Source organism: Diabrotica virgifera, chromosome 3 (genome assembly GCF_917563875.1).
Source record: "Diabrotica virgifera virgifera chromosome 3, PGI_DIABVI_V3a".
NCBI lineage: Eukaryota > Metazoa > Arthropoda > Insecta > Coleoptera > Chrysomelidae > Diabrotica > Diabrotica virgifera.
This window is the reverse complement of record NC_065445.1, coordinates 182012326-182300683: the sequence shown is the minus strand read 5'-3', so window position 1 is coordinate 182300683 and position 288358 is coordinate 182012326. Positions and strand designations below refer to the sequence as shown.

The following is a 288358-nucleotide window of genomic DNA, read 5'->3' as shown; positions in this document are numbered from 1 at the left end:
CAAAACGACAGATGCCGATATGGATGTCAGGCCCAAGAAACCATCCAACATCTTACAGGGGGCTGCCAGGCATTTGCTGCAACTGAATACAAGGAACGGCATGATGCAGTAGCAAAAATCCTTCATCAAGAGATAGCTATCAAGCTGGGACTTCTCCAAACAGACCATCTCCCGTATTATCAATACGTCCCTGAGAGTATGCTTGAGGATGGCAACTACAAGCTATACTGGGACCGCACTGTGCTCACAGACCAAACAGTGGCACATAATAGACCAGATCTCGTACTAGTTAATAAATTAACAAGACAAACAACACTAATTGATGTGGCGATACCTAACAACAATAATCTACGTAGTAAATTTACTGAAAAGATCGCCAAATACAGAGATCTAGAAATTCAAATACGAAGGCAATGGAGAATGCAAAGTACCCAGACGATACCGATTATTATTTCTACTACTGGAGTCATTCCGAAGACCCTCCTCGAAAGCATAAAAAAGCTGGGTCTGAATGAACATCTTTATAAGACCATGCAGAAAGCTGTACTACTCGCGACGGCCAGATGCGTACGAAAATTTCTGGGAGATACACCTGCATTCCAAGTCACCTAGGGCTCGATAACACGGAAAGAGTCCCACCAGAGCTCAATCCTTTTGATACCGTAGGTATCTGGGATGAGTCAATTTTCCCCTTAGAGGGAGTGTGAGCCGTATGGCTAAATCTGATAATAATTTATGCCCTGTGGGAGTTTTTTGTCAGTTCTTCTATCAGGCGCGGCCCCCTGCGAATGGGGGATACTTTCTGGGTATTCGTAGCGCCAATACCCAGAGAGTAGCAGGGATACTTGCCGTGGAACAAAAACTGACACCTGGCAGTAGGTATAAAATGCACACCCATTAATATGGAGAATTATGGTTTATGTTTAGGATCGCTGCCTGGGGATCGCCAGGGCACGTCTGGAGCCGGCGCTGGATGTGACAGCATGCGGGACGTCGGTGGCAGGGTGTTGAGGAGGCGGGCCCCTGTCACACAAACAGCTACAGCCCAACAACAACCACAAGCGAGCCAAACAACAGCAAGAGCTCCACTCGCTGAAGGTGCTACGCTGGAACATCAGCCGGCGCTCACTCAAGCGAGACGACCGAGGCAGCGCATGAAATGGACTGTGTCCATTAACGAAAGCATTTTGCGCTCCTATTATAAGGTGACAAACCTCGGTCAAGAAACGATCGGCTACAGACAACAGCTGTATGCCGAATTTTGCAGGGAGTACCCAGATATTCAAGTATCGGAGCAAAGAGTATCAGATCAATACCGGGTAATCATAAGAAACAACCTTATCCCAGAGACTAGACGCAATACGATCAAAAGCGAAGTCGAACGGGAGATTAATAACCAAGAGCTAGTTATAGATCAAGTCCCTAATGCAGTTCTTGATGAGCAGATTCCTGAGATTCCTATAGCAGAAACTCAACCTGACAATACAGAGCAGGAAAACAACGAGTTGCGCGATAGTCTAGCAAACGAAATGGCTCGTGCTGTACAAGAGTTTAATGGAACAAATCCACTTAGCAGACCACCGCTACCACGAATAAACTCTTGTAAGAAACTAGGTGCGCTGTTACAAATTGTGAACACTGAAGTCCTACCCAACTATGTCGTAGAAGCCCACTCATTGGAATATCTGCATATGCTAATCTACTGTGCAGCAACAGCAATTGCTAATGTAATGGGCGTTAAGATCAGAACAAGACGGGGTACTAATAACGGAAGGACTTGTAACAGGACTGCACCTTGGGAAAAAAGACTTCTAGGAAAAATTGAATTACTGCGTAGGGATATTGGTCAAGTAACAGAATATATAAGAGGTGTAACAAGTAGAAAAGTCATTAAGAGAGCTGAAGAAATAATGCGGAGCACTGCAAGACACTCGAGATACGATCCGGAAAATAACACAGCCCAACAGTGTCTGGATACATTAAAACAAAAACTCTCCGTCTATTCAGGTCGATTAAGAAGGTATAAAGTTAGTAACAACCGAAAATGTGACAATGCACTTTTTGAGAACTCCGAGAAGGCGTTCTACCGAAAACTCAATTCCACCGTAGAAAGTGTCGACAAGTCTTACCCAAGCCAAGAAGAGATTCATGAGTTTTGGGGAAATCAACTTTCCACACCAGCTGCTCTTAACAACAATGCTGGCTGGATAGAAGATACGACGCAGAACTGTCACCACTATGTCACAGCTAACTACGAACCATTCACTACCGATGAGGTCTCAAATATCATCAAAGAGCTTCATAACTGGAAATCTCCTGGACCAGACGGAGTTCAGAACTTCTGGCTTAAGAAGTTTTAGAGTATTCATGAGTGCTTGTCAACATTAATTAATCATGTTATTTCTAACCCGCAGGAAATACCATCATTTCTAACTCAGGGAACCACTTATTTAATACCGAAGGATCAAAATAACACCCAAGATCCAGCCAAGTACCGCCCAATTACTTGTCTTCCAACTTTGTATAAATTGGTCACATCCTGTATAACCCGGCGTATCTACCAACACTGTGCTCTAAACAATATCATAGAGCCTCAACAGAAAGGATGCGCTAAGGGTTCTATGGGTTGCAAAGAACAACTGATCATCGACTCAGTCATTTCTAACCAGGCATTCACCAAAAAAAGGAACCTCTTTACTACCTTTATTGACTATAAAAAGGCCTTTGATTCAGTGCCGCATGAATGGCTTATAGATATATTGAGAATATACAAAGTCGATGATAACATAGTGACTTTTTTAAGGCATATAATGACAAGTTGGAAGACTAAAATTCACCTCCAAATACCTGGTGAAAACAATATCGAAACGGAAAATATCGCAATCAACCGGGGCCTGTTTCAAGGAGACTCGCTGAGTCCATTGTGGTTCTGTTTGGCTATGAACCCTCTATCACAGCTATTAAATTCCACTGACTCAGGTTTTAGCATTAAAAACAACAATACTGTAGTAGCGAAGCTTAATCATCTGTTGTATATGGATGATTTGAAATTAATGGCTTCTACTCGAGACAATCTAGAAGAAATGCTAAAAACAGTAGAAACATTCTCTAATGATATTAATATGCACTTTGGACTAGACAAGTGCCGCGTTTTAAATATAGTCAGAGGAAAGATACAGCCCGGTGGATTCGATATGCAAAATTGCCAGAACATCGAGGCCATGGGTGAAAACGATATATACAAATATCTTGGAGTAAAGCAGGCGCGGAAAATTGACCATAAGCAAATGAAAACTGAGATAACTACTGAGTTTATACGAAGGATAAAACAGCTGCTTCGTTCACAGCTTAACAGTAAAAATTTGTTTAAGGCACTAAACACCTACGCTTGTTCCGCGCTTAGCTATTCATTTGGTATTGTTAAGTGGACAAAAACAGATATAGAAAATCTTCAGCGAAAAGTACGAACACACCTCACAAAGGCACAAAAACACCATCCTAAAAGTGCAGTAGAAAGAACGACATTACCACGGAATCTAGGAGGAAGAGGACTTATGGATATAGGTGAGCAATTAGATAAACAAATTGCTAATTTAAGATCTTATTTTCAGATGCAAGCTGAGACATCTACTCTACATCGCGCTATTTGCGCAGTAGATGACACAACACCGATCAAACTGAGGGAACCAGAAATGCGCATAAACCACCTCACTAAAGACGAAAAAATGCGCGCCTGGATGGGTAAACCTCTGCACGGGCGACATCCCAATGAGGTCAGCCAAGGTTATGTCGACAATATAGCGTCGAACTACTGGTTGACATCAGGAAAGATGTTCCCTGAAACGGAGGGTTCATTACTGGCCATTCAGGATCAGGTTATACCAACCAGAAATTACCTAAAATATATCATCAAAGACCCTCATGTTCAAAACGACAGATGCCGATATGGATGTCAAGCCCAAGAAACCATCCAACATCTTACAGGGGGCTGCCAGGCATTTGCTGCAACTGAGTATAAGGAACGGCATGACGCCGTGGGAAAAATCCTTCATCAGGAGATAGCTATCAAGCTGGGACTTCTCCAAACCGACCATCTCCCATATTATCAATACGTCCCTGAGAGTATGCTTGAGGATGGCAACTACAAGCTATACTGGGACCGCACTGTGCTCACAGACCAAACAGTGGCGCATAATAGACCCGATCTCGTATTAGTCAATAAATTAACGAGACAAACAACCCTCATTGATGTGGCGATTCCTAACAACAATAATCTACGTACTAAATTTACTGAAAATTATCGCCAAGTACAGAGATCTGGAAATTCAAATACGGAGACAATGGAGAATGCAAAGTACCCAGACGATACCGATAATTATGTCTACTACTGGAGTCATTCCGAAGACCCTCCTCGAAAGCATAAAAAAGCTGGGTCTTAATGAACATCTTTATAAGACCATGCAGAAAGCAGTACTACTCGCAACGGCCAGATGTGTACGAAAATTTTTGGGAGATACACCTGCATACCAAGTCACCTAGGGCTCGATAACACGGAAAGAGTCCCACCAGAGCTCAATCCTTTTGATACCGTAGGTATCGGAGATGAGTCAATTTTCCCCTCAGAGGGAGTGTGAGCCGTATGGCTAAATCTGGATTTATTATACTTTAAATAATGGTATTATTTTTCAAATTAGCTCAATAAAGACATACATTTTCTAAACTAAGTATAAATCTATAGGGTTTTGTATTTATTTATTTAAATATTTATTTCAAAATTTCACCGTGTATTATTAATAATGGACCCTACATAATACACTTTTTTGAGATGAGGTTGTGAAGTAGCTTCCAAAAACATAAAAATATACAGGGTTATCCATTAAAACAGATATCATGGACTATGCTGTACTTGCGTGAATCACCCTGTATATTTAAATTTATGTTTTTAAAGCGCCCATTTAAATTTAAAAGTTGATATGTCCCAGTATTTTTTATAATTTTCTAAAATAAGGACATAAACAATTTTATTCCATATAAGTGGTTTCCATACTTTATAATAAAATTTCAAAATTTAACTCTGTATTATTCATAATACACGCTACATGATATAGTTAGTTAAAATCAAGTTATTAAGCAGCTTTTAAAAATATGAAAATATACAGGGTATTCCATTAAAATTAAAGCTTATGGACTCTGCTAGACTTGCATAAATCACCCTGTACATTTAAATTTATGGCTAAAAAGTGCACATTTTTATTTAAAAATCGACTGCTCTCAGCGTTTTTTATAATTTTTTGAAACAAGGACAGAAATAATTTTATTCCATAAGTGGCTTCCACACTATATAATTCTGAGCAGTAATTTTTCCAGGTCTCTGTAATGCTCCCTATTCATCATCATCAGGGCTTTTCATTCCGGGTGGAATGTTTGCCACTCTTACTTAGAGCTCTCTGATTCGCTTATTGCGGTGAATCACTCCGCATTCCACTTGTATATTGTCAAAGTTAGTTGTATGACTTGGCTTTCGTTTCAATTTTCTTCCACTCATTTCGATATGTGCATAGTTCCCTCCAGTTTCTCACTTCCAGAATGTTGATATCTCATGATCTGGGCCTCCCATCTCTCTCTGGGTCGTCCCCTTGGTCTTTCAGTGGCTGGTTTCCATCTGGTGATCTTCTTAATCAGTAGGTCGTTTTTCCTTCTCTCTATGTGTCCCAGCCATCTCAGCCTCTGTGCTTTAATAAATCCAACTATATCTTCTCCCTTCATTATGTCTCTTAGTTCATGGTTCATTCTTCTTCTCATGTTTCCGTTGTCCAATCTTATCGGGCCCATAATCCGTCCGAGGATTTTCCGTGAGTCACATTGTCTCAGCTGCGTACGTAACTACGGGTCTGATTGCAACTCTGTATATTTTCATTTTTGTATTTCTGGATAAGTTCTTGTCCTTCATAAGCCTATGATATCTCCAGTATGTTTTGTTGCCTGCTAGTATTCGTTCCGTTACTTCTTCACTTCTCTTGTTTTGGCCATTCACTATTACTCCCAAATATTTAAATTGTTGGACTCTTTCAAAAGTGTAGTTTTCTATTTTGATTTCTCTCGTCCTGTTATCTTCTCTTCTAGAGCAGAGTAGATATTTTGTTTTTCCTTCGTTAATTTCTAGGCCTCTTTTCCGTACTTCTTTTGCCAGGATTGTTACTGCTTCTTTTAATATTTCCTTGTCTCTTCCCATAAGAACTAAACCATCTGCATATGCAACTATTTGTGTTGAGGAGTGGGCTATATTTCCTTAATTTTGCTGGTCTTGACTGTTCTTTCTACTGCTATGTTGAATAATGTGGTTGACAGGGAATCGCCTTGTCGCATTCCTGTTTCTATTACAATTGATTTTGTGCTACCTTCTTCTGTTGTTACTGTAGCTCGAGCTCCATCCATGGTCATTTTTGTTAATCTGATTAATTTTGCTGGTATATCTTGAATTTTCATTTCAATATATAATTTATTTCTTCCAATACAAAGGCTTGTCTGAAGTCTACGAAGAGGATGTGGAGTTCTATGTTGTGTTCGTAGCATTTTTCGATTGTTTGTGTAACTATGTGGATCGCATCTGTAGTGGATCTGCCTTCTCTGAATCCTTGCTGGTAGTCCCCAATTTTTTTCTCTGAGGATTGAGTGAGATTTTGTTTGATGAGGGCTGTTAGAATTTTATATGTTGTACTCAGTAGAGATATTGCTCTATAGTTGTTACAGTTTGTTACTTCTCCTTTCTTAAATAATGGTATAATTCTACCTTCTTTCCAATCCTCGGGCATTTCTTCTGCTTCCCATATTCTAACTATTAGGTTATAGATGCTTGTTAATAACTTTTCCCCTCCGTCTTTAATTAGCTCATTGGGAATTTCATCTGGGCCAGGTGTTTTTTCTGTTTCATTTTTTGAATTATGTCTAAATATTCATCATATGTTGGTATCCCTATTTCATTATCTCTAATGTCTTCCATTGCGCCTACTTCCTCTTCCGGACTTTCTTTGCATCTATATAGTTCCGTGAAGTGTGTTTCCCATGATCTTGCCATTACCTTATATACCACTTCTAACAGTGAGATTCCTCTGTAATTTTCACAGATAGTTTTATCACCTTTCTTGTGAATTGGGCAGATGATGCTGTGTTCAATTGCTCTGGCATTTTTTCGTTTTCCCATATTTTCTTTATTAGTCGAGCTATCTTTTGCTGCAGCATATTTCCCCCTACCTTTTTATATCTCTGCTGGAACTCCGCTTTCTCCGGTACTTTTATTATTTTTTAGATCTTTTATTACTGCTATTATCTCCATTTCTGTCGGGTTTTGTATTTGTAGTGGTTCTGTTTCTTGTATTTGTTGTTGTTCTATTTCTTGTCTTTGTTGTTGCATTTCTGTTTCTGTTTCGCCTTTATCGTTTAACAATTCTTCAAAATACTCTGCCCATCTGTTTAATTTTTCCATCTTGTCTCCCAATAACGTACCATCTTTATTTCTGCAAAACATTGTGTATTTATTTTGTGTCGCTCATATCTTTTTTACACCTTGACAAAAATTTCTAACCTCTTTTTGGGCACAGGTTTCTTCTATTATTTCTAGTTGTTTTTCCAAAAATTCTCTCTTCTTTTGCCTGCATAATCGTTTTCTCTTCTTTGGTTTTTATAATGCTCTTTACTATTTCTGTGTTGTTTTTAATATTATCCACTTTTGCGTTGTTCCTCTGCTCTAGAATTCTGTTGCAGTCCTCATCGAACCACTGTTTTCTCTTTTATTTTTCTGCTTTCCCAATGCTAAGATCTGTCGCTTCTATCACGGCTGTTTGTATTATCTTCCATTCTTCTTTTACATTCTCCGTTCTGATTCTTCCCAATCTTTTGTTAATCTCTTCCTCTATTCTTTTTGCTACCTCTTTATCTTGAAGGCGCTCTAATTGATACTTTTTGCGTTGTTTTCCTTTTCTTGATAGTATGGGAATTTCTTGCTGCAGTTTAACTATCGTCAATTTATGATCACTGTTAGCATCTGCTCCTCTGTAGCTTCTACAATCAGTCACGGCTCTGTTGTGTTTTCTTTCAATTAGAACATGGTCTATTTGGTTTCTGGTTTTCCCATCAGGACAGACCCAGTTTATTGTATGTACATCTTTATGATCGAATTGTGTACTTACTGTCTTAAGGTTATGTTCCATTGAAAATTCTATTAGTTTTTTGCCATTGTCATTACTTTCTTTATGTAGGCTTTTACCCCCTGTCATATTCATATACATATCTTCTCTTGCTACTTTCGCATTCATGTCTCCCACAATTATTTTAATATCATATTTTGGTATTTTCCCAATTAGCTCCCCGAGTTGTTCATAAAACTCATTTTTTATTTCCATGTCTTCTGTAGGAGCATGTGCGTTAATTATGCTGATTTTTTTATATTTCCCGCGCAATCTTAAATAGCACAGTCTTTCTGACATTGCTTGAAAGTCAGTTACTACTCGGTTTATTCTCTCTGATACCATAAAACCCATCCCCAGGTATCTATTTGGCCCGCCGCTTTTAAAAAGAGTACTTTTCCCAACTTCTATTATCTCATTTCCCAGTCGCTTGGTCTCTTGTAAGGCCATTATTTCGATTCTATATTTCTCACATATTTCATCTAAATTTCTTAATGCTCCTTCCTCGTAGGTGCCTCTTACGTTCCATGTGCCCACTTTCAATCCATTTTCAATTTGATTGTTTCCTGTCTCAGGGGCGGCTCGTGATAGTAGAAAGTGGTGTGGCACACTACACCTGAGGAATTTTATTATGATGGTTAGCTTCTCTTTATTGGCCGGAAGGTCGATTTTGAGACGTCATAACGCTAGGACAAAAAATCCTCACAAATTATCCCTGGACAAAAAATCCCCAGACAAATAATCCCCGGACAAATAATCTCCGGACAAAAAATCCCCACAAAAAATTCCGAACGGAAAATCCTTAAGAAATATTTGCTGCCGATTAGTTCTCTAAAAGTTTTCCCGTGAATGCGATCGACTCGAATGCTTCAGCGTATAGAGCCTCAGTGTATAGAGTTATTTTGAATTCCAATTCCATATCGAAAACTTCAAATTTTACGTAACAAAAGAGTGTGAGTTTTTTCAAAAATCGTGGAAGATATGAGGAATGAGGTAAGCCTGTGAGAATCATGTTCCAATATTATTTGCTTAAATCTTTTGCTCACTCTGATTTGAATAACTATGTTCAAAACATTGCCATTGTCCAAAAAATTTTGTGGGGATTATTTGTCCTGGATTTTTTGTGGAGATTTTTTGTCCGGGATTATTTGCCGAACCCTCGCTAGGGCGTCTACAAAACGGCGCCGTATTTATTTTAATGCTTGCAAACGACAAACGATATTGAAATATTAAATAACAATTTTATTCGCAAAAGAATAGCAACGAAAGCTCTAAGCCTCCAACAGGTTCACACTCATAGGAGCTGTTTTTAGCTAAAAATAATTACTATAATACCACATATTAAACCAATATGAATCAGATATTTCGTCCTTCCTTGGTCTCATCAGCGTTGTACAGCCATATTAAGCAAACTTTACATTACATACCTACTACATGATAACAACGGACAACTGATTCTGTTAATATTAATCAGTTGTAAAAAATGAAATTATTGTACGCAAACAATATACCCATAAACACGTGATAACTTCATTTCAGAGCCAATCTTATATTGTAAATGTATTGAATATAGGGAAATACATACAAGCAAGTAAGCAAATTACTCTTATATTATAAGATTGATTTTTTTGTTAAGTAAACCAAGGATTAAACTTCGTTTTTTTTTTAGTATTTTATGTTTTTTTAAAGCGTGTTTATAAGAAAATAAATCATTATAAAAGAAAGCAAGATTTTGTTATGTATTTGAGATAAACACCAGTGACTTCCAAGGCTTTAATATTGTAGTTTTATAACATAACTTTTAGTATTTTACAAACATTATACTAGCCGGTGGCTGATCTAGTTTTTGCGGCCAAAACTGACATCCTTCATTCCCCCGTTGACAACTGACATGACAGACAAGCAGTCCTGCCAACTGCCCTCAAGGCTGTGTTAAGGAATGAAACATATCAGATTTCTAAATTTTTTATTTATTTATTTAATTGGCATTGATAAATGCCACACAGCCAGTATGACATTGATAAAATCTTCTAAACATAATCTAAACTAATATAAAATTATATCTAAAACTACTTTACAAAACTATAATACAAGCGTCCATAGCAAATAAGGAAAGCAAGATCAAGTACTGAAGTACTTAACTTCATAACTAAAAAACACCTGTTCGAGGCGTGCCTCAAGGATGGATGAATTTCGTATCCAGAATTGGTGGCACATTTTTCAAATTTTTGTCGCTTTTACTGTCCCATTTTAAGAAATGGTAGTAAGCTAGACAATTAGGTTTGAAGCAAGCCTCATCAGTAATGATTTGAGAAAGTTGGAATGAGATGCATGATGCATATAATACTGGCACGTGGAAGACGGATACAAAGATAAAGAGTCAGGGCAGTACCGATTTTAATTTTTTTCTTAAAAATAAAGTTATTTAGGAAATTTCAAGAAACTAAATTATATTTAAAAAACTGATTATGAAATAACGAAATAACGTAAATGGTCGATTGGTATACTGGTGAGGCACTGCCTCATAGGACAAACCGCCACTGTCCTTTCTTATCTTCTTTTCCTTCCGCCCAAATCATCGTCCGTGTTGTAGCCATGTCGTTATCATTTTACCTTTGTTGTTTACTAGTTATTAGTTTTTTGACCCCCTTTACAGCTTTCCCTTTTTTTATTTCGTAGAGCTGCTCCTTCTCCTTATCCCATCTCCATTCTCTACCGTCTACTATAAACTTTTTGTATCCTATTCTTGCCATTTTTTCTTTTTCTTCTTTCGCCACTTTGCTTATTCCTTTCTGTATTTCTTTTTCTTTCATCGTTAGGTCACTGTTTATGTAAATGCGGTCGTTGTGATTTTTTTAACTTTTTAACGGTGAAACAGTCATTGTTTCTATAACGCAGAGATTATCTCCAATCTTTGTGGCGTTCCTTAATTTTACTTTAACTTGCAATTCCCTGACTAAAAAATTTTCCATTCCTCCCTTTATGTTTCTATCGTCGTTAGTGTCTATTTTTAATCCTGATATTATCAGATTTTTCTTCTTACTGCATTTTTCTATGTATTCGATTCTTTCCTGCAGCTGGTTTACTTCTCTTTTCAAGTTCAGATTCAGCCTTCTTTATACGTATTCTAATTTCTTTGCTCATGTCCCAGTTCTCATTTAGATTACAACCAAAATAGATGGTACTGTTAGTTCTCTCCAGTTGTTCACCATACGCTGTTACTACTTCCGGTTGTATTGGCGTCTTACTGACAACCATCAATCACCTTAATTTTGAGGTGTTTAGTTTGAGTCCATATTCATCACACGTTGTGGTAATCCTATTAATCAGATGTTGAAGTTCTTCGTAATTGCTCGCAGTTAACATTGTGTCATCCGAATATTTATCTCAAATTATTAATGTTGACGCAATTAATTCTGATACCTCATTGAACATTATCCACTGCCTTATTGAAAACAAACTCAGAGTAGATGTTAAATATTACTGGGGACAAAATGCAGCCCTGCCTCACTCCTCTTCGTATTTGAAGTTCATCAGAAGTGTCTTCAAGAGCCAAGCCACATGACACGACAATATTTCTCAAATGTGGTTTATTTTCAATTTTTTTCACTTTAAGGTGCAGTCTCTCTTATGCGATTGTCGCATGTATTCGACGCAAGCGATGTGCTGTGCACTCGTTAATAAATGGTAACTTTATACAAGCGGTCTGCCTTGTGCGCCCGACGCGAGGAATCGCATGCATCTTCTGCATCGACTGGCAGCATCTGCTGCATCGACACATGATAGCAGTCCTCTGCAGCAACTGCATGCGTTAAATTTACAAAACACTTAAAAATTAAGAATTTGTGCATGGCACCGAACAACTGTTCGGTGGTTGTAGGTTATGGCATGATACTATAAATAACGAGATAGTATCTTCCCGTTTGCGCAAATACGTCCGAGTTCGCGCATGATTACGTAACTGGAGACCGGAACTTGAATTTGAATTTTTGTTAAAGTTAAATGGTATTTGTATGCATTTTGTGATGAAATTATTCAATTAGCTAAACAACATTAAACTTCAATGTATTCGAAAAAAATTTAGTGTCGAGATTCCTGTCAAAATAACTGTCAAAAATAAAATATAAAATACACTTAGCTTACAACCGCGAACAATTCAAACTAATCGGACATTACGAATGATTACGAACCATTACGAACTTGCCGGTTTCCAGTTACGTCACGACTTCCGGATGTGCAATATATTATCTTGTTATTTATAGTATCATGGATTATGGACACGTATTCTACAGTGTGTCCACGGATGGAGTGCCCAAGAGGAAAAAAATAAACTTTTCGCTTCTTTGGAATATGAAGCCAGACTCTTTCGTTCTCCTTGAAACGTTTTAATTATTTATTAATTAAATAATTATTAATCTAATAATTTTAATAATGACATTTATCACAAGATAAATTCTTTATTGAACGCTTAACATTGTCGAAAAAAAATGACAATTCGCAAATTATTTATGGGAGTTGACAGTTACTAAGCTATATTGTGGCTTGGCAACACTAGATTATTGTTACGATTTGGAACTTAGTGCAAAAATTTATAGGGATTTACATAAAATTGGCTACAAAATTAAGCAGGATTTGAAAAACTTGAATATTATTTCGTTTTATGGGGTTTTATAACAAGCAAAACTTTTTATCAAGAATGACATTTTTCGCTAAAATTGAAAATAAAAAAATTTTTCCTCTTGGGCACCCCATCCGTGGACACACTGTATAAAGAAAGTGGTGTTTTTGTTTATATTATTAAGTTTTTAATTTATATTATTGTTTTTATTTAAAATATGCAAACTAACAACCATCTAAACCCATAGAGCTAATTTCTGAGAGACCGAGCTCTACATAATATACAATAACTAGATTTTTATTTATATATTTTTTATTTATCTATGTTTACATTACATATTTATTTATCGATCCACACAAAAAGTATAAAATGTAGATCATAAATATGAACTATTGTAGATATCCAACTCTACTTACACAAAATTCATGAGTTTTATTATTTTTGAAGTTTCTACCATATTTTTAAAAAGTCTCTTGCTCTTTCACTACATTTTTATGAAGATAAAAGGCGCGTTCCAAGTGACATGAAAACCGTCCTTCGTACTGCCCTCGTCATGCGCATTATAAAAAATGCGTTCCAAGCGAACATGAACGATGATTCGTATCGTACACCGTGTTGTTCCAAGCGATCCATGTACCGTTTCGAAATCGGTAACTGAACGGTCCCTTTGATACATGCCTTCAAGCAGAAGCTATTTGTACTGACTTGCTAAGTTAGGATTGTTTTCATTTTTACTGGTTGCTGCTATGAGATCAGCTGATGATTCAGTAATAGAATAATCCACAATCCACGCTATTAATACCCGTGAATATTGATTTTCGTTTAAATAATTATTAATTCTTTTTTTTTTCAAATTAATCTTAAAAATATGGATAATTTATTATTATTTTTTTTTTCATAGAAGACAGCGATTTTATGTCAGTTATCGATTCTGAGGAAGATTTTGAAGTTGAAGTGATGTGATGTTTATTGAACATGTTAGAAATGATAATTTCTAACCATCTAACACAGCGTTTCCCAACCGGTGGGTCGCGACCCACTAGTGGGTCGCGGCGTGGCTCTTACAGTAGCTGAATACCGTAAATATATAACACCATGGGTGAGGGATGGGTCGCGAATATAAAAAAACATCAGAAGGTGGGTCGCCACACACAAAAGGTTGGGAACCACTGATCTAGCAAACTACTAGTGGTACTCCGTACTCGTACTGAAAATGGCTCAGGCGTTGAAATGGTACACAAATACGTTCCAACGTTACGTACCGGTAATCGGTTCGGGATCGAAAGAAAACTGTTCAAGGGCGATTCTGCGCATTAAAACAGTCCAATCGATTTCGTGACTGTTCGAGGGATTGTACAAATGTGTCGTCCTGGAACGAACCTAAAGTAAACCTGTTTCTGTATATGCTCCATCATTTTAAAATTTCCGCTGTTCATGTCAATATCAGCTGTTCTATCGCATGCGTCTAAATGCCCAAGCGAGACCACCGCAACCCAAGGTTCATAGATAGGTGATGACCGAATATCCATGAACCTTGACCCCAACCACTGCGTTAATCGCATGTAACTGCTGCAGTGCTGCACAGCATAGTAAATATTAGATTTTATTATGCTGTGCTTGCTGTGTATTATTAGATTTTACTATACTGTGACTGCTGCTTGCGTCAAACGAATGCGACAATCGCGTAAGAGAGCACCTTTAGTGTTGAAGGGGTCGACCCCAAAATCGCAACTGTCATGAACACGCCTATCTTCACGCGCAACTTTGATACAAGAATTATAAAAAATATGCATTGAAATCCTGATGCATACCGTAATTTTTTGAGCATTATAAAGTGAGTATAAATATTTTCATATTTTTTTTTTGTAATTCCACCTTTAATTTATCGTGCACTTCTCGTAGACTGTGTTACCGATAAGGTAGATTTGTCGCCTTTTTGGGCCGCGTCCGCGTTGAAGTCTAAAATAATATATACTGGCTCCTTTTGTATTTGTATTATGTTGTATTAAATGCCGTCAATGTCTTCATCTGGAATCTGGAGCATCTGTTGTATTTTCTTCTTCTTTAAGTGCCGTCTCCTAATCGCAGGTTGGATATCATCATCACTATCTTTACTCTATCTACTGCTGCCATGAAGAGTTTATTGCATTTAAACTAGTCCCTTAAATTCTTCAACCATGACACTCTCCTTCTTCCTATACTCCGTCCGCCTCTTATCTTTTCCTGTATTATCAGTCTTAGCATTTCATATCGCTGTCCCCTCATTACGTGTCCCAGATATTGTAACTTTCTTATTTTTATTGTGTTTATTATTTCGCATTCTTTGCCCATTTCTCGCAATACTTCCATGTTCGTTTTCTTCTGTGTCCATATATACCTGAATGACATGGAAATCTTCTAGTTTTGCTCCATTATAACCTGTGTTTTCAAATCGTGATATGTAGATAGTGTAGTTTTTGTTTCAAAATGTCCTTGATCTCTCCATGATCTGTTTCTGCTAGACCATATATGTCTATATTTTGTCGTATTAAATCTAATCATAGGTACTTTATCATGGATAGAAAATGGAAAAATAAGTACAGTGAACTCTCCCTTGAACGGACAATAGTCGTGCCGCATAAAGTGTCCATTTAAAGGAGGTGTCCATTTATATACATATAAATAGAAATATTAGTTTAACATTACACAACACAAGTTGTGGATAAGGCGCAGCATTGTCTAGGAACAAAAAAGTTTTTCAATTTTCTCACTGCATTATTTTATCAAATTAATTTAGCCAGTCTGTGATCATTTTCCTTGTCATTTGTTATCCACGACTTCTTATTTCTGTACCATTCGATAGGTAATTGTTCTGCGTGTAAATCCTTGAACCAACGAAGAATTTTACTTTTCCCGGTTACTAGCGGTCTTTCTTTCTTCCCCATCACATTGGTGCAAAATATAATTGTGATCCTATCTTTAGAAGCCTTACCTTCAGTGCACCCTTCTCCTTTCAAGACCACGTCCCACCATCAAATAATTTGATCAAACAGTTTGAGCAAACTCCGGAAGTACGTCAAAGTGACGTCACAATTGCAGTTTTTTTGAAATTCTAAAAATCTGTGCTCTCACTATCAGTCTAGTTTGATCAAATTTTTTGTATTGAGTTGTCTAACTTGTTTGTACTTTATTTAAAATTAAAATTTTTCATTATTATCCACAATGAACACTCAGGATGTGACGTCACTAACTGTCACTTTCAGTTTGCTTAAACCAGTTTGATCAAATTATTTGATGGTGGGACACGGCCTTCAGGGTATAAGTTTTTTTGGGTACCTAATGCTCTAAACTCTAAAAAAATAATCACGTCTCATCTGCGTTAAAAATGTCTCGCGGAGAGTATACTTTCATTAAAGTAATCAGTTTTTGCTTTTATTTAGAAACGACTAATAAATCTACAGCAACTGCTTCGCCACATACAAATTTGAAGAAAATATTCTGTTTCTTACAACATTTCTCATTTCTCTCAAATTTGCAATGCACTAGAAGCTTTCATACCAACGCTTACTTCCCTTACAACTTCTAATGAATTTTATTTGAATAATTTTATCAGAAACAGGATTACTTTTAGACCGCACTTCTGGTGTCGCATTTCTTTCATCGACGGACACACACATTCAATTTTTATTACTTTGTGTTGATAACGTGAACTGTATCAAATATCACGTCGTCGACATATATATTGACTTGAAATGATAAAAAATGTAGTATACACATTTTTATATTGTGAAATATTTGAAATAATAAATATGTTAATTCTTTTCATATACTGTCCGTTTCATTAACACCTTATTTACTGTCCGCGTCCTTTGTTGAGAGTGTCCGCCTAAGAGAGTTAAAGGGTACAGGTGCATATATCTCCGAATGATTTTTGTCTTAAAAATCGTCCGTATAGAGGAGGTGTCTGTTAAAGAGAGTTTACTGTAATTATACTTTTAGGTTCCTCCTCTGAAGAAATACACAGTGATTTGAGCCCAAACAAACTCTTCGTAGGAAAGGACACAAAAACTGTTGATAATTCATTCACTTGTGAAATTTGCTCCAAACAGTGTTCCTTAGAGTCCAATTTAAGAAGACATTTGAAGTGGCATGATGGTGAAGACAAACGGAACGATGGCAAAGAAAAACCTTTGGCGTGCGAAGTTTGTTCCAAACGGGTTAGAACTAATTTTGAAGTAAAATCACATATTTATGAGAACTCATACTGGAGAAACATTTAAGTGTGAACTTTGCCCCAAAGAGTATTATTCAAATTCTACTTTAAAATTACATATGAGATGGCACACCGGAGAAACATTTTCATGTAACATATGCTCCAAACAATTTATAAGAATTTCCAAATTCAAAGCGCATATGATAACGCATAGTGGAGGGAAAAGAGAAAGACATTTCACATGTGTGATTTGTTACAAAGCATTTTTAAACAAAGGCAATTTAACACGACATGTAAGATGGCACAATGGAGAAACTACACGTGCAAGATTTGCTCCAAACAATTTGTAGACAATCATTATTACAACGTCCATATGAGATTGCATACGGACACAAAACCATTTCAGTGTGAGGTTTGTTTAAAATATTTTTCACACAAGTCCGCAGTAAAAGTGCATATGAGAGTACATACTGGAGAGAAGCTCTTTAGCTGTGAAGTTTGCTCTAAACCATGTATAACAAGTACGGATTTAAAAGTTCATATGAGAAAGCACACTAAAGAAGCGCCTTACGAATGCGAAATTTGCCCTAAGAAGTGTGCAACAAGTAGTATATTGAAAAGACATATGACAGTGCATTTTGAAAAAGTGTCTTCTCTCCCATCCCAAAAAATTTCGTGCGAAACTTGCTCAAAACAATTTTCTAATTCGTTGAGATTTCATATGAGAACACACATTGAAGAAAGACCCTTCACTTGCGAAGTTTGCTCCAAAGGATTTTTCAGCAGTTCTACGTTAAAAGTACAAATATGAGGGTGCATAAGAAAGAACTTTTCCCGTTTGAAGTATGCTCTAAACAATTTTTAACAAAATACAACTTAAAGATAAATATGAGAAGGCATACAGGAGACAGGCCTTTCCCCTGTGAACTTTGCTTCAAGCGGTTTGTAATCAAGTCTGACTTAACTTCACATATGAGATGGCACACTAGAGACGTTCTTTTCACATGTGAAGTTTGCAGTAAACAGTTTGTTACCAAGACAATATTAACGATCCATATGAAAATGCATACTAGGGGAGAACCGTTCTCGTGTGAATTTGGCTGCAAACAATTTGTTACCGAAATAGCATTTACTAAACATATTAGAGCTCATACGGGGGAAAGTTTGCACAAAGTTCTATGTAAGAAGCACATATGAAGAGTACAGGGGGAAAACAAGGAATGTCACTTTTTGATGAATTTTGGCTTTTCTCGCCATGTGGTAGCAAAAACTGAGTAATATCGACTAGACTATCGATTCAGAACAATAACCAGAAAGATCAGTCTATATAAATTTTTTAAGAATTTGTATCCAGGCGAAGGACCAAGATTGTATGCACGCCACTGGACAGAAATATGGAATGTTAGCACTTTTTTGGTGCATTATTAAATTAATAAGTTAATATAGATTAATATTATATTAAGATTATAGACTAATAATTGCTAGAATTCTGCTAAGAATCTCCTAAGTAGTTTTTAGATATCATAGGAGTTAAACCTTTATTTTTTAAACCTAAATTTTATACTAAATTAATATAACTACGTTGAACAATTGTATCGCCGTCTCACTCTGTCAATTATAAATATGTAATAACTGCGTATGTCTTGGATAACGTTTTTGCTTAGTAGACAACACTTAATAATCTATCTCTCTCGTTTGTTATTTATAGAAAAAGGCAGCAAATCCAAAATATGTGCTTGATATGATCGTCCATGGGCACGGTTCTTAGACATTACTACGGTTGCCCACATCGACTAACCAATGAACATTAAGGGTGCAATTACGTCACGAGTGTACTGTAATTTGAATCATAATATGATTTTTTTCGAATCCTGTGAAAACTAATAAGTATTTTAAAAAAATTTAAACGCAGAATGAAAGATTGCGTTATTACCGAGGGCCGAAAGTCCCATAGAGTAAATAAAAATTTCTTTTGAATGCAATATTTGCAATTAAAAATCACACTTTTCTTTTATTTTCAGCCCTGTAACTTATTAAAATAAACATTATAGAAGTTTTCAGGGACTTTTGCCCCTTGGTAATGATGTAGTCTTTCATTCTGCGTTTAAATTTTTCTAAAATATTTACTAGTTTTCTCAGGATTCGAAAAAATGAATACATTTCAAAAACTAATGAGAATTTTGACGTGCGTAAAAATTTTGCAATTTGCTCCTTCCCCTTAATCGGTATTTATATGTCTTTGATGTATGGAAAATAGTCAAGATAGTTAAGAAATAAAGATGTTTAGTGGATTATAATACCTAATTATGGAAAACTGTTGATATTTATCCATGCAATATTTACGGAAATCTAGGACTTCAATCTCCATTGTACACTGAAAATTTGTCGATGAATTTCCATTAATACTGGATTAACTATTGAATACATACTATCCTTAGACATCAGCTAGGATTATGTGAATTAGAATTACTTGTATAATTTATTGTAAGAATTTAAATACTAGGTACCTAATAAATTTGGCCACACTACTGTACCTGGCATTCTAAAATATCATCAACATTATTATTACGTTAATACATAATGAAATTTTAACGTTTTAACCTACCTTATAGATATATATTCTTATTTAAACTCCTACAATAGGAATTATGTACAACTTTCATCATGAATAATTCAAAATAAGTTTTTACGAGAAATCAAAATTACAAATACAAAAATATAAAGTAAACTAGGATATTACCGGGTGGTGAATTGGAAAACGAGCCATAGGAAACTCAATGTAAAATTCTAAACTGTTGAATTCCTGCTTCCCTAATTATTTTACATCAAAAGACATTAGACACTATTTGTAGAGTGTAGAGGATTGAAATCTGTATTGAAAACAACTTTTAAAATTGTTCTACGAATTAAACATATTCCAAAATTTAGTAAAAATGCGTAAAGCCCAAAATTAGGCCACACACAGTGCAATGTCACAATGAAGTTATTATTTTTACATTTTTAAACTGTCAATATTTTTATTTTATCATTAAAAGCAATACAGTTGATAAGATACCCTCAGCTGCTGAGAAAATATTAAAAATGTTTTATTCAGTCAATGGTGTGAGCACTGTCAGTTAAATAGTAACGTGTGGCCTAACTTTTACACACATACCTACTGTAGCAAATGTATTATATTTTTCAAAATTTTGGAATGCGTTTAAATCGTAGAGCAATTTTAACTTTTGATTTTAATACAGATTTCAATTCTCTACAAATATTCTCTCATGACTTTTGATGTAAAATAATTAGGGAAGCAGGAATTCAACAGTTTAGAATTTTACATTGAGTTTCCTATGGCCCGTTTTACAATTCACCGCCCGGTATAGGATAAAATGTGTATTATTTGTCTTATTATTTAATAATAACACAAATACTACACATATATACATAATAACACACATTCAATGATCGAAAATCATTTAAAAATATGGGATTCTGTATTCTTGTGACGTAAAGTCAAAAATTGAAGTCTCCCCACCACCGTCCATCTGGCCAACCGTAGTATGTCTAAGAACCGTGGTTCATGGGTATTCTTTCGTTTTCCGACTGTACTTTAACAACTAGCCATGCTCTTCATCAATACAGGGTATTTCTAAATAAGTCAGACAAACTTTAAGGAGAAATTCTGCATGAAAAAGTAATACCGTTTGCTTCATAAACGTATGTCCGCAAATGCTTCGTTTTCGAAATACGGGATGTTGAATTTTTCCTTACAAACTGATGATTTAGTTATTGCTCTAAAACCGGCTGAGAATTTTGTCGCACTTATTTAGAAACACCCTGTATTGATGAAGAACATGACTAGCTGTTAAAGTACCTAACTTTTTTATTATCCAACATAACCGAATGAATCAAAAAACAGAATGTTAAGAAAACCTGAGGCTATAGTTGGGTTTTAATTTCAGTATTTTATAAATGCTAGAACAGCGATTCTCAATCTGTGGTACATGTACCACTGGTGGTACATTTCATTTTTTGAGGTAGTACACAAAACGCAAAAACAGTCAAAATCAGCACCACTATTATAGTTAATTAGATCACCTAGTTAGATGTGTATTTCAGTTAGGTGGTACCAAAAATAATAAAAAGTATTTGGTGGTACATGACACAAAAAGATTGAGAACCGCTGTGCTAGAATATTCCACAGAATGTGGTGAACTTTGAGAAAAAAACACAGTTTGATTGGTACACCTGGTATACAATGACAATTTACCTGTCTAGCAACAATATTATTACAGCGATTTTGTTAAAGAATAAGGCTATAACATGGTAAAAAAATCACTTAAATCGGACAACAGGTTTATGAAATTCGAGACATCAAAAATGACCCGTGTTTTGTGGGTGGCCCGTTTCCGGCCAGTGCGCAGTGTACCTAGGTAATTGATGAACATTTCGTAATGTTTTTGATACCTTGCTTAGTACATTACAGACATTATAATGTAGGGATCATCTACGTAACATTTCAGTGAAAATGTATTTTTATTAGCCGCTATCTTTAGACAAACATAATCTTTTGTGTACCTACTCATTGTTTATTGTACAGACATTTTTTTGTGATAAATAAATACTTACTAAATAAAATGAAGCATGTATTGTAAAATCATTATGTTCAAACATTATTTAAGCCTATATTATTCCATCCAATCCAAGTACAAACATATGAGTGACAAATTTAGTTCGCCCAAAACTAAATATGCAGAGATGAGGGCGCTAATAACCGGCAAAATAACGCAAAAGACATAAAACATAATACGCTGTGAAATAAAAGAGATGAAACTAGTATAGGTGGGAAATTATCAGTAGTAATTGCACAAGAGCTCTAAAATTCTATATTAATTTTAGAGATAGAGTGCAATTTATAAGTACAAATTAGTACAATTAAACACACAGTTGTTATAAATATTTGACGGTTGAAAGTCATCACTTTTATAATTTTTAAAACATTAATTGTCATTAATATCACTGAATAGGTATATTTTTTCATAGCAACGAAGGGCATCTGACGTAATATACTTGACGGCGGGAAATTATCAAAAATGATCAGTTTAATTTTTATTTCTGTAGCTTTCTATTGGTCAGAATCTCCTATGAATGAAATAATCAGTAGTAATTGCACAAGAGCTCTAAAATTATCGAATTTTTCCCAAGTGACACTTTACAGTTTTAATTTCACGACCCGAAGGGGAGTGAAATTATGTCAAAGTGTCACGAGGGCAAAAATTCGATAATAATTTTAAAGATCGAGTGCAATTTGCTGCGATTATTTCATGAATAAAACTGTTCAAAACCAAAATTTTATTGTAATTTATTTATGTAAGCACAAATTAGTGCAATTAAACACACAGTTGTTATAAATATTTGACGGTTGAAAGTCATCACTTCTATATTTTTTAAAACATTAATTGTCACTGAATGTATTTTTTCGTAGCAACAAAGGGCATCTGAAGTAATATACTTGACGACGGGATATTATCAAAAATTACCACTTCAATGTTTATTTCTGTAGCTTTCTATTGGTCAGAATCTCCTATGAATGGAATAATCGGTATAAATCTATAAAACATGACCACATACCATAGTTTCCCACCTTTAGACGTTAGCTTTTTTTCGGTCCGACTGACACAAATAAACGTCAAAATATGTCAAGGTTGTAGCTGAACATTTTTTGTCTAAGAAAATGGGAAACCGGAAACCTGTGTGTGTTTAATTTTGAAATTAGTTTTTAAATAATAATATGTATTTTAAAAATTAAAATAAAATTATTAACTCATTAATCCTAATCTTTGTTTTTGATTTATTTATGGACAGCCTTGCTTCTAAACTCACTCAATCTATTCGTTCTAACAGCTCCGTCAAATTTATTTAAAATTAAAAAATGTTAATGTCACATTAACGTCATACGTATGACCTAAAGTCAACTACTAGTTCTTAACTAACGTCTAAAGCTAACTAATAACTATAGTAAGCTGCAATGTTTTCTAGGTTAATACCGATAATTTCCCACCTTAACTATTTTCATATTTTTATTCCACAACGCATTATGTTGTCCGTCTTTTGCGTTATTTTGCCGGGTATTAGCGCGCTCATCGCTGTATATTTAACCGAAAGGATACAGCTTTATATTTAGACTTTATAAAGGAAGTGAAAAGTATATATAAAAGTGTGCAAGTTTATTCTATTAAAACAAACTAAGTTATCAATCGAAGTAGCACAGAAAACGACAATAAATATCGCCTCCGTACCACCAGATTGACAACAGGTGGAATACTTTCTTTGGTTACACCTCCTGAGATTTTTAAAATTTATAAATCATACAGGGTGCCGAGGAAATTAAGATGAGATAATTTTAAATAATTCACAACTCATCTACTCAGCGTGGTAAAGCTCCAACAAGAAAGATTCCATAATACTCAAACAAAAGAGTAAATGAATTAAAAATGTATAAACATTCTCAATTTCTTTGCAAAACGAAAATGCAGCAGCTGCATAATACTTTGGTTAAATCGGAGAGTGCAGGAAGAATCTATACCGGTTTCGGAGATCTTTTTTACCTCATCAGTAAACCCATATCCTCTTCTCTCCGCTTTAACCATTTACCACAGCTTGGGCCTTCCCGAATTGCAAAGAAAGAAATTTCACGGATGAACTAGGGCCATCTACCGAAAAACAAACTAAGTTATCAATCGAAGTAGCACAGAAAACGACAATAAATATAGAAATAGGTTTACTGAATAATATATATGGGTTTACTGATGACGTGAAAAAGATCTCCGAAACCGGTATAGACTCTTCCTGCACTCTCCGATTTAACCAAAGTATTATGCAGCTGATGCATTTTCGTTTTGCAAAGAAATTGAGAATGTTTATACATTTTTAATTCATTTACTCTTTTGTTTGAGTATTATGGAATTTTTCTTGTTGGAGCTTTACCACGCTGAGTAGATGAGTTGTGAATTATTTAAAATTCTCTCATCTTAATTTCCTCGGCACCCTGTATGATTTCTAAATTTTGAAAATCTCAGGAGGTGTAACCAAAGAAAGTATTCCACCTGTTGTCAATCTGGTGGTACGGAGGCGATATTTATTGTCGTTTTCTGTGCTACTTCGATTGATAACTTAGTTTGTTTTTCGGTAGATGGCCCTAGTTCATCCGTGACATTTCTTTCTTTGCAATTCGGTAAGGCCCAAGCTGTGGTAAATGGTTAAAGCGGAGAGAAGAGGATATGGGTTTACTGATGAGGTGAAAAAGATTTCCGAAACCGGTATAGACTCTTCCTGCACTCTCCGATTTAACCAAAGTATTATGCAGCTGCTGCATTTTCGTTTTGCAAAGAAATTGAGAATGTTTATACATTTTTTTTTATTCTATTAGTTTTTTAGCTAATAAAAAATAGCTAATAATAGAAAACATATATTTATTTACAATAGCACCTACCGACTATACTGTTTCCCTTTTTCTTTAAGAGTTGGAAACAAAGATAGTTCCATGCTGTGTGCCATCGCGTGGTCTCCACGACCATCTCCGGGCACGAACACAAGCTCTGTTTTTCCTTCTAAAGATAAGGTACCCCAAAGTATACACGAACCACTTCCATAGCTCACTGTTTCGGCACTGCAGCACTGGGCAAATCGTTCTCCGGGCCTCCGATAGACGTGTGGTCTTCTGTCATTGCATCACAAGCACATTCGACTCTCTTCAGAGAATAAAACTCTGTTCGAGAATAGAACACGTCGAGCTTGTTTCTCACGTGCGTTTAAATTGGGCCATGTATTAACTCGTATATGAGTCAAAGTGGCCACTTTAAGCCTACTCCTAACTATCCACTAAGTGACTGTGACACCTCGAATTTTCCTCGAGGATTATTGAAGCTCAACTTCTGTCACTTGCCGATTCATCAAGGCACTCCTTAGAACAATAAATCAATCATCCCTCTCTGTCATTACACGTCGCCGACCCGAATCTGGTCGTCGACTGTAGTTACCGGTCTCCTGGTATCGACGATAAGCCCGTGAGACCAAGGAGGCCACGGGCGACAGTCTTGTAACTATATCCTCTCGTGATTATATACTTATGTACCTGGAAACTGGTGAAGTATTCATTTTGTAAAATATTCACTTACTACAGGCCAACGTTCGAAAAATGGATGAGACGACCACCGACAAATTCATTACTTTGTTTCACGTTAAGAATGGAACATTGCGCTTATGGAGATCAGTGTTGCCAAACCTCTCAGATACGGGTGGCTACTCGACGGCCGATATACGATTCATTCTAATCAGTGGCATCGGCGCGCTTCTATCGTCCATAAGAAATACATTGGCCTATCTAAGCAACGTTCTATTCTTAACGTGAAACGTTGTATAGTTGTTTTGGGAACTTGCATAAATTTTTAAATTCGAAAAAATGTTATAAATCACAGCAGAACATAATTTAAAATATGTATCAAAGATAAAAAAGTTTTGTCTGTCTTTCGTTTGGCCCCTAAAGACGATTAAAAATTCAAATTAAAACAGGTGGCCCTAAACGCGTCGTGACGTTACTGAGTTGTACGTTTACATTTTTCCAATAAAGTAAACAGAATTTTAAATTAGACGTTATAAACGTCAGTAGAAAATACATTTATGTGACGTTACAAGTGTTTTTGATCGTTTGAAATATTCATAGAAATTTGTACTTTTACAAAATGGTTTTATTTTCAATAGTAAACCTTCGTTCCTTTCCTTCAAAAACAGTATAAAACTCAAATTTTAACAAACTGGTATATATTATTACAATGGGCGCGTTCACCAGATGCAAACGTTGGCAATCAGTTTGCGCTTTATGGTTCTGAACGACTTGCTAACGTCAAACATGTTTGGAAAGCGGTCGCCATTTTTGCAAACATAAGATATTTAAGTTGAACTTTGCAAACGTGTTGAATATTGAAAAAATATGGCGGGAATTTAAATTGTATATATTATAGAATATATTGATAAGGGTTTTGTATATAAAATAAAGGCTACTGAAGACATTCTGCTAAGTTATTATCTATTAAATAAATTTTCTTTTTTCCTTTAATAAAAAAAATAAATTCAAAAACGTTTTTATTGAGAAAATTTATTTTAGGTTACGTTCAAACCAAGCAAGCAAAATGTCAAATTTTAACCTAAACAACCGACCGTTCAGCTCGCTGTCAACAAGTTTAGAATCAAAGCGCAAACATTTGTGAACGTGTTTGCATCTGGTGAACGCAGTCAATGACATACGATAAATGTCATTAGAATATAAACATTTTTGACTTATTCCACGACGATGAGCTGGCCAAATACCCAAGTAGGTGGAGGCCAATAAACTGAAGAAGGAGAAGAAGAATATACCTAAATATAAGGTTGTGTCTAGATATACGCTAACGTGTACGCAAATAAAAAGTTAGAGTGTTAGTGATTTCTTATTTTTTATTTGTTTAGTGTTTGTTTTTAAATTAACTGTGGAGTGTGGACAATTATTTAGTTCTTTTAATGCGTTTAAGAACATGTTAAAACAGTACGAAAAAGATAAGAGACTATAAATTAATATATATTTTTTTAGTTATAAATGAAATAGTATTACCGTCCAAGATTAAAATAAAAGGAAGACCTAAAGCTTTCACAATAATAATTAACTTGTTCTTAAGCTATTATCCTTGTGCAATTTTTGTAATCAACTATTCTAAATGGGAACTAAGTCACAATTTAACTAAAAAATTGGTTTTATTAACGTTTCGACGTCTAAACCGGATGTCGTCAAAATACAAAATATTATTAAATTAAACAAAAATGTTGTTGCTTAGTAAAAAATATTTTCTAATAATTTATTTAATCTGACTAATTTTTGTATTTTGACAATGACATCCGATTTGGACGTCGAAACGTTAATAAAATAATTTTTTAGTTAAATTGTGGCATTTTGCATTTAGAATAGTTGATTATAATAATTCACTTACGTATAAAAATTATTTTAACAATATTTTGTACCTACATGTCATGTCAACTAAATACATATAATTATTTTGCTAACCTAAATATATACTTTTATATATATACATTGATTTATTACAATTAAGTTTGAAACATCTGAATAGTTCTGCTTCCCTTCCTAGACTGGGAGATATTATACAGAAGTTCAGCCACGATTTTCTAAGTCCTGCCTTTTGCAATACTGGAATGGTAGACGATGTACTTACAATCTGTGGAAACATCCACAAATTTCCTGTGACATTTTCCTGTAAAAATTAGATTTTCCCAAAAAATAAAAATAGGGTTTTGCGATGAATTTCTAAGTCCTGCCATATCCGTAGATAGACAGGATACTATCGATTTTATGAAGAAAATTTTTTGGGCAGGAGGGTTGCAAACGGGGTAAAGGAGTATATATGTATACAAACATGTAAGGAAAATAATGAAATTTTCATGATTTTCTAAGTCCTGCCAACTTAATAAACTAAACATATTTATTTCAAAATGACCAAAAAAAATATTGGCATGACGTCTCCTAATGTTTAAGTATTCTTCTCCCTTGGAAAATTCTGCGGAAAATTTTCACCCTGATTCCGTGATTTTCTAAGTCCTGCCTTTAAAAAGTTATAATACTCAAATACAATCAATACCTTTTCGGTACTCGGCAGGAAGGTTAAACGGTTCTTGTAAGACGGCAGGAGTCCTAGATTTGTAAGAAAATTCGTGAAAAAGTCAGCGATTTTCTAAGTCATGCCATTTTGCACATGTTTCAAGAATCTTAATATGAGTCTATATACAAAGAGGCAGGATGGTTTTATGGTTATTTTGTATACAGGGTGGGGCATTAGTGTGGGCTAGTCCAATTACTCGTTTGTCGTAAGATATACGAAAAAAGTTATTTAGGTAAAACATGTGCCACAGATAGGACTATAATTTAACAGTATTTTCTAATATACAGGGCTACCCGTTTTCACAGGTTGAGAAAAATTTATGTTTTTTTTAAATGGAATACCCTGTATATTTTTACATTTTTGGATTCTACTCGATGTTCTCTTTAATAAAATATAGTGTTTCGAAATATTATACGAGGTAGTTTAAAATATAATTACGTTTTTTTTTTAATTTTGTAGGAACATTCACACCCTATACATATTGTTAGTGATTTGATATCCAAACTTCTATTAATTTATGTTTAAACGATTTTTAATATAGTCTACTATTGTCAGTTAATAATAGTATACCAAAATGTTTAATTTTAGTATACGGGGTTGGTTGAAACTTGAAACTCGGAATGACTATTTTCTGAGTTTTCTTAAATGGGACACCCTGTATTTTAGTATTATAATAAAATGATATTTAATGGTACCTTTTTATTTGCTAAGCATTTTCTATACCATATTTATATATTAATTTCGGCAGTAAATTGATACAGACAGATTACTCAGGTGGTTTTTGGGGTTTCTGAACAAGAATGTCACATTAGAACAGATCTTTACCTAGTGCTCGAGGTGACTGATATACACGCCGTATTCTTAAATTTCGAGACTTTCAGATACTAAAGTGATGCAAGTAGATTACTCGAAGAGTTTTGTGGTTGCTGAACTGAATACGCCATCAGAATCGACCCCGAAAAACTCTCTTAAATTCGAGATCAGTCACCCTGGGCGCCAGGTGCTCCGAGGGTCGGCTGTAATGTCATATTCGTGTTCGGCCATCCCAAAAACCATCGACTATTCTGTTTTTTTTTTAATTTATTGCCGATATCCCACGAAACTCCAGATGACGTGCCTTAGCAGCAACTCTGGGCACTAGATGATTCTGAGGTCGGTTCTGCTTGCGTATTCGTAACTCCATAAACCTCCCAAATAACAAAATTTTGCCCTTCATACACTGATTTTGACAGGTTTATGCACTTTTGGATGCATGTTATGCACTAAAATGCAATTTCCACCCATTTTTATATTATACACCTTTTCCTGATGTTATCCTGAACACAATGCAAAAAGTTGCAAGTAGATAGATGCTGTATTTAAAAATCGATTTATTCTGGTGTTGTTAGTGTTAGTACATTTTGCTATCAAATATAGGAAACAATATCAGGATAATATCTACAATATCAGGATAATATCTACCACTAACAACATACAGGGTGTCCAGAAACTCTAACAAATGACGACCGGAGATTCCTCAGATAATTTTAAGGCAATTTAACACAATTCACCTAATCTGAAAATGCTTCCTAAGGCAGATTAAAATAACATAAAACGTGAAACATGAGACGTGAAACATGAAACTTGAAATAAGAAACAAATAAATTGTGAAAAAACATTTGATTTCATGTGATATACTAATCGAAGAAACAAAAATAAAATTTGTATAGTAGACAATGGAAAGTTATGACGAGGTCGTTGCTGTCATGGCAAACCTTTATTACTGTCTAAGGGAGGCCGCAGATCAAAGAAACGTGAAATAAAAACATAAAACGTAAAACATGAAACAAAATGAATTGTGAAGGACGAAACCGTTTCATATTAAATACTAATCAAAGAAACAAAATGAAAATTTGTATAGCCAACAATGGAAAGTACTGATGACGAGGTTGTTCGTCTTGTGGCAACTTTTTACTACTGCCCAACATCATAACCATAGTACGTATTTGGTTGCAAACGAACTAAGTAATCATCTTCCCAAATTTAAATCATTTTATAGACTGAGTATTCAAACATCTACATTGTTTTATTGTGGGTCCTGGTTTAAAGAAAACTGATATTTTCTTATCATTACCTATTCGAGTACCTCTCCAGGTTATAATTGTACAACTCTTCGTTCTACTTTACAGCAGAAACCAATGCAATATTAAATTCTTGGTCGGAATTCATATTATGCACGTAATTAACTGTCCAAAACAATGAAACTGAAACCGAAAAATACAACAGGATCTCTTTCCTGAAACAGATTTCACCAAGATAAAAATGTTTTATGTGCATGAATCACACTCGCTTCTTGTGTGTGCGGACTTCTATTTGGTTAGCTGTGTTTTATTTTCATGAAACGTGTTTTACGTTTCATGTTTTATGTTTCATGTTTCTTTGGTGTGGGGCCTCTCGAAGATAAAAAAGTTTCAGGCACATGAATCACACTCGTTTCATTGGTGGGCGTACTTTTAAATAGACGGAGGCCTATGACCACTGACCAGTACTAGAAATTCACAATTGATAAAATCGATTCATCTCTGGAAGAGAAATAAACGTAGCAGTTTTCGTTTTTCTAAATAGAATTTTTCTAAATTCTTTTAAACTCAAAAAACCAAAAAACGAAAAATTTTTTCTGGAATGGTCGTCCGCCAACCAGATGGTCTGATGACATTTGTAAAGTTGTAAACGGTTTTAAATTAGTGTTTTTTAAGCATACTCGACATGGTATGACTCAAGAAAAATGTGATGATATGAATATGTTTGTATAACACCCTGAAATAATTTTACAGACAGATAATTTAATTTTTTTATACGAAATAACTATACAACCATCCTGCCCCTTTGAAAATAGATTTATATTAACCTTCTTGAGATATGTGCGAAATGGCATGACTTAGAAAATCGTGTAATTTTCCACGAATTTTCTTACAAATTTTTTAACTATATATAGTAAAAAAGGTGTAACTAAACACCCTGCCATTTTGCATAATGTATACTGAAATTATTTATTTTGTAACAAAATTTATTTTATGACTTAGAAAATCACGGAACCAGAGTGAAAATTTTATACAAAATTTTCCAAGAAACAAGTGCAGTTAAACATTAGGTGACGTCATGCCAATATTTTTTTGGTCATTTTGAAATAAATATAATTAATTTATTAAGTTGGCAGGACTTAGAAAATCATGAAAATTTCATTATTTTCATTACATGTTGTATATATGTATACTCCCTTAGTCCTTTTGCGACCGTCCTGCCCAAAAAATTTTCTTCATAAAATAGATAGTATCCTGTTATTCTATGGATATGGCAGGACTTAAAAATTCATCGCAACTCCCAATTTTTTTATTCATGGAAAATCTAATTTTCACAGGAAAATGTCACAGGAAACCCGTTGATTTTTCCACAAATTGTAAGTACCTTCTCTAACCTTCCAGTATTGCAAAGGGCAGGACTTAGAAAATCGTGGTTGAACTTCTGTTAATATCTCCCGGTTTATCCCTTAACAAATATTTTTCTATCAAACAAACACTAAACATATCAAAATAGCATGTACCAAAATATATAGTCACTGCGCAAGCTAAATAATGACGTCACTGGCTTGATGAAGTTTATTTCGCGTCTACCTAACTTTTTTATTTGCGTACACGTTAGCGTGTACCTAGACACAGCGAAATATAACCATAATCAAAACTAATGCAAAACTATGTGACGTCACGGGCCGTTTGAACTATTTTATACCCGAAGAAGACTTTAAATATGTATTTCTAAGTTATTACGAGTTGTTGAATCGTGAAATTTTGGAAATCTCATTTTTAAACAAAACTGGACATTATTATCTAATAAAAAAAAAGTGCAAGTTCCCTATTCAATGAACACAACAGGAAATTACAAGCATATACTACAATTCATCTAAATTCATTTTAATATTTTATTTTTTTTATCTATATTTTGTTTTTTTTAGAATTTCCCCAAGAGAAGAAGGACAATTTAGAAATTATGAAAGCAATAGACATACATTCATGCAATAAAGAACAACTAGAAACAACTTCGAAACTACTTGTTCAAGAAAAAACATTAAAAAGTGAAATTTGTAATAAGCAGTTTGTTGGAAAAAAATATTTAAATCAACATTTTGAAATTCACAGGGTAGAGAAGCCTTACAAGTGTGAAATTTGTTTTGAACAATTTAGTGAAGCTGCCAAGATGAAAATTCATTTGAGAATACATACTGGAGAAAAGTCATGTAAGTGTGAAATTTGTTTTAAACAGTTTACTCATGCAGCTAATTTGAAACCACATTTGAGAATTCACACTGGTGAAGTATCTTTTAAGTGTGAAATTTGTTCTAAGCAATTTAGTGCCACAGGTAGTTTGAAAAGACATTTGAGAGTGCATACTGGAGAAAAGCCTTACAAGTGCGAAATTTGTTTTAAGCAATTTAGTCAAGATGAACATTTAAAACAGCATTTAAGGGTACACACTGGAGAGAAACCTTACAAGTGTAAAATTTGTTTTAAGCAATTTAGTCGAGAGGGAAGTTTGAAATCCCATATAAGAGTACACACTGGAGAAAAACCTTACAAGTGTGAAATTTGTTCTAAGCAATTTAGTCAAGAGGGTAGTTTGAAAAACCATTTAAGAGTACACACTGGAGAAAAGCCTTACAAGTGCAAAATTTGTTTGGCGCAATTTAGTGAAGCAGGCAGTTTGAAAAGACATCTAAAAATGCACGCTGGAGAAAAACCTTATAAGTGTAAAATTTGTTCTAAGCAATTTATTCAAAGTGGAGATTTGAAAAGGCATTTGAGGATACATACCGGAGAAAAGCCTTATAAATGCGAAATTTGTTTTAAGCAATTTAGTCAAAATGGTGATTTGAAAAATCATTTAAAAATACATACTGTATGATATAGAGTTAAGTGACATTCATATTATTCATGTTAGTAACAAGAGGACTTGACAGCGAGGTGACGGTGACAGGAGTTAGGTGCAGGGTTGTTAGGTTAGCGTTACCGGCATGTAAAAAATGTGAACTAAGATACTTGTTAAACATACAATAATTATTTAATATAGTATTGTATTTGTTTTATTTATTACACCTTCCATCAGGCTTATACATGGTGTCAGGTGTGATAATCTTAGCATGGTGAAACCATTTCTTGTTTGGATAGATACTCAACTGTAAGCTTGTAAAACGTGAGTATTATTTCTTGGTATCATCATGGAATCCACGTTTAAGCCACCTGAATCTCTAATATTAGACGGGAATATATCTGAAAACTGGCGAAAATTTAGCCAAAAGCTTGATCTATTTATGATAGCTACGGACCTAACCTCCAAACCAGAAAGTAAAAAGCTGGCAGTTCTCTTAAGTCTGGTGGGTGATGAGGCATTAGAGCTGTACAACACCTTCACATTTGCCGAAGATGAAGACAGAACAGTAACTTGTGTTAAAAAGAAGTTTGAAGAATATTGTTCACCAAAGAAAAATGTTATTTTTGAAAGATTTAAATTTAACAGTATTAGCCAACAAGGGCAACCCTTTGACTCATTTGTTACAGAACTACGGAAAGCCATTAAAACAACAGAGTATGACCAACAAGACCAGATAATCAGAGATATAATAGTAATGGGCATACACAACAAAGCAACACAAGAAAAACTGCTTAGAGAGTCAGACTTAACGCTAATGAAAGCAGTTGACATATGTCGAGCGATAGAAATAAGTAAAGACCAGTCTAAAATGTTACAAAATGAGTCATTAATAAACGCAGTTCAACGAAGAGAACCAAGACATGTTCGTGTGTGTACCAGATGTGGATACAATCATGTGAGAGATGATCGATGCCCAGCTTGGGGTAAAACATGTGCCAAGTGTCAAGGGCATAACCATTTTGCAAAAGTTTGCAGAGAAGACCATAAACCTAATGGGAGCAGTGTGACAAGGAAACCAGAAAGTTCAAGAAAGAGAATGAAAGAGCAGAAGAAGAAAGTGCATCAAGTGACAGAAGCCAGTGTAAGTGATGTGCACAGTTCGGGAAGTGAAAGTGATGGCAGTGAACATCAGTATTTTGTCAGGTCAGTAAACTCTAAATGCAAACACAAACTTGGACCAGATATGTGGTCAGCTGATATTTATGTTAATGATAAGCCTGTGTCATTTAAATTAGATACTGGAGCTGAGGTAAGCACTTTGCCTTTATGTATTCTCAAAGAAATAGCCCCAACAGCACATATCCGTAAATCTGATATATCATTAGTATCATATGGGGATTCAAATTTTAAAATTAAAACAGTAGGGAAAGTTACATTAACTTGTGTTATTAAAAATGATAAAAAAGATATATCTTTTGTAGTTGTAGATACAAAAAATCAGGTTCCTTTGCTAGGGTTTAAGGAATGTCTAGAATTAAATTTAATCAAACGGGTAGATTCATTAGTAAGTTCTAAATTTAACAGTTTAAATGATCTAGTAACAAAATATTCACCTGTGTTTGAAGGTTTAGGAAAATTTCCAACAAAACACCATATAACCTTGAGGGAAGATACCAAACCTCGAATAAGCACCATAAGACGGGTTCCCCATGCTTTACGAAAACGTTTAAAAAATAAACTGTGTGATCTTGAGGCACAAGGAGTCATAACAATGGTAGATAAACCAACAGAGTGGGTTCACCCACTTGTCATTGTGGAAAAGCCAAATGGGGACTTACGAGTATGTCTTGATCCAAAAGAACTTAATGGGGCCATCAAGAGAGAACACTTTCAAATTCCTTCTGTTGATGAAATTGTAACTTTACTTGGTAGGGGACAATTCTTCACTGTTTTAGACATGAAGGATGGATATTGGCAAGTGGAGCTGGATGATGAAAGTGCAGATTTAATGACCTTTGGTACACCATTTGGCAGGTACCAATTTAATAGACTGGCTTTCGGTATCTGCTCAGCCCCAGAAGTATTCCAAAAAAAGAATTTTTAAATATTTGGAGATCTTGAAGGCGTCGGCCTTTACTTTGATGGTTTAATAGTCACTGGTGCCTCAGAAGCAGAACATGACAGGAACTTAAAAAGGGTTCTTGACTGTGCTACCAAATACAACATAAAGTTCAATAAGTCGAAAGTACAGTTCAAACAAACCAGTGTTAAGTACATGGGTCAGATATTTTCAAAGGATATAGTGAAAACAAGTGATAAATATATCAAAGCAATATTAGACATGCCCACACCAGAGTGCAAACAAGATGTTGCAAGATTTTTAGGAATGGTAAAATATGTAGCCAAGTTCGTGCCAAGCCTATCAAAAATATCTGTCCCGTTAAGAAACTTGACAAGATTGGATGTAGATTGGTAGTGGTCAAGTGAGCATCAGGATTCACTGGATCAACTAAAGCATCTGTTGACTAACTCACCAATCTTGGCAGTATTTGACCCAAAGAAACCAATAGAAATTGAAACAGATGCATCAAAAGACGGACTGGGGGCATGCTTGTTGCAAGAAGGAAGACCTGTGGCCTTTGCATCTAGAAGCCTTACAAAAACTGAGCAGCAGTATGCTCAAATAGAAAAGGAAACCCTGGCTATTTTATTTGCAGTAAAGAGATTTCACTACTTTGTCTATGGAGCTTGTGTGAAAGTTCATAGTGATCACAAACCACTGGAATCGATTTTTAAAAAAGATTTACAGTCTATTTCCCCGAGAATCCTGGGAATGAGGTTAAAATTATTAGATTATGATTTAGTTGTGTCATACAAACCAGGAAAAACCATGTACATATCTGACACACTGTCAAGGGCATTTCTAAAAAACAATAAAAGATCTGCTGATACAGAGATAGAGTTTGCGGTTCATTCAATTGTCAATGATTTACCGTTAGCTGAGGAACGAAAAAATCAGTTTCGACAAGAGACAACAGCAGCCCCCAACTACAAGTTGTTTTTGACTTTATCATCAGTGGCTGGCCAGAGCAAAAATATAAAATTCCAGAGAATGTCAGACACTTCGCCAAAATAAAAGAGAATATATTTATAACTAATGATCTTCTTTTTCTAGACAATAAATTAGTTGTCCCTTTTTCATTACGAAAGGAAGTTCTAGGATTACTTCATGAGGGACATTTAGGCATAGAAAAAACAAAAGCGCATGCACGCCAAATTTATTATTGGCCTGGTATGGCTATGGATATTGAATCATATATAAGGGCATGTAAGAGTTGCGAAAAATTTGCTAGAAAAAAACCAAAACAAACCCTATTGTCGTATCCACTACCTAAAAGGCCATGGGAAAGGGTAGGGACTGATATTTTCACATATGCAGGAAAAAGTTACGTAGTTTTATTTGACGCATATTCTAACTGGTTAGAGGTATTACCCGATTACCCATTAGAGACAAAAGTGCTGAGGCAGTAATTGATGAAATTAAGACAGTTTTTGCACGATTTGGATCACCTGATTTTCTTGTAACTGACAAAATACCTTATAATAGTGAAAAATTTAGAAAGTTTAGCAGAAATTGGAACTTTATCTTGATCTTTCGTAGTCCTAACTATCCACGTTCAAATGGATTAGCAGAAAAAGCAGTCTCAATTGCAAAAAACATGTTACGGAAAACTGTAGATGAAAGAAAGCATGCAGACCTTCAGTCAGCATTAATAAAATATAGAAATTATCCATTAAAAGGCATGGGATACTCCCCATCACAACTTCTTAGTAGTAGGAGATGTAAGACAAAGGTTCCAATTTCAGTTGAATTGCTACATCCATGTTTGTGTGAAAATGTTGAAATGAAAATGAAAGCTAAAAAAGAATTAAATGAGACAACTTTTAATAAAAATGCAACAATATTGAAGCCGTTGTAACAGTCCTTGATCACCGTAATAACACCTGGAAGTCTGCAAAAATCTTGAATCAACATGAATCACCTAGATCATACATCCTGGAAGATGACACTGGAAACTCTATCAGAAGGAACAGATGTCACATAAGATCATCAGCAAATAAACATGTTGTAGACCTTGGTGATGATCAAATAAAGAGTAACCACCATCATTTGGGTGGTGATGTTAATGTGGGTCATGAATTGCCACACAATGAGGGTATTGAAAGTAGGGACCCTCAAACAAGAGAAGTATTAATCCCTGACAATCATACACCTGAAATGTCAAATCCTACTAATACTTACTGTACAAGGTCAGCTCAACCTATAAAGAAAAAGAAAAGAGGATGTATGATACAGAGTTAAGTGACATTCATATTATTCATGTTGGTAACAAGAGGACTTGACAGCGAGGTGACGGTGACAGGAGTTAGGTGCAGGGTTGTTAGGTTAGCGTTACCGGCATGTAAAAATGTGAACTAAGATACTTGTTAAACATACAATAATTATTTAATATAGTATTGTATTTGTTTTATTTATTACACCTTCCATCAGGCTTATACACATACTGGAAAGAAGTCTTAAGAGGCCACATCAGCGCGTCATCAATATTAGTTCGGGAGATAGTATGACACCCTTTTTCGAAAGTTCTGCGAAACTTTGTATATTGCAACAGTGCGTCGGCGGTATTTGACACATAAAATGAAGGCTCAATATTATGACAATATACTCATAGGCGTGCTAAATGAAAGTAACAGAAACAATTTTATTATTAGTAACTAAATAGATTATAAAAATAAACCGAGCTCTACTTTTAGAAAGTTTTACTAGAAACGTAAATATCAAATAGTTTAGTCGTAAGAAATGAACGACAGATTGAAGCACGTTATTGTGAGAAGCAAGTCGCCAGTAAATATATACCCAAACAGCACAAGTACATCCCTGGCACGAACCACCGGGACATTCGTATGTCCTGAGGACGTACGTTTCAGGTCCTGGGACATCCTGTAACATGGTACGTTAACCCTTAGCATTGAATGGAACCTCTACGAAATAAAATATAATATAGTTAACATTAAGGTACATAATGATCGGCAATGACCGCTATTGAACTTATCCATGTTATTATTTAGTTATTGTATATATAAACTAACCGGAGAAGCTACGAGACATTGAGATCAATCGATTAGTCACGATGAAGAAATAATACCTTAGTTGTTGTTTACAAATACACCGTTGTTTAATTGTTTTAAACTAACACTGTGAAGCTCAAATATAATTATAGTGAAAATGGTATTTTATTATACATCCAAATAAATCTTGGACTTAGGCAGGCCGCACATCAAAGAAACATGAAACGTAAATTACGTTTCATGGAAATAAAACAGTGCTAAACAAATATACGTCCGGCCATTTATGAAACTCTCCGAAAATAAAAATGTGTCATGATCATGAATCACACTCGTTTCATTGGTAGGCGGACTTTGAGATTTGTTTAGCAGTGTTTTAGTTTCATGAAACATGTTTTTCGTTTCATGTTTCATGTTTTTCGTTTCATGTTTCTTTGGTGTGCGGCTCGGCTTAGGGCGCTATAGCTCAGCCACCTGACGTATTACCACATCATGGCGATCTGCCTGATTGGAAAAGCATGCTAAGCTCCAGCCTTTTTGGACCCGAAGGAAAAATATGCAGAAAATAGCTGTTATAAACTAGAAACGAGAAGCAAAACGTCCAATAGAGAACCGAACCAAAGTCGACACAGAGGAGAAACTTTAAGGGGACAATCCAAAGAAACGGTCCAGGTGTAAAGACACAAAGTAAGAATTTATCCTATTTTATACTTCCTTTATCGAACTTTTATTATTTTCAAATTTTTGGTATCGTGATGGACCCGAGTATAAGATATTGACATTATTTTATAGGGAATCTAAAATATAACATTATTCTTAAATATTCATTAACATGACATTTTACTAATGATATAATTTAATATAATATATATATTTAAAAAAAAAGACTAAGTTTTCACTCTAATGGCATATAACATATCCCACCAGAATGAAAACAATGGGAACCTTCTCTGGTTACACCTCCGAGGCTTCTACAATTTGCAAGCCATACGGATGCTGAGACTAAGGAAGATGAGGGAATTCTACAATTTACAATTCACGTCACATCTGCTCAGCGCGGTAAAATTCCAACGAGACTGGTTCCCTTCATACTCCACACAGAGTAAATGTAAATCAAAAATGAATAACCATTTTCAATTTCGTTGCAAAACGAAAATACAGCCGAACCATATTCCAGTCCAATCAGAGAGTGCCGCAAGCACCTCTACCGGTTTCGAAACTTATTAGTCTCTCATCAGGAGGCACATATGCTGCTCTCCCCGATCCAACCAAAACAAACCCCAGCGTGCAGTCCCGAATTGCAACGAACGAAATGGCATAGATGCCCTAGCGGCAACTGCTAGCAAAAGACTAAGTTTTCACTCTAATGGCATATAACATATCCCACCAGAATGAAAACAATGGGAACCTTCTCTGGTTACACCTCCGAGGCTTCTACAATTTGCAAGCCATACGGATGCTGAGACTAAGGAAGATGAGGGAATTCTACAATTTACAATTCACGTCACATCTGCTCAGCGCGGTAAAATTCCAACGAGACTGGTTCCCTTCATACTCCACACAGAGTAAATGTAAATCAAAAATGAATAACCATTTTCAATTTCGTTGCAAAACGAAAATACAGCCGAACCATATTCCAGTCCAATCAGAGAGTGCCGCAAGCACCTCTACCGGTTATTGAAAACGCAAATTGAAAATGGTTATTCATTTTTGATATATTTTTTAATATAATGAGCAATGATTAGATTTAATTTAAATGTCGGCCAACTGGGAAACCTTTGAAAGTAAACTAGATAGCCTGTTAAAAGAAATTGATAAACAGAGTAAAAGAGCATTGAAAAAAGCAATACCCAAAAATCAAGAAGTACGATTGGACATAATCAGCAACCTAATCACTACATATAACGCGTTTATTGCACTGGTAAGCAAGAACGAAGGAATCCTTAAGAGGAAACAGTAGCGATCAACAGGTAGCAAAAACGCGTTCCAAGATTGCGGCTGTAATTTTGAATATTTTTTCGAGATATTTAGCACACGTATTCGTAATGTAATAAAGAATGGCGGTACAGAGCCCAATTTGAAAAATATATTAATATGTGGAAATTACTCTGTAATTAAATACAATATTAAAAAAACGAGCCTGTACCGCCATTAAGAAGAACAAAAAAATATACACTTTCTTCAAATATACTTTTTTATCCGATGCCTAGATTTTGTGTCATTTTGGAACTACTAAAATTTTTTATTTCATTAGTTGTTTCAAAATGACACAAAATCTAGGCATCGGATAAAAAAGTTTATTTGAAGAAAGTGTACTTTTTGTTCTTCTTAATAGCGGTACAGGCTCGTTTTTTTAATATTGTATTTAATTACAGAGTAATTTCCACATATTAATATATTTTTCAAATTGGGCTCTGTACCGCCATTCCTTATTGTATTACGAATACGTGTGCCAAATATCTCGAAAAAATATTCAAAATTACAGCCGCAATCCTGAAACGCGTTTTCGCTACCTGTTGATCGCTACTGTTTCACCTTAACGACGCTCAGCGTACTATTTGTAGCAATTATTTCTGCAAAATCAGGGATAAGGTTATCAGAACTTTCCAAGCTCTAGACTCAAGGATAATAGTTCCCGAGACGATTACATAAGATATAAAAGAATATATAGTAGAAGCCGAGTGCGACAGCGAAACTGAGGAAAACATGGCCTTAAATAGGAATGACTTTCTAACTACAGCGAGTAGGGTGTTGCCCAGAGAATTCGATGGAGAAATCGGGAAGCTGCAAGCATTCGTGGATGCGTTAGAGTTTGTAAAATCGATACAGCAAGGGCACGAAAATACAGCAATAACACTGGTAAAATCAAGGCATATTGGCAAAGGCATAAGTCTAATAACGACAGAGGATTCCATCGAGAGAATTATAGACACATTAAAGAAAGATATAAAAGGAGATAGCCCGAAATTGGTAATAGCTAAGCTGAATAGGAAGAAACAAGCCCATAGGGACGCAACAACATACGCTACAGAAATAGAGGAATTGGCAGAACAACTGAAAACAGCGTATATAGCGGAAGGAATGCCCGGAGACCTGGTTAGAAAATACGCGGCAGAAGCAACAGTCAATACATTGACGCGAAATGCAAGTTCGGAAAAGGTAAGGATAATAATGGAAGCAGGGAACTTTGACACACCACAGGAAGCGTTGGCAAAATTTTTGTCAATAGTCACGTCAGATGAGCAGCAGAATAGGGTGCTGAACTATAAGACCAACTTTAGAGGAAACAGTAGTAGAGGTCAGGACAGAAATTGGAACAGAAACAATTATGAGAGACAGCAAGGAGAATGGCGAAATAACAACGGTACTAGATATAGAGGAGACTCAAGATATAGGCTATTGATTATGTTCAAAATAAGAGAGCTAAAAGGAACTACAACGTTAACGAGGTTTTATTGTCGCGTGTGGCCAATGGACATCTAAATTTAAAAAAACCGTGGAGTGCTACCATTTAAATGGGTGCGTTTTTGAGAAAGGGGTGAATTAGTCCCTAGGCACAGGGTGAATTAGGGCGAGGTCTATGCACTTTTGGTACAAACACGTCTACAGGAAAATTGTTCCAGGTTAAATTTACTATCGAAATATTACATTCTAAAGTCAAGAATAATTTATTTTACAAAAATATATTCAAAAGAAAAGCAAGAAAAAACACGGAAGATAGCAATTTTGTTTTTTGCCCCATAACTTTTTTCCAAAGGGATATAGGTATAGGCTTTGCTTCAGTGAAAAATAACTTTTATCCTTTGTCTTTAAAATGCCGTTAGGTAGAACTCTCTAAGATTTACAGTTTCCGAAATAGTATTTTTCAAAGTTCGCCGTTCACAGAATTTTTGGGCGATTTTCCCCATTATTTCGCAAACATTGTTCTGTAACTTTTTTATACAAATTTATAGGTATAGGCAATGGTACATTTAGTAAAAAGAGAAGTAAATTGCCTTTAAATTGGTCTATTGTATAAGGTTGTATGACTATTATTAAGCAAGTTATGCCTTTTCAAGATTTTATACTTTTAATGATTATTGATATTTTTTATGATTATTCTTTAACTTTCTCCTTTATGACTTTTTTCTTGTAACTTTAGTTTTATACATTGTGGAATAAAAAACGCTTATTTTCTTCACTTTAAAATGGTGTATTGCAAAAAATTCTAGGGCTCTTTTTAAGCAAGATATCCGTAGGATATCCAAAGGTATCCGAAATTTGAGAAAAAATTTTAAATTTTTTTACTTTTTTCAAGTAGAAGAACATAATTGCATATTATAACATAATTTTTAATTCCAAATAACTTTTCTTAATAACACTTTTCGATATTGTGAAATATAAAGGTACTTTACTGTTGAGCGAAATTCATATTTTTAGCATACCTCGTACACTATTAATAAAATTTTATATTTGATGATTGCATCTTACGGTTTAGACTATGCAGAGCATTTTATAAAAAATAATTTTTGTTTATAAAGTTAACAATAAAAAAGTTCCATACGGTTCCAACTTAGTGGGACCTATTGCATGTGTATATGTCACACTTTGAAAAAGCATATCCTGTTTAAAAATAGTCCCAGTATTTTTTATATTACACCATTTTAAAGTAAAGAGAATAAGCTTTATTTTTTATTGCACAATGTATATACCTAAATATACAATAAAAAAGTTATATTAAGAAATTTAAAAATAATCGTAAAATATATCAAAAATCATTAAACGTATAAAACTTTGAAAAACCATATCTTGCTTAAAAATAGGCAAACATCCTTCTACAGTAGACCATTTTAAAGGTAATTGACTTTTATTCCTAATAAATGTAACATTAGATATACCCAAAGCTGTGTAGAAAAAAGTTACAGAACAATGTTTGCGAAGTAACAAGGAAAATGGCCCAAAATCGCCGTGCGTGGCGAACTTTGAAAAATCATATTGTGGAAACTGTAAATTACAGAGACTTATACTAAACGTTATTTTATAGGGGAAGGATGAAAGTTTGTTTCCTGTGAAGCAATGCCTATACCTATATTCCCGTGGAAAAAAGTTATGGGACAAAAAACAAAATTGCTATCTTTCGTGTTTTTTTCTTGCTTTTCATTTAAATATATTTTTGTAAAAAAAATATTTTTGACTTTAAGATATGATACTTTATTAGTAAATTTAACCTGAAATAATTTTCCTGTAGACGTGTTTGTACCAAAAGTGCATAGAACTCACATTAGTTTGCCCTGTGCCTAGGGACTAATTCACCCCTTTCTCAAAAACGCACCGCTTTAAATGGTAGCACTCCGTTGTTTTTTAATATATAGAGATCCATCGACTATATGAAACAATAAAACCCCGTTAACGTTGTAGTTCCTTTCCTAAATACATAATTAATAGCCTAATATAGGAGAAATCAGGAATATTATAATACGGGAAACAGTCGATCAAATTTTAACAGAGCAAATAATGCCAACATTAGAACTTTCGAAAGCGAGAGTACAAGCGAAAATTCGCCTGAGGAAACGCAGTTGGGGTTTTGAATAGAAATAAGGTTAGGGTCAATCCCAACCATCTCACAAAAGAAAGTAGCTATTATATTTACAACTTTGACTTAACACTCTCTAACTTCATAGAAATCTACACAGAAATATCAAATAAAATACACACATTTATACTAGATACAGGAGCAGATATTTCCTTACTAAAAGATGATTTTCCACGCCAAGCAATACAGACAAACTCAATAGTCAAAATAAAGGGAGTAACGCAAGGAGAATTGCAAACGTTAGGAAGAGACGTCCAGGTAGTTAGGAAAGACTTCCCGATACTCACAGACGGGAAGTCTTAATTATTACATTATTACATTAGTCTTAATATTCTTGATAACACAAATCAGAACAACATAGCAATTCCACCGAGATGCGAAGTTTATAGATTAATCAATGGATTTAAAGGTATACATGAGAATATAGTCGTAGAACAACAGGAGATTATACAAGGAGTTTTCATAGCAAGATCGATAATTTTAAGGAAAAACCCATATATCAAAATTTTGAATACAAACTATGAGAGTGCGATTATCAATACTAATGACATCAAAACATTGGAGCTGAACCTATTCAACATATACAAGGTAGAGAACGTTATGGAAAACAGGAAGAAAATATTGCAGGAATCACTGAATCTAGAAGTTCCTGAGTATGCAAAAGAGAAACTGGTAGCCTTGTGTGAAGATTTTGCAGACATCTTTGCGTTAAAAGACGACATAACAGAGAGTTATCAAGTAACCCTAGGAGAATACGGTAACGCTATTTTACTGTATACTTTACATGTTATTTATAACGTTACCGTATTCTCATAGAGTTACTTGATAACTCTCTATTAACACATAATTTTTACGAACAGAAGCTACGGGTGAAGGATACTACTCCATATACATAAAAAATTATCGTACCCCACATTCTCAAACATCGGAAGTCAACGCGCAGGTAAACAAAATGCTAAGGCAAGGTATCGTAGAACCTTCAACGTCGGAATACAACAGTCCAGTAGTATTAGTACCTAAAAAATCAATAGATGGAAGCAACGCGTGGAGATTGTGCATCGATTTTAGACAACTCAATAAAAATCTAGTCACAGATAAATTTCCGTTACCGCGCATACATGCAATTCTAGAGCAATTGGGAAGATCTAGATGGTTTTCAGTCCTAGACCTAACGTCGGGTTTCCACCAAATCCCACTAGAAAAAGCCTCAAGAAAATACACCTCCTTCAGTACAGAGAAAGGATCATTTCAGTACACAAGATTACCATTTGGGTTAAACATAAGCCCAAATAGCTTTTCAAGAATGATGTCGATAGCATTCTCAGGATTGACACCCGAAAAAGCATTCCTGTATATGGACGATATAGTTGTAATAGGCATATCAGAAAATCATCACTTAACAAACCTAAGGAAGGTATTCGAAACATGCCGGAAATTTAACCTAAAGCTAAATCCAGAAAAATGCCAATTCTTCCGAAAAGAGGTTACTTACTTAGGGCATGACTTATCTCAAGACGGTGTACAACCAGATAAAGCAAAATATTCGAGGAAGAGTGGGGAAGCCCGTCCCCAATCAAAGATTAACACTCACAGTCAGGGAAAAGCTGTAAGGAAGGTACTAAATAATTTAGAAGCACATAAGCTACCAATCCTGTCTTTTGTGGATAACCGTATTTCTCTCGAGATGAAGATACGGATCAGAAACAGGATACGGGTTTGCGAAAGACTGCCTACCAATTTTACCAACTTTGATTTAGGTCAAGCGTTGGGAAAGCTTAATCAGCTTGCGGAGGCTAGAGGAATCAAAAGAATAAGGAAATATAAAGGAATAATATATACGAATGACATTATTTTCACAAACTGCACAATCACAGAATTTATAGAGAAAGGAAATAAATTATTAAAAAATATAGAAATAGGCATTTGCGAAGTACCTAAAACAATAACGGAGAAAAAAGAAAAGCAGCAATTAATAGAGACCTATCCTAACCACCCGATGTTTGGAGGCCATGAAGGAAATAATAGGCTAATAAAGAAACTAAAAGCAAATTTTAAAGGGAAAACTATGGAAAACGAAGTAAGACTGTATATCAAGAATTGCCACAAATGCCAAGTAAACAAACCAAAGAAAGGCCATACAGAGTAATTCGTAGTAACGGACACTTCCGAGAAACCATGGGATATAGTGTATAAATCGGTACTGCATAACAATGCTCTGCGAACTGACAAAATACGCAGTAAGTATCCCGGTGCAGGACAAGGAGGCGCATACAATAGCTAGGGGTATATTCGAAAACTTCATACCCACTACGGGCTAATGAAACAAATAAGGACGGATCAAGGGACGGAATACAAAAACGAAATAATGTCGAGTTTGACGAAAATGCTCAACATCCAACACAACTTCTCGGTAGCTTACCACCCTCAATCGATAGGAAGCTGCGAAAAACTACATCGCACACTTAACGAGTACGTCAGGTGTTTCATCAACGAAGGTAAGGATGACTGGGATGAATGGTGTAGAATGTTCTAATACAACAAAAAATAAACAGACAGGGGCAGAGCAAATCATAGCATCACCTCAGAAATTCAAAGTAGGTGACCTAGTCTTAATTAAAAACGAAGAGAACACCAAATTCAATTCCTTATACAACGGTCCATATAGGATAACAGAGATAGGTAAAGTAAATTGCAAAATTGAGTTAAAACCGGGAAAAGTAAAGGAAGTTCATAAAAATAGGTTATATTCATACAAGAAGTGAATTAGTGTGGAAAAAGGACTAAAATATATTTAGTTTGTAAATAAGATTTAATTTGCTTATAAAATAGGTACAAATTTATTAGAATAAGGAATAATATAAATATTTTATTGCTATTTTCTGGATAAAAATAGGAATAACTAAATAGAAAAGTTAGGGTGTTAATATAGTTGAGGACTTATATCTGACGATATAAGCCCTCTTCCCCAAAAAGGGATGATGTAATATGGTACGTTAACCCTTAGCATTGAATGGAACTTCTACGAAATAAAATATAATATAGTTTACATTAAGGTACATATTATTATGATCGGCAATGACCGCTATTGAACTTATCCATGTTATTATTTAGTTATTGTATATATAAACCAACCGGAGAAGCTACGAGACATTGAGATCAATCGATTAGTCAGGATGAAGAAATAATACCTTAGTTGTTGTTTACAAATACACCGTTGTTTAATTGTTTTAAACTAACACTGTGAAGTTCAAATATAATTATAGTGAAAATGGTATTTTATTATACATCCAAATAAATCTTGGACTTAGGGCGCTATAGCTCAGCCACCTGACGTATTACCACATCCATCCACATCATAATAGTCAAACGAAACATCAAAACACTGCCGTTGATAAATCACTGTTCCAGGGATTTAACCACGGTAAAGATGAAGATCATAGATGGAGGAGGGGTGAAGCAGATAGTTTTCGGATCAGCATACCTCCCATATGATGATCCCGAACAACCACCATCAAGGGAATTGGAGCAGCTAGTGAGAGATTGCAGGAAAAATGGATTGCAATTGATCATTGGCTGTGATGCGAATGCGCACCATCTGACTTGGGGCAGTACAAACACCAATGCAAGAGGTGAGTCAGTACTACAGTTTATAATGCAACATAATTTAGACATATTAAACGTAGGAAACAAACCAACCTTCGTGACTTCACGACGGAAGGAGGTGATTGATATAACAGTTGCCACGACTAACGTGGCTAGAACTGTGAAAAACTGGCATGTGTCAGATGAGGTGTCCTTTTCAGACCATCGACACATTTGTTTTGAAATGACAGGCAATGAGCTTATCAAGGAAACTTATCGTAATCCTCGTAAAACAAACTGGGAAGCATATCAAGCAGACATAGAATATAGCTTAGGCAGGATTAACGGGAAGATAAGGCATACATTGGACCTAGACATGGCTGCCGAACAATTTCAAGAGATTGTCACGTCAGCGTTCGAAGACAACTGTCCGGAGATAGTCAGGAATTCCAACAGGAAAGTTCCCTGGTGGAATCATAATCTTGCAAATCAAAGGACAGAGGTTAGACGAAAATTTAATTTCGCCAAAAGGTCAGGCGAGTGGGGCGATTATCGCAAAGCTCTGACTGACTACAATAACGAACTGAGAAGGGCAAAAAGAGAATCGTGGAGAAGGCATTGTGAAGAGATAGAAGGGACTTCAGAAATGGCAAGGCTCCATAAAGTTCTCTCAAAGGACCCTCAGAGAAGTATTCCCTCGCTCCAAAAAGAGTCAGGTGAATACACTCAGAATGGTGAAGACACCCTGAAAGAGCTTTTCAGGGTGCACTTTCCTGAGTCTGAGACAAAACTGATACCACTAGACACATGGCAAACCGGACTGGATATCATGAATTATGGTTCTAGGGAAAACTGGCATGTGGCAAAAGAAGTTATAAACCAGGACAAAATCAAATGGGCAATAAACTCATTCGAGCCATATAAATCACCGGGTCCGGACGGGATTTATCCAATACTTCTACAGAAGGGAAACGACCTTCTTTTCAAAAAATTGTGTAAGATACTGCAGGCTAGTTTAGGGCTGGGGTACATACCAAAAGCATGGAGGCTGATAAGGGTGGCTTTTATACCCAAACCTGGCAAAATCGGACAGGAAAGGGCCAAGTCTCTGCGGCCATTAAGTCTGATGTCATTCGTACTGAAGACCTTAGAAAAACTGCTCGATAGGCATATCAGGGATGGTGTATTGGTTGAAAGTCCGATACATCGGGGACAATATGCATATCGAGTGGGAGTCTCCACAGAAACGGCACTGCACCATCTTGTACAGAGAGTGGAGTACGTTCTAGAAAACCAAGAGGTGATGTTGGGTGCATTTCTCGATATTGAGGGAGCATTTGACAACACCTCTTACGAAGCGATCACAAGGGCGATCCGTCTAAAAGGAATAGACGAAACAAGCTGTAGATGGATAGACTGCATGCTGAGAAACCGTGTGATATATGCTACGTTGCTAGGGGATACAGTGTCAGCTCAGGTAGCCAGAGGCTGCCCACAGGGGGGAGTCTTATCTCCTCTATTGTGGAATCTGGTCATGGATGGCCTGATAGCTAGACTCGACAACGATAGGCATCACGTCCTGGGCTATGCGGATGACCTAGTCATCTTAGCCCACGGAAAATTTAATGGTACAGTCAGAGATCGAATGCAACACGCTCTGACAGTAGTTACAGAATGGACTTCAAATGTAGGGCTTAACATCAGTCCTCTAAAGTCCAAAATCATGAAATTTACTAAAAGAAGGAATTCAGAGGAATTGGGTCCTCTAAGTCTAAATGGTATACATTTAAATCTGGTGAGTGAAGTAAAGTATCTCGGGATAATATTAGACTCAAGACTTACTTGGAATCAGCAGATAGAAAGAATAACGAAGAGAGCGGTATCTACGTTAATGGTAGCCAGACGTACTCATGGAAAAATGTGGGGTTTGAGACCAGACATGGTATATTGGACTTATAACATGGTAGTAAAACCCACAATTACATATGCATCAGTGGTATGGTGGCCAAAAGTGCAGCAAAAAAGTGCCATCATCAAATTAAGCAAGGTGCAAAGACTTGCTTGTCTCGGGATCACGGGGGCTATGAGGGGCACACCTACGGCAGCTATGGAGGCACTACTGGATCTCCCTCCTTTACATATAACAATAAGAGGTGAGGCGAGAATGGGCTATTATAGACTGCGAGAAAACCTGAGCAACGTACCAGTTAAATCAGGACATAGTAAAATAACGAAGGAAATTAATGATGCCGAATGGATGATGATTTCTGACCATATGACATCAAGATATATGCCTGAAGTACCTTTTCAAGTGGACATTTGCCCACGAGACGAATGGGACAGAGGAAACTCTCGACCCAGACTGCAGGGTTGCACCTGGTATACGGACGGGTCTAAAACTGCAGACGGTTCGGGCGCAGGAATATTCTATAGTGGTGGAAATTTCAACATTTCTATTCCACTGGGAGAATGTACCTCCGTATTTCAGACAGAGATTTTTGCAATCTTGCAGTGTGCAAGAGAAAACAACCTGAGGGCATTCGAACTGCAGCGGGTTAACATATGCACAGATAGCCAAGCAGCCATTGGGGCTCTTATAAGCCCTAAGGTGAACTCTAGGCTGGTGTGGGAATGTCGACAAGAACTTGATAGACTGGCACAACATAACAGTGTTATACTGGTATGGGTTCCAGGTCATCGGGGCATATACGGCAATGAAAGAGCTGATGCACTTGCCAAGAGAGCATCAGCTACAAAATACCTGGGTCCAGAGCCGGCCGTGGGAGTGCCAAAAAGCACCGTCCGCGAACGAAAAAAAGCCTGGATCCGAAGCCAACACAACTCACACTGGGAGAGTGTACCCGGTCAAACACATGGCAAGATGTATATCGGACGGACATGTGCTAGTAGAGCTGAGTTACTGCTGAAAACAAGCAGGAATCAGCTCAGAGTCATAACAGGTTTCCTCACTGGACATGCGCCAGTTAAGGGTCACCTGCATACAATGGGGCTGTTTCATGGAGACTTGAGCTGCAGACTCTGTAACAGAGAACCTGAAACAGTCAACCATATTTTGCATGACTGTGAGGCATTGGATCGGAGGCGGCAAACACTTTTCGGAGACATCGAAATGACTCCAAAATTATATGGCACCCACCCACTAGACCTGTACAAGCTGGTACAGGGTTCCAGAATTCTGGAATGGGTTTCATAAACAATGGAAGATGTACAATAAGCCAAGTGGCTGCAGTACAACCGGTTCACAACAGACGGCTTCCAGGAAAAAAAAAAAAAAAAAAAAAAAAACCACATCCATCCAACCAAACTCATCTTGGCACGGCCTACCAAAACCTCCTTGGGACGACCGACGAAACCTTTTTAGGACGTTATGTAAAATATTGTCAGAAATTTTAAACATGTCGTTTAATTACTGCATTTAAAATGAAAAAACACATATACATATATATTTATATATATATATATATATATATATATATATATATATATATATATATATATATATATAAATAAATAAGCAAAATCATTGGCTAATACTCGTAAAGTGAATGTGAATTTAGTTGGAAATATATAAAATGATGAAGGGTCATCATTCCATACATTTCTGTGCAACTATATACACCGGTGTTTCGGCCTATTTGGGCTTCGTCAGTATAGTGTAGCAAGTTAAAAAAGTTGTTTGTTAACTTGTAAAAGGATTACTACAGGAGCAACGTTACCAATTTTGGTCAGGTTGTTAGAAGACCCGCAGTCGCAAGGCTACAACTAACATTGCCAAGGAGGTAAAGCTACCTGAGGAAATGAAAAGCCATAACATTATTAAATAAAATGATGTTGGATAATCGAGTACAAATATAAAAATAAATAAGCAAAATCATTGGCTAATACTCGTAAAGTGAATGTGAATTTAGTTGGAAATATATAAAATGATGAAGGGTCATCATTCCATACATTTCTGTGCAACTATATACACCGGTGTGTCGGCCTATTTGGGCTTCGTCAGTATAGTATTTCAACATCATTTTATTTAATAATGTTATGGCTTTTCATTTCCTCAGGTAGCTTTACCTCCTTGGCAATGTTAGTTGTAGCCTTGCGACTGCGGGTCTTCTAACAACCTGACCAAAATTGGTAACGTTGCTCCTGTAGTAATCCTTTTACAAGTTAACAAACAACTTTTTTAACTTGCTACACTATACTGACGAAGCCCAAATAGGCCGAAACACCGGTGTATATAGTTGCACAGAAATGTATGGAATGATGACCCTTCATCATTTTATATATTTCCAACTAAATTCACATTCACTTTACGAGTATTAGCCAATGATTTTGCTTATTTATTTTTATATTTGTACTCGATTATCCAACATCATTTTATATATATATATATATATATATATATATATATATATATATAATATATATATATATATATATATTGATGTGATCTTTATTATTGATATGAGATAATATTCTTATATGTTACTTAATTTAATCAATGTCTTAATACTAATCTAATTAATTAACCAGATCACATATCAATATGTTTTCAATCCCAGGGCGAATTATAAATTAATTACTTACTTCCGTGGCTTCTAAATATTTCTTAATGGTTCCTAATCGGGATAGAAAAGAAAAGAGTAAAAAAAATACACATATGGGTTACAATTATAATCAAAATATTTTTTATTTTATTTAAAAAGGCAATCAATGCTTAATATTTGCTATTTCTTATTATTCTTAAACATAACATTTACAAATGGGAATCTTATTTCCTTTTGGTTTTCAATTGAAAGTTTTTATTAACATTTAACTATTAGGAGTTATTAGGAACAACTCTATTTAAGTTTGATGAAGCTTTTCTGATATTATTGATTATGTTATTCAATTTTTTATGTGGAATTTAATACGAAAACCCATACATTCATGTCCAAACAAATGAGACTGACCTTTTCCTGGTGAACTGAAAATGTCCTCACACAAGACCCTTTCCTGCTATCCTTGGCTGCGATCAAACCTCGTCCTGGCTTCCAGTGATGTTCTCCTTTGAAAAACTAGCTCGAATAGCTCTCGTTCCTGCTTTTGTCGTGATGCTGTGTTCTACCTTTTTCGAAACTGCTATCAGCTACCGGGACACTCTGGGCTCAAGGAGGTTCTTTTACTCTCGACCTGGCCTACTTCTCGTTCCACGATAAATACTCCACACTCACGGAACTACACCGGCTTTCTCACTCCTCGAACACTACCGTCTACTACTCGACTTCACTTCTCGACAGCTCAAAACATTCTGCTCTCACTTTGTCATCCATTCCCCTACTTTCTAAATATCCCTTCCAGATTCACAAATCAATTTTCCACCACCAACTCTCATTCGTAATATTCCTCAAAACCAATTTTTAATCTTTCTAAATATGCTTAATGGATTTCAAAAGAAAATATTTAATTCCCATTCTAAAATACTTTCTAACTATTTACAAATTTTAATGACCTATTCTCTCTTTCAAATGAGTCTTATTTAGCATAGGCTAATGATCGAAACCTTCCGCGAAAAACGATAATGAACTATCATCTATTTCACTGAGTTTTATTTAGCATAGGCTAATGATCGACCTTCCGAGAAGAACGATAATGGTACGCGTCATTCACTTTGTTTATCTAAGCACATTGTTCCGAGTTTCGTACGCTTATTCTAATCACTTCTTAAAATTACATATAACAATTTGTTGTATACAGGTTGTTTTAAATTTATATGCCCGTGGTTGAGAAAATTGAAAATATTTTATATTAAATTGAATTCTGTTTATAATTATCAAAATTTAATTTTCATATCAAATAGAAATATAAGAAATCCCCGCCTTGTATTCGATAAAATTTATCTGCATTTTTAAATAAATTTTCTCGAGGCAAAACCAACTCCCTGTATATTTCCTTACTTTAATCTACGTCTTATATCCTAACTTACTATCTACTTGTATTACTCTAATTAGTCCCACCTGTAGAGTAATTGTTTCCTTATTTTCAGTGTCCTCATCCTGTGTTAGAGTGTCGGCTATTATGTTGTCTTTCCCTTTTTCCCATATTAATCTTCTGTCTTTTTCCTCAGATTTTTCACATACTTTTATCGTGTATTCTGCATCCTCGTTTTCATATGCCTCCTCTTCAAATGCCACTGTTTCGATCATATCTTTTTCGCTTTCATTTTTTTGCTTTATTTCTTCTTCTCCTGAGCTCGTCTCTTCTTTTGAGGAATCCCAGGTTTCCTTTGTTTCTGATACTCTCAAATTTTCTTCTTCTGGGCTCAACTCTTTTTTTGAGGAGCCACAGGTTTCATTTTCTTTTGTCTTTTTCTGACTTTTTCTCCCTTTTCTTCTTTGTCCTTGCTTCGTTGCCAAATTCATTTCCACTGTTTGTTCTTTACCTGATTCGTCCGTATTTTGTTTCTCATGTTCCTTGTCCTGTTCTTTTTCTTTTTCTTCTGTTAGTTTCATCGTATTATTTTTAAAATCTATCACTACATGTTTTTCTGCCAATTCGTCCACTCCTACTATCATGTCATGTGACATGTTTGGCATTATTACACATTGTAGTGCATACATATTCTTGCCCAGTCGTACCATTACTCGTATGCCTTCATTTATAGTTGCCAATGTCCGTTTGTTTGCGCCCACTAAATTTACCCTAGGTATTTTATAAATTAAATTTGTTAAGTTAACTTCTTCTATTAGTTTTCTGTTGACCAATGTTATTTCAGATCCAGTGTCTATCATAATTTTAATTGGTTTCTCGTTGATAAATCCATCCACAAATTTTAAATTAACTCCATTTTTCTTTTCGTTGTTTCCTGCCAATTTAATAAACTCCTTGGGGTGACAAAAGATTCCTGTTTGATTTTTGGTTTTTAGTGAGCGCCGTCGTGAAAAGACGCCGGTTGCTCATCGTTGTTTATATTTTCGTCATAATGTCTCTCTCCGTCATATTCATCTGTCTGGGTATTATTTACTTCTCTTCTATTTTCTCTTGGTCTGTCGGATCTGTTTCGGTTTTCTCGATATCCCTGTTCATTTTGTCTACCATTATTTCTGTTTTCTTGATTTGAGCGTGTGGTGTTTCTATTCTGGTATTCTCGATTTCTGTCCTCATTCCATTGCCTATTTCTTTGTTCATAATTTCCTCTTCCGTTGTCTCTATTTTCGTTTTCCCTTCTGGGATTAAAATCTCGTCTTGTATAGTCCCTCCTATTTTGATTTCTATCTCTGTAATCTTGTGTTTCTCGGGGCCTGTAATCTTCTCGCGACCTTCTTGATTTTCTTTCTCTTAGACGTGATTCTCTTATTTGTAGGAATTGGCATAAACTATCTATGTCTTTGTAATTTTGCAATGTGATATGGTCTTCCAGCGTTTCCTCGAAATGTCTTGCAATCAGTTCGACTAATTGTTCCGATGAGTAATTATATTGTAAATGTTTTGCATTATTGTAAATTTGCAAAGCATATGTCCTTTCTGATACACCCATCCTATCATTGTATTTCCCATTTTGCAATTCCTTGTTAATTTCCAATTGTTGGACCTTTCCCCAGAAATAATTCAAAAATTTTTGTTCAAATTGTTGCCAATTGCCGAATTCTTCTTCTTTACTATCGAACCATAGGCTTGCTTCATATTTGAGATGGTTTCTGATAGTTTCTTTTGCTGTATCGAAATTTCCGATGTGTTGTATTTTCTTTTTCAGGCTATTAATGAACGGCACTGGGTGTAATCTTCTTACATCCCCGCCAAACCTTATCTTCACGTCATCTGTGCTATGTATAACCATTTCTCTTCTTTCTCCGACATTTTGTTGCGTATTGATTTCCGCAATCTTTCTTTCCACTTCTTCTATGTCTGCTTGAATAGCGTTTTGCAACTTGTTTTCCAAACTTTCCATTTCTTTTTTCTGGCAATTCGTTAACTCCTTCATTTTATTTTGAATTTTCATTTCTTGTTCTTTCATGTGGTCCTTCATTCTCATTTCTTGTTTTTGCATGTGATCTTTAATTTTCATTTCATACTTTTCTATGCGTTCCTCTATTTTCTTATTGTTCTCTTCTATCGCTTGTTTTGTTTCCTGTTGATTGTCATCCATTTTTTTTCTCCACTTTATCCATTTTCTGATCCAATTTTTGTTGTGTTTCATCCATTTTTCGATCCACTTTTCGTTGATTGTCATCCAGTTTTTGTGACTGGAGTTGCATCAGTTGTAATAGTTTATCTATTCCTGATAATTCTTGCTGTTCTGATGCCATGATTGTCGTGTCTAAAATATCTTCTTGGTCTGAATGTTCTTTTTGTTTTTTGTTGTCCTTGCTTTGGCTTCTTGTCACAGACATTTGTTTTCAAGAAGTATTATCCCCGCCAAATATGAAATTTTACTAGTATGTTACCAAGACGACTTTTTTTTTACCCAAATATTATAAATTGTCAATAAATATATCAAATGTAAATATCGTAAAAATAAAATATTAAATCAGTTATGTAAAATTTGTACCTAAAGAGATCTAAAATTTTATGTTATCAAATGTAAGTATCTCACTTTTTACCACAGGCATATAAATTTTCAAATACCGGCTTTACTCTTTCTATCCTTCAAATTTGCCACTAGAAATACTTTACAATGCTTTCCACGTTGGACGACAGTTGATGTGATCTTTATTATTGATATGAGATAATATTCTTATATGTTACTTAATTTAATCAATGTATTAATACTAATCTAATTAATTAACCAGATCACATATCAATATGTTTTCAATCTCAGGGCGAATTATAAATTAATTACTTACTTCCGTGGCTTCTAAATATTTCTTAATGGTTCCTAATCGGGATAGAAAAGAAAAGAGTAAAAAAAATACACATATGGGTTACAATTATAATCAAAATATTTTTTATTTTATTTAAAAAGGCAATCAATGCTTAATATTTGCTATTTCTTATTATTCTTAAACATAACATTTACAAATGGGAATCTTATTTCCTTTTGGTTTTCAATTGAAAGTTTTTATTAACATTTAACTATTAGGAGTTATTAGGAACAACTCTATTTAAGTTTGATGAAGCTTTTCTGATATTATTGATTATGTTATTCAATTTTTTATGTGGAATTTAATACGAAAACCCATACATTCATGTCCAAACAAATGAGACTGACCTTTTCCTGGTGAACTGAAAATGTCCTCACACAAGACCCTTTCCTGCTATCCTTGGCTGCGATCAAACCTCGTCCTGGCTTCCAGTGATGTTCTCCTTTGAAAAACTAGCTCGAATAGCTCTCGTTCCTGCTTTTGTCGTGATGCTGTGTTCTACCTTTTTCGAAACTGCTATCAGCTACCGGGACACTCTGGGCTCAAGGAGGTTCTTTTACTCTCGACCTGGCCTACTTCTCGTTCCACGATAAATACTCCACACTCACGGAACTACACCGGCTTTCTCACTCCTCGAACACTACCGTCTACTACTCGACTTCACTTCTCGACAGCTCAAAACATTCTGCTCTCACTTTGTCATCCATTCCCCTACTTTCTAAATATCCCTTCCAGATTCACAAATCAATTTTCCACCACCAACTCTCATTCGTAATATTCCTCAAAACCAATTTTTAATCTTTCTAAATATGCTTAATGGATTTCAAAAGAAAATATTTAATTCCCATTCTAAAATACTTTCTAACTATTTACAAATTTTAATGACCTATTCTCTCTTTCAAATGAGTCTTATTTAGCATAGGCTAATGATCGAAACCTTCCGCGAAAAACGATAATGAACTATCATCTATTTCACTGAGTTTTATTTAGCATAGGCTAATGATCGACCTTCCGAGAAGAACGATAATGGTACGCGTCATTCACTTTGTTTATCTAAGCACATTGTTCCGAGTTTCGTACGCTTATTCTAATCACTTCTTAAAATTACATATAACAATTTGTTGTATACAGGTTGTTTTAAATTTATATGCCCGTGGTTGAGAAAATTGAAAATATTTTATATTAAATTGAATTCTGTTTATAATTATCAAAATTTAATTTTCATATCAAATAGAAATATAACAATATATATATATATATATAAAACACTTTTCGAGTTTCGGTGGGTTGGAGTCAATAAAAAGGGGCTGTTAGAATACTATTTTTTATTACTCGAGCTTTCTTTTTTTATTATATATATATATATATATATATATATATATATATATATATGAATTAAATACTATTTTTTTTTATTATATATATATATATATATATATATATATATATATATATATATATATATATATATATGAATTAAACGAAAAGATTTCTCTGGTATACAGAAGAAATCCTTTCCGTAGCGGAAGCGAAAAAGTAAATTTCAAAGTCTTCATTAAAGACGATGAATGACAAAAGATACCTCTTTGTGTCACAGATTTGCCTACAAAGCCACGTTATTCGCTACACATTCGTCAATAACGGAGAAACCGTGATATGAAAGAGACGACGATTGCATTTCATTACACTCCGAACACCACCGATGCTCTACACGACTTGTTTCGCAGTCATGTCAACCGCTCGTCGGGAACACCTAGGTGGATGGTCGAGGCGTAACGAAATGCATCGGGTCTTCCTGGTAATAATAAAATAACCAGACTTCAGTACACTAGGTACGACATCTATATGAATTAAACGAAAAGATTTCTCTGGTATACAGAAGAAATCTTTTCCGTAGCGGACGCGAAAATGTAAATTTCAAAGTCTTCATAAAAGACGATGAACGACGATTGCATTTCATTACACTCCGACCACCACCGATGCTCTACACGACGTGTTTCGGAGTCATGTCAACCGTTCGTCGGGAACACCTAGGTGGATGGTCGAGGCGTAACGAAATGCATCGGGTCTTCCTTGACGATGTTGTTCTGAAGCTATTTTCTTGTGGCATTTTTGCAATTAACTAGTTTTGATGGGAAATAAGCCACAATTTTTCTAAAAAAATGATTTTATTAACGTTTCGACACCCTAATCGTGTGTCATTGTCAAAATATAAAAAATATTAATGAATTAAACAAAAATGTTGTTGCTTAGTAAAAAAATTCTTCTAATAATTTATTTAATCTGACTCATTTATATCGGCAATTCAGACATATATTGCATGTAAGCTAACATATTTCAACGTGTAATAATCATCTTTCAACAACTTTTTCTTTAATTCAGTACCGTGTTACGGGGGAATTCCCTATTCCCCCCTAAATCCTCCACTGTTCAGTAGTTTTCTAAAGATAACGTGGAACTGCAGCTATGCTGGTATTGGATAAGAGTGAAGCATTCATGAAAACACGATGTTATATCACTCTAGCAGCACATTTTCTATCGCAATTATTCAGTTTTCTGAGGATTTTTCGGAGGTTTTCTGAAGACTAAAATACGATGCATCTATTTTTGACCACGAATTCATATGCAACACCCAAATATGCATGAAGAAAATGAGTCTGCCTTCTTCCAGTAATAGATATTTTCATTCACTTGACCGTGAATTAGGGTACCTACTTAACGTAAACCGGGTACCTGAATTGAAGAAGGCTGTAGCTTAAGAATAATAGTTTTTCAGACATAGGTGCATGGACTTTTTTAATCTACTCACTGAGGTGATCTTTCATTGACCACCAAGTTTTATTAAATTTGACCGGGACCACTTTTCCATAAGGAGTGTCGCGGGGTCCTTACACTTGAAATATTTATCACCAGTGCAGTGTGCAATAGGGTGGGTCGAAAAAAAAAAATGTTTCATTTTTTAATCGCTATACCGCGGAAAATTCGCCTTTGGGGTATATAAGTAAAATGCAAAGTAAAATAAAGTTATATATCGAATTCCCAGCTAGCGCATCATACTAAAAATTTAGTTTTTTTCAGCAATCAAGACAGTTTTCAATTATTTTTACAATCTTTAGCCAATAATATTTGAACGTGCTAAATATAGTGAAAACTGTTTAGGTAATAGTTTAAAAAATAGGAAATAAAATTGAAACAGACAATATCTTTTAATTTGCGGTAGCGAAAAATACTCAAAAATTAGTAAAATTCACATAATATTAGCACCTTAAAAGAAGATGTGGTCTAGTATGTTTTGGCGGGTGTTAATAGCACAATCCATTTTTTGTTCTTTTACTTTACACTCCATTTAATTGGAGGAATAAAATTATTATAGTGTGCCTCAAGTTATAAAGGATATAAATAAAACAACTTATAATTTTAATAACATGTTTAATTGAAACAAAAAAGAAACCAAATTGTACCCAAAAAATATCAACAAATTAAATGAAATTTTGACTTTAGAAAGAGTCTTTTACTCACTATTTCTGTATGGGTACATTGAAGCTGCGCTTGCTGTCAAACTTTGGCATCGAATTTCTGGATGCTACGGCAGATCTTATGAAACCATCTCGTTCCTTAGCACCGACAATTTTTTTAGATGCTTCCTGCTTCAGTCACTAACTTGATGCAGCTTTCCACGGCTTGAGTATGACATGGAAATTTTCCAAAGTTCCAATCCTCTGTTGTTTTACCAGCAGTGATTTTAGCCCAAACTTCATCATCAGAGACTCTCCGTAACAGTATTGGTGGTAACAGTAGCAAATTTTCTGGGTGGGAAAAAATGCATTTATTTCAATAACAGGATCAACAACTTTAATATATTTCTCTGGTAGAAATCTGGTTGATTTTATAGCCTCAAAAACGTGTTCAGGTCCATCTGTTATGTATTTGCTGTTCTTTATTTTGAATCATACAGGCATGTACGATTTAAGAATGAAGGATACTAACAATTTATGTTCTACTGAAGGCGTTTCCACACTTACATACAGTCTCAAAACTCTGTTAGCTGTAGTCAACCATCGAGATAAGTCCACAGGGCAGTTGCCTGACTTTATCGCACAATTTATGTCTAGACGATACTGTTGATCTTTACTCAAAAGATTGCGATTAATGTCCGGTAATTCACAATCAACACTTACAAAATCAACAATTGGAAGTTTTTCACACTTACTGTGCTGGTTGCCAATTGGGCCACTAAATGACTTTGGCCCAGTTGTTTCACCATCAAGAGTCTGAAATAAATGCCGGAACGGCTACTCGTTGAAATGCAACTGGCATATTGCCCACTGCAGGGGTATTTTTACGTTTTCTTCAATAGAACGAATCACACAATTTTTTCAACCCGTGTTAGTAACGGTACCATCACACCCCATTACGTCAAGTTCATCTAAAGAAATGCCAGCTTCAATCATATAAGAGGTAATACTATAAGCAATATTTTGAGCAGATCCACTTGAAGGTACAGTGGAACCCCGATAAGTCGGCCCCCGATAACCCGGAACTCCGGCTAACCCGGACCGATTTTTATCAGACAAACATTTCAACAATAAAAATGTATTGCTGTTACAAAATCTCGTAAACCTAATTCATTCATTTGGTGACGTCAATATACGAACGAAACGATTGATGAATCCGACATTACTGAAAATATCAGGGCAATTAGGGTGTAGATGGGACCCTGTCGCGCAATTCGCAGCAAATAAAATAGTCGTATGTTTTTGGCTTCATTTTATTTCGTTTATACATACGCATTTTCAAGGTTCACGAGGTTTTGTACCAACTCTATGTAATATAATATTTGAGAGATAATGGAACCGGATTGAACTACATATAACATAGTAAAAATGACTCATGGTACACCACATTCATTGTCGAAAACAACATGCACCTGTATTATCCTTTATTTTTTTGAAACTGTCTGTGTTAGCATTGTTTAGAAAAGACTATTAAAATTCTTTTTTTAACAATGGTCTTAGTCATCACTTTTATTAAATAACATAACATCAGAGACGGTATTATGTGTAGTAAAGTCGTATTATTGTTCGCTTCCGTTTTGTAATCGTTCGTAAATTTATTCAGATTTTGTGTTTGTGTGTCTTTTGTCTATAAGGGCAACAAAACGTAAAAATGTTGTAGTGACAATGGAAAAGAAACTAGAAGCATTAAGTAGAATTGATAAAGGTGAATCTTGCAGCATTATATTATGGTGTCGGTACATCTACAGTATCGGATTGGAAGAAAAATAGAACTAAAATCGAAGAATTTTTTTTTTCAAAATGATAACAAAAGACAGTTTAATCGGTGCAAAGCTAATAAAGCTAAGAATGAGACTTTTGACGACGCTTTGTATGTGTGGTTTTGTGTGGAATGCGAACGTGGTTTACCAGTGTCTGTGTGACAATTATAACGGAGTTTATCTGTAAGCATACCATATTTTATTAATTTTTACCATTTTCTCCGGCTAACCCGGATTTTCGATAACCCGGATCGGCCGCGGTCCCAATTAATCCGAGTTAACGGGGTTCCACTGTATTAAAATTATAAGTTGTTTTATTATCCTTTATAACTTTACACACACTATAATGATTCTCTTTCAAATTAAATGGAGTGTAAAGTAAAAGAACAAAAAATGGATTGTGATTTTAACACCCAACACAACATACATACTAGACCACAACTTCTTTTATGGTGCTAATATGTAAATTTGACCAATATTCGAGTATTTTGCGCTACCGCAAATTAAAAAGATATTGTCTGTTTCAAATTTATTTCCTATTTTTTAAACTATTAACTAAACAGTTTTCACTATAGTACGTTCAAATATTATTTACTAAAGATTGTAAAAATAATTGAATAAATTTCTTGATTTCTGCAAAAAAACTAAATTTTAAGTATGATGCGCTAGCTGGGGGTTCAATATATAACTTTATTTTACTTTGCATTATATACACACATCCAAACTTATATGGAATCATCTGATATTTCTTACTATTCCGTGCGATTTTAAAAAAACGAGCACATGAAGTTAAACAATATTTATTTTAAATCAATTTAATAACAAATACATAACAATTAAATAAAACAATAAAGTATTTAACAAACAAATTGAAAGTAGTTGTTTTAAAGTCAATAGCATACAAAATTTCAATGTAAAACGAATAATGTTTAACTTGTTTTTATTTATTTTTTTTTTGTATTTTGTGATAGTCGGTGTTATCATCTCTAGTCCTTATGCAAGCTTCAGTTTGCGTGGGCACGCTCCTAATCAAATTATCAACATTTTGTTGTGGTAGGTTGCTCCATACTTTAAAAGCAGCTTGTACTAGCCGTGCGGTGTTTTGTGGATTATCCCGTCGAGCCCTAATTTTTCTTTTAAGTATATCCCACAAATACTCTATAGGATTAAGCTAGGGTGAGCAAGCAGGCCACTCCAAACAAGGGATACCTTCTGCTTCAATGATGTCTGTAGTCACTCTAATGGTATGTAGAGGTCCATTATCATGCAATAAAATTAAATTTTCTCCTGTTGCACCTCTCCAGAGCCTGACTACAGGTTATCAACATACCTGTGAGCAGTTAAAGTTGATTGGATGAAAATTAATGGAGTTTTTTTACGGATCACAATTCCTCTCCAGAACATTACACTTTCTCCTGTATATTTGTTAACAGATCTGACAGTTTTCGTTCTTGCTTGTCTTTCTCGACCTCTAAGTACACGATTTCGTGGGTCATCTGATTTTCCATCTGATTACATTAAATCCTGACTATTTTTGAAAATAGCACATTTTGTCAATTCCCAATGTTCCAGTTTTGGTGGTGAAGACACCAATTAAGGCGATCAATCTTGTGCTGCCTGGATAACTCGGGAACCCATAACTGTCTCCTGCTGTATACTTCTTGGTACGAGCTCTTCTTCTTATCGTTTCAACTGAAACAGTTACACTTGTAGCTTCCAAAATCTGCCTTTGGAGCTGCAGGTAAGAAATGGTTGGGTGTCTTCCAGATGATTGGACAATTAAATGATCGTGGAGAGCCGTTATTAGTTTTGGCGACTTTCCCTTGCTTTATTTTTGAGCTTTCCTAGTTCCTTTTATCTAGCATATGTTTTGGACAGAACGCCCTGTATTACGCCTAGCTCTGCAGCTATGTCCATCTGAGAACATTACTTTCTCCATAAGACCAATAATATCCTCGTTGTTAGTTTTATGACCCCACATGAGGCATATTTTCGTTTTTGGACGCAAAAGTTAGTTTACTTATTTTCGTTCAACTTGCAACTCAAGCAAATAATCTATATCTATACCGTACCGGGCTCTACTATCCGATTGTCTTATATATTTGTTTATTTTCAATAAAAACCTTTAATCTTCTCAACAATAACAAGTTTTTTCAAAAGAATTAAATATTACTTTGAAATACATGGTGATTCCTTATAAGTTTGGGTGTGTGTATTTCCGCAGTATAGCGATTAAAAAATGAAACAATATTTTTTTTCGACCCACCCTAGTGTGCAATCTCAAATGTTTTGTCAAATTATATGATGAAGTAAACTCCTTAAAACAAATTTCACACTTATACGCCTTTTCTCCGGTGTGTATCCAAATGACAATTAAATCTCCATCTGGAATAAATTGTTTAAAACAAATTTCACATTTGTACGGTTTTTCTCCAGTATGTAATGACTTTCCATATCTCCTGCTTGACAAAAACTATTCAAACAAATTTCACAGATGTAAGACTTCGGTATGTTTTCTCATATGTACGTTTAAATTACCTACTTGACTAAACTGCTTAAAACAAATTTCACACTTAAAAGATTTGTCACCAGTGTGAATTCTCAAATGTTGTTTCAAATTAGCTGCATGAACAGGCCCGGCTCAAGACGAAATTTTCACCCGGGCAAGGATCCTTTGAGTCGCCCCCCCTCCTAGTAAAAACCCCTATAAAAACAACAACAATCAGCTGGTTTTTAAGTTTGCAACACTTTTCGAGTAACTGCTCATTTTAAGACCTTTGCCCGACTGCCAGAGCGCTTGGACGAGTCCATTAGGTGAGCCAGAGAGGGATAGCATAGCCGCTTTGCGGAAGAAGTGGTGCGAGGCTTACAAAGTTGCGCTTGTCGTCTGCAACCCAGCGCGGAATCTGATCAGCTGATCGTGCCGACTGTCGCGCTGCTTTTTTGACTCACGACTAGCGGAAGAACGAGAGGTTCCGAAGGTCCTTTGCGATATTTATAATTTTGCGGCTTACTTAAGTTACCTACCGATTGGTTTGCCATTAAAACTATCTAGTATTTGGTGTATAGCCATCGTTGTTATTATTAAAAATGTAATTTGATTAACCCCATTAAAAGTAAAAGTGTCCAAGATAAGTAAAAGGAAAATGCACCACACGTTGTTTGTTCAGAGCTGTGGATCGCCCGCTGTTGGTGGTCGACAAAGCTGAGGAGCCCCGAATGCAAGAGCGCCTCCGGCGCCCTTACCATCGCCTAGCCCCGGGCAAGCGCCCGGTTTGTCCGGCCCTTAAGCCGGGCCTGTGCATGAACAAACTGCTTAAAACAAATTTCACACTTGTAAGTTTTTCTCCTTTCAGCTTGCTCACTCTCTTTTTTAATTTCTTCGTTTTCTTTCATAATTTTTTTATTTTCTTCTCTCAATGTTCTAATTTCTTCTGCACAAATTCATTGTTCTCTTTTAATATCCTTCACATCGGATGCTAAATATTCCAACAATTTCATCACCCTGTCCATTTTTCTGTCATCTTCCGTCTGTTTTGGTGTCCACTCTACTCTGTGACTTTTTTTAAATGGGCCACTTTCTTTCTTCATCCTCTTCATTCCCCCTTATCCGACGACATTTCAGTAAACAAGCGAATACGTAGAAAGTCTAAGGCGTCATCTGGGCGTGATGACGTAATCGATATTTTTTAAATGGGAGTAGGGGTCGTGTGATAGCTCATTTGAAGGTTATTTAATTCTGTATTCAGTAATATAGGACACCGAAACACCAAAACATATAATGAAACAAACACCAATAGGGAGAAGGTCAAAGGGAAGACCCAAACTTAGATACATGGAACAAGTGGAACAAGATCTGAAAACACTTGAGATTACCCACTGGAAGAACAAAGCAAGGAACATAACAGAATGGCGGAAAATCCTAGAACAAGCCAGGACCCAAAAAGGGTTGTCGAGCTACTGATGATGATGATTCAGTAATATAAACGTTAACATAATAATTTATACAGGGTGTGCAAATTTTTTTTAATTAAATTAATTGAGACAAAAAGAAGAATGTATGCAATTCATTTATTTCAAAATACATTTAAGTTGTCAGAAAACACAAAGAATTGATTATTTGAAAAATAAACATTGTTTTTCGCTTAAATTCAATGTTAAAACTGCCACCCACCTGTCTCTTAGCAGTTTAAATTTAAGCGAAAAGCACTGTTTATTTGTGAAATAAACATTATCGCCCGTTTCTATGACAGCAGTAAAATGTTTTTTGAATTAAATAAATTGCTTACATTCTTCTTTTTGTGTAAATTAATTTAATAACTTTTTTGTACACCCTGTATAAATAATTATGTTAATGTTTATATTAGTGAATAGAGAATTAAATAACCTTTCAAATGAGCTATCACACAACACCTACTCTCATTAAAAAAAGCATCGATTACGTCATCACGCCCAAATGGATGACGTCAATACTATTACATATAGTAGAAAAAATGAAAGAGTACCCATGAACGAACATATAAAACGCGCTGTATTTTCCTGTCACCCTGTCACAAAAAATATTGGCCAGCGCAATTAGATGTATTAATTATTATTACATGTACTTGCGCTGGCCAATTTTCTTTGTGACACGGTGACAGGAAAATACAGCGTGTTTTATATGTTCGTTCATGAGTACTCTTTCATTTTTCCTACATATATGCCAAAAAGTCCTAATTTAAAAATAAAAATCGACCTGAGGATTTCTCTTCAAATTTGCCCATTCTCGAGATAATGAATTTATGCAAACTCAAATGTCCTCACTTATACTACAGTGTCGCGCCCGCTTGATTAGCAAGTAAAAAACAAAGGGATTTTCGATATTGTATTGCAAAAAACTCTTTGGGATTTCATCAATCAATGTTTAAAGAATATCTACCTACCTTAGTAATATTGAAATTTTCAATTTTTCATATATTTTTTGAGGGCTAAAAATGGCCGTTTCGCAATTTATTAAACTTGAATCGCTTATATGACAAAAACTACTAACCTAAGAGAAAAGTCACTAAACACCTTTTCTGTTTGGAATGATTCAAAAAACCTAAAGAAACTTTGTTCGATGCAAAAAATATATATATATATATATATATATATATATATATATATATATATATATATATATATATATATATATATAATCGGTTTATAACGTTCTACGACGTCTTCCGATTCCCAATCGCCATTGCTCTCGATCGTAGCACATGTCTTCGTTCAAGCCTCTTTCTCCGATTTCCCTATGGATTCCTTCTATCCAGCTTTTCCTAGGTCTTCCTCTCTTCCGCCGTCCTTTTGGTGCCCATCGTAGCACTTGCTTGGGTAATCTGTCTTCTTCCATACGTTGTACGTGGCCAAACCATCTTAGTTGCTTTGTTTTTATATCGTCCATTATTGTATGCTTTACATCCATTATCTCCAATATTCTTGTATTTCTGATTTTTTGTATTCTTGATATACCAGCAGATCTTCTCCAGAAGTCCATTTCAGTTGTTCTGAGCATATTTTCGGATTTTTCTTTAAGTGGCCAAACTTCGCTGCTGTATGTTATAATGCTCTTAACAATGCTGTTATAGATGTTACGTTTATTTTCTTTGGAGATACTTTGGTCCCATAGGATTTTGTTCAATAATGCGATAGCTTTCCTTCCTTGTGTGCACCTTTCTTGGATATTCTTGTCCAACGTTCCATCTTGTGTAATTGTAAGACCCAAGTATTTATATTCCTGACAGTGATTAATAGTTATTTCATTTTCCAACGCTAGATCCTGCTGTATACCTCCAACGCACATATATTCCGTTTTCTTGGTATTCACTTCTAAACCCCAGTTCCGGTACTCTTCTATGATTTTTCGGGTCATATATTCAATATCGTGATAATCCTGGGCCATAAGAATCTGATCATCCGCAAAACATAGAGTGTATAGCATGTTATCATCATTTAGCGGTATACCCATATTCTTACATTTCCTTTTCCAGGATTTCAAAACTTGCTCTAAATATATTTTAAATAGTGTCGGCGATAGACAGCAGCCCTGTTTAAGACCCTTATTCACTTCAAATCCTGACGAGATTTCCTTGCCTAGCTTAACTTTTGCTATATTATGTTGGTATAGATTTTTTACAGCTTTAATGAGGTTCAGACTGATGTTAGTTTTTTCGAGGGCTTCCCAAAGTTTACTTTGTGGTACAGTATCGTATGCTTTTTTTAAGTCTATGTACACTAAATGCAGTTCTTGATTGTAGGCTATTTGTTTGTCTATTAACTGTGTTACACAATATAGGTGGTCAGTGGTGGATCTGCCAGCGCGGAAACCGGCTTGCTCTTCGGCCTCTAAGTCCTTGTATTCTTCTTCTATTTTATTTTTGATAATTTTTCCGTAAACTCTGCTGATGGTGCTTGTGACAGATATTCCCCGGTAATTATCGCATATATTTTTACTGCCTTTCTTGTGTATTGTAGAAATTACAGACAATTGCCATTCTTTTGGTATGACTGCGCCATTCATACATCTATTAAATAGATCTCTTAGGTATTCATACAGGGTGTTGCTACCGTATTTGAGCAGTTCTGGTGCTATGTCGCCAGGCCCTGACGCTTTTCTATTTTTTAGGGATTTGCATGCATTTCGTACTTCTTCCAGTCTTAACCGAATCGGTGAGCCACTGACAATTACATTGAAACTTTCGTGATCTTCGTTTTTAATAAAATCTTCTCTATTTTCTACTAGTAACTGCTTGAAATAGCCATCCCACTTTTCCAGAGTAATCGGTGTTATTATATCCCTTTTGGTATCTGTTCTCAACGTTTTAAGGAATTTCCAGCTCTCTGTGTTTCTTGTCCCCCCTATTAAAAAAAATATAATTTTAGGAAAAAAAAACCCTAATCTTTCCCTTCGCCTGGCAAGGTCTTACGCTCTTCAGAATCGCCTGTCATTGTACACATTCCTTCTAAATGACTTACTCAAACACATACTTAAATTTAAACTTTACAGGAGAAAGTTTATTTTACCCTCTAAATTTGCACTTTTCTATTCACCTGGTAAATACACGAGCACAGCTGATGCCTGCCAGGTCATGGTTTTTAGCCTTGGTATGCTATGATGTATTTCTGTACAAATTTCTAGCCTTACAGGAAGACCGGTACTCGGAGGGTTCACTAGCTCTTAGACTATTATTGTATTTATGTATTTATAATCAATTTGAATTGCGCAGTGTTATGAGGCTGGTAACTAGACCCCACTTTAATGAAATTGTTCCAATCTCAGGTTCTATAGGTGCTGGTTCGCTGAGAAAGGTAATTAGCTGATACCACTAAAAGTACCAGCGAGACTGCTTCCAAAAGGGATAAATTTAGAGCAATGAATTATGATAAGATAAGAATTTAACACATTTATTCTAAATCAAACAATGAAATTAAAGAGAAGTGAAAAATATATACATATATAAATAATTCTTCCTCTGTATGAAAAAGAAGAAGAAGATATATACGTATAAATAAAATAATATGTACCTAAATATAAATAATTATGAACAGTAAACAAAAATGACAGATTTTATTAACTAAATCTAATGAAAATGTCCGAACGAAAACTACGAGAAAAACTACGGTATTGTATCTAAACTTACATAAATGTTCCGCGCACTAAAATAGTCCGTTGACCGATATGTTTTTATATTATGAGTTCATAAATATAAATAATGTCCTTACCTCCAACTTAATACCACTTGCCTAGGTATGACGAGAATTTCCACTCAAAGGGTCTAGCCGGGTAAGATGATGAAAAGTGCCCCCAACTCGATTCGAATTCCATATAGGTCACCGTTCAAACTAACTTTCTGAAATTTTTAGCCCCCTAGGTGGTCATGTGACCCACCTAGAACCTAATTAGGGTTTTTATGTTTTTATTTTTTATCTCGGCCGCATCGAGAACTAGCGAAAAACTTTAAATAAAAAATTTGTAAGATTTAAAAATTTCTGTGCGAAAAATTTTTTTTTTAATTTTTGGCGGGAAATTTAAATTTTAGAACGATTTTAAAATTTTAAATGAGTATAAAAAAATAACTAAGACATTCGTTTTCACGAAAAAAATATATAACGTGTATTTTTGTATAATATTTCACCCTGAATTTTTTCAAATTTTTAAAATTGATGAAACGCACCTTCAAAAATAAAAAACCGCATTTTTTTGGTTTTTTTTTTGTTTTTTGATACAATTTTATACATGTTTTTCAAAAAAGGTAACACCGTCACTGGAGCAGGTGAAAAATTTAAAAAGAATTGGGGTTTGCTTAATAAAAATTTTTTGTAACACCATCCATTTTCAAGATACAGGGCGTTGAAGAAAACAAAATTTTACACATTTTTTACGATTTTGCCGAAACTACTGGCAACATTGTAATAAAACTTGGCGGGTTTTAAGAGGTAGTTATTGTGCATGTTTTGACATACAATTAAGGATTTGATATTTATCATTGGCGTGCTTAGGGGTAATGGTCTGAACTTTTCAAAGAAAAAAAGATAGTACGCCAGTGACATATTTCAAATTAACAATCATTTTTAAATTCCTCATTCAATTTGAGATACAAAAACTATCTTATCTTTTTTTCATACGAGGCGCCGTTTTGCTGCAAAAAATAAAATATCTTAACGCTTCCAGAGTATTCGAATTAGTTTTTATAATGGACGTACGAGTTTACGTATGTAGATGTAGAAACTACTAATAGAAGTTCGAATACTTTGTAAGGGTTAAGATGTTTTATTTTTTGAATAAAAATGGCGCATCGTATGAAAAAATAGGAAGATAGATTTTTTGTCACAAATTAAACGAGGAATTCAAAAAGGATTGTTAATTTGAAATATGTCAGTGGCGTACTATCTTTTTTCTTTAAAAAGTTCAGACTATTACCCGTATACGCGCCAATGATAAATATAAAATTCTTAATTGTATGTCAAAAAATGCACAACAGCTACCTCTTAAAACTCGCCAAATTTTATTACCATGTTGCCAGTAGTTTCGGCAAAATCGTAAAAAATGTGTAAAATTTTGTTTTCTTCAACGCCCTGTATATTGAAAATGGATGGGATTACAAAAAAGTTTTATTAAGCAAACCCCAATTATTTTTTCAATTTTTTACCTATTCTAGTGACGGTATTACCTTTTTTGAAAAACATGTATAAAATTGTATCAAAAAACGAAAAAATGCGGTTTTTTATTTTTAAAGGTGCGTTTCACCAATTTTAAAAATTTGAAAAAATTTAGAGTGAAATATTATGCAAAAATACACGTTATATATTTTTTTCGTGAAAACGAATATCTTAGTTATTTTTTTATACTTATTTAAAATTTTAAAATCGTTCTAAAATTTAAATTTTCCGCCAAAAATTATAAAAAAAAAAATTTTCGGGCAGAACTATTTAAAGCTTACAACTTTTTTATTTAAAGTTTTTCGCTAGTTCTCGATGCGGCTGAGATAAAAAATAAAAACTTAAAAAGCCTAATTAGGCTCTAGGTGGGTCACATGACCACCTAGGGGGCTAAAAATTTCAGAAAGTTAGTTTCACTATATATGCTAAACGGTGACCTATATGGAATTCGAATCGAGTTGGGGGCACTTTTCATCATCTTACCCGGCTAGGCCCTTTTGCTACGAATCAGATGAACAAATTTACGATTACTAAATACTTAACGGGAGAGACTCTGGGTATTTGTATCTTCTACTTAATTATCCTCTATATTATAAATGTGGAGAGAAACAAATATTTGTCTCTTTTGGGGTTATTTTTCTAATTTCTTTCTTGAACGAGATGATCTGCTAATTACGGGAGATGAATTTTTCTGTTACTCCCACTGTTATTTATTTCCGTTATGGATGAAGTTATTAAAAAGTGTTGGAAAAAAACTAAAAAATGCGCTATAGGGTATAGAAATTTGCAACAAATAAAAATTGAAGCCTGTGCATTTGCTGATGACATTGTATTAGTTGCAAGAACTGAAAAGGCTCTCGCAGATAACATTAGAATCTGGGCTGAAGAACTAAAAAACTACAACTTAATAATAAATATGGAGAAAACTAAAGTAATGACAATAGCCAACAAAGAAGCAACTGTAAATATTGAAATCGAAGGGCAAAAAATCGAGCAAGTAGACCTCTTTAAGTATTTGGGAATAATGTTAAACAACAAAGGTACACAAGAAGATGAAATTGGCTACGAGAACTTATTATTCACTGTATAAAAATTTCCTAAACAAAAAAGAAATATCGAGGAAAACCAAAATGACAGTATATAAAACTGTATATATGCCAATTACAATATATGGGGCAGAAAACTGGGTACTTAATGACAGACAAAGAAAAAGATTACAAGCTACAGAAATGAGATACTTAAGAAAAGTGGTGGGAGCAAGAAGATTAGACAAAAGAAGAAACGAAGATATAAGACATGAATTACAGGTAAAATCGCTCAACGAAAAAGTTGAAGAAAAGAAGTTAAAATGGGCTGGACACATGATAAGAATGAGTGGTGAGAGACAAGTGAAAATGACATGGGAGGCCAAAGCAGTGGGTAAAAGCAGGAGGGGCAGACCAAGGAAAAGCTGGAACACTAGTGTAAACGAAATACTCAAGAAAAGAGGAACATCGTGGCAAGAAGCAAAAGTTTTAGCAGCAGATAGGAAGAAGTGGCGTAAATTTGCAGAGAGTATTATATAAAGGAGGAATCCTCGACACCTAATATGGTAAAAGAGGCAACCGATTATGTATGTATGTATGAATTTTTTCTATATTGTCACTTTGACGTTTTTGGGTTTTTGCTTTACGTGACAGAATCATATTTTTGACGTCACTAGAGATTGGAAATGCCGCATATGTACAATAATATAAATAAGGAACGTACTTCTTTGAATTTTGTGAATATTTTGTGAGAGTTTCGAACACGCAGGCTGTTGTTTAGAACAACAAAAGGCTCAGAAGTGTTTCTGGGAAGTCTCGGATATTATTAAAATAATATTATTAGATTTATTTTCCATAAATTAGAGAATTATTAAATTAATAAGACACATTTTTAAACAAAGTTTATTTATTATTTAACAATGGCACTGTTATATTTATGGCTAAATTTGTCAGCAGGTCTTTTGAGAACATTCTTTCTTGGAATTTTTTTGTTTTCTTTGTAGAATATAATCGTCGCTCGGTTTAAATTTTTTTTATTATGTGGCGTTTTATTTTTGCTCAAAAGAAATATTTTTGTTTGAGCTGTAATATTGTAGAACTGTTTTTAAAAGAATTTCCAATTGTTCTTTGGTTTGAATGTTTTCAGTGGCATTTAAAATTGTTCAATTATTTATTTTTTCTTTGTCCTTCATTTGATAACTTAGCAACTTGTCAAGATCTAAAATTACAAAGACTTGGCGCGCACGCGCTCCTGTACCAGGACGATAGTGAGACTTCTGTGTATCCGCTTGTTTTCAGTTACTTCTCACATGCCCCCGGTACACAAAACTTTTAACACGATAGCTTAAAAGGAGCGCGTCGCTTCAACCGCTCGGAACTCGTTCCTCTATCCACCGTATCAAAAGCAGTTCTTACCGTTTTTAAGCGTTCTTATCTCCTTTTAATGGGTTCTCGAATATTGCTAATTTTCAGCACTAAAACTAAACAATGTGAATTTCGCAATTTCTTTTTGTTCTGAAACAATTAGGCGATTACCACAATTCTTTAATCACTTTCAGACTATTCTTCTCTTCGGTAAAAAGTTCGCGTATTACATACTCGGAAACAGCCCGTATTTTTCAGGTAAATATCTAAGAGCACCAAATCCGTCCGTTCTGTATGAATTCTGCCGCTGAACTGTAATGACTCTCCAAAGTTCCTGCTTGACAAAAATTCTTCAAACAAAGTACCCCGCACAAGCCTTATGGAAATTAGGTCCCAGTGGATTTAGTTCATACTTTGGGAAAATACTCTTTGAAGCATTGTGATGAAAAGTTCTCATCGGCACAACTCGATCGTTGGAGGGTTTTCAAGATATAGAGGCACAAACTCGGAAAATTATAAGATTTATGGGTATTCCAATTCTCTGAGTTACTGGTTATCTGGCAACAAGTAGAAGTTTGGATCAAGGAAAAGTACTAGTAGTCTAGGATTTTTTCCTGGCTATCCAATGGCAACCTTTACTTTGATCTTGACCTTCAACGGACGTCATCTTCTAGAGTTTTGAGGGTTTTCGGCATTAAATTGATATAAACAGACTACTCATAGGTTTTTGGGATCGCTAAACACGAATATGCCATCAGAATTGACCTCCGGAGCACGTGGTGGCCAGGGACACTGCAAGGGACGTCATCTTCTGGAGTTTCGATGGTTTTGGGAATTTTATTGATGCAAATGAATTACTGGAGGATTTTTTGAGGTCGCTAAACACGAATATGCCACCAGAACAGACTCCTGGAGCACCTGGTTTCCAAGGTCAATAAACGGGACTCCTGGAGTTTCGAGAGTCTTCGGTACTACATCAACGCAAACGGATTAGTTATAGGTTTTTGGGGTAACTGAACACGAATACGTGATCTGCACAGACACAGGAGCACCTGGTGCCTAAGACAGGTTATCTTCTGGAGTTTCGGAGGAATTAAATGGATTACTCTTAGGTTTTTGGGGTTGCTGAACATGCATACATTATCAGATCCGAGCCACGAATCACATTGAGCCTTCTTCTTATGGTGCCTATCCGTTACGGATGTTGGACACTAACATGGCTATTCTGACTTTGTTGACTGCTGTCCTGAAAAGTCCGGTAGTGGTTAAGTTAAACCATTTTCGCAGGTTATGCAGCCAGGATATTCTTCTTCGTCCTGGACCTCTTTTCCCATGCACTTTACCTTGAAGTATGGTCCGACGTAGGTCATATCGTTGTTCATTGCGCATTATATGGCCCAGGTATTCCAGTTTGCGACGTTTTATGGTTACGACTAGTTCGCGCTCTTTACCCATTCTATGTAGAACTTTTTCGTTGGTAACTCTGTCTATCCAGGAAATCCTCAACATGCGTCTATAGCACCACAACTCAAATGCTTCGAGTCTCTTCAGTGATGCTTCAGTTAAGGTCCATGACTCCACGCCATATAAAAGAACGGAGAATACGTAGCATTTTAGTAAACGAACTTTTATTTCTACTCTGGGCTAATTAGCAAAATACAAGGAAAAGTTATTTACCAGCAATTTTATTGATGGAATCGAATCTTATTATTGTATGTATTAATGCAGGTATTAATTAGGTATGCAAAGTCCGCAGATAGTGTGCTACTTTTTTTATAAACAAAATGGCGCCCGAAAATCGTGTTTTTTTCAATTTTTGCTCTATAACTCAAAAGATTTTAACTTTACACCAAAAACACCCAAATAAAAATTCACCGCAATTAAATTCTGCATAGAGACGTGTTTTTCCCGATTCACTTCGACGAAAACTTTCCCCGGAAAAAGCGGGTTTTTCCTACAAAATCTTTAATTTTCAACTAAAATTTTAGATAAGTAATTGTCAATCAATAATTAAATAACTTGGCAATGTAAAAGACCTTTTGGTATAGATTATAATTCCAGAAGACGATGGAAATTGAATGAACAGTTTAGCAACAATTGAATTGTGTTAATTAAAAATTTACGGTCGCTATAATAACGACAATAATTGTGATTCATAAGAGTAACTATGATTTTTTCATAAAAAGACACTATACATATCTAATGTACTTAACATAATTGAAATTGGACTATTTAGGCGGCCTCAGGAATATTTTAAAATCATAAACAATTTTTTGGCTTATAAACAAATAGAATATCTCGGAAAATATTAAACTAAATTGAATTGTAAAAACGGTATTCGGAAAACAGCGGCAGGACGCTTCTTTTAAAAGAAAAAACGTTCAATTACAACGAGTGGTTCCTGAGATACGACCGGTGAAAGTTGACCGGAATTTACGGCAAAGATATAAACAATAGGATCATAATTTTCAAACCATCACCTTTTTATTTTTTGGTCCTCTTTCTCCACACCAATTTTCATATCTTTCAAATACTCATAACATATATTATTATAATAAAAACTATCGATAATACGTGTGAAAATTGCCAAAAATAGCAAAATTCCAATCAAAAATTATGTCGGAGAAAATGTAACCCTCAAAGTTCAAAATCGGTATACGTTAAAAAAATGCATTTTCTCGGCTTCCCATGGAGCAATCTCCTTCATTCTTTTTTTGTTCCCTAATAACTCGAGTAGAGCCATCGAACTAACGCATTATTAAATGTCAAACTTGCTTTTGTTTTGTTATAATAGATTAATTTATTTATAAGAACAGAAACTACATATTTTTTCCAGTGGTAGGCTTTTTTTTTAGGTAAACTTATTACAAGTGTACCTTTTAAAGTTTTTTTTTCTTCCTTATTGGCTTTGGATTACTTGATCCATTCAGCCACGATAGATAATAAATTACTGTTTGCTACAATATTCCAAATATAATACATTGCATTACATAATACATTAGGTACATGTGCGCACATATAATACTTATGCACGCACATACATACATACATATGTAGAAGTGGAAACATTTAATTGACCAGTAGGTATACTCCTCATTCATGGCCCTAACCAACTTAAATTAATTTACAAATAATTAAATCGACAAAAAAAAACTACATGCTAATACTAAATACTAATACTAAATGCTAATAAATATATGTTTTTTTTTACACAGCGATAAGGCTTCAACCCGGATCAACCCCGCGGAGGTTTACACCCTCTTTGTTTTTAATTTTTTTTTTTTTCTCTTTTTTATTTTTTTTTTATAATTTATTATACTTTTTTTTATTTATTTATTTATTTTTTTTTAATAATATTAAATTTTTTTTATACATTTTTTTTGTATACATATTTTTTTGTATATTTTTTTTTTTAATTTTTTCAATATAAACTTTTATACAATTCTATTCTTATTACCTCCCTGCAAAATCTACTTAATGAACTTTCACAGCGAGACAATATTACATAATAAGGATAAACATAAAAAAACAATAATTATTGCTAAACACATTCAACCGGACTCATTCAGTGCAAGTTAAATTTTCCTCTTAGTCCTTTTTAAAAACTCCCAGATGATTTGTTTAATTTTAGAATTTCTACGAGACAAATATAAAAGAGAAGCATTATTTTGTGGGAAAGGTATTTCTTCTTGAACCAGATTGTTCATCAAAAACTTAATTGCAACATCATTATGTTTGCATCCAAACAACCAATGATTAATATCGTCAACATATCCATTGCAATCGCAAAGATCTGATTCGGATAGGTTAAATCTATAGAGGTATGACTTGACAGTGGCATGATTAAAGAGACATCTAATAAACATGGCATATATATTTCTATTGGGATAACTTCTGATAGCAAAAGGCTCAGTAGGTAAACTAGGATGAATTTTTGTGTAGAGATTGTTGCTTCGATTGCAGAAAGCGTGCCACTCAATATCCCAATTTTGTTTCAAACTTTTCTTGCGAGTAGCTTTTAAAGTTAAAAACATAAATATTCTCATTTGGAAGCTCTATAATTATTTAAACAATTTTTATTTAAACAAATTAAAATTTTGTGTTATAATAAACAAATTAATTTATTATAACAAAACAAAAGCAAGTCTGACATTTAATAATGCGTTAGTTCGATGGCTCTACTCGAGTTACTTAGGAACAAAAAAAGAATGAAGGAAATTGCTCCATGGGAAGCCGAGAAAATGCATTTCTTTAACGTATACCGATTTTGAACTTTGAGGGTTACATTTTCTCCAACCTAATTTTTGATTGGAATTTTGCTATTTTTGGCAATTTTCACACGTATTATCGATAGTTTTTATTATAATAATATATGCTATGAGTATTTAATGATATGAAAATTGGTGTGGAGAAAGAGAACAAAAATAAAAAGGTTATGGTTTGAAAATTATGATGCTATTGTTTATATATTTGCCGTAAATTCCGGTCAACTTTCGCCGGTCGTATATCAGGAACCACTCGTTGTAATTTGAACGTTTTTTCTTTTAAAAGAAGCGTCCTGCCGCTGTTTTTTGAATACCGTTTTTACAATTTAATTTAGTTTAATATTTTCCGAGATATTCTATTTGTTTATAAGCCCAAAAATTGTTTATAATTTTAAAATATTCCTGAGGCCGCTTAAATAGTCCAATTTCAATTCTGTAAAGTACATTAGATAGGTATAGTGTCTTTTTGTGAAAAAATCATAGTTACTCTTATGCATCATAATTATTGTCGTTATTATAGCGACCGTAAATTTTTAATTAACAATTCAATTGTTGCTAAACTGTTCATTCAATTTCCATCGTCTTCTGGAATTATAATCTATACAAAAAGGGCTTTTACATTACCAAGTTATTTAATTATAGATTAACAATTACTTATCTAAAAGTTTAGTTGAAAATTAAAGATTTTGTTGAAAAAACCCGCTTGGGTAAATGGGCAACAATTTGAAACTCGTAGCGATACAAATGGTTTGTATAATCGAGTGTGTTTTCTGAAAACAGGGATATTTGCAATATTTTGGAATGAAATCTTCATTTTGAAATCTGGAGAGGACAAACAGCACAAGTCGTATTCTCCAAGATCCAAATATTGACCTTAATTCAGGAATGGCGGCACTTAAATCAATTAAAAAATATATTTTAAGGAATATTTCAGAGACTGAAATGACAACATCAGAAAAATTTAGGACTCAAAATTTTGTAGCTATTATAGATCACTTCTTTTCCTCCTCAAGTCATAGGCTTTCGGCATATGAATCCATTCATTCCAATTTTGGATTTTTACATTATTTGGGAAATTTAACTCCCAATGAAATTGAAGCTCACTCACTGAAGCTTACCGACAATTATAGCAATGATTTAGATAAAAAACTAGGTGTCGAACTAGTACAATTTGTAGAATTTTTTAATTCATTTAAAGAGGAAATCGGCTCATCAAATATAAGTAAAAGAACTTCAAATGTACCGACGGGTAAAAGAGAAAAATGCGAATAATGTGGTTCCATACGTTGTAGTGACACTTCGTTTATATTATTTAGTTCTGATGGTATCTAACTGCAGTGGAGAGAGATCATTCTAAAAATTTAAGTTAATTAAAAATCGAGTTTGGTCTGTGATAGGCCAAGAGCGTTTGAACCATCTCTTTATAATGAGGATTGAACACAATGCCTTAAAGCAACTAGACATGCCCGACATAATCAAGGAATTTTCAGTTAAAAAATCTCGAAAAGTACCCGGACTTTAACCATACTTTAGTCGTAACAACAATTTGTTTAATGGTAGGAGGTACGGCATCACACCAATTCTCCCCAGGGGCCCCCACACCAATTCTGCCCAGGGGCCCCCACTGCCTTAAATCCGGCTCTGGGCACCACGTGCTCCGTGGGTCGGTTCTGGTAGCATATTCGTGTTTAGCGACCTCAAGAAAACCCTCTAGTAATTTGCATTCTCTCATTTGCATCAATTAAATGTCGAAAACCATCGAAAATCTAGAAGATGACGTTCCGTGCAGTGGCCCTGGCCACCACGTACTCCGGAGGTCAATTCTGATGGCATATTTGTGTTTAGTGATCCCAAAAACCCATGAGTAATCTGTTTATATCAATTTAATGGTGAAAACCCTAGAAACTCTAGAAGATACGTTCGTTGAAGGTCAAGGTCAAAGTAAAGGTCGTCATTGTATAGCCAAGAAAAAATCCTAGACTACTAGTACTTTTATTTAATCCAAATTTCTACATGTTGCCAGATAACCAGTAACTTAGGGAATTGGAATACCGGGTAAGTCTTATAATTTTCCGAATTTGTGCCTCTATATCTTGAAAATTCTCCATACGATCGTGACGTGCCCATGAGAACTTTTTATCAGGATGCTTCAAAGAGTATTTTCCCAAAGTATGAACTAAATCCACTGGGACCTAATTTCCATAAGGTTTGTGCGGAGTACTTCACACTTGTAAGACTTCAGCGTGCTTGCTCATATGTACGTTTAAATTACCTACTTGACGAAATAGCTTAAAACAAATTTCACACTTAAAAGATTTTTCACCAGTGTGAATTCTCAAATGTTGTTTCAAATTACCTGCATGAGCAAACTGCTTTAAACAAATTTCACACTTGTAAGGCTTTTCACCAGTGTGTATTCTTATATGAATTTTCAAAGCTACTGCTTGACTGAACTCCTTCAAACAAATTTCACACTTGTAAGGGCTTTCGCCAGTGTGTTTTCTCATATGTACGTTCAAATTACTTGCTTCACTAAACGGCTTAAAACAAATTTCACACTTGTAAGGCTTTTCTCCAGTGTGTATCCTTAAATGATTTTTCAAAGCTACTGCTTGACGAAACTCCTTCAAACATATTTCACACTTAAAAGATACTTCACCAGTGTGAATTGTCAAATGTTGTTTCAAATTAGCTGCATGAGCAAATTGCTTAAAACAAATTTCACACGTGTAAGGCTTTTCTCCAGTGTGGATCCTTAAATGATTTTTCAAACATTCATTTCGACTAAATTGCTTAGAACAAATTTCACACTTATAAGGCTTTTCTCCAGTGTGCGTTCTCAAATGGTACTTCAAACCATGTGCTTTAGTAAACTGTTTATAACAAATTTCACACTTGTAAGATTTTTCTCCAGTGTGTGATATCTTATGAACTTTTAAATTATGTGCTACAGTAAATTTCTTAAAGCAAATTTCACACTTGTAAGGTTTCTCTCCAGTGTGTACCCTTAAATGCTGTTTTAAATGTTCATCTTGACTAAATTGCTTAAAACAAATTTCGCACTTGTAAGGCTTTTCTCCAGTATGCACTCTCAAATGTCTTTTCAAACTACCTGTGGCACTAAATTGCTTAGAACAAATTTCACACTTGTAAAATCTTTCTCCAGTGTGTTGTCTCATATGTACGTTTAAATTACCTGCATGAATAAACTTCTTGAAACAAATTTCACACTCGTGAGATCTTTCTCCTGTGTGAGTTCTCTTATGAACTCTTAAATTATGTGGTACAGTAAACTGCTTAAAACAAACTTCACACTCATAAGGTTTTTCCTCAGTGTGTATTCTTAAATGACTTTTCAACGCTCCTGCTTGATTAAACGCCTTCAAACAAAATTCACACTTATAAGATCTGTTTCCTGTATGTTTTCTCATATGTACGTTAAAATTACCCACTTGACTAAACTGCTTAAAACAAATTTCGCACTTATAAGGTTGTTCTCCAGTGAGTGTTCTCAAATGATTGATCTGATGTGCTTGATTACAGGAATTTTCAGGTAGTTCTTCCATATTTTCTATTCTGCGTTCAGTTTGAGGCAAACCTAAAAGATAACCAGAATTATTTAATTTTATTATGTAAAAATTTATGTAGAAACTATAGCCTAAGTCAGTGGTTCCCAACCTTTTATGTCTGGCGACCCACCTTCTGATGTTTTTTCATATTCGCGACCCATCCCTCACCTAGAGATGATATAATATGTATATTGTATATAAATATGTACGTTATTCAGCTACTGTGAGACACACACCGCGATCCATCTAAAATCCGCCGGCAACCCACCGGTTGGGAAACGCTGGTCCAAGTAATGAAGCTTAAAATAGGACAAAACCTCGCAATTTTTACAGAATGAATCAATTTGCTTGAACATTTGAGAATAAGTAGTAAATAGTCCAAGGATCAAAATCTATATGATGCCGGAAGGCACTTTCACCATGGGGTGGTTGCCACCCCATCTGGGGGGTGGAAATTTTTTATTATATTTTGATCGCAAAAGTTGGTAAAAACATTCATTCTAAACAAAAAACGTTCTATACATTATGTTGATAAAATTAACAGTTTTCGACTTATTCGCTATCGAAAGTGTTAGTTTTATATCGAAAAAATCAATGTTTTTAATAAGTTTTCTGCTAATAACTCTAATAATGTTTTCGATCTATCAAAACAATTTTACTTAACAAAAATGTACCCTAAAAAATAAACAAAACTTTTTTTTTAATTTTCTTTAAGACCAATAGTAATCGAGCTATACTTTATTATATGTTAGCTCTTCTTCGTCAAATGCTAAATATTGTAGTTTCAAAGTCAAAAGACGAGAAAACTACACATTTTTCGAGGATAACTTGTTCAAACTAATTTATAGTATTTAAAAATATCTATCTCCAGAAATAAAAAAAGTCTCTAGCACAAAAATTAAGTGACTTATAATGAAAAGAATGTCAGTCCCTATTTTTTTCAGCGAAAAGTGACCGGAAGCAACCCCCGAATCACCCCCCTAATTAAAATTAGTCATTGACCTTATTTAGTCTTCTTTATTTATGTTAAATAGTGCGGCCGATATGTGAAACAAATGAGCGTTTAATGATACAAGCATATAATTTGGACCACATTATACTAGACATTAAAGGTTCAAATTTAGATATGAGACCATCTCAGATTTTGTCTTTTACAAATACGGCGGGTAATCAAAATGGCGACTATACATATGTGACTAATAGCACGATAACTTTTGAACGAGACGTCCGATTTCAACCAAATTTGGTACATAGGTTCTTGTTTTGATGTATAAGACCGAGGTTTTGAACCGGAAGAATCGGTTTACCAAAAGTTGTATTTTTCCTGGTTTTTATGTAAAAATATGTTGTCTTTTTTTTCAATCCTTTCACCCTGTATACAGGGTTGCCAACGACCGAACGTCGTTTTCTACTAGATTTATATATAAAAGCTACTAAATTCTACTAGATTGAGGATAAAATCTACCAAAATTCTACTAAATTATTGCTCACAAAATGACACTTGACAGCCAAAAAAGAAGAAAAAATGACAGATGGCAGCCAAAAAAGAAAAAAAATGACAGATGGCAGCCCAAAAGAAGAAGAAATGACAGATGACAGCCGAAAAAGAATAAGAAATGACAGATGACAGGCTATTTTGTTATATGTTAAAAACGTTGACGTTTACTTAGCCGACATAAATTAATAAAATGAAATACTGCCAATTTTAAACATTCGGTAATCGTACGGTACTCATCGGTAGCCTAAATTCATTTTTCGGTAATTACAACTTAATTAATTAAAAATTAATTAAATACTGACCGTATATCTAGCCGACATTAATAGAAATATTCACTTCTAAACAAAAACTCATTGACAAAACGATAGAGAATCGTTTGGTAGAAACGAAAATAGAAAAATATTTATTCGGTAATCAATAGTTACTGAGAAAATTACAAAAAACAAGTAGCGCAATTCAAAATATAATCAATATGCCTGCCAACATGGCGGATACGACGGATGGGGGTGGGGGTGCGCGAATACGTCGGCGCACATGTCGCGATTATATTTTGAATTGCGCTACTTGTTTTTTGTAATTTTCTCAGTAACTATTGATTACCGAATAAATATTTTTCTATTTTCATTTCTACCAAACGATTCTCTATCGTTTTGTCAATGAGTTTTTGTTTAGAAGTGAATATTTCTATTAATGTCGGCTAGATATACGGTCAATATTTAATTAATTTATAATTAATTAAGTTGTAATTACCGAAAAATGAATTTAGGCTACCGATGAGTACCGTACGATTACCGAATGTTTAAAATTGTCAGTATTTCATTTTATTAATTTATGTCGGCTAAGTAAACGTCAACGTTAAAAACAACAAAAATCATTTTTTTATTTAAAATATAATAATACTTAGTATATAGAAAAATAGATCCTCTCCAGGAGAAAGTGGTGAAAACAATATTGATTTAACCAATACCATTGTTTATCTACACACTTGTCTAGTTATACAATGCTAATACCATTGTTTAAGAACTACCCTTTTTTAAACAATGCTAATACATTTTGTACATTTAATTTTTTTAAAGTCACTTTCTTGTGCTTAACACAGTTTACTATCCAAAATTTTACTTCAAAATTAAGTTAGTTTATCGTTTCCAATTGTAAACTTAGTTTAATGTAAAATTATAGCTTATTCCCAGTAAAAATAGTGCATTAAAGTTCATTTCTAACTCGCAATAAACCCCAACTTCCAACTGACAAAATGCTGCAAGCATTGGCAATTTCATCTGATTGCACATATCACAAAAATATCCTCTCTAAGAAGAAGTAGGTAAAAATAAGTTGTATAATTGAAAGGAAAGTTCTACATATATAAACATGTAAAAGACAACTATACGTTCTAGACAAACAAATATTAAATAGTAGATATATATTTTGTACAAAGTTCATTTTTAACTTAAAATATTTTCCTTTCTAAACCTACAATGGTATGTTTGATGTCTTTTGTAATGTCTTTCTTTAAAGGTAGGTATATCGGAATTAAAATAACATTTGTATATATTTTTTTCTCCTTATTAACTTTTATTTAAAATCAATTTCTTAAAAGTTTTAAGCAAGGAAGGAGGAAAATCCAATGATGCTTCGTCTTATAGGTTTATTTCACTGTTGTATTAAATCTTGTAGCCACGTTCGCTTGAGTCTTCTGATTATTGGTAAATATGTTCGATCAGTTCGTTGTCTTGATTTCTTGTTCGACTTTCATAGTTGGTCGCTGTATTTCATCTCTTACAAAGGGAATATTCAAATCATTGCGAGATTACTGACATACCAGGGTGCGCCAGTAATTAATCTAAGGACTTTTGATTGAAATCGCTGTATGGTTGTGATGTGTGTTAATTTAGCGCAATCCCACCAGAGATGGATACCATACATCCTAATTGATTTCAACATGGCTTTGTATACTAGTAATTTGTTATTTAATGACAATTTGGATGTCCTACCAAGGAGCTAGTGTACATTTGTCTGAACTTGAGATCCAACTGCCTGCATTTCATTTGAAGGTGTTTGTTCCATGTTATCCTTTGGTTGATATGCAATCTAAGGTATTTAAGATGCAATGTAAATTAATTTGAATGCACAAATCTCATGCTCGAGACGAGACATTGTGGAAAAGTTTAGTGATTTGTTAAAATTCTGGATTCAAAAGTAGGAGTAGGAGTTCAATTCAACAGATATATAACATAAATGGTATTAACAATATAAACAGGTTAATACAATAAAACAAATGTTTAAGTATTTATTTTTTAAATTATAATACTTTATGTATTAGAATCTATAAAATTTTGAACCAAAAGTATTACACTTTTATTTGCATGCCCTGCTTTAAAAAAACACCCCAAAGGCAATTCCTTTACTATTATTTTTTTTGTCCTTTAAAAGAATTTGTTTATTCATACATTTTTGCTAGTTGTGGAAGTTCTTTTAACGGAATGTGATATAACATACTTTAAATGATACTTAATATCATTTCAAATCAAACAACAATATCATGTATTTATTATAAATTTATTAACAAACTGCAGTTCAAGAAAAATAACATATTATCAACATTAGCCATTTACAGTAAAACCTCCGTTAACCGAAATAATTGGGGGTAGGCTGTTTTGGATAACAAGAATTTCAGTTAAAAATTACATTGTTTTTTGTACTCTTCTTTTATCAAATTACATAGTATTGGAGAGATATACAGTAGGAAAAATGAAAGAATACCCATGAACGAACATATAAAAACGCTGTATTTCCTGTCACCGTGTCACACAAAAAATTGGCCAGCGCAAGTACATGTAATAATTATTGTTACATGTACTTGCACTGGACAATTTTCTTTGTGACACGGTGACAGGAAAATACAGCGTGTTTTATATGTTCGTTCATGGGTATTTTTTCATTTTTCCGACTGTAGCTACAAAACATTGTCAAAGGGAAACACAAAAGAAAATAGAAGATTTCTTTAAAAAACACTGTTAACATGTTCATTTTCCTTAATTTTGTTGCTTTTTGTTTAATTTACTTTTTATTGACAAAATTATTGAAACTGAGCCATTTCGGTTAAACGATGTTTTGGTTAACGGAGGTTTTCCACTGTATTTGCCGTAAATCGCAACATTTTAAAACAAACACACACACTGCACAAAAAGTTGCACTAGATTTTCTCCTGGTTAAAAATGTATAAATGTACTGCCACAGCTTGTTCGATTAAATAACCGCAGGCTCAGTTGCCAGTATTTCAATGTTTTCTCTAAGCAACTGCAATATCTGTAAAGCTGATATTATTTGAACAAAAGGTATCTTGCATTGCATCTCATTTCACATATTAATATGAAAAATCTCTTTAAAATACGAAACCTTCTTTCAATAATAATTAAAGCAATTTATGATTGATTAAACAGCACTTCAACTGCTGTCTGAAGATTCTGCAATGGTGTCATAGTCATTAGGTAGTTGAGAACTGGATATTCCCTAACAATACATTTTCCATATATGCAAAAGTATTTAACAACTCCTAAAATAGAGTACATATTTCTAAATGTACTTCCAGATTGTAGGATTAGTATTATGGGTTATGTTGTTCTTTAAATGACAAAATACTAATTAAATTCAACGTTTTACTCTGTTCCATGATCTTATTTTACTTTTTATCTATATTACAAGTAACAAATAGAATTTTAGCACATTTTAGATGCTATTATTATAATTCTTTACAAAAATAAATATTTAATATCATTGTCATTTGTCAAAATAAAAGATTCCTTTAAACCTACTAAAATCTATTAAATTTTCTACCAGATTCTAAAATCTACTAGATTTAAAATTTTCCCACTAAATCACAAGAAATTCTACTAGATCTAGTAGAAATTCTACTAGATCTAGTAGAAAATCTACTAAATTAGCAACCCAGCTGTATATATTAATTTTTCAAAAAGTTAATACCGCTATTGAGAAGAGCGTAAAAATGATTTTCGGGAAATATTTTGAACTATTTAGTTATGTTAATTACCATTCAATAAATGCATACCGTATCTTCAAATGTACCTATGTGCGGCAGATTCGTGCAAGTATTATAAGAATTATTGTGCACTTAATGGAAGAACCATATAATTTGGACCACATATACTACACATATAAAAGTTTAATGGCTTGCAAATTGTAGAAGCCTCGGAGGTGTAACCAGAAAAGGTTCTCATTGTTTTCATTCTGGTGGGATGTAGAATAGCATTATGTTGTTTTATATGGCATAGAGTGAAAACTTAGTCTTTTTGCTAGCAGTTGCCGCTAGGGCATCTATGCCATTTCGTTCGTTGCAATCCGGGACTGCACGCTGGGGTTTGTTTTGGTTGGATCAAGGAGAGCAGCATATGTGCCTCCTGATGAGAGACTAATAAGTTTCGAAACCGGTAGAGGTGCTTGCAGTACTCTCTGATTGGACTAGAATATGGTTCGGCTGTATTTTCGTTTCGCAACGAAATTGAAAATGGTTTTTTTTATTTTTTATTTATTTATTTTTATTTAATGTCGTCCGAACCACTGGGGTTATAAACGACAACAATCGAAAATACATTATTAAAAATAAACAGTTATTACAATATTAAGTAAATACATATGAACAAAAGAAACCTGGAAAATTTGTGGTATAATTAAATGTCCTTTATTCCCATTTCCGTTAAAAACTTGATGATGTTGTTGATATTTTTATCGTCTCCAAGAAGCTCAGATATGTCTCTGGGAAGTTTAAGTTTACTTCTCGTTTGCTGGTATTTTTGACAGTCGGATAATATATGTTTAATTGTTACATTTGTTTGACACTGCTGGCAGAATGGAGGATTGTCTCTAGTTATTTTGTAGAGATGTGTATGACGGGTGTGACCAAGTCGGAGCCGAGTGAAGATAACTTGTTTTTTCCTAGGTAAAGAAAAGGCCTGTTTTTGTACAGCGTTGCCTTTAATTTGTTTTAATTTTTCGGAGCACTGCGACCATTTGTTATGCCACGCACTACTAACTACGTTTTTAAGACACAATTTCACATCACCTGGCACAATTTTATTTAGATGAACTTGATCACTTATTGCTGCTTCGTGAGCAAGGCGGTCCACAACCTCGTTACCGTGTACTCCAATGTGGGATGGAACCCAGATTAATACCACGTGTTTGTTTTCCTTTGCAGCATGTTGAAGTTCTTGATAAATGTCTTTATGAATAGGGTTGCAGGAATATATGTTTTGAATGTCACCAAGGGCGTTCATTGAGTCCGTTATGATTGTGTAATTTCTCTGGTTCGATTTGTTAATGAATTTTAAAGCTTCAAGGATTGCATACAGCTCTGCATTGGAAATAGTCCAGTTGTTATGCAGCTTAAATTTAGCATTATGGGTATTGGAAAAAATTGCTGCCCCCACTCCGCCCGCTGATTTTGATGCATCTGTGTATATCTGTTGGTAGTTGCTAAATCTATCCATAATCTCTTTGAAATGATTTAATATTATGGTTGGATGGGATTCATGTTTATTAAATCTTGACAGATCAGTAATATATCGTGGTTTCTTTACAGTCCATGGAGGAGGAGGATTTTCGGCAGGATAGTATATGGTCGGGAATGTTATATGATATTTTTGCAGTAATCGGTTGATTCGTTCATAGAAAGGCGGATTGCATTGAGGGTGAGATGAGAAGTACTGATTAAAACGATTTGTATGCACATTATGATAAACTGGGTTACCTGGAGAGGATAGAACTTTACAAGCAAACGACAAACTCAAAAAAATCTCGTCTAAATTCTAGGGGGGTTTGCCCTGACTCACTGCATATACTCAGTATGGGACTTGTTCGAAAAGCGCCCAAAGCGACTCGCAATCCCGTATTTTGAATGACATCTAGTTCTTTAAGAACAGATTTCTTAGCTGAGTTATATACCACTGAGCCGTAGTCAATTTTTGATCGAACTAAGGATGAAAAAATTCGTAGAAGAGTTGATGTATCGCTGCCCCAGGAGATGCTTGATAGTGTCTTCAAAATATTAATACTTTGTTGGCAAGTACCTTTCAAATTTTTAATGTGACTTTTCCAAACCAATGTTTTGTCAAATGTAAGACCGAGAAATTTTATTTCTTTTACAAAGATAAGATTCTTACCATTCAACGTTAAAACTGGATTATCCTCTTTTCGCTTTTTTGAGAAAAGAAGGCATTTTGTTTTTTCGCTAGAGAAGTTGAGTCCTGTTTTATCGGACCATTTCTGTAGATTATTTAATGTGCTTTGAAGAATTCTTTGGGTGGATTCTAGATTTGTTGCTCTTAGTAGGAGAACCAGGTCGTCCGCATACAGTCTACCTTTAACTGGCTGTTGACATTGTTCCAAAATATCGTTGATTTCAACAAGAAATAAAGTTACACTCAACACCGAGCCCTGAGGGATTCCGTTTTCCTGGATTCGGGTTCATGAGAGTGTTCCATTTGCTCTTACCTTAAATGTTCTGAGTTGAAGAAAATTTTGAATAAATTTTAGAAATTGTCCATTAATACCCCAGGAGTGAAGCTTTTTTATTATACCATATCTCCATGTGCAATCGTAGGCTTTTGTTATATCGCAGAAAATAGCTAGGCAGTGTTGTTTGTTAATGAGTGCTTCGTGAACTTCAGATTCAAGATCAACTAGGTTATCGGTGGTTGATCTATTTTGACGAAAGCCATTCTGCTCCGGGATTAGCAGTTTTTTGTTTTCTAAGAACCATGTAAGGCGCCGGCTTATAACCTTTTCGAGTAGCTTATAAGTTGATGAGGTTAGGGATATTGGTCTATATGATTGGGGATCTGTCTTAGGTTTTTGAGGTTTGGGGATTGGTATAATATATGATTCTGACCAATATTTTAGAAAGTAGTGTTGTATCCACATTTGATTTAAAACATTAAGAAGGTAAGATCTAGCGTTTATGCTTAGTTTTTGGAGAAACATTATTGGTATATCATCCGATCCTGGAGAAGAGTTTTTCATGCCAAACAATGCATCGTCCAATTCTTCTGGTGAAATTGGAGAGTTCATGTAGTCATCCGTGTTCTCTGTGACGATTAGCTCCTTTTCATTTCTAAATTTGTATTGAAGAAAACTCGGAGAGTAGTTGCTAGTGCTGGAATTTTGTTCGTAAAGGTCAGCAAAAATTTCTGTGATTTCTTCCGTTGAGGTAATTAACTTGTCATCATGTTTTAAAAAACTAATTTGAGCGTTTTGCTGTTTTCCAGATAGTTGACGAATTTTTCCCCAAAATGTAGAGAGGGGGGTGGAGTTATTGATGGATGCCACAAAAGATTTCCAGTTGTGTTTTTGGTTTGCTTAATCTTATACCGCGATTCAGCTCTTAGTTTTTTATATTCTAATTGATTTTGTGTAGTTGGGCATCGTCTGAATTTGTTAAAAGCCCGCTTGTATTTTTTGATGGCTTCGTCACACTCATTATTCCACCACGGTACTGGTGTGTGAGTTTTTAGTTTTGGTTTTTCCCACTGCTTTGTACCCCGCTTCCAATAGTACCTCGGAAAATTGTACATAAGTTAGAGCTAAGTAGTGGGCAAATGAGAGTTCTGGCCGCACAACCCCCACCCCTTTTTGTACCCCCCACTCCTACCCTGTATACCCCCCACCCCCAATTATACAGGTGGGGGGTATACAGGGTAGGAGTGGGGGGTACAAAAAGGGGTGGGGGTTGTGCGGCCAGAACTCTCATTCCACCATTTTATACCCCCCACCACATTATACCCCACCACTTTTTACCTCCCACCACTTCATACCTCCCACCATTTTGTATACCTCACACCATTGACCAGGTCAACAACCGGTCAAGAAGTCAACGACCGATCAAGAAGTCAACGACCGGTCAAGAAGTTAACAAACGGTTAAGAAGTCAACGACCGGTCAACAACTATTGAGGAATGAAGGGTGGGGAAGGTAAAATATATTAAATAAACAAGAATTAGTAACAACTTTATTTTTATGTAATACATTTATGACATTGATATTTGTATGGTAGGTAATTGCTAAATAATGAAGTAGAACAGTGTTCCCAGCAAGGTAGTTTCATTTGGATAGCTTCATTTTCACGAATATGTGGTGGAAGTTCATCCCACTTATCTAACAAATCAAACCCATCTACGTGATCCAGAAGGTACCACGCTGGAAATCGCTCCATCTCTTGTTTGTTAAATAAACAAAAATCTTTACGACGAAGGTAATGATCCGTTATCACTTGCTCTAATAAAGGATTATGTTCAACTAGATTTAAAATACAAATATAGCAGTCACTTATAGAAGGAGGATACATCACCCCATCACAGGTGGAAGGCCAATGGTGATAACAGCGAGTAATTTTCTGTCGAATATGCGGATCATTTTTCACTTCATCTGGTAGTTTATGTTCAATTTCTCGTAAATCAGATGTTTTCATATACTGAAGATATTGTAAAGGAAAATCACGTAATTCTTCAGAAGAAAATGCACTCAACGGAATAGCAGGAAAGTGTTTACTGTAAGAACCCATGTCGGATACTAAATGTTTGATTAGATGTAAAATAAATAGCCAACACAAGAATAACTGGTTATACCTCACACTCACAGATACCTCCCATCTCGCAGACACCCCCCCTCACAGATACCTCCCACCCACAAATACCTCCCATCCCCCCCGCTTACAGATACCTCCCACTTTCAGACATCTTCTACTTATTAACTAGACGGACGTAGAGAATCAAAGGTTAGCTAACCTGTCTATCGAGTGAGTAAACATGTCTCAATATAACTTTAGTGGTAACACACCCGTTCAAAAATATGTTGTGGAGAATAAAAAAGATGTAATAATAGCAGAAAGAAGCTTTCAGTTAAATAAATCAAAATGTAAATTTGTATCTATTGGGTTAAAGTATGGTGCGGAGTGTATACCAGTGATAACTCTATGCGGTAATCAAGGGCAACGGGTGATATTCACGGAAGAAGATTGGAAAGATTTACTATACTACCAAGGAGTAATTACAAATTATCTGTATACAGTGGGAGATAGTGTGTCTATAGATAGAAAAAACTATAGTGTAGAATTTGAAAAGGTGCAGGAAGCTAAAGTAATAAAAATATCTCAAACTAACTCCTATATATATTTGGGGTACGAAAGCATTTGTAAATTATGGGAAGTGTTACCGCTTATACAACATCATATTAACCATTTAAAACAAGGAAGTTTCGATGAATATTTGAAGAGTCTATATCAGCGATTACGAAACAACACAGGTAATTTTTATGAAAACGTGTTAAGAAGTGTCGACGCAAGCACCCACATTCGCTTTGAAGATTTAAGTAATATTTTGGAATTAGTGTATGTGTATCCAGAAGTTCTAAAAGATGTCTACACAAACTGGGAAAAGAGTAACTTTTAATGAATATCTTAACAAAACACATGTTCTACGAGTTTGGAAATATGCACATCATCAAGCACGGCAAAGGTATTGGGAAATGTTTGTAATAGATACAATCAGGTTTAAAAAAAGAATTGAAAAAACTTCAAAAATAATATCCCCGATTTTAAGTTTAAATCATAGAATGTATGTATACAATAACAGGTTTAAATAAATATTAAAACATAAAAGTCTTTTATTTATAAAATTTATTAAATACAAAATGTTTAACATATCTAATAATTACATTTACAAGTAGAAAAGTAACACAAATAACTAAATACCAGGATAAACAAATGTTTGATAAATATTCTCTTCCAACTTGAGTATCACCTGAACAGCTATATAGTTGACGCCATTCCGTTTCATCGTTTAAGTAATTTGGGAAGGGTAACCGTAGTTTGTACACTGTACTGTTACTTGGTATGTAAGCAAATCTAAGTTCCACCCCATTTAGCTTGTAGAGGCTCATGTTGACCCACTGTGAAGGCCAACTATCATTTTTTATACCATTTTTATCAAAACATATATGGATATCTTTCACAGCATAAGGTTGGTAAATATAAAGTACTCCCTGCACAACGGTATGTAAAATGAAAAGACCTGCTCCAGACATTATTTAAGCGTGAACTAAATCCGTTTAGTTACGTTTTCTATATTTATACGACATTATTTTTACTAATCCAAGAGTTGTGACTTTTATCCATACCTAACCATTTAACATAAACTCGATTAGCTTTGCGTTGTAATATTTTTTCTACAAGATATACATCCGAATATTTAACTTTTTGAAGTTCTTCTGTGTAAAAAGCTCCCTTAATCTCCTCTTGTTTGGAATCCTCAAGTAAGTAGGTAGTCGGGTTGGTAAACTGTACTTTTTTAATCTTAAATATTTCAGTGGTCCAAGATGGTGTGTATGATTTAGCAAACGCGTGACGATATTTACTTATTCGAACATAATCCCCTTCTCGAAATTTGGGTTTACGTTTATCGACGGTTTTTAACCAGTTGTAAGCAGTTATATACTTCGCATTTCGATCATTAACTTTACTTGGAATTTCCCCCGTAGTTGAGTGTCTGGTGTTATTATACTGTTCAACGATAGACGGTAGTATTTTAACCCATTTATAAGAACCTTGCAGACTAAACTGTTTCCACAACTTCGACTTAAGAGTCCGTATCACACGTTCAGCAATACTTGCTTTTAAATTAGAATATGTGCTGTAATGATTTATACCATAGGATGACATCAGGTGTTTAAATTGTGAATTATAAAATTCTGTTCCATTATCTGTTTGTAAATGTTTAGGGGATTTAGACATTTGAGATAAAAATTTTTTCATACATTTGGTGACTTCAGCCCCTGTTTTTCTTTTAACTGGTGACGCCCAGACATATTTACTAAATGTATTTATAACGATAAGGATATAGTTATATCCATTGTTGTATTTAACAAAGGGTGACATAATAGCTAAATCTGCCTGACACAAATCATGCAAACCTTTAATTATAACATGTCTTCGTTTAAAGTTTTTTCTTGCAGGTTTATGCAGTTCTTTAACGACTTGTTCTTTAAGATTAGACATTTTTTTCCAGCGGGCACTGAAGGGTAATATGAACAAAAACGTTAGGGCTTTTATCAAGTTTAAACGAAAGTTTATCACCTTTTTTTATATGTAAACCAGGTAATTGACCGTATTTATACTGTGTAGAATTTATTAAAAGTAATCCATTAAAACTGTAATGCTGTATTGTTTCAATTATACCGTCCACAGTAAATATATATGACACACCCCCATTATCTAATACATAAAACTCCTTGCTCAAACTCGTTTTTTTCTCCCCACTTAAAGCTATAATACATTTACTGTGGTAAGAAGTTGGATCACAAATAAAATATAACGGGTTTGTAGAATTATCACAAGACTTTAAATCAGTTAGAAAGTGGCTCCCAAATTTATTAATAGGCATTATTATTGAATTATACCCCCTTCTCGAAGTTCCTCAATAATGGAAATGATTTCGTTACCGTGAGCGTTATTTCCTGAAGATTGTGATGCTGCAAGCAGTCCAAGTCTCTTTATGATTTCATTGTAATTGTCAAAGTATTTATACTCCGTCGGCTTCGTAGTTAACCGTTTCAATGTTAAAGCACCGCCTTTTTTACCGGTAAATTTTTTAGTGTGTTGTCTAGTTGTTACACCAAGACCTGAAGGTAGAGAACTCAACCTTTGTCGGGGAGGTTGCGGTCTAGTTTCTAACACTGGTTGTATGATAAAATTATACTTATCTTTTATTTTAGCCTCAATTCTTCTAATTGGTAATTCAGGGTTATTGTCTCTATGAAGAGCATTGGTCCTCCGTAAAATATCAACATATTCGTTAACATCTTCACGTTTAAAACTAATAGGGTTAGCCTTAAATAATAATTCATAGAGACCTGGAGTCCCTATATACTTAACACCGTTTATAATCATATCCGGTCCTTCAAACTCAATATTCGAATCACCAATTGAGAATTTTTCGTTTGCTAAATCGTGATACACTCCTAATGTATTATCAAATTCACCTTCCACATCTTCTATATTATTTTTAACGTACTGCCGAGGTAAAGGGTTAGTGAATACTTCATAATATTTCCTCATTACGTCAGGATTATTAACCATACTGTTAAACTCTAGTAGAGTTTCTTCATATAATCGATTGAAATCTTTACTACTATTTCGTACATGTTGTGATGTAAAGGTTGAATTTTCTGCACTATCTCCCCCATGACTTGTTTCGAATGTTTCTTCGATCGCGTTAGGCTGGATAATAGAGAGTTCCCCAAAGTTAGTATGTGTTTTAGATGAAGTAGAACCTTTATTTGGTGATGAAGTAGAATTTTTATTTGGTGATGGAGTAGAACCTTTAATTGGTGATGAAGCCGTAAGTTGATAATATTTTGTAAGATTCGGTGCGCTTAATCGACGAGAATTAGATACAGAAGATTCAAATTTAGGAGTGACAGGTTCTTGTTTTATATTACTTGTAGGTTCTAATTTTAATAACAACTCCTTAAGCGGTTTTGTTATGGGTTGATAATTTTTTTCTAGCTGACTTTGAGACTTGGTAATATCACTTTTTAAACTACGGTATTTACGTTTTAATGCCTGACGGGTTTTTAACAGCTGTTTAGCAATTCGAGTATCCATTTTTACTAACACTAACAAGGCGCACTTCTTCCTTTATATATGTACGAAAGTATCAAACCCTTTACGATATTTTCCTGAAGATAATAAACAATCCTTATCAATCACTACAAACCCATAGTTATCTTTCCAACAAAAAGAACTAAAATCTTTAAATTTTTGAAAACTCATATCAATATTAACATGGTCGTCATATATGTGTTTTAAATTCGTCATATCTTGTTGGAAAATCACTAAAAGATTGGCATTATCTCGCACCAACTGTTTCGGTACAGAGCTATAAGTTTGTGATAAGTAAAAACAATCGGTAAGTTTATGTCTACCAAAACAAAAATAACTTTGAATAAGTTTTTGATCGCAAGAAGCTACATCATCAAAGATTATTATTGAATAGTTTTTAACGTCTTCTGGAGTAGGTATGTTTGCGGAATCACTATATTCTTCATACCCAATTTCAGATATCGGTTTAATTAAATCACGTAGGTATACATATTTTGGTTGATGAAGTGATTTGGAATAAACATAAATGTTTTGAAATCTTAAACCATTAGGATGAACAATCAACGATAATAATGTATTTGTCTTACCACACCCACTCGGCCCTATAATAAGACAGCGTTTTGAATCACCGCCAAATAAACCCCCATGTTTTTTTATTTTATTATCCTGTACAACTACATCGTGGTTTGTAATAGGGAGAGAGAGTTGTTGTTTTTCGATCTTCATTATATCTGAGAATGATGTGGGTATATATAGGGTGGCAGATTATATATAAAAGGAAGTATAATGAGGCAAAAAAGGGTTAGTAGAGATCCAGCAGTAAAACGAAGAGGTCGCGGATTATTAAATTCTATCATTAATAAGCTACCAGTCGAGGTACACATCCCAGGTTATTCGTATTGTGGACCGGGGACTAAGCTAGAGAAAAGACTTACACGCGGTGATTCAGGAATAAATTTATTAGACGAAGCCTGCAAAGAACACGACATTACATATTCCCAACATAAAGAACTTGCTAAAAGACACGAAGCTGATAAAATACTAGAGAACAAAGCTTGGGATCGGGTAAAATCCAAAGACGCTACATTTGGTGAAAAAACAGCAGCTTGGTTAGTTACAACGGCGATGAAGGGTAAACGCAAATTAGGTATGGGTTTACGTAAAAGATTTAGGCGCAGGTTAAATAAAAAAGGCAGTTCCTTAAAAAGAAAAAAAATTAATTTAAAAAAACGTATTATTAAAACACCTAAAAAAGGAGGTTTTTTACCTTTACTATTACCGTTACTCGGGGCTTTAGGCGCTGTTGGGGGTGGGACAGCTTCAATTATGAAGGCCATTAACGACGCAAAAACCAACCGTGAACAAATTGTTGAACAAAAACGGCATAATCTTGCTATGGAAAAAGGAGGTAAAGGGTTATACTTAAAACCTACTAAAGGGTATGGAATGTATTTAAAACCATATTCAAAAAACTAATATTCCCCCATCATCCGTTAACAGATGTCGATATAAGAAAATATGTGAAAGTATTAAAAATCCCGCATTTTAGAGGTGTTTTCATGAGAGATACCTTACCAAATAAAATTCGAACAAATGAAAGCGGTATTATAAATATGGATTCAAATAGTGGAAAAGGTACGCACTGGACAGCTTATACAAAGGATAACAATAACATTATATATTTTGATTCTTATGGTGATTTGTCACCACCACGCGATGTAATCAAATACTTTAAAACTGGCGGTTCTGTGAACATAAATTATAATTATGAAAGGTTGCAACATAATTCATACAACTGCGGTCAATACGCATTACAATTTCTATATAACCACTATAAGTAGGTCCTGTGGGTCAGTATAAACAATACAAGCCTCTAGAAAATATGTCATACAACTTTACCCTGACCGGGAAGTCTTCCACGTTAAGTTATAATTTTAATCCACCCATCTACTTGGATGAAAGTCTTGATTATGAAGTTGGTTTAACAAACTTTTATTCTTTTAACTCCATACCCAACATTGACGAATCTAATAATGTATTTCTCTTTGGTTGCCGTAATTTTACTTATACAACTCATATTCCCTTGGGCTCATATGAATTAGAAGATATAATTCAGCTTTTAAGGAAGTTGATGAAAGAACGAGATAAAACTGCTTATATAAATATCACCCCAGATAAAAACACATCTAAAGTATCTATTGAAAGTAATTGTGCACTATATTTCACTACTGAAAACTCTATAGGTAAAATTTTCGGATTCAAGAAAAGGGAACTGGAAGCAAATAAAACACATGTTTCTGATGAACCAGTAAATATTTCAGTGACGAATGCAATCTGTGTGGACTGCAATATCGCTTCAGGCTCGTATTTAAATGGGAACCCAGTTCATATAATCCACCAGTTTTTCCCTACCGTACCGAGTGGGTATAAAATAGTTGAGTCACCTCAAAATATTTTATATTACCCCATCAGCGTTAAGACGATCAACAACATTAGTATAAAAATTGTTGATCAAAACGGTAAATTACTTAATTTTCGTCAAGAAGAGATTACTATAAATTTACATTTACGACAGCGATTATAATGGTTTTAAACTTTTCTTACCAACAACCACATTACATAAAAAACTATAAAAGAGACAACCGAAAGCAAAAATCTAACAGTTTCAAAAAAACAGTTGCAATATTAACACCATCTAATCGATTATTATTAAAAAAGCTTGGCTTCAAAGTTTTAGTGTGATGGAAGTGTTACATGTAACTGGGCAACCTTATAATGACACGACTATACAAGAATACCAATTTCACACCTATTCACCATATATTCCCGGAAAATTGAACTATAACGATGAAATACGAATTCCCATTCAAGATCTAGACGCGTACACGTTACCTTCGACATCATATCTCGACATAGAGGGGAAGCTACTCACACACGATGATAAGGAACCAACAAAACTGAAATTTATAAATAACGCTATTTCATTTTTATTTCGCGAGCTTCGGTATGAATTAAATGGAGTTATTATAGATTCTGTTCGAGAGGTTGGACTGGTATCAACGATTAAAAACTATCTAAGTCTCAACGAAAACGAAAGTATTCTATTCCAAAATGCTGGATGGTTTCCAAAATCAGGAAATGAAAAAATAATAGTGGACGCCCATGGTAACTTTAACGTTTGCATACCATTACGATTATTATCAGGTTTCTTTGAAGACTTCAGACGAATTATAATGAATTGTAAGCAGGAGCTTATTTTAATACGATCAAACGATGATGTCGATGCGGTTGTGAGTATTGACGAAACCGAACGTCCTAAAGTCGAAATTACAAAATTACAGTGGAATGTAGCTCATGTTAGCCCAAGCATGCGTGAACAACTACGATTAAATAGTATAGCTCATAAAAATATTGAGCTACCAATTAAATTTCGTTCGTGGCAAATGATTGAATACCCATCATTAAATAATGCGACACGGCATACGTGGGCGGTAAAAACCAGTACTAACATTGAAACACCGAGACATATCATTATCGCATTTCAGAAAGGGAGAAAATCAAAGATTACTAAAGATATGAGCAAATTTGATCATAACGACCTTAAAAATATAAAGGTATTTTTGAATTCTGAACGATAACCTTATAATGATTTACAAATAGATTTTGACACTAACAAATTTGCTCAAATTTATGAGATGTTTGGAAGTTTTCAGACAAGTTATTATAATTTAAACTTAAACCAACCGATATTTAGCCCGCAAGATTTTAAAACTAAAACACCACTAATACATATAGATTGTTCTAGACAGAAAGAAGTGATCCAAAATGGGTCTGTCGTTCTCCGTATCGAATTTGAAACAAATACACCTTCAACAACTGATGTATCTGCTTATTGTTTAATTTTACATGAGAAGGAATTTACATACAATCCACTAACAAAAATAGTAAAGCAGTATTAATACACAGGTGTTGGAATTGTATATTATTTGATAGTAACAATTATAAATGTTAGTTTACGATGTATCGCTCACATGCAAACACGTTAAATAACTTCACAGACCATTTAAAAGAACTTAAAAAACAAATTCAACAGTACGAAACCCTAAAACACGTTATTCGAAAATTTAAACAATTGAAAATATGAAACTTGTTATTGACATTCAAGGTTTTAAAATCGAGAATAATAAGTTTATTTGTAAAGAATTAGCGTGTTATTCAGGAGATAAAGTTATAGTATATATATTTAAGCCTCCTTTTCCATTACGAATGTTACCTCCCAATTTAATTCAGCAGGTGTCATGGTTAAGTAAACACCATCACTGCATTTCTTGGAATGAAGGTTATACCCCATTGTATGAGTTTAAAAAAATTATAAGGAAAATAACAGAGAAAGCTGAAATAGTCTATGTAAAAGGGTTGGAAAAAGCGAATTACATAAGAAAATATTCTACTACACCTGTAGTCGAAGTAGGTGAATTTCCACCACTACCAGTATCGGAAGCAAAATGTTTTTACCACTCTGAAAAAAAATGTATATGTGCTCTTTCAAATGTATTTTTTATATATGATAATTTTGTAATGGAGTAAATTTTAATAAAAAAATTATATTTTATACTTTTTTATTTTTAAACTCAAACTACAATAATAAATTCTATCTATAGTCCACTTGTACAGCCAAGCAACCTTCACACTCGTAGGAATGTTGACACCACGTACGCATGAATCATGGAATCCTTGGTAGTACCAGGTGTTCCATGAGCTTAACAGTTCACAGGATTTTACCAAAACAACCTTCACATCTGCAAGGATGTTGATACCGCGCACCCTCCAATCGTTTTAGAATCCTTGGTGGTAGCAGGTCTTCTATAGGCTTAAGACGCTCCAATTGTTGGTATTGAACAAGTTTTGGGAAAAGGTCATCAAAAGTTGATGTCTTTTTTAGGAATTGTTCCACCCAAAACCAAACTTCGGAAAGTTCAAAAATTCTTTGCAAAGCTGTGTCTAATAGATAACGCATTGTCGGGTATGTGTTAACGTACACACGCAATTTTATCCTTAGACACACATCATCAAACATGTTGTGTTGTCCGAGTTCACAAAGTACCTCTACCCAACAGTTTACACAAATTTTATTTAATTTTTTTTTGTTGGTGTAATATCCAATAGATGTTAAGTTAGGTATCGATGTTTCACTGGTAACTAATTTATTCACTTTATCCATAATAAGTTCAACACTTTCTTGATGCATGGTTATAGTTATTTTTACTCATAAACTGATTTTATGATTACATCAATACAGTTATACACCATCGATTCCCACTCCACCGCATCAAAACAGGTTTTAAAACTTGTATCGCTAACTACAAATTTTAGAGGTGAACCAGTTTTCTTAGCAAAGTTAGAGGTTAACCAACTTTCTTTGTTCCCAATGTAAATTTAAATCTAATAAGTAGTACAAAAATATTTTATAATTTATTACAAATTGTATATAAAACAGTTAGAATTACAATTACAGTTAAAAAACAATCATAAATTTTAAAGTTTTCAAGTTTCGGTTTTGATTTAACCAACATATTCGGTTTATCATCAGGTTCAAATGTTTTAGATTTCATTAGTCTTGCAAACAGACATGTTGAATACTTTATGTGTTCATCAATAGGTATATCGTATGATTCCCATTTGTGTATTTCGATTTTACAGTAGAAACAGCAAACCACATCAGCAACCCCTGTATGGTAGAACCCAGCTTTGCTTAACAACACGGGGTCGACTAGACCTCTCCAATATTGAAATGATAGTAAACGATTCTCAAACGAACGCATACTACCAAAGTTACCATCGTCAAGACACATGTTTGATTAAAAAAGTTATACAGGGATATAATTTATATAATGTAAAATTAGAATGGAGGGGGGTATAAACCCATATATTTTTAAACTCACCACATTAATAACACTAATTACGCTATAAAACAGAAAAAGTTAATAATATTAATAAAGAGTAAAAACCAACAATAAAATATAAAACCTTGACCGCTTATTTAACCTTTTATTATCTAACTATCCGTAACCGGATATTCACCTTTCTTTACCGTCTACCTACCAACCTCCCGTATTATCAAAAAGTAAAAAACCAACAATAAGAGATAAAACCAATAAAACTTTGACTGCTTTTTTAACTTTTTGTTACCTAACTACCCGTGACCGGATATTCACCTTTCTTTGCCATCTACCTACCCACCTCCCACCCTCATTGTTCGGTCTGGTAGTGGAGAGTGGTACCTGCCACAGAAATCGAAAATAGTCACACTCAAGAGTTTGAGAGGTATAGTGATCTGTCCGTGACCGGATAATCATTTTTTATCCACCTACCCAACTTCCACCCTTATTAGTCTGGTGGTGGGGGTGCTACCTGTGATAGAAATCGAGAGATAGAAGAGTACGAGAGGTGTAGCGATTACGGGAATCTATTCTCCATCAAACATGTTAGTAAATGTTAATAGTGACGTATGTGATTCTAGCACGGACTGGGTGGTAAGTAGCGGCACTATTGATCCCGGCCCATGCGATTCTACAACAAACCTGCTGCGATCTGCATGCAGCCTCTCAACAATCCCGGAGGACTCTTCTTCAGAGGATGACGGGGTGGAGGATGAAATAGATGGAGAAGATAACGTTGATGATAATATGGCTATAGAAAACGGGCGTGTGTGTGAGATAGAAGAAATCTGTTGGGAACCTATGATTGTACCACCCGATCTTGTCGATGTAATCATAGAACTTTAAGTAAATGTTGGAATTAATTGTTATAATAATTTGTAACATGTTAAATTATAATTTACTTTGTATACTTATATACCATCTGAAAATATAATTGATAATAAATTATTTACAAACTTATTTCCACCCTTTTGTTACAACCTGCAAACCACAATTTTTACTGTTTTTTCATTTAAAACAAGATTTAATACAACTTTAAATAAATGTTTAAATTATATGTTATACTGCAACCTGCTAAGTTATATTTTACTACCCAAACATAAAATTAATACTAAACTGTTTGATAATAAAAAGCTTATTTTTTACTCTTTATGTTGAAAGCGGTTAAGATGGATACCAAAATTATAATTTTTTGCTTTTTATTTAAAACTACTTTTAAAGCGATCGAATTATGGTGTAAATGACGATATAAGTCTTACTAAGATGGAGAGAAGAAATTTTATAAAAATTAGACTGGACGAACTATAGAACTTGGTTCACAAAAAGTTGATTCAAAATGATAATAAAGTTATGCTAGAATAATTATGAACTTGATAGGTATAAAAGCTTGATTTAAAATAATATTTTAACTTTTTTTAAAGTAAATTTGTTTCTTACCCCCTTTGTCATAAATATTATTTTATAAAAATTAAATACTTCTCTAAGTTTAAAGTAAGAAAAACTCATGTATATTGTTAAATACGTTTTTATTAGAAAATAAATAAATAAACATAAATATAAAATTTAATATATACACTTAAAAAAATAATTAATACTAACTAAAAATAAACATAAATACAAACTATGATTCAATATATACACTTTTAAAAATCATGCATACTAACTATACAGGGTTGCAGGGGGCCGCCTACGGGGTAGAATCTGTAACAAAGAAATAACAACATTATAGAAAACAGTATAAGACACTATAAACACTATAGAAGAACAAATTAAAATTCTGTAATATATGATTTGTAAAAATCCGTAAAAAACTGTTTTGTTATGCTAGTAAAAAGTAAAAGTTAGATACGTAAAAAGTTGTATTAATATACAAATAGCATTAATAGAAGAACGAAATAAAATTCCGTAATAGAGAATTTGTAAAAATTCGTGAAAAACTGTTTTATTATGCTCGTAAAAAGTAAAGTTAGATTAGATAAAAAATTGTATAAAAACTCACACAATATATACCGCTTTATGCATCCTCATCCGTCATTCCGCATCTCCGGATATCACCAGCGGCATTTTTGCTGAATAAGTCTGTAACAAACGAAAAACATAATCAGTATTGTAATTGTCATTATTTTAGTAAGTAATTTTAACAAGCTGGTAAAAAAATAATTACTTAAGTTAATAATTAATAAATAGTTAGTAATTTTACCAATTTTGGTGAAATTGGTAAAAAACAAAAAATTACCTACTAAAATCACTAGCTAGTTGTGTCTGAGTTTAGCGAACCGACTATAAAATTGTTATGATATATTATAATCAAAAATTCTTACCTCGAGAATCTGATTTTACAGCATTCGCTAGGAGAGTTTTTGTGTTGTTAAGATCAACGATTAGGCGAGTTTTTTCCAAATGAAATGCCTCCATCATTTTCTTAGCATACGAAAATATATTCTGGACAGCTTCCTCAAGTAAATCGCTATCCTTGATATTTTCGTCCAACCTATTCTTGAGGCGGTCCCGATGGCGTTCTAGAGCCGCCACTAACCCTCCTTTGAAATCGTCACAAAACGCGATGTGGTGGGCTTCATCGCTATTTGTGATTTGTAGAACATCCGCCACTACAGTATTGAGTGACGGCTGTGACTCCGAGATTATTTTTTTTTCTAAAACTTTTACCTCTGTCATGGGTTTCTCAATTTCTTCCCATTTATAATCAGCGATATTTAATATTTCATCCTCGACAGAGGGTTTGGAGTAAGTTAGCACAGGTGTACCGTCTTCGGGCTCGGAGATATCCTCGATAACAGGTACGTAGTCACTTGAAGTGCTTGGGGGAGCGTGCACCTCCGCCGCTACAGTAATAGTTTGGGGAGTCACCACCACTTTATTTTTCTTAACTTTTAAAATTAAGCGCTCCCTTTCTATAGTTTTTGGGGTTAGTGTTTCACACCCCACATATATGATACTGTCTTCTGACGACGCTCTCTTCTCTCTCCCACTCACTTCCGGCACCGCTGGAGAGATGACCGACGGAACGACATCAAACAATTCACACCGTTTTTTTTTTCTCGGTACCGGTGACTCTTCACGCGACTCTTCACAAATTACACGCTTTGCGGCGATTACACACTTTTCATGACAATCTAAATCCATTTCAGGATCGGAAGCGGTTGAAAAACAAGACTTAAATAATTGAGCGAACATCTTAAACTGAAATTTATAAGAGAACTCAACCCAACGAAGTGGTAGGGTAGATTCTTAAGCCCGTCCTGAAACCAGTTCTGAAACAAAGAAAGGTGGATGCCCTCCTGAAACCAGTTCTCAAACAAAAAACTTTTTTTTTTTTTTTTTTTTTTTCATTTTTTATATTTTTTTATTTTTGAGGTTTTTTATTTTTGAGGTTTTTTTATTTTTGATCCTACCACCACCTTCCAACCACTCTAATGAAAGGTCTTGACGGTTGGAGTACAAAACTATCGTTATTTTTTAGAAAAAATCATGCATAGCAGGATAAAGCGGTAAAAACTGTTTTTTTCATCCTACTTACACATTTCAACCACTCTAATGAAAGGTCTTGACGTCTAGAGTGTAAAGCTATCATTATTTTTAGAAAAAAAATCAAGCATAGCGCGATAAAGCGGTAAAACCTGTTTTTTCATCTTACTACCACATTCCAACCACACTAATGAAAGGTCTTGACGTCTAGAATGTGAAGCTATCATTAATTTTTAGAAAAAATCACACATATCGCGATAAAGCGGTAAAAACTGTTTCATCCTACCTCATAGTCAGTATATACTAATCAGTATATAAATACTAATCTGTTATTACTTGAAAATAACGAGGATATCCAGTTTAAAACTGGTATCCAACTGGTATTTCCAAAACTGGTATCACCAGTTTAAAACTGGTATTTCCAGTTCAAAACCGGTATTCGAAAACCGGTTTATATTTATACATCACACTTCTTTTGTCGTTGTTTATTTTTGCGTCATACGTCCACCACCTTTCAGTCAAGAAACATGCAGTGCGACTCCTGTTTAAAAGTTTTATCCAGCAGAAGCAGTGTAACTCGACATAAACGGGAAAGTTGTCCACAACGGTTTAATAATAAAGTGAAAAAGGCAAAACTGTCAGGTGTTGATACATCAGCTAATATAAACTATTCGGCTACTGCAGAAGCAACTTCCCGTCCTACCGCAGAAGCATCTAATGCCCGTTCAGTTACAACTAGATCCAATATTATAGAATGTCAAGATTGTTATAAAAAAATTTGTGGAAGAGGGCTAACAGGGCATTTACGTAGTAATTCACACAAAAGTGTTATTAATTATCTAGACAGTGGGGTTGAGAAACTATCAAGTTCGTTTAAAAATCGTATTAGTAGTTACCGTCTAACTAGCAGCAAACATCACACTGACCACATGGAATTTTTTAATGAAATTGAGGGTAACGTTTTGAGCCTTCTACATAACTATTTACACGAATTTAAAGTGATAAAAGTTAATGTCGAACTTTACTCTATGTATACAATACCTGAAAAAGATACTTATGATTTAAAATCATTTAATACTCAAAATCAAATTATTACTATTTCTACTAATCTGAAACAAGCATATCAAGATTTTATTAGTGAAATATTACCCAAGGTTTCGGAAATACAAGAAAAGGATTCTGGATGGAGTCTTTTACAAATCCAATCATTAGAAGTTAATATCAATAAGTACAACCCTCTACGATCTTCTTCATATATCAGGTTGCCACGACAAATCGAGGTGAAGAAAGCGGTTATTAATATAATGAATAAAGATGAAGCATGTTTTGGTTGGGCGGTAAACGCATCCATTTTTAACCCGACAGGTAAATCCAATCTTACTACTTCTTATCCGCATTATACTAGTCTCTTACAGTTCCATAATATAGAATTCCCTATGAAATTGTCAGATATACCAAAATTTGAATTACTAAATAATATTTCAATTAACGTTTTTGGGGTCGGTGAATGTTTTAAAAATAATGTTACACAATTGGAAATCGTTGGACCACTATATCATACAAAATCTAAAAAATCTACACATGTTAATTTATTACTTATTTTTGATGATAACGGGAATAGTCATTATTGTTATATTAAAAATTTATCGCGGTTAATATCAAGTCAAAAATCACATCATAATGGTCAGACTTTTCTATGTAATGGTTGTTTACAATTTTTCTCATCCTTGGAACGTCTTCACAAACATGAAGACAATGATTGTAACTTTGTATATACTAAGCTTCCAACTACAGACATGATTCTCAATAAATTTGGGCATCTACAAAAAGAAAATATCTTACAGTTTTCCAACTTTCATAAACAAATGCAAGTTCCGTTTGTTATATACGCTGATTTTGAAAGTATACTACAACCGATACAACATGTGACACCTTCTGATAATTCCTCATTCACTGTTAAAACCTACCAGCACACACCATATTCATTCGGTTTTTATATTAAATGTTATTTTGATGATAGCTTATCACAACTTATTATTTACCGCGGTGATAATGTGGCTGAAACATTTATTCAAAAACTAGAAAAAGAAGTTTACACGATTTATCATAAATACCTTAAACATATTAAACCTATGAAAAAACTCACAACGGAAGAGGAATTACAATTTTTTGAAAGTAAGTGCTGTCACATTTGTGATAAACCATTCGATATTAACGAAATGAAGGTTAGAAATCATTCACATTTAACGGGGTTGTTTTCGGGAGCAGCTCATAACGCTTGTAATTTAAATTACAAATTACCGAAGTTTATCCCCGTTTTTATGCATAATTTAACCAATTACGATGCACATCTTTTTATAACAAAATTAGCTCAAAATAACGAAAAAATTGATGTTATTGCACAAACTAAAGAAAAATATATATCATTTACCAAATTACTTTTAGTTGATCGCGGTCTAGAACAAAATACATATTTAAAATTAAGGTTTGTAGATTCTTTCAGATTTTTACCTCATTCACTAGATAATTTAAGTAAAACTCTTGACGGTGATCAATGTCTAGAGTTACGAAAATATTGTCGGTCAAATGAAGAGTTCGGATTGTTACGACAGAAAGGCGTTTTCCCTTATTCATACTTGGATAACTTTTCAAAACTTAATGAGATATCTTTACCTGCACAAGAACAATTTTTCGATGTTTTAAAAGGTGAAGGTATTTCCAATGAAAAATATTTACGAGCTAAGCAAGTTTGGGGAGTTTTTGATTGTAAAAATTTAGGGGAGTACTCTGATGTTTATTTAAAGTCGGATGTTTTATTATTAGCTGACGTTTTTGAAAATTTTCGGCGTAATTGTTTATTTAATTATAAATTAGATCCTGCTCAATATTTAACAGCTCCATCACTTAGCTGGGATGCCATGTTGCGTAAAACTAATATTCAGCTTGAATTATTAACAGATATTGATATGCTTCATTTTTTTAAAAAGGGAATACGTGGAGGTATAAGTCAATGTAGCACTAGATTTGCTACTGCAAATAATCAGTATTGTGAAAATTATGATTGTTCTAAACCTACTTCCTATATTCTTTATTTAGACGCAACAAATCTTTATGGTTACGCCATGAGTCAATACCTTCCACATGGTGATTTTCGGTGGTTAGATGGTGTAGAAATCACTAATTTTGATTGTTTATCAATCGATGATGAATCTCCGAAGGGGTATGTTTTGGAAGTTGATTTAACATATCCTGAAACATTGCATGATCATCACAACGACTTACCGTTTTGCCCTGAAAATATAATACCTCCTAATGGTAAAGATCCAAACTTGTATTAACGTTGTTACCGAAACATAAATATATTATCCATTATAGAAATCTAAAACAATGTGTTGAACAAGGGTTAAAGGTGGCTAAAATTTATCGAATTCTAGAATTTTCTCAATCACCGTGGCTAAAACCTTATATTGAATTGAATACGAATTTACGTAATTCCTCAGATAATGAATTTGATAAAAGCACATATAAGAATTACACCAACTCTATTTATGGGAAAACTATGGAAAACGTTGATAAAAGGGTTGATATTAAACTATTATCCCACTGGGAAAACTTACCCGGTAGTATCGGTGCTGAAGGATTTATTAGTATGCCGAATTTCCACTCAGTTTCAATATTTTCTGACAATTTAGTCGCAATTCAAATGAATATTTTAAAAATTGTTTACGACAAACCGGTATATGTCGGTTTTTCAATTTTAGAAATATCCAAAATTCGTATGTATGATTTCTTTTACAACTATATTAAAGCTAAATATATGGGTGATGCAACCCTTTTGTATACCGACACTGATTCTTTAATTTTACATATTCAAACAGAAAACGTGTACCGCGATATTAAAGAAAACCTTGATTTATTTGATACATCTAATTACCCAGTAGATAATATTTTTAATATACCCAAAACACCATCAGTAGTTGGTAAATTAAAGGATGAGTTTAAAGGTGAACCAATTACGAATTTTTGTGGTACTGGTGCCAAAGCTTATTGTGTGACATTGAGTAACAATAAACATTGTAGAAAAGCTAAAGGGATTTCCAAAAACGTTATAAATAAATCTTTAACATTTACGGATTATAAACAAGTGGTTGATAATGCTAATGCAAAGATTTATCGTAAAATGTATACATTTAAGTCGCATTTACATGAAATGTATACCGAGTTAAAAAATAAGGTTGCTTTAACTTCCCACGATGATAAGAGGTATGTTATACCTGGAACTATTAACACATTACCGTGGGGTCATTACAAAATAGATACGTTTACACCTGATCAACAACAAAACAATCTCGATTATTTAATCCAACAAGCTAAACTACTTCTACCAGAAGAAGAAAATAATGATGGGCGTGAATTTTATGTAGATAGTTTTGAAATGGATTTATTATAAAATCGTAGTGGGGTGCTAACCATCTGTTGGTGGGGGGTTTTAGTTTATAACGTGTTGTAAAGAAAACTTATACAGTCGTTCTTCAGCTTCACTGCTAGTAACTAATATTTACAATGTGGATGTGTTACGTTACCGACATCGAAGTTACGGATTTAAAGAGTGGTGTTGAAAGTTTACACCAACTTTTCTCCAATTTGGAATTTGATGCTTCTCATGAAGCCATTTATGGTGCAGTGCGTCCATCACCATATTCTTCAGAATATTGTATAGAATTAGCCAGAAAATATGAAAAAGGTGTTGAAATTTGCGACTTGTATCTTAAAAACCAAATCTGTTTATATGGATTTGTATCGTTACTAAAAGTTGTAGAATTGGATGGTTATTTAATTCGAATAAAAAAATTTCTCCCATCTGCTTTATATGGAAAAGAAGAAAATAATGAAGGTGATACTTGTAGTAATGAGGATATTGACGTAGACATTCATGATCCTGAAGATGGTTCAAGTAAATCATAAACGTAATAATATTATAATTAGATTTTATTGTACCAGCGATAGTAATTAATAAACATATTTTTTGTACTAATAATTGTTTTATTTTAATGAGGTGAACTCCCACTACATATTCTCAGTACTAAATGAAACTACCTTGTTGGGTGTAGATGGTGTAAATGTATTAAATAAAAATCAAGTTGTTACTAATTCTTGTTTATTTCATAGACTACCTTTAACGGGGGAATTTTTTATATTTCCCATCCTTCATTTCTCAACAGTCGTCGACCGGTCGTTGACTGTTCGTTGACTTTTCAACCGTTTGTTAACTTCTTATCTGTTCGTTGACTACTTGACCTGTCGTTGACTTCTTGACCGGTCGTTGACCTGGTCAATGGTGGGAGGTATACAAAATGGTGGGAGGTATGAAGTGGTGGGGGGTGTAATGTGGTGGGGTATAATGTGGTGGGGGGTGTAATGTGGTGGTGGTATAAAATGGTGGAATGAGAGTTCTGGCCGCACAACCCCCACCCCTTTTTGTACCCCCCACTCCTACCCTGTATACCCCCCACCCAGGTGGGGGGTACAAAAAGGGGTGGGGGTTGTGCGGCCAGAACTCTCATTTGCCCACTACTGAGCTATATCCGAGGTACTAGGGTCAGGAAGGTATGTCAGTTTTTGGTCTACTTCGTCTGAGAAGAGTGTCCAATTGGCCTGGTTTAATTTCCATTTTGAGAGAGGGGTTGTTGATGCGGTTTGGAAAGGACGGGTTATAAGGAGAGGAAAGTGATCACTACCGTACAAGTAGGGGTGGACTTCCCAATTTAAAGATGTTTGTAGGATAGGATCGCACATGCTCAGGTCGATAACTGAATGTTCTCCTGTTTGTATATTGAATCTTGTGGGTTCCCCTGTATTCAAGATGTTTAGGTTCTTACTGTCAAGTAATTGTTCTAGTGTTTTTCCTTTTGATGATCGAAATTTGGACCCCCAGTACGGGCTGTGACTATTAAAATCTCCTAAGAGTATACGGGGAGATGGGATCTGCTGAAGTAGTTCCTCAATTACGGCCGTTGAAAAATTTTCACTTGGTGGGATATTGAGATTTCTATATCACTATTAATAGTGACTGCAACAGCTTCTAAAGATGTATTTAAATGTATTGGTTCTGTTTCGTAAATTTGGTTGATATATATTGCTACTCCACCACTTGCTTTATCTCTATTGGTCCTGTTTTTGTAAAAGCATTTAAAACCTTTTAAACTAGCATGGTAAGAATCTTTGAAATGAGTTTCTTGGAGGCAAATAACTGACGGTTTTTGTTGAGCAATTAGCTTTTGTAACATTTCGCAACGGGTATGGTACCCGTTAAGGTTCCATTGTATTATAGATGTGAATGTTAAGTATTTAAGGATTCTTGTGAGGATGAGAGTTCGCTGTCCATTGGTGTCGGTTTATCGGGTTGATAAATTTGATGGTGTAATTTCCTTTTAATGTTTGTGATTTTTGTTTTCAACTTTTTTGAGCATTGAGGGTATATAGTGTCAAGATCATTAAGGAAACCTGGTACATTGTCTGTATATGTTTTAAGAAGATCCAGTATGTTTGCATTTTGTGGAGCTGCTTCAAAGAAATTTAAAGTCTGGTTAAAGTTCAGTGTAAGCTTGTTTTTGTTGTTTTCAAACATTCGTTGTAATGGTTGCATTTCATCGTAAATGGATTTGTCCGGTTTTATTTTCTTAGTTTTGGGTTTTTGAAATGTGGGTTGTTTTTCGAGGTCTTCGTGTGGCGATGTGGATTCTGACATTTGTCGTTTAACGGAAACCGTTGGAGTTTTTTGGGCTACCGTTTCAAATGATTTCATGGATTCAGTATTCTCTTCGTTTTTCTTTTCGGGATGTACACTGACATCTTGATTAACTGGAGTTGTGCTTATGTTTTGGTGAGATTGATCATTAGACCCTATAGTGTTGGTGGCTTCTGTGCGTTGGGTGAAAGTGTCTGATGAAGTTGACTCGTTACGTGGTAGAAGTGGGCACACTGCAGCTAAGTGACCTGGTTGTTTACAGGAGAAACATTCGAGATTGTTGGTTGCTAGGAAAATTCTGTATGATGTATTGTCAAAATTTATGAGAAAAGAAGCTGGTAATGTTGCAATATTTTCTAATGGGGTAATATACGTTTGTCGGCGAAAACTAAGAATATGACTAAATTCTGGACGAGAGGCATTTATTTTAAGAAAGTTAATAGGAGATAGCAGATTTAGACCTAGCTTTATCAGCTCGGCTTCTAAAATAGAATGTGGTATGCTAGGGCACACACCGGATAAAACAATTCTCTGACTTGGAGTGATTAGTTTGCGGGCAGTGAGGATTTGATTGTTGATTTTAATTGAACCATAATTTTTTAAAAAGTTATCTACAAGTTCTTTGGAGGAGAAGTAAATGCATACTCTATTCTGCGAAATTCGTGAAGCGAAGATGATATCTTTAGGATTTACAATACTGCCCAAGGCTATTAGATAGTCTTCAATTTTTACGTCGTCAATGAGACGGCTTGTTGTTTGTCAGGGAATTTTGATGATGTTTGATTTTTTATTGTAATTGATGCATATGATTAGGAATTTTGTTGGGTTGGGTGTGGTATGGAGAGACTCAGATGGGAATTAGGGACATAGTCGCCTTGTTTTTCGTTATCCATTTTTTAAAATCCACATTTATAATATAAGTATTGGGCGCGTACGGTCCTGTCCCTTGAAGAACTTAATATTTCAACTTATCAAGGTTGAGAAATAATAGTTTCGACAATAATTGTTTAAATATATGTAAACAAACTTTGTTTACTTACAGCTTTTGTAGAATCAAACGTTAATCTGGATGAACTTTTACTTTTGCGGTAAAAACTTTAAACTTTATCAAAATTAGTTTTTAATTATCACCGTAATTAGCTATGCTATCGATACGATGTTTGCTTGACGGAGGTCAGAACGAGAATGAAAAATGGTTATTCATTTTTGATTTACATTTACTCTGTGTGGAGTATAAAGGGAACCATTCTCGTTGGAACTTTACCGCGCTGAGCAGATGGGACGTGAATTGTAAATTGTAGAATTCCCTCATCTTCCTTAATCTCAGCATCCGTATGGCTTGCAAATTGTAGAAGCCTCGGAGGTGTAACCAGAGAAGGTTCACATTGTTTTCATTCTGGTGGGATGTAGAATAGCATTATGTTGTTTTATATGCCATTAGAGTGAAAACTTAAGTCTTTTTGCTAGCAGTTGCCGCTAGGGCATCTATGCCATTTCGTTCGTTGCAATCCGGGACTGCACGCTGGGGTTTGTTTTGGTTGGATCAGGGAGAGCAGCATATGTGCCTCCTGATGAGAGACTAATAAGATTCGAAACCGGTAGAGGTGCTTGCAGCACTCTCTGATTGGACTAGAATATGGTTCGGCTGTATTTTCGTTTTGCAACGAAATTGAAAATGGTTATTCATTTTTCATTTACATTTACTCTGTGTGGAGTATGAAGGGAACCATTCTCGTTGAAACTTTACCGCGCTGAGCAGATGGGACGTGAATTGTAAATTGTAGAATTCCCTCATCTTCCTTAATCTTAGCATCCGTATGGCTTGCAAATTGTAGAAGCCTCGGAGGTGTAACCAGAGAAGGTTCCCATTGTTTTCATTCTGGTGGGATGTAGAATAGCATTATGTTGTTTTATATGCCATTAGAGTGAAAACTTAGTCTTTTTATAAAAGTTTAAATTTATATATAAGACCATTTCAGATTTTGCCTTTTACAAAAATGGCGGGCATTCAAAATGGCGACTATACCGATTTCAGCCAAATTTGGCATCATTATTTTTTTTTGATGAGTAAGATCGACGTCTTGAACCGAAAGATTCGGTTTACCAGAAGTTGTGCTTTTACTGTTTTTTTATGTAAAAATATGTTGTTTTTTCAATTCATTCACCCTGTATACATTGATTTTTCAAAAAGGTACCGCCATTGAAAAGAGCGTAAAAATTTTTTTAGGAAATATTTTGAACTTTTTAGTTATTTTAATTACCATTCACTAAATGCATACCGTATTATCACATGCAGCGCCGGATAAAGGGGCGGGAAATTTTGAGGGGCGCTAAATTTTGAAAGACGCCGATATAAAAATATGTTTTTTTTTCATTCATTATTTTTTTGATTTTACATATTATTAACTTTGAACATTTTTCTATGATATTGTTTGAATAATTCTAATATTATTTATAAGAAAAATATTTATATCTGTTACCAGAATTCATAACTCAAAAAAAAGATTAATAGACTAAAACCAAAGCTCACTAATAAATATAATGCAACCTAAGAAATGTTACGGTTTTTATACAAATTAATACAAAATTAATGCAGACAAATTCTTTTTACGATCTAAGGTTATTCATTTTTTTGGGTCATTTGTCACGTAGGTATCACGTATGCCAACAATCTACTTTAAAAATTAACGAAGATCAAATTTTAAATTATCAACAAAATTATGAATAGTTAGTGATACTATACTATATACCTACTACTGGTGCTAATGGCATGTCGTAAAACTCTTTGGCTAAATAATTTTGTCTTTCTGTTTTGCATTATAACACTGGCGCGTGTGTTTTGAGTGGAATAAAAAAAAGTTTTGTAAAATATTGGTTGTGGAATTAATAAATTTTTATTATTTTTCCGTTACATAAATTTCGGTAAGTAGAGCTATCCACGTAATAAAAAAAAGAATTATTAAATTTATGATAAAAAATCATAATTTAACTTATTGCACATGAGGTCATGAGGTAAACGACGAGAATTTTGAACATTTGAAGTGATTTTTTAAAATTATTATTCTCATCGGTCTTAGTAATTAAATTTAGCTATTGTTTCATTTGAAAGTGATTTATTTCTTCATTTAAAATTTTTTTCTAACAATCTGGTTACGTATGAATTAGGAATGACAAGTTCTTCTTCATATGAATGTATAAAAACCTATTTCGAATCCTTTGTAAGCGTTAAGATTTTAAGCGTTAAGCGTTTAATTTTTTGCACAAAAACCGGCGCGTCGTATGAAAAAAAGGGTACATTTTTTGTTACAAATTGAACGAGGAATTCCAAAATGATCTTTTATTTGAAACATCATTAAATCCTCAGTTTGTTAGAAAAATTACAACACCTCGTTTCTCGGAAACAAAACATTTGCGGACATAAGTTTATACAACAAACTGTCATAATTTTTCCATGCAGAATTATCCCTCAAAGTTTGTCGCGATTATTTAGAAACACCCTGTATTCCTTCACTCAACCGTTCTCTCCAGTTCTTTCTGTTTTGCCAGTCCCCTTCCTGCAGATTTCTTCTTTCCATTGCTTCGTCCACTTCACCTTTCTATCGGGCTTCACTCTGTTATTCTGTTGATCCAACGTTTTTTGTCTGCTTTTCTTCTTTTCCGTACCAGGTTAATTCCTTCTGTTCTATGTAGTCTATTATATCTGAGTTCATTTCCATTCTTTTCTTAATCTCTTTGTTATTTATTCTATCTCTTTTTGTTGCTCTTAGCTTTAGCTGTTACTCACAGCTTTTCCTTAGGAATTCCATCTCTGTTGCTCTTATTTTGTTTTTGGTTTTCTTATTTATTATAAAATTTTCACACCCATAAGTCAGGATACTTCTTGTAATGGTGTGATATATTCTTCTTTTTTTTATACTGATGTTCTTGTCCAACAATACCGGATTAATTTTCAAAATTTTCATATGCAATCTTTTGTTTGTCCTAGTCTATGTTTTATATTATCTTCCTCAGTTGTTCCTTTGTTTAATATTATGAAACCTAAATACTTGTACTTGTCTGTTCCTTTGATTTGTTTACCTACGTCCAGTGGCGGCTCGTCAGAGGAGGCAAGGGAGGCTCAGCCTCCCCATAAATTTTTTACACACTCTACACTGTTTTGTTTATCATGAATCGCGAAAATAACAAGCACTCTCACTATTATACAACGTGTAAATTCCATATTATCACTAATTATCCATACGTACGGAGCATTAGCGTTAGAACGCATGATCGCGTCTCAGTTTTATCGTTGATTGATAAATACGGAAAGATACGAAAGCCTATGCATTATTTTGTTGTCTTTAAAACCTGGCCGTATAGTGGCGCGCCTAGCTTAAATTTGTTGGAACTAGCCTTAGAGGGAAGTGTAAAATTCTCCCTACTCAAGGAACTAGCCAAGAACACGCGGTTATTTTACGTGGCCCGTATTAAAAAATTTTAACGCAGCAGTCACTATCATATTAATCTGTATTCATTTTTTTTTTGTTTTTGTTTCTGCAAAAATGTTGAAAATATAAATTGACTATAGAGTTTTTTTTCACTAGTCTTGACCTCACAAGTAAATACTTTTCGAGTTATTTGCGAGTGAATATATTCATTTCTCAAAAAATAGTACGTTTTAGACGGATTTTCGCAAATAACTTAATAAGGAAGTATTTCACCAAAAAAACATTCATAGCAAAAATACAGCTTATCAAAAAGGGAAAAAAATGTTTTATATAAATATGACATATGAAGTCGTAGACCCAGTAAAAGCAGAGTTGTAGCTAATGAAAAGTAGGTTCTTATTATTTGTCAAATTCAAAATTGAATATTTCTACATGAAATAACCAAAAAATTAAGAACTTTTCGGGGAAAACTCATCATAACTTTTTTAAAAAGTTTAAAAACAGCTTTATTTTTTTTTGAGTTTCTAGTATCAGAAGTAAACAAGTTGCGCATAAAATAAAGTTGATCCCTTTTTTTTTTATAAAAAAATGCTTTTTCACGCTTTTTTAAAACTATCTGTTACAAAAAAGGACCAACTTTATTTTCAGCGTAACGTGCTTATTTTAATGCTAGAAACTTTTTTAAAAACAAAAACAATGCTTTTTTAAACACTTTAAAAAAGTTGCGATGAGTTTTCCCAGAAATGTGCTTCATTTTTTGGTTATTTCACGTTGAAATATTCGATTTGGAATTTGACGAATAAGAACTTACTTTTCATTAGCTACAACTCTGCTTCTACTGAGTATAAAGACTGTATACAGACATTTTTTTAAATTTTTTATAAACTATATTTTTATTGAATACTTTTTTGATAAAATACTTACTTATTGTGTTATTTGCGTAAAACCGTCTAAAAACGTGTTTTTTTTTGTTTAAAAACGAACATATTCACTCGCAAATAACTCGAAAAGTATTAGCTTAGTGAAAAAACTCAATAGAACAAAACTTGCTACAATTAATCAGTTTATCCACTTGATAGATACTAGATAGTATTAGACTTATTGTTATTATAGCTACCTTATACAAAGTGGATTTAGAAAGTCCACATCTACATTAGACAACCTAGTGGATATTGAATCTGTAATTCATGGGTCATTTGGATATGATCAAGTATGTTTGGCTTATGGCTATCTTTTATTATATTCTATAATGCGTGCCATTTCGGGATTAGATATAAGAATTCTATTAAGTTGGTCAATTCCAGGAAATATCAAATTTATTAGTAATTTCCTATATAGATGAAATTTATTCGAATAGATAACGTTCTTTTAGACTCAAAAATCCAATTAAACGACATTCCTCAATGGTCTACTCGTTGCACTTTTCCTTATTGCCATCAATGACATCGCCAAATCACTTAACCCACTAGTCATTTAGAAATTAGAGAATTGGTCGAACACTACTGGCCTAGAATTTTCTCCCACTAAAACGAAAACAATAATCTTCAGTAAAACTCGAAAGAAGCACATTATACTACCAAAAATCTACCTAAAGAATTTCTTCTTCTACTTTTTCTTTTATATAGGCAGTACTGCCTGTTTTTTTTTCAACGGTGCCTTTCATTATGTCCCTAAATTGTCATTTCATCTTTTCCTTGGGCGTCCTATACTTCTTCGGCCTAACGGTGACTTGTCCCTGGCTATTCTTACTATCCTTGATTCAGACATCATGCTTATGTGTTAATTCTACTCTTCTTTTCTATTCTTTACCCAGGTATTTATATTGTCTACCCCACATATGCATCTGATTTCCTGACTTCTTACCCTATCCCGTAGTCCTTTTCCAGCAATTCTTCTTCAAGATAAAATAAAAATGTGTACCATTTTTATTCGGTTGCAATGCGAAGGCAAACCAATCTTACTTTTTAATAATTAGAATACGGAGTGCAGTCCAGTTCCTTTAACCGCGATTTTCTGCTCTTATTGGAGCTTCATCAGAAGGAACGTAGGCACTGTTCTCCATACTCCAACTAAATTGCATCGAGAGGTTTTCCCACACATCGCAACCAAAGTGATGATAATAGGTGGCAAGCGCCATCTGGCAATTGAAAGACGAAGCAAGTTTTCAATCCTAATAGTAAATTAATAATATTGAAAAATATTAAAAATCACTAAAAGATTTTTAAATTGAAAACTTATTGCTACATTTTCATGGTACCATGAAAATGTACCAATAAGTTTTCAATTTAAAAATCTTTTAGTGATTTTTAATATTTTTCAATATTATTAATTTACTATTAGGATTGAAAACTTGCTTCGTCCTTCTTCAAGATCTTCATTTCGTTGGTCTCCAGACGTCTTTGTATTTTGCTTGCATCTGGTCTTGTTTCGGCAGTGTAAGTCGTAACAGTTATGACTATTAGACCAGTTACTGGTCTAATAACTTCAGTCAAATGACTTATATATTCGGTCCTTTGTTTCCACTCTAAGATGTTTGTTTTTCCAAATTGTGTCGTTTAGGCATCCGGCCGTTCTACTGGCTTTAATTATTAGTCTTTAACCTCTTCTTCGATATTATTGTCGGCTGATAGATTAATTCCCAGGTATTTACTTTTATTGTCTAAGTCCAATTTGCACCTTATTGGTTCTTTGGATATTACTAAGCTTTTTGTTTTTTGGGCTGATATTTTCATATTTATTTCTTTTACGTTAATGTTGAATTCGTGCAATAATCTGTGTAGGTCGTCTTCGCACTCTGCTACTAACACGGTATCATCAGCGTAACAGAGTATTTTTATCTCTTTATCCCCCATTTTTTACCCTCCTTTTTTCTTCAGTTGTTCTATTATTGCATCCAGCGTTATGTTAAACAGTAGAGGGCTTAGTGAATCTCCTTGCTTGATTCCTGTGTTTGCTTCTATATGGGTTCTGTTATTATTCCATTGACTTTCATTCCTATTTTATTTCGTACTTGAATGTTTTCTATCAGTTTTATAATATCCAGTGGTAAATTTTTTTCATATAGTAGGTGTATCACATCTTTTAATTGTATTCTATCAAACGCTTTCTCTAGGTATATAAAACAGAAAAACCCTCGCTTGTTATATTCTAATGATTTTTCCGCTATTTGTCTTATCACAAAAACTGCATCGTTATGATCTTCCACTTCTAAATCCTTGTTGTTAAACCTATATATTTATGCACGCCATTCTTTTCTTCATCAGTATTTTTGTTGTGAGTTTCAGTATAGTGCTCCGTAAATTTATCCCTCTATAATTACTGGGGTCTGCCCTATCACTTTTCTTAAATAACGCTATCATCTGAGTGGTACTCCATTCTTCTGGAATTCTTTCTGTATTTATTATTTTACTTATCAGGATATTCAGTTCTTTGTGAGGTCTCTCTCCTCCGTATTTTAAAAGTTCATTAGCTATTCCATCTTTCCCTGGTGCTTTTCGATTTTTCATCTGTTTTAAGGCGTTCGTTATATCTTCCTCTTTAATTTCTGTTTGCTCATCCGATTCTAATCCTGGTTTTCCAGTTTTTCATGATAAGCTGTTTGATACAGGTTTTCTAGGTAAGTTGTCCATGTATTTGTATCAATATGTTTTACTTCTATCAATTCCTTCATCTCTGCTGTTTGACCTCTTATCATTTTCGTATAAGTATATAAGTGTATAAGTCGTGCTCCATCTCTTTTGAAAATGCTTACCAATGTTCTGTTTTCTTCCTTCTTACTATTGAGTTTAACTCATTTCAAACTCTTTTATATTCTTCATATGTTAGTCTCGTTCTTTTGAATTTGTATTCTAGCTAGATTTTCTTTTTTTCTTGGCATTTTATTTTTATTTCTTCACAGATCCATGGTGTTCTCCATTTCTTTCGTATATGTTTACTTATCTTACGTTCTCCAAGTGCGTCCGTTGCTGCCATTTTGATATTATCTCTAATCTTCCTCCAACTTTCTTCTATGTCTTCATCTGGTGTTATGTAGTTTTCGTTCAGTACTTTTTGCAGTCTTTTCTGGTATAGATCTCGTGTTGACAAGTCTTGTAGCTGTTCTACTTTTATTCTTGTCTCACATTCAATAGGGTCTTTTTCCTGTTTTTTTTTTGTAGATGTATTCTGATTTTTCCAAGTATTAGGTGATCACTTCCGATATTAGCTGCACTTAAACATCTTATGTCTAGTACTTGAGAACGATGGATGTTTCTGTTTTTCAATATAATCAATATCGGACCTGTGTGCTCTTGTATTTTTGAATGTATATTTTTGTTGATCTTTGTGTCTGAAGAACGTATTGTTTTTTCAAAATTCGTTCTGAGAGCAAAAGTTAATAAAGTAGTTCCTAAAGAGTTTACAATAAATTATTCAGAATTGATTAACTTCTTGGGAATAAAACTGGATAATAGTCTATCTTGGTAAGACAATATACACTCACTCCGACTGTCAGCTCAAACGGACTCAACTTAATGAAAAATATCTCTCATAAACAATGGGATGTCGACTTCCAAACTCTTATGACTGTTCACTGAAAGTTGGGTTTCAACCTGAAATACAATACGCTAAAGTGTTACGTTTGGCTTGTTCTCTTGTATGGAATGAAAGCATGGATAATAAAGGCCAGCTCCTAACAAACTTGAAGTCTTTGAAATGAGGTACCTGCACCGAATGCTTAAAATATCGTGGACATACTTAGGGACATATTGCGAGGAGAACGATATACTTGTCGGCAACTGGAACTCGAAGGAAACATAGAGGGTAAGAGAGGTCTAGAAAAAGATGTCATGGCTGGGTAATATTCGCCAAATGATATTAATGAAATTGCTTTTAATAGAATAATGTAATCGTGACTATCTAATATCTCACCTGACAATACAGTGCACGGTGGACGCCTACGCAGAAATACCTTTAAGAAGTAAAGTTAATAATAAATATTTCAATAATTATACTTATATTAGTCACTATTTTCCCCTTACTCGGAAAATACCGACCGCACGAAAAAACTTGGAAGAAATTGTAGGAAATCGCGATTGCAACAATTTATGAGTCCTTACCATTTCTCTCTCGAAGAGTTTAAAGTGGCCGAGCGGGTTACTAAGTCAATTTCATTTAAGTAAATACGGTTGCAATATCTCCAAACAAAATATACAATCATCAGCAGAGACTGTAATTAACGAAAATAACTACCTAATTGTTTATCGAGATTATGAGGCAAATAAGAAATTTACAATATCTAAAGTCACCCCGTGAGTATTTTTCTCGTTAAATAAATTTTTTATTAAATAAATTATATTATTATATATATTATATAAAATTATTAAATAAACTTTAGAATATTCAATGATTTGTTTCAAGAATTCAAATTAAAAGACAAATTACAACTACAGTTATTCTTGCTAATTTAAAAACGAGTTTTTAGAAAGTAATACATAGGTACACTCCAATAATTATTTTAAAGATTGCCATTGTTATCGTTGAATTATAATCCGTTCGACCCGACCGACCCCAAATTCCGATAACCAAAGCTACCTGAATACGTCTCATCATTGGGTGGGTTCGGACGACCATAGCAGCTGACTGCCAGCAGAAATCGGCTGAGTGATTGAATCCAGCCGTGATAGGGAAAGCTTAGTAAATCTCTCAGCGGCTGACTTCCAGCGGTGACGTCTGACAGCTACTGCTGGCTCAGCTGTCCAGCCGCTGTGGTCGTCCGAACGCACCCATTGTCTCAGGCAAATTCAATCTCATACCTAGAAAGCTGCTAACGCCATCTATTTCTAAAACCACTGGTGTCGTACATAAACGCTCATTTAGTTTCGTATCTTCCAGTATATTTATCAGTCAACGGTTTTATTACATATTATTGTAGGCAGGACCCTGGGTTATCCCGAGATGCATGAACGGAGCACGGAGCCGAGCAGTCTCCGTTGGTAATGCTCCGTGCAGCGCAGCAGGCCTTTAACGAGACCCGGTCTCCTAACAGTGGCATCTACGGGCCATCACACGCTGCCCGGAGATATACCAAGGGAGGCAGAATAGCTTCTCGGCTCCGTTGCGTGCGTCTCAGGACAACGAATTTTAGGGTCCTGACTAAAAATAATGAAAAATCTAAAAGTGCGAATTTTGTTATGAAATTTGGTATGTGGGGTTATAATAACATTTGGAACAACTTGCTCAAATAACTTTTTCCGATATATCTCTAACTCAAAGCAAAATATCGGTAATTTATGGTGTTTTTGAATTCGCAGTAGGCCGCGTTTAGAATTAAAAGATTCAGTTGAGTATCTTAAAAAATTTGAAGCTTCATTATGTATGGACTGCAAAACTTCAAATCTGTATTTATTTTGATATGCGAGGTATCTATTTACAAATAGATGGAATTGTTAACAAATAAACGACACAAACTTTGGTATTAAACTTTTACAATTAGACTAACTATTTTTAAAATGATATGATATCATGAAATTATGAATTAGGATGATATTATGAAATGTAAATAAAAAATGGTCAAAAAATGGGGCCTTAAATTACATTTTTTGGCGCACTTTTTTGCTAGTGCAAATTTGTCTAGATATTTTACAGTTAGGTATAGCCTCCCCTATTGTAAAAATCACGAGCCGCCACTGCCTACGTCTATTTCCAGCCTATTCTTTTGTTACTGGTATACCCATTCTTTCGCACTTTCTTCTCCACGGTTTCAGGGTTTTCTCCAGGAATATTTAAAATAGGAGAGGGGATATGGAACAGCCCTGTAGCAGTCCATTTTTCGTGTTAAATGGACTGCATATTCTATTGCCCGTTTTGATAGCTACTTTGTTCTCCTTGAGTTCCTTTGTTCCTCCTTTGTTCTCCTGATAACCTTAGTTCTAGGTATCAATGCATAGGCCTACTCATTATATAATAAAACAATGAATGGTTTTCAATTGAATTTAGATGATTGTAGAGGCCAAGGATATGACAACGGCTCTAACATGAAGGGAAGAAATAAAGGTGTACAAGCTCGTGTTTGCAAAGAATATCCTCCTTATTTTTTATGCTATGTGGATCCCACTCCCTCAGTTTGGTCATTGGGGATGCATATTGTGCGCTTGCAGTGCGCACAATCAACATTTTTGTTTGGTATTGTATAAGTACAACGTTATACATTTTTTCTGTTTGTTGGCAATGTGCATTTATCTTATCTTTTGTCTCACTCCTTCGTTGCTTGAATTTCAAATGCGCTCGTTACGCTACGCCATATGTTGCATCAGCTATAAATAATAACTGACTATCAATTGTACTATTTTTTGATTAAATACATTGTTACATAACATAGTTCTTTATAATGAAATTTTGATTTTTTGCCTTTTTTACTATTTTTTTATATTGCAGTACATATTTCGTATGAAAGGGCGCCAAGTTTTGCCCGGGGCACTCAAAACCCTAGAACCGGCCCTGATCACATGTACCTATATGCGGCAGATTCATTTTAAATGCCCGCCATTTTTGTAAAAGATAAAATTTGAGATGGCCTCATATATAAATTTTAATCTTTGTATGTGTAGTGGTAGTGTGTGGTCCAAATTATGTGCTTCTACCATTAAATGCACAATAATTCTTATATTATTTGCACGAATCTGCCGCACCTAGGTTCTTAGGTACATGTGAAGATAGGTTATGCATTTATTAATTGGTAATTAACATAACTAAAGAGTTCAAAATATTCCTAGAAAGTATTTTTACGCTTTTTTCAACGCCGGTATTACCTTTTTGAAAAATTAATATATACAGGGTGAAAAAATTTAAAGAAAGAAACAACATATTTTTACATAAAAAATCAGGAAAAACACAATTTCTGGTAAACCGATTCTTCCGGTTCAAGACCTCGATCTTACACATCAAAAAAGGAACTATATACCAAATTTGGTTGAAATCGGACTTTTCGTTTACGAGTTATCGTGCTATTAGTCACATATGTATAGTAGCCATTTTGAATGCCTGCCATTTTTGTAAAAGGCAAAATCTGAGATGGCCTCATATCTAAATTTGAACCTTTGTATATATAGTATATGGTATATGTGGTTCAAATTATATGCTTCTACCATTAAATGCACAATAATTCTTATACCTAATATTTGCACGAATCTGCCTCACATAAGTACATGTGAAGATAAGTTATGCATTTATTTAATGGTATAACATAATTAAAAAGTTCACGGTATTACCTTTTTGAAAAATTAATATATACAGGGTGAAAGAATTGAAAAAAAAAACAACATATTTTTACATAAAAAATCAGGAAAATCACAACTTCTGGTAAACCGATTCTTCTGATTCAAGAGCTCGATCTTATACAACAAAAAAAGAACCCATATGGTAAATTTGGTTGAAGTCGGACTTTTAGTTCAAAAGTTATCGTGCTATTAGTCACATATGTATCGTCGCCATTTTGAATGCCCGACATTTTTGAAAAAGGTAAAATCTGAGATGGCCTCATATCTAGGGGAACACGGGGCGGAATGGCACGTCTAATTTTGATGCCTTGGCTAGTCAACAAGTTTTTATTGAAAACGAAAACAAACTGCAGAAATTAATTAATCAATTATTCTAAAAAACAATACATAGAATAAAACTTTAGAAAAAATCGAGATAGTTGACAATTTTACTTGATACGAAAAGTAGGTCACTTTTCCCGTTCCGCCCCGTATGCGGTGCAGAATGGGATTTAATTTTTTAATAGGTTTTAATGACCACAGTCATAAGAAAAGCATGGAAAAAAGTATAGTTAGTGGGAAATAACTTTTATTAATATAACGCCTAACATAATTTTTAATTTACACATAATTCACAGATGAAAACTGATTCATCATTCTCACTATCTATGTCTGCACAAGAATTATGTGCCCAACTGTAGCACAATGAGCATGCTACCCATCCTTCACTGGAAGTTGAATAGAAGTCTTGGCAGTATAAACACTGGGCATCATCTTTAGTGTCACTTGAATTATGATACTATAAATAAAGAGATAGTATTTTCCCGTAGCGCAAATACGTCGGAGCTCGCGCATTGATGATGTAACTGGAGACCGGAAGTTGAATTTGAATTCTTGTTAAAGTTAAATGGGATTTGTATGCAATATGTGATAAAATTATTCAATTAGCATAATAAAATTAAACTCCAATGTATTCGAAAAAAATTTAGTGTCGAGATTCCAGTCAAAATAACTGTCAAAGATAAAATATAAACTACAACCGCGAACAATTCAAAGTAATCGGACATTACGAATGATTACGAACCATTACGAACTTGCCGGTCTCCAGTTACGTCACGACTTCCGGATGTGCAATATATTATCTTGGTATTTATAGTATCATGACTGGAATCAGAGTCTCTTGTCTTGTCTTTCAGACCTTTATTTAACAACACCCTCTTATTTTTAGCCACCTTCTTTTTAGTGGCTTTACTTCCGTCTTTACTGAAGCTGACTTTTCTTTTTACTCGCTTTACTTTTTTAGCCGCCTTAGTTTTTGTTTCTTCCTTGGCCTTTTTCAACTCTTCGAAGTATGGCGATAAAGTCAGAATTGCTGTTTTTCGTTTTTTTCGAGAAGTTCTTTTCTTATTCTCTTCCACTTTCGGTACCTGTAGAACATGTTGAGGAGAAGCAGTCGGAAATGACGTTAGGTTACTTGTAGCTGAAGGAATTTGAAGAGGATCTAGCATCCATGAACACTGAGGAAGAATGGGTAGGTGTTCACCGTTAGATGCTGGTATTTTAGAGTTTGTTCCGATGAGTTCAGTAGTGGCATCATTTTGACTAATTTGTTCCTCCTCAACTACTTCATCTGTCGTTAACAAATCATTGGCATTACTGGGCTCCAAATTATCATCTATTTCTATTTGAATATCTGTTGGTGCAGATGGAAGGAAATCGTCTTCAGTAAATACATTAACATCTAGAGGCCAAATTCCTATTTTCTTGAAGCCGTTCAGTGCTGTTTTCATTGTAGCTGCATTAATAAATGCAGTTCCAAACAACGATGCAATCTGAAATAAAGTCGCTACTTTTCCAGGGTTTGATCTTAACCATCTTCGCACTTCCTCTTCATAATAAACACTAATAGGCTTCATCAGTGAAACATCCAAAGGCTGAAGACGGTGCGAACAGTGGGGAGGAAAGCAGAGCAATATAACTCCGTTATATTACATTATATTATGAACACATTTATATTACAAATTACATATAGTAAAATTAGTATATTTTATTTATTTTTTTCTTATTTACTGTTAGAGTATTTTAGTATTTTTACAAATTCCCATATAACTGTATACATTTATACATTTGTTAAATATTTTTTGTTTTTGTTTATATTTGTAAGTTAATATATTATATTTTTAAGTCTCACACACAAGGGGTGCTACTTTTGTTTGTATATTAGTGATATATATATACAAGGTAGCTCAACTTCAGTGAGTTATTTATGTTTATTTAGGTAGTACTCATTATGCTTTTTATATTTTTTTTTGTAAACCTTTATCTTTATTATCTTCCAGATTTATCCATACGGCTCACACTCCCTCTAAGGGGAAAATTGACTCATCCCAGATATCTACGGTATCAAAAGGATTGAGCTCTGATGGGACTCTTTCCGTGTTATCGAGCCCTAGGTGACTTGGTATACTGGAGTTTCTCCCAGAAATTTTCGTACGCATCTGGCCGTCGCGAGTAGTACTTCTGCATGGTCTTATAAAGGTGTTCATTTAGACCCAGCCTTTTTATACTTTCGAGGAGGTTCTTCGGAATTATCTTTATCCAGATTTAGCCATACGGCTCACACTCCCTCTAAGGGGAAAATTGACTCATCCCAGATACCTACGGTATCAAAAGGATTGAGCTCTGGTGGGACTCTTTCCGTGTTATCGAGCCCTAGGTGACTTGGAATGCAGGTGTATCTCCCAAAAATTTTCGTACACTTCTGGCCGTCGCGAGTAGTACAGCTTTCTGCATGGTCTTACAAAGATGTTCATTGAGACCCAGCTTTTTTATGCTTTCGGGGAGGGTCTTCGGAATTACTCCAGTAGTAGACATAATAATAGGTATCGTCTGGGTACTTTCCATTCTCCATTGTCTCCGTATTTGAATTTCCAGATCTCTATACTTGGCGATCTTTTCAGTAAATTTACTACGTAGATTATTGTTGTTAGGTATCGCCACATCAATTAGTGTTGTTTGTCTTGTAAATTTATTAACTAGTACGAGATCTGGTCTATTATGTGCCACTGTTTGGTCTGTGAGCACAGTGCGGTCCCAGTATAGCTTGTAGTTGCCATCCTCAAGCATACTCTCAGGAACGTATTGATAATATGGGAGATGGTCCGTTTGGAGAAGTCCCAGCTTGATAGCTATCTCTTGATGAAGGATTTTTCCCACTGCGTCATGCCGTTCCTTGTATTCAGTTGCAGCAAATGCCTGGCAGCCCCCTGTAATATGTTGGATGGTTTCTTGGGCTTGACATCCATATCGGCATCTGTCGTTTTGAACCCGAGGGTCTTTGACGATATATTTCAGGTAATTTCTGGTTGGTATAACCTGATCCTGAATGGCCAGTAATGAACCCTCTGTTTCAGGGAACATCTTTCCTGATGTCAACCAATAGTTCGACGCTGTATTGTCGACATAGTCTTGGCTGACCTCATTGGGATGTCGCCCGTGCAGAGGTTTACCCATCCAGGTGCGCAGTTTTTCGTCCTTAGTAAGGTGGTTTATGCGCATTTCTGGTTCCCTCAGTTTGATCGGTGTTGTGTCATCTACTGCGCAAATTGCGCGGTGTAGAGTAGATGTCTCAGCCTGCATCTGAAAATAAGTTCTTAAATTAGCCATCTGTTTATCTAATTGCTCACCTATATCCATAAGTCCTCTTCCTCCTAAATACCCGGGTAATGTCGTTCGTGCGGATGACCTAGTCATCTCAGCCCACGGAAAATTTAATGGTACAGTCAGAGATCGAGTGCAACAGGCTCTGACCGTAGTTACAGAATGGACTTCAAATGTAGGGCTTAACATCAGCCCTCTAAAGTCAAAAATCATAAAATTTACTAAAAGGAGGAATTCAGAGGAATTGGGTCCTCTAAGTCTAATGCCCGGTTGCACCAACAGATCTTAGGCTTAAGTCGAGAATATCATAAGAATTAATATAATATAATTATAATATATTACAATACGAATACCATAATATAATAATAGATATAATTGATAATAAGATAAGAATCTAAAATTATGGTGCAACGTAAGTGATACTCAAGGAGGCCCTATCTATAAGTAGAGCTTAGCTAAGCTGCAGCTTAAGATCTGTTGGTGCAACCAGGCATAAATGGTCTACATTTAAATCTGGTGAGTAAAGTAAAGTATCTCGGGATAATATTAGATTCAAGACTAACGTGGAATCCGCAGATAGAAAGAATAGCGAGGAGAGCGGTAACTACGTTAATGGTAGCCAGACGCACTCATGGAAAAATGTGGGGTTTGAGACCAGACATGGTATATTGGACTTATAACATGGTGGTAAAACCCACAATTACATATGCATCAGTGGTATGGTGGCCAAAAGTGCAACAAAAAAGTGCCATCATCAAATTAAGCAAGGTGCAAAGACTTGCTTGTCTCGGGATCACGGGGGCTATGAGGGGCACACCTACGGCAGCTATGGAGGCACTATTGGATATCCCTCCTTTACATATAACAATAAAAGGTGAGGCGAGAATAGGATATTATAGACTGCAAGAAAACCTGAGCAACGTATCAGTTAAATCAGGACATAGTAGAATCACTAATGAAATAAATGATGCCGAATGGATGATGATTTCTGACCATATGACATCAAGATACAAGCCTGAAGTACCTTTTCAAGTGGACATTTGCACACGAGACGAATGGGACAGAGGAAACTCTCGACCCAGACTGCAGGGTTACACCTGGTATACGGACGGGTCTAAAACTGCAGACGGTTCGGGTGCAGGAATATTCTGTAGTGGTGGAAATTTCAACATTTCTATTCCACTGGGAGAATGTACCTCAGTATTTCAGGCAGAGATTTTTGCAATCTTGCAATGTGCAAGAGAGAACAACCTGAGGGCATTCGAATTGCAGCGGGTTAACATATGCACAGACAGCCAAGCAGCCATTGGGGCTCTTATGAGCCCTAAGGTGAACTCTAGGCTGGTGTGGGAATGTCGACAAGAACTTGACAGACTGGCACAACATAATAGTGTTATACTGGTATGGGTTCCAGGTCATCGGGGCATATACGGCAATGAAAGAGCTGATGCACTTGCCAAGAGAGCATCAGCTACAAAATACCTGGGTCCAGAGCCGGCCGTGGGAGTGCCAAAAAGCACCGTCCGCGAACGAAAAAAAGCCTGGATCCGAAGCCAACACAACTCACACTGGGAGAGTGTACCCGGTCAAACACATGGCAAGATTTATATCGGACGGACATGTGCTAGTAGGGCTGAGTTACTGCTGAAAACAAGCAGGAATCAGCTCAGAGTCATAACAGGTTTTCTCACTGGACATGCGCCAGTTAAAGGTCACATGCATAAAATGGGGCTGTTTCACGGAGATTTGAGCTGCAGACTCTGTGACAGAGAACCTGAAACAGTCAACCATATTTTACATGACCATGAGGCATTGGATCGGAGGCGGCAAACAATTTTCGGAGACATCGAAGTGACTCCAAATATATATGGCACCCACCCAGTAGACCTGTACAAGCTGGTACAGGGTTCCAGAATTCTGGAATGGGTTTCATAAACGAATGGAAGATGTACAATAAGCCAAGTGGCTGCAGTACGACCGGTTTACAACAGACGGCTTCCAGAAAAAAAAATGTCGTTCGTTCTACTGCACTTTTAGGGTGGTGTTTTTGTGCCTTTGTGAGGTGTGTTCGTACTTTTCGCTGAAGATTTTCTATATCCGTTTTTGTCCACTTAACAATACCAAATGAATAGCTAAGCGCGGAACAAGCGTAGGTGCCTTAAACAAGTTTTTACTGTTAAGCTGTGAACGAAGCAGCTGTTTTACCCTTCTTATAAACTCAGTAGTTATCTCAGTTTTCATTTGCTTATGGTCAATTTTCCGCGCCTGCTTTACTCCAAGATATTTGTACATATTGTTATCGCCCATGGCCTCGATGTTCTGGCCATTTTGCATATCGAACCCACCGGGCTGTACCTTTCCTCTGACTATATTCAAAACACGGCACTTGTCTAGACCGAACTGCATACTAATATCATTAGAGAATGTTTCTACAGTTTTTAGCATCTGTTCTAGATGTTCTCGAGTGGAAGCCATTAATTTCAAATCATCCATATACAACAGATGATTGAGCTTCGCTACCACAGTATTATTGCTTTTAATGCTAAAACCTGAGTCAGTGGAGTTTAATAGTTGGGAAAGGGGGTTCAAAGCTAAACAGAACCACAATGGACTCAACGAGTCTCCTTGAAACAGGCCCCGGTTGATTGAGATATTTTCGGTTTCGATATTGTTTTCACCAGGTATTTGGAGGTGAATTTTAGTCTTCCAATCTCTCATTATATGCCTTAAAAAGGTCACTATGTTATCATCGACTTTGTATATTTTCAATACATCTATTAGCCATTCATGCGGTACTGAATCAAAGGCCTTTTTATATTCTTTTTTATCTTTATCCAGATTTAGCCATACGGCCCGCACTCCCTCTAAGGGGAAAATTCACTCATCCCAGATACCTAGGGTATCAAAAGGATTGAGCTCTGGTGGGACTCTTTCCGTGTTATCGAGCCCTAAGTGACTTGGTACGCCGGAGTATCTCCCAAAAATTTTCGCACGCATCTGGAGGTCGATAGTAGCACAGCTTTCTGCATAGTCTGGTAAACATGTTCATTTAGACCCAGCTTTTTGATGTTTTCTATGAGGTTCTTTGGAATGACTTCAGTAGTAGAAAGAATAATAGGTATTGTCTGGGTACTTTCCATTCTCCATTGTCTCCTTATTTGTATTTCGAGATCTCTATACTTGGCGATCTTTTCGTTGTGCTTAACTCGCAGATTATTGTTGTTAGGTATTGCCACTTCTATTAATACATAAAATCCTTTATAAAAGGTATATTTATTAAAATCCCTATACAGGGCTACATCAAAAACAGAACTAGTTTTCAATCGGTTGACCGATCATCATCAGTGCAATCTTAGAATCTACATGCAAGCCACCAAAGTAAAAACTTATTTATTAGGTATATTAGGTATTAAGTATAAATAACATTATTATTTTTACTTTGGTGGCTTGCATGTAGATTCTAAGATTGCACTGATGATGATCGGTCAACCGATTGAAAACTATACCTATTTAAAAATATACCTTTTATAAAGGATTTTATGTTTTTGTAATGGTATACAGCCAACTACAGGAAATTTTTCCTCGTGGACTTCTATTAATGTTGTTTGCCTAGTAAGTTTATTAACAAGTATGAGATCCGGTCTATTGTGTGCCACTGTTTGGTCTGTGAGCACAGTGCGATCCCAGTATAGCTTGTAGTTGTCGTTTTCAAGCATTCTATCAGGGACGTATTGATAATAAGGAAGATAATCGGTTTGAAGAAGTCCAAGTTTGCTAGCTAGTTCTTGGTGGAGAATCTTTCCTACTGAGTCGTGGCGTTCTTTATAATCAGTTCCGACAAACGCCTGGCAGCCCCCGGTAAGATGTTGGATGGATTCTTGGGCTTGACAACCATATCGGCATTTGTCGTTTTGGAGCTGAGGATCTTTTACAATGTTATCTTTTTTATTATTATTATTATCTCGAGCAAGATCAATGAGTTCACGGTTATTCGTATGTGTCGAATTGTAACGATCAGTTATTACTATCGTTACTAAAGTATTTATTCCGATAGAAACTAGGTATGCAACCAACTTTACAGACACTTGTATATAAAGTTGCAGGTGATCGACGACAAAGTTGGTGACTTTTTGGGGAATTCGGAATCTAGAAGTTGGTTCGTGTGTCGATACGGCTTCCGGCTGACGTGTTTGTCATTGCATCAGGAAGAGCTGGTCGTCACTTAATTTTCAACTCTTGTACAGAAGACATCAAATCTCCAGAATTTACCTTTTGGTTGAAATATTTTAGTAGAAGATTAGTTTATGTTGGAAGGAGTTATTTTGTTTTGGGTTTGTGAAGTGTTTGGAAGAGAAGAGTTTTTGTTTCCAATACTTTTTTGAAGAACAATGGGTATGTATTAAAGAAATGTCTCGTAGCTATGTTTTTTCTTTAAAAAATAGCCCTTTATTCATTTTCAATATCTTACATATATTATCTTTAAATGCATTATTATTCTTCAATCATCAGATTTGCAATACTTCAATACCATCGCACTTATGTTTCTACAGATAAAAAAAATGCTTTCATTATATTTCCGGTTCAAAATAAGTTTGGAATCAATGATCATTTTCATTATCTCCTTTATATAACTCCATAGAGTAATCTGGATTACAAGATCCATATTTACTTGTTCAAATACGTCCTTATATTCGGTTAAAAAAGGCTTTTTCCAGTCAAGGTTAATCAAGGTCAATGACACTTCAAGCATGTACATCAAACTTCATTTTTTACTTAGATTTTTTCTCTGTCAAGTTCTGATAAGGTGATACACCTTTTTTAACGAGGCCCTGTTTCTTGTTTACTCAAGGACAATCAGCTGATCAAGGTTTTTTATTATTTTAGCCACTGGAGAAAAAGAAGATTAAGTCACCGTTTTGTCTTTTTGTTGGAAATGGAATAAGCAATCATTTTGGGGTTTCTTTTGGGTGGATCGGGATTATTTTCTGTTTGTTTTTTTGGAATCGACATTGATTTTTACCAGTACTTGTAAGCACCTCCTCGTCGGACCATCCATATTGTAGTTGAGTATCTCCCTAGGATTGGAAAAACCGGAGGATACCTACCTGGCTCTCCCATCATCAACCTAACCTCCCCAGGAGTTTGGAGAAGCCACAGTCCCTACTTTTGTAGAAGCGACAGGTTTTTATTATAAAATTTATATTTTCAATTCTTTTAAATAATTTCTTGCAATTTTAATATTTTTTCCAATAACTTATAAATAACCTTAATAATCATATAAACTCATTTTTCTAAAATCACCATTTTATAATATTCAATCATTTTTTTTTTCAACAAATTTTATCGTTCACGTACCAATGTTCGTATCATTCATTTAAAATAGTCCGGGAATTATAAACTATATGTTAAGGTGTTGTATACAATATCTAGGTTTTAATTCCTATTTAATAACATTTATTTCAGTTAACAGGTATTGTACTCAGGGTTATCCCTTAGGTCAGATACGAGATTGTCAACCAATACTGTAACCAATATCCATATTATATTTTTGTTTAGGTAAATAACTTGTGATTCCAAATAACTGTCTTGATCTAACTAATTAAATTTTTTGTTTTAATTTTTTTTACTGTAATCTCATTGTCGACAGGAGCGTACTCTTCTAGTATGACAGGTACTGCTTAAATATAGAGGTATAGGTATATTTGATTAAATTTGGTTGTACATACTTATATGTTTTATTATCCTACCATTTTATAGTATCTATTAATAGTATTAGTTAGGTGCAGCAATACAAGTCACTCGGCGAAGAATTCATTCAATCCTTCCCTGGCGCCCTCATACGTTGTCAGTAATATCTTCTCGGTCAGTAGTTCTCTTTCTTTTCATTACTCCTTATACTAATTTATTTTCTTTATCATTCAAGTATTTCATTAGGTACCGTCTTATTACTGCATGCAAATTGGCCTAATCCTCCCCTGAGCCCTACTGATAAAGTCTCTTGAATTTCCAGCTAGCCTATTTCCATTAAACTTCAAAAATGAAGTAAACTACCCTTCAAAGCTTATATCTATTCTGTTACATCACAACCCATTTCGTTTCAGAATGTCCGTCGAATAGAAGCAAAACAGGAGCATCTTTTGTGGCCTTAGAAAAATATATAAATTTTTTAAACCAACTGACAAACGTTTCGGTTGTAACCCATCCCGAGTCAGAGATTTCTGCCTAACCTCCAGGTGGCAAACCCAACTCGAACTCTTGCTGCTTCCATTTCCTGGGGAAAATTAACATTGGGGCCATATAAGATCCACTGGCAGAAAAACACAACTCCACAGTCACAATTTCACCTCTCTCAGATGATGTTAGCGTGCCTACCTACCGTTTCCCTTTCGTTGCTAAGATTTTAGAATGTCCCTTTGGATTCAGGCTAATGCCGGTCTCATCACAGTTGAAGATACGATCAGAAGTCAGCTTATATTTATCAATGCATTCTTTTAGAAGAGATTGCCTCAGGTTTTCTTAAACTTAAATCGGGATGTCTCTTCAAAAAGCCATTGATCCAGTCTTGTCCTGCTGTTTGATTAATTTGGTTAAAATTATGAACGAAATCTTTCATAGATAGTCCGAACAATCTTTTTTCCATGGCTTTAACGTAATTACTAAGTTCTAACTCCTGCTGTTCATTGAAAATACACGTAAATTTTCCTGACTGTTTGTTAATGCGAAATTCCGGACTATCCAGCTTTTTCTTGACATATCGAGCCAATGTTGATTTTGGTACACCATATTGAGACGAGGCTTTGTCTAAACTTATATTACCGTCAATTACTGCGGATATTGCCTGTTCCATAGAATCCACAGGCCAACTTTGTCTCTCTCTTTTTCTAACATAGTTTCGCACCATATGTAACAAGAAAACTTGAAGGTAGTTTTTTCTTAAGCAACAAAAGATAAAGCGGGGCGGAATGAGACATGTCTCATTCTGCCCCGTACCGTTCTGCCCCGAAGTTCGTTATTTTGAATTTAAAAGTTTTGTGAGGTTATATAGCATATTTTAAAGAACTATGGGGTTTACAGCAAGCAAAAAATGTCTATTTCTGCTGTCTTGCTGAATAAGCAATAAAAAAATTTAGCCACTTACCTTCAAATCGGAAATGGACAGAAAATGCAACAAAACAACTGAAATTCACAAATACGTTATAAATACCACCTTCGCTTCGCAGTGAACAATGGCGACTACCAGTTATAGAACTACTCATCGGAGCGTAACTTACTACCAAACATCGTAGATGGCAGCATAATACACACGTCAAAAAATACAAATCTCATTCTGCCCCGCCGGTCCATTCCGCCCCGTATTCCCCTAATTTTGAACGTTTGATTTTAGTCCAGTTGTTAATTTAGAAACTGTTTCAGTAGATAACAAAATTGAATTTACCGTTGTAAACAATCATAATTTAAAATTAGTAATTTCTTGTATTTATAGACCGCCCTCGGGAGATTTGCAAATATTTTTTAATATGTTGTGCGATTTGTTAAGTGAACTGTATTTAAAATACAGAAATTACAATTATATAATTTGCGGCGATTTTAATATAGACTTAGATTGTAAGAATAGGAATGTTTTTGATTTTGAAAACATATTGACAATGTATATTTAATACCAACTATTTTAGAACCTACTAGAGTAACAATAACGTCTGCTACACGAATAGATAATATTTGTGTTAATTTGAATCCTAAACTATTATTTGAGGGGTCTACATTTGAAGTAGGAGTGTCTGATCACAAAGCTCAAATTTTACCCATAAGTGTGGATAAAGCTGATGCTAATAATCAATATCATCTGGTTAGATCCTTTTGTCAAACTAATAAATTAAAATTTCTTGAGTATCTTCGTCAGTGCGACTTTAATGATGTATATGAAATATCAGATGTGGAAGTAGTTTATAATATTTTTAATGAAAAAATTGGTTCGGGCTTCGAATAAGCATTCCCGACTAAACGTAAAAAAATACATAACAAAATAAATTTTAAAGGTTGGTTAACTCCCGGAATAAAAGTATCGTCAAAAAACAAAAGATTCTTATTACAACTAAAAAAACATACAAATAATATTACCATAAAAAACTACATTAAAACGTATTGTCGATGGTTACAACAAATAATTAAAGAGGCAAAAAAAAGGACTTCCATGGTATAATCAACTCCTCAAATAATAAATCTAAATCTAAATTTTGCGACATGGGATTTAATTTCACATTTTAACAAAAGAAACATAACAGCTAAGAAAGATATATTTATTAAAAAAGATGATATTGATATCACAAATCCAACTGAAGTTGCAGAAGAATTTAAATCTTATTTTCAACACATTGCATCAAGTATTATTCCTAATATCAAAAGTAAAAAATCTAGTGATAACTATTTGCAGAGTTTACCGGCAAATAATGTAAGTTCATTGTTTTTTGGATCTTTAATAGAAACTGATGTCAGGGAGTGCATTTTGTCACAAAAATATTTCCTAAATGTTTTAAAAAATCGGTAGTTATTCCTGTACATAAAAAAGGTGATAGGTGTAATATAGAGAACTATCGCGGAGTGTCTCTATTACCGTCCCTTTCAAAACTATTAGAATGGTGCGTAAATAAACAATTACTTCTTTTTTTAAATAAACATAAAATTCTAACAACTTCTCAATATGGCTTTAGATCTGATATGAGTACTACAGATGCAGCATTTTCTCTAATCGAAAATGTGCATAAAATCTTGGAAGCAAAACACCATCCTCTTGGTATTTTCTGTGAATTATCGAAAGCATTCGATTGCGTAGACCATCAAATACTACTGGACAAGATCTACTACTACGGCATTAGAGGTACACCACATAAATGGTTTCAGACATACCTATCACACAGAAAAATGTGTGTTAGAATAAATAATTCTGATAGTAGCTGTGAAGCATCCTATTCAAATTTCGCAGAAGTTCAGTGTGGAGTTCCACAAGGGTCTGTTTTAGGACCAACACTGCTTCTTATCTATATCAATGACTTGGTAGCTAGTTTCCCGAATACCACATTTTCACTTTTTGCAGATGATAGGAGTATAGTAATTAAAGGCGATAGTTCTGATACATTAACATCCTGTGCCGCTACTACAGTTGAAGAGATATCAGACTGCTTTCTCGCCAATAAATTGGTTCTGAATATTAGTAAAACACAAAGTATCCGTTTTAATTTGTATCAAAATGTGGAAGATGTTGTTATTAAAGTAGATCAAGAAAGCATTACTTCTTGTCATACAATTAAATTTTTAGGCATAAACATAGACAGCAAACTTGATTGGAGTTACCACATAACTGAACTTAATAAAACCCTCAGCAGAGCTACATATGCCATAAGAGCAATTAGACAAAATACAAATTTTTGTGTGGCAAAAATAGTTTATTTTGCTCAATTTCAAAGTATTATGCAATATGGTGCGGAATTTAGGGGCGCGGCTAGCACAGCAGAATCCACATTTGTGGCTCAAAAACGAGCAATTCGAGCACTATTCAACTTAACAAATAGAACTTCATGTAGACCTCTCTTCAAAGATCATGGAATAATGACGCTCATTAATATTTATATTTATAAGATGTCTCTACTTATACATAGAAAACGACATGAATTGTTAAAACCTTCTGATATACACAGTCACAATACACGCAGGCAAGATATAATTCTTCCCAATTATAATTATAGACGTACTCGAAATGGTCCATTGTACTCCGGTATTAAAGTATACAACCATTTGCCCACTGGGATTAAAGCACTTTCAATATGTAAGTTTAAAAAAAAAAATTAAAAATTGTTAGGTCAATATGTTTTTTATAGTCTGGATGAACTCTTTTTAATAAATTTTAATGATCTGACGGTTCCAACGCTTAGGCTAAAATCACATATTGTTCATGTACAAATATTTTTGTTAAAATTATATTTATTGTAAATTTGTGATTTTTTGGAATAAAGAAAACTAACTAACTAACTAGCTAAATATTGTTTGAATAGCACTTTTGAAAAAGAGTTGGTGGATAAACAGGAAGAAGTTGACAGGCAGTGGAGTTTATTACACCACTGACTACAATAAGCACACAGATTTTAGGCATTTCTTTATACAGGCAGCTGGGGTATTTATTTATAGCCACCACCAGGAAAAACAGGTCAAGAAATATGTTCTTCGATCTCATTTTCCCTCGTTATAACTAAATATGCCTCGATATAGAGGATTATAGCTATATACTGTGATTATAGTTCAACAGGAATTTCATGGGACACGTAATGTACCTGGTTAATAAGTTAAACTTCGTAAAATACTTGTGTTCGTTATAGAGAGAGTCTACTGTAGTTACTCTGTATAACCAATGAAGATTCAACAACTTATTCTTTAGTTTTACCTCAAAATTATTCAACTACTATAATAGTAAATACTGCTTAAAATGGAGATTAAAGTTTACTGATTCTACCGTACACTGATTTATTATTCATGTTACTCTCACCTGAACTATCCACTGGTTCATCCTTACATTCTCCAAGGTCTATTGCTGTGGATAGTTGGTTCTCCTCATATTTTTGCTCATATTCCCCAAACTCCTCTTTAATTTCCGTTTTAACTTCCATATCTAATAATAAATAAATTGGTAAAATGTAAAATATGTAGCAAATCCGGGAAAAAGAATTCCCGTGCATCTGTCATCTTTATAATAATTAGAATGTGCAAATGGAGTTCACTACCTTGACACATTTATACTATACATTTTATACATTTATATTATACATTTAAACTATAGACGTATTGCCTTACTACCGGTAGGTACTCTCCAAAATTATTGAGAGACTCATTAAAACTCGACTTATGTCCTTTATCGTTGATAACAACATTTTATCACAAGATCAGTTCGGCTTTTCAGTACCACTGATGCCATGTTTTCTGTACATGAGGTTTACCAAGCACTAAACAATAATCTTTATACTGCCACTGTTTTCTGTGACTATGCCAAAGTTTTTGATTGTGTAAATCACGACATCTTGATTAAAAAACTAAATTTCTATGGAATTCGAGGTATTTCTTTGAATTGACTCCAATCCTATATGTACTTGAATAATAGGAAACAACTAGGTAGAGCAAATGATACTGACTCTAGTCTCAAAAACATTGTATGTGGAATACCACAAGGTTCAGTATTGGGTCCTCTTCTGTTCCTTATCTTTATAAATGACATCACTAATTTAAAAATCAAAGGTAATTTTTTTTCTTTTTGCTGATAATACCAGTATCACTTGGAGCAATTCAACTATTGCATCTCTTCATGTAACTATAACTTCGGATCTACTGACGATAAAGACCAAGTCTGACTCTAATTTACTCTTTTTTAACGTAGATAAAACAGTACCACTATCCTATAAAGGAGCTCTTCAACCTTTGTCTCTTAATAACAGCCAGATCAGTACCGTTGATTCTGTAAAATTGTTTGGTATTTTTTTAGACAGCAACCTCAAATGGTCCCTTTTTGGGGTTCTAGTACAGCTGCTCAATTTGATGTTATTTTTAAATTGCAAAAAAGAGCAATAAGATATCTGTTTGGCGTCAGAAGATCTACACATTGCAGAAGTTACTTCAGAGATAACGGAATTTTAACACTTCCATCTTTATATTATATTCTAGAAACGGTTTGTTTAATTCGTAAACAACTTCATCTTTACCTTTCCAGTAAGGCCCAATCATCTTTACTCCACCAGAAATTCAATCTTTGATATTTATTTACCGATCCCATCCACTGAGTTAGTAAAGAAATCTATATTATATTCCGCAAAAAAACTTTACAACCATCTCCCGTTACAACTTAAATCTGCAACATCTTTCCCAAAGTTCCGTAAAATGACAAAAGCCTATCTATCTAAAAGGCCATATTATTCGATAGAAGAATTTCTTAATGAGTAACTAAGAAAATTGGGTTTCGTACGCAGTAGCTTAAACTTGTCAGTTCCTAATGTTGTATTTTATTTGTTGTTCAATTTGCAATTTATATAAATTTTGCCATACATTGTTTGTCTTTGCTTTTATACTGTATATTGACGATTTATCTAATTTTAGTAAATTGTAGTTGGTATTGATATTATTTTTCTTTTGACTGTATGTAAGCTTTGTCCATAAAATTGTAAAAAATTTCAGTGACAATAAAGCATATTTCTATTCTATTCTATAATTGAATCGTTTGTTGTTGAAAGAGGGTAAGCACCATTTTCAACTTTGCAAGTTATAGTAGAAAACCCTTCTTCCTTTCTATATGCACGTCATTTGGTGTTAAATGCAGTTTCGCGGTATAAACTATATCCATGCAATGCATCAATGCTTGCTTCCTTTCAACACCAAATGACGTGGATAAAGAAAGAGAGGAGAGTTTTTTACTGTAACTCAAAAAGTAGTAGAAAAGGGCGTTTACCCCCTTTCAACAATAATCGATTCAGTTGCTTTATACAGCTATTAAAAGCAATCTATAAACTTAACCGTAGAAGAGCACAAAATAGTATTGAGATTGCAAATGAAAGAAACTGAGAAGAAGAAGAGACAATTAGAGAAATAGATCATACAGAAAATAGAGCTGGCATCCTCCTTCCTGGACTGAGATTCCGAGAGGTGTAGATTTCTATCAATCGACTTGTTTCTATACGACTGGTATTCCGTGCATCAAAATATTCGCCTCGAAGCGTTCCTACTTATATACAGGGTGTAACAAAAATCATCATCATCATCATCACACAGCCAAATTTGTCCACTGTCGGACATAGGCCTCCTCAAGATGTCTCCACCCTTCTCTGTCCTGGGCAGCTGCAATCCAGTTTGTCGCTATTCTCTTGATATCGTCGGTCCATCTGGTAGGTGGTCTTCCACGACTTCGTTTGTCCGCCCTTGGCCTCCACTCTAAGATCTTCCTTGTCCATCTGTTGTCTCTTTGTTTTGCGACGTGTCCTGACCATTTCCACTTCAACTTCGTAATGCGCTTTATGATGTCTTCCACTCCAGTTCTTCGCCGTAACTCATCATTTCGTATTCTGTCTCTCAAAGTTAGGCCAAGTATGGATCTTTCCATTTTTCGTTGTGCTACTTGTAGTTTTCTTATTGTTGTTTTAGTCAATGTCAGTGTTTCAGCTCCATAAGTAAGCACCGGAAGTACGCACTGGTTAAATGCTTTTCTTTTTAGCTTTATTGGGATGTTTTCTTTGAACACGTCTCTTAGTTTGCCATCCTAAAGCTATTCTTCGAAATAATTCGCATGTTTGGTTGTCTCTACTTATTTGTATTTCGTGGCACAGATAGATGTATTTGTGAACTGTTTCGATATGGCAGTTTTCTAGTGTCAGTGGTCCGCTAGTTACTAAATTGGTCATCATTTTAGTTTTCCCAAAGTTTATTTCCAACCCTACTTTTTGAGAAACTCGTTGTAGTTCTTGCAGCATTTCGTGGGCTTCCTTTAAGTCGTCGGTTATTAAGACTATATCATCTGCAAATCGTAGGTGGTTCAGCTTTCGCCATCGACATTCAAACCTCTGTTTTCCCATTCTAACATCTGGAATGCATGCTGCATTACGGCATTGAATAGTCTTGGTGACATGTTGTCTCCTTGTCTAACTCCCCTTTTTAGTTTTATTTTTTGAGTTTGGGTGTAGAGCTTTATTGCTGTTGTGGCATTTGCATATATATGTTGAATAATGTTGGAATATCGGTAGTCGATTCTACAATCTCTCAAAGCTCTTAAGATGGCTACCATTTCGATAGTGTCAAAGGCTTTTTTGTAGTCAACAAATACTAGAACTAGCGGCCGGTTGTACTCCATAGTTTTTTCGATTAGGACCTTTAGGCAAGTTAGATGGTCATTTGTACCATACCCAGGACGGAAACCTGCCTGTTCTCTAGGTTGGCATGTTTCTAGCTTGTTCTCAATTCTGGCAGTGATTATATGTTTCTTCCGACCCCGAATGGCTATTAGGTAACAAAAATACAGGTCATAAATTAAACCACGTATTCTCGGACCACAAATAGTTCGAATCAACCTAACTTACGTTAGTACAAATATGCACACAAAAGAAGTTACAGCCCTTTGAAGTTACAAAATGAAAATCGATTTTTTTGAATATATCGAAAACCATTAGATTTTTTGTTGAAAATGGACATGTGGCATTCTTATGGAAAGAACATGTTAAAGAAAAATTATAATGAAATTTGTGCACCCCATAAAAATTTTATGGGGGTTTTGTTCCCTTAAACCTCCCAAAACTTTTGTGTCCGTTCCAAATAAATTATTATTGTGGTGCCATCAGTTAAATTCAACATTTTTAAAACTTTTTTGCCTCTTAGTATTTTTTCGATAAGGCAGTTTTTATCGAGTTGCGGCTTCTTTTTTAATATGTTTACATAAAAATTTTATGAGGGTTTTGTTCCTTTAAACCCCCCAAACGTTTGTGTACGTTCCAATTAAACTATTACTGCGGTACCATTAGTTAAACACAGTGTTTTTAAAACTTTTTTGCCTCTTTGTATTTTTTTGATAAAGCATCTTTTATCGAGATGTGGCTTCTTTTTTAATATGGTTCAAAATATACTTAAACATGTAAATCATAAATTATAAATTTTCATATTATTACCAAGTCTCCATAATCGTACTTTACCATATTAGTCCAGAGAAATAAGGTTTTTCTCGTGACACATCCCCCTCCAGGCCGAAACCAAATTTTTTGAGTAGTATGGACATCTATATTATTAACCTATATGTTTCCTGCAGCCGATTTTGATGATATACATAGTTATAAACAAATGAAGATCGAAAAACGGTAAATTATCGCTTTTTTCGTCTATTACCAAAAAGTTAAGCACTTTAAACAAATTTGAGAGTAAGAAACTCATAAATCGTATAAAAAACTGCAATATGGCATTCGCTGAATATGTCCAACCTTATTGGTTGCTTAGAAAATTGCAAAATAAATCATAAATATTGAGTTTTTATAAATATTCGTAACTTAGGTAAAAATTAACTTAGAATCTTCTTATTACGCGGAATGCCGAGACTTCTTGTACTTAAATTATATTTTAAATTTCAAAGCAATTGGTCAAATAGTTTAAAAGTTATTTAATTTATTTTTCCCAAATTCATTTTTTTTGCAACACTATAAGTCAGAAAATTATGAGGTTACAATAATACTTCGGACATTTTATGAAAGAAGAACATTTATACTATTACCTTCATTAAAAATAAATGACAAAAAATAATTTTAAACAGTGTAAAATTATTTTGCAAAAACATGTCCATTTTTTGCTTACTTATAAACAATTAGAATAACTTTTTAACTGTTACCCGTAGAAAAATTATTTTTTCATATTTAGAAAGACTGAATTTTTATACACATATAGAAAGAAAAACAACTGTTCTAGGACATTTAGGGACAAAGTTAGCCCCCCCATTTTTTTAATTCACATGTTTTTGCAAAATTATTTTGCAATATCTATAATTATTTTTTGTCATTTTTTTTAAATTAAATTAATACTGTAAATTTTCTTCTAAAATAAACTATCCAAAATATTACTGTAACTTCATCATTTTCTGACTTACAGTGTTGCAAAAAAAATTAATTTTGGAAAAACAAATTAAATAACTTTTAAACTATTTGACCAATTGCTTTGGAATTTAGGGTGTAATTTAAGCACCATAAGTCTCAGCATTCCATGTAATAAGAAGGTTCTAAGTTAATTTTTACATAAGTTATGAATATTTATAAAAACTCAAAATTTATGATTTATTTGGCAATTTTCTAAGTAACCAATAAGGATAGACATATTCAGCGAACGCCATATTGAAGTTTTTTATACGGTTTATGAGTTTATTACTCTCAAATTTGTTTGAAATGCCCAATTTTTTAGTAAGAGACGAAAAAAGCGAAAATTTACCGTTTTTTGATCTTCATTTGTTTATAACTATGTATATCATCAAAATCGGCTGCAGGAAACATATAGGTTATTATTATAGATGACCATATTACTCGAAAAATTTGGTTTCAGCCTGGAGGGGGATGTGTCACCAACACGATATTTTTTTTCCTTATTTCTCTGAACTATATACAAATATGTGGTGGATTTGACAAATATTCAAATATCTCGATAAAAACTGACTTTTGGAAAAAGTACTAAGAGACAAATTTTTTTTAAAAAACTCGTGTTTAACTAATGGCGCTACAATAATAATTAAATTGGAACGTACACAAAAGTTTGGGGGGGGGGGGTTTAAAGGAACCAAACCCCCATAAAATTTTTATGGGGTGTCTTAAAATACTACTGCCATAAGAATACCACATGTCCATTTTCAATAAAAAATCTCTAATAGTTTTCGATATATTGGAAAAAATCGATTTTCATTTTGTAACTTCAAAGGGCTGTAACTTTTGTTCCGTGCACATTTGTACTAAGGTAAGTTAGGTTCAATCGAACTATTTTTGGTCCCAGAATATGCGATTAAATTTATGACCTGTATTTTTGTTACACCCTGTATACCTTATCTATGGCGTTCGCCAGAAAGTGAAGTGTCGAGTCGAGACGTATCGTTTTCTATCATAATCGCCACGGGACAAAGAAAAAAGGTACTTATTTTGTGTTCTACTCTACGTAACAGCTCAACGTTGCCACATTCAGTAGATTTCTACTTTTTAGATATATTTTTGATATTTCTTTTTACATTCAGTAGGCCATATTTTTTAGTAGATTTTTGGTATTATATCAACAGTTTGTTATGATTAAAATGAAATTAGCTTTTTAATAGTATTTACCACATTTTTAAATTAATTTTCAGTAGTTTGTTACAATTTCCCAATGTCATTAGGTACCGAAAATAAGAAAGGGGGTTGGTTTGGTCACCGAAATTTTTTGTATTGTTTGTGAAAGACAAGTTACATTTTCCAGTCCATAGCAAGGCAGTTTTCGAATCGAGTAGGGAGCCGCGGAAGATAAAAACAAAGAAAAAACTTGCTATGGAACTTTGGGGACCTCACCGTCTTGTTTATTATTATTCTTATATTATTGTTATTGTTATTAAATTTTTGTAGATCATTTTTGAACACGCCTATGATGTTGAAAGGGAGCTATAATTAGTTTACCTTAGCTTAGTACTATCTTCAGTACTTAAATTACGTCTCAACAGCTACTGAACTAATTTTTCTTAGTTATTGATATTTTATGGACTTACGGTCTTTAAATATTTATTCTTCTTGATTTACCTAGTATTCATGCTGTGACTGGCTAATTGACATATAGCCCATGCCATTAAAAAAATACTAGGTATTCTTTATATACACTGCGCGTCATAGAAAACGGGCACCCTAAAAAATAGGTAATTTTTGAGGTCGCGTATCTCCTAAACCTGTTTTCCGATTTAAGTGATTTTTTGAATATGTTATAGCCTTATTCTTTGTCAATATCCCTGTTATAACATTTTTGCTAAACAGGTAAATTTTCATTGTATACCGGGTGTACGAATCAAACTGTGTTATTTTTTCTCAAAGTTCGCAACACCCTGTGGAATAACCTAGCATTTATAAAATACTGGAATTAATACCCGACTATAGCCTCAGGTTTTCTTAACATTCTGTTTTTTGATTGATTCGCTTACGTTCTATAATACAAAAGTTAGGTACTTTAACAACTAGCCATGTTCTTTTTCAGTACAGGGTGTTTCTAAACAAGTGCGAGAAACTTTAAGGGCTAGTTCTGCATTAAAAAATGACAGTTTGCCTTATAATTGTATGTCCGCAAATGCTTCCTTTCCGGGATACGGGATGTAAATTTTTTTTTACAAACTAACGATTTACTTTATTGCCCTAAAACCGGTTGAGATATGCAAATGAAATTTGGTAGGTTTTAACAGATAGTTATTGCAAATTTTTTGACATCCAATTAAAAATTTTATATTCACCATTGGCGTGCATACAGGTAATATGATCAGTCCAGAGCCGGATTTAAGCCTGTGGAGGCCCCTGGGCAGAATTGGTGTGGGGGCCCTACCTCCTACCATTAAAAAAATATTGATCTACTTTTATAAATATAATTTTTAATTACTAGAAAGTACAAGAGCTGTAACTTGTTACAGTAAGATATTAAAAATAATAGTAAGATGTATGGTTAAAGTCCAGGAACTTTTCGAGATATTTTAATTGAAAATTTCTTGATTATGTGGGACATAAATTGCATCGTGACATCGTGGCCAATGCTCATTGTAGAGAGATGAGTCAAACACTCTTGGCCCATCATAGACCGAAGTCGATTTTTAATTAACTTAAATTTTAAGAATGATCTCTAACCACTACAGTTAGTTAGCATCAGAACTAAATATTAACAAAGTGTCACCTCAAGATTTGGAAAAGCATCATTCATATTATTTTTTTTAGCAGTTGGTATACATTTGAAATTATTTGCTTATATTTGATGAGCTGATTTCCCCTTTAAATGAATTGAAGAATCTTACAAACTGTACCAGATGGACACATAAGTTTTCATCTAAATCATTGCTATAAATGTCGGTAAGCTTTAGTGAGTGAGCTTCAATTTCATTCAGAGTTAAATTTTAAAATTTTCCAAAATGATGTAAAAATCCGAAATTGGAATGGATGGAATCATATGCAGAAAGCCTCTGACTTAGACGTAATCTATAATAGCGATAAAATTTTGAGTTCTAAACTTCCCCGATGTTCTCATATCTTTCGAAATTGTCACGTCTTGACTGTAAAATTTGTATAAGTGATCTGTGCTGCCACTCCTGAATTAAGGTATTTGGATCTTAAAGAATACGACTTGTGCTGTTTGTCCTCCCTGATATCCTCTCTGTTTCCAGTAAACACATTCGATTATAGGTACAATAAACCATTTGCAATGAGTTTTAAATTGTTGCTCATAGTCTTCCGAAATTTTGGATAATGCTCCTTTAATCTGATTATAACCTTTAACTAGTTCTTTTGCGGCATTACCTCCATGACCATCTAGTAGTATTTGTTCTTTTAGGAACAATAATATTTTTGGCACGGTCTGTATTGCTGTCGCTTTAAGACGCAGCTTTTAAACATTCTGTTAAGTTGTGTCTATATGTAGAGGAAGTGAAAAATACATATAGCTAGTTTTTCTAAGAAATTAAAGAATGCGGTGCTATGCTAATGCATGATAACACTCAGTTGCAGCTTTTGAAACTAAATTTAGAGAGTGGGCGGCACAAGGAATCCACAACTCCAAGATATTAAGGTACGTATCCATACGTGGGTGCTCCGTGCTCGGTGTAGCAGCTCCACATAGTGGATACGTTGGTGATCGCCAACCAGTGATTTAACCGGTTTGCTGTTTATATGTAGGGGAGCGCATGCCGTATCCATTTAAGCAGCTACACCGAGCACGGGGCACCCACATATGGATATGTGCCTTTTTGTTCTATAATTTCAGCCTGAACACCATTGTATTTTCCACTGATAACTGACGCATTAACGTAGGACAGTCTCCTGCAGTTTTTCAGATCGATATCATGTTCTTGCAAAAATATCATTAGATAACTAAATATTATATCTTCTGCTTTATGACGGCGATTTGGCAAAAATATGGTAAACCTTTCAACAGGAGTGAAACCTTCTATGTAACGACATATCACAGTTAATTGATTTGTATGAACTAAATAATATTTTGACTTCTTAATCCTTGAAACTACTTCATTTAACACGTTTTGACCCATCAGATGTACAACAATTTCCTAACATATGGTTAATGAAAAATAGTTGACATGTCCGCTTCCAATATCTGAATATTTATTAAAATATGGTGCTTCGAAAATTGATCATATTCAGCTAATAACTGGAGTATTTTCAAATAATTTTCATTTTGTGATGAACTCGACAACTCCTTTTCGCTGCGAAATGCTAAATCTCGTTCACAAATAAACTTTATAACACTAAAATTAGTCTTTGAGTTACCATTTTCCAATAATTCTTTATTTCTTCGGCCTGTTTTGCTACTTCAGTATCAATACGCCCAATTCTTTCGTGTGCTTTAGACATTTTGTGATCCATAAGCCTACTATCTGCATCTGCATGTTTCCTATCACAAAATTCTCTTCTCATCACTTGATAAGAATTTACAAACGAAGCAATACAGTCACCCGGTGGAAGGTCAAAAAGATATCCATGAACAATTCAATATTATCACTCCTACGCTCCTTCATTTTATACTTGTCATACATTGTTCCCGTATCTCCTGCCAATATCTGTTTAAATGAACCTCTTATGTTTGGAACTTTGTGGGGGCCCCCGAAATGTGGGGGCCCCGGGCAGCTGCCCAGCGTGCCCTCCCTTAAATCCGGCCCTGCCTTCGTGCCAAGAAAAAGTATTCCTATAACCGAGATATTCTAATAACCGATCATTGGTGGCTAGTTGAAACGGTTTGGACCTTATTTTCTATTCCTTAAAGCGGGATATTCCTATAACCGGTATTCTAATAAGCGGGTTCGACTGTAATTTGAATTTAGAATCGTCTTTAGGAGCCAAACGGAACACAAAAACAACTTTTTTATCTTTGATATATTATGTTTTAAATTATGTTCCGTTGTGATTTATAAAATTTTTTTCGAATTTAAAATTTTATGCAAGTTCCCTATAGGGTTTTTCATTCAGTCATTTGTTTCGAGCTTCTGTCATATGTCGTATAATCCGTTTTTTTATTGTTTGTTTACTGTGCAATCAGTCTAAAAAAACAGACCATAAACACATTTGTTGAAATTTACAATGGCCCGAAGAGAAATATTTCAATAACTATTTACTCTACATGAGTATTACAATTACGTTTACAATTAGTGTTTCTTAAGCTAAGAATGGTAAATTTAATGGAAATTTTTGCTTAAGGCGTCTAATTTGTTGACTATTGTCTAATAAATTTAGCGCTTACACATTTGGGTGGTTTTCTATCGCTGTAAATATTTATCACTGTGTGACACTATCACTTCACTCACAGTTGGCACTTGAAGGTCTTGTAGGATGTCTTTGTTGCTTACAAACCACGGCGCATCAGTTATTGCTCGTAACACCTTGTTTTGAAATCGGGCCATGATTGCTTGATTGAATTTTGAAGCAGTGCCCCACAACTCTATTCCGTTCGTCCAAATTGGCTTGAGTATAGCATTGTATGCTAGTAATTTATTTCTCAACGATAACTGGGATTTTCTTCCGAGCAACCAATAGTATTTTCTATATACCTATGGTATCAAGATGTTTTCTTTTTTTCCATATATGAGTTTTTAAACTGAGTCTCTTGTCCATACGTAGGCCTAAGTACTTTACAGTATCTACCGTTGGAAGGGAGCATTATCGAGTGATATTTGAGGAGAATCGCTATGACATTTAGTGAATACTATGTGGCTTGATTTGGATTCGTTAAGTTCTATCTTCCATTTCTTAGTCCATTTCTGGACTTGTATAATCCGTGTATATTAAATATTATACACAGATTATATATACAACACATGACAGAAGCTCGAAACAAATGACAATCGATGAAAAGCCCTATTGTTTGACTTAAGGGCCGGTTGTTCGAACGCTAATCAACAATGATCATTATCAAATAATTAATTACTGTCAATGTCAACTTTGTTTGGGTTGTTAAAAACATAATTAATTACAATTCTGAGACTATAATCAATTAATATAACAATAATTATTAACATCATTAATAATAAATCTCATACTTGTAATTAATTATGTTTTCAGCAACCCAAACAAAGTTGACATTGACAGTTTTGGTGACAGTAATTAAATATTTGATAATGATCATTGTTGATTAGCGTTCGAACAACCGGCCCTTAGTTTATCTATTAGTGATTTTGCCCGTCGTCGCCATGCGACGGGGAATGCAAGCAATTTCCTTCAACAGTCACTGCACTCAATTTTTTGTGACATCCTCCTATTTTATCGCATCTCCTTCCAATTGTTTTCTGACACCCTCCATTTTTTTCTGACTCTTATTCCTTTATATTCTCTTTATTTTATAACTCGAGAAGGAATGGATTGATTTGGCTACTTTTGATTTTGAAATATTCGTAGAAGTCTAAGGAAGATCTTTACAACTAGTACGTTCCTTGATTGTATAATATTGTTAAACCTATAAATTTTAAATAACCGCTTAGATTGACATGGTATACACATAGGTATCATGTCAAAGAAGAAAAGTGATATTGTCTGCTTTTGCCATGGGGATGAGTTTCGAGGGTAAAAAATATACGTTCAAAATAAGTCCGGAAATGGATAAACTTACTAATTCTAAGCAAATTTTGTTCTATAGTATTTTTGGCTAGTACTTATCGAGTTATTTGTGAGCAAACATGTTCATTTTTCAACAAAAAACAAAAACACGTTTTTAGACGGTTTTTTGCAAATAACTCATAAAGTTGGCATTTTATTGAAAAAACATTAATGATGTATATATAAGATTTTTAGACCCAGTAAAAGAAGAGTTGAGGCCATGAGAGCCAGAGTGGCCTAACTGATAAGAACATTATTTTACATAATCAAATAAAATGACCAGAAACTAACAATGTCCGATTGTTTTAGTAATTGTATGTTAACCAAGAACCATTATTGGTCATTTTTGCTCCTAATTATTCTTGCTATCACTAAAAAATTTTTAAGTTATTTTGAAATAACAGATCATATAAATAATACCTAAGTAAAGCAGGGGCGGCCCGTCGGGGTAGGCAAGGTAGGCGCCGCCTACCCTCTTCAAATGTAGTACAATAATATAAATTATTAATATAAATTACTTATTTCAAAATTGTAATTTATAAATTTTGACACAATATCTACAATAAAATAGCAAAAATTATCCAAATTATTTTTAAAAATATCCAAAAAATTTTCTCCGTAGTTATAATTATTGTACGCTCCTTGTAGTATCAGTAGTACTGTATAGATTCTATATTCTCCTTGGTCAGGCACTCGGGAACGTAGCCTGAAATAGAACGACGCCAACACCGAATTGACGTGCGATCTCTCTCTGTTTACGCGAGCAAGCCTGCTGCAGGTCTGCTCGTAGCGACCGTATTCTACGATTTTGAACGGGCGGATAGGCACAGAGTCTTATAGCCGGACCTACAAAATTTTATCAGTTGCTTCTCTTGTGTCTTGTGAAACTGTTTTAAAATAATTGTTTTTTGATTTTGGCTGTTATTAGTAGGTTAAGTATTGAATAAAACTAGGTAGGACAATTTAAATTTGTTTATGAAAACTGAATAATGTGTTATTAGATTATATAGATAATTAAAAATTTAAAGCGAGGTTAATTGTTAACTTATCAATTTATTCGAATAGTAAATTATTATTTGATACATAAATAAAATAAGTAATATTTGACGTTGTTGAAACGTAGGTGTGTTAGTTTTATTAGTGGAAAAACTTAAGTCATCGAATATGAATATTTTAAACGATGTAATATGCAGTTTGATCGAGACGCCTTTTTCAAGGCGCCAAAATCAAGAAAGATTAGTAATTATTTCAATGGGCCGGCCTTTACAAAATTTAACAATTTTATCCACAGATAAGACAAAAGAAAATCAACCATTTTCGAGATCGTTTAAAACAATATGGTATGAAAATTATAAATGGCTAAGCGGAAGTTATTTTAAAAATTCACTTTCTGTTGGCCTTGTCTGTTGCTCTCAAATTTGAAGCAAAATGTTTGGGTGAGTCAGGGATATTCAGATTTGAAAAATTTATCAGCTAGTGTAAAAAAACATGAATCTTCGAAAGAACATTTAAACAATTGCTTAGATTTAAAACGGTTAGAAAAAAATAAACAAACTACTGACAGTGCTTTCGCTGGACATATTTCTCTATCTAATAAGATATATAATGAAGAAGTTGAAAAAGATTGAAGAAGTTGAAGAAATTGATGTTACAATTCTTTTAGCAAAACAAGAACTTACATTTCGCGGTCCTGATGAGAGCCATAATTCTTCACATGGGTAATTTTAAAGAAATTTTTAATTTAGTAGTTAAACGCGATCAGGAAATCCAGGATCATGTTAAAAAATAGAAGGGGTGTTCACGGGTTTGTCAAAAACAATACAAAATGATTTAATAGATTGTCTTGCCGATTACGTAAAAAATGAAATTTCAACAGAAATTAATGAAAGTCAATTTTTTTCTATACTAGCTGACGATACTACTGATATAACCGAAAAATCACAGTGTACTTTAACAATCCGATTTGTTAACAAAGTTGGTCATGTAACAGAAAGATTTTTAGGGTTTTTTGATGTTAGCGATAATAGATCTGCAGACGCTCTATATAGTTTAATTTCAAACGTGCTTGAGCCATATGATTACAAAAATAAATTAATTGCTCAATTTTACGATAGTGCAAGTATCTTATAAGTATATATATATATAGGCTGGCTCTTTAAACGGATTACAATCAAAAATTAAAGTAGATGCTCCAAAAGCAATTTTTACACATTGTTGCGCTCATAGATTACATTTAGTATTGCAAGACGGCTCAAAATGTATTACAAACTGTAGGATATTTTTTGTCGCCTACCCGAAGTATATGTGTAGCCTACCCGCATACTGAGGTCACGAGCCGCCACTGAAGTAAAGTAAGTTGTGAGGCGATAACGATTAATTTTATTTAAGATGCTAATAATTAGGGGGTGCTTTTTCCGAGTTTTTTTGACAAAAAAGAGACCAACTTTATTTTGGGCGTAATTTATTTTTGATGCTAAAAACTTTTTTAAAAACAAAAATAAACATTTTTACATTTTAAAAACAAGTTGAACAACATTTTAAAAAAGTTGTAATGAGTTTTTTCCAAAAAGTGCATCATTTTTTGGATATTTTACGTTGAAATATTCCCTTTCAAATTTGACGGATATGAACCCATTTTTCATTAGCTACAACTTCGCTTTTTCTGGTTCTAGAGATCTCATACATACACCGTTTTTTTTTCGATAAAATACTGACTTTTTGAGTTATTTGCAAAAAACCGCCTAAAACTTGTTCTCTTTTGTTGAAAAATGAACATATTTACTTGCAAATAACTCAAAAAGAACATATATGTTTTACCTCGAGAAGGGATGAAACTCACCCTCAGGGCAAAAGCACACATCGGCACAATATCACTTTTCTTCTGTGTGTCTTTGTTTTTTTAACACCTCATTCGGGGTCTAAAGGGAAACCTTTAGTAGTTCTTTAATAAAATTTATACCTTCTGAACTTCTTGCATGCTGATGTGTCTATTTATTTGTATATTGTGGGTTTTTTGAGACACCTTGTCCAGGGCCGATATACTTGGAGAAACTATTAAGTGCCCGTGGATACAAATAAAGGCAACTAGAGAATTCTGTGTTTTTCCCCTACGGCGAATGAAACATTGACCAAAATATAAGGTAGGATCAAACCAATTTTTATCGTAAAAGAAAACGTTGTTTTAGCAGTCTAAGCCGCCACCGCGATCTACATACAGATAAAGTAGTCAGATAACTTGTGTTTTTTTTTGGTTTTTGTAAATAGTAGCAATTACATAGTTTTAATAATTACAATATTAGTGTACGCTAAAAAGAATATTCTTCGAGGCAAGCATAAACATTATTTTTGGGATTTTTATCTCTTTCTTTTGTTTTTATATTTTTAACTAAGATTAAATAATTATAGATATATCGATTTTATAGTTTTGTAAATAAGAATAGTTTGTTTGCTCCTTTTAAAAGTTAGGAAATAAAAGTATTATTTATCTTCGCATAAAAAGAAATATAGAGTATAAAAACTGGTAACATCGGCGAAGAGTAACAAAATACAAATAAAATTTTTACAGATTACACATGAGTTTAAACTCGTATTATTAATTTGTATTTACACTAATAATTACCATCTACGTTACAGTCAGTTTCAAATTCTGCTTCGCAAGTGACGTCACACGCTGTGACTGTGATGCGCCTGCACATACCGGTGTTTACTGTATCGTGGTTGTAATTTATTGCTCACAATGTCGTCACCATGACAACGCGGAAGTTAAGGATATCTGATTATATGGAAGTGCGCCAAAAAACAGTGCGAAAAAGTAAATCCCATTTAAAATACATCACGCACACTTTAAACCCTTCACGTACTGCTATCTACAATAACAGTTTTCACAAACTATACATAATATGAGATAGAGTAGACAAAAATAATTTTAAAGCATTGTTTACTTACAATAATGTAATGTAATGTTTATTTACGGACTTTTTTAACGGCATTTTTTTTACAAATAATCTTAAATTTAAGTTAAATTATTACAGCATAATGTGATTACATAAAAATAACTATTTCAATATTGTCTGTGCCATAAATGAGAGACACAAGAAGTAGAGGATGACTACGAAGAAGATGGATTGATGCTGTGGAAGAAGACTACAGATTCTAAGGGTCAGAAGATAAAGGGAAATGCAGCCCTATTCTGTAACTTTTAACAAATCGAATAGAAATGACCAAGTCGAATCGTATATTACATGAAATCGGAATGTTTGATATCTATCGCGACATTTTCGTGTTTAGATTGGCATTCTGTAATTCACATCAGGTTTGTTCCAACACGACCGAGAACCGTCACGAAACGGTAACGCTCCTGCGCAGTAAACAAAATCCGTTCCAACAGAAATATGATCGTCATCGGATCGTCCTTCCCACTGTTTCAACAAGAATTGTGATCTTTCGGTGACGGTTTCGTGATGTTCATTTCAGTAATCGGGCCATAATCGGGCAAATGCATGTGCTTGTTGCACTGACTTGCGCACTAGGATTAAATTCTTTAAATATTTTGAGCCTTGCAAATTTTAAGCCTTTCTGCAAATCGAAAGCGGGAATCGTGATCGACTAAAAGCACACAAGCTGCCACCAAAAAAAAATGACAAATGATAATGATAGATAAATCAGTTATAGTCCAGTTAGGATCTGCGAAAAAACGTCTATTTTTGGATGTGAGAGGTGGCATTCGGATTTTTGCAGATAAAGTTAGGTGACACATTCAGTAATAATAATTGACTTATGCTCCTTCTCAAATATGCCCGGAACATTAATAAAAAAATTGAAATATTTAAAAATTTCGAAAAACATCGATTTTTTCTGCTTTCTTTGCTTATAACTTTAAAACGATTCGTTTTGGAACAAAGTCGTAGAGAAATAAAATAAAGATAATTGAATTTTGTATGATATACGACTGGTAAAAAATGTCTTAAGGTATTACCTTTTCTGAAATATAGCAATAAATACAAAATAAGGGGGCAAAATAAGTCTGTTGTTATTCAATACTTTTTAACCACTTTGGTGGCACTTAGAACCTTAGTAATTCGCTTAGGAAATTCTTTGTAACATACTTAAATCATGTACCAAATTTCATTAAAATCGACCTAATAAATTTTGCATAATAAATTTGCAATCTAAACGTTTTTAAAAAAGTTCAAATTTTTTAAAATCTATATCTTTACATATAAAGAGGTGCTCTACCTATCTAATACACTTTACAGAATTAAAATCGATTATTTAAGGGGCCTCAGCAATGTTTTAAATTTAAAAACAATTTTTTGGCTTATAAACAAATAGCTTTGTTTATAATAAAAAAATTAATTTTTAGCAATGCAAATAATTAAAACCGGTATAATTTGACTTAAACTTTCAAATGCTGTCAGCAGAATTGCTATTTTATTTTTTAATCAAACGTTATTCTCGTTAAAAAATTGCAATTTCTCGATTTTTTTAAAGTTCCACCGCGTTTATCTCGAAAACTATGCATCCTACGAAAAAACTTATAAGAGCATTTTTTGCTTAGAATTACCCAAGAAATACAAAAAAAAAATGTTTTATTTTGCGAAAAATCGATGTTATGTAATTCCTCAAGTTCTTTGTTTATAACAACCTTATCGACATCCGGATCAACTGTTACCACTGTGAATTAGGAAGGTTCCAAGTGTAGCCTAAGTGATGGAAAATCATTGAATAAGGACAGGCTTGTTTTGCCCCCTTATTTTATATTTATTGCTATTTTGAAGCCAGGGTGATAAATTAAGACATTTTTAACAAATCGCATCTGATAGAAAATTTAATTATCTTTGTTTTATTCCTATACGACTTTGTTCTAAAATGAATAGTTTTTAAGTTATAAGCAAAAAAAGTAGAAAAAAAAACGAAATTTTTTATTTATTTTATTAATGTTCCGGGTATATTTGAGAAGGAGCATAATTCAATTATTATTAACGAAGTTATCACCTAACTTTATCCGCAAAAATCTGAATGCCACCTCTCACATCCACCTAAAAACAGATCCTTACTGGTATATTATCAGTCAGATAACTGCTCCAACATCGGTTTCCAAATTACTGTCATGGGACGATAACTGGGCGATACAATTACGAACATGCGCACAACAAACGGTACAAGTAGTTTCGTGACGGTTTCTGGACCGTCCAAAAGTTCATGTTGGAACAAACCTATCATAATCCGGGTAAATCGAAATCGGCAATTTCTATTTGACGCTGCCAGGAGGTGGTGGCGACCCCGCATTGTCAAGCGAAATTAGTGTTCTGTGAGCTGTTTGTTGCTGGTTCTAAATGTGAAATACGACACCGTTGCCAATTTTTCATACTATCACATTACATACAGTTGCATTTAAAAAATAGTTTTCAAATAACAAAAAATAAGAGTTTTGAAAAGTAAACAATAAAATATTAGTGTAAATATTGGACACAAAAAGCTCGAAGATGATAAATGGTTTTAAATCAAAGTTACGTAAAAGTTAAGATAAATGAAGATAAGATGTATGATGTAAGATATTACTAATAATATACAATCTTAAGATTTGATTCCAGCTAAAATAACTGATAAACAACTTTTCCATGGCGTCTTTTCTATAAGCGTTGATTGATAAAAATACAAGTAAACTGGTATAATATATTTATATTTATGAATCAACGCTATAAGTCTATCTTTATATTTTAAACGTTCATTGATTGAAATTGTACAAGAAATAAACAAAAAAATATGGCAACACTGTAACTGGCAAACTTTCAGCATTCAGATGCCAAATAAAAATGAGGTTAGGTTCAATGCATACTCGTACAACATGACTAAATTAAATATACAATTATCTAAGTAAATAACACCACAGCCTAACCCCCTCTGTGGCGCAGTGGTAAGAGCGCCTACCTTTGGATCGAAATATCCGAATGGTCGTGCGTGAGTTCTAATCTCACCAGGGTCAGGAATTTTTCGTTTATTATAAATTAATAAATGAAGATAGTTTCTGTCCTTGTGGGATCGGTACTCACCGGAGGGACCGCAGACGTTCGGATACAATTAGCGTCTGTTTGCAAAGACAATGACGTCGACTTTGCAAAGTAACAAGACACTTACTCAACACACACACTACACATGACACTAAGTACCTCATGTTGTGACTGGCTGAATGACCAAGTCCATGCTATTAAAAAATAAAAAAAGCACGACAGCCTAAAAAATTAAGCAGATACAAAAGGTAAAAATACTATAAATAATTATAAATAAGTAGTAATAAATTATTTTTAGTAGATATTAAATATAAACGTCAAAACAAAATACAATGCGATTGCGTCAAGCACAATTCCGATATCGAAATCTAATTTCGACAGGGTAAATGTTGTCGAAGTCATTTCTATTCACTATTCCGATTGTAGAGATTCCGAGGGAGTTATGGAACACCGTTTTTGACTATTTCTATTCGATTTGGCCACTTCTATTTGATTTTCCTTACTTCTATCATCGCAGTGAGTTACAGAATAGGCATGATTGTCAGGAATCGACAGGAGTGGCAACTTCTTTGCGAGCAGGCCAAGATCCAGTACAGATTGTTGAGCCACTTATGATGAAGATGATGATGATGGATTTCCCCCAGTGTGCGCTTTCAAATGATTTTTCAAACTACTCGACACCCTAAATTGCTTAGAACAAATTTCACACTTGTATGGTTTTTCGCCAGTGTGCAACCTCATATGTATTTTCAAACTTCCCATTTCACTAAAATGTTTAAAACAAATTTCACACTTGTATGGTTTTAACCCCGTGTGCACCCTAAAATGTGTTTTCAACTGACTTGCTTGGCTAAACTTCTTAAAACATACCTCACACTTGTAGGGTTTTTCTCCAGTGTGTACTCTCAAATGCTTTTTCAAATGACCTGCTTCACTAAATTGCTTAAAACAAATCTCACACTTATAGGGTTTTTCTCCAGTGTGCACTCTCAAATGATTTTTCAAATGACCTGCTTCACTAAATCGCTTAAAACAAATCTCACACTTGTATGGTTTTAACCCAGTGTGCAATCTCAAATGTCTTTCCAAATTGCCTGCTCTACTAAATTGCTTAAAGCAAATTTCACACTTGCAAATTGTTTCTCCAGTGTGCACTCTTAAATGTGCTTTCAAAGTACCTGCGTCACTAAATTGCTTAAAACAGATTTCACATTTGTATGGTTTTAACCCAGTGTGCAATATCAAATGTCTTTTCAAATTACCTGCTCCACTAAATTGCTTAAAACAAATTTCACACTTGTATGCTTTTTCTCCAGTGTGTATTCTCAAATGCATTTTCAGATGACCTGATTCACTAAATTGCTTAAGACAAATTTCACACTTGTATGGTTTTAACACAGTGTGCATGCTCAAATGTCTTTTTATTTCATCTGCTTGAGTAAATTGCTTAAAACAAATTTCACACTTGTATGGTTTTTCTACTGTGTGCATCCTCAAATGTCTTCTCAAATTACCTCCTTCACTAAATTGCTTAGAACAAATTTCACACTTGTATGGTTTCTCTCCAGTGTGCACTCTTAAATGTGCTTTCAAATTACCTGCTTGACTAAACTGCTTAAAACAAATCTCGCACTTGTAGGATTTTTCTCCAGTGTGCACTTGCAAATGTTTTTTCAAATCACTTTCTTGACTAAATTCTTTTAAACAAATTTCACATTTATTTGGTTTTTTTCTTGTCCCAATATTCATATTTTTGTTTAATGTTTTTTTTTCAATGTCTGGACTCATGTCACTTTGTTTGTAAGATGAATCTTGGAGCAGTTTTCCCATAACTTCCATTTTGTTTTCATCCTGGAGATAACCTACAATAAAAACCAACTAAAATATATTTGATTATAAAAGAAAATGAGTGCAATAATCATAAGTCTGGATCCTGCGTATGAAAAAAAAGTTGATTAATAGCAAGCTGAAAACGTGTTAATAGCTTAAGCGTGTCTAGTCGGATAAACTTTGATATATGGGAACACTGAAACAGGGGAAGTTTTAATTGTGGAACAGGTTAAAAATTTGGAACGGTCAGACCACGAAAACGTCACATGTATTTTGTCTAACAGAACTTCCAATTGATTTGTTACCCTTTCATTAAACTCTCATGCAAAAATCAGACCGCTATTTATCACCTGTCATAATTCTTGTCATATGACATGTTCTACGTGTTCCACTCAGTAAAATGCCCATTTGGTGATAAATAGCAGTCTGATTTTTGCATTGGAGTTTAATGAAAGGGTAACAAATCAATTGGAAGTTCTGTCGGACAAAATATATGTGACGTTTTCGTGGTATGACCGTTCTAAATTTTTAACCTGTTCCACAATTAAAACTTCCCCTGTTCCAGTTTTCCGATATATCAAAGTTTGTCCGACTAGACACCCTTAAGCTATTAACAAATTTTCAGCTTGCTATTAATCAACTTTTTTTATACGCGGGATCCAGACCTATCAGCCCTATTCTGTAACTTTAATAACAAATCAAATAGAAATGACCAAGTAGAATCGTAATTACCTGAAATCGGAATGTTGGATATCTATCGCGTCGTTTTTTTGTTTGGATTGGCATTCCGTAACTCACACCGTAATCAGTATATATCGAAAATGCCAACTTCTATTTGACGCTCTCAAAAGGAGGTGGCAACACCACATTGCAAGGTGAAATAAGTGCGAAGAATTCATAAAAAAGCCATTTTGGGAACGCAAACGATTGGGAACACAAACACCAAAGAAAAATAACTGTTGAGCTTTTAGATTACATAGTAGACTTTATCTCTGAACATAACATATTATTGCATGGTAAAAGTAAGTTTTTCCCTGAGAAAAATTTTGGATTTTCGTTTGAAACACATGAGATATCTTCAAATCTACACATTCTACCAGTAAATTAACTAAAGTAGCAATTTTTAAAATATTAATGATGCTATTAACCTTGATGCTGTATAATTATTGATATATAAAATTAAATATACTTATATATAATTATCTAAATAAACAAAAACACAGACTAAAATCGGTAATTAATTTATCAAATAAACATCAAAATAAAAATTATAATGTCAATGCGCAAGCGTCAAGACCAATTACGATGTCGAAATGTGATCTCGACAGGACTTCTTATGTAGTCGAAATCAATTTCGACCCAACGTTCCGATAGTAGAGGTCTAGATGAGTTACAGAATACCAATTCCTACAAATTCCGATCCGACTTGCTGACCTCTATTCGATTTGACTCGTTTCTATTCGATTTGTAGTTACAGAATAGTCCTGAGCCAAGAGCACGCAAAGTAGAATTCTATTTTGCTGACGTCACAAAATAGAATTTCATAATGGGAGAATCGACGGTTGCTAGGCAAGATGACGTCACTAACATATAATTATATTTTGCGTGCTCCCACTACTGGATAAATGCAATAATGCATCCTTCCTATCATGACATAATATGGACGTCAAACCTGGACTCTAACCAAGGCAAATATGAATAAACTAGCCGCAACAGAAAGAGCCGTGGAAAGAGCAATGTTAGGTATAAGTACCTACCACTGTCAGATAAAAGAGGAAAAACGGTAAAATCAAAAACAAAAGTCGAGGATATAACAAAAAAATTGCTAAACTTATGGAACTTAGCAGGCCACACTGCTAGACAAAAAGGCCAACGTTGAACGCTACAATACAACATTGGAGACCTTATAAAAGTAAACGACCAAGAGGAAGACCACAGATGAAATGGGTTGAAGACATTAAAATGATAGCCGGAACAAATTGGAAATATGTTGCTCAGGATAGAGACCGATGGAAGGAGTTGACAGATGCCGGACATGTTGTATATTAGTGCAGCCTAATGTATACGTGCGTATTTTGACATTTAATCCGAGCTTGACATGTAACACCGTTGCCATAATAATATTTTTGATATTTTCTATATTATTAATGTCGCTATTAGGATTGAAAAACTTTGCCTTTCAATTGCCAGATGACGCTAGTCACCTAATCCATTCACGTCAGTTGCGGTGTTGGGGATAAACTCTCGGTGTCGGTCACTTAAAGTATGGAGCAGCAGGCCTACGTCTCTCCGATGAGTCGAAAATCGTCGATTCAGAGTGCTGGGCTGCGCTCCGTATTCTACGTGAAAAATAAGACTGTTTTGCCTTCGCATTGGAACTGAATAAAAATGGTATACATTTTTATTTTTATATTAGTATTACGTCTATAGAGTAAATAGGTCCATTTTCCGTTGGAACTTTACCAAGCTGCAGACGGGGTTGTGAATTGCATAGTGTAGAATTCCTTCCCTTTTATCTTCACTGCAGCATCCATCTGGCTTGCATAGTGTAGAATTCCTTCCCTTTTGTCTTCACTGCAGCATCCATCTGGCTTGCATATTGTAGAAGCCTTGGAGGTAGTGTTGCCAGGTCCGATTTGTTTTTAATCGGTACATAAGCAAAAACAAATCGGGATTTAGGGTTGTAGATCGGGACAAATCATGGGACAAATACACAACAATAGCCCAGTAAATGACTGTTTTGGAGTGTAATTTTCAGAGTCAATTCCGAATTGCATAAAAATCTGGTTTTAGGTTCTACTTACTATCTACTTCAAAGTTGAACTTGTACCGTTGGTTGCTTTTACTTGGGGAGTGACAGTTACAGTTAACCTTTCTCGGTGGTAAAAAAACGCGCGTTTAAAGTCCTAAAATGGATAAACTGAATAGCGCGAAAAAACTTTGTTCTATATAATTTTTAAACTAAGTCAATACTTTTCGAGTAATTTTATCGAAAAAAATATTCTTAGCAAAAATGTAGCTTTTAAAAAAGCAAAAAAATTGTATGTTCAGAAAGTCTATAAAACCAGTAAAAGCAAAGTTTTAGCTCATCAAAAATACGTGCTTATTCGTCAAATTCCAAATCGAATTTTTCAACTTGAAATAACCAAAAAATTAAGCAATTTTCGGGTAAAACCTATTAAAAATTTTTAAAGTGATTAAAAAAATCTTTAATTTTGTTTTATATAAAATTCTCTAGCATTAAAATTAAGAGAGTTACGCTCAAAATATAGTTTGGCCTTTTTTTAATAAAAAAAAAATCGTGAAAATCTCCCCCTATTTAGTAACGTAAATAAAATTAATCGTTACCGCTTTACCATTTAATTTATATGTGTATTGCTTATACGATCTGTAAGGTGTACCGGTTGGGAGTGCTTACTTTTGAAAAAAATTGGTTTTATAGTAAAAAACAATTTTTGAAAATATTGGAAAATGCCCTTTCTTCAAAATAACTTAAATAGTATTGGGGATACTAAAAATCTCAAGGAGTAAAAAGTAGGTAGGTTTTGCTTTTATAAATAAGATAGATTCATTTTGTTTTTCTGTAAGACAAAAATTGGTTAAATTATGGCTGTTCATATTTTGCATATACTCGTGATTAGTGACTCGTTCAGGCCCTTTCAATTATGTAAAAAATACACAAGTAAATTGTTTGTAAAACGGTAACGATTAATTTCATTTAGGGTGCTAAGTAGGGGGAGATTTTCACGATTTTTTACCAAAAAAAAAAGGAGTCAATTTGATTTTGAGCATAACTCGCTTAGTGTTGATGCTAGAAACTTTTTTAAAACATAAAAATAAAGCTTTATTAAAAAAGTTTTAATTGGTTTTTCCCGAAAAGTGCTTTATTTCTTGGTTACTTCACGTTGAAATATTTGATTTGGAATTTGACGAATAAGAAAGCATTTTTCATGATCTACAATTTTGCTTTTGCTGGGTCTATAGACTTTACGAGTTCACAATTTTTTTCATTTTTTTATATTATGCTACATTTTTGCTAAGAATATTTTTTTCGGTCAAATACGTACTTTTTAAGTTATTTGTGAAAATCGCCTGAAAACGTGATTTTTTTGTCGAAAAATAAACATTTTCGATCGTAAATAACTCGAAAAGTATTAACTAAGTTAAAATTCTATAGAACTGAAATTGCTAAGAATTAGTTAATTTGTCCATCTCCGGACTAATTTTAAACGCGCGGCTTTTCACCCCCAAACTAGGGGTGACTGTCACCCCCAAGTAAAAGCCACCAAAGGCACAAGCCGTCCAAATTGTCATGCAATTCAGAGTTGATCCTGAAAATTACACGGTATAGCCGTATTTCCCGTTCATTTACTGGACTACAAGGTGTTTCTGTAATCTAACATAATAATAGTAATCAGACGAAGTTACAAAAAAAATCGTAGATTAAGTAAATTATTTATTTTTTATTAAAATTAAATTTTTCATTCGATTTCGCTGCTTTAGGAATGCCTTGTTTTTATAACATAGCTATAAAATTCATTAAGTCCTCCTAAAATTGGTTTTCAGACCCCTGAAAATCGGGACGTCCCACGCAAATCGGGACACCTGGTAACGCTACTTGGAGGTGTCACCAGAGAAATGAACCAATAAGTTTTCAATTTAAAAATCTTTTAGTAATATTTTTCTATACTATTAATGTCGCTATTAGGATTGAAAAACTTTGCCTTTCAATTGCCAGATGACGCTAGTCACCTAATCTATTCACGTCAGTTGCGGTGTGGGGGATAAACTCTCGGTGTTGGTCACTTAGAGTATGAAGCAGCAGGCCTACGTCTCTCCGATGAGACTCCAACAAGAGTCGAAAATCGCCGATTCAGAGTGCTGGACTTCGCTCCGTATTCTAAGTGAAAAATAAGATTGTTTTGCCTTCGCATTGTAACTGAATAAAAATGGTATACATTTTTATTTTTATATTAGTATTACTTCTATAGAGTAACTAGGTCCATTTTCCGTTGGAACTTTACCAAGCTGCAGACGGGGGTTGTGAATTGCATAGTGTAGAATTCCTTCCCTTTTGTCTTCACTGCAGCATCCATATGTTAACCAAGAACCATTATTGGTCATTTTTTTGTTCCTTATTATTTTTGCTATCACTAACAAATTTTAAGTTATTTTGAAATAACAGATCATATAAATAATACCTAAGTAAAGTAAGTTGTGAGGCGGTAACGATTAATTTTATTTAAGATGCTAATTAGGGGATGATTTTCCCGAGTTTTTTTGACAAAAAAAAGAGACCAACTTTATTTTGAGCGTAATTTATTTATGATGCTAAAAACTTTTTTAAAAACAAAAATAAACATTTTTACATTTTAAAAACAAGTTGAACAACATCTTAAAAAAGTTGAAATAAGTTTTTTCAAAAAGTGCATCATTTTTTAAATTATCTCACGTTGAAATATTCCCTTTGAAATTTGACGGATATGAACCTATTTTTCATGAGCTACAACTTCGTTTCTTCTGGTTCTAGAGCTCTCGTACTTACACCGTTTTTTTCCACTTTTTTAGCTAAAAACGTTTTTTTCGATAAAATACTTACTTTTTGAGTTATTTGCAAAAAACCGCCTAAAACGTGTTCTCTTTTGTTGAAAAATGAACATATGTATTTACTCGCAAATAACTCGGAAAAGTATTTAGTGAAAAATGCTACAGAACAAAAGTTGCTTAGAATTAGTCAGTTTATGCATTTCCGGACTTATTTTTAACGTATATGTTTTCACCACCGAGAAGGGATGAAACTCAACCTCAGGGCAAAAGAACTCATCGTATCGGCACAATATCACTTTTCATGCGTGACATGTTACCTATGTGTATGCCAAATTCCATGTCAATCCAAGCAGTTCTATAATATTTGGAGCAAAAACCGTGAAACAATAAAGGTACTAAATATCCCAAATATCCAAATTTTATTAGTTGTATAGGAAGTGTGTAAAAAATGTGCTCCTTGCTCAAGAATACCTCTATATTTGACAATATCGAAAATTAATATACAAGAAAATGTTTATAATAGTTATTTATGAAAGAGTTCGTGAAGTATGCTATTAGCGCACGCACGCGATGTTTAGAGCACGAGCGCAGCGAGTGCTACACATCGCGTAAGGGCGCAAAAAATACTTCACGCACAGTTTCATACAATAGTTTATCTACGATAAAAAATAAAACAAACTACAACTTTTCGTCACTGGAAGACATTTCTATTCTACAATTTTTAGAACTTTGACATTTAAAAATTATAACTTCTTTCAAACCACAAAACTTTTGTTGTAATCACGATACACTAACACCGGTATTCTTGATAACTCATCAAAACTGGTTAATTATGCGCATGGCGTCACGTGCGAAGCAATTCGCTTTTATTTACGTTGTGTTTACATAGATTGTGATGTGATAATTGTGTTAATTCGTTAGTATTTTTCTTTAATGTCATATTAACAGCTTTAGGTGTATTATGCATTATATTTTGTGTTTTTCTTGGAAATTAATAAAATACGTAACATAGAAATTCATGACTTTCGGTAAATTGTTACGGGTTAAAAGCCGCTAAGCAAGTAGGAACGATTTTTAATAATCAGATTGTCATAATTTTTGTTTTATTCTCACAAGTACTGGCCTAAACAATTATAAAAATCAAGCTTCTATATTTTCTTGAATATTAGCTGCTATCAAGCCATTTTTAAGTCCGAAATCATATAGGAGATCAGTCATGAAGTACTAGGCCAGGGTAATAAGACAAAAATATACCCTGTTCGTCACACTCGAGCAGCCAAGGTACTGAAGCGTTTTTTCGACAGGTAATACCTATAAGAACAAATTGTAACTATTTCCTGCGTAGGATCTGGCGGCCATTTTTATTTATAGACAATTTAATGTCGAAAAACGGCATTTTTTCCGTTTTTTCTAAAATCAGTGGAAAACACTGTACCTTGTGGTTACGTTAGTACAAACATCTTCGTGAGTATGGAAAAAGCTTTAAAATGACGTATTACACAGATTGATATACTTATTTATTGTTAATATAATTGAGAAAAAAGGTCTAAATTTCAAAAAAATTTATTTTGCAATAACTATTGTAAAAATTAGTGTACAGCTTTGAAATGAGGGTTCTGTAGTGCTTAATATGTGACAAAAATTTCGTAGCGATTTATTCAATTGTTTATATTTTATTCAAATTGTTTATCCCAGATAGCTTTTTTTGCAATAAAATAAGTCAGAAAAACAGAATGCTAGAACCATTCTGCAGGTGTCAAATAAAAAAACATAAACTAAACTTTCAAACTGGTTTAAAAATAGTTAATAAAAAGTGCATTTATTAGTAATAAATAATTATGCAAAAGTCTAGTCAATTTTTCCTTATAAACAATTTGAATAGATTTTTTGTTATGGCCGGTACAAACATTTTTTTACATATTCTACAAGATGGTATTTTTACACGAACTTTAAAACAAAATAATTTAGCCTAGGTCAATTAGGGCTAAAGTTAGCAACATTTTTTTAAAAATATACAGCTAATTTTTTTATAATAAATAAGGATCGAAAATAGCGCTTTTTCACTTTTAAAGACACGAAGTATTCATAAAAAATTTTTTGGCTCTATTTGCTTTTCAATGGAGTCGTCTTAAAGCTTCAGAAATGAAGTGTGTAAATCCATGCGACCTAAAATTGAAATATTAACTTCAAAATCCTACAGTTTTTTGTATCTAGGGAACCAACCAATGGATTTTAATGTTTTTTTTAATTTGTATGTTCTTTTAGCGTACTTTACAAGTACGGAGTCAGTTGATTCATAAATTATACTAACCAATTTAATTTATTTAAACAAAAAAACAATTTATTTAATTTTTTACCGTGTTTTAGGTGCACAACTACCAAGTAATGTTATGTATATAATAATTGATAAAAAATTGTTATGATATATATATATATATATATATATATATATATATATATATATATATATATATATATATATATATACAGTGCTGTTTTTGTAACAATATAGGTTCCGGTACGCAATGTTCCGGGGGGTCTGGGGAGTGTTCATAAAAGGGTCCGTACCCGGGAAAATTTTTTAAATTTATCCTCAATAAGGTCGTTTTAAAGCTATTTGGGAGCAAGGAAAAAATTCAGGAATTTGTCTATAATTTTGTTGTTTTTTCTTATTTTTTGTCCCAAGAGGTACCGGTACGGCGTACCGGCGCGTACCGTCACAAAAACAGCACTGTATATATATATATATATATATATATATATATATATATATAATATATACAGGGAGGGGCTAAATTATGGAAAAAATTAATTTTCTTAAAATGGAGGATTGTGGAGAAATCCCGAAACAGGTCGATTTTTATTTAAGTCGTCGATTTTAAAGAAAATAAATTTATTCCATAATTTAGCCCCTCTCCGTATATATTATATAATAAAAGAAAACTTTCTATAAAAGTGCGACTTTTACTCTATAAGTTTGCTTACAGTTGCAGTAATGTGAATTTTGTCATTCATTGTTTATCAAATCATTTTTATGTCTTAGATTTTATATTTATATGAATAAAAAATATAAACTTTTTTTCAATTACAAATTTAAGAAGATTTTTTAAAATGTGCCTATAGAGTAACTATTTATACGAACATTCCATGTGAGAAGAACTCATTTGGAAAGTATGTACCTACAAAGGCTACTATTAAGTGGACATATTTTTTACTTTTTTATAAAAAGTACATGTAAACATCTATTTGTAAGCTAATTTTTGAAGTATCCGAATATCTCTTTTCTTGTAAGAGCTGTAAATAAAAACACAAAACATTCATCCCATAAATGCTTAACAGGATTGAGATCTGTCAATCCAACCTCTATTTTATGAGTCAATCAGTGTTTTACTTACAAAAAATGATACAGCTCTTACAAGAAAAGAGATATTCGGATAATTCAAAAGACAAAATTTTAGTGATGCTCTGGAATAATATGACAGGACTATGACACAAAATGAGCCCTTCCGTTTTTCCACAGAATTTTTTAAAGTTAGTAGAAAATACAACGCTTCCATTCACCCCTCTATAATGCCATGCAAGCAAATTTTTTTTTTGTTATCGGAAAAATACGAAACGATATCAATATATGTATCTACAAACTGGTGCAAGAATCTTAAACATCGGAGCACAAATAGTAAAGTTATAAACTATTAAACTTAATCAAAAATTTTGGGTGGCCGAATTTTGTGCCGGTGAGTATAGTAATAATATAGTTATTACAATTTTTTATCAATTATTACACACATAACATTGTAGTTATTCACCTAAAATACAGTAAAAAAATTTTTTTTGAAAAAAAATTTTTTTAAAGAAATTCAATTGCTTATTAAATAATTTATAAATCAACAGACTCCATATTTGTAAAGTACGCTAAAAGTACATACAAATTAAAATAAAAAACATTAAAATCCATTGGTTGGTTCCCAAGTTACAAAAAATTGTAGGATTTTGAAGTTGATATTTCAATTTTAGGTCGCACGGATTTTATGCTTCTACTTCGTCGGTAGCAAGCGGGTCGCGTTTGTACTTCATTTTTGAAGCTTTATTGACGACTCCCTTAAAGAGCAAATAAATCCAAATTTTTTTCTGAATACTTCGTGCCTTTGAAAGTGGAAGAGCGCTACTTTCGATTCTTATTTATCATAAACAAATTAGCTGTGGATTTTTAAAAAAATGTTGCTAACTTTGGCCCTAATTGACTTAGGCTAACTTATTTTTTCCTAAGTTCGTATAAAAATGCCATCTTTTAGAATGTGCAAAAAAATGTTTGTACCGGATATAACAAGAAAGTTATTCAAATTGTTTATAAGGAAAAATTGACGAGACATTTGCATAATTATTTATTTAACAGGTTTGCATTATAACAGGTTTGAAAGTTTAGCTTATGCTCTTTCCTTTGACACCTGTAGAATGGTTCTAACATTCTGTTTTTCTGACTTATGTTATTGCAAAAAAAGCTCTCTGGGATAAAAAAAATTGAATAAAATATAAACAATTGAATGAATCGCTTCGAAATTTTTGTCACGTGTTAAGCACTAATGAACCCTCATTTGACAAAAATTTCAAAGTTGTACACTAATTTTTACAATAGTTATTGCAAAATTAATTTTCTTGAAATTTAGACCTTTTTTCTCAATTAAATTAACAATAAATAAGTGTATCAACCCTTGTAATACGTCATTTTAAAGGTTTTTCCATGGTCTCGAAGATTTTTGTACTAATGTAACCACAAGATACACTGTTTTCTTTTGATTTGAAAAAAAAAACGGAAAAAATGCCGCTTTTCGACATTAAATTGTTTATAAATAAAAATGGCCGCCAGATCGTACGCAGGAAATAGTTACAATTTGTTCTCATAGGTATTACCTGTCGAAAAAACGCTTCAGTACCCTGGCTGCTCGAGTGTCATGGAAAAAACCTTATTACCCTGGGCTATACGTTTTAGGTATAAATTGTTACCTGTCTAGTAAGTGTTATCTCTTTGTCTTTACCTGTCTAGTGTCATATTTTGTTCACTTTTGATTCCCGCTTCATAAGGACTAGTGTTGTCTTATGAAACTGTCTAAGTATTTTAAATTAGAAGTCATCCTGAGAATTAATCAATAAATATTCAACTTCCTGAAATTTTAGAGTATCTTGCTTGCCAAGTATTTATAATTCTCGGATATTTAGGTATCTTCTTTTTGGCCACACACTATCTTTAAGGTAAGCCTTGTTTTTTTTACACCTGATTCGGCGTCTAAAGGGAAACCTTTAGTAGTTTCTTAATAAAATTTATACCTTCTGAACTTCCTGCATGCTGATGTGTCTATTTATTTCAGGCCATTTTTCTTTCTCCCCTATTTATTGTATATTGTGGGTTTTTTGAGACTCCTTGTCCAGGGCCGATATACTTGGAGAAACTATTAAGTGCCCGTGGAAACAAATAAAGGCAACTAGAGAATTGTGTGTTTTTCCCGTACGACGAACGAAACATCGACAAAAATATAAGGTCGGATCAAACCAATCAAAAGAAAACGTTGTTTTACCAGTCTAAGCCGCCACCGCGATCTACATACAGATAAAGTAGTCAGACAACTTGTTTTTTTTTGGCTTTTGTAAATAGTAACATATTACATAGTTTTAATAATTACAATATTAGTGTACGCTAAAAAGAATATTCTTCGAGGCAAGCATAAACATTATTTTTGGGCTTTTTATCTCTTTTTTTTTGTTTTTATATTTTTAACTAAGATTAAATAATTATAGATATATGGATTTTATAGTTTTGTAAATAAGAATAAATAGTTTGTTTTCTCTGATTTTGATTTCTTATTACTTTTTGTTTAAGTTAGGAAATAAAAGTATTTATTTACCTTCGCATAAAAAGAAATATAGAGTATAAAAACTGGTAACATCGGCAAGTAGTAACAAAGTACAAATAAAATTTTTACAGATTACACATGAGTTTAAACTCGTATTATTAATGTGTATTTACAATAATAATTATGGTTCTTTTCATGAGGATTTTTCAGTGCGTCACAAATGATAGAAAAAAAGGTAACTCCGTGATAATATACATTTATAACATTTATTCTAACATGACATTTTAGTTAAATCTGACAGTTGTCAAATTTTATTTGCAATTAGGCATACAAACAAATCAATTGTCTTTATTGCATTTATAAAATGATATTTTCTTTGATTTGTATAGTCTTATAAATTGTACATATTATATTCGTAGATATATTATATAATTAGTAAATAAATTTTTTTCTACTATAGCGCCATCTATCGACAACTAGAATAATCACCGAACTAGAATAATTACCAAAGTAATCACCGACGTGCCTTTTTTTCTGTCATATACAATTTAATGCGTTAGAAAGAAATCGAAAAACTGTGACGCACTGAAAAATGCTCATGAGAAAACCAATCTACGTTACAGTCAGTTTCAAATTTTTTGCTTCGCAAGTGACGTCACACTCTGTGACTGCGATGCGCCTGCCCATACCGGTGTTTAGTGTATCGTGGTTGTAATTTATTGCTCACAATGTCATGACCATGACAACGCGGAAGTTAAGGATATCTGATTATATAAAAGTGTGCCAAAAACAGTGCGAAAAAATAAATCCTATTTAAAATACATTGTTACTTCACGCACACTTTAAACCCTTCACGTACTTCTATATATAATGACAGTTTTCACAAACTATACATAATATGAGATAGAGTAGATAAAAATAATTTTAAAACATTGTTTTACATATTATGATCTAATGTAAAAATTATAATAGGAGGGTTGCCACAGGGCAGCTGCTCCCTCATGTATTTAACATTCAAACTATTTACTTATAACTTCGATGAAGCAGATTGTAAATTAAAATATGTAATAAAAAACATTGTTTACTTACAATAATGTAATGTAATGTTTATTTACGTATTTGCAATTTTTTACAAATCATCTTAAATTTAAGTTAAACTATTACGGCATAATGTGATTACATAAAAATAACTATATCAATATTGCCTGTGCCATAAATTAGAGGGCACAAGAAGTAGAGGATGACCACGACGAAGATGGATTGATGCTGTGGAAGAAGACTACACATTCTAAGAGTCAGAAGATAAAGGGAAATGCAGCCCTATTGTGTAACTTTTAACAAATCGAATAGAAATGACCAAGCGAATCGTAATTACATGAAATCGGAATGTTTGATATCTATCGCGTCATTTTCTTGTTTAGATTGACATTCCGTAACTCACATCGTAATCCGGGTAAATCGAAATCGGCAATTTCTATTTGACGCTGCCAATAGGGGGTCGCGACCCCGCATTGTCAAGCGAAATTATTGTTCTGTGAGCTGTTTATTGCTGGTTCTAAATTTGAAATACGACACCGTTGCCAGATCTTCAATTTTTCATACTATCACATTACATACATTTGGATTTTAAAAAGTAGTTTTCAAATAACAAAAAATTAGAGTTATGAAAAGTAAACAATAAAATATTAGTGTAAATATTGGACACAAAAAGCTCAACGATGATAAATGGTTTTAAATCAAACTTAAGTAAAATTGTTATAAAAAAGAAGATAAACTGATAAATAAAAAAGATAAATGAAGATAAGATGTATGATGTAAGATATTACTAATAATATACAATCTTAAGATTTGATTCCAGCTAAAATAATTGATAAACAACTTTTCCCAAGAATGACCTCTTTTCTATAAGCGTTGATTGATAAAAATACAAGTAAACTGGTATAATATATTTATGAATCAACGCTACAGGTCTATCTTTATATTTTAAACGTTCCTGTACAATTTATTCTTGTACATTATGCCATTGATTGAAACTGTAGAAGAAATAAACAAACAAAAAAAATATGGCAACACTGTAACTGGCAAACTTTCAGCATTCGGATGCCGGGGTTCGGACAAATAATCCCCGACAAAAAATCCCCACAAATTATCCCTGGACAAAAAATCCCGGACAAATAATCCCCACAAACAATCCCGGACAAAAATTCCCAAGAAATATTTGCTGCCTAATAGTTATCTAAAAGTTTTCCCGAAATTTGAACAAATTTCGAATTCCAATTCCATGCTGAAAACTTCAAATTTTACATAACAAAAGAGTGTGAGTGTTTTCAAAAATTGTGGAAGATATGGGGAATGAGCTAAGGCCCCGTTTTCATGTCAGGCGCTTAACGCGCGATTATAAATACATACATTTTACTGAAGACCGTTCACATGCTAACGCGCGTTTTAGGTCATTAAGACGCGCGTTGGCATGTGAACGGTCTCAAGTACATAAAATGTATGTAGTTGTAATAGCGCGTTATCAAAATGTCATGAAAACGGGGCCATAGCTCATTCCCCATATTTTCCACGATTTTTGAAAAAACTCACAGTTTTTTGTCATGTATAAACAAATAAAGTTAACAAAAATATAACACAAATAAAGTTTTCAGCATGGAATTGGAATTCGAAATTTGTTAAAATTTCAGGAAAACTTTTAGAGAACTATTCGACAGCAAATATTTCTTGGGGATTTTTTGTCCGGGATTTTTTGTGGGGATATTTTGTCCAAAAAAAATTGTGGGGATTATTTGTCCGGAGATTTTTTCCGGGCACTTATTGTCCAGGGATAATTTGTGGGGATTTTTTGTCCGGGATTATTTGTCCTAGCTTCCGGATGCCAAATATAAAATGAGGTTAGGTTCAATGCATACTCGTACAACATGACTAAATTAAATATACAATTATCTAAGTAAATAACACCACAGCCTAACCCCCTCTGTGGCGCAGTGGCAAGAACGCCTACCTTTGGATCGAAATATCCGAATGGTCGTGAGTTCGAATCTCACCAGGGTCAGGAATTTTTCGCTTATTATAAATTAATAAATGAAGATAATTTCTGTCCTTGTGGGATCGGTACTCACCGGAGGGACCGCAGACGTTCGGATACAATTAGCGTCTCTTTGCAAAGATAATGACGTCGACTTTGCAAAGTAACAAGACACTTACTCAACACACACACACTACACATGACACTAAGTACCTCATGTTGTGACTGGCTGAATGACCAAGTCCATGCCATTAAAAAATAAAAAAAACACGACAGCCTAAAAAATTAAGCAGATACAAAAGGTAAAATTACTATAAATAATTATAAATAAGTAGTAATAAACTATTTTTCTTCTTCTTCAAGTGCCATCTCCGCGGCGGAGGTCGGCAATCATCATAGCTATTCGGACCTTGGAGACGGCTGCTCTGAAAAGGAGAAATTGGCAACGTTGGTTTGGCTTGATAAATAAGTTCGAAAATCACTGTGAACAAATCGCGAAAATTATTAAAACGGAGGTGAAAATAAAATGTAAAGACCATACCAAGTCGTATCTAAAGACAACAGCGAAGTGTACATCAAAATTTCGGAGTGAAACAAACATTTTTAAGTGAATAAAACCTGCAGAGCAAGTGCAAGTCAAAAAACAAGGTTAGCTATAAATAAACAAAACAATTAATTATTGAATTCGATAAGAAGGTAATCGCTGAACAATTTTTGGCGGTGTTGCCAAATCTGAAAAAGCACGGAGAAATAGGGAAGGAAGAAATAAATACCTTTTTAAATAGGCCAGTATAAGAAGGGCAAAAATCTCCACGAAGTCGATTCGGTTTTTTTGCACTTACCGCAGACAGCCAAATTATTCGCGTGTAAAAATATACTTTAGTATCTAATTGACTACGATTGAATACCCAGAGTCGGTTAAAGGAGGATACGAAAAAATAAACAACATGGAAGAATTCATAAAGGATTTGCGAGAAAAATTGGACAGAATAGAAGCAAGGGATACGAGAATAGAGCAAAAATTGGATGGAATCCAAGAAGAGCTTAAAGAATTAAGAAATCAAAACCAGGAGCTAAAAGAGAGAATATGCTACTAAAGCAAGAAATAAACCAACAGAGAAATAGAATGGAGAAAATCGAGAGAGAGATGAAGAGAAAAAACTTAATTAAATACGGTCTTGAAGAAACAGAAAATGAAGATACCCAAATGTTGTCAAACAAAGTGCAGGAAGTCATGAACAAAATGGAAGTACATTGCAGAGCAGACCAAGAGACAACAGAAATTAGAAGATTAGGCGGTAAAACTATTAACTCGGAAAGACCGGTCCTTGCTGAGCTAACAAGTGCAAGTAAAAAAATGGAAATCCTAAAGGCAAGCAGGAAATTAAAAGGAACAAAATGGTTCGTGAATGAGGATTACCCAAAAACCATCTTGGAACAAAGAAAAATACTTTTAAAGCACATGAAAGAAGCAAGAACAAAAGGATATAATGCGAAGATTAAATGTGACAAGCTAATAATAAACGGAGATGAATACGGAATAGAAGAAGTCAAAACATGGCCAGCGGATGAACAAAGAAAGGAAAATATTGCAGAAACTCCCATAGATAAAACTAGAGCCAGAACAATGAGTGATAGATCTCTACACAGCGAAAATGACCAAAGAGAAAAAATGATGAAAGTAACCCATCCAGCAAAAAACTAAGATTAAAACCAGAACAACATACGGAGACAACATCGCGCGAAATGGATATGAGTATGGTTTTGCAAACAGACAAGGTGGGGAGAAATAGGGTAAATAGCAATAAAAAAAGAAAAAGAAACAAAACTTGGAAATCAATAGAAGGAGAAATTGATACAAGGGAAAACATATTTATAGGTTGTTGGAATGTACGAACAATGGCGGAAATAAGTAAAGCACATTAGATAGCAACAAAAATGGGTAGATACAACATAAGCATACTAGGGATCAGTGAAACTATATGGAATGGGTCAGGACGAATCCAATTACAGTGTGGAACTACTGTCATCTATTCTGGCAAAGATATAATCTCAGACAAAGAAAAAGGGGTGGCATTAATGTTAAATAAAGCATCGGCCCAAGCATTGGTGGAGTAGGAGAATGTCTCTGAGAGAATTATATGGGGAAGATTTCAAAGCAAATTTAGAAACTTAATAATAATTAATGTGTATGCTCCAACAAATCAACAAGAAGATGAAACAAAGGAAGAGTTATACGACCAGATGTATATGTTGCTAGCAAAAATACAAAAAACATATAAACGGGATATAAAAATCGTTTTGGGGGATTGGAACGCCAAAGTAGGATCTAATAATAATGGAAAGAAACATGTAATGGGGATTCATGGCATGGGAGAAAGGAATGACAATGGCACGAGATTAATAGAACTTTGCTCGACAATATGATGATTGCGGGGGGGGGGGGGAACATTATTCCAACATAAAGATATCCATAAAACAACATGGACGTCACCAAGAGGAAAATTTAAAAACCAAATTGACCACATTCTCATTGAAAAGAAGTGGAAAAATTCCTTACAAGATGTGAGAGCAATGAGAGGAGCCGACTGTGCATCAAACCACGAATTAGTGAGAGCAAAAATAAAAATTAGCCTCAAGGCAAATTATAAATAACAAAAAACATAGAAAATTCAATACAAATAAATTAAGAGACTCTAGCATAACAAACAAATACCAACAAACGTTGGAGAGGCATGTGGGGAACTTGGAACAAGTAGGAAAATCTAGCATTGAAGGTATATGGGAAATATATAAAAATGCGTACATGGAAGCAGGGTAAGAGATATTAGGGTGCAAGGAGAAAGCTGATCAACCATGGATAACGCTGGACACTAAAACAAAAATCAAGGAAAGAAGAGCAATCAAAACTGAATTGATCAAAACAACAAACCCGATAAAACAAGAAGAAATGCAGGAAAAATACACAGAAAAAAATAAAGAAGTTAAAAAACAAGCCAGAACAGATAAAAGGCTGTATATGGAACAAATGGCAAAAAAAGCAGAGGAAGCAGCGATAATACATGACACAAGGACACTTTACGCAATAACCAAAGAAATTAAAGGGGACAAGAGCCAGCAAAGAACGAAACTAATGGGGAAAGAAGGAGAAATACTCACGACTCAAAAAGAAATTGCCCAAAGATGGACACAATTCTTCGCAGAACTCTATGAAGAAGGAATTGAATCACAAATAGAGATGGAAGAAACAGAGAGAAACGAAACATTAATCATAAGAAACGACGAATTTACGAAGGACGAAATAAGGTATGCTATAAACCTTTTAAAAAACGACAAAGCGGCTGGTGTTGATGGAATTCCCGCAGAACTGATAAAATCACACTTAAACTTCTCAGTGGATATGTACTACTTACTATTTAAAAAAATTTGGATCGAGGAAAAGATACCAAAAGATTGGGGTGAAGGAGTTATAATAAAGCTACCAAAGAAAGGAAATCTCACACTATGCGAAAACTGGAGACCAATCACTCTTCTCACTGTAGCTACCAAAATAATGGCCAGAATAATATTGGAGATAATTAAAGATCCCATAAATGAAAAATTAAGAATTAACCAAATAGGATTCAGACCGAACAGTTCCTGTATTGGCCATACAAATACCCTAAGAATCATCCTGGAAGAATCAGCAGAAATGAATCAGGAAGTTTATATCAACTTTGTAGACTTCGAAAAAGCGTTTGATTCAATAAATCGTAATATGATGTGGAGGGTATGAAAACTCTATGGAATACCAGACAAATATATAAGAGTAATAAGGCTTTTCTACGACGAATGTTTTGCCAGAGTTGAACATGAAGGGGAACTATCCCAACAAATAAGCATCAAAAAGGGAGTAAGACAGGGCTGTGTCTTGTCACCGACATTGTTTATAATAGTCATAGATTGGATAATGAAACAAACTGAAGATAAAAAACAGGTATACAATGGTCACCATTTACAAAACTAGAGGATCTAGAGTTCGCTGACGACATATGTCTCAACATCAAACAGACAACACATGCAAAACAAAATCACCAGATTGAACAACATAGCAAAAACAACCGGCTTAAAAATAAATCCGAAAAAAAAACGAAAATACTATCAAATGGGGAAACGAACGGAAACAATATATATTTGGAAGGGAAACAAATAGAAGAAGTAAAAGATTTCTGTTATTTGGGCAGTCTGCTAAACACAACAGGAGGCACAGAAAAGGACATAACACAAAGAATAAGCTTCGCACAAAACGCTTTCAACTCTTTGCGCAAGATATGGGCCTCGACAAACATCAGCAGAAGAACAAAGCTACGATTATTTGAAACTAATGTAAAGTCTGTCCTGTTATATGGAGCAGAAACATGGAAACACCATAAAAAATTCTTTCGAAAATACAATCCTTCATTAACAGGTGCCTACGTATTATACTGAGAATATTTTGGCCAAATAAAATCACTAATGACGAATTGTGGAGAATAACAAATAAAGAAAGGATAGAACATACAATAAAAAAACGGAAATGGAAGTGGATAGGACACACCTTACGGAAACCAGCAACAAATATTGCTAGACAAGCTCTACATTACAATGCTCAAGGCAAAAGAAAAATGGGTAGACCATCTTACACGTGGAAAAGAACAATAGAGAAAGAACTCAAAGAAAATAATTTAACATGGAACGATGCAAAAAAGATAGCAAAAAACAGAAGAGAATGGAGAAAACTAGTAAACAAAATTGGACGGAACTGAACAGATGATGCGTGGGACTAGCAACCTCACCATCATTCCTCATGCTACTTGAAACACCGCAAAGTGCCCTTTGCTCCACTTGGAGATGTATGATATATGATGATGACTCGACAGCAAATATTTCTTGGGGATTTTTTGTCTGGGATTTTTTGTGGGGATATTTTGTCCAAAAAAAATTGTGGGGATTATTTGTCCGGAGATTTTTTCCGGGCATTTATTGTCCAGGGATAATTTGTGGGGATTTTTTGTCCTAGTTTCCGGATGCCAAATATAAAATGAGGTTAGGTTCAATGCATACTCGTACAACATGACTAAATTAAATATACAATTATCTAAGTAAATAACACCACAGCCTAACCCCCTCTGTGGCGCAGTGGCAAGAACGCCTACCTTTGGATCGAAATATCCGAATGGTCGTGAGTTCGAATCTCACCAGGGTCAGGAATTTTTCGCTTATTATAAATTAATAAATGAAGATAATTTCTGTCCTTGTGGGATCGGTACTCACAGGAGGGACCGCAGACGTTCGGATACAATTAGCGTCTCTTTGCAAAGATAATGACGTCGACTTTGCAAAGTAACAAGACACTTACTCAACACACACACTACACATGACACTACGTACCTCATGTTGTGACTGGCTGAATGACCAAGTCCATGCCATTAAAAAATAAAAAAAAACACGACAGCCTAAAAAATTAAGCAGATACAAAAGGTAAAAATACTATAAATAATTATAAATAAGTACAGTGGAACCCCGATAAGTCGGCCCCCGATAACCCGGAAGTCCGGCTAACCCGGACCGATTTTCATCAGACAAAAATTTAACAAATAAACAATTTAACAATTTTATCAAATAAAAATGTATGTAGGCCAAATAATATTTCAGAGATAATGTGTATTTGTGTAATTTGAACACAAGTACAATAGTAAAAATGATTCATGCACACGGCGGCAGCCAGAGCGACCGTCTCAGCTTATCGGAAAGAACAGACACCTGTCTGTATTCCTTTTTCTTTATTTATGTCAAACTGTCTTAGCATTGTTTAAAAAAGACGTGACTATTTAAAAATTCTTGTATTGTGTGTAGTACAGCCTATTAATCACTTCCGTTCTGTAATGTAATCGTGCTTCAGATTGTGTTTGCTTTGTCTACGTAATGGTAACAAAACGTAAAAATGTTGCAGTGACAATGGAAAAGAAACTAGAAACATTAGGTTGGATTGATAAAGACGAATCTTTAAAATAAATTTATTGCAGCATCATAATATGATATTATGCTACCATAGGTCTGGATCCCGCGTATGAAAAAAAAGTTGATTAATAGCAAGCTAAAAATTTATTAATAGCTTAAGGGTGTCTAGTCGGATAAACTTTGATATATGAGAACACTGGAACAGGGGCAGTTTTAATTGTGGAACAGGTCAAAAATTTGGAACGGTCAGAACACGAAAATGGCACATTTGTTTTGTCCGACAGAACAGACATAAACTCTCCGAACAGAGATTAAACTCTCATGCAAAAATCAGACTGCTATTTATCACCTGTCATAATTCCTGTCATTTGACATATTCTACATGTTCCACTCATTAAAACGCCAATTTGGTGATAAATAGCAGTCTGATTTTTGCATGAGAGTTTAATCTCTGTTCGGAGAGTTTAAGTCTGTTCTGTCGGAAAAAATACATGTGCCGTTTTCGTGGTCTGACCGTTCCAAATTTTTAACCTGTTCCACAGTTAAAACTTCCCCTGTTCCAGTGTTCCCATATATTAATGTTTGTCCGACTAGACACCCTTAAGCTAATAACAAATTTTCAGCTTGCTATTTATCAATTTTTTTTTGTACGCAGGATCCAGACCTACCATATTATGGTGTCGGTACATCTCTACAGTATGACTGAGTTTTTTACCAAGAAATGAACAAAACTCTACACTCTATACAACTATACGTAATTTAGATGTGTACTGTGCATATGTGTTTCATGTTTTTGTAATTGTAATGGAGGTTATTTATTAATTTTTACTATATTCTCCGGCTAACCCGGATTTTCGATAACCCGGATCGGCCGCGGTCCCGATTAATCCGAGTTATCGAGGTTCCACTGTAGTAATAAACTATTTTTCTTCTTCTTCAAGTGCCATCTCCGCGGCGGAGGTCGGCAATCATCATAGCTATTCGGATCTTGGAGACGGCTGCTCTGAAAAGTTCGTTTGATGTACATCCGTACCATTCTCTCAGGTTGCGCAGCCACGATATTCTGCGTCTCCCTATGCTTTTTTTCCTTGAATCTTTCCCTGCATAATGAGTTGGAGCAAGTTGTATCTCTCTCCACGTGTAATATGTCCGAGATATTCCAATTTTCTGGTTTTAATTGTATTTAAGACTTCCATTTCTTTATTCATCTTTCTCAGAACCTCTTTGTTTGTGACGTGTTCTGTCCATGATATTTTTAGAATTCTTCTATTCCACATCTCGAATGATTCCAGTTTTTTCATTGATGCTATTTTTAGTAGATATTAAATATAAACGTTAAAACAAAATACAATGCGCTTGCGTCAAGCACAATTCCGATATCGAAATCTAATTTCGACAGGGTAAATGTTGTCGAAGTCATTTCTATTCACTATTCCGATTGTAGAGATTCCGAGGGAGTTATGGAACACCGATTTTGACTATTTCTATTCGATTTGGCTACTTCTATTCGATTTTCCTTACTTCTATCAGCGAAATGAGTTACAGAATAGGCATGATTGTCAGGAATCGACAGGAGTGGCAACTTCTTTGCGAGCAGGCCAAGATCCACAACAGATTGTTAGCCACTTATGATGATGATGTATTTCCCCCAATGTGCGCTTTCAAATGATTTTTCAAACTACTTGACACACTAAATTGCTTAGAACAAATTTCACACTTGTATGGTTTTAACCCAGTGTGCACTCTTAAATGTGCTTTCAAAGTACCTGCTCTACTAAATTGCTTAAAACAAATTTCACATTTGTATGGTTTTAACCCAGTGTGCAATATCAAATGTCTTTTCAAATTACCTGCTCCACTAAATTGCTTAAAACAAATTTCACACTTGTATGGTTTTACTTTTGTGTGCATCCTCAAATGTCTTTTCAAAGAACTTCCTTCCCTAAATTGCTTCAAACAAATTTCACAAGTGTATGGTTTTTCTCCAGTGTGTATTCTAAAATGCATTTTCAAATGACCTGATTCACTAAATTGCTTAAGACAAATTTCACACTTGTATGGTTTTTCTCCAGTGTGTACTCTCAAATGCTTTTTCAAAACGCCTGATTGGCTAAATTGCTTAAAACAAATTTCACACTTGTATGGTTTTAACCCAGTGTGCACTCTTAAATGTCTTTTTATTTCGCCTGCTCGACTAAACTGCTTAAAACAAATTTCACACTTGTATGGTTTTTCTCCAGTGTGCACTCTCAAATGTACTTTCAATTTACCTGCTTCACTAAATTCCTTATCGCAAATTTCACACTTATAAGGATTTTCTCCAGTGTGCAATACCATATGTGTTTTCAAATGGTGTTTCTGAGAAAATTGTGTAAAACAAATTTCACATTTGTATTTTTCTCCAGTGTGCATCCTCAAATGTCTTTTCAAAGAACCTCTTTCACTGAATTGCTTAAAACAAATTTCACACTTGTGTGGTTTTTCTCCAGCGTGCGCTTTCAAATGACATTTTAAACCACTTGAGTCACTAAACTGATTAAAACAAATTTCACACTGGTATGGTTTTTCTCCTGTGTGCATCCTCAAATGTCTTCTCAAATTACCTCCTTCACTAAATTGCTTAGAACAAATTTCACACCTGTATGGTTTCTCTCCAGTGTGCACTCTTAAATGTGCTTTCAAATTACCTGCTTGACTAAACTGCTTAAAACAAATCTCGCACTTGTAGGATTTTTCTCCAGTGTGTACTTGCAAATGTTTTTTCAAATCACTTGCTTGACTAAATTCTTTTAAACAAATTTCACATTTATTTGGTCTTTTTCTAGTCCCAATATTCATATTTTTATTTAATGTTTTTTTTTCAATGTCTCGACTCATGTCACTTTGTTTGTAAGATGAATCTTGGAGCAGTTTTCCCATAACTTCCATTTTGTTTTCATCCTGGAGATAACCTACAATAAAAACCAACTATAATATATTTGATTATAAAAGAAAATGAGTGCAATAATCAGCCATATTCTGTAACTTTAATAACAAATCAAATAGAAATGACCAAGTAGAATCGTAATTACCTGAAATCGGAATGTTGGTTATCTATCGCGTCATTTTTGTTGGGTTGGCATTTCGTAACTCACACCGTAATCAGTATATATCGAAAATGCCAACTTCTATTTGACGCTCTCAGAAGGAGGTGGCAACACCACATTGCAAGGTGAAATAAGTGCGAAGAATTCATAAAAAAGCCATTTTGGTGTGTTTTGGTTAAGTTTGATAAATTCCACACAACAAGAATAAAAAATGACAAGTGGAACAACGATTGGGATCACAAACACCAAAGAAAAAATAACTGTTGAGCTTTTAGATTACATAGTAGACTTTATCTCTGAACATAAAATATTATTGCATGGTAAAAGTAAGTTTTTTTCCTAAGAAAAATTTTGGATTTTCGTTTGAAACACATGAGATACCTTCAAATCTACACATTCTACCAGTAAATTAACTAAAGTAGCAATTCTTAAAATATTAATGATGCTATTAAGGTGATACAGTAGTGATCAACAGGTAGCCAAAACGCGTTCCAAGATTGCGGCTGTAATTTTGAATATTTTTTCGAGATATTTGGCACACATATTCGTAATATAATAAAGAATGGCGGTATAAAGCCCAATTTGAAAAATATATTAATATGTGGAAATTACTCTGTAATTAAATACAATATTAAAAAAACGAGCCTGTACCGCCATTAAGAAGAACAAAAACATACACTTTCTTCAAATAAACTTTTTTATCCGATGCCTAGATTTTGTGTCATTTTGGAACTACTAAAATTTTTTATTTCATTAGTAGTTCCAAAATGACACAAAATCTAGACATCGGATAAAAAAGTTTATTTGAAGAAAGTGTATTTTTTTGTTCTACTTAATGGCGGTACAGGCTCGTTTTTTTAATATTGTATTTAATTACAGAGTAATTTCCACATATTAATATATTTTTCAAATTGGGCTCTGTACCGCCATTCTTTATTATATTACGATTACGTGTGTCAAATATCTCGAAAAAATATTCAAAATTACAGCCGCAATCTTGGAACGCGTTTTCGCTACCTGTTGATCGCTGCTGTTTCCTCTTAACCTTGATGCTGTATAATTATTGATATATAAAATTAAATATACTTGTATATAATTATCTAAATAAACAACAACACAGACTAAAATTGGTAATTAATTTATCAAATAAACATCAAAATAAAAATTATAATGTCAATGCGCAACCGTCAAGACCAATTACGATGTCGAAATGTGATCTCGACAGGACTTCTTATGTAGTCGAAATCAATTTCGACCCAACGTTCCGATAGTAGAGGTCAATATGAGTTACAGAATAACAATTCCTACAAACTCCGATCCGACTTGCTGACCTCTATGCGATTTGTAGTTACAGAATAGGCCTGAGCCAAAAGCACGCAAAGTAGAATTCTATTTTGCTGACGTCACAAAATAGAATTTCATAGTGGGAGAATCGACGGTTGCTAGGCAAGGTGACGTCACTAAAATATAATTCTATTTTGCGTGCTCCCACTACTGGATAAATGCAATAATAGAGTGCATCCTTCCTATCATGATATAATATGGATGTCAAACCTGGACCCTAACCAAGGAAAATATGAATAAACTAGCCACAACAGAAAGAGCCATGGAAAGAGCAATGTTAGGTATAAGTACCTACCACTGTCAGATAAAAAGAGGAAAAACTGGTTAAAATCAAAAACAAAAGTCGAGGATATAACAAAAAAATTGTCAAACTTAAATGGAACTTCGCAGGCCACACTGCTAGACAAAAAAGCCAACGTTGGAACGCTACAATACAACATTGGAGAACTTATGAAAGTAAACGACCAAGAGGAAGACCACAGATGAGATGGGTTGAAGACATTAAAATAATAGCCGGAACAAATTGGAAATATGTTGCTCAGGATAGAGACCAATGGAAGGAGTTGGCAGAGGCCGGACAGAGGGTAACTTTCTATAATACACTGCCCTTAATGACAGCTACTGATAATAATTACACTAGGCATAACTTCTAACAACGACTTACGCACTTGTTAATGAGGTAACTATGTATTTTAAATTGACTGCGACTCAAAATAGTCCCTTTGGCTAATTTATAATCTCATCAAAATATAAGTACAAATCATCAATAACTTGCGCGGTAACAAGAACTATGAACTTGCACACTACAGTTTAATCAAGCTATTGCAAAACTTATGAAGTTCAAATGGAAATACCATGATTTGGCAATTTATTTAGGTTGCAGAAAGTTCACTGGCCTCTAATAATTAAACTATTACTCGATATGTTTCCCAATGTTTCAATTATACACGGTGAAACTATAAAAGTTTAGGAAGTTAAGAATAATGTGAGATTACAAATTAAGGGATTAATTTGAGATTGAACACAGTAGTATTAAGAAAAACTATGGAAAGTAGAAGAGGAGAAGAGATTCATGAAAATTATTTTCATGAAAAGCTCATTTAAGGTAACAGTGCTCGTGTCAGTGATCGAGGGATTATTTACTACATCTTCTTCTTCTTAAAGTGCCTATCCGTTGCGGACGTTGGCGATCATCATGGCTATCTTGACTTTGTTTACCGCAGCGCGGAACAGTTCAGTGGTAGTCGTGTTATACCACTTACGTAAATTTTTAAGCCAGGAAATGCGTCTTCTTCCCGGTCCTCTTTTACCATTTACCTTCCCTTGGAGAATCAGTTGGGGAAGGCCGTAACGTTCTTGATTTCTCATTACATGTCCTTACATTTACTACATAATAGATGGCTTTGATGATAGGATGCTACAAAACCCGATCCGAATGATGTTATCGTCAATTAATAGTACGGAAGACCTTTTTAGACTAATGAGTAGTGTCGTTAAAGATGAGGGAAACTCCAACACAAGAATATCAACAACCCAGATTCCAGCTCATAGAAGTTCGAGTCGAACAGGGGTGCAGGTAAAACAGTCAACCCATATCAAGTACTACAACTGTGGTAGACAAGAGCACAGGATGAACGAATGCCGCCAGCAAAAGCGGGATCGAGGATCATGTTACAAGTGTGGAAGTCTAACACACAAATTTAGCTACTGCCCTAGCCGAAGCCAACAAGTTACACAGTAAGCAGCCTCAACAACTTCACGTTGGTGAATTAACAGGTCAGATCTATTGAACCATATTATTTAAGTGTATATTTTGAAAGACAAAACCTTCATGTTCAGGGTATAGTAGATAGTGGTAGTCCTATCTCATTAATAGATGAATAGCTTTTGAATTCAAATGATATTATTAAGGGGAACGGAGCAAAATGCAAAATTTTGACGCATGTCAAAATTTTCAATGTGTTTTGAATGTATTCATTTTATTTTTCGAATCCTGAGAAAACTAATAAATATTTTTGAAAAATTTAAACGCAGAATGAAAGATTACGTTATTACCGAGGGCTGAAAGTCCCTGAAAACTTCTATGTTTATTTTAATAAGTTACAGGGGTGCAAATTGTTTATATTTATTCAATGTTCTATGTTTATTCAAAGGGACTTTCGGCCCTCGGTAATAAAGTATTCTTTCATTCTGCGTTTAAATTTTTCAAAAATACTTATTAGTTTTCTCAGGTTTCGAAAAAAATGAATACATTTAAAACACATTAAAATTTTGACACGCGTCAAAATTTTGCATTTTTTCCGTTCCCCTTAACCTTCGGATGACCAAGCGGGGGAAATTGTGACCCCAGCGTATGTTTTTCTTTAATAAATTCAAAAGTATTTTTAATTTTTAACTCATTATTTTTTATTTGACTTTAATACCATTCTAGATATCCTCATATTTTGAAATAAAAAAAATTCCCTATATTTTACGAATAAAAAATATATTCTGAAGTTGATGTTTAGTAAAATAGCGTCTATTATGTGTAATCACAAGTAGTTTTACGCTAATGACGTCGACTTTGCAAATTAACAAGACTCGACATACACACTACACATGACACTAATACTCATGTTGTGACTGGCTGAAAGACATAAAGTCCATGCCAAAAAAATTAAAAACTTTAAAAAAAACTTTATTTTTTTGTTAATTGTCATTTTTGACATTTTTGACCTGGGGTCATTCCCCCCCCCCCTTGGTCATTCGGGCATAGGTAAATTGAGTCCCGTATACCTGAATTAAGAAGGGTCAAAATATTTAGATGGTCGAATTGAGTCCCGGGCATCGTAATCCTTCTAATTACCTTTTAATAGCTTTTTAATTTGTAAGTATTTTATTGGTTCTGCATTTATGGTAATCAAATACAAAAAGTAATATGTACACCACAAAATATTTATTAGAGTGCGATGTATCTGTACATATACGATACGGTGTTAAGTTGATTGTCAACATGAGTTATGTGATAATTGTTCTTAGTGAAAAAGGAAAACAACAATTGATTGTGTTGAATGGCTTGGCTTCAAATATCGTTTTATAACGATCAGATGGACAAGAGGTCATGAAGGCTGAACCAGAAGGATCAGGACGATATTATCCTTAGATGGAATAAAGGAATGACCGAAGATAGAAAGGTCCAATCGCCTACATTGACGAAACAATGGCCACGTTGCTCAGTCGGAAGAGATGTGGGCATGGTTCTTTGGGTTGGGCTTCTGTTACAATGATAGATGTTAAATGAATAAATAATGGTATGCGAATAGAGCTAATGAAACGACGATAAACAAAAGATAAATAGATAATATTAACTGATGATTTGACTCATGGACTCTAAGAAAACGTAAATACTGAATACACAAACGAAAATATTGGGCGCCTGGTATTTTGACCAACAAATACTCAAAGGAACAATAATTAACAAAACACAACACAACATTGAAATTAGTAACTCTACTACGACAAAACAACATTGTTCTTAATCTTGAGCTGTAAATAATAAATAAAAAAGCGACATCGTACACTTTAATAAAACATTTATTAAAATACTTCTCAATTCGTAATACTCTCAATAACGTAATACTCAATATTCACTGTAAATGTCAAAAACATTAAGCGAAAACGCCTATATAATCTTGCATTAGAAATTTATGCGAAAGTAAATGTCTTTATTTTTTTTTATCCAAAACGGCAATGACCTCATATATTAAGTAGGTCTCTCAACTTTATGCAAATAACATATTTATGGTAGCTATGTTATCTCAGGCAAACAAAAATAAACCAAAATAGTTCACTCACTCAAACAGGTAGAGAAATGATATCCCTTCGTAGGTCGGCTGGCCCATGAGGCGCTAAAGATGAATACGAAGAAATTCGACTATAGATACAGTCGAGAGAAGAACAGCGCTAATAATGCATAACGCAAACTTAGGTGGAAGGTGGACCCGACACAAGTCGGATCTACCAGACCTATGGCCACTGAAAATCACATGACTGCACTATATTAACTCAACTCACAAATGATGCAGAATTTTGAGAATTTGTGGTTTTTATGAACCTTTGGCGTCCTTTGTTAGTGGTGGGGTTTTGACCAATCAAAATTATGGGAAACTGTGAGAGATATTCAAGAACAGATTTCCTTACCACTCGTAAAAGGGCTTAGCGAACCTAATACTTAAGATGAGTTATGGGATGCAAGGCCCATATCATTCACCAGAAAGCTATTAAAGTCTAACATTCGACTCTATCGATAGCACATATGTGTTTCTAAGAAAAACACGGCGCTAGAGATTCTGGAATCTACAGGGAAATAAGTTAAAATCCATGTAGCAATGAAAACTGAAATAAATTCTACACTGGGAAAACTTAAACGTTATAGTTTTCACAAATCTTTAAAAAATGACGGCAAGCGTTGGATTTGTTGTGCGCAGACGAAAGAAAAATGTAAAGCATTTTTAAAACCCAAGGGGACAACTTAGCGACGGAAATTATGAATGACCACAATCATAGTGAATTAAACGAAGATGTACTCAATTGTCAAATGTTATGTAACTTCTTGAAGCGAAAGACCGTAAAAGATTTCAGTGAACGACCTATAAAAATGGGTGATATGAAAATTTTGCATGAGGAATTACGAAATGGCGATATTAGTACGTTGACTACCAAAGATGTGGAATTGGTCCGAAAAATATGTATAACGCCCGACGATCTCTTCTGTTTAAATTGCCAAAAAGTATGGAAGAAGCTCATGAACATTAAAACATTTCCAGTGAAAACCAACAAAAACGAGTATTTTCTAATGGTAAACGACATAGAAAACCAAATTATTATGTTTTCCTGCAACAACAATTTACAATTTTTAGCAGGTTTGGACACCATTTGTGCAGGTTTGCGTCTGAGTTTAGCGAACCGACTATAAAATACTTTTTATCATGTTAATTTACATACCGAGTCGAGAAATTTATATTATAGTTCTTTTATTACTCCTAATGGGCAATATGAATTTTGCAGAATATCTTTCGGATTGTGATCCAGTCCGTCTTTGCACGTTTTATTAATAAGGTATTTAGTGAATTGGTTAAACAAGAAAAAATTCTTGTTCTTGAAAAAAAAAACTTGATGATATACTTATTGCTACTGAAGTATTTTCTGAAAATATTGAAATATTAAAGTGTTTTGCAAATTCTAGTTGACAATTTATTAGAACTTAGAGTCGACAAATGTCAATTCTTGCACAAGAAAATTGAATTTTTAAGATATCTTGTTACTGAAAAGGGTATCAGTACAAATCGTAACAATGTTAGTGCCATAAAAAATTACCCAGTACCAACTGATGTTAAACAGGTACACATGTTTGTGGGTATGGCAAGTTATTTTCGAAAGTTTATAAATAGTTTTTCAATTATAGCTAAACCTCTTTATGATCTACTGAGGAAAAATTCAAAATTTGAGATTAAACAAGAACATATTATAGCTATTGAAACATATTATAGCTATTGAAAAAGGATAAATTAATATATCAGCCTATTTTAGCTATACCTGTACAGGGTGATTCATGAAAAATGTCCAATCTCTGAGTTGTAGAGTCTAGACCTCAAAATATTAAGATTTAACCTAAATCACTTAAATAAAATGAGACTTGTTACCGAGTTACAGGGTGTTTTATTTAAAAATTTCATAACTCTTTTTACTCAGTGCTTTAGAACTGTTTGACATATCCTTGTCATACTTTGCAGAAAATAAAGGTACTGTACATTCTACTAAATTATGATAAAGAAACGTTTCTGACTACCACCAGAGGCGTACGACATGGGACAGTGAATGGTTTACCCTCCCCAAATTTTTATTGTATTTTACAATATTTTGCCCTCAATTTTACCCTGCCCCTATTTTAGTGCAAGATTTAAATTTTCCAATACTTTCTATGTAAATAATATACTCTTCATTCGTAACGTTAAAGTTACTAAAATCACTAGCCAATTGTGTCTTGAGTTTCGCGAACCGACTATATTTAATATACAATGATTCGTAAAGATAAAGTCCTTAGTTTTCGAGATATTTGAAGTTGAAAATGAAACGGCGCAATACATTAATCAAAAGAGCTGTGTCGTTTCATTTTCAATTTCAAATATCTCAATACACCCTACTAAATTATGTTCAATAATCGTTTCTGACTATTACCAGAGGTGTACAACGGTGGAAAGTCATTGGTTGACCTTTCCAAATTTTACGCTACTAGCGGATTTACTGTTTTAGTGCAATTTTTCGATTCTCCAGTACTTTGTTGTATGTAACTAATATACTCTCATTCATAAAGAGAAAGTCATTAAAGCAAGCAGATGGGAAATTTCATTCTATATTCTTTTTCAGTAAAAGAACTACTGATTATAAAACAAAATATCACAGCTTTGAGTTAGAATGTCTAGAAATAATTAATTCTTTAAAAAAAATTCATGTATACCTACTCACAAGGAATTCCTTCCAAGATCTTAACTGATTGTGATAGTTAAGTTAGCTATGTATACAAGGCATACTAAGCAAAAAAGATATCGATTCTCTCTTTATAGCGATCACTTTTCACCTTTCAATAGTTGATGACCTCACTTTTCAAGAAATAACTGACAACCATTCGCACTTTACTGATAACTAAAAACCGTATAAATTTTACCAATTGAAGACAACACTTTTAAGTGTTAAACATTAAAATGGGGACAAAGGGAATAAGTAATAAACATCTTGTGTAGGTGTAACTTGATAAAAATAGATTACTAAGTGTAGCAACATTCAGCAAATATTTGGTGGTTCAAATTTCAATCCGGTATGCAGAAAGTTTAGTAACACGCTTTTATCGTTTGGGCGGTGTGCCTTTGTTGTTTTCACACAGATATTGTCAACTATTGACGGCTTCTCACTTCCAGTTTTGGTTGTATCTCAGTCTGTGAAGAGTCAATATGTTTTTGAAAAAGCCTAAAGTACTCTCAGTTGAAGTACTTTACATATTATTAAAAGTTAACCTATTTTAAATTAATATAGGTTATTTAGTACAGTATTATTATTATTACAACAACGAATTTTGTCTCTCCCTCTGTATAATGATCTCTCCTTATAACGATGAAAATTCCCGGACACTTGCATATCTTTATAGAGAGAGAGAATCTTTTTTAGATTCAGTGCATTAATGTACCGGGTGTCCCAATAAGAATGGCTCTCGGCCATATCTCAGGAACCGTTTATAGTAGAGCTTTGAAATAAAAAATTTTATAATAAAAGTTGCCTCAGGAAAAGCCTGGAAATTATTTTCATAATTGTGGGACCACCGCTAGAGGGCGTAATTGAATATCAAAAATTAAAAAATCTAAATTTTACAAAATTTTCCTAATGAAGGGGCACTGGAAATCCGATCGTCGTATTCTTCATAAAATTCTACGCATATTTGATTTGACAAGTTTAGGTCTACCTTTGGAAATAAGAGGTGGGGGTGAGTGGGAACCTTGTTATGAAAAACTGGCTGTGAGTCCGGTTCTGCTTAATCAAATTTTGCAAACTTGGTCTTGTTGAAGACAGATCTTTTTCGTCAATGTAAAAGTTATGATTTCGAACCAACTTACTGAGTAATATGCCAGCTAGAAGGCGTTATTTAATTTTTTTCAGAAATCTAGTTTTCTTTGGAAAATATTAAATACAAACATGCATTTTTAATACCATATTACAAAATTAGACAAAATTAGCAACAGAATAGCGAAAACCGCATGTTAATACCTTTTTTATATCTCGAGATATCTTACAAAACGTGTAAATTTAAAAACATAACTGTTACTGTCACCGGTAAATGAAATAATTCATTAAAAGTAGTGTGCTATGGAAACAACAAAGAAACATTTTCCAGCTGTCAACGTATATTAGGTCTTTTCAACGCTTCTCATTTGTTTCGAGCCTCGTTCATATCTCGTATATTAATATTATACACGGATTATACGGCATATGACAGAGGCTCGAAACAAATGAGAAGCGTTGAAAAGCCCTATTACAAAGAAATAAAAACAACTATTTAGTGATGACATAAACGTTCAAATTTTTGCCCATCATTTTCGTTGCAAACATTTACTCTTTCAAGAGTAGATTGAACAGCAGTCTCAATTTCTGCTCTCGATATGCTTTGAATGGCGTTTAGTATTCTCTGGATAATGTATTCTAGAGTAGTGTATGATGGGCAACAATTTGAATATTTAGGTCGTCACTAAGTAGTTCTTTTTGTTCTGTGTTATATTTAATTTTAATAGTATTGTTTCTCTTTATATTGTTGTTTTAATTAATTATATTTTTATACGTTGACATCTGGAAAATGTTATTTTGTTTTTTTCCACAGCACACTACTTTTCATTAACGTAGTTTACCGGTGATAGTAACAGTTATGTATAAAATTTACACGTTTCTCGAGATATCTTGAGATAGAAAAAAGGTATCGACATGCGGTTTTCGCTATTCTATTGCTAATTTAATCTAATTTTATAAAGTATGATTAAAAATGCATACTTGTATTTAATATTTTCCAAAGAAAACTAGATTTCTGAAAAAAATTAAATAACGCCTCCCAGCTGGCTTATTACTTATGAGGATGGTTCAAAATTATCACGCTTACATTAAAGAAAAAGATCTATCTTCAACAAGACCCAGTTTTCAAAATTTGATTTAGCAGAACCGGACTTACAGCCATTTTTTCATAACAAGGTTCCCACTCACCCCCACCTCTTATTTGCAAAGGTAGAGTTAAACTTGTTAAATCAAATATGCGCAGAATTTGATGAAGAATACAATAATCGGATTTCCAGTGCCCCTTTATTAGGAAAATTTTGTAAAATTTAGATTTTTTATTTTTGATATTCAATTACGCCCTCTAGCGGTGGACCCACAATTATGAAAATAATTTCCAGGCTTTTCCTGAGGCAACTTTTGTTATAAAATTTTTTATTTCAAAGCTCTACTATAAACGGTTCCTGAAATATGGCCGAGAGCCATTCTTATTGGGACACCCGGTACATGTCTGATCTGAAGGTTTGCCTTATATAGGTTTATACAAGGAATATAGGTTTGTGTCTATATTCGTTGCCTCAACTAATACCTCTATTGTCTGTTAATGCCTACTGCCTACATCAACACATTCAAATTAACAAAAAACCCAATAACATTGTGTAAAAGTTATTCCTGTTTATGAATCTGGACCTCGGAGGTAAACTACATACATTATGTCAACATGGTGTTATTTTGAACAAGTTCTTTAATCCACTTATTTTATTGGTTGAATTATACAAATTGGTTATAATTGAAGGGTACATGCAAAGAAGGTGCTATATCAAAATAAAAATTTTCGAGAAAAATGGTTTTAAAGGTTAAGACTCTGGTGCTTGTTTATTATTTATGCACTAATGAAAACACGTTTATTTAATAAATTTGATGGAATTACAGCGATGACATCAACCTATATGTACAACATGAAATAAGACATTTTTTTCTCCAGGACCGCGCGGACTTACCACATTCTTAGCCTGACTAGAGAAATTAAAATATCGAGGGGTTCGAGCGAAAACCTGATAACTAACAAAACCATTGTTTTGAGGTAAACGTAATTAAAGATTTGAGGAAGTTTGAAGAAGATTTCAAATCGTCATAGGAGGTTTCATCAAACATTTAATATTTATTTAGAATAATTTAGTTTAAGTTTAATTTATAAAAACGTATTTGCAAAAAAAATAAAACGTGATATTTATCAGGTTTTACCTCGTTGAATGAGTATAACATTTGGTTTTATTGGTATTTATTTTTAATTTTTTTAATTATAAAATGAGAATAGGAGAGGAAACCGAAGATCCGGAATTAGAGTTAAGAAATATAAGGAAATGTAAGGAATATAGATATTTAGGAAGCATAATATCAGAAGAAGGAACTACAAAAAGAGACATACAGCATAGGATACAGCAAGGAAGGAAAGCAACTCGTATTTTAAATGGTCTACTATGGTCTAACAAGGTGAAGCTGAACACAAAGTTAACAATCTACAGAACAATTGTAGAACCTATTATAACTTATGGAGCAGAGTGTTGGCAATTCACAGGAAAGGAAAGGAAAAATATAGAAGTAGCGGAAATGGATTACTTACGTAGAGCATGCAGAGTATCTAGATTAGAACATGTACCAAATGAGGAAATAAGACGACGGACAAATAGTTTATATTCCACGGTTGACCATATAGAAACAAAGAAATTGCTATGGTATGGCCATGTTATGAGGATGTCAGAGGAAAGATGGCCAAAAAGAGCATTAAATTACACACCCATAAATAGAAGAAGAAGAGGAAGGCCTACAGAAACATGGAAGAAAGGCATAGAACAGTCTATGGCAGATAGAGCTATTGACGAAAACGAATGGGTGGATAGAAAACGATGGCGGGCGAAATGTGGGATGCGGAGGAGACCGTAGGAACCCCACTACTTATATATATATATACCCCACTATATATATATATATATATATATATATATATATATATATATATATATATATATATATATATATATACAATATATCAAGTGAGTGAGAAGAAGTCTCACTGTAATTGAGGTTATCAGTCAAGGAGAAATAAAAAATGAAAAAACTATTTCAATCTTTTAATAGAAGACGTTTCGTGCAGTCTTCCTGCACTTCATCAGTTCTACTGATTGTGAAGTTACATATAAGATGTACACAACAATGTCATCACAATGGGTTGTGTTGTTAAAAACTTAATAGCTAAAAAATACATAAAATTTCTTAAGCTAAAAATACATAAACGCAAAAAATGTCACAAAGGTCCTTAGTGGTTAAAATCCTAAGGTTATTGAACAGTTACATAAAATTTTGTTTTGAAACATGAGGCCAGGAGAAGAAATATTCTGTTAGAGTCAAAAGAATTATTTTAAATCCATTTCTTATTCTAACCAAAAAAAGCGCACAAAAAACCTAAGCAAAAAACCAACTGTTCGGTGTCTGTTATTAAATGGATTTAAAAAAAGGGGGATGTGAAAATCTTAACAAAATTAATGTAAATTATTGTAAACCTAGATTTTCATCCAAAAACCTCCCTGTGACACACAAAAGATAAACAAATAAAGATATACGATCGCCGTGACAACGGCAGCATATTGACAACATCCTAAGAACCAAATGGTTCAGAAAGAGCGTTGCTAGCAATCGCTTCCTAAATTATTTTTCCTTTCATCCTAAAAGATTCAAACACAACCTCGTACAGGGATTAGCTATAAGGACACATAGGTTGTCGCATCCTCTTTACAGAAGTGAATCCAGTCAATTACTTAAGACCATTTTAAGTGAGAATTATTATCCAACTTCTCTTATTAATAGATATTTATTTTCAACTTCTCGAGTACTACTTGACCAGAACCATTCCAATTTGGGAGGAATTCACGATTCCTCACAAATAAATAATGGAATTCAAAGAGAACAGGTTTCCACATCTGGGACCCCTCAGAGATACTGTTCCTTACCTTATTTCCCACATTTAACTGATAAACTTATGAAATTGTTCAAACCGTTATCCGCCAAAATAGGCATCAAGAATTGTAAAACAGTCAGAAATCTTTTTTCTTGTACTAAAACACCAGTAGATATTTGGGAGAAATCTAACGTAGTTTATAACATTCCATGCAAAGACTGTCATTTGAAATATGTTGGACAAACAAAAAGAACCCTTAAAGGAAGGGTAGTTTCACACAGAAGCGATATCAGATGCAACAAGCATTCTTGTGCCCTCAGCACACATTCCATCACACTTAATCATCAGATTGATTTTGATAACATCAAAACCTTAGTCACAGAACCTAATTTCTATAAAAGATCTTTCCAAGAAATGGCCCACATTCTAAGAGAACAAAACTCTATGAACAAACGTACTGATATTGACAATCTTAGCATCATATATCACTCCTTGCTTATAAACAATCCTTAAATTCATTCAGTTGTTAAATTTCAAATTTATTTTCCACACAAATCCGATCAACACATGGCCTAATTTCAATTGTTTTTACCTTCATCCAAAAAGTTTCCAACCTACAAACCACCAATGCTTGGTAGCAACATAAAAGTTTTAAATCTCATTTCCACCCAGCTCCTGTCTGATAACATGGCTTAACACTCCAGCTTTAGTGACTTTTTTCCAACAATCATGATGCAAGTAAATCAGTCTTTTGTAATTAATTTGTAACTAATCCACACCTATTTCTAGGTTCCTGGATTTCAAATTTATTATTAACAACCAATAAATCTATGGCATTTTTTCGATTAAAGAGAAATTGATATAATTCAGGGTGCATCGTCAACCTGTAAACCGGGTTTTCGTTTGAAAGCTTTTTTGTGACACTATACATTGCTGCCGTTGTCACGGCGATCGTATATCTTTATTTGTTTATCTTTTGTGTGTCACAGGGAGGTTTTTGGATGAAAATCTAGGTTTACAATAATTTACATTAATTTTGTTAAGATTTTCACATCCCCCTTTTTTTAAATCCATTTAATAACAGACACCGAACAGTTGGTTTTTTGCTTAGGTTTTTTGTGCGCTTTTTTTGGTTAGAATAAGAAATGGATTTAAAATAATTCTTTTGACTCTAACAGAATATTTCTTCTCCTGGCCTCATGTTTCAAAACAAAATTTTATGTAACTGTTCAATAACCTTAGGATTTTAACCACTAAGGACCTTTGTGACATTTTTTGCGTTTATGTATTTTTAGCTTAAGAAATTTTATGTATTTTTTAGCTATTAAGTTTTTAACAACACAACCCATTGTGATGACATTGTTGTGTACATCTTATATGTAACTTCACAATCAGTAGAACTGATGAAGTGCAGGAAGACTGCACGAAACGTCTTCTATTAAAAGATTGAAATAGTTTTTTCATTTTTTATTTCTCCTTGACTGATAACCTCAATTACAGTGAGACTTCTTCTCACTCACTTGATATATTGTTAATATTAAACAGTCGTACTCCTTGCTATATATATATATATATATATATATATATATATATATATATATATATATATATATATATATATATATATATTGATGCACGTTAAGTTGTGACTTCCGGTATACAGAAGAGGCTGTCCGACTTCCACCTTTTCTACTAGGAATTATTTTTTAAAAATTGTGTATTTGGTAAAAGGGGGGCTTATAAAATGGGTCTACCTATTGAGGGGAAAGGATTTACCAAAATAAATTTTGTATATATATACGTATATACCGAAGCGTACAGCATACGTTATGGCTTCCATATATAGGGTAGTTCAAGGTGCGTTGTCACTTCCAGCGGTGTTGTCATATTTTGGAAGTCACAACGACTCGTCTGCTGATTTACCTCTTACTTTAAGCGTAATGTGTGATCTTTTGAAACTTTTACTGTGAATACAGTTGTGAATGCAGTTCTATGTTTTAAAGTTGTCTATTTAAATTAAAAGATTGATATTCTTTTGATTAAACAGGTTTACAAAAAAAATACATTTCGGAATATTTGACGAAACCATATGACTAGGGGGTTTTTGGGGTCGCTGGTCACGAATCCGGGGCCGCTGACCTCTATCACGTCAGGTAATGGTAATCTCAAGGTCAAATCAAGATAAACCGACAGTCGCTCTGAAAAAGTATATTAGGGGGTTTTTGTGGTCGCTGATGACGAATTTGTGTCCGCTGACCTCTATCACGTCTAGCTCAAGGTCATTTCGAGGTCAAATCAAGATAAATGGACACGATCGCTCTGAAAAAGTATATTAGGGGGTTTTTGGGGTCGCTGATCACAAAACTGGGGTCCGTTGACCTCAACCGCGACAGGTAAAGGTCATTTCAAGGTCAAATCAGTTTTGTGGACTTGTCCTGATTTGGCCTTGAAATGACCATTACCTTACGTGGTAGAGCTCAACGGACCGCAGTTTTCATGATCAGTGACTCCAAAACCCCTATATTTTCAGAGCGATTGTGTCGATTTATGTTGATTTGACCTTGAACTAGACGTGACAGAGGTCAGCGGACTAATGATTCGTCATCAGCGACACCAAAAACGCCCTAATATACTTTCTCAGAGCGACTGTCGATTTATCTTGATTTGACCTTGAAATGACCTTTACCTGGCGTGAAAGAGGTGAGCGGACCCCGGATTCGTGATCAGCCACCCCAAAAACCTCCTTGTAACATGGTTTCGTCAAATAGTCCGAAATTTAGTTTTTTTTTGTAAACCTGTATTATTTATGATATGATTGATATTTATTTTACAAATACTAATATTTTATTATTGCTGCAAAATGAATTTTTTGGAATTAATTAAAAAAGTGTTATTAGTAAGTAATTTATTTATGAAAATTATATCAAAAATTTTAATAAATAAATTTGAACTTATAGGAAATTTTAATATTTATTATTTTTCTTGATTAAATTTTGAATTTTAGATTTTATTACAGGCACCGTCCTTTTAATTTTTGATGTACCAATAATAATGTGTAATAAGAAAATTAAATGGCTAAATACACCAGGTGGGGTTGAGCTGCTAAAAAGCTATCTAGGTCCATCTTTTTAGAGCAGATTAGTCCCAGTCTGCTACTCGATACTATTGACTGTGCTTCTCCAGTTCTTTCTATCCTCTGTCTTTTTCTGCTAGTCTCTAATTCCTGCCCTATATAAATTTTCCTTTACTTCCTGTAACCATTTATTCTAGTTCCTCCGCGTCTCCTTCTAATTCCGGGTTTCCATTGTAAAATTGAGTTTATAGTTGTTACGCTACCTGCTCTCCATATATGCCCCAACCATCTAACACTGTGCTGAAATCTGAAAATCTGGAATAATATCTACCCGGGTCGAAACATTTTTTTTAATATATGAAAATAGTTATTTATGAAACAGTTCGTGAAGTATGCTTTTTACGAATGCACGTGATGTTTAGAGCACAAGCGACAACGGAGCGAGTGCTATACATCGCTTAAGTTCGCAAAAAGTACTTCACGCACAGTTTCATACAATATTTTATCTACGATAAACAAATAAAAAAACTGTAACTCTTCATCACTGGAATTCATTCCTATTCTACAATTTTTAGAACTTATTTAAACATTCTAATTTCTTTCAAACCACAAAACTGTCAAATATTTTTTTGTAATTTATTGCTCATTATGTCATCACCATGACAACGCGAAAGTTAAGGATATTTGATTATATGAAAGTGTGTCAAAAACAGTGCGAAAAAGTAAATCCCGTTTAAAATACATTGTTACTTCACGCACACGTTATCCATTAAATAGATCGATGCAGATCGGCCTTATATCGGATCCTCTACTATTAGTCCGTTCGCTGACGGTAAAATATTGCAAAACCCATAAATTTTAAAAAACCGCTTAGATCAGGGGTGGGCAATTACTTTTAAGCGCGGGCCAAAATGAAAGTTTCAAAATGTCTCTCGGGCCGGAGGACTATACCGGATATGTACGCTGTGCTCACGCGAATTTTTTTTGGTGTAGTTTATTCCCTGCCCAAGAAATAAATACTATAAGTATTATTTTAAAGCATTTGGACAAAGAAATTTGACTGTTAATAATTAGAAAATGGTAATAATAAATTGTCCTACTTGGGAATACATGCGAAAAACTTGTGCCCAGTAAAATATGTCACGTAATTGAAAAAAAAATGGTCATTATATTAAATCATAAGAAGATCCAGAAAAAGAACCAGATAAAAAATGAAGATATTGAGCAAGTGGACAAAATGAAATACTTACTTAGGAGTCTGGATTACGGAAGATTTAAATTCGAAATCATAAATTCGATCAAGAATAGAGCAATTGAGGGTAGACTTTTTGAAGATGAGGACATTTCTGAGTCACCAAAGACTCAATCTGCAAATCTGATATTAGTTGATAAAATGTTGTACATATATCCACTCTATTCTTTTTTATGGTGCCGAAGCTTGGATTGTTAATGCTGACTTAATGAGAAAGCCGGAAGCTTTTGAGATGTGGCTTTTTGGGAGAATTTAGAAAATACCGTGGACCGATCATATACGAACAAAATGATGTTGCACGAAATGGAAAGAGACAGAGAACTTTTGACCTCCATTAAAAGGAGACAGACAGCATATTTACGGCACATGCTCAGAAATGATATGTACGAGTTGTTCGAAGGAAAAAGGGGTCCTGGTAGACGACAAATATTCTGACTGAAAACATTTGAGACTGGACCGGGTTAAACACACAGACGCTTTTAAGAAAAGCAGAAAATAGAGACGAATTTGCAATGGTGTTTTAGCCAACCTTTATTAGTGGAGTCGGCGTTAGAAGAATAATAATAAATTAATGGTAATTAAATAAATCAGTTATTGAAAGATTTTATTTTCTTATTTATTTATATTTTAACGATACAAATTAATTTATATTGATACATATTTTGTAAATATACCTAATGTTAAATAAAATTATAAAAAAAAAGACAAACATTAAACGTTAAAATTAATAGAATACTCATTATAAGTATAACTTCTATAATAGTTAATGCGAAACGTGAAATCGCGAATGTTCATGTGATATTATTTCTTCAAAATTGGGATCCAAATCACCTGTACCAATCCTTAATACCGAGTGTAGATTTTCGTCAGTAATTTGTGATCGATATTTATTTTTCGTAGAAACCATCAACGAAAAAGTTCTTTCACAAATATATGTCGAACCAAATAAAACTAGGTATTTTTGAACATAGTTTAAAAAATGTTTAAAATGTTCTGTATTCAAAGCACCGTAGAAAGCACTCAATTCGTTTGATTGAACATTTTCTTTTAATAAATTATTTGCCTGTAAGTCAATTAATTCTAGCTGAATTTCAACAGGAGCTTCTTGCACATCGAAATTGAAAGGTTGACTAATTAATGACAAAGGTTTTTCAATAGCTTTGAAATCTTGAAATCTTCTTTGGAATTCAGTATGCAGGTCTTGTGTTACTGAACTATATTTAAGAAAATCAGAATTTTTCAATAATTTTCGTCGTGTTTGTAATGATGGGAAGTGGTTTAATATTTTTTTATTAAAGTTCTCAGCAAATAAGTTTAGTTTTATCATAAATGCTTTGACATTTGAGTGCATATTGAAAGCGAACTGGTTTTTCCCTTGTAAAATTACATTAAGTTCATTTAAATATTTTACAATATCTACAGAAAACGACAAATCGTTTAGCCATGCCTCATTTTGCAATTCAGGAAAATCATGTAGTTTTTCTTTTATCGACAAGAAGGATACTATTTCATCAAGCAAATATTGAAATCTGTCCAAAACTTTACTGATGCTAAGCCATCTCACCTCAGTGTAGTAAGGAATTTCGTAAAAGTCACTTTCAATTTCTTTCAAAAATTCAACAAACTGTCGATGATTTAAGGCACGTTCCCGGATAAAATTTACAACTTTTGTCACAACAGTAACGACGTGATTCAATTTTAAAACTTTTCTACATAACACTTCTTGATGAATAATGCAGTGTAAAAATAATATGTCTTGTTCTGGCTGCAACTGTTTTACTTTGTCGCTGATTCGTTTTAGTAAGCCCACATTTTTCCCTGTTAAACTAGGACAGCCATCCGTAGTGATGCTTACTATTTTGTTCCAAGGTAAATTTATTTTAACTAAACACTCTTCAATAGCGTTAAAGAAGTCTTCACCGGTAGTTGTATCTTTCATTGGATGCACACTAAGAAGTTCCTCGCGAATTTCACATTTTTTGTTAATGCCCCGAATAAATATTAATAATTGACTTGTGTCAGTAATATCGCAGGACTCATCCAACGCCAGAGAACAATATGTAAAATCAGCAATTATTGTTTTTAGCTGGTCGAGTAAATTTCCTGAAATATTTTCGATCCGTCGTACTATTGTTCTCCTTGACAGGCTTAAATTTTCAAAAATATGTTTTTTTTCAGGACAACATATCTCCGACACTTCTACCATGCACTGTTTAACAAATTCTGCTTCAGAAAAAGGTTTACATAACTTAGCAATTTTGTGTGCAATATCATAACTTGCTTGTGTGGTAGATTTCTCGATGTTACTTTGTTTGCTAAAAATATTTTGTTGTTTATTTAAGTTTTTTGCTAAGTTGTCTGCAGCATTTTTAAGTTCTTCTAAAGAAAACGATGCATATTTTGGATGTTTTGATGTAAAATGCCTCTTTAAATTATATTCCTTGAAAACAGCAATGGTTTAATGGCAAACTAAACAAATTGCTTTCTTACCAATGTTCGTAAAAAGGTATTTTTCTGTCCATGCTTCATTAAAATTTCTGCATTCCAAATCAACTTTTCTTTTTTTAGATTGTATCATTTTGCAAATGCTTACAAATAAATATTTTAATACAATAAAATAAAAACAATGTTTTCAAATTTTACTTACAAAATGTCCTCCACTTTTTAAATTTATTAGATATTTGCAAAATAACACACACTGTATCAAAAGAAATATGAGGAGTAATAGGAAATACGACCAGTGCTAAATCAAAATAAACTTATACGCGTCTTTCGAAGTAGTTGTAAAACTTCGGCAAAAATCGGTAACAATGAATTTTATACTGAAGTAGGTATTCCAAACAACCATACTTAATTCAGATTTAATAAATAAAGAATCATATTATTGGGACCAAAGTGCTGAGGTATTTAGATCATAAACTGTCAGTGATATGGTTGAAATAGATACCCAAACACCGAGTGCTTGTCTTGAGACCTTGAGAGTTAAATACGATTATTAATACCGAATAAACAATTATGAATCTCCGGGGATTTCCCTATATTTTAAAAGAAATTTAAAGTAAATAGTTACAATTAAACAGTTTTTAAAAATATAGTTAGCTAAGGCTGTTCGTAATTATAATACTCTCTATTATTTATATATTTAATAATTTATGTGAACACTATGCAAACTATTACTGTTGATTTCAACAAAATCACATAAAAGGGATTAAAAAGATTAGGTACTTGCGGGGTTTTTCAACGGGCCGGACAAAGTAAGCGAAAGGGCCGGACCCGGCCCACGGGCCGGCTTTTGCCCACCCCTGTGCTATAGCCTTGTTCTTTAACTATATCGCTGTAATAACATTGTTTCTAGACAGGTAAATTATCATTGTATACTGGGCGTACCAATCAAACTGGTTTTTTTTTCAATTTTCACAACACCCTGTGGAATATTCTAGCCTTTATACAATATTGAAATTAAAACCCAACTATAGCCCCAGGTTTTCTTAACGTTCTGTTTGTTATTCATTCGCTTATGTTGGATAATAAAAAAGTTAGGGACTTTAACAACTAAACATGTTCTTTATCAATACATGGTGTTTCTAAATAAGTGCGACAAACTTTAAGGGGTAATTCTGCATGAAAAAATAATGATCGTTTACTTGATAAAGCTATGTCCGCAAATGCTTGCAAATATAAAATTCTTTTGCCAAACGATCATTATTTTTTCATGCAGAAATTACCCCTTAAAGTTTGTCGCACTTATATTTAGAAACACCTGTATCGATAAAGAACATGGCTAGTTGTTAAAGTCCTTAACTTTTTATTATCCAACGTAAGCGAATGAATAAAAAAACAGAATGTTAATAAAACCTGGAGCTATAGTTAGGCTTTGATTTAAATTTTTATAAAGGCTAGAATATTCCACAGGGTGTTGTGAAAATTGAGAAAAAAAACCCAGTTTGATTGGTACACCCGGTATACAATGAAAATTTACCTGTCTATCAACAATATTATCATAGCTATTTTGTTAAAGAATAAGGCTATAACATATTAAAAAAAATTACTTAAATCCGACAACAGGTTTGGGAGATACGAGACATCAAAAATTACCCATTTTTTTGGGGTGCCCGTTTTTCGTGCCGGTGAGTGTAGATTAAATTAGAAGTTCATTGTAAAAAAGGAAGTAAAAAAAACACGAGAAAAATGAATTTATATAAGTAAATAGGTAAGTAAATATTATAGATTAAAATAAGTACAGAAAATATATATAATTATAGAGATATATAATCACTTATTGTACCTTCATTTAAGGCTAACTTTAAAAGTAAAGCAGATCTGCTATTATTCATGTTTAAAAACAAAAGGCACACAAAACACTAAGTACGATTAGGACCGCGAATCTACAACAGATAAATGTCTGGAAACCGTTACACAGAGTTGCCAAAAAACGGAATATACGGAAGACGCTACGCGTTGTGTACATAGCCTGTATAGTAGCACGGGAGCGACACTAGCGCTAGTGATATACCGTCGAACTAAAATCTGATCTTATGAGTATGTTAGATACGATATGACTTCCAGCGAAATTTTTAATATAAGCCTTCTGATACCATCTAGTAGCCAAATTCGTAAAAATATAGGCAAAACGTTGTGACTTCCGAAATCGGAAGTCATAACGGTATATATGAAGTAACAACGTATTACGAGAATCTACTTTGGAAGTCACATGGATACATGTATCAATATATATATATATATATATATATATATATATATATATATATATATATATATATATATATATATATATATATATATATATATATATATATATATATATATATATATATATATATATATATATATATATATATATATATATATATATATATATATTGATACATGTATCCATGTGACTTCCAAAGTAGATTCTCGTAATACGTTGTTACTTCATATATACCGTTATGACTTCCGATTTCGGAAGTCACAACGTTTTGCCTATATTTTTACGAATTTGGCTACTAGATGGTATCAGAAGGCTTATATTAAAAATTTCGCTGGAAGTCATATCGTATCTAACATACTCATAAGATCAGATTTTAGTTCGACGGTATATCACCAGCGCTAGTGTCGCTCCCGTGCTACTATACAGGCTATGTACACAACGCGTAGCGTCTTCCGTATACCACACCGCTCGGTGTGACTTCCGTTTTTTGGCAACCCTGTGTAACGGTTTCCAGACATTTATCTGTTGTAGATTCGCGGTCCTAATCGTACTTAGTGTTTTGTGTGCCTTTTGTTTTTAAACATGAATAATAGCATATCTGCTTTACTTTTAAAGTTAGCCTTAAATGAAGGTACAATAAGTGATTATATATCTCTATAATTATATATTTTCTGTACTTATTTTAATCTATAATATTTACTTACCTATTTACTTATATAAATTCATTTTTCTCGTGTTTTTGTTTACTTCCTTTTTTACAATGAACTTCTAATTTAATCTACACTCACCGGCACGAAAAACGGGCACCCCAAAAAAATGGGTAATTTTTGATGTCTCGTATCTCCCAAACCTGTTGTCCGATTTAAGTAATTTTTTTTAATATGTTATAGCCTTATTCTTTAACAAAATAGCTATGATAATATTGTTGATAGACAGGTAAATTTTCATTGTATACCGGGTGTACCAATCAAACTGGGTTTTTTTTCTCAATTTTCACAACACCCTGTGGAATATTCTAGCCTTTATAAAATATTTAAATCAAAGCCTAACTATAGCTCCAGGTTTTATTAACATTCTGTTTTTTTATTCATTCGCTTACGTTGGATAATAAAAAGTTAAGGACTTTAACAACTAGCCATGTTCTTTATCGATACAGGTGTTTCTAAATATAAGTGCGACAAACTTTAAGGGGTAATTTCTGCATGAAAAAATAATGATCGTTTGGCAAAAGAATTTTATATTTGCAAGCATTTGCGGACATAGCTTTATCAAGTAAACGATCATTATTTTTTCATGCAGAATTACCCCTTAAAGTTTGTCGCACTTATTTAGAAACACCATGTATTGATAAAGAACATGTTTAGTTGTTAAAGTCCCTAACTTTTTTATTATCCAACATAAGCGAATGAATAACAAACAGAACGTTAAGAAAACCTGGGGCTATAGTTGGGTTTTAATTTCAATATTGTATAAAGGCTAGAATATTCCACAAGGTGTTGTGAAAATTGAAAAAAAAACCAGTTTGATTGGTACGCCCAGTATACAATGATAATTTACCTGTCTAGAAACAATGTTATTACAGCGATATAGTTAAAGAATAAGGCTATAGCACAGGGGTGGGCAAAAGCCGGCCCGCGGGCCGGGTCCGGCCCTTTCGCTTACTTTGTCCGGCCCGTTGAAAAACCCCGCAAGTATTACCTAATCTTTTTAATCCCTTTTATGTGATTTTGTTGAAATCAACAGTAATAGTTTGCATAGTGTTCACATAAATTATTAAATATATAAATAATAGAGAGTATTATAATTACGAACAGCCTTAGCTAACTATATTTTTAAAAACTGTTTAATTGTAACTATTTACTTTAAATTTCTTTTAAAATATAGGGAAATCCCCAGAGATTCATAATTGTTTATTCGGTATTAATAATCGTATTTAACTCTCAAGGTCTCAAGACAAGCACTCGGTGTTTGGGTATCTATTTCAACCATATCACTGACAGTTTATGATCTAAATACCTCAGCACTTTGGTCCCAATAATATGATTCTTTATTTATTAAATCTGAATTAAGTATGGTTGTTTGGAATACCTACTTCAGCATAAAATTCATTGTTACCGATTTTTGCCGAAGTTTTACAACTACTTCGAAAGACGCGTATAAGTTTATTTTGATTTAGCACTGGTCGTATTTCCTATTACTCCTCATATTTCTTTTGATACAGTGTGTTATTTTGCAAATATATAATAAATTGAAAAAGTGGAGGACATTTTGTAAGTAAAATTTGAAAACATTGTTTTTATTTTATTGTATTAAAATATTTATTTGTAAGCATTTGCAAAATGATACAATCTAAAAAAAGAAAAGTTGATTTGGAATGCAGAAATTTTAATGAAGCATGGACAGAAAAATACCTTTTTACGAACATTGGTAAGAAAGCAATTTGTTTAGTTTGCCATTAAACCATTGCTGTTTTCAAGGAATATAATTTTTTTTTTTTTTTTTATTTAATGTTGTAATATTTACAATCTGTCCTCAACTGAGAACAATAGGTAAATTATTTGACAAAAATTGAAAATTTTGACCTGTAGAGGGAGATCCAGTGATCACCCTCTTTACATAAATTAAATTAAAACAAATTAAAATAAGTTTAGTTATCACAGATTATTCCAATCTTCTTGCTAGATCCACTACTTTGAATCTCTTCAGGCGTCGTACATCATTGTGGTCATCAGTAAGGTTGCTGGCTAACTCATTTGGATGAGATTCTAGTCTCTTGGAATATTTTTTGTAATATTCCGTTATTACTGTTTTTATGGATGGCACATTGAGGTCTTGCTCTATCACATAGTTTGGCACGTACCAAGGGGCATTCAGCATTGTTCTAAGGACTTTGTTCTGGAATCTCTGCAATATTTCTAGGTTAGTTTGACTGGCTGTCCCCCAAAGTTGGATACCATAGGTCCACACTGGTTTTAATATAGTTTTATATATCAGCAGTTTGTTTTCAAGTGATAGTTGAGATTTACGACCGATGATCCAGTACATTTCTCGAAATTTTATTCCTAGTTGTTTTCTTTTTGTAAAAATGTGTTTTTGCCAAGTTAATCTCCTATCAAGATGGATTCCTAGGTACTTGACAGTATCGGTTTGTGGGAGTTGAGTTTCATTTAGTGTTACAGATGGACATGTTTGTCTTCTCATGGTGAAGGTTACATGGATGGATTTACTCTCATTCGCCTTTATCTTCCATTTTTTAAGCCATATTTGTATATTATTAAGGTCTTTCTGAAGGGTTCTGGATGCTGTATTTGGATCATGGTGAGAGGCTAGTACAGCAGTGTCATCAGCAAAAGTTGCACACGTTGTTTTGTTACTTGTGGGTAGGTCAGCAGTGTAGAGCAAGTACAATATCGGTCCCAAGACACTTCCTTGTGGTACTCCGGCTTTTATTGGTCTTAGGCTTGTGTATTCATTATCCTGCTTGACTAGGAAATGTCGGTTGGAAATATAGCTTTTTAGGATTTGATAAAAAGGATGAGGAAGGTTTTTCTTTAGTTTAAAGAGCATACCAGCATGCCATACCTTGTCGAAGGCCTGACCAATGTCCAGGAATGCAGCAGAACAATACCTTTTATTTTCTAGATCACTTCTGATGTGTTTTACCAGTCTATGTACATGTTCTATCGTTCCGTGTTGTGTTCTGAACCCAAATTGGTGTTGGGGAATTAGTTTCCTTTCTTCTATAACTGGGGATAATTGTTTAAGGAGAAGTTTTTCCAAAATTTTTGATAGAACAGGTAGCAGGCTTATTGGTCTGTATGAAGTCACCTGAGTTTTATTTTTCCCTGGCTTAGGTATGAGAATAATTTGAGCAACTTTCCATTGTTCTGGGTAGTAACCTAGCCTAAATATTGCATTAAATACTTGCGTTATCATTTTCAGACCTTTGCATGTCAATTGCTGCAGTACTTTCCCGTTGATCAGGTCATACCCTGGAGCTTTTTTTGGACTGATTTCATGCTGGATCATATTTCTAACTTCTTTAGTGGTGATTTTTTGTATAGGTATATCCATCTGGTAGGGCGATTCCAGGAAGTCATTTATTTCTTCCTCTGTGTAACCATCTTCCATGGGATGTGGCTGGAATACATTAGTGAGGTGATTTGCAAATGCTTCGGCTTTTTCCTTATTATTTCTACACCAGTTTCCCTCTTGGTTTCGTATTGGTGGTATTTGTTGTTTCGGGTGTTTGATTTTTCTCGTGGCCTTCCAAAGGGTATATTCACTATCTGCGTTTGCTGATAAACCTGTAAGATATTCTTGTATTTTGTTATTTTTGATATTATGCAATTGTAGTTTAATTTCCTTGGTCATTTTATTTAATTTCGCCTTGTTCTCATGTGTTCTTTTTCTTCGCCACTCTTCCTTTATTTTTCTCTTTCTAGCAATCATTTCCTTTATTACAGTTGGGCAATTCTCTTTCAATTCTGTTTGGTAGCAGTCAGGGGTAGCATACCAAGCAGCTTCTTGTATAGATTTCTGAAGATTTTCTACTGCTGCGTAGATGTCACTTTCTGTTTTCAATCGGATGTTTATGTCAATTAGTTCATCTAGTTTAGTCTTGAAAATGCTCCAGTCTGTTTTGTTACTGTATAGTGATGGTTGTTTAGTACTGTTTGTTATTTGTGCATACCATGTCGCGATTACGCTAGAGTGGTCAGAGGGTAGATCGTAACAAGATTCTACTTTTGCCAATTTAACATTAATTCCTTTAACAATATAAAAGTCGAGTAGATCAGGTATTTTTGCATTGTCGGTAGGCCAGTAAGTTGGTTCCCTTGTGGTGAGGTAATTTGCATTGGTCGCATTTATAGCTTTAAGAAGTTCTCTGCCTTTTGTGGTAATAATTCTGGATCCCCAGGTAGTATGCTTAGAATTAAAATCTCCTCCTGCTATAAATCTATTTCCTAATGTTTTAAAGAAATTTTCAAACTGTTCCGTTTTGTTATTGTGCTTTGGCGGACAGTATATAGCTGATACTGTTAGTGGGCCTAGTTGATCTTCCACAACAATGCTGGTGGCCTGTAGATAGTCGCATTCATGTTTTTGTATTTCGTAGTGCTTTAGTTTATTACTAACTATTATTGCAGTGCCTCCATGTGCTTTTTCGTTGGGATGTTGCGTATGATAAGTTGTAAATCGTGGAATATTGATGTGGTTTTTGGATGTAAAATGAGTTTCTGTAATCAGCATTATGTCAATTTTTTGTGTGTTAATAAATAGTTTTAATTCTTCTACATGTTGACTTAAGCCATTGGCGTTCCATAATACTAGCTTTAGTAACTGAGTCATTTCTGGTTGAGAATCATGGTCAGGAGGTTGAGCATAGTGCTCATTTGTTCCGTCAGTTTTTTAACATGTCTTTCAGTTCTGACATGTCTGTGTGGTTATTAGTTTGATTTGGTATATGTTGTGTAGTAGTTTGGTTGGAGGCTTGCTGGTTAACTGCTTGCGTTGCTTGTGCGTATGTTATTCCAGGTTGCACATAGTTGACTGTTGTAGTTCTATCTTGGTTTGTCCTCGCGTTGTGTCGTCTCAAGTTAGGGAATTTAAGTTTTTGTAATTGTTTGTGAACTTCACACCCTCTATAATTTGCGGGGTGATTTTCACCACAGTTAGCACATTTAACATTACTGTCTCTGGTTTTCCTTGGACATTCTTTAGTGTAATGAGGTTCTGCGCATTTGACACAGCACGGTTGTTTATTGCAGAAGTTTTTTGTGTGGTTGTATTTTTGACATCTACTACATTGCGGAATTATTCTCTTGACATGCGGTGCTTCGAATTCTACTATGGAATGCATTACTTGTTTAATGTTATAGATGTCCTTGTTATTATCTTTTGTTTCTAGATCAATGTAGAACATAGGCAGCGATTTTTTAGTTTGGTTGTGTAGTATATTCCATATATTTATAACATTATGGTTTTTGGTTTTAAGATCTTCTTTTATCTCTTCTAAATTTGTCGTGGGGTGCATGCCTTTAAGAACCACTCGGTAGTGTCTTTCACTTTTAGGTTTATAAGTGTGGAAGTCCGTGTTTTTTGTTTTTAGAGCATTTATTATGGCGGTGTATGCTTTGTCTGATTTTGGTTGAATTTTTATTTGTTCGCTGTTGATAGCTTTAGTGATAAAATCATTTTCTGCTACTTGTTGCAATAGATCGATAAGAGGCTTGCAGATCTGCACGCCTGATACAAATATTGGAGGTGGTTTTGGTTTTGCATCTGTATTTTTAACTGTGTCTTCCAAATTGTCACTTTCATCTATTGAACTTAGTGCTTCAAATTGATTTTGTGTTGTTATAGGTTTACTTAACCAGTACTCACCAAGTTTTGTTTGTCTTTTGTTACTTCTAGGCATTTCTGGACTGCTTCTTAATCTTTTTCCGGTAACCTCATTCCATTGCTGTTCTTCAATACTGGCTGTTTGTTCATTTGTTTGGTTTATTTGTAGTGAATCATTAGGTTGTTGGGAACAAGTGGGAATTTGTATAGGATTTTGGATCATTGGAGCCATGGTTTTTACATTTTGTTCATAATTTGGTTGGGAATAAAAGCCTGTTGAAAACTTGTTCATGTTACCTGCTCGGTTGATACGCCACTGGAATCATTGCTGACGATAACTCGCTGCTAACAGCTTTCAATGAGCCAATGTTCTTTTACTTATTAACGTTAAAAATTAAAATGTTATTAATAAAATATAAACACTCGTAAAATCCGCAATAACTAATTGCTTTGTTTAAAAACTTTAAATACATTCACGAATTTTTAGACACAATGAATATAATTTAAAGAGGCATTTTACATCAAAACATCCAAAATATGCATCGTTTTCTTTAGAAGAACTTAAAAATGCTGCAGACAACTTAGCAAAAAACTTAAATAAACAACAAAATATTTTTAGCAAACAAAGTAACATCGAGAAATCTACCACACAAGCAAGTTATGTTATTGCACACAAAATTGCTAAGTTATGTAAACCTTTTTCTGAAGCAGAATTTGTTAAACAGTGCATGGAAGAAGTGTCGGAGATATGTTGTCCTGAAAAAAAAACATATTTTTGAAAATTTAAGCCTGTCAAGGAGAACAATAGTACGACGGATCGAAAATATTTCAGGAAATTTACTCGACCAGCTAAAAACAATAATTGCTGATTTTACATATTGTTCTCTGGCGTTGGATGAGTCCTGCGATATTACTGACACAAGTCAATTATTAATATTTATTCGGGGCATTAACAAGAAATGTGAAATTCGCGAGGAACTTCTTAGTGTGCATCCAATGAAAGATACAACTACCGGTGAAGACTTCTTTAACGCTGTTGAAGAGTGTTTAGTTAAAGTAAATTTACCTTGGAACAAAATAGTAAGCATCACTACGGATGGCTGTCCTAGTTTAACAGGGAAAAATGTGGGCTTACTAAAACGAATCAGCGACAAAGTAAAACAGTTGCAGCCAGAACAAGACATATTATTTTTACACTGCATTATTCATCAAGAAGTGTTATGTAGAAAAGTTTTAAAATTGAATCACGTCGTTACTGTTGTGACAAAAGTTGTAAATTTTATCCGGGAACGTGCCTTAAATCATCGACAGTTTGTTGAATTTTTGAAAGAAATTGAAAGTGACTTTTACGAAATTCCTTACTACACTGAGGTGAGATGGCTTAGCATCGGTAAAGTTTTGGACAGATTTCAATATTTGCTTGATGAAATAGTATCCTTCTTGTCGATAAAAGAAAAACTACATGATTTTCCTGAATTGCAAAATGAGGCATGGCTAAACGATTTGTCGTTTTCTGTAGATATTGTAAAATATTTAAATGAACTTATGTAAATTTACAAGGGAAAAACCAGTTCGCTTTCAATATGCACTCAAATGTCAAAGCATTTATGATAAAACTAAACTTATTTGCTGAGAACTTTAATAAAAAAATATTAAACCACTTCCCATCATTACAAACACGACGAGAATTATTGAAAAATTCTGATTTTCTTAAATATAGTTCAGTAACACAAGACCTGCATACTGAATTCCAAAGAAGATTTCAAGATTTCAAAGCTATTGAAAAACCTTTGTCATTAATTAGTCAACCTTTCAATTTCGATGTGCAAGAAGCTCCTGTTGAAATTCAGCTAGAATTAATTGACTTACAGGCAAATAATTTATTAAAAGAAAATGTTCAATTAAACGAATTGAGTGCTTTCTACGGTGCTTTGAATACAGAACATTTTAAACATTTTTTAAACTATGTTCAAAAATACCTAGTTTTATTTGGTTCGACATATATTTGTGAAAGAACTTTTTCGTTGATGGTTTCCACGAAAAATAAATATCGATCACAAATTACTGACGAAAATCTACACTCGGTATTAAGGATTGCTACAAGTGATTTGGATCCCAATTTTGAAGAAATAATATCACATGAACATTCGCGATTTCACGTTTCGCATTAACTATTATAGAAGTTATACTTATAATGAGTATTCTATTAATTTTAACGTTTAATGTTTGTCTTTTTTTTATATAATTTTATTTAATATTAGGTATATTTACAAAATATGTATCAATAAAATTAATTTGTATCGTTAAAATATAAATAAATAAGAAAATAAAATCTTTCAATAACTGATTTATTTAATTACCATTAATTTATTATTATTCTTCTAACGCCGACTCCACTAATGAAGGTTGGCTAAAACACCATTGCAAAATCGTCTCTATTTTCTGCTTTTCTTAAAAGCGTCTGTGTGTTTAACCCGGTCCAGTCTCAAATGTTTTCAGTCAGAATATTTGTCGTCTACCAGGACCCCTTTTTCCTTCGAACAACTCGTACATATCATTTCTGAGCATGTGCCGTAAATATGCTGTCTGTCTCCTTTTAATGGAGCTCAAAAGTTCTCTGTCTCTTTCCATTTCGTGCAACATCATTTTGTTCGTATATGATCGGTCCATGGTATTTTCTAAATTCTCCCAAAAAGCCACATCTCAAAAGCTTCCGGCTTTCTCATTGAGTCAGCATTAACAATCCAAGCTTCGGCACCATAAAAAAGAATAGAGTGGATATACAACATTTTATCAACTAATATCAGATTTGCAGATTGAGTCTTTGGTGACTCAGAAATGTCCTCATCTTCAAAAAGTCTACCCTCAATTGCTCTATTCTTGATCGAATTTATGATTTCGAATTTAAATCTTCCGTAATCCAGACTCCTAAGTAAGTATTTCATTTTGTCCACTTGCTCAATATCTTCATTTTTTATCTGGTTCTTTTTCTGGATCTTCTTATGATTTAATATAATGACCATTTTTTTTTTCAATTACGTGACATATTTTACTGGGCACAAGTTTTTCGCATGTATTCCCAAGTAGGACAATTTATTATTACCATTTTCTAATTATTAACAGTCAAATTTCTTTGTCCAAATGCTTTAAAATAATACTTATAGTATTTATTTCTTGGGCAGGGAATAAACTACACCAAAAAAATTCGCGTGGGCACAGCGTACATATCCGGTATAGTCCTCCGGCCCGAGAGACATTTTGAAACTTTCATTTTGGCCCGCGCTTAAAAGTAATTGCCCACCCCTGATCTAAGCGGTTTTTTAAAATTTATGGGTTTTGCAATATTTTACCGTCAGCGAACGGACTAATAGTAGAGGATCCGATATAAGGCCGATCTGCATCGAACTATTTAATGGATAACGTGTGCGTGAATTAACAATGTATTTTAAACGGGATTTACTTTTTCGCACTGTTTTTGACACACTTTCATATAATCAAATATCCTTAACTTTCGCGTTGTCATGGTAATGACATAATGAGCAATAAATTACAAAAAAAAATTTGACAGTTTTGTGGTTTGAAAGAAATTAGAATGTTTAAATAAGTTCTAAAAATTGTAGAATAGGAATGAATTCCAGTGATGAAGAGTTACAGTTTTTTTATTTGTTTATCGTAGATAAAATATTGTATGAAACTGTGCGTGAAGTACTTTTTGCGAACTTAAGCGATGTATAGCACTCGCTCCGTTGTCGCTTGTGCTCTAAACATCACGTGCATTCGTAAAAAGCATACTTCACGAACTGTTTCATAAATAACTATTTTCATATATTAAAAAAAATGTTTCGACCCGGGTAGATATTATTCCAGATTTTCAGATTTCAGCACAGTGTTAGATGGTTGGGGCATATATGGAGAGCAGGTAGCGTAACAACTATAAACTCAATTTTACAATGGAAACCCGGAGTTAGAAGGAGACGCGGAGGAACTAGAATAAATGGTTACAGGAAGTAAAGGAAAATTTATATAGGGCAGGAATTAGAGACTAGCAGAAAAAGACAGAGGATAGAAAGAACTGGAGAAGCACAGTCAATAGTATCGAGTAGCAGACTGGGACTAATCTGCTCTAAAAAGATGGATCTAGATAGCTTTTTAGCAGCTCAACCCCACCTGGTGTATTTAGCCATTTAATTTTCTTATTACACATTATTATTGGTACATCAAAAATTAAAAGGACGGTGCCTGTAATAAAATCTAAAATTCAAAATTTAATCAAGAAAAATAATAAATATTAAAATTTCCTATAAGTTCAAATTTATTTATTAAAATTTTTGATATAATTTTCATAAATAAATTACTTACTAATAACACTTTTTTAATTAATTCCAAAAAATCCATTTTGCAGCAATAATAAAATATTAGTATTTGTAAAATAAATATCAATCATATCATAGATAATACAGGTTTACAAAAAAAAACTAAATTTCGGACTATTTGACGAAACCATGTTACAAGGGGGTTTTTGGGGTGGCTGATCACGAATCCGGGGTCCGCTCACCTCTTTCACGCCAGGTAAAGGTCATTTCAAGGTCAAATCAAGATAAATCGACAGTCGCTCTGAGAAAGTATATTAGGGCGTTTTTGGTGTCGCTGATGACGAATCATTAGTCCGCTGACCTCTATCACGTCTAGTTCAAGGTCAAATCAACATAAATCGACACAATCGCTCTGAAAATATAGGGGTTTTGGAGTCACTGATCATGAAAACTGCGGTCCGTTGAGCTTTACCACGTAAGGTAATGGTCATTTCAAGGCCAAATCAGGACAAGTCCACAAAACTGATTTGACCTTGAAATGACCTTTACCTGTCGCGGTTGATCTCAACGGACCCCAGTTTTGTGATCAGCGACCCCAAAAACCCCCTAATATACTTTTTCAGGGCGATCGTGTCCATTTATCTTGATTTGACCTCGAAATGACCTTGAGCTAGACGTGATAGAGGTCAGCGGACACAAATTCGTCATCAGCGACCACAAAAACCCCCTAATATACTTTTTCAGAGCGACTGTCGGTTTATCTTGATTTGACCTTGAGATTACCATTACCTGACGTGATAGAGGTCAGCGGACCCCGGATTCGTGACCAGCGACCCCAAAAACCCCCTAGTCATATGGTTTCGTCAAATATTCCGAAATGTATTTTTTTTGTAAACCTGTTTAATCAAAAGAATATCAATCTTTTAATTTAAATAGACAACTTTAAAACATAGAACTGCATTCACAACTGTATCCACAGTAAAAGTTTCAAAAGATCACACATTACGCTTAAAGTAAGAGGTAAATCAGCAGACGAGTCGTTGTGACTTCCAAAATATGACAACACCGCTGGAAGTGACAACGCACCTTGAACTACCCTATATATGGAAGCCATAACGTATGCTGTACGCTTCGGTATATACGTATATATATACAAAATTTATTTTGGTAAATCCTTTCCCCTCAATAGGTAGACCCATTTTATAAGCCCCCCTTTTACCAAATACACAATTTTTAAAAAATAATTCCTAGTAGAAAAGGTGGAAGTCGGACAGCCTCTTCTGTATACCGGAAGTCACAACTTAACGTGCATCAATATATATATATATATATATATATATATATATATATATATATATATATATATATATATATAAATGATGTTGGATAATCGAGTACAAATATAAAAATAAATAAGCAAAATCATTGGCTAATACTCGTAAAGTGAATGCGAATTTAGTTGGAAATATATAAAATGATGAAAGGTCATCATTCCATACATCATACATACTGACGAAGCCCAAATAGGCCGAAACACCGGTGTATATAGTTGCACAGAAATGTATGGAATGATGACCTTTCATCATTTTATATATTTCCAACTAAATTCGCATTCACTTTACGAGTATTAGCCAATGATTTTGCTTATTTATTTATATATATATATATATATATATATATATATATATATATATATATATATATATATATATATATATATATATATATATATATATATATATATATTTATTTTTAGCATCTCATGACGTCCCCCCATGTTAAACTGTAGTCTCTCGTGGCGTCCAGGTCTTCGTGGACTCCGATATACGGTTGCCACGAGGACTTTCCCTAAAATGTATCGCAAATGAAAGGTACCACTTCCTACAATGCTTACACAAAATATTGGCCGGACGTCCCCAGTCACGTTATCTGTATAATAATATACACATTACTTGGAGAAATTGCCGTCAGGCGCGCCATGTTCGCTTGCTGTATATCTAAAATCACTTTAACGGTTTTGATGGCATCCAAATATATATTTATTCAGTTTGCGGTTGTGGTGGTCTCCGTATATTTGAGTTTATGTCCTCATGGCTTCCACTGCGCTGTTGCCACCTCAAATGTTGGAATTTAGACTTCGGATATTTTTATAATTGATTATTGTAGTATGTTGAAAAAATTATTGTTGTGATATGTTAATGATATTTTTTTGTATAATTAACAATGTATTTTTTTCACTGCAAAAATAAAAAATTAAAAAGTATGTTCATTAAAATTGATGAATTTATCATAACCAGTTGCGGAATCTGCTGGTCTAATTGCTCAATTGTAACATATTATAGAAGTGTTAAGATTTAATTCTTAATTTTTTATTACAAAATTTTTACCTCGACAGCGTAGGGTACAAGAGGACGGCTTAAGTAAAGTAAGTACAAATGTTTTAATAATATAATTTGTTCAACTAATAGGTGCAAAAGTGTCTGGAAAATAATAAAAATGTTTAAAACATTGCTTACTTATTTCATACACTCAATGTATTTTTTTATGTAAGGATATAGAAAATAATATTTTTAAAAATATTTAAAACATAGTAGTAAATCTTAAATTTCACATTACATAAAGTAGTTAAGTCTGCTAGTCTACAAAATTAAAAACAAATAGAATATTTAAAAAAAAAATTAAAGCACTCATGCCATACCAAACGAACTACATTCTTACATATTTTAAAAAGAAAAATCTTTAATTTTGCCCAACCCGACTAAACTATCGGCAGGTAAAAAGTCTGCAGTATGCGGGGGCCCTACTGTTGAAATAAATTAGAAAATTAAAATAAACTTATCTATTATCTCATTATGAAATTCTAATTTGACACAAAAAACTGTATTCTGGATTAAAAACAAGTGTGTAGAATACTCTCGTGAATTAAGAAGCGTTTCTACTGTAGGGTGACCATATCATAAATTTGAAAAAACGGGACATATCCAAGCAGCAGTAGCGCACCTATAATTTTTCTCTGGGATGGAAGGGGGTTGGCTTGGGCGTCGAAATTTTTTTCTATATTTTGTGAAAGACAAGTTACATTTTCCTGCTATTATTTATATATTTTTCATATGCCCTGGGGGAAAGGGGGTTTAACTCCCAAACCCCCTGGGTGCGCTACTGCCAAGAAGGGTTTGGTGCGATAGCCAAACAGGGATTGAAACACCGTATTTTAGCTAATTTGGAACCTATAAATCCTTTTCAATTTTAAATGTACAATCAAGACTACGAAAACAGCAGAAAACTAAAAAACTACGCTAGAATGACGTGGATAAACAACCAATCCGTCAAAACAAAACAGGGAAGAATAAAAAATAGCGAGAAACAGCAAACTCAATAAATAAAAAGAAGAAAAATGACGGGTTTCGCTGGAGGACATTAAAAAAGACAGAGAAAACCATCAAATACAACAATTTTACAAAAAAGTCAGATAAAAAAATACGTCCAGCATTAAAACAAGAGTACTAAAAAACAAAAAAAAGAGAAACCCTGTTTGAAGACAAACAGATCAGCAGAATATGAGAAGAATATTACGAAAAAATGCTATTCGCTGTAAAGGAAACAGATGAAGAAAAACAAGATAACAACGAAGTAGAAATTTTCACAGAAGAAGACGTACAAAAACAAATATTAAAAACATAGAAAACGGAAAAGCAGCAGAAGAAAATGAAATAAGAGTGGAATAAAATACAGAGGAAGAGAATTACATAAGGAAATAAACCAGCTAATACAACAAAAAAATATGAACAAAACAGACTACCAGCCGATTGGAACGCAGATATTATAGTAGGTACCTATATACAGTAAAACCCCGCAAATCCTAACTAATTGGGGGGGACAGCCTGTTCGGATTCCGAAAAGTTCGGATTATCCGAAAGTTAGCCCAACTAATAATTGAAAGTTTACTTTGTCGTTAAAATTTTGAGTCGCTGTGCCTGTCTCTCTCCCTCTTCCACCCATCTCAGATTGATCTCACTGATGCAGAGCCAGTGTCATCATTTTTGTGCTTAGTCGTTAACTCCATGGCTTGATTTCTAATTTGAATAAGCTCCATTTTCCCCTATACAAGATGGATGAGAAAACTAAGAAGAAACTGTAATTACAGAATGGATCGAAGCTGACGACAAAGGGAGCGAAGAATTTACGGATGAATATATTGTAGACTTGGTTCAACCTCAAGGCAACCCTAATGACTAATGAAGATGAAGAAAGCGAGGAAGAAGTTTCCCTGTCATATTGGGTGTCACACGCAGATTCCACTAAAGCTCTGGGTGTGGCTCTACGTTACGTGGAGCATAACTCTGCTGCGTTACCAGTAGATGTAATGTTTATGTGTAAATAGTTTATCATCACTGCGTCAATTCGCTACACTTCCATGCGTCAGAAGAAAGTTACGGAGTCAAAGACCTATTAAACGTAGATTGTTAAATTTTCTGGTTTTACTCTGTATAATAAACATGTTTTTAAATTTTTGTCTTGAATTTTTTTCACTTGCCGTTGGTCCGAATTTGCCGAACGTTCGGATTAGCGGGGTTCTACTGTATATAAAAAAGAAGATCGGAAGGAGTGCGAGAATTACAGAGCAAGCACTTTATTTAACACCACGTATAACATTCTGGCAAACATACTAAACATAAGACTTGAATCATGCGCTAAACGAATATTAGAAGAATACCAGAACGGGTTCAGACCGGGAAGGTCGATGATTAGTTCCATACATACAGTGGAGCAAATAATTCAAAAATCGAGAGCACAACAGAGAAATACACCTAATATTCATGGATTTCAAAAGCGCTTTGATACAATCAATCGGAAGAAAATGATGGGGGAGCTAGAGAATGTTGGAATCCCAGAAAAATTAAGACATATGCTAACAGTGAGCCTAAAGAACACCAGAGCAAGGATCAGTTTCAACGGAACAACTTCTAAGAAGATTAATGAAAACAAAGGTGTGAAACAAGGTGACTCTATCTCGTTACGACATGATTTAATCTTATATTGAAAGTAATCATGGGAAGGACAAACTGTGCAAAAAGACATTACAGATCAACTTTAACTAGTAGCATAATGCAGATGATGTAGTCATAATAGAGAAGGCAAAGATGACACTTTCAAAAGCACTTGGAAAATTACATAAGGAAGCGAAGAGAATAGGACTAGAGATAAACAAGCAAAAAACAAAATACATGACGGTAGGGAAGGATGACACAATAACTCAGAAATATCTAATAAAACAGAATGAGAATAATACTGGGCCCCAATGTAGCAAAAGAGAGAGAAATACGAATGAAAATAAATGCCGCAATTGAAGAAAAATTAAAGAGAGAAAATATGGTCAGTTACAAAAAATCAACCAAAAGCAAACATTTGGGACATTTAGGCGTCCCGAGAGACTGTTTCGGGACCCCGGGACAAATCGTTAAAAAACGGGACAATCCCGTTTTTACGGGATGTTTGGTCACCCTATTCTACTGTTATAACGTCCTTCACTTAATCGTAATTGAAAAGTATTTGAAAAAGTTATTTAAAATGGGTCCTTGTTTTGGTTCTTTATTTAAATTTGGTTCTATTCGTGTTATGTTTTCTAAATTTATAATGAGAAGTTTATAACTTTATTAGATAATACCAAATAATAAAATAAAGTGAAGGCTGATAATGTGATTGTACGAGGTTGTTACCTTTTCTTAACATGGGAGTAGTCGCGCTCACTTCTGTAACGTCGATAGTCGCGTGTGAGATTCTATCTCAAAATACCAATTTATAACAAATTTTTATTTTGTACTATTTTTATCTACTTTTTATATTGAAAATATACATTTCTAGCAATTTTATTAAAAAAACCTGTGTTAACGGCCACCTGCCAACATCGGCCACCTGTCCTAACCAGTTTAAAAACTTCCCAAACCAATTATATGTAGACTACAAAAACTGGCAATACCGTCCACCTTTCTATATCGGCCAATAGTTCTTTCATTTTTAGTGGCCGTTACTGACAAATTTTACTGTACAGTAAAACCTGTGTTAATGGCCACCTGCCAACATCGGCCACCTGTCCTAACGGCCAGTTTAAAAATTTCCCAAACCAATTATAATATGTAGACTACAAAAACTGGCAATAGCGGCCACCTATCTATATCGGCCAACAGTTCTTTCATTTTGAGTGGCCGTTACTGACAGGTTTTACTGTATTACGAAAAAGGATGAAATGTGAGATTCTATCTAACGGCGCGACTACTCGCGGGTTAAAGCTAATTGGCTCTCCCCAAAGCCAAAAATTCCACAAAAAGAAGAAGAAGAAAAAAAAATTCCTACGCATTACCACACCCTTCCTCGAGGCACTTACGAAATTTTTTCAAAATTGCAAAATTTTTCATCAAGTTATCGCGAAAAAGGATAAAAATTGAGATTCTATCTCACCGCGCGACTACTCGCGAGTTAACAAAAAAAAAATGATGACAAGTGAATAGATTTTGACTTTATGAACCTAATATCATCTTCAATATTTTTATCTCAAAATCATATTCGCACCGTTAACCATAAATCATCGTAGACTAAACAACTAAATTCTTAATTATATCACCAGCTCTGTGTCGGCATGTGTTAAAGATATAACTTCTCGATTACTCAGCGGTGCGACGTCGACGCTCTGGTCAACTTATTTATCTACAATCTACAGACACGTCTTCAAATCAGTATTTGAATTGAAATTATTTATGATAATGAAAACACTTTATATTTTTTCTATATTTACTACTTAAATAATTAAACATCAATTATTATTTTTATATAAATTTTATGTATAAATGGAGACTAGTTGCAAAACTAAACAACATAGTAGATAGAAACGCAGAAGCGATATACGAGGAGGTAAAGAAAGCCATTCATGGAGCAGCAGAAGAAGGGCTAGGAAAAAGGAAAACATAAAAAGAGAATACCCAGAATAGTGGTCACAAGATCTAGAATCCTTGATAGAAAACAAAAAGAAAGTTTACCACATATGGTTAGTTTCACAAGACGGTGAAGATAGAAAGATATATTATGCCCGGTTAAACAGAGAAGTGAAAAGGAAAGTTGCAGAAAGAAAAAACGAAATGTGGGAAATGAAATGCGCTGAATTGAATAGATATATGGGAGGAACGAAAGTATCTGAAGTTTGGCAAACCCTTAGAAATTTAAGAACAGACGAAAAGCATAATACTAACGTACTTTTAATTAAAATGGATCAATTGAAAGAGCATTATAAAATGTTACTAACAGAGGATAGACCGGAATTTATAGAAAACACTGAGTCTGATCAAGAAGAAATAACTACAAATTTAGAAATGATCACTAAAGAAGAAGTTAGGAAAGCTATGAAACTATGAAAAATGGGAAAACAACGGGACCTGGAGGCATACCTATAGAACTGGTGAAATATTGCTCAGATTTGCTAATCAGATATTTTCAATAACTGTCTTATAAAGGGATATAATATCCCGAAAGATTGGGAAAGGGTTTTTATAAGCTCAGTACATAAGAAGGGATGTAAAAGAACATGTAGCAATTATAGGGGTATTAGTGTAACCAGTTCTGGGGGAAGGCTGTATGGTAGAGCTTTAAAAATAAGAATCGAGATGTTTTTCCCAGACATCGAAGAGCAAAGTCGATTTCGCGCAGGATGATCCTATTTAGGCAATACCTTTGTATTACAGCAATTGGTAGAAAAGATAATGAAAAGAAATTTGACAACTCATCTAATGTTTGTAGATTTGGAAAATGCTTACGACAGTGTGCCAATAAACAGGATGTTTAAAGTGCTCCAAGAATCTGGTTTAGATAACACGTATGTAAATGCTCTCATAACATATACAACAATTCGATTAGTAGAATAAAAAAAAAAAAACAATTTATCAAAACCCTTTAAAACATCTAAAGGTCTACGACATGGATGTTGCCTCTCTCCTACGCTGTTCAAAATTTACATCCAAAAAGCGCCACAACTACGGATGAAAAAGTGCTCAAGAATGGGAATAGAAATTGGAGAGGACTGCCTGTATACTTTGCTATTTGCAGATGACCAAGTACTAGTGGCAAATGATGCAGAAGTCATAACATTCATGGCAAGAAAGCTAATCGAAGAATACGCTAAATGGGGATTAAAATTAAACATAAATAAAACGGAACATCATATAGTTGGAGGAAAACCAGAAGATATTCCAGTTGAAGACGGTATTATAAACAGCTGTAAAGAATATAAATATTTAGGAACTGTTATTGCCGAAGATGGTAGCACAGAAAAGGATATCTATAAAAGAATAATTCAAGGACGAACGGCTATCCAAAAATTAAATTCTGTATTATGGTCAAAAAATATCAGGATGACAACAAAGATCTATCACAGTATAGTAGAACCAATCACAACATATGGCGCAGAATGTTGGCAGATATCACAAAGAAACAGAGACAAACTGAAAGCACTAGAAATGGACTTTCTACGAAGATCGTGCAGAATCTCTTGATTAGACCACATAAGAAACGAAGTAGTTAGGGAACGAGCAAAGGTTAAGAGTAGCATTGACAACAGAATTGAATTCCGGCAACTGATTTGGTATTGATACGTTAAACGAACGAACAATAAATGATGGCCAAGAAAGATCTTAGACTACTCCAACAACTAGACGAAGACGAAGCAGACCTCGTAAATCTTAAAAACAAGGAATAATGGATGTCATGCGAAAAAGAGAAATAGAAGAAGAGGATTGGCAGGAGAGACAAAACTTGAGATTGAAGTGCAGGAAGCAGCCAGAGCTGTAGGGCCCTCGCTATATATAATATATTAATATTTTTGCACGGCGTGAGGGCCTCATAGCTAGGCGCGCAGCTAGGCGCGCCCGCCTAGTCCGACTAATAGTTAATCCGGCACTGTATATTATATAACTAAAGCTGTTTAAAATTTAGAGACACGCAAGAAATAGCTACTTGGCATTACCTAGTAGTTACCTACCAACTAAAATTTTAGTAACCTGAAAAGTTTACCATAAATAGAAAATAATTAATAAGGTGTAATAACAATATAAGAAATAACAATGTAAGCAATAACATAATAACCACTATAAAAATCTACTGATAGAGCAAAGACCAGAATTCAGCATTGATGGAAACAAACAAGAAATAATGACCACAGAGGAAGAAAAAATAGTCATAAGAGACAAAGAGATGAAACAAGCAATAAATTCCATGAAAAACAATAAAGCGGAAGGACCAGGAGGAATTGTGGCGGAACTCATAGGCGTAACCAGGGGGGATTTGGGGGCTATAACCCCCCATTTGGATAGACTTTGAGCTCTATACGCTAAACACCATACCCCTCAGAGACCTTCCAGTAGTTGTAACCCCCCCTTTCCAGTAGTTTTAACCCCCCGGTTATCCTATCATCCGGTACCATCCCGGTTACGCCTATGGTGGAACAAATCAAATATGGAACAGAGAAATTAAGAAGAATGATATGCCGAATCATGGAAAGAGCAATTAATGGAGAGGACATCCCTAAACAATGATAAGAATCCTACATAACATCAATATACAAAAAGGGGACAGAAAAGATTGCGAAAATTACAGGGGGATAAGCGTCATCACTACAATGGGAAGACTGTATGGCAGGATCCTTAGGAACAAAATAGATAAAAATATAGAATGGAAAATCGGAGAAGAATAAGCAGGTTTCACAGCAGGGCAATCATGTCTAGATCATATCCATACATATAATACAACAGACAATAGAGAAAAAAAGAACTAAGAACAAAGATTTACACATGGTGTTTATAGACCTTAGGAAGGATATATTCAAATGGGATATATTCAAATATACTTGATTATAAAAATGCCACAAGAAAATAGCTTCAGAACAACCTTAGGAAGGCATACGACACTGTGCCAAGGAAAGAACTGTACAAAGCAATGACTTAAATAGGGATACCACCTAACCTAACACAAGCATCAAGAACATGTACAGTGGAAATGAAGTAAATATAAAAATAGAAAACAAGGTAGTTGCTATCTTCAAAACAACAATAGGATTACTACAGGGATGCCCAATGCCCAACGTCACTAACTGTATTTAAAATATTTTTAGACCACGCACTAACAACTTGGAAAAAAAATGTAGGGGTATGGGAATACCGATAAGAGACGATTACCTCTACACATTGTGTTTCGCAGACGATCAGTTGGTTATGTCTCAAGATGAAGAGGATATCAGTTGCATGTTGCAGAGGATATCAGTTGCAGAAACCTAAAAGAGGAATACAAAAGGTGGGCCTGGAAATTTATATGAAGAAAACGGAATACTTAGCAATATCGGAAGAAGACGTCAAAAACTTAGAAATAGAAGAACAAGTAGAAATAAAAGGAATGAAGAATTTTAAATATTTGGGCTTTATAATGTCGAAAAACGGAACAACAGAAGCAGAAATAAAAAATAGATTGGGACAAACAAGATCTTGCATCAGACAACTCCATAATGTAATCTGAAATAAGAACATTAAGGGAAATAAAAAAAATGATATACCAAACAATAGTAAGAATCATCATGACATATGCCGCAGAAATATGGGTCATAAACAAAAAAGCCCAAAAGAGCATTCTGGCAACCGAAATGAAATACTGGAGAAGATGCTGTGGTCTCACCAGAAGAGACAGAATAAAAAATGAGGAGATAAGGAGAAGAATGCAAGTGGAAAAAGATGCCCTGCAATATATAGAAGAGGGAAGACTAAAATAGTACGGCCACGTACAATACGGCCACGTACGCAGAGTAGAAAATACTTGGATAAACAAGGTTGCAGAAGCTATTATAAGAAGACCTTAGGATAGAAGAAGATTTTTGGACCTTAAATACAGTCGGAAAAATGAAACAATACCCATGAACGATCACATCAATCACTTATTTTGTATTTGCTATCTTTTTCTATAACTAACGTTTGTTATTTATAGAAAAAGACAGCGAATACAAAATAAGTGATTGAGGTGATCGCTCATGGGTATTCTTTCATTTTTCCGACTGTATTTAAGGTCAAAAAATATTCTTCTTCTTTTTTCTCAAAATGTTATTTTATGCGATTTTACAGTGATTTGGTGTTTATTTAACCAAATTTGCATTTTCTATCATAAAGTATCAATGGAAAACATTGGTAAAAAGAAATTGTAATATGTAATTTTTAAATAGTTTCAATAGTAATTGTAAATAGTAAATAGTAAATAGTAAAATAAATAGGAACAATTTCAGTTTCTACCGTTTTTGTCGAAAAGTTAAAAATTGAGATATTGAGCAAAACAGGTTCTCCTTTAAAATGAAGATGGCGGCTAACGTAAAAAAGGAATTCATTCGTGATTTTAAATTTAGGCTACTATTGACTCTCCTAAAGGTTAGAAAAATAAAATTTTGGGCAGCTCGGCATGCAAGGTCAAATGCTATTCCGACTGGACTAATAAACTTTTGAGTCTGATATTACTGCATGTAACTTTTTTGGTATTGTAATATAATTCAAATCCTTCTAACTACTTAAAGTCCTATATTTTGGCTATCTGTTGGCAAATTTTCAACCAAATCGATGATGATGTATTTTGGGAATGGAGAAAAATGTAAAAAACGGTATTTTACCGTTTTCTACACTATAAAATTTGATCAAAACCTTGTTTTGAATCCAAATAACTTGTGCCATATGCCATATGATGACATTTTTGAGTCCCTTCTATTAAAATATTATGTTTTTCATTGATACTTTGCCACAGAAATTTGTATTTGCAAATTTGTTTAAATAAACACCAAATCACTGTAAAATCGCATAAAATAACATTTTGAGAAAAAAAGAAGAAGAAGATTTTTTGACCTTAAATATCTTATTTTTACGTCACGCAGAAGCTATATACCAATTTTCAGACAAATCGGAGCCGGAGATCCAAAATTTTTTGCCTGAGTGATTTGACATGGAATGTACCTTACATAATCTTCTATTCTCCATATTATTTGTTTTTAGTGTAACGTTGGCCATTACCATTAAAAATCTAAGTCTATTAAACCGTTTGATGATGCAAAGACAAACTTTGTGTGAAACCGGTCAAGCAAAATACAACTACCTAATTATAAAATTATAATTTTTCCTGTTCATTCTACAGAGCAAAAGTGTTTAAAGAATAAATTTAGGGGTCTAAAAGATTTTTATACAGGGTGTCCAGAAACTCTACCGACAAACGAAAACAGGAGATTCTTCAGATAATTTTAAGTTAATTGAACCCAATTCACTTAGTCCGAAAATGCTTCCTAAGGGAGCTAGAGCTCTTTGAAGATGGCGTCTTGTAATTAGTTTTTATTAAATACCTCCAGAACGCTTCCATTTAGAAAAACAAAAGTTGGTACGCGTATTTATCTTCAAGATATAAATCTAATCTATCCATTACAAATTTCTGGTACCGATCATAGGCGTCCGTTTTGGGTAGGGCAACGGTTATTTTATCACATAACTTTTTTATCTTTAACTTTTATGAATTTCTGACACTGGATTATTAAATTATGGAGTATTCTAGTACTAAAAGGATCATACGCGATTTCCACAAAAAATTAAATTTATAATAATCCTTATAAGAACTTCTTCATATTAGCATAAGTAATGATTTCAATAATTTTGACCGGTTTAAAATGCATATTTTTGAAAAAAAGATATAATTTAAAAAAATTATAATTTTTAAAATTATTGTAATTTTTATATTCTTTTGATAATAACTCCAAAAATACTCAATACACGTAAAAATAATATATAACCAAATTTTAGATTTTTTTGTGACAAATACTTTACTTGTTTTATTATTTCTACAGAGTAAAAAATAACCGAGATAGAAACGTTTAAATCTTAAATTTTGCTGTAAGAATCATGCAACCAGGGACATTTAACCTTTTATTTTTAAAAAGTAAGGGGTTTAAGAGATTAAGTTTAACTTGGTGAAATAGCCCTTGAAATTAGTTTTAAACGGTTTTTAGATGAACCTGACATCGTAAAAATGAACGGAGTTATTAAAAAAAAACAGTAATATTTTTTGGAGATATTTTTAAAAGATAAATTTTGAAAACATTTTGGAGCATAAATTTTAATGCTATTAACATGTTCGGGGGCTCATTTGATAGATATTTTTAAGTACTTTGACAAATGTTTAATAAGTTTATGTTATAAAATGCATCATTTTCCCGTGATTTCAGTTTGAATACGTAGATTTTTTTACTCGCCGAAAAAAATATATATTCTACCTATAACTCACTTTCAGTTAACACTAAAAGGTTTTTCTAGTAGGGAGTTTATTTCATTTTTTATTAGCTTCAATTTTAGTAATAATTACTTTTTTGTAAAAACTTATAGTTTTTGAGTTATTGATGAAGAATCGGTTTAAAACATGCTTTTTCTCAAGAAATATTAAAATCTTTGACCTTTAATAACTCAAAAAGTTTTGATTTATTTTAATAACTTTATATAATAAATTTTGCTTAGAATTTGCCTCTCTATCGAATTATGGGGTTATTTTCAATAAAATAATTTTCACCCCCGAGAAGGGGTGGCATCCACCCCCAGGGTAAAAGCGCAAGTTGGCACCATGTCACCTTTGTTCCTTGAGATAGCCTCTAACCACTCACCAATTTTCATACAAATCGATGGAGGTTCAATGAAATCGGAGGTAATAGCTCATATCCACCTTCAGTGACTCCACTATAGAGGGTTTTTTGAGAATACCTCGAAAAATATGCATTTAATCAAAAAAACCTGTAGATATCAAAAATTAATCTTTTAGTAACACAAATTAAATTAAACTTAAATAATCTTTTTTCGAGTATACTGTTAGACCTTTCAAAAAATGAAGCTGCTAACATTAAAATTAAGAGACTTATGATCAAAAAAAGGTCGGTACCTGCTATTCTCTATGAAAAAATTAGTGAAAACAGCCCCCCAACTACCCTTCTAATTAAAAATTGATCTTCACCTTTCTGTAAGTAGGTCCTTTTATATTCGTATTATCAATACACCCAAGAACTTTGACCTATTTAAAAGGCCCAATTTTAGAAAAAGTGGAGTTTAAAGAAAAATTGACTTTTTGCAATTTCCTATTTTTCACCTTTTACTTCAAAATATCTCCGAAAATACTGGAGATACGAAAAAAATTATGGACTACTAAATTGTAGCTTATTATTTAATAAGTAAAATTCCCTTGTGCATAGATTTTCATTACAGTGAACAGTTAGCGAGATAAAGCTATTTATTAGATCAGATGTAGAAAAAAGGATAGTGACGGCACAATATGCACTCATTATATAATCATAATGCACAGTAGCGATCAACAGGTAGCGAAAACGCGTTCCAAGATTGCGGCTGTAATTTTGAATATTTTTTCGAGATATTTGGCACACGTATTCGTAATATAATAAATAATGGCGGTACAGAGCCCAATTTGAAAAATATATTAATATGTGGAAATTACTCTGTAATTAAATACAATATTAAAAAAAACGAGCCTGTACCGCCATTAAGAAGAACAAAAAAATACACTTTCTTCAAATAAACTTATTTATCCGATGCCTAGATTTTGTGTCATTTTGGAACTACTAAAATTTTTTATTTCATTAGTAGTTCCAAAATGACACAAAATCTAGGCATCGGATAAACAAGTTTATTTGAAGAAAATATATTTTTTTGTTCTTCTTAATGGCGATACAGGCTCGTTTTTTTTATATTGTATTTAATTACAGAGTAATATCCACATATTAATATATTTTTCAAATTGGGCTCTGTACCGCCATTCTTTATTATATTACGAATACGTGTGCCAAATATCTCGAAAAAATATTCAAAATTACAGCCGCAATCTTGGAACGCGTTTTGGCTACCTGTTGATCGCTACTGTATCACCTTAAGGAAAAACTGGAACACACGCGATATATCAGAATTAACCAAAATCAAAATATTTACAGGAAGAGACAGGAAGAAACAACTAGCAAAAAATTACAAACCTTTATAGAAAATCGTTGAGGAAAATCCTAAAACATAGATCTACGGAGAAGAACAAAACAAGAGAAAATAACAGTCACGATTAAAAATAGGAAATGGAAATGAATTATACGGACTCTGAGGAAGGATCGAAATAATATAACCAAACAAGCACTCGAATACCAACCAGACGAAAGAAGAAGAAGAGGAAGACCTGATAATAGCTGGAGATGAACTGTAATAAGAGATCATGAAAGACTTGGCCTGAGATGAAGAGAAGTCCAACAGAGAGCGAGAAACAGAGAGCAATGGAAATACTTGTATAGCAAATTTCGAAAGAATAAAACAGAAAAGAATGCGCTGGGAAGGGATTACAGGAAGAGATAGAGAGAGAGAGAGAGAGAGAGAGAGAGAGAGAAAGAGAGAGAGAAACAATACCGATTTTTTTTCAAAATAAAATTTAATAATAAACCTAACCTAACCTATCGAAAGGCTCAGCAAACAATTATTAACTTTAAAAAATAAACAGTTGTCACGGGTATATAGTGGTATTGTTAAGTATATTACATTATAACTTATTCCATCGAAATCTTCCGAAATCCTTAATCTTCTTTCATCGAAAAAAAATAGAAAATTTAAAAGTTTAGAAAATGCATCTTTCATAACTACACCCAAGAAATAAGTTTTTCTAACCTGATTTAAGAGTATAAAAAAACGAAAACAAACAATTTACAGCAAATCTTTATCGTATATCCGAGCAAAACCACCTAATTGGCAAAAGCTATAAATAGAATTTGTCTGGGTTCTACAACTAAATTTGCACATAAACATGACCAAGGTTAAATATTTTACTTGATATTATAAGTACATTGTTGCCAGTATAACGGATGCCAAAGCGAGCGCTAACTGTATGAAATTATTCTTGTTAATATACACGCTGTATATTGATCGGATGTCACGAAGAGTCAAAACTATACAGAAGCCACGAGGGACGCAAATGCAATATATATATATATATATATATATATATATATATATATATATATATATATATATATATATATATATATAATTATAAAATGAATGAATTCAATATCGACACATACCATCTTTTCGTAGATTTTAAATCGGCCTCTGATAGTGTCCTAAGAAATAAATTGTATGAAGCCATGGATGAATTCCACATCCCTGATAAACTGATAAGATTGGTTAAGGCTACAATGCGTAAAGTCATTTGCAAAGTCGAAATACAGGGTGAACAATCACAGGCGTTTGAAACGAATGTTGGGCTGCAACAAGGAGATGTGCTGGTGTGTCTCCTCTTCAACATAGCTCTGGAAAAGGCGGTCAGAGATGCCCGAATAGACAACAGAGGAAATATTTTTAAAAAATCATTCCAAATTTTGGCATATGCAGATCACATGGACTTAGTTTCCCACACAACACGCAAACTAGAAGAAATGTATACCATCTTCTCAAATGCCTCAAAAAATATGGACCTGAAAGTAAACGAGGAGAAAACTAAGATGATGGCATCAACACCCAACAATAGAGCCAGAAACATCGGTCACCAATTCACTGTTGATAACTCTACCATTGAAGTGGTGGACAAATTCACATACTTAGGCTCCCTGATCACCAAGGAGAACGTCATGACGGAAGAAATCAAGCAAAGGATAATCCTAACTAACAAATGCCATTTTGGACTGAGAAGCAGAAATTTAAGCCAAAAAAAATAACCATATACAGAAGCCTTATACAACCAGTGTTGACATATGGATCGGAGACATGGACCATCTCCAAGGCAGAAGAAAACCTTCTGCTTATATTTGAACGAAGGATCCTGAGAGGAATATTCGGTGGCATCTGTGAAAATGGTATATGGAGGAGGTGGTACAACTACGAGGTATACCACAGATATAAACATATATTTGGTGCTAAAGACGTAGTATCTCTTATAAGAATAGGAAGACTAAGATGGGCAGGACATCTAGCAAGATCACAGCATAACAACCCTCCTAGAAGAATCCTTATGTCACAACCTGTGGGAAGTAGAAATAGGGGTAGGCCAAAACTTGGATGGAAGGATGGTGTAGATGAGGATGGGAGAAAAATAGGCGGGGCAAACTGGCAACAGTTGGCAATGGATAGGACAGACTGGCGTAATAGACTTGGGAAGGTCGAGGCTCTTTCATAGGGCTGTAGCACCATTGATGATGATGATGAATTATAAAATAAGATTTACCTGTAGGTACCTATTTATACTATACTACTCAAAAAAAAATCTACATTCTTTTTAGAAAATTAAAAGCTAAAATGTCTTCCTCTTCCAATTGTTCTCCATTCATTACATCTGGAATTCGATCTATAATCTTATTACCGGTTTTTAAATTTGTTATCCAAGCAGGCACCTCTTCTGGAAAAATAATTTTTTTGCACATATTCATCAAATCCGTTTTCTTTGCTTCCCTTATTGGAAGGGTACTTTTATATAACTTTGGTAAATTGCCCGGAGTTGGTAAGTCTGTGGTTCCTGTTTGGGATGAAATTTGTTTTTGCCTTTTATGGCGTAGAGTAGTTTTTTTTAATCAACCAATATCTTCTGATATTTTATTAACTGGTTACCGTTTTCCGCAATTGTCTTCTTTAGAATATCATCCAGTAGAATCACTGTTAGCTTAGCTACAGAGCATTATTATATTATCTGAAAATATACACAGCATTTTTGTAAAAAACTTTTAGCACACGGGAATTTGTTCATGGTAAGCTTGTGGAAAAAACATCAAGCACGAGGAGCATTCCCAAATCATGATTTGAGAGTGCTGCTTGAACATTCAACGTGCTTTGGTTTGTTTATTTCTATATAGTGCATTTTTATTGTGATTGTAGTGTACACAGTTTTGTCTCAGATTAGCGAATCGACTATACTAAATGTTCCTTTATTTCTTTGGGAAGTTTTTACTAGACTCCAGTTATTTCTACAGAGTTTATTTCTATAGCCTTCAGACAACTTTTCAGTAGGTACACTTAAATTTAAATTTACTACAATTGATAACAACAAATAATAACATTTATCAGTGGTAGGAGACATGTTTTTACTACGGCAGAAATAAAAATAGAGTCACCTAGGGTTAGTGTGACGTAAAAATATGCAAATTTGATTTTAAAATAAAAAAAAATATATTTGTTTTTAATTGAACGGTTTCAGATTTTTAATGAAGACTTTCTGGGTTATTGTCACATTCATTTAATCACAGTGAATGGGCATGTTGCATTTTTAAAATTCCTTCTACATTATGTTTTATTTAAGAGGGTAAGGTGTCACACTATCCCTTCATCATGGGGTTACTGTGACTAGGATTAGAGATAGTGTGACAACTAGCTTTTTTTGCCATTTAGAAGCACCTAGGAGTAAGTGTGCCTTGGTGGGACAAAGAAAGACATTACAAAAATATTGTACCTAATAATTTTTGGCATTTAAAAATTCGACAATTTTAGAAAAAAATATAAAATTTCTTATTTAAAACACCAATTTTTTTATTAAATGTAGGTATTTTATTGAGAACTTTTTCTTATTTTTCAAATTCAGTAACATCTAACATTCAAAAACATCAACTTTTCCTAATGTTGTTCTGAAGCTATTTCCTTGTGGCATTTTTATAATTACGTATTTTTTATGGGAAATAAGCCACAATTTTACTAAAAAATGAATTTATTAACGTTTCGAAGCCCAAATCGGGTTTCGTTGTCAAAATACAAAATACTATTAAAATAAACAAACATGTTGTTGCTAAGTAAAAAAATTCTTCTAATAATTTATTTAATCTGACTCATTTATATTGGCAATTCAGACGTATATTATACATTTTAAAGTAGAAGACTTTAAAATGATATCGCCAATATTTATGAGTTGCGTTCCTGGGACGACTTTACTAAAAGATAGTTCATTCGATTACATGAAATCAATCTCAACTCAAGAATATCCGTCGCAAAAAATCATAGCATGTGATCTGTCTTTAAAAAGACAACCAAATGCAACGATGACAGTAATATTCTCGCGTTAGAGATTCCATAGTAAATCACGAGGGAAAACCAGGAAAAAACCTCGTGATACTATCCCGACATCGTAAGTATTTGGTCTTACATTTAATCTACCTTCAAAAAACCAATTATAATATATATATATATATATATATATATATATATATATATATATTAAATAGGAAATAAATTCAACATTTCAACAACATTCAAAACAACAAACACATTGAGATCTATTCTATCTAAAACTAAACCTAACAATGAACAAGAAAGAACAAAGAATTGCATTTATAGAATACCTTGTGAATGCGAACAATTTTATTTAGGTGAAACATCAAGACCATTAAACGTTAGAATAAGTGAACATCAGTCTTATATTAAAAATAGAGAATTTGATAGATCTCAAATATGTCAACACGCATGGGATAATGAACATAGAGTTCAGTGGAGAGATTCAAGTATAGTCCTGAAAGAATCAGATAGTAAAAAGAGAAAAATCAAAGAAGCGGCTCTAATTATGCCAAATGAAACCAATTGTGTCGCAAATTCCTCGGTAAAATGCAGTAGGATGTGGTTACCCATACTGAAAGAGGAAGTCAATAAAAAGAAAATACCACGATTAGTAAGTCAATAACATATCGAGTTAGTACAAATTTTATATTTTAGTATTACTTATTGTATATCTATGTAATATTAATATTATTTATAATTTAAACATATTAAAGTCAGAATTTGGTATTAGTTTTTTGAAGGTAGATTAAATGTAAGACCAAATACTTACGATGTCGGGATAGTATCACGAGGTTTTTTCCTGGTTTTCCCTCGTGATTTACTATGGAATCTCTAACGCGAGAATATTACTGTCATCGTTGCATTTGGTTGTCTTTTTAAAAGACAGATCACATGCTATGATTTTTTTGCGATGGATATTCTTGAGTTGAGATTGATTTCATGTAATCGAATGAACTATCTTTTAGTAAAGTCGTCCCAGGAACGCAACTCATAAATATTGGCGATATCATTTTAAAGTCTTCTAAAATGTATAATATACGTCTGAATTGCCAATATAAATGAGTCAGATTAAATAAATTATTAGAAGAATTTTTTTACTTAGCAACAACATGTTTGTTTATTTTAATAGTATTTTGTATTTTGACAACGAAACCCGATTTGGGCTTCGAAACGTTAATAAATTCATTTTTTAGTAAAATTGTGGCTTATTTCCCATAAAAAATACGTAATCAACTTTTCCATTAAAAGTATACCGAATTCTTTCATCATTAAGGGATAATATTGGATCCATCAATATTCCTATAATCTCAGACATTCTAATAAACGAACTGTCTTTTTCATTAACAACAAAACTTTTTTATCTTTATCAACACTTCTTAATCTTTCCACTTTCATTTCATCTTTAGTGTCATGTGTCATCAAAGTTTTCAATTACACACACATACCTAAAAGCAGTTCTACCACGCTTCCCACCCATAAAAGGTGCAACTATAAAAGAGCCTTGTTTAATATCTTCCTCGTTTATAGGTTTTAGTGTCGCAGTTTCCTCTAGGAATTCCTCTTCTGCTTCGTCACTTTCCCCTAAAGACATATCTTCTATCTCCTCATCACTATCTGATTCATCTTTCTTTGACTTTTTCTTGATTGTTTTTGGACAGGTTTTCTGTTTTCCTTTAATGGACTCAGCCTTTTTGTCTTTAAATAACTTTGTATTCTTTTCTTGTTATTATTTCTGCAGCATCAATTCTTCGTTTAACTTGTTTTATGTTAGTTTGAACTATCTTTTCCAGAAGCATATGCTCAAACACTTTCTCTGGTGTTTCTTGCCCAACAGAAAGTTCAGTGATTTGACACCCTTGTAATGGACTGGAGGATTGGCCAGTGATTTGGTGCTATTTTAATAGGCCTTTTCATCGATTGTCATTTGTTTCGAGCTTCCGTCATATGTTGTATAATCTGTGTATCATATCAATATATACGGATCATACTACATATGACAGAAGCTCGAAACAAATGACTGTGAATGACATGCCCTATAGAGTGATAGATGATGAACCAATGATCCCTTGCTCTTCTGATGAACGGTTGCAAGAGACTGTCAACCATAACCTGATCAAACTAAAGTAGTTAGTGGCGATAGTGTCACATGTCACACTATACCCATGTTTCACTGTCACAGAAACCCCACAGTGTGAAAATCTGTGGGGTTACTGTTACAAGCCTAAAAAATAATAGATAAAGACAATTGGGCCTTTAAAATAAGTTTAAATGTTTAAAATAAGTGACGCAATACCGTATACCATGCAGAGAAAAAATCATAATTAAATACAAATAATTTTGAAGAAATCCAAAATTTGGACTAATATATCAGAATTTCAAATTCGAATTAAAATACATATATAAATAAATACTATGATTTTAACATAAAAAACAGAAGGGACTGAAACAATTTGTTTTTAAATAATCTGTTGAAATGCAATAGATGTATAATATAACATCATAATATATGTAATATAAAAGCATAATATAAATTAGTATTTAATTTTGTCACACTAACCCTAGGTGACCCTACCGGATTTCACAATTTTGATATTTATCAGGTTTTCCCTCGAACCCCTTGATATGTTGTTATTCCTGACTGAACACGTTCATAGCAGTGATTGATTTATACGATGGTAGTCGAGATCGATGGCTAACAGATATGATCCACAAACCCATTTTCTGCAAAAATTGACATGGCACCTTCTTTGCCTGTACCCTTCAATTATATTATCATTATTATATTGTCTTTAAACCAATTATGGGATATATCAGATTTTTTTAACATCCTACACTAGGTTCGCTTTCAAGATGCAGTAGAAATAAACAAACCAAGACAGGTTAAATGCTACTAGGAGCACTCCCGAATCATAATTTACAATGTATAAACTTTGGAAATCATTATTTGGGATTTACAATGTATATACATTGTAAATTATGATTCGGTTGTGCTCCTAGTGGCATTTAACGTGTCTTGGTTTGTTTATTTCTACTGCATCTTGAAAGCGAACCTAGTGTAAGTGCTCTACACTTAGTTGCAAACACCTTAAGGCAGCACCAGATATGCGGTATTTGGCAAATACCGAGCAAATGCTTGCTATTTGCCTATTAGTGTGGATGGGTTGCTTGCTATTTGGCATTGACCAATTTTAGTGCTTGTCGAATATTTGTTGTGTTCCCGTACATTGTCGGTCTTTTCAACACTTCAAAGTAAACAAATATTCGCCGTTTGAATATTTTTAGTGTTATCCACATATTTTTGCAAGCACAAGCAAGTTTTTTAGGTTAGGTTAAAGTTTATAACGTTTATTAAAGTAGTTTAGTTATTGTCACAGAGTGTAGAAAATATTGAAAATAATAAATATGGAGTGGACCAATGAAAGTATTTTACAATTTTTGGATGCATATGAAAATGAACCCATAATATGGAATGCAAATTACTTTTTTTTCTGCAATTTAATAATAAACTTCCACCAGACATAATGACAAAAGCAGCTGAATTTATAAGAAGTTCTGTATCACTATCCATTATGTACCTTTTTTTGTTCGTTTAGAATATATTTGCTGTTCCCACAGTGGCTCTATATACGAAAAATCTCGAATATGTGGTGCAAGGTGCTTGCCATTTAACGGACACTTTCATGAGCACTCAAATATTTGATATTTAGCAAGCACTTGTTCAGTATTTGCCAAATACCGCATATCTGGCGCCGCCTTTAGATTAACGATTCGTTAATCTAAGGCAAACACACGCTAAACACAGTTGCTCGAAATTACATAGTCTAGTTTACCTCGGAGGTCCAGAAATACTACTTCTACTAAATATTTTGTTACTAACCTTTTTCTGTTTCTTGGATTTCTCCAAATGGATTAAGTTTATTTTCATGTTCTCTTTCTGTACTGATGGGAAATTCTTTTACATCTAAGTATTCATAAGTGTCATGTGTACTTTGCCCATTAGATTCCTCCAGAATTTCACATTTAAGGCCATCTAAAAGGGCACCATCTAAGTCATTATATTCTATTTTACACGTTTCCTCGATAATTTCTTGTTTGACTACCATTTGATTTTGATTCATTTTTAATTACACTTGATTATTTAAATAAGGTAGTCTAATGTTTACAGTTACCCTACAATCTGCCCTTCTTTTTGACACAAAATAGTCACATTTGCACTAAATACTTCACACTACATACACCAATCCATTAACTTTTACACTTACATATTTTTGTACTTATGTTTTTAAATTAGGATTCAATTTAAGTGACTGTGTTTAACAATTTGTATAAAAGGACCACAGTAAAGGAGAGCACAGTAAAGGACAGTTCTTCTTTACTCTTTACTGTGTAAAAGGACATCAAGTTTAGGGCAACCAAACATAACCAAATTTGTAGTTGACATTTGAGGTAATCTAAAAACACTGACAGTGTTGCCATGTTGTAAAATATTTCTTTAAAAGGTTTGTTCCAACATGAGGTTTGTTCCAACATGAACTTTTGGACGGTCCAGAAACCGTCACGAAACTACTTGTACCGTTTGTTGTGCGCATGTTCGTAATTGTATCGCCCAGTTATCGTCCCATGACGGTAATCATATATTTGTCATTTTTGTTGGTGCCAGCTTGTGTGCTTTTAGTCGATCAAAGGCTCAAAAACATCCTAGTGCGCAAGTCAGTCCAACCAGCACATTATGCATTTGCCCGATTACTGAAATGATCATCACGAAACCGTCACCGAAAGATCACAATTCTTGTTGGAACAGTGGGAAGGACGATCCGATGGCGATCATATTTTTGTTGGAACGGATTTTGTTTACTGCGCAGAAGCGTTACCGTTTCGTGACGGTTCTCGGTCGTGTTGGAACAAACCTATGAACTTTTGGACGGTCCAGAAACCGTCACGAAACTACTTGTACCGTTTGTTGTGCGCATGTTCGTAATTGTATCGCCCAGTTATCGTCCCATGACGGTAATCATATATTTGTCATTTTTATTGGTGACAGCTTGTGTGCTTTTAGTCTACCAAAGGCTCAAAAACTTTAAAGAATTAAGTCCTAGTGCGCAAGTCAGTCCAACCAGCACATTATGCATTTGCCCGATTACTGAAATGATCATCACGAAACCGTCACCGAAAGATCACAATTCTTGTTGGAACAGTGGGAAGGACGATCCGATGACGATCATATTTTTGTTGGAACGGATTTTGTTTACTGCGTAGGAGCATTACCGTTTCGTGACGGTTCTCGGTCGTGTTGGAACAAACCTACTGTAACATCTAAAATTCAAAATTGAATAGAACACAAAAATCGAAAACAAATGTTAGATATAAATCAGAAAATATATTAAAAGCATTAAAATTATATAAAAATCAATAGTGGCAATAGTTAATAGAAATACTAAACAATGTGAAGATTTCTAAACTGTAACTAATAAAATATCTAAAATACTAAATAGTAATAAAAAGAAACTAACTTAAACTGTAGACTGTAAACTCTAACTAACAAAATATGTAAAATACTAAATAGTAATAAAAAGAAACTAACTTAAATGAATATAAACTAACTTATGAAATAAACATCTAAATTATAAAAAAAAAACATTTTAAACAAGGTCTAAATTCATATGCCTAAATTATAAACAGATATGGCAACACTGTTCACAAAATTCATGCTGTTGCATGGCCCTTGCCCTAAACTTTATGTTGTCCGTATAAAAAATTTAATGCTACATTTCCTCCTCTGTCCATAATTTCTTTCAATAATCTAAAATCCTATTATTTTATTCCAAAATCCCTTCCACTTGGTTTTGAGTTCCGATGTTGATGTTGACATGACTTCTTATGACCAACAATAATGACCTTATATGCCAGTGCCAAGGGCCTGGATTCCGTGCACTGTAGCCAAATCACACAACACTTTTTTCTATGCACTGTAGATATCTACAGTCGCCTTCTTTCGATGTCACGTGTCATGAAAATATTTGAATTTTTAGCTTTAATTGAATTATTTTCTAGTTTTGCTAGGTTATACTCTAATTGATGCTGAAGTGACACTTAGTAAAACAAGAAAATATTTGAATTAAAACTAAAAATTCAAATATTTTCATGACAATTGCCATCGACAGAAAGCGACTGTAGATATCTACAGTGCACGGAATCTAGGCCCAGGACATGGAAATGATTTTACCTTTACTGTCGACTTTCAATAGGACATTCCAAGACTTTGACGTTTATGAAAGCGCTGGGAGGCAAACTGTCAAACATGTGTTTGTTTCTTCGCTGTGTGTAGGTACACGCTAACGTGTACGCAAATAAAAAAGTTAGGTACACGTACACGCGAATTAAACTTCATCAAGCCAGTGACGTCATTATTTAGCGTGTGCAGTGACTTTATATTTTGGTACACGCTATTTTGATATGTTTAGTGTTTGTTTGATAGAAAATATTTTTATTAAGGGAAGGGGAAGGGAAGCAAAACTATTCAGATGTTTCAAACTAATTCTAATAAAACAATATGTAATATAAAAGTATTTATTCAGGTTAGCAAAATAAATATTAGTTAGCATGATGTATACAAAATACTGCTAAAATAATTTTTATACGTAAGTTAATTATACCAGTTTACAGGGTGTAACGAAAATACAGGTCATAAATTTAATCACATATTCTGGGACCAAAAATAGTTTGATTGAACCTAACTTACCTTAGTACAAATGTGCATATAAAAAAAGTTACAACCCCTTGAAGTTACAAAATGAAAATCGATTTTTTCCAATATATCGAAAACTATTAAATATTTTTTATTGAAAATGAACATATGGCATTCTTAGGATAGTAGCATCTTAAGAAAAAATTATAGTGAAATTTGGACACCCTATAAAAATTTTATGGGGGTTTAGTTCCTTTAAACCCCCCAAACTTTTGTGTACGTTCCAATTAAATTATTATTGTAGTACCATTACTTAAACACATTTTTTTAAAACTTTTTTGGCTCTTAGTACTTTTTCTAAAAGTCGGTTTTTATTGAGATATTTTCAATATTTGTCAAATCTACCACATATTTGTATATGGTTAAGTACGATTATGGAGACTTGGTAATAATATGAAAATTTATGTATGATTTACATTTTTAGGTATATTTTGAAACGTATTAAAAAAGAAGCCATATCTCGATAAAAGGTGCCTTCTCGAAAAAATACAAAGAGGCAAAACAGTTTTAAAAACACTGTGTTTAACTAATGGTACTGCAGCAATATTTTAATTGGAACGTACACAAACATTTTGGGGGTTTAAAAGAACAAAACCCCCATAAAATTTTTATGTAAACATATTAAAAAATAAGCCTCAACTCGATAAAAACTGCCTTATCGAAAAATACTAAGAGTCAAAAAAGTTTTAAGAATATTAAATTTAACTAATGGTACCACAATAATAATTTAACTGAGACGTACACAAAAGTTTGGGGGGGGGGTTTAAGGGAACAAAACCCCCATACAATTTATATGGGGTGCACAAATTGCACGATAATTTTTCTTTAAGATGTTCCTGTCATAAGAATGCCACATATCCATTTTCAATAAAAAATCTGTAATTGTTTTCGATATATTCGAAAAAATCGATTTTCATTTTGTAACTTCAAAGGGCTATAACTTTTTTTATGTGCATATTTGTACTAAGGTAAGTTAGGTTCATTCGAACTATTTTTGGTCCCAGAATATGTGATTTAATTTATGACCTGTATTTTTGTTACACCCTGTATATTGGTGTTTATTTTTGCTGTGGTGTTCATTTTTATTTATACTATACAGGGAGTTGAACTTGTTACGATTTTCATAGAAAATTGGTTATAACTTTGTAAATACCCTGTATAACATAATAAACCTTTATATTTTTGTGATATGGAAGTTAAGATTTCGAACATAAAATAAAATATAGGGTGTTCCATTTAAAAAATTTCAAAAATTTAAATTAGTTCCAAATAAGTTTGGTCTGCCACTATATTATCGAACGCCGTAACATTCTAACTAATTTTAGTAATTTTTTAATATGAAGCTCAAAGTTTGCTAACATTTTTGTTACTAACTTTTATTGCTATCTATTACTATAGCGGTTGCTTCTGCCATGACTTCTGCTACCCTTAATCACGAATTTTTGTCTCTTATCTTTTTCATACTGTTTTAGAATGTTGAAACTCATTAAAAGAACTAAATAGTAATTGCCCACACTCCGTAGTTAATTAAAAAAAAACACTAAACAAGTAAAAAATAAGGAAACTCTTAACAAATCAAACATAACGCGATTAGACAAATTCTAACCACATTCTGACACTCGCGATACTTACAGATACTTAATACCACAGCATACACGTGGCTCAAATTAGCGTGTACCAAAAAACCCAGTCATATAGTACACGCTAAATAACGACGTCACTGACATGATGACGTTTAAGCGTGTACCTAACTTTTTATTTGCGTACACGTTAGCGTGTACCTAGACACAGCGTTGTTTCTTTTATTATATTTATATTTTATTATATTATCCATGAAACTATAAATATCAAGATAATAGGTTTGTTCCAACACAACGAAGAATCGTCATGTAACGATCGCGTTACTATATAATTAACATTCCATGGGAACGAATTAATTACGTTCCATCATGATACTATAAATAAAGTTGTACTGTAAATAAAATGTTATTTATAGTATCATGCGTTCCATGGTACTGCGTAGGACGGTGATCGTTACATGAATGGTTTCTCAATAGAGAGTTATCAAGTAACTCTATAGACCGCTTTACAGCTTGCAAGAAAACTTGCTGCAATTTCTTGCATGCAAGACTTTCATGCAAGTCTATTGGATGGTCTTTTACAGCTTGCAACCCGGCTTGCATGCAATTTGATTGTTTTACCCTTAACCTAACTTACAAACTTTTTTTTAATTACTTTATTGCTGTTTATTTAACTTGGTAAATTTCGAAATGCCGGGACTATCAGAAATAACCAAATAAAAAAGGAAAAAGGCGGTAGCAGCAACTTTAAGTATTATTATTGCTGCAGCCAGCCTTTTAGTCACTAATTTAGAACGTCGAGATCGGAGATGGTGAGTAAGATCTTAGTTGAACAAGAAGAGGGGTAATAATGTATCTCCAACAGAAGAATTTATCCAAGTAGATAATGAAAATGACTCTAATTTTCTGGGAATGAATGTACATTTTAATAAACCCTTGGGAAAAATTTGAACAATTACAAAGAAATCTATATTTCGAAATACTATTTCTGCGAAACACAAATTAATTATTATCCTAAGGTACTTAGCTAGAGGAGAGAGAGCTTCCGTAGCTTAATATACAATTATTTACAATAATTATAGAATCTCAGAAAGTGCCATTTCATTATTCATTCATTTCCATCGTTAATATATTTCCATATATTTCACAAAGAGAAAACAGCTGATCGGCATGTATTCGTGAATCCGTGTCGTCAATGATATTTGATATTGTGGAAAAATCAAATTCCCCTAGACTTGCATGAAAACTTGCAGAAAAAATGGCACCAAACCGATTATCGCGCAATTGCAAGAAGTTGCATGCAATAATCAACTGACGACATACTGCGCATGCCTTTAGGCAACTTTCTTGCGTCTTGCAGGTAGAATTGCAAGCTGTAAAGACCGCTTATGAGAATACGGTAACGTTATAAATAACATGTAAAGTATACAGTAAAATAGCGTTACCGTATTCTTCTAGGGTTACTTGATAACTGTCTATTATTAGCTTTGTTCCAACATGAACTTTTGGACGGTCCACGACGATCACCGTCCTGCGCAGTACCATGGAACGTATTATTTCGTTCCCATGGAACCCATAGAACGTTAATTATCTAGTAACGAAACGGTAATCTGACGCGGTTCTTGGTCGTGTTGGAATGATCTTATTTTGTTATTTTTTATGTCCATTTACTCTATCTTAGTTTCATTTTGTGAACAACTGTTTGGTTTGTACAATAAATGTTTTATTTAATGCGTTTCATTGTTAAAAGTAATTTTTTAAGTTATTTGAAACAAAAACTAAACTTCCCTAATAGCACAAGGACGTCCAATGGACGTCCATTGGACGTCCTTCACGGACTTTAGGGACGTCCATTGGACGTCCGTTTTCGTCCGAGGAACGTCCTTTATACGTCCTATTTTGGTCCAAATGTCGCGCTACCGAACGTCCATTGGACGTCCATCTAAGGTCCGAGGGGACGTATATTGGACCTTAATCGGACGTAATTTGGGCCTTGATCGGACGTCCTAGGGGACGTAAATTGGACCTTAATCGGACGTAAATTGGACCTTAATCGGACGTAAATTGGACCTTAATCGGACATAAATTGGACCTTAATCGGACGTAAATTGGACCTTAATCGGACGTAAATTGGACCTTAATAGGACGTAAATTGGACCTTAATGGGACGTAAATGGGACCTTAATCGGACGTAAATTGGACCTTAACCGGACGTAAATTGGACTTTAATAGGACGTAAATTGGACCTTAATCGGACGTAAATGGGACCTTAATCGGACGTAAATTGGACCTTAATCGGACGTAAATTGGACCTTAATCGGACGTAAATTGGACCTTAATAGGACGTAAATTGGACCTTAATCGGACGTAAATGGGACCTTAATCGGACGTAAATTGGACCTTAATCGGAAGTAAATTGGACCTTAACCGGACGTTCTAGGGGACGTGAATTGGACCTTAACAGGACGTCCAATTTTGGTCCAAATGCCACGTTGCCAAACGCCCAATGGAGGTCCACTTAACATCCGAAGGGACGTTCGGTGGACGTCAATTGGGCCTTCATAGGACGTCCCAGTTTGGTCCAATGTCTTGCTGCCGAACATCCATCTAATGTCGTGGGAAATAAAAAATATATTTTTTAAGGAACTTATATTACATCTTATATTAAATTACAATTATTGGATATTACATTATTTACATTAAATTACAATACACTTCTCCAAGAAATTAACGCACCACCTTAAATATGGGGTATTTTTGATGTCTCGTATTTCCTAAACCTGTTGTTTCATCTAAGTGATTTTTTTATAATATTATAGCCTAGGCTATAGGTTACCTCCTTAAGCTTGTCATGCACAGGGAGCTATGCTGTAATATATGTACATTATATCATATCGCTCTCTATAGTAATGAGTGAGCCTGCAGACAGAAAACAAATGGTTCCATATGTGCAGGCTCACTCATTACTATAGAGTGCGATGTGATATAATATATATTACAGTATAGCTCCCCGTGCATGACAAGCATAAGGAGGTACTTAACCTATAGCCTAGGGCCTAGGCTAGAATATTATAAAAAAATCACTTAGATGCAACAACAGGTTTAGGAAATTCGAGACATCAAAAATGCTCAATTTTTAAGGTGGTGCGTAATCGGCTGTATATACAGGGTGTAACAAAAATACACGTCATAAATTAAATCACATATTCTGGGACCAAAAATAGTTTGAATGAACCTAACTTACCTTAGTACAAATATGCACATAAAAAAAGTTACAGCCCTTTGAAATTACAAAATGAAAATCGATTTTTTCGATTATATCGAAAACTATTAGCGATTTTTTATTGAAAATGGACATGTGGCAGTATTATGGCAGGAATATCTTAAAGAAAAATTATGGTGAAATTTGTGCACCCCATAAAAATTTTATGGGGGTTTTGATCCCTTAGATCCTCCCAAACTTTTGTGTATGTTCCAATTCAATTTTATTATTGTGGTACCATTAGTTAAATTCAATATTTTTGTTTCTTAGTATTTTTCAGATAAGGCAGTTTTTATCGAGTTGCGACTTCTTTTTTAACATGTTTACATAAAAATTTTATGGGGGTTTTGTTCCTTTAAACCCCCCAAATGTTTGTGTACGTTCCAATTAAACTATTACTGAGGTACCATTAGTTAAACAGAATATTTTTAAAACTTTTTTGCCTCTTTGTATTTTTTCGATAAGGCACATTTTATCGAGATCTGGCTTCTTTTTTAATATGGTTCAAAATATCCCTAAAAATGTAAAGCATAAATAAGTCTGCATATTATTACCAAGTCTCCATAATCGTACTTAACCATATACAAATATGTGGTGGATTTGACAAATATTCAAAATATTTCGATAAAAATTGACTTTTCGAAAAAGCAATAAGAGGCAAAAAAGTTTTTAAAACGTTGTGTTTAAATGTTACTACAATAATAATTAAATTGAAACGTGCAAAAAAGTTTGGGGGGGTTTAAAGGAACAAAACCCCCATAAAATTTTTATGCGGTGTCCAAATTTTACTATAGTTTTTTCGTAAGATACTGCTGCCATAATAATGCCACATGTCCATTTTCAATAAAAAATCTCTAATAGTTTTCGATATATTGGAAAAAATCACTTCATCTTGTAACTTCAAATGAATGATAAAGGCACAGAGACTTAGATGGCGAGGTCACATTGAAAGGATGCCAAACACGAGGACTCCAAAAATGGTACTAAACTACACTACAGCTTCAAGAAAGAGAAGAGGAAGGCCGAAAAATAGATGGAAGCAAGAGGTCGAAAAAGATTTGGAAAGAATGGTGCTACAGGGTCAGAAAAGAAAAATGAATAACAGGAAGGAATGGAGAAAAATCACATATCAAGCCAGAGAAGATCTCAGTACATAAAGAAACGTGAAAATGAAGAAAAAAAACAAACTTTTCAAGCCATGGGCCTCTAAGACCCTTGGTGCTATTATATATATATATAACTTCAAAGGGCTGTAACTTTTCTTGTGTGCACATTTGTACTAAGGTAAGTTAGGTCCAATCAAACTATTTTTGGTCCCAGAATATGTGATTAAATTTATGACCTGTATTTTTGTTACACCCTGTATATATCTACATACTTCGTCTAATTTACTAACTGTTGCACGTCATCCGCGTCGTAGCCTGTGAGGTTGCATGATACCAACACGAAATATTTAGGCGGTAGGTGTGTTCTTTTTTAGAATCACTTTGCCGAGTACACTGGAATTACAGCCACTAGACATATTTTATTATATACGCGTAGAAATAATATTTGAAGATTTCTATTAATGTTAACCTAAAGAAATACACAATAATATGTTTCATTTAATTTGTATAAATGGATTATAAAGCGTTTTTATGAAGCAGATTTGTTCGGATCACACTGTAACTGTAATCGAACGAAGGTGACATTTTAGAATAAATTGGTAACATTTATTTGACAGTTACGGTGATGACACTTCATATTTGTTTATATTCTTTACTATAAGTATCTGTTTTATTTATTATATTTACTGTTTTTATTATTTACTTTACTATAAAAAGATCCTCTACTATAAAAATATAAATTTCACCTAATTTTATAACGACTTGGAATAATCGAGGTATCTGAACTTTTTTAGTTGTTATTGTAGACATACTTATACAAAGAAACCTACCGGCTTTTTGCCAAGAGTTCAGAGCCGTTTTTTAATTATTAACAATGCAGTGCAAAAACTCTTGCACTGCAAATCTTAAAAGATTATAACTTAATTCTTGTTCTCTATTTCTTAAGTTTTTACTTATTTACATTGAATATTAATTTGTTTTGTTGTATAATCCACGTTTACAATAATTATGTGACATATTTGATTTAAAATGGATTCAGGATCTTTTTATACTTTGGCAACTATGTCAACTTAGATCTCTGGCGTAGATAATGATGTGCAACAAATTAGATGGACTGTAGGTTATATTTGGTTCTTGGGACATCAAAGTATATTTTTTAGACATTCTTAGTCACTGATGTGACATACCTCCGATTTGTTTTTTCATGAGTTTTGTAAGAGAGACTAAAAGCTTTTTTTATAGTCACCTCCTGTTTTCATATATTTTTTAACATGTTTTGTAGTAAATTCAACTATCTATTTACTACAAAACATGTCAAAATTTACATGTGAAAGCAGATGATCCTAAAAATGGTTTTTCGTCTCCTACAAAATTCATGAAAAAGCAGATAGGAGAATTATTGTACATTACAATTCTCTGATGTTTGGGAAAAAGGGCTTAAGTCAGAATTGCACATCGATAATGTTTTGATGATTTCTACAGTACTGTAGTAGATTCTACTGTACATACAGTTTACATCTACAACAGTTTTTTTCTGGTCCAGAAATCATCAAAACATTATCAATGTGCAATTCTGACTTAAGTCCTTATTGCCAAACATAAAAAAACAATCTGGTCATTTAACCTAAATTACTACTGTTTCTTAAAATGAAGAGCTTACCCCATAGCGTCTCTTATCTAATCTAACAAGATCGTGCACTATTCTAACATACACAGGCACAGCACACAAGCACTATGCTCCGTTTTTCACTATCACCTATCACTCAAACTAGTTCAAAAGGATTTGTCCTCTTCAATCTTCTAGTTTGCCCAGTAGTATCGAGGAGCTGGATTTCCTCGATATTCTTGAACTTATGAAGTTGATGCTCGTGACCCTGCTATCTTCTTGATATTTGTTGATAAAGTAATAACTTATTATGCATGGACAATGTGGACTTTCTTCCAACTAGCCAATACACTTTTTATATCTCTCTTTTGCCTTTCATAGCCACAAGGCTATACATTTCCTTCTTGGTTTTTTTTTGTAGGCCACTTTCAGCTGATTCTAAAAAAAATTAAAATGAACGGTAATTTTTCTATTCTTTACAATTAAAAATCAAAAGAAATAGGTACCTATTTACAGGTAATAATATGCATGTATAAATGATTCGTTTCATAAAGAATAAAGAAAATTGAAAACGGATTTTATAATACTTACAAAATTGTTTAAACAAGAGATCTAGCCAGAGCCCAGAGCAAAAACTAGCAGACAGTACAGCAAAAAAGCCACTAATTTCCATTTCCCACACCCCCTTATACACCAGTTAATAGGGAAAAAAATCATCGATTTCACGTAAAAATGTTAAGCAGGGTTTTGAAGGTTTTAAGCGATAGATGAGATATAAATGATGATAATTCCGTGAAGACGTACAGCTAATTTTTCTTCTTCTTTTTTTAAAACAGTGATAAAGAATGAAAAACTAAGTTTTTTTTACTATAAAACGTTTCTTATCCATTTTAGAGAAAAATGTTTCAAATAAATATTGTAGACCTTAAAAAGTTCTTCAATTTGGTGTGACACATATTGCAATATATTAACAATTGACCGAGATAATTGTAAAAAACTCTCATTTTTGCACTAATTTTTAAATATTAATAACTGTATTTTTTGCACAACGATATTTAATTTAACTACTTTAAATTATGCCAATTAATGGGTCATTTTAGTGAGCTAAATTTCAACCAGATCGACCAAATAGTTTATAAGTTATTCAATTTGTTTATCCCAGACAGCAATTGTTTAAACAACTGTTCTTGCCCTAACAGTGACTCTAGAGATATTTTACAAATCGCAATCGATTATTTGAGACTTTAGTTTTAAGATGTATTGAAAATGTTTTAAGATTTTATCAAAATTGTTGTTAAAAAAACCGCCTGAAAAAGACCCTACTTTTTAGGTTATGTTATAAACAATTAGAATAACTTTGACAGTTTTTACGTTACACGCTCGTATGTAGGCTCACTGAAAAGCTGGTGAAAATATACACATTAAAATAATAAAGTGGATTTTATATGACTAATAGAAATCGAGTTAGAATTTTTTTTTCAATAAATCATATTTCCATTTTTTATAAACATTAAGAGCTGAAAATTGAATAAGTTGTTTAAGAATGTCTATATTTTACGATCCAGTTTATAGATTGCATATGCAGTAAAAAAATAAAAAGTCATGACTCATTAAACTGATGGTACTCGTGAAATATCGCCAACAAATGTGAAGGTGAGAATAGCTTCGTTTTATTTTTTAGAATGGAATCCCAATTTGAAACATGTTGAAAAAATTTGCAGTTTAATTGCTATTACTTGCTTTAATTTTAACATAATTTCTCGTAAGAATTACTTATATTTTACTAATTAAAGAATATTATTTATATAAATATACAATAATAATTAGCTCAGGCCCAGAAAATAAATTGGTTGAAAACACGATCTTATCCATAAAACAAAAAATATTTTTAGCAGTTAGTAAAAATAAAAAGCAATTGATTCAACTTTTATGTGCAGAGCTCAACAAATCTGGGTACCGAACTAAAGTAGCAGATGAAGATGCAGACGTATTAATAGTGCAGACAGCTCTTCACGAACATACATATGAAACTAACAAGACCATTGTAATAATTGGTAATGATACTGATATACTCATAATATTGACGCAACTCTCTGCTCCGGACAATAACATATATTTAAAAAAAAAAGGCGCAAAAGGAAAATCTATCTATTATAGTTGTAATAGTTTTAAACATTCTCATCTAAGAAAATACGTTGGGTTCTTATATATTTTTACTGAGTGTGATACAACTTCCTCTTTTTTAATCAAGGAAAATTCAAATTATTAACTGCATCGTCAGAAATTGTAGATCTGATAAATATTTTTTATGACGAGAATGCTAACAAGGAGGACATCATGAAAAACGGATGTGATATCATTGTTGCTTTGTATTCTGCTGCAATTGATGTTACATATAAAAAAAATTAATAACATATTGGCATTAAATTAGTTACGTTTTTTACAATTTATAAGAAATACAGGGAAAAAATCTTTTAAATTGGAAAATTTGCCCCCAACAGAAGGTGCAGGTTATCAGCATGTACTTCGCGTTTAACACTGGTTAGGTAAAAAACTGGATGCTACCCAGTATGGATGGAAAAAAACTGATACGGGTTTTGAACTTATTTACACCTTAGATTGTTTGATACCTAAAGAGATATTAAAACAAATTACATGTAAATGTTCAACGGGTTGCAAAAAATATGGTATAAACTGTACGGATCTTTTTACAAACTGTGCAGTGGAAGAAGAGGAGAAAAAAATGTTGTAATCGCGCTGCAGTAGTTCTTGACGATGTCGAGTCAGACTTTGTAGAGGATAAACTGTATCTTGCCGAGAAGCGATTTAGAAGTTATAGACGTTCACTAGAATAATCAAATTAAAATTCATAAACAATGTTTTACTTTTTTATTTTTATAATTAATTATATGAATTTATTAAAATATATATATTACTATCAAAACAAATATATGAATTTTATTCTAATTATTGAACTTAACATACATCATTAAATAATAGTGCAAACATATTACATATTTATACTTATTAGATGCCTATCTAAACAAATATTAATAGCTTCATTAAATTAAATAGCATTTCATAACAATTCAAAAACAAAATAAAACAAAAATTAGTTTTTTAAAAACTATTAAGGACTTTTAAATACTTTTTAATTATTTCAAACAAAAAAAAAATAATGTATTGTACTAATTTATAATTATTTTATATTTATATAAAAAATATACTTTAATTAATAATTTAAATAATTTTTAAGGAATACTTGTAGAGTTCAATAACTTTTATAATAAAATTCAATTAATTGATTTTCACGGGATTTTACAATTGTGCAAGGTGAAATTTACACAATTTTTAGTATTTTCTTGAGCTACTCCAGTTAAAAAAGAAGGTTGTGCATGCTATGGAAGGTGATAATATATTGCAGTTTTCTCCCAAAAAAGGAAGCGAAGCTTGAACAATTCCCACCTTCACTTTCGTTGGAGGTGTTTCACGAGTACCATCAGTTTAACAGGTCATAAGTTTTTATTATTTCACTGCATATGCAATCTATAAACTGGATCGTAAAATATAGATGTTTATAAACAATGCAAAATTTGATTTATAAAAAAAATACTAACTTGATTCCTATTTGTCATATAAAATTATTTTTTCTTTTATAATATGTATTTTTTCACCAGCTTTTCAGTGAGCCTACATGCAAGCGTGTGACATAAAAACTGTCAAAGTTATTCAAATTGTATATAACCTAGAAAGTAGGGTCTTTTTCAAACGAGTTTTTTAATAACAATTTTAATAAAATGTTAATTTTTTCTTAATGCATCTTAAAAGTAGACTCTCGGATAATTGATTGCGATTTGCTAAATATCTCTAGATTCACTGTTAGGGCAAGAACAGTTGTATAAACAATTGCTCTCTGGGATAAACAAATTGAATAACTTATAAACTATTTGGTCAATCTGGTTGAAATTTAGTGCACTTAAAGAAACCATTAAATGGCATAATTTAAAGTAGTTAAATTACATATCATTATGTAAAAAGTAAAGTTATTAATATTTAAAAATTAGTGCAAAAATGAGAGTTGTTTGCAATTATCTAGGTCAATTGTTTATGTATATTAACATGAGTACTATCAAATTCAAGAACTTTTTAAGATCTACAACACTTATTTAAAACATTTTTCTCTAAAATTTACAAGAAACGTTTTATAGTCAAAAAACTGAGTTTGTCATTCTTTGTACCTGTTTAAAAAAAAGAAGAAGAAAAATTAGCTGTACGTCTTCACGGAATTATCATCATTTATCTCTTATCTACCGTTTAGCACCTTCAAAACCCTGCTTAACATTTTTTCATGTTTTTTTCCCTATTAACTGGGGTATTATAGATGCATTTTTTTCCAATCAAAATTTTTACTTTACTAAATTTTTAGGTTATCGGTTATGTTATGAAAATGAAATGTGATGACCAATGACCACGAGACGCTACATAGATACTCGCGCGGCAAATTTGAAAATGAACGCAAATTGAACAGTACAAGTTTCTGTACATAAGTTTCTGTACAAGGCAAACTAAAATCCGTTGCGTACGATGCGGGTCTGTGGACGCTTGCCTTAAATGGCCTCTCTTAAAATCTTGTAATGGAAAATTTTACCCCTCCAGGAAGACATTGTACTATGTTCATAGAATATCTTGTGGTAACTTTCCACCCATAATTTAATCAGATAGATGTTCACGGAATAGAACGGTAGTACCTACATTCCTGGAATGTTTTGTGTTGTTAGGATTAAACTTTTATTTTATTTATTCTTGAATATTTCCTATTGTTAAACATTGTAACCAATAATTTACAAATTAGATTTTCATTACATTACATAAAATCAAAAACATTTTTTGGATATTAAACTATATAGTTTGTTTATAATTGTAATAATTGCATATACAATTTTGAATTAAGATTTAATCTTTTCGATTTAAACTACAGTAAAACCTGTGTTACCGGCCCCCTGCAAACACCGGCCACCTGTATTAACGGTCAGTTTAAAAATTCCCCAAACCAATTACAGTAAAACCTGTCAGTAACGGCCACTAAAAATGAAAAAGCTATTGGCCGATATAGAAAGGTGACCGGTATTGCCAGTTTTTGTAGTCTAGATATAATTGGTTTGGGGAATATTTAAACTGGCCGTTAGTACAGGTGGCCGATTTTATCAGGTGGCCAGTAACACAAGTTTTACTGTATATCTAGACTACAAAAACTGGCAATAACGGCCACCTTTCTATATCGGCCAATAGTTCTTTCATTTTAGTGGCCGTTACTGACAGGTTTGACTGTATTTCATTAACGTAAAGTTAACGCGTAAGTTAATATTTTATTGAATTATTTTGCTATTTGATCCCGTAATTGGTATAATGTGTCCCGTAATATAATATATAAGCGTTCATAAAACGTCCGTATTTCGTCCAGTATGGACGTCCAAAGGACGTTCAACGTCGGACGTCCAAAGGACGTCCATATTTATTCCGTCCGAAGGACGTCCAACGTCGGACGTCCAAAGGACGTCCATATTTATTCCTTCCGAAGGACGTCCAAAATGGGACGTCCAAAGGACGTCCGTTTATAGTCCATGGACGTAAGGACCAAAAATGGACCTATTTTGGACGTCCAAAGGACGTCGTGTGCTATTAGGGTTTTGTAGCGTAGTAGTAGTACAGTATAGCGGCGAAACGTATCCAATTAAACATCATCAATAATGCAATAATGAATGAAAATAATTTATAGTGCAACAAAAATATTTTTTTTCCTTAATAAAGATTTATTGACATAAACTGCGATAGTGAGGTTATGTATACAAAATCAAACTGATAATCAATATTGGAAATAGAAGAATTTATATCAGATTAAGTGCGTTTTTATTTTCTGTTTATATTAATACCTAATATCACTAGCGGGACACGGCATTTTTTTAAATGTCTCATTTAAACATACACAAAGCGTCCTGATAAAATTTCAAAAAACCGCCACCATGAGCAGGTCGGTCGATTTTGCTTTGACACTTTGTTAACGCTCAGAGCGAATAGAACATTTAACTCACAAAGTAAAATTTAGTTTGAAAGTAAAATAATTTATTCTACAGATTTGCGTAGAGGAAAGTAACAAAATATGGAATAGTGTCCTAATATGGAATTCCTTGATTTTTCCGAAAATATAAGTTGGAAGCGCACTACAAGACCATTCTCTGTTTCAGTCGCTCTCTTTATTATCGTATTCACACCTCTGTGTCAGATACGCGAACGATGCGTATCTGGTAGGCGCGTTTTGTTTTATCGTCTCGCAAAAAATTTCAAAGGTAAATATATTCAACGAGTACATTGGCAGGAATACAGACTTGTTATGTTATTGAGTATATCGATAGTACCTTTATTTTAATATCTTATGACCTTCTGTAATTAAAACATTACGACTTGAAAAAATGTTGATACTAGTTTGAAATAATCTACAAATCCAAATTTGGACAGTCGTTGGTGCCTAATTATGAAATAGTGGATTAAGTGCATAATGTGTGGGCTCATTATGAAATAGTGGATTAAGTGCATAATGTGTGGGCTGGTGCTGGTCCAGAGTTTTATATACGGATATGTGATGTCTGCTAGTGAATATTAAACTACTTCTTTCATTTTTCACAATTTACATTTAAATTTATTTGATCTCAGATGTTTATGTCTATTTTTGTGTTTTTGTTATTGATATGTTGGTTTATACCTATATTCCACATATGGGTGGGAATATAAAGACCTTGGGGAAACAACAAAAATATAAAGACCTTAGAAGAGAAGAGAAGTGCATTCATAGAAGAAAAAAGAGAACTTATGAAAATAGAATACTGGAAGAACTTGAGACATTAAAACAGGAAAATCAAACAAGAAAATTCTATAAAACTCTGAATAATGCAAGAAAGGAATTTAAACCAAGGCTAAGACTATGTAAGGATAAGGAGGGGCACATACTCGATACAAAAGAAGAAATATTGAAAAGGTGGGTGGAACACTATAAAGAACTACTTACCATCGAAGTAGAAGATCCAAATCAACCGAACCCAAGAGCAACCAACAATACACCATTAGAGCCTCCATCAATTCAAGAAGTACGGGATGTAATAAAACACCTAAGAAATAATAAATCTCCAGGAAGTGATGGTATATCCGCGGAACTTATTAAATATGGAGGTGCTACCCTGACTAATCAAATATATAAAATAATACTGAGAGCCTGGAATGAGGAACAAATCCCGGAAGAGTGGTGTCTTGGAATCGTTTGCCCGCTACACAAAAAGGGTGATCAATTGGAATGTAGAAACTATAGGGGAATAACCCTCCTTAATACAGCTTACAAAATATTTTCGAGCATCTTATATGGTCGCCTAAGTGAATATTCAGAGGAGCTTCTTGGAGAATTTCAAAGTGCTTTTAGGCCTGGTCGATCAACAACAGACCAGATCTTTGTACTAAGACAAATACTGGAAAAAACCAATGAATTCAATATCGACACATACCATCTTTTCGTAGATTTTAAATCGGCCTATGATAGTGTCCTAAGAAATAAATTGTATGAAGCCATGGATGAATTCCACATCCCTGAAAAACTGATAAGATTGGTTAAGGCTACAATGCGTAAAGTCGTTTGCAAAGTCGAAATACAGGGTGAACAATCACAGGCGTTTGAAACGAATGTTGGGCTGCGACAAGAGATGTGCTGGCGCGTGTCTCCTCTTCAACATAGCTCTGGAAAAGGCGGTCAGAGATGCCCGAATAGACAACAGAGGATATATTTTTAATAAATCATCCCAAATTTTGGCATATGCAGATGACGTGGACTTAGTTGCCCACACAACACGCAAACTAGAAGAAATGTATACCATCTTCTCAAATGCCTCAAAAAATATGGGCCTGAAAGTAAACGATGAGAAAACTAAGATGATGGCATCAACACCCAACAATAGAGCCAGAACCATCGGTCACCAATTCACTGTTGATAACTCTACCATTGAAGTGGTGGACAAATTCACATACTTAGGCTCCCTGATCACCAAGGAGAACGTCATGACGGAAGAAATCAAGCGAAGGATAATCCTAACTAACAAATGCTATTTTGGACTAAGTAGACATATGAGAAGCAGAAATTTAAGCCAAAAAACAAAAATAACCATATACAAAACCCTTATACAACCAGTGTTGACATATGGATCGGAGACATGGACCATCTCCAAGGCAGATGAAAACCTTCTGCTTATATTTGAACGAAGGATCCTGAGAGGCATATTCGGTGGCATCTGTGAAAATGGTATTTGGAGGAGGAGGCACAACTACGAGGTATACCACAGATATAAACATATATTTGGTGGTAAAGACGTAGTATCTCTTATAAGAATAGGAAGACTAAGATATGCAGGACATCTAGCAAGATCACAGCATAACAACCCTCCTAGAAGAATCCTTATGTCACAACCTGTGGGAAGTAGAAATAGGGGTAGGCCAAAACTTAGATGGAAAGATGGTGTAGATGAGGATGAGAGAAAAATAGGCGCAGCAAACTGACAACGGTTGGCAATGGATAGGACTGACTGGCGTAATAGACTTGGGAAGGTCGAGGCTCTTTCATAGGGCTGTAGCACCATTGATGATGATGATGTTGGTTTATACCTATATTCCACATATGGGTGGGTACCTATTCCATATTTGGTTACTCATTTGGGATTTTGTTTTTTTGTTCAATTTTTTTTGTTAATTAAGATATTTAATAGAAGGCTTTTAATTACTACATAAAAATGTATGACTGATTTATCACAACATTAAACTGTTTTCTGTGGTCTGGTCTTGTTTGTGTCCTTTGCTCTGAAAGACCTATGAGCAATTATGTTCCTCGTTAATTCCTTTAATCGTTAAAATATATATATAATAATAAATAAAAAAAAATAATAATAAAATAAAATAATAAAAAAAATGGAAAATAAAAAAAATAATAAACAACAAAAAATATTAATTATATACATGTTTATATAGCACATAGTAATCAAAAATAACTACAAATGTAAATAAATATTGAAGTGTAAATCATTGTTATCACGGTAGATAGTATGATATAAACCATAGTCAAGATTTGTAAACATGTCTCTAGAGCAAAATAAGTTCGGCTAATGGATTAAGTCCACAGTCAAGAAAACCAAGGACACACACACACGCAAACTGTTTTCATTTCTATAAAGGTATTTTTTTATATCCCAAAAACAAAATGGTATTCCATAATTGGCGACTTTCCTCTATTATAAACGCAAAGTAAATTAACTCTGGTTAATCCGATCCGAATATGGACACTGTAACGTTTCAATCAGCCGATTGAACGCTACACCAAGCGACCCTACTATCGTCGAATTAATTTCTTCAATTCTTTTAAGGTATTTAAACCGATACGAATTATTACCGGGTCAATTTTCCATTACCACGTAAATGAGAGACAATATCTGATAAATTATTATTGTGTTTGTGTGTAGGCCGTTAGATATACGGCTCCTACCTTGGGAATAAAGCTGCAGGCGAATCCTACCTTGGGAATAAAGTTGCAGGCGAATACCACATGGGAAGCAACTGTAGCTGGAGAAAACTCTCTTGGAGAGCAGAACTTGACAGCGACATCTCGCAACAGCCCACAGTATCCTGAATTCAACTACTGATCACTGATCTACTGATGCATCAGAAGAATGGCTTCAACAAGATAGCCCTAGAATTCCCACGACTCAGAGGCGGCCCGTCGGGGTAGGCAACCTCTTAAGGGCTGCCTTAGGGGCTGCCTAACCTCTTCAAATGTACAATACAATAATAAATTATTTATTAATATAAATTGCTTATTTCAAAATTGTAATTTATAAATTTTGACATAATACGTAAGTATCTATAATAAAAAAGCTACTTTTTAATTTCTCTTCGAATTGTAATTATTGAATGGGAAAAAGTATTAAATTGGCGACCGTCATTGCGACCGTCATCGCCTCGAAGAAATACATTTTTGAAGTGAAAACTTCTTGAGTTTCGTTGTGCACTTTTTGGATGGGGAAAAAGTATTAAATTAGCGACCGTCATCGTTTCGACGAAATAAATTTTTGAAGTGAAAATTTCTTTAGGGACGTTGTGCACTTTTTAGATAGGGAAAAAGTATTGAATTAGCGAACGTCATCGCGACCGTCATCGCTTCGGCAAAATAAATTTTTAAAGTGAAAACTTCTTTTGGGGACGTTGTGCACTTTTTAGACGGGGAAGAAGTATTGAATTAGCGACCGTCATCGCTTCGGCGAAATAAATTTTTGAAGTGAAAACTTCTTTAGGGACGTTGTGCACTTTTTGGATGGGGAAAAATTATTAAATTTGGATGGGGAGAAAGTAATAAATAAGCGACCGTCATCGCCTCGACGAAATAAACATTTGAAGTGAAAACTTCTTTAGGGACGTTGTGCTCTTTGTGGATGGAAAAAAGTATTAAATTATCGACCGTCATCGAGACTGTCATCGCTTCGATGAAATAAATTTGTAAAGTAAAAACTTCTTGAGGGGCGTTGTGCACTTTTTGGATGGGGGAAAATTATTGAATTAGGGAACGTCATCGCTTCGACGAAATAAATATTTGAAGTGAAACTTCTTTAGGGACGTTGTGCACTTTTTCGATGGAAAAAGTATTAAATTAGCGATCGTCATCGTTTCGATGAAATCAATTTTGAAGTGGAAACTTTTTGAGGGACGTTGTGCACTTTTTGGATGGGGAAAAATATTAAATTAGCGACCTTTATCGCTTCGATGAAATAAATTTTTGAAGTCAAAAATTTCTTTAGGGACGTTGTGTACTTTTTGGATGGGGATAAATTACTAAATTAGGGACCGTCATCGCTTCGACGAAATCAATATTTGAAGTGAAACTTCTTTAGGGACCTTGTGCACATTTTGGATGGGGGAAAAGTATTGAATTAGGGACTGTTATCCATCGCTTCGACGAAATAAATATTTGAAGTGAAACTTATTTAGGGACGTTGTGCACTTTTTCGATGGAACAAAGTATTAAATTAGCGATCGTCATCGCTTCGATGAAATCAATTTTTGAAGTGGAAAGTTCTTGAGAGACGTTGTGCACTTTTTGGATGGAGAAAATATTATATTAGCGAACCTTCATCGCTTCGACGAAATAAATTTTTGAAGTGAAAACTTCTTAAGGGACGTTGTGCACTTTTTGGATAAAGAAAAATTATTAAATTAGCGACCGTCATCGCTTCGACGAAATAAATTTTTTAAGTGAAAACTTTTTTAGGGACGTTGTGCACTTTTTGTATGGAGGAAAAGTATTGAATTAGGGCCGTAATCGCTTCGACGAAATAAATATTTGAAGTGAAACTTATTTAGGGACGTTGTGCACTTTTTCGATGCAAAAAAGTATTAAATTAGCGACTATCATCGCTTCGACGAAATAAATATTTGAAGCGAAAACTTCTTGAGGGACGTTGTGCACTTTTTGGAATTGGAAAATTATTAAATTAGCGACCGTTATCGCTTCGACGAAATAAATTTTTGAATTGAACATTTCTTTAGGGACGTTGTGCACTTCTTGGATGGGGAAAAAGTATTGAATTTGCGACCGTCATCACTTCACTGAAATAAATTTTGTACATATATAAATTATGTGTATTTATACATAAATAGCATAGGGCATACGCATCGCGTATATCGTATATGATATAGGTATAGCACTTCTTTTAGGATGGGGTAAAAGCATTGAGCTCGTAATTTATATACTATAAGAAGTTTTCACTTCTGTCGGCACTCCCACGAGTGCCTTCAATTTTTTTTTATTTAAATTTATATGTCTCGACAGCGATGGCCATTGACACAACCAATATTGGTTATACAATAATTAATTACAATAAGGACTTAAAACTAATTATTATAACAGTTAATTTCTAAATATTAAATAACATTAGGTAAAAATTATGAAGAAAAAAAATTGAATATACAATCATTGGATACTATAGAGACGTACAACTAATTATGAAATTGCTTCGGTCTTCTTGGAATACTTCGGACGTTGTTTAGTCATAGTAGCAGTTGCATATGAACTAGTAAGATTACTGGAAGAATTGGGTCCAGACATGGTGATGCTAACAGTGGGAGAACATTGATTTAAATTGTTACTCATGTAGTCAAAAGTAACTTGAATTTGTTTATATTACGCTTTGGATGTCTCGCAAACATGGTGATGCTAACAGTGGGGGAACATTGATTTAAATTGTTACTCATGTAGTCAAAAGTAACTTGAATTTGTTTATATTATGGCGCGTCCACATTGGTAAATTTTTCGTGCGTACCAGCTGTTCGTCGCAAATATTTGCGTGCTCGAAGTAAATTATGCTAGTGTGGACGTGTTCGTCGCATAAAACGAACGCAAGAATTTTCGACGCACACAACGCACACGATCTAGTTTGTCAGTATTCGAGCGAAATCAAATGATTTGCGTCGCATTCGTTTTCCAGTGTGGACGCTGCTGTTCTTGGTACAGTGACGTCAGAAAAAAGTCTACTATTCAAAAATGGGTGAAAATGCATAATTGCACTGTAAAGTGCATAAAATGCATCCAAAATTGCATAAATATAAAAATAAAGTCAAAATCAGTATACTAATGAACAAAATTTATTATTTGGGGGGGTTTTGGGGTCACTGAATACGATTACGCCATCAAAACTGACCCCCGGATCACCTGGTGCCCAAGGTCACGGCAAGAGACGTCATCTTCAGGAGCTTCGATGGTTTTCGGCATTAAATCGATGCAAACGGATTACTCACGAGTCATAGGGGTCGCTAAATACGAAGATGCTATCAGAATTGACCTCCGGAGTACCTGGTGCCCAGGGTCGCTACTAAGGCACGTCATCTTCTGGAGTTTCGAGCGATTTCGGCACTATATTGATGTAACTGGATTCGGGGGGATTTTGAGGTAGATAAACACGAATATGCCATCAGAACAGACGTCTGGATCACCTGGAGCCCAAGGTCATTGCAAGGGACGTCATCTTCTGGACTTTCGAGGGCTTTCGGTATTAAATTGGTGCAAACGGATTACTCGGGGGTTTTTGAGGTCGCCAAACACGAATATGCTATCAGAATAGACCACTGGATTACCTGGTACCCGACGTCACAGCAAGGGACGTCATCTTCTGGAGTTTCGTGTGGTTTCGGTATTAAATTGATGCAAACGGATTACTTACGGATTTTTGGGGTCACTAAACACGAATATGCCATCAGAATTGAATTTTCGGAGTAGCTGGTGCCCAGGTTCGCTACTAGGGCACGTCATCTTCTGGAGTTTTGAGGGTTCTCGGCATTTAGTTGATGCAAATGGATTACTGGAGGGTTCTTGAGGTCGCTAAACACCAATATGCCATCAGAACCAACACCCTGTGCACCTGGTGTCCAAGGTCACTGCAAGAGACGCCATCTTCTGAAGTTTTGAGGGATTTCGGCATTAAATTGATGAAAACGGATTACTCGGGGGTAACTTTTAAAGTCATTAAACACGAACATGCGATCAAAATAGACCACCGTAGCACCTGGTGCCCGCGGTCACTTCAAGGGGCGTTATCCTCTGCGGGTGAGGTTTTTCGGTACTATATTGACGAAAACCGATTAATTATAGGTTTTTGAGGTCTTTGAACACGAATATGCCATCAGAACAGACACCGGACCAGCTGGTGCCCATGGTACGCCATCTTCTGGAGTTTCGAAAGTTTTCGGTACTAAATTGTTTCAAACGAATTACTCATGGCTTTTTGCCGTTTTTACGCCGTTAGAGCACACACTGGAGCACCTGGTGCCCAAGGCACCTTATCTTCTGAAGTTGCGTGAGTTTTCGGTACCAAATTCATGCAAACAAATTACTTTTGGGTTTTTGGGGTTGTTGAACACTTGACTACGAGTATGACTTAGACGAAGGATTCTGGAGTATCTAGTGATTACGATGATCAATAATAAAGCCAACGCATAATAACATTGTTATAATAGAATGTAGGATCTGGAAATAAATAATAGAAAACATTGTCAGATATAAATAAAGTTTATATCAATTTTATACACCGGGTGGTGAATTGGAAAACGGACCATAGGAAACTCAATGTAAAATTCTAAATTGCTGAATTCCTGCTTCCCTAATTATTTTACATCAAAAGTCATGAGAAACTATTTGTAAAAGATTAAAATCTGTATTAAAAACAAAAGTTAAAATTCTTCTACGATTTAAACAGAGTCCAAAATTTTGAAAAGTAGAATACATTTGCCATACCTAAGAAAGTGCGTAAAAGTAAGGCCACACGTTACTATTTCTGACAGTACGCAAACTATTGACTGAATAAAACATCTTTATTATTACTACTTTCTCCTCAACTGAGGACATCTTTTCGACTTTATTGTTTTTTAAACAATAAAAATGATAAAATAAAAATACTGACAGTTCAAAATATTGTTAATATAATAATTTAATTGTGACCGAAGGCAACCTTATACACATTCTGTGTGTAGCCTAAATTTGGCAAATACTTTGATAAAATTTATTATATTTTACAAAATTTTGGAATGTGTTTAACCTTCGGATGACCAAGCGGGGGAAATTGTGACCCCAGCGTATGTTTTTCTTTAATAAATTCAAAAGTATTTTCAATTTTTAACTCATTATTTTTTTATTTGACTTTAATATCATTTTAGATATCCTCATATTTTGAAATAAAAAAAATTCCCTATATTTTACGAATAAAAAATATATTCTGAAGTTGATGTTTAGTAAAATACCGTCTATTATGTGTAGTTCCAAGTAGTTTTACGCTAATGACGTCGACTTTGCAAAGTAACAAGACACTGACACTTACTCAACATACACACTGCACATGACACTAATACTCATGTTGTGACTGGCTGAATGACATAAAGTTCATGCCATAAAAAAATTAAAAAAAAACTTAATTTTTTTTTAACTGTCGTTTTTGACATTTTTGACCTGGGGTCATTCCCCCCCCCCCCCCCCTTGGTCATCCGTGTAACAAAAAAAGGTTGGTCATCGGAAGGTTAATTCGTAGAACAATTTTAACAATTGTTTTCAATAAAGATTCCAATCCTCTACAAATAGTTTTTCATGTCTTTTGATGTAGAACAATTAGAGAAGCAGGAATTCAACAGTTTAGAATTTTACATTGAGTTTCCCATGGCCCGTTTTCCAATTCACCACCCTGTATACATAATAGATGAGGGCATTTGGCACAAAATAAATCACAAATCAGTTTTTAAATACAGCACATAGAGACTTGCAGATTATTGCATTATGTTCAGGATGATGTAAGGTAGGCAATACATTCACCATATGTTGGAAAGGTGTATTGCCTGCTATTCATATATTTGGTAGAAGCATGATAATAAAGAAGACAGTTTATAACCTAACAATGAAGTATCATTAACCTTACATGGCGCTGCGACAAAAAATATATAAAATAAAATTAATAAAGAAGATAAAGCAGTAATAATTATAGTAAACATGGACTTTAAAGGCGTACCTCCTATGGAGATGCCAGGGAATGTCTCCGAAAATTGGAAATTCTGGAAACAGCGATTCACAACTTACCTCGTGGCAACGGAAATTTCAAAAAAGGCACACGAGACTCAATGTGCCCAGTTGTTAACGTTAATAGGCGACGAGGGAATGAGAATTATACATTCACATTCTTAGAAGAAGAAAAAAATAATCTAGAAGTTTTACTTACAAAATATGATAACCACTTTACACCAAAGAAAAATTTAATCTATGAAAGACATCAACTATTAACCAGTAAGCAAACAGAGTTTGAAAACATTGAGCAATTTAGTGTAAGAGTGAAAAATATATCATTACACTGTGAACTAGGTGAATTAAGGAAGAGCCTAGTTAAAGATATTTTAATTTGTTGTATAAAATCTAACGAAATTAGAGAAAAACTCCTACAAGATGATTTAGTAACATTATAGGAAGTCGTCAAGAAACAGTTTATATAGAAAAAACCAAAGAACGTAACATGGCTATATCCAGTTACGTGGAGCCAGGTACCAGTGACTTAAATGTAGATAAAGTAAATAAAAATCCCTCAAGAGATGTAAGTGGAGAATCCAGACAAAAATTTGCTACCCAACGTCAAGGCAACAATAACCAAGAATGCAAGAAATGTTCGTATAAACATGATTTTAGAAAATGCCCTGCTTTCGGTAAAATATGTGCAACATGTGGAGGTTACAACCATTTTTCGTCAGTCTGCTACAGTAAGAAGAACAACAGAGATAGAAGAAGTGTTCATGCTATCGGAGACAACAGTGAAGAGGAGTTCCTTTACGTGAAAGCGATTGATATGATTTCAAACAATGGTGACATGGCATGGGCTCAGGACTTAAATGTAGAAGGTAATATTATAAATTTTAAATTAAACTCAGGCTCTATGGCTAATGTTATACCTGTAAATATTTTAAATAAAATAGATTTTGATTTCAATAGAATTAGAAAGACTAAAGTCACTTTAAGTTCATATTCAAAAAATTTACTACCTATAATTGGAGAATGCTGGTTAAATTGTAAACATAAAAATAACCAAAAAACTATGTTATTTCATATTATTGATTTAAATACATGTCCAATATTGGGTTTAAAAGGCTGCATAGGATTTGATTTAATCAATAGGGTTGATATGGTAAATATAAAACAAAAAAATAGCGTAAATATATTATTGATAACTCACTGTTTAAAGGCATAGGTTGTCTAGAAGAACCTTATCATATTGAGCTCAAACCAGACGCAAAACAAGTAATATATCCCCCTAGAAAAATTCCATTTTCCATTAAAGAAAAGTTCAAAATAACACTTGATAGTTTAGTAAGGCAAAGGTTAATTGAAAAAGCAGATGATGCTGCAGACTGGGTAAATGCATACGTTTTGGTGAGAAAACAAAATGGAGATTTAAGACTTTGCTTGGATCCCAAGGACTTAAATACCGCTATTAAAAGGCACTATCTCCAACTACCAACATTTGATGAACTGATATAAAAACTGGCAGGAGCAAAAATTTTTAGCACCCTAGACGCTACTCAATGTTTCCTTCAGATAAAGTTGGATGCAGATAGCTCAAAACTGTGTACTTTTTCTACACCGTTTGGTAGGTACAGATTCGTTAGAATGCCCTATGGACTATCCAGTGCACCAGAGGTATATCAGCAAAGAATGTCTGAGATTTTTCAAGACATAGAAGGCGTAAGTGTCTTTATTGATGATATTATAGTGTCGGGCAAGAATGAAAGTGAGCATTATAATAGATTGCAAGAAGTTTTAAAGAGAGCCGAAGAAAACAACATTCGTTTTAATAGAAGTAAATGTAAGTTTGGTCTTTCAGAAGTTAAATACATGGGGTATAAAATTACAGCAGAAGGCCTGAAACCAGATGATGAAAAAGTGGAAGCAATACAAAACATGCCTTATCTAAAAAACGTAGCGGATGTGCAAAGATTCTTAGGCATGGTTTATCTTATCTAGGTAAGTTTATAAACAATTTGACGGAAAAGACTGCCCCCCTCAGACAATTGATAAAAAAAGATATAATATTTGAATGGACTAATATTCACAGTAATGCATTTGATAACCTTAAGAAAATCATTAGTAGTAGCCCTTGTTTAAATTTTTTTGACATAAATAAATTAACTACCATCTCTGTAGATAGCTCTAAATATAGCATGGCCGCAGTGTTATTACAGGATAATATGCCTTGTGCTCACTCTTCATGCTCTTTTACAGAAACTCAAACTAGCTATGCGCAAATTGAGAAATAGTTGCTTGCAGTCTGTTTCGGTGTTAATAAGTTCTCACAATATGTGTTTGGAAAAAAATTCGTAGTGGAAACAGACCACAAACCGTTAACCAGTATAATAAAGAAACCTTTGAATACATGCCCAGCTCGACTACAAAGAATACTTATTCAACTTAGAAAATATGAATTCGAATTAGTATATAAACCAGGAAAAAATCTAATATTAGCTGATACACTATCCAGAGCGTTCCAAAACAAAACATTCAACGAAAACATAGACATAGAATTAAAAGCACAAGTATGCATGATAATGGAAAATGTAAATGTCTCAAAACAAAAAAGAGATGAAATAATAGAAGCAACTAAAAATGACCCAGTACTTAAAAAACTAAGAAATCAAATCCTTACAGGTTGGGCTAATCGTATTAAACAAGTACCAGAAGAAATTAAACCTTATTTCAAATACAGGGATGAACTAACTTTAGTAGAAGATTTAATATTTAAAGGCCAAACTTTAGTAGTACCAAAAACAATTAGAAAGGAAATTTTGGAAAAACTGCACTATAGTCACATTGGTGTGAGAAGAAGTATCGATAAAGCGAACCTATCCTTTTTTTGGCCTCACATGAACAGCCAAATAAAGGACATGATTTTAAACTGTAACATATGTCAAACTTTTCAAAATTCGCAAAAGCTTGAACCCATGATTCCTCATTCATACGAAAAAAAAAAAACCATGGTATAAAATAGGTTGTGATTTATTTCATTTTGGAAACTGTGTGTTTTTAATAGCTTGTGATTATTATTCAAAATTTTTTGAGATTGTCGATTTAAATAAAAATTTAACAAGTGAAAATGTAATACTAGCACTTAAAACAATATTTTCCAGGCAAGGCATTCCTGTAGAACTAATGACAGATAATGGTCCAGAATTTTCAAGTAATATATTTAAAGACCCGTGTTGAGCTGGCCCCCCCCACTTGCAAAAATTAAAAAACAAATAGCCCTGATTTATGAGCTATTTATGAGCTCTCATATTCCGCAAACTAAAAATTTTGAGCTCGTTCCACTGAGCAGGAATTTAATACCCTAGTGGGGGGGGGGGGCTGAGTCAGCCCCCCCCACTACTTAAAAATAGGAATATTGAATCGGTTTTTGCGGCAGAATTACGAGCTATTTATGAGCTCTTGAAATTATATAATTTCGATTTTTGAGCTCATCCCCTTCACCCCCAAACAACCCTTTAATTGATTTAACTTAAGAGAAAGATGCTGAGAAAACTTAAAATATATCGTATTGCGGATATAATTCATATAGCTTATATACTCTAAGAATAAACTATTAAATCAAGAGCATTTCGATTAGTGAGCTACAACCCCTTCGCAAGAAAACCACCCTATCTTCCCGGCTTAAGAGAAAGTTGTACTTAAAATGCATTAAACTAATTATTTGGCGACTACATATCATTTAATAATTTATAACCTTCCAAATTACGCGCATTTAGATCAGGAAATTGCAATTTATTTTGTATAGTGCAGTCACTGAAGGTAAAAATCAACGATTACCTTCAATTTCGGTGAACCTTCATCGATTTTCACGAAAATTGGTCAGTAGTTAGAGGATACGTCAAGAAACAAAGGTGACATGGTACCACCTTGCGCCTTTACCCTGAAGGTGGATACCGCCCCTTCTCGGGGGTGAAAATTATTTTATAAAAAATAAATGCACAAATCAATAAAAGAACAAATTAAAAGCAAAATTTATTATATAAAGTTAATAAAATAAGTCAATACTTTTTAAGTTATTAAAGGTAAAAGATTTTAATTATTTGTGAAAAAAATGCATGTTTTGAAGAGGTTTTTTGTAAATCACTGAAAAACTTTAAGTTTTTACAAAAAAGTTAATAGTAGTTTAATTCGTATAGCTTATATTCTAAGAATAAACTCTTAAATCACGCGTCTTTCGATTATAGAGCTACAACCCCTTCGCAAGAAAACGACCCCATATTCCCGGCTTAAGAGAGAGTAGTTCTTAAAATAATTTAAATTAATTATTTGGCGACTACATATCGACTTTACATATCGACTAAATATACGCATCTCAATTATTGAATTGCCATTTTCTTTCTATAGTGCAGTCACTGAAGGTAAAAATTAACTATTACCTTCGATTTCGGTAAATCGCCATTTATTTTCACGAATTGACAATAACAACTTGGGGTTTTAGCCTGGGGTATATGTCACCCCTTCTCGGGAGTGAAAATTCCTTTATTAAAAATAACCCCACAAATCGAGAGAGGGACAAATTGTAAGCAAAATTTGTTATATAATGTGATTAAAATAAATCAATACTTTTTGAGTTATTAAAGATCAAATATTTTAATTTTTGAAAAGAAAATGCATGCTTTAGAGCGATTTTTCATAAATGACTCAAAAACTGTAAGTTTTTACAAAAAAGTTTTCATCACTAAAATTGAAGCTAATAAAAAATATAATAAATTGCTTACTTGAAAAACCCTTTAATGTTAATTTAAAGTAAGTTATTGGTAAATAAATGTATATTTTTTTCCGCGACTGTTCAAATCTAAGGGTTCAAGCTTAAATAACGGGAAAGAGATGCATTTTATAACACTTAGGTACTAAATACTTGTCAAAGTACTTAGAAATACCTATGAAAAATAAGATCCAGAGAAAGTTGATAGTATCAAAATCCGCTCACCAATTTTCGTGAAAATGAATGGAGATTTACCGAAATTGAAGGTCATAGTTGATTTTTACCTTCAGTGACTGCACTATAGAAAGAAAATGGCAATTCAATAATTGAGATGCGTATATTTTGCGAGCTCATAAATTATTAAACAATATATAGTCGACAAATAATTAATTTAAATTATTTTAAGTACAACCCTCTCTTAAGCCGGGAATATGGGATGGTTTTCTTGCGAAGGGGTTGTAGTTCAATAATCGAAAGGCGCGTGATTTTAGAGTTTATTCTTAGAATATAAGCTATACGAATTAAACTACTATTAACTTTTTTGTAAAAACTTACAGTTTTTCAGTGATTTACAAAAAACTTCTTCAAAACATGCATTTTTTTCACAAATAATTAAAATCTTTGATCTTTAATAACTTAAAAAGTATTTACTTATTTTATTAACTTTATATAATAAATTTTGCTTTTAATTTGTTCTTTTATTGATTTGTGCAGTTATTTTTTATAAAATAATTTTCACCCCCGAGAAGGGGCGGTATCCACCCTCAGGGTAAAGGCGCAAGGTGGTACCATGTCACCTTTGTTTCTTGACGTATCCTCTAACCACTGACCAATTTTCGTGAAAATCGATGAAGGTTCACCGAAATTGAAGGTAATCGTTTATTTTTACCTTCAGTGACTGCACTATACAAAATAAATTGCAATTTACTGATCTAAATGCGCGTAATTTGGAAGCTTATAAATTATTAAATGATATGTAGTCGCCAAATAATTAGTTTAACGCATTTTAAGTACAACTTTCTCTTAAGCCGGGAAGATAGGGTGGTTTTCTGGCGAAGGGGTTGTAGCTCAATAATCGAAATGCTCTTGATTTAATAGTTTATTCTTAGAGTATATAAGCTATAGGAATTATATTCGCAATACGATATATTTTAAGTTTTCTCAGCATCTTTCTCTTAAGTTAAATCAATTAAAGGGTTGTTTGGGGGTGAAGGGGATGAGCTCAAAAATCGAAACTATATAATTTCAAGAGCTCATAAATAGCTCGTAATTCTGCCGCAAAAACCGATTCAATATTCCTATTTTTAAGTAGTGGGGGGGGGCTGACTCAGCCCCCCCACTAGGGTATTAAATTCCTGCTCAGTGGAACGAGCTCAAAATTTTTAGTTTGCGGAATATGAGAGCTCATAAATAGCTCATAAATCAGGGCTATTTGTTTTTTAATTTTTGCAAGTGGGGGGGGGGCAGCTCAACACGGGTTATTTAAAGAATTCACGAAAAAATGGAACTTTACTCATATAACTAGCTCACCGAGATATCCACAATCCAATGGATTCGTGGAAAGGCAAATTCAAACAATTAAAAAAACTTTACAGAAATGCGCTGCCGAAAACAAGGATATATATTTAGCGTTATTAGATTTAAGAAATACTCCCTTAAATAATAGTGACACTCCTGCAAGAATTCTAATGAATAGGGACCTTAGGGACCAAATGCCAAATTTAACTAATGATAAAACTAAACAATTCGACACATCAACATATGATAAATTTTTAGAAGATAATAAATACAAACAAAAAATTAATTTTGATAAAAAAGGTGTTAAAGAGCTTTCTGATTTGCAAATCAATTATAGGGTTAAAGTACGAATCAAACCGGGTGACAATTTCTGGCATTCGGGAAAAATTTTACAAAAAGTTAATATTAGATCATATAGAATAAAGCTATCTAATGGTACACAAATAGTAAGAAACAGAAAATTCATTAGAATTCTTAATACTAGTCAAGAGAAGTCGGCAGAGTATCCTAAAAACGATTTGTTTATAGATAATAATAAAACCCTGAGTTACAGTTATATACCAATTACAAAAAATTCTGTAAATCCAAATCCCAGATTCGGTAACTCAAATCTGGAACTTCCCTCAACCTCGACAGCTATTAGTGATTACTCTGAGACTGAAAGTGTAAGTAGTGATGTTGGGGGAGAGGCAGGAAATACAAAATATACTCGTAGTGATAGACCTTCTCGTACACCTTCGTACTTGAAAGAATATATGATGTAGTTGTAGTATGTTTAATCTGGATTGTGTTTTCTGTTCATGTGAACTTTTATTTTGTTTGTTAGACTTAGACTTAGCAAGAGAGGTGTAAGGTAGGCAATACATTCACCATATGTTGGAAAGGTCTATTGCCTGCTATTCATATAGTTGGTAGAAGCATGATAATAAAGAAGACAGTTTATAACCTAACAATGGAGTATCATTAACCTTACAGATGACGCATGACGTCGGGAAAAAAGTCTACCATTCAAAAAGGGGTGGAAATGCATAATTGCACTTTAAAGTGCATAAAATGCATTCAAAAGTTCATCAACATGTCAAAATTAGTATACTAAGGACCACATTTTGTTATTCAGGGGTTTTTTGGGTCACTGAACACGAATACGCCTCAGAACCGGCCCACAGATCACCTGGTGCCCAAGTTTTCGGCATTTAATTAATGCAAATGGATTACTGGAGGGGTTTTGAGGCCTCTAAATACGAATATGCCATCAGAACCGACTCCCTCTGTACCTGGAGCCCAAGGTAACTGCAAGGGGCGTCCTATTCTGGAGTTTTGGGGGATTTCGATATCAAATTGATAAAAATTAATTACTCGGGGGTTTATGAGGTCGATAAACACGAATATACCATCAGAATAGACCACCAGATCACCTGGTACCCAAGGTCACTGCCAGGGGCGGCATCTTCTGGAGTTTCGAGAGCATTCGGTATTCAATTGATGCAAATGGATTGCTTACGGGTTTTTGAGGTGAACATGAATACGCAATCATAACCGACCTCCAGAGTACCTGGTGCCTAAGATCACAGCAAGGAACGTCATTTTCTGGAGTTTCGAACGTATTCGGCATTTAATTAATACAAATGGATTATTGGAAGGTTTCTGAGTTCGCTAAATTTGAATATGCCATCAAAACCAACCCCTGGTGCACCTGGTGCCAAGGGTCACTACAAGGGGCGTCATCTTCTGGAATTTCGAGTGTCTTTAATACTACATTGATGCAAATGGATTACTCATAGGTTTTTGAGGTTGCTGAATACGAATTCTCCATCAGAACAGACACCGGTGTACCTGGTGCCTATGGCATGCCATTTTCTGGAATTTCTAGAGGTTTCGGTACTAAATTGATGCAAACGGATTACTCTTATGTTTTTGTAGTTGCTGAATATGAATATGACTTAAATAAAAGACCTTGGAGTATCTAGTGAGCACGAAGGATCACACTATCAAAATAAAATATAGTAAATCGATTTTAAAATAAATGAAGGAAATATGCTGTCAGATATAAATTGAGTTTATATTTATAAGCAATTAAAAAATTGTATAGCACAACATAGTTATTTTAATAAACAGTCTAAGTAAAATAGCAAAAAAAATGTTACCAATTTGAATGTTTTCTTTGAACAGCAACTCAGAAAACCTCCGAGTACTCGGTGTGTACCAATTTAGTGTCAGAATGCCTCAAAATTCTAAAACGTGATGTGCATAGCAGCCACTCTAGCCACTAGGAATGCATGGGGTCGGTTTTCATTTCATATTCGTGTTCAGCAAACCCAAAAACCCTATAAGCAATTTGTTTGCATCAATATTCTCGAAATTCTATGAGATGATATGCCTTAGCCATCGGGTGCTTTGGTGTCTGTTCTGATAGTGTATTCGTATTCAGCAACCCCAAAAACCCATGAGTAATTCGTATGCATTACCTAATTTAGTATCGAAAACTGAATATGACCTGCCCTAGGCGCCAGGTACCCTGGTGTCTGATCTGATGGTGCATTCGTGTTCAACAACCCCAAAAACCCATGAGTAATCCGTTTGCATCAGTTTAATGCCGAAACCCCCCGAAACTCTAGAAAATGAGCCGCCTTAGGCACCAAGTTCTCCGTGGGTCAGATCTGATGGCGTATTCGCTTTCAGCCATTCCAAAAACCCTCCAGCAATCCATTTGCAAAAATTTAATGCCAAAAACCCTCGAAACTCCAGAAGATGACGTTCCTTGTAGTAACTATGGTCACCAGGGGCTCGGTGGGTATGTTCATGTTCTAATGGCATATTCGTGTTTGGCGCCCTCAAAAGACCCCGAGTAATCTATTTGCATCCATTTTATGCCGAAAACCCTCGAAACTCCAGAAGATGACGTGCCTTAGTAGCGATCCTGGGCAACAAGTGCTTCGGAATTAAATTGTGATGAGATATTCGTGATTAGCGATCTCAAAAATCTGTAAGTGATCTTTTTGCATCAATTTGATACCGAAAACCCTCGAAACTCCAGAAGATGAGGTCCCTCACAGTGGACTTGAGCACCAGGTAATTTTAAGGTCTGTTCTGATGGCATCTTTGTATTTAACCACCTGAAAATCCCCCAGAGTCCAATTACATCAATTTAGTGCCGAAATCCCTCGAAACTCCAGATAATGACGTGCCTTAGTAGCGACCCTGGGCAATAGGTACTCCGGAGGTCAATTCTGATGGCATATTTGTATTTAGCGACCCCTAAAACCCGTGCATAATCCGTTTGCATCGATTTAATGCCGAACAACATCGAAACTCCAGAAGATGACCTGCCCTAGGCGCCAGGTGCCCTGCACCGAGAGAAAAAAATTCTTGACATAAAGAAAGTTTATTAATATTTAAGAAAGATCGACTTGGCATATTGCCTAAGAAATATATCTTTGTATGTAAGATATAATTTTCTAAAATATTTCAAATAAATTCTACTATAGCCAAAGAAATATATCTTTAACATGATTGAACTATCACTTTCTGGCAAACTTCAAACCCATTTATCAGAAAGAAATTAGACTTGATGTTAATTAATTTTATTAGTCATAAAAATATATTTTCTACACATAACAAAACTATTCTTTCTGAGCAATAATATTTCTTAGTAAGGAATATTATTATTTTACTATTAATAATTAATGTATTTAATGTTAAAAAATATATTTCGCAGAGATAAACGTATATTTAGAGTTAAGTTAATATTTCTTGAAAATAAAGTGATATTACATACGGCAAAATAAATAATTGTGTTAAGGTAAAATCATTATTTATTAATAAAACAAGATATAAAACGTTATTATTACATAAATATTTTCTCCACTCTTAAACCACTGGCTCCTACACAACAATAAAAGGATGGAGAGGCAAATCCAACTTCCTCAAATTTTCCTTCTTTTGTTAATAGCACTTTGTATATCAGCAATTCACTAAAACAAAATCGTTATGTAGAAAGAGTAAACTTACTTTAATAATTTTTTTTTACAAAGACATAGATATTTATTTTAACAAATTTAGGAAATGAAAAAAAAAACAAATACACGGCCCCACATAAGAACTATTAATACTAATAATAATCAATCATATTTAGTTCAAACATGGCATTATTTAACCTACACATCTTTGTTTATTTTTTTCTTTTTGTTAATGAAGTATTAATTATTTATCTGTATAATATTAAGTCACACAATAAACATTGTTTAGCTAAAACAAGAGGGAAAATACAAACAATGTAAAACATTGAAGCAGATATAATAATATGTAATTTTCTTAATTTTTATAATCTAAAAGAGACAGCATACCTAATCATTAAGAAATTTTATTACGGGAAAGTATTATTAGTTTACATCTAAGTCATTTAATACATATTAACTAATTCACGGTTTTCGGCAATAACATTTCTTAACCATAAACATATATTTCTTTTAGACTAACTGATTTCTTTATCTCAAATAAATTAACAGAAAACATCCTCAGCGTTGCACCCGCCATGTTTAATATAGCGTTGTATTGTATATTTTTATAGAAGACGATACATTCAAGAAACCTATTATAGTTTTGATACATAAGTATACACATTTTTAAAAAGGTACTTACTTGTATGAAGTTCTACCATTTTTGGAAGGCCCCGCAGTTGGTTAATAACTCCTTTCTTAATATTGTTCTGAAGCTACATATTATATCATTCTGTCCCAGCTTTAAATTGTGGCATATTTCCCAGTTAGAATAATGAGCTCCTTTATTTCAGAGTCGTCCATCATTATACCTAAAAAGCATATAAAGATACTATTATGTTTCTTTTTTAACCATTCGGATACGCAACAATATTATTATTACATCTTAAATTACTCAATTTACTTTTATTTAATACCTATATATGTACGTACCTTCAAAATATCCGTTAATTTGTAAAGAACACCAATAAATCAAAAATCCATCTATATGAACATGAACATATCACGCCATCTTGATAAACACTGACGACTAAATCATAAGTAGTTAATCTGCGCAATTCTTTTGTGGAAGAAAATCTCTTTGCAAGTAACATTTCGGCATTAATGACAAAGTTTTTATTTTATAACCACAGTTACTACAGAGGGTATTTCTGAAGAATTATTTCTTGTGGTTTAAAATATTTATTTGACCGCAAGAAAATTTCTTGTTCACAAATATAAATATGGATTAACTTAACATTATATTTCTTATACTACAAAATATTTGTAGTTTTCAATTTAAGAAATAAAAACTTTAGGATAAGAAAATTAAATGTAACCATTAATGCATTTCTTAGTATTGAAGAAATTATCTGTAAGAAATTATTGAGTTATGTTTAAAAAACTCGTTTCTTCATATGTGAACCGGTATGTTTAAGTTAATAGGATATGTTAACTTTTAAGAAATATTGCTCAAAGAAATCGGTGTTTTAGGAGAAAAGAAATTGTTCTCTCGGTGTGGTGTCTCTTCTAATGGTGAATTCGTGTTTAATAACCCCAAAAACCAATGAGTAATCCGTTTGCATCAATTTAATGCCGAAACCCCCGAAATTCCAGAGAATGAGCCGCCTTAGGCACCAGGTGCTCCGTGGGTCAGATCTGCACCGAGAGAACAATTTGTTTTCTCCTAAAACACTGATTTCTTTGAGCAATATTTCTTAAAAGTTAACATATCCTATTAACTTAAACATACCGGTTCACATATAAAGAAACGAGTTTTTTAAACACAACTCAATAATTTCTTACAGATAATTTCTTCAATACTAAGAAATGCATTAATGGTTACATTTAATTTTCTTATCCTGAAGTTTTTATTTCTTAAATTGAAAACTACAAATATTTTGCAGTATAAGAAATATAATGTTAAGTTAATCCATATTTATATTTGTGAACAAGAAATTTTCTTGCAATCAAATAAATATTTTAAACCACAAGAAATAATTCTTCAGAAATACCCTCTGTAGTAACTGTGGTTATAAACTAAAAACTTTGTCATTAATGCCGAAATGTTACTTGCAAAGAGATTTTCTTCCACAAAAAAATTGCGCAGATTAACTATTTATGATTTAGTCGTCAGTGTTTGTCAAGATGGCGTGATATGTTCATGTTCATATAGATGGATGTTGGATTTATTGGTGTACTTTAAAATTAACGGATATTTTGAAGGTACGTACATATATAAGGTATTAAATAAAAGTAAATTAAGTACTTTAAGATGTAATAATAATATTGTTGCGTATACGAATGGTTAAAAAAGAAACATAAAAGTATCTTTATATGCTTTTTAGGTATAATGATGGACGACTCTGAAATAAAAGAGCTTATTATTCTAACTGGGAAATATGCCACAATTTAAAGCTGGGACAGAATGATATAATATATAGCTTCAGAACAATATTAAGAAAGGAGTTATTAACCAACTGCGGGGCCTTCCAGAAATGGTAGAACTTCATACATGTAAGTACCTTTTTAAAAATGTGTATACTTATGTATCAACTATAATAGGTTTAAAAACATGAGATGTAGATCCTTGAAACACACTCAGTGATCAAAAGATCCAAGGTTAATGGTTTGACGACCACTCGTACGAAATCAAACAGATGAAATAGAGAATGTGGAAAAATCCCCTTACGAACAATTCACACATTCACCATTTCGGGTTGGGAAAAATTTTTTGAATAGAATCAAAGATCCAAACACCAGTTCTTAGAAATGTGTTTCGCCCTCTTCAACCTCTCTGGGCTTATCAATAAAGATGAGAGGTTGAATATCTTTAGACACATTCCAATCAAAAAACAACATTCGAGACCTAGACATAGAAGGTGCGTAAATCTACGGCAAGTCCGACAATGACAGTCTCAAGTTTTAATTCCCTAATTACTTAAAGTAAGTAAAATATATGTTTAAAAACATGAGATGTAGATCCTTGAAACACACTCAGTGATCAAAAGATCCAAGGTTAATGGTTTGACGACCACTCGTACGAAATCAAACAGATGAAATAGAGAATGTGGAAAAATCCCCTTACGAACAATTCACACATCCACCATTTCGGGTTGGGAAAAATTTTTTGAATAGAATCAAAGATCCAAACACCAGTTCTTAGAAATGTGTTTCGCCCTCTTCAACCTCTCTGGGCTTATCAATAAAGATGAGAGGTTGAATATCTTTAGACACATTCCAATCAAAAAACAACATTCGAGACCTAGACATAGAAGGTGCGTAAATCTACGGCAAGTCCGACAATGACAGTCTCAAGTTTTAATTCCCTAATTACTTAAAGTAAGTAAAATATATGTTTAAAAACATGAGGTGTAGATCCTTGAAACACACTCAGTGATCAAAAGATCCAAGGTTAATGGTTTGACGACCACTCTATATTAACTATAATAGGTTTCTTGAATGTATCGTCTTCTATAAAAATATACAATACAACGCTATATCAAACATGGCGGGTGCAACGCTGAGGATTTTTTCTGTTAATTTATTTGAGATAAAGAAATCAGTTAGTCTAAAAGAAATATATGTTTATGGTTAAGAAATTTTATTGCCGAAAACCGTGAATTAGTTAATATGTATTAAATGACTTAGATGTAAACTAATAATACTTTCTCGTAATAAAATTTCTTAATGATTAGGTATGCTGTCTCTTTTAAATTATAAAAATTAAGAAAATTACATATTATTATGTCTGCTTCAATGTTTTACATTGGTTGTATTTTCCCTCTTGTTTTAGCTAAACAATGTTTATTGTGTGACTTAATATTATACAGATAAATAATTTATATTTCATTAACAAAAAGAAAAAAATAAACAAAGATGTGTAGGTTAAATAATGCCATGTTTGAACTAAATATGATTGATTATTATTAGTATTAATAGTTCTTATGTGGGTCTGTTTTTTTTTTGTATTTTCTAAATTTGTCGAAATAAATATCTATATCTTTATAAAAAAATTTTTATTAAAGTAAGTTTACTCTTTCTACATAACGATTTTGTTTTAGTGAATTGCTGATATACAAAGTGCTATTAAGAAAAGAAGGAAAATTTGAGGAAGTTGGATTTGCCTCTCCATCCTTTTATTGTTGTGTAGAAGCCAGTGGTTTAAGAGTGGAGAAAATATTTGTATGTAATAATAACGTTTTATATCTTGTTTTATTAATAAATAATGATTTTACCTTAACACAATGATTTATTTCGCCGTATGTAATATCACTTTATTTTCAAGAAATATTAACTTTACTCTAAATATACGTTTATCTCTGCGAAATATATTTCTTAACATTAAATAAATTAATTATTAATAGTAAAATAATAATATTCCTTACTAAGAAATATTATTGCTCAGAAAGAATAGTTTTCTAATGTGTAGAAAATATATTTTTATGACTAATAAAATTAATTAACATCAAGTGTAATTTCTTTCTGATAAATGGGTTTGAAGTTTGCCAGAAAGTGATTTCTGGCAAAGATATATATTCAATCATGTTTAAGATATATTTCTTTGGCTATAGTAGAATTTATTTGAAATATTTTAGAAAATTATATCTTACATACAAAGATATATTTCTTAAGCAATATGCCAAGTCGATCTTTCTTAAATATTAATAAAGTTTCTTTATGTCAAGAATTTTTTTCTCTCGGTGTGATGGCGTATTCGCGTTCAGTCATTCCAAAAACTCTCCAGTAATCCATTTGCAACAATTTAATGCCGAAAACCCTCGAAACTCCAGAAGATGACGTCCCTTGCAGTGACCTTGGGCACTAGGTAATCTGGTGGTCTATTCTGATGACATATTCGTGTTTAGCGATCTCAAAAACTCGTAAGTAATCCGTTTGCATCAATTTGATACCGAAAGCCCTCGAAACTCCAGAAGATGACGTCTGTTGCAGTGACCTTGGGCACCAGGTGATCCAGAGGTCTGTTCTGATGACATATTCGTGTTTAACCACCTCAAAACCCCCCGAATCCAGTTACATCAATTCAGTGCCGAAATCCCTCGAAACTCCAGATAATGACGTGCCTTAGTAGCGACCCTGGGCACCAGGTACTCCGGAGGTCAATTCTGATGGCATATTCGTATTTAGCGACCCTTAAGACCCATGAGTAATCCGTTTGCATCAATTTAATGCCGAAAACCATCGAAACTCCAGAACATGACGTCTCTTGCCGTGACCTTGGGCACCAGGTGATCCGGGAGTCAGTTCTGATGGCGTAATCGTATTCAGTGACCCCAAAAACCCCCCAAATAATAACTTTTGTTTCTTATTATACTGATTTTGACTTTATTTTTATATTTATGCAATTTTGTATGCCTTTTTAACGTGCAATTATGCATTTCCACCCATTTTTGAATAGTAGACTTTTTTCCTGACGTCCTCCTGATCATAATGCAAAAAACTTAAAGTCTCTAGGGGCTGTACTTAAAAATCTATTTATTCGGGTGTTTTTAGTACTAAATGCCCTGGTCTATTAATCATGAGTAACGATTTAATAATAAAAAGAAAATGTGCAGTGTTTATCATTATGTGCGGCTTACTTAGAGGTTCGATCAGAAAAAAGGAAAATAAAAAGATACGGCGATACCGGATCAAATATTTACATCAACAAAGAACTTTGAAAGACAATTCCCAGATACTAAATAGGTATGTATTGTCGGTTGATGATAGCACCAGTCATTTCAAGAACTTGCTAAGAATGTCTCCGCAAATCTTTGAAATTTTGTTAAATGAAATTGGGCGTACCTAACATTCAAAAATAGGATACAAACTTAAAGCTATCGCTGCCAAGGAAAGGTTGGTTATCACTTTACGCTTCCTGGTAACCGGTTATTCGTATTCCAGTCTACAATATATGTTCAAGGTATCCAAACAGAAAATATCAGAAATAATTCCAGAAGTATCTATGCAGTGCTTTAAGACGTATCCTCAGAATTCTTCGATTCTCTAAGTCTGTCCTTGTCACTAAGAAAAGCAAAGCTTTTGAATGCATACCATTCTGATTTGTACACTTCCTTAGCCCAATACAAATAAAGAATCATTAATAAGAATCCTCTTAAACTTAAGAAAATATATGAAATATGTCATGAAGACCATGTTATATATTTTATTTTTTATACAAAAATTCTTTACATCTCCCTGTTCCAACTGTTTTCTTGCCTTTGGCTTTTCCCTTCTGTAAGAGCCTAATAAACTTAATATTTTTTTGTTTTCCCTGTACACCCTCAAGATCAAAAACTCTTCCAATTTCTTCCCAAGAATCAGCTGTTTTATTTTTGTTATAATGAAATTTATTCTTTGGATCCCATAGATTAGGATGCTTACTATATTCCTGGATTAATAGTAAAACATCTTCCCTGGATAAATCCATATTAATATTTCCTACCCGTCTACTTATTTAAACAGAAAACCAGTTCTGTGATTTACTCCACACAACCTGAGCAGGTACGCACAACGAACGATAAATAAATTTTCGCTGGTAGAGCACCGCGTCCTCACTGGTAAAAATTTGCGACGCAAATTCTGGCGACGAAAATTCTTGCGACGAACCATTAGTTCAAAACGCACGAAAAATTTACCAATGCGGACGCGCCATTTTACGCTTTGGATGTTTGGAGATAAGTGATAACCTTCGATACATCACTGCAATACTGGTTGCCTACCTGTTGGCGTCCGTTGGGACGTGATAGCAACAGTGAAATACTATTGACAGTTTGACACTTAATTTGTTTAAGTTGGAAGATTATTAAGTAAAACATCTCTTACTGACTGAAGTTACAGCTTGTTCTTGATGATTAGCACGTAACACAATTGTTATTAGTCACTATTTGAGCGAAAACTAATTTTAATAACTAGTATTTACAGTAATAATCATGATACTATAAATAACAAGATAATATATTGCACATCCGGAAGTCGTGACGTAACTGGAGACCGGCAAGTTCGTAATGGTTCGTAATCATTCGTAATATCCGATTACTTTGAATTGTTCGCGGTTGTATTTTATATTTTAGCTTTGACAGTTATTTTGACTGGAATCTCGACACTAAATTCTTTTCGAATACATTGAAGTTTAATGTTATTTTGCTAATCGAATAATTTCATCACATAATGCATACAAATCCCATTTAACTTTAACAAGAATTCAAATTCAACTTCCGGTCTCCAGTTAGGTAATCAATGCGCGAACTCGGGCGTATTTGAGCTACTGAAAAATACTATCTCTTTATTTATAGTATCATGGTAATAATTACAAATTTCGGCACCAATTTACAGATCGATACATACACGTTTTGACGTTAGTTTGACAGTCTCTAGGGAAGTTTAAAATACTTGTTCGGATACTTCATCTTGCGATTGGTGTGTTTCTATGCTATTTTCATATTCTTCATCGTTGTTTTCAAACACATCTCCATCACTAATAAATGATACTGGTGGTGTTGGTGTACGATTTTCTTCTATATTCGGCTCTTTTTTTAGTCCTACTTCTTCCTTTTTCACCTCTTCTTCTTCTTTTTTAACTTGTCTAAACTTGGTATCGATAGTAACGTTTTTGATGATTGTGCAATGTCCGTGAGAGGTTTCGTGATTGGTTTAAAAAGTTTATTTAGTGACTCATCTTGTTCTGTTTTGCCTAATTTCAATGCCAAATATTTTTTGCAAATTGATCTAGCCAATTCGGAACTTTTTTCTTGAGCATGGCAATGACAACCGCATCATTAGACATTTTGTTGATGACTCCACTTACAATTTTATATATTTATCAAATCCTTTGCGGTATCGACCATTGTTGAGGGCACAATCTTTCATAATTACCACAGTACCATAGCGGTCTTTCATCCAACATTCTGAACAGAGTTTTTTAAATTGATCAAATGACATGTCTGGCGATACGTCTTCATCAAATATATGCTTCAAATTTATCTCGTCTTGCTTGAATAATACAATCATGTTACAATTGTCTCTTATTAGTTGCTTCGGTATTTTTGAATATGTTTGATATAAGTAAGCGGCATCGATATCTTTATGTCTGCACATGGAATAATACTCGCGAAACTTTTGTTGACCATCGCATGCAACATCATCGAAAAAAAAATTGAGTTTGGTTGAGCTTCGTCTGGGCCGATAATTTCTTCATTGTCTTTGAATGGAAAGTACCCAACACCTTTGACTTGCGCTATTACATCTTGCAGTAATTGGTATTTCGGTTGAAAGAGGGATTTCGAATAAACATAGACATTTTTGAACTTGACGCCATTCGGATTAAATAACAGTGATAGCATGGCATTCATTTTTCCGCACCCACTTGGACCGCAAATAATAGCTCTAAATGAGTTTGGTAGCAACTTACCATGTTTACTGTCACTTTCTGGACAATGTCCAGATTATCGATTGGCAGCGTCTGCTCTTGTTGAACGACCTTCATCGTGTGACAAGTGTAGTAAATAAGTACGGCAATATATTATAGATGTCACCACTTATATGGCATCAGTCCAATGTTGGTCTTCGAAGGAGGTGGTCTCGTGAACTCCCTAATTAATAAACTGCCATTTGAACTACATATTCCTGGCGGTTATCAGTACTGTGGATGTAAGTCACCGTTCCTTGTTGTTGTGTTTTATAAGTAAAAAATACGTTCTTTAAAGCTGGAACAAAACTACAAAAACGTCTTGCACGCGGAGATCCAGAAATTAATCCATTAGACGCAGCGTGTAAACAGCACGATATTGCTTATTCGCAGCATTCATCTCTCGAAGAACGCCACAAGGCCGATAAAGAATTGGAAAATAGAGCCTGGGAGCGAGTTAAATCGAAAGACGCTAGCATTGGTGAAAAAACTGCTGCTTTACTTGTAACCGGTGGAATGAAGACGAAAAGAAAATTGGGAACGGGACTACGTTGTGGAAGAAAGGGGCGTTACTCTTTTAATCGCGATGTTGTCTCAAACATTGCAAAGTCCATGAAGAGAGGAGCATCGTTACAAGATACTGCTTTGACGGCTGTACGAATTGCAAAATCCATAATCAAAAGACTTGGCGGTCGAAAAAACATTGATGTTCCTCGAGTACTACCACTAAAATCTGGAGGCTTCCTACCCCTCATATTCATACCTCACTTTGCTGGTCTCTCTGCATTGGGGGCGTTAGCAGGAGGTGCTGCGGGGGTGGCAAAAACTGTGGTCGACGCAAAAAATGCTCAGAAGAAATTATAGGAGGATATACGTCATAATAAGGCTATGGAGCACGTTGGTTCGGGGCTGTACCTACGTAAGAAACCCAGAGGCGGATTCGGCTTGTATATGAAAAAAACTTCCAATAAAGCTACCCAATCGTCCGCTGTACGACTTGGATATTGCACATTACGCGAAAATACTTAAAATACCACATTTTCGAGGAGTTTTCATGAATGACGCTCTGCCTAGAGACGGTCCTCGAAAACGAGAATGTGCAATAGTTAACTTGGATATATCCACACATAACGGAACACATTGGGTAGCATATAGAAAGATAAACAACGACGTGGAATATTTAGATTCATTTGGTAATATGAAGCCGACCAAAAAACTTGTGAAATATCTGGGTGCACGTGCCAGAATTTTCTATAATAATCATCAGTATCAGACGTTCAATCAAATCATTTGTAGACATTTATGCTTAAAGTTTTTATATAATGGACAGTAGTAGATTGCTTATGGCCCATATGTTTCGCGAAAAATGTTTTACACAATATAGTGACGAAGAACTGAAACGCATACCTCTAGAGTATATTATACGGACTGTTAGTCCTTCAGAGTTGTTAAGTATATGGCATAAATTGCCTGGGGAATATCGAGGAGAATGGAACTTGCAGATACTACTTCCGTGCTTCGTACATTACAACAGACCAGATTTGAGGACTCACTGGGATGGACCAGCCGATTCTCAAGCATCTTGTCATTTATGTAAACTTGCTTTAGAACAAATAAGAAATATGCGAACATAAAATTGATTTTTATTCAATTATATATAACCTATTAATCCTTTTACTTGAATCAGTCATCATGTAGCAGTTGTTGAGAGTAGTTAGTACCAATTATACATTTTCATTTCAACCTTCCACACCAACCGTGTTGGATCTGAACACAGATTATGAAATAGCTTTTCGTGCCTTCCATTCCTACAACAGTATACCAAACATTGAAAATAACAAGTTTTATTACTGCAACGACTAAAACCAATGGCAAAACTTTGCTTTTCCCGACTGATATTATGAAATTGCCGATATTGAAGAATACATACAAAAGAAACTGGGTGCTGATAATGAGCTTAAACCTGAAACGATATTTAGTCTAAAACCTAACCACAACACGTTGCAGTGTCAGATATTTAGCAAATATAAGATTTCGTTTAAGCAACCTGATAGTCTTGGTACAGTATTGGGATCGGCAATACTCAATCCCGGAAAGACGTATTCTTCAGATCTACCTGTTAGGATTATTAAAGTATCTAGTATACGTTTTGAATGTAACATTAGTACTGGAGCCTTCGACGGTAACAGACCTGGTCACACGATCTACGAATTTGTCATACAATCGAATCCTGGATACGCAGTTAACGAAACTCCTCACAATTTGTTGTATCTACCCGTTGTGCCGCAGCGTGAACTTACCAATATCACTGTCTTGGCTCTCGATCAAGAAGAACGACCTGTAAACTTTACAGGAGAAGAGAGCACATTGGTGTTGGAACTTAGATCAAGAGGGAAATGGGTCTAGTAATAAGGCCATCTACTGCTCACAGAACACCATTAGTTGTACAACCGTCTAAGCGAAAACATCGTATCCACAGAACACCATTACAACCGTCTACGCGTAAACATCTTACGTTCGCAAACAAATCACCATTAGTTGTACAACCGTCTATGCGAAAACATCTTACGTTCGCAAACAAATTGGTTTTACAATCACTTGGTTTTAAACTAAAAAATGACGACAGTGTATGGAAAACGAGCACGTTCAAACGACACCATCGTAGTAATGCCTCCAAAATTCGATATTTATCGTAAGCCAATGTTTGATGAATCGATTCGAAAGGCTGAATACCGAACATATGCACCATTCATCAAATCATTCAACTGCAATGATATTGTTGAATTCAGCATTAATCAAGTTGACTCGTTTTTTGAAATGAGCGAAACGTTGTTATGCATTAAAGGATCACTCGTCGATAAAGCGGGATCTGGAACAATCACGCTAGCAAATAATGTGGGTGCTTTTCTGTTCGATTCGTGTACGTACAGCGAAAGCGTACGGGAGATGGAAACAGTGCGGGATCCTGGTATCGTAAGTGCTGTACGAGCTATGACATGTTACAATCAGGAAGATTCCAAGTATATGGTTATGGCAGGTTGGAATTACCCTAATAGTCCCATTCTACACGATACTTCATCCAACATACAGATGCCTCTTAAGCACATTTTTAACATTTTCAACGATTATCCAATGATTACGTGTGGTCGTCAAACAATAAGACTAGTTCGAGCTCGAAACGACAACGATTGTTTAATTACAGATGCAGCTACAACAGCAAAGATTAACATCACCAACATTGAGCTCAGAGTGAAGCACATATATCCCAACGATGAAATTAAACTACAACTAATGACGTCCATTCAAGAAGATCGCCCTATAGTTATTCCGTTTAGAAAGTGGGAATTTCACGAGTTGCCTACCATTACCAAAGGTGCTAGGCGTGAAGTATGGGCCGTTAAAACTAGCACATCAGTTGAAAGACCACGTTATGTCATTGTTTTCTTTCAAACGGGAAAACGTAACACAATCAAAGTTGATCCTAACTTATTTGATAATGTCAGCATCCAAAGTATTAGATTATCCTTAAATGGCGAATATTTTCCGAACGAGAGAATGCAGTTGGATTTTAGCAAAACTGACTACAACGAGACCTATTTCAACTATACCGAATTTCATCCCAGCTACGCACATTCCAAACAAAAGCGACCTCTACTCGATTTCTCATCTTTCAAGCATCACGCATTGTTCATCATCGATTGTTCAAAACAAGAAGAAAGCATGAAAGCATCCACTGTTGACGTAAAACTCGATATTGAAGCACATAATGGTTTTCCCGAAAATACCGAAGCCTATTGCATTATAATTCACGACTGCGTAATGGAGTACTTCCCTCTTACCGAAATTGTAAAAAGTCTAAATTAGACGCAGAAAGTGTCAGTAGTAAACGAGCAGTCATCATGAGAGTAGCATTCGTAGATATTCAGGTGGGTGATTTGTTCCCAAAGAACTTACCATCGAAATAGGTTTTAAACGAAGCCATTACATCTTTTTACCTCCGAAACCATTCAATGCGCTAAGTAATGTAGATAAGAAGACTGCATCATACGTGGAGAAAAAACTGCTTGGCATTCGATACTCTGATGGAGAAGTAGAATTGTCTAAAATAAATGAAATACTAGAAACCAAGCTGTTGTATGCAGTCGATTACATCTACGTTCGAGGAGAACAAAAAGCAGAATTTTTAACCAAGAAATGTCACATTTTTGGGAGTTTTTCCTCTTATTATTGATGTTTGCCAGTTTGATGATACACCTCATGCTACTGGAAACGTTGGTCCTGCTACAAACCCCTGTCATGCCGTTGGACTATTTTCATGTACCGAAAAAAATGTGGATCGTTTACGTCACTGGTTTTCTTATACAATAATGCCGTTGTAATTTTTCTATGTATTAATAAATATGTTGGAGATTTTTTTTGGTTTTTTATTTAAACACCTTATTTACTGATCAAGTCTTATATTACATGAAGATTCAAATTTTCTCTTTACAATTTCAAAAATAATTTTTAGAATTAAAATAAATACAGATGCTAATATTACACAAGACATTGCAAAGACATTGTCTATCTCACTTTTCACATAATCTGTGGTGTTGTTGCTGACACCCATGGTGTAGGCTGAATACGTCTCAATGGATATGTAGCTTGTGGGAGTTTTCGAAAGACGTAAAGGCCTTGCTGCTGTTGTAACTCTTCAGGGTTCCACGTTTTGTCCTCAATATGCAGACTATCGAATTGTTTTTTAATTTGTTTTATATCTTCAGACGATTTAATATCTTTATTTAACTGATTAAGTTTACTTTGAAATTCCATCACCCTATGTATGTACTCAATGGGATTCATATTAATACTGATCATGTTCTGCGTGCTATGTCTCATAAATGCCAACTGTCACGTCCTTCTTCGACTGTCACGTCATGCGTCGAATCTCACATCATTCACGTGACATGTCAAATGTCAGGTCATGCGTCGAGTGTCACGTTCTACGTCGAATGTCGGACGGAAGACTGAACAATGTCACATGAATGTCACGTTATGCGTTGAGTAAGCGTCGAATGCCACGTCATTCACGTGACATGTCAAATGTCACGTCACGATCGGACCAATAGCAACGAACAATATAGTGCCGTTTTGGCAAGTTTGTTTTTTAACGTATTCCCCCACCCCGTTCCAACGAGCCCTCTTACGTCACAATAGCAAAGAAGATATGCGGTAATGCCGTTGTGGCAATGCCGCCATCTTTCCAATGAGCCCTCGTTTTTACGGGGGCGGTCTCCGATGTTTCGCATTTACGTGCGGTTATTGCGATTTAAGGGGTGCGTTCTTAGGGGTTGCGCTCAGATGAACGTAGTATATCTACTATGTGCTTTATGCTTTAATTACATAATCGTGAAGTTATTTGGGGCCGCTTGGGGTAATTTGGCCTAGTGCCGCAAGTACCCGAAATCCGGCACTGCTTCAATCCATTCCGAGTAACGAGTACATATTTGGATATTTTTCATTGAACATTTCAATAGCCTGTCGCGTCGGTACAAAACAGCTCCAATACTATAAGAATTTACAAGATAAATTATTCTTTGTTGGATACTTAACATTGTCTTGTCGAAAAAGAATGACAATTCGCAAATTATCTATCGGAGTTGACAGATAAGTTAAATTAAGATGAGCTACTAGGTAAGCTACATTGTAGCTTATAGGCCTGGATCCCGCATACCAAAAAAAAAGTTTATTGATAGCAAGCTGAAAATTTGTTAGCTTAACGGTGTCTACTCGGACAAACTTTGATGAATGGGAACACTGGAACAGTGAAGTTTTAATTGTGGAACATGATTTTTATTATGGAACGTCACGTGTCATCCTGACAAATTTATGATTTTGAAAACTAGCAGGTGGTTTTTAAGTTTATTCAACAGCAAACCTTATATAATATAATATGTATATGAAAAATGTTTGTCCGACAAATATGTTGGGCATTTTATTACGTCCGACACGTAGAACATGTCAAATGATAGGAATTATATATATATATATATATATATATATATATATATATATATATATATATATATATATATATATATATATATTTATTTTTAGCATCTTATGACGTCCCCCCATGTTAAACCGTAGTCTCTCGTGGCTTCCAGGTCTTCGTGAACTCCGATATACGGTTGCCACGAGGACTTTCCCTAAAATGTATCGCAAATGAAAGGTACCACTTCCTACAATGCTTACACAAAATATTGGCCGGACGTCCTCAGTCACGTTATCTGTATAATAATATACACATTACTTGGAGCAATTGCCGTCAGGCGCGCCATGTTCGCTTGCTGTATATCTAAAATCACTTTAACGGTTTTGATGGCATCCAAATATATATTTATTCAGTTTGCGGTTGTAGTGGTCTCCGTAT

General features: G+C 33.9%; 5 protein-coding genes across 8 annotated transcripts; 3 read left to right on the top strand and 2 right to left on the bottom strand.

The window, feature by feature from the left end:
• The first annotated feature begins 17291 nt into the window (after positions 1 to 17291).
• LOC126882649 (zinc finger protein 227-like) lies at positions 17292 to 17804 on the top strand. The gene has a single exon (XM_050647623.1). It carries the CDS (start codon positions 17292 to 17294, stop codon positions 17802 to 17804), a length of 513 nt encoding a protein of 170 aa, XP_050503580.1.
• A 13900-nt stretch (positions 17805 to 31704) lies between these two features.
• On the top strand, positions 31705 to 32616 carry LOC126881435 (zinc finger protein 235-like). Its single transcript, XM_050645712.1, has one exon. It carries the CDS (start codon positions 31705 to 31707, stop codon positions 32614 to 32616), a length of 912 nt encoding a protein of 303 aa, XP_050501669.1.
• Positions 32617 to 78069: 45453 nt separating this feature from the next.
• Positions 78070 to 238052, bottom strand: LOC126881432 (zinc finger protein 227-like). Of its 4 annotated transcripts, XM_050645706.1 has the most exons (3): positions 237251 to 237848; positions 137592 to 137714; positions 78070 to 80427 (listed from the first exon to the last, which is right to left on the bottom strand). In XM_050645706.1, the coding sequence occupies exons 1-3, from the start codon at positions 237489 to 237491 to the stop codon at positions 79052 to 79054; spliced, it is 1740 nt and encodes a 579-aa protein (XP_050501663.1). In that variant the 5' UTR covers positions 237492 to 237848; the 3' UTR covers positions 78070 to 79051. The 4 variants fall into 4 exon arrangements, with proteins under 4 accessions (XP_050501663.1, XP_050501664.1, XP_050501666.1 ...); XM_050645707.1 differs by lacking the exon at positions 137592 to 137714 and having other exon boundaries at positions 237251 to 238052; XM_050645709.1 differs by lacking the exons at positions 78070 to 80427; positions 137592 to 137714 and adding an exon at positions 153321 to 158266 and having other exon boundaries at positions 237251 to 237847.
• LOC126881433 (uncharacterized) lies at positions 102012 to 109175 on the bottom strand. The gene is made up of 3 exons (XM_050645710.1): positions 102824 to 109175; positions 102502 to 102581; positions 102012 to 102203 (listed from the first exon to the last, which is right to left on the bottom strand). Exons 1-2 carry the CDS (start codon positions 103695 to 103697, stop codon positions 102517 to 102519), a joined length of 939 nt encoding a protein of 312 aa, XP_050501667.1. The 5' UTR covers positions 103698 to 109175; the 3' UTR covers positions 102012 to 102203; positions 102502 to 102516.
• A 46510-nt stretch (positions 238053 to 284562) lies between the features above and the next one.
• LOC126882648 (uncharacterized) lies at positions 284563 to 285810 on the top strand. Its single transcript, XM_050647622.1, has one exon. It carries the CDS (start codon positions 284563 to 284565, stop codon positions 285808 to 285810), a length of 1248 nt encoding a protein of 415 aa, XP_050503579.1.
• The last annotated feature ends 2548 nt before the right edge of the window (positions 285811 to 288358 follow it).

Excerpts from the sequence above, each read along its gene's own strand:
- LOC126882649 (XM_050647623.1), top strand. The coding sequence starts at position 17,292 with ATGGCACAATGGAGAAACTACACGTGCAAGATTTGCTCCAAACAATTT.
- LOC126882648 (XM_050647622.1), top strand. The coding sequence starts at position 284,563 with ATGACGACAGTGTATGGAAAACGAGCACGTTCAAACGACACCATCGTA.
- LOC126881435 (XM_050645712.1), top strand. The coding sequence starts at position 31,705 with ATGAAAGCAATAGACATACATTCATGCAATAAAGAACAACTAGAAACA.
- LOC126881433 (XM_050645710.1), bottom strand. The coding sequence starts at position 103,697 with ATGTTCGCTCAATTATTTAAGTCTTGTTTTTCAACCGCTTCCGATCCT. Across the intron at positions 102,582-102,823 it reads TGTAAAATCAGATTCTCGAG|ACTTATTCAGCAAAAATGCC; the intron begins GTAAGAATTTTT and ends CGTTTGTTACAG.
- LOC126881432 (XM_050645706.1), bottom strand. The coding sequence starts at position 237,491 with ATGAATCAAAATCAAATGGTAGTCAAACAAGAAATTATCGAGGAAACG. Across the intron at positions 137,715-237,250 it reads AATCCAAGAAACAGAAAAAG|ATATGGAAGTTAAAACGGAA; the intron begins GTTAGTAACAAA and ends ATTTATTATTAG. Across the intron at positions 80,428-137,591 it reads TGAACCAGTGGATAGTTCAG|GTTTGCCTCAAACTGAACGC; the intron begins GTGAGAGTAACA and ends GTTATCTTTTAG.